Here is a 283567-nt window from a genome sequence, read left to right as displayed (position 1 = left end):
TAGGCTAATCCTCCGCCTTGCAGCCCCGGCACACCGGGTTCTAGTCCCGGTCGGGGCGCCGGATTCTGTCCCGGTTGCCCCTCTTCCAGGCCAGCTCTCTGCTGTGGCCAGGGAGTGCAGTGGAGGATGGCCCAAGTGCTTGGGCCCTGCACCCCATGGGAGACCAGGAGAAGCACCTGGCTCCTGCCATCAGATCAGTGCGGAGCGCCGGCCGCAGCGCGCTGGCCACGACGGCCATTGGAGGGTGAACCAACGGCAAAGGAAGACCTTTCTCTCTGTCTCTCTCCTTCTCACTGTCCACGCTGCCTGTCAAAAAAAAAAAAAAAAAATTAAAAAAAAAAAGATGGTGAAGTTTATGTTCTGTAAATTTTATCACAATTTTTAAAAAACAAGAACATATCCAAAACTACCTCCCTAGAGTCTTTAATAAGTCCTTTACCAAAGTCTCAATGTTAACAGGGGCCAAAACCCTTAAATTCTGCATACCCTTTGATCCATTTCTAGAAATGTATTCTAAAAAATCAGACAAAGGGGGCAGGCACTTAGCCTGGTGGTTAAGATGTTAGCTACGATGCTCATATCCCAAATCAGGCCAATGCCTGGCTCTTACTCCCACTTCCAGCTTTCACCAGGGCAACCCTGGGAGGCAGCAAGTAATGGCTTAAGTTACTGGATCCTTGCCACCTGCATAGGAGACCTAGATTCGAGTTCCTAGTTTGTGGCTTAGTCTGACTCAGTCCTGGCTTTTGGGGTATTTGGGAGTGAACCAGCAAATGAAAGCTTACTCTGTGTCTGACTCTCTGCTTCTCAAGTAAAATAAAATCAAATAATAAGACAAGGGAATAATGGTGAACACACACATATTTACCACGCGTGTCACTGTACATGTAACTATTTAAAAACTGATCCAAATGTGAGTTTTCTTTTTTAAAAAAGATTTATTTATTTAGCTGAAAGGCAGAGTTACAGAAACAGTGGAAGGGACAGAGAAAGAGGGAGATCTTCCATCTGCTGGTTTATTCCCTGAATGGCCAAAGCAGCCAGGGCCAGGGCTGGACCAGGCCAGAGGGAGGAGCCTGGAACTCCATCTAGATCTCCCACATTGGTGGCAGAGACCCGAGGACTTGGGCCATCTTCTGCTGCTTTCTCAGGTACATTAGCAGGAAGTTGCATTGGAAGTGGGGCAGCAGGAACTCAAACCAGCGTTCATATGTGATGCTGGTGTTGGTGTTGCAGGTGGAGGCTTTACCCGCTGCATCACAGCACCAGTCCCTGTGCTTTTGACATGAAATTTTGTCCCAATATTTCCTTTAAAAAGCAGATTATGGGGCCAGTGCTATGGCGCAGTGGGTTAAATCCCTGGTTTGCAGCGCTGGCATCCCATATGGGCGCCAGTTTGAGCCCTGGCTGCACCACTTCTGATCCAGCTCTCTGCTATGGCCTGAGAAAGCAGTCCTTGGCCCCCTGTACCCATGTGGGAGACCTGGAAGAAGCTCCTGGCTCCTGGCTTCGGATCAGTGTAGCTCCAGCCATTGCGGCCATTTGGGGAATAAACCAGTGGATGGAAGACTTTCTCTCTCTCTCTGCCTCTGCCTCTCTGTAACTCTGCCTTTCAAATAAATAAACATATCTTTTTTTGAAAAAAAAAAAAAAAAGGCAGATCATAAAACAGTGTACATAGTGCACGTGTGCACGTGTAATGGTTTTCAAGTGATTAACCCAGACAATTAACTGACAAATACCCAGAGACCAGGTTAAAACTGCCCAGGTGACTCCTGTGGAACCTGCCTAAGTTTTTGTCTACACAGAAGACTGCAGCCACCATCTCTGGAGTGCTCATTCTGGGCCAGGCTTTTAGTGTCCCCAGCACGCTGAATCTGCACAACAGCCCTTTGTGGGTAGCACTTTCATTATTCCTGCTTTCTAGATAATGTAGATAAAGACATTGAGAAATCCAGTGCCAGGCTTGGCTCACAGAGCATCAGTGGCAGGTTGGGAAGCCTGGAGCCCAGGCTGGGTAATTCCATGCCCCACCCCCAGCAGCCTGCTGCCCCCGGAAGCCTTGCCTGCACACGGGCCTGAGTCTGCAAAGTGTTGGGCGCTCAAGGAATCTGGGGGCAGATAGACAAGAAGACGACCACAGGTGGCCAGAAGTCAGTAGCAAGCACCGGCTGCATTCGGCCATGCTTAGAGAGGTCTGCAGGCAGAGTCTTCTCCAGGAGTGAGGCTGTCAGAGGCTTAGAGGAGGGGGACACCACACTGAGGAGCAGGAGGGAAAGGGAGAGAAGGGGGCAGAGGGGATGGGGGAGTCCTGTGTCCAGGTGATGTCACTCAGCAACCAGGCCAGGGGTCTGGGTCACAGAGCATTCCAGGACAGCAGCGGCTTGGGGTCTTCACAGCCTCCAGTTAATCTTTCCTGGTCCAGCATAGGTCCATGGAGTTGTGAAGGGTATGAAAGGTAGACAGACTTCGAATAGCCAAAAACCTGCTTATTTGGGCCACATTTAGAACAACTGGATGTGTAAAAATTTGAGTTTGGTATTAGCAGCAGTCATTTGACTAACAGACCTCAGCTTTTGAAGAAATGAAAACCCGTGGGGCCAATATTCACAGGCCGGCTTTGGCTCATACAGCATCTTTGGCTTAAAAGCACGAGCCAGCAGCTCCTGGCAGGGAGTGCAGCCTGGAGAGGACAGGCTGAGCTGCAGGATGGCGGGTAAGAAAGCACCACTGCCCAGAGCAGGATCTTTGCGGGCCAGGGTGTCCCCCATGCGCTTCCCCTGAGACAACTGGGTATGAGGTGGCTGTGGCTGAAGGCAACAAGCACCCTTCCGTGGGGCAGGAAAATATTTAAATTTTTTTCTTTTGGCAAAACATACATAGCATAAAGTTTATAAGTTTTTAAGTATACAATTCAGTGGCATCCAATATATTAACAGTGTTGTACAACTATCATCCCCATCCGTTTCCGGAACACTTCCATCATTCCAGACTGGAACTCTGTACTCATTAAACAATAACTGCCAATTTCCCTCCCCCCCAGCCCCTGGTAATCTCTGTCTGCTTTTTAGTATCTATGAATTTGCCAAATCTGGGAACTTCATAGTAAATTAAATCATACAATATTTGTCCTTTTGTGGCAGGTTTTTTATTTTAATAAATCTTTTTTTTTATAGGATTTTTTTTTTTGACAGGCAGAGTGGACAGTGAGAGAGAGAGACAGAGAGAGAAAGGTCTTCCTTTGCCGTTGGTTCACCCTCCAATGGCCGCCGCTGCAGCCGGCGCACCGCGCTGATCCGATGGCAGGAGCCAGGATCCAGGTGCTTTTCCTGGTCTCCCATGGGGTGCAGGGCCCAAGCACCTGGGCCATCCTCCACTGCACTCCCTGGCCATAGCAGAGAGCTGGCCTGGAAGAGGGGCAACCGGGACAGAATCCGGCGCCCCGACCGGGACTAGAACCCGGTGTGCCGGCGCCGCAAGGTGGAGGATTAGCCTATTGAGCCACGGCGCCGGCTTTTTTTTTTTTTTTTGACAGGCAGAGTTAGTGAGAGAGAGAGACAGAAAAGTCTTCCTTACTTGGTTCACCCCCCAAATGGCCACCACGGCCGGCGTGCTGTGCTGATCCGAAGCCAGGAGCCAGGTACTTCTTCCTGGTCTCCCCTGCAGGTGCAGGGCCCAAGCACTTGGGCCATCCTCCACTGCCTTTCCGGGCCACAGCAGAGAGCTGGACTGGAAGAGGAGCAACCGGGACTAGAACCCGGAGTGCTGGCACTGCAGGTGTAGGATTAGCCAAGTGAGCCGCAGCGTCAACCTTTTTTTTTTTTTTAGGATTACTTACTTAAAAGAGTTACACAAAGAGGAAGAGAGATCGTCCATCAGCTGCTTCACTCCCCAAATGGCCGTGACAGCCAGTACTCTGCCAGGCCGAAGCCAGAAGTCAGGAGTTTCTTCTGATTCTCCCACGTGGGTGTAGGGGCCCAAGCACCTGGGTCATCTTCTGCTGCTTTTCCAAGTGTTTTAGCAGGGAACTGGATCTGAAGTGGAGCAGCCAGGTCTTGAACTGGTGCCCAAATGGGATGCTGGTATGGCAGGTGGTAGCTTTATCTGCCATGCCACAATGCCAGCCCCTGTGTTAGGCTTATTTCACTTAGCATCATGTCTTCAAATCTTGGTCATGTGGAGCATGGATCAGAATTTTATCCCCTTTTATTGTTGAATAATATTTCATTTTATGTATGTAGCGCATTTTGGTTGTTGGGCACTCAAGCCATTTCCATGTTTTGGCACTTGTGAATGACGTCCCAGTGAACACTGGCACACAAGTGTGTGTGAGAGTCCGTGCTTTCAGTTCTTTCAGGTATATTCCTAGGCGTGGAATCACAGAATCCTATGATAATTCTAGGTGTATCTTTTTGAAAAGCTACCGAGCAGTTTTCTACAGCAGCTGTACCATTTTACATTTCAATCAGCAAAGCCCAAGGGTTACAAATTCTCCCCATCCTAACACTTGTTGTTTTCTGTTTTTCTTTTTTTTTTCTCACTTTATGTAAAGATTTATTTACTTACTTAATAACCTGTAAGGCAGAGCTACAGAAAAAGAGGCAGAGAGAGGGAGGGAGTTGAGAGAGAGAGAGAAACAGACAGAGAGACAGACGGACAGACACATCTTCCTTCTGCTGTTTCACTCTCCTAAAGGCAGCAACAGCCAGGGCTGAATGAAGCAGGCCAAGCCAGGATCTTCACTCTGTTGGGATCTCCCACATGAGTGGTAGGGCCCAGGCACTGCTGCTTTTCTAGGCACATTACCGGGGATCTGAACTGGAGGTGGAGCAACCAGGACATGGGCTGGCACTCTGATATGGGATGCTGGTGTTATGTGCCGAGACCATCTTTGCTTGTTTGTTTTTGGTATTGGCCTTGATAATAAGGTTGAAGTGGTATTGCATTGTGGGTTTAACTTGTATTTCACTAATAACTAATGGTATAGAGTGTCTATCTCTTCATGTACATATTGTCTATTTGAATATCCTCTTTGGAGAAATGTCTACTCAAATCCAGTTGTTTCTTTTTGCTATTCAGTGGTAGATTTTTATGTATTCTATATATTAATTATTTATCAAATATATGACTTGGAAATATTTTCTTCCATTTCATAGGTTACCTTTTCTTTCTTTTTTTTTTTTTTTAATTTATTTGACAGATAGAGTTAGTGAGAGAGAGAGAGACAGAGAGAAAGGTCTTCTTTCCGTTGGTTCACCCCCCAAATGGCAGCTACAGCCCGGCGTGCTGTGCTGATCCGAAGTCAGGAGCCAGGTGCTTCTTCCTGGTCTCCCATGAGCGTGCAGGGGCCCAAGCACTTGGGCCATCCTCCACTGCCCTCCTAGGCCACAGCAGAGAGCTAGACTGGAAGAGGAGCAACTGGGACTAAAACCGGTGCCCATATGGGATGCCTGTGCCGCAGGCAGAGGATTAACCAAGTGAGCCATGGTGCTGGCCCCTCATTTTATTGTTTTCTTTGATGCACAAAAGTTTATAATTTTGATGAAGACCAACTTATCTACTGTGTTGACTATGCTTTTTTGGCAAGATATGCTTATTTGGCAAGATATCATTGCCAAATCAGTATAAGGAAGTTTTTCTCTAAGTTTTAGCTCTTATGGAAGATTTTTTTTTTTTTTTTTTTGACAGGCAGAGTGGACAGTGAGAGAGAGAGACAGAGAGGAAGGTCTTCCTTTTGCCGTTGGTTCACCCTCCAATGGCCGCCACGGCTGGCGCGCTGTGGCCAGCGCACGGCGCTGATCCGATGGCAGGAGCCAGGAGCCAGGTGCTTTTCCTGGTCTCCCATGGGGTGCAGGGCCCAAGCACCTGGGCCATCCTCCACTGCACTCCCTGGCCACAGCAGAGAGCTGGCCTGGAAGAGGGGCAACCGGGACAGAATCCGGCGCCCCGACCGGGACTAGAACCCGGTGTGCCGGGGCTGCAAGGTGGAGGATTAGCCTAGTGAGCCGCGGCGCCGACCTCTTATGGAAGATTTTTAAAAATATATTTTGAGTTGATTTTCATATATAATGTCAGATAAGGGTATAGTTTCATTCTTTTGCATGTGATATCCAGTTTCTCCAACACTACTGTTAGAAAGACTGTTCTGGGGCCGGCACCGTGGCTCACTTGGTTAATCCTCTGCCTGTGGCACCGGCATCCCATATAGAAGCCGGGTTCTAGTCCCGGTTGCTCCTCTTCCAGTCTAGCTCTCTGCTGTGGCCCAGGAAGGCAGTGGAGGATGGCCCAAGTGCTTGGGCCCTGCACCTGCAGGGGAGACCAGGAAGAAGTACCTGGCTCCTGGCTTCGGATCAGCACAGTTCCGGCTGTAGCTGCCATTTGGGGGGTGAACCAACAGAAGGAAGACCTTTCTTTCTGTCTCTCTCTCTCACTGTCTAACTCTGCCTGCCAAATTAAAAAAAGAAATAAAGAAAGAAAGAAAGAAAGAAAGAAAGAAAGACAGACTGTCCTTTCCCCATTGAGTGGTCTTTGCAGCCATGTCAAAAATCTATTAATCATACTTGTGAGTGTTTAGTTTTGGGTCTTCCATTGCTTTAAACTGGTCTCTATGTCTGCTTTATGCAAATATGATGCTGTTTTGTTTACCAAGTTTTGTGATAACTTTTTTAAAGATTTATTTATTTATTTTGAAAGTCAGACTTACAGATGGTGCGGGGGGGGGGGGGCGGATCTTTTCCATCTGCTAGTTCACTCCTCAGAAGACTGCGATGGCCAGTGATGAGCCAGGCCAAAGGCAGGAGCCAGGAGCTGAATTTAGGTCTCCCAGGTGGGTGGCAGGGGCTAAACACTCAGGCCATCTTCTGCTGCTTTTCCTAGGCCACCAACAGAGAACTGAATTGGAAGTGGTGCTGCCAGGATTTGAACTGGTGCCCATATGGAATGCTGGTGTCACAGGGGAAGCCTTTGGTGTTATGGTGTACCATAACACCAGCCCCTATGATACATTTTTAAAATCAGAAGTGTGAGTTCAACTTTGCTCTTCTTTTTTAACATTGCTTGGAGAGCCCATATAAATTTTAGTATGGTATTTTCTATTGCTGAAAAAAATTTTAAATACAATGATATTTTGATACTGACTGATTTGATCTATAGATCACTTTGGATAGTATTGGCATCTTAGTTAAGTGTTCCAATCTATGAACATGGATGTCTTTCCATTTTTTCTGTTTTCTTTAATTTGTTACAACAATGTTTTACAGTTTTCAATGTAAAAAATATTTAAACTACTTAGTTAAGTTTACCCCTTAGTGTTGTTTTTATCATTTTGCTATTGTAAGTGGAATTATTTATTATTGTTAATGTATATAAATGCAGCTTATTTTTTTGTGTTGATTTTTTATCCTTCAATTTCTATTAATTCATTTATTAGTTCTAATACTTTTTTCATGGAATCTAGGATTTTCATGTGTGTGTGTGTGTATGTTTAAAGACTTATTTATTTATTCATTTATTTGAAAGGCAGAGTTACAGAGAGACAAAGAGATCTTCCATCTGCTAGTTCACTCCCCACATGTGACCAGGACTGGGCTAGGCCAAAGCCAGGAGCTTCATTTGGATCTCCCACATGGGTACAGGGGCCCAGGTATTTAAATCTTCTTCCTCTGCTTTCCCAAATGCATTAGCCAAGAGCTGGATTGGAAGTAGAACAACCTGAACTGGAACCAGCACCTATATAGAACGCCGGGGTCATAGGTGATAGTTTGACCGTCTATGCCACAGTGCCGGCCCCTTTAGTGTTTTGTTTCACATATAAGTTCATGTCAGAGCCCGTGTTCTGACACAGTGGGCTAAGCCACTGCTTGGAATGCCAGCATCCCGTATCAGAGTGCCAGTTCAGGTGCCAGCTGTTCTGCTTCCCATCCAGCCCCCTGCTAATGCGCCTGGGAAAGCAGCAATAGACTTGGACACCTGCCACCCATGTGGCCCCTGGCTTCAGCCTGGCCTAGACCTGGCTGTTGTGGCCATCTGGGGAATGAGCCAGTGACTGGAAGATTCATATTCTCTTTCTCTCTCCCTCTCTCTGTCACTCTGCCTTTCAAATAAATACACAAATAAACAAAACTTTGTTAAAAAATGTCATCTGCAAAGAGAGATAGTTTTGCTTCTTCCTTTCTAATTTATTTTGTCTTTTATTTATTTTTCTTGCCTAAGTACTCTGGCTAGGACTTCCATACTATGTTGAATAGAAGTGGTGAAAGCCTGCCTCTGTGCCTTGTTTCTAACATCAGGGGAAGCCTTTGGTCTTTCCCCACAGAACATGATGTTGGCTGTGGGTGTTTCACAGTCCTGAGAATTAGGGTAGAAGATCTTAAGAATTGTTTTAGAATTTTGCTCACCTGGAGGCTATACAGGGCCCAGCATAATTGTGATCTTAAAGAGGCACCTGCAAGTACCTACTGGGGTGATTTTCTTTTTCCTACAGCTCCTCTCTCCATCCTTCACCTTGCTCCAGGCCCCACAGTGCTACCAGCCTTTGTGGATTTCGCCAATGGATTCGTCTGTCTTCTGGGTTCCTACTATGTTTGCTAATGGGAGACACCAGCCAAAGGTTAGCAGGTGGGAGGAGAGTGAGGAAGGTATTTACTCCCTGTCTCCACCCTTCTGGGTCAACACGGGCTGACTGTGTACCTTCACTGTGGAAGGACTTTCGTATGGCCCTCTCCTACACTTGTCTCACGAGATTGTGGGAACTCTTCCTGCTTTGTTCCTGTTAAGTCCTGGGGATGGAAAAGCTACTGCCCCACCCCTTACCTGAATCCACACCTTTGTAAATAATCCTTTATTACTCCACCCAGCTACCTCACCTGAGGTGGTCCATCTGTGTCCCTTGGGATCCTGACTGTTAAGACACTTGCATGCCAACTTCTCCAAGTCACCTCCATACCATGTATTCTTTCATTCATTTCTTCACTCAACAAATTTTTTAAAATCATGTACTATATGCTAGACACTGTGCTACAGAGAGAGAGGTCTTCCATCTGCTGGTTCACTCCCCAAATGGCTGCAATGGCTGGAGCTGAGCCAATCTGATGCCAGGAGCTTCTTCCTGGTCTCCCACATGGGTGCAGAGGCCCAAGCACTTGGGTCATCTTTTACTACTTTCCCAGGTCATAAGCAGAGAGCTGGATTGGAAGAGGAGCAGCCGGGACACGAACCAACACCAGTATGGGATGCCAGCACTGTAAGTGGAGGCTTAGCCTAGTACTCCACAGCACCAGCCCCATGTTCTTGAAAGAATATTTTATAGAGTTCATACCAAAATATTTATGGATGAAATTATGTGATGCCCGAGATTTGCTTTACATTCAGGACAGGAAGGGGATGCACACCGATAAATACACCATTGGTTGTGAGCTGACACCTGCTGAGCTGAGTGATGGGTACATGAAAATTCATTACACTAGTCTTTCTGTTTCTATATCTGGGTGGAATATCCCTTAAGAAAATTTTTAAATAAATAAGTAAAGAGGATTACTATAGACTTACGAAATGAAAAAACAAATTTAGATTATACCCTAACCAGGAACCAAAACAAATTCCAGATTGATTAAAGAACCAAGCATAAGTAATATCAGGGAAGAGTCAGAGGAAAATATAGGTTAATGTTTAACTGATTGTGTTCATCGGCTTTTTGTTTCTTTAACTGAAATACCCCAGAGGAGCTCCTTGGGAAGGGATAAGTTTATTGTGGCTTATAGTTTCGAGGTTCATAGTTCAGGATCAGGTGGCCCCATTAATCTGCTGTTTGACGGAGGCTGGCAATGGCAGAGAACAATCACATGCTGAGCCAGGGAACGGAGAGAGAAGCTAGGCCTGTCCAGAGAGCTACCTCCTGAGGGCACGCTCCTGCCCACCTGCAGACCTCCCAGATGCCTTCAGAGCAAGTCTCCCCCCTTAATCCATCACCACCCATGTAAGCAGTGCGGAGGGTAAACATCTGCAGGAGTCTGGGGAGAAAAGTCCTGTCCAGTTCATAGCATAGGAGCAACAAAAAGTAAAACATCAACTGATTCAACTATGTAAAAATTAGCAAAGTCTCCACATTAAAACTGACAGAAAATGGCCTTTGAACAGGCCAACAGCAAACTGGGGAAAGTATTTATAATATATAGGACAAACCATTATTATATAAGAGAGCTTCTGTAAGATAATAAGAGATTGGGGCCAGTGCCATGGCTCACTAGGCTAATCCTCTGCCTTGCGGCGCCGGCACACCGGGTTCTAGTCCCGGTCGGGGCGCCTGATTCTGTCCCGGTTGCCCCTCTTCCAGGCCAGCTCTCTGCTGTGGCCAGGGAGTGCAGTGGAGGATGGCCCAAGTGCTTGGGCCCTGCACCCACCCCATGGGAGACCAAGAGAAGCACCTGGCTCCTGCCTTTGGATCAGCGCGGTGCGCCGGCTGCAGTGCGCTGGCCGCGGCGGCCATTGGAGGGTGAACCAACAGCAAAGGAAGACCTTTCTCTCTGTCTCTCTCTCTCACTGTCCACTCTGCCTGTAAAAAAAAAAAAAAAAAAAAAAAAAAAAAAAAAAAAAAAAAAAAAAAAGATAATAAGAGATTAACATCTCAACATAAAAGTATCAAAAGACAAGGATGGGAAATTTATTTTATAATATAAATAAATGGCAAAAACAAAACAAAACAACTCAGTGAAAATTAAGAGGTACCCTTTTGCACCCATCAGACAAGCAAGTCTTTACAATGATAATACCTGGAGAAGGTGGGCGACAGAAATCAAGCACATTCATCAGTGGGATTAGAGTGATGATGTGACAGCACTTCCTCAGAGTGATTTGACAGTGTGCATCAAAAGACTAAAAATGGTTGTACTGTTTGACCTACTAAATCCACTTTTGAAATTTCTCCTTAGTAAATAAGAGAAGTACAAGTATATTGACATTCTGTGACATTTGTTACAATTTTATTTATAGGAACACACTGTAAACAAATAGAAATGTCCAAAAGTAATGCTTTGGTCCATGCATAGGACATGTCATGCACCTTCACAGGCATTTTACCAAATAATCATAGTTATGATTGGATAAAATAAAAATAATAATGAAATAAAAATAAAAATAATTGATTTTTACCAAATAATCATAGTTTGAAGTACATATCACAAAATGGTAGCAATGGCTACTGCTAAGTAGTGGGTTAAGCATCTGATTTCCTCATCATATTTTTCTGCATGTTATAAAGATTTGACAATGAGCATATGTGAGGATACTTCAAAAAATTCATAGGAGATGCATATTATGAAAAAACTATTCATGAATTAAACATTTTTTGCACCCGAATAAACTCATCTTTTTTTAAAAAGATTTATTTATTTATTTATTTGAAAGTCAGAGTTACACAGAGAGAGGAGAGGCAGAGAGAGAGAGAGAGAGGTCTTCCATCCGATGGTTCACTCCCCAAATGGCCACAACAGCCGGAGCTGCGCCGATCCGAGGCCAGGAGCCAGGAGCTTCTTCCAAGTCTCCCACACGGGTGCAGGGGCCCAAGGATTTGGGTCATCTTCTTACTGCTTTCCCAGGCCATAGCAGGGAGCTGGATTGGAAGTGGAGCAGCCAGGTCTTGAACCGGTGCCCATATGGAATGCCAGCACTTTAGGCCAGGGTGTTAACCTGCTGCACCACAGCGCCAGCCCCTAAACTCATCTTTTAATTCCATTTTCTATGAACTTTTTGAAGAATCCTCATGCTGCTTCAAAATTAGACAAATATAACAATAACTGACTCTTGACAATTATATAACCAGAAAGATGATTGGAATCAAAGGACTTTAGACTTGGGGAAAATATGGCCACAGGATCTTGTGCACCCCATGGACTGCCTCCATTTGACAGGAGATGAGTCTAGAGCACGGGGAGTGGCAGGTCCAGGCCACCAGTAACCAGGCCAGCCCTATCCTGCCTCCAGGGTCTCCTCAGTGTGCTCCTCTCCAGGAGGTCTTTTTTTTTTTTTTTTTTTTTTAAAGACTTATTTATTTACTTGAACGGCAGAATTACAGAGAGGCAGAGACAGAGAGAGAGAAGTCTTCCATCCACTGGTTCTCTCCCCAATTGGCTGCCACAGCTTGGAGCTGCGCCGATCCGAAGCCAGGAGCCAGGAGCTTCTTCCAGGTCTCCCATATGGATGCAGGGGCCCAACGACTTGGGCCATCCTCTACTGCTATCCCAGGCCATAGCAGAGAGCTGGATCGGAAGTGGAGCAGCCAGGACTCAAACCGGCAGTCATATGGGATGCTGGCACTGCAGACAGCGGCTTTTCCTGGTATGCCACAGCGCCAGCCCCCGAGAAGTCTGAAGGGACAGAGGCTGTCTTATGAAAGCAAGTGTCTGCGGAGCTGCTGTGAGAGGAGCCTGACAGGTCCCTCATTTTCGTCTCACAACTTGATATTTACTCTGAGGCATTTGAAGTGCTAAAAAGCAAAAGTACACTTTCCTGGAATCTATCCACATTAATTAGACCTTAAAATGATACTTTCACATTTGCTGCATTATTTATAAGCTAGCTGGTGAATTACTGATTTTTCTATCCCTTCCAGGGCCTCACACAATTCTGCCAACGTAGTGGGGTCCAACAGGACCTTTTTTTTTTTTTTTTTTTGACAGGCAGAGTGGACAGTGAGAGAGAGACACAGAGAGAAAGGTCTTCCTTTGCCGTTGGTTCACCCTCCAATGGCCGGCGCGGCCGGCGCGCTGCAGCCAGCGCACCGCACTGATCCGATGGCAGGAGCCAGGAGCCAGGTGCTTTTCCTGGTCTCCCATGGGGTGGGTGCAGGGCCCAAGCACCTGGGCCATCCTCCACTGCACTCCCAGGCCACAGCAGAGAGCTGGCCTGGAAGAGGGGCAACCGGGACAGAATCCGGCGCCCCGACCGGGACTAGAACCCGGTGTGCCGGCGCCGCTAGGCAGAGGATTAGCCTAGTGAGCCGCGGCGCCGGCCCAACAGGACCTTTGCTGTTGCTTGCATTCGCATTTGCTTTTGTTGTTGTTCTGTTTAAAAAAAAAAAAAACACATTTTAATGTTTATGATTTTAATTCATGAGTGTGATTTTAAAAGGCAGATAGTAATAGAAACAAAAATAGCATCCCCTCCCCCTCCCTATCACTCCCTGGTCTTGAACAATCACAAGAAGAAACCGTGTTCAATTTGTTAAGCTGCTCCTTCTGCCATGTCCTCCATATCCCCAAGGCCTAAGCACATGCCATTCTTTCTTGAGTTTATTTCCAGTGTCCTCACTTGTCTGCCTGTTCAGACAGACTTGGGCTTAGCCCACATGCACTCTGCTCTTTCTCCTCGGTCTCCCCAGGACGATTAGCCCACGGCATTTGTGTTACTATCTGTATCGTGCAGCTACTGTTCACCTAAGTCACATAGAGTACAACATTTTTCTTAGAGTGAACCACCATCTCTCATGACATAGCTTAGTTTTCCACGTACCTTTCTTTACAGTCTCCCCTTGTGCTTTGATCTGGCTGCAAACAGTCTCCACGACCGTAGACCCATGGCTTCCCTTGTCTCCAGTTGGGTCCTCTGACCCCCAGCATCTTCCATCCTGGCTCGGCACCTCCTGGCCCTGCCACGCACCTTGCTTAAGCCCTGTACTGAATGACCTGCTTTTGAATCCCAAGCCCTCCATGCCATGGGTTATAGGGTTATATTGCTGGGGTGCTTTCTCCAGTAGCCATCATGCATAAAGAAGGTAAAACCTTTGAGTGCTTGTGTGTGATTAAATGCCTTGCAACTGACTGAAAGTTTGGCTGAACAAAGACTGTTGGGTTGAACACTATTTCCCCCTGAATGTGGGAGATCATTTTTCTTGAGTTTCCTCCAGCTGCTGGTGAAGGCCTGGTGTCATTTTGGTGTCCATGTCCTGATGTGGGATCTGCCCGCTTCTCTCCACACAGCACTGTCCGACAGTTGTATAGCACAAACCATCCATGGCATTTAAAATTTTCTAGTAGCCATCTTAAAGTAAAAAGGAATTTGTGAAATTAATTTTTTAATTTTTTTTATTTTTTTTTTTATTTTTGACAGGCAGAGTGGACAGTGAGAGAGAGAGACAGAGAGAGAAAGGTCTTCCTTTGCCGTTGGTTCACCCTCCAATGGCCGCCGCTGCAGCCGGCGCACCGCGCTGATCTGATGGCAGGAGCCAGGATCCAGGTGCTTTTCCTGGTCTCCCATGGGGTGCAGGGCCCAAGCACCTGGGCCATCCTCCACTGCACTCCCTGGCCATAGCAGAGAGCTGGCCTGGAAGAGGGGCAACCGGGACAGAATCCGGCGCCCCGACCGGGACTAGAACCCGGTGTGCCGGCGCCGCAAGGTGGAGGATTAGCCTATTGAGCCACGGCGCCGGCCGGAAATTAATTTTAATAATCTTTTATTTAACTCAGTATGTTATGGATATATTATACTTCAACATGTGATCAATACTAAGTTATTGATGGTTTTACTTTTTTTTTTTTTTTTTTTTTTGCAGTAAGCCTTCAAGTACATCTAAGTTCAAAGCAGCCTCTTTCCAGTGTTGAGCAGCCACCTACAGCTGATACCCACCATATTAGACACGTGGATTTACAATCTACCAGCATGTTCTCTCTGTCCCTAATATACTGAAGTTTCAGGCCAATATATGAGGGTATTTCAAGAAGCTTGTGGAAAATGGAATTTAAAGGTAAGTTTATTTTGGTGTAAAGAATTTGAATATTTGGATATTCAAAAAGTTTATGAAAAATACATCTTTGAAGAAAACTGTGTGTATTTGCTGCTCTGTTTCCTTTATCTTTCTCTCTTCCTTTCTTTACCTCTTTCAGTTCGGAGCCTCCCATCTCATCACTGTGTCGGCGTCTGGAGCTGCTACCCTGACGTCTACATACGCAACTGAGCCGGGAGGAATGGTACCTATAGATGGTAAGAGTTAGGGCGAGAGGCCGGGGCAGCCTGAGCCTCCCTCTGTAGACTGCCAGTATTCCCTGCTCACCACCAGGGCTGGACAGCACCTGGTGTCGCAGGCCCTGGCACTCCAAGTCCCACAGCCCTTCACACTCTGCCCCACCCCCTCCTCCTCTCCAGTATCAGCTGTCCAATTCCCATCTCTGTGCATGTTCCCTTTCACATTGATGGCTGTGGATTTCAGTTACTTTCTAATTCTGTTCCTCTATTTTCGTGAGATCTCTGGAGGAAGAGGGGGTGAAAACCGTTGCCCTCCCGTCTGTAACTGAAAGTGCTCCATTACAGACTTTGTACATAGGCTGCGCCTCATTTTTGTACAGAAAAAATTATGGTAGCCATTACTAAAGCTATGTCTATACAATTTCAGTGTAATTTGGAAAATAGTAATTGATTAATATAATTATTAATAATTATTTAATGGAGAAGTATTGGTTCCTTGTACCTTATTATGACAGATATGAACAATATTAAGAAAACTAGTATGACTGATCATTTTCCCCTTGTGATTGCTAACACAATTTTTCTTTGACAGGCAGAATTAGACAGTGAGAGAGAGAGAGAGACAGAGAGAAAGGTCCTCCTTCCGTTGGTTCACCCCCACAAGTGGCTGCTACAGCTGGCGCGCTGCGCCAATCCGAAGCCAGGAGCCAGGTGCTTCCTCCTGGTCTCCCATTGGGTGCAGGGCCCAAGCACTTGGGCCATCCTCCACTGCCTTCCCGGGCCACAGCAGAGAGCTGGCCTGGAAGAGGAGCAACCAGGACAGAATCCGGCGCCCCAACCGGGACTAGAACCCAGGGTGCCAGCGCCGCAGGTGGAGGATTAACCTAGTGAGCCGCAGTGCTGGCCGCTAACACAATTTGATTGATAAAAATCTCTCTGGGAAAATTTTCCATACACCTAAAACCATAAATGAGAGGTTGGCCTTGTTGTATAGCAAATTATGCCACCACTTGTGATGCTGGTATAGGGATATATTATAGCATGGTTCAAAGCCCTTCTAATCCAGCTTCCTGCAAATATGCTTGGGAAAGCAGTGGGTGATGGCCAAGTGCCTGAGTCCCTGCTGCCCATGTGGGAGACCTGGATGAAGTTCATGGCTCATGGCTTCAGCCTGACCCAGCCCTGGGTTTGTGGTTATTTGGAGAGTGAACCAGGAGATGGAAGATCTCTCTCTCTCTCTCTGTCACTCTACCTTTCAAATAAAGAAATAAACAAATTTTAGAAGGAACTATAAGTGAAAATTTGACTGGTAGTCAGCAGATCCTCTCTGGGAAATTTATTTTCTACGTTTAAAAATATATACTAGAGTCTGGCATTGTGGTGTAGTGGGTAAAGCCACCGCCTGCAATGCTGGCATCCTATATGGATACCAGTTCATGTCCTGGCTGCTCCATTCCTGACCCAGCTCCCTGCTAATGGTCTGGGAAAAGCAGCTGAAGATGACTTAAGTGCTTGAGTCTCTGCACCCATGTGGAAAACCTCAATGAAGTTCCTGGCTTCCTGGCTTCGGCCTGGCTCAGCCCTGGCCATTTAGGGAGTGAACCAGTACATGAAAGTTCTCTTTCTCTCTCTCTTTGTAGCTGTGAGTTTCAAATAAATAAATATTTTTTTAAAAAATATAAACTGAAATTTTTACTTTTGTGTTATGCAAAATTAAACTTTTTAAACTGATTGATTAAACATTTCACATGTTACTTCTATTTAATAATTAAATCATTTTTATGTACTTGTCAGGATTCTTCCAAAAATAGAGGGTCTATTCTTCTGGGATCCGAAAGAGACTCTCAGGAAGGCCCACTGAGCAGGTGCAGGCAGGGCTCAGGGAGCCAGCAAGGGACTCTGTGGGAGGCAGGTCTGAGAGGACAGGGGGTGGAAATAGTGTGGCCCCGGGGAGTCTGGGGCTGGCGTCTTTGTGGGAGTCAGTCGCTGACAGGCAGGGAGGGAGTGCCGGTAGTAACAGCTCGACACCTCTCTCTTCTAGCTCTAGGTCTGTGATCTTCAACTGTTGACCAAACCCAGCCAAATGCAAGGGTCAGCTCCCGGGCCCTGAGCTGGAAAAGGAATGACAGAGCAGGGAGTCCATGTAGTGGCATGAGCTGCGTTACAACACGAAATTGTTGATGTGGGTGAATTCAGAGCGAACCTGAAAATTCTTTGATACGCACAGGACTCGCGATGGTGGTATCCCCCATTCCCAGCTATTGTCTAGGCTCTCAATTCAGTATTCTCCCCAGGTTTGGCATGCTTGTGCCAAGGACTACTTGCTGGTTCTGCGTGAGAATAAGCTAAACCAGTGTTAGCACACTTGGATTTCCTGAGGACAGATGGAAATGCTGATTGCAGCTCACGTACAGAAATGTCCATTTTCCCCGTAAACTCTTTCTTTCTGTAGTGCTAGCAGTTTCATCTAAAACTCACGGGACATTCAGCTCTTAAATCCATGTTAACCTTTCCATTTAATTTTGCCTCCTTCCTCGCGCTTCAGACTTGACATGTAACGCTCTCAGTAAAATGTTAGTGCTGGTTTTACCTACGAGAGATGGCACGTTTCACAAAGCGTCAAGTGTGTTCCTAGAAATTTGCTGTATCGTCGTCTTTTACTTTGATTTCATGGAGCTGTTTGGGGGTTAATCTTGGGGCCCTTCCACGCCCAGTCCCCCGTGAGTTCAGCGGGTTTTAATGTGCAAGAAGAACTCAGGAATCGGGCCTTTGGCTTGTTTTTGAATACTCATTAGAATTGCCTCTGCTGTTTCAAAGGTGATTTCCCAGACCTCTATTCATCAGTGGACTGCACCCTTTCTTCCCCTTGTGGTTTAGACAGTTCTAGCCCCTGCCCTCTTGTTGGTGTCCACAAGTTCTGGTCTGTGAAGCACTGTTGCCTGGCAACAGGCTAATGAGGCTTCCTCTCCATGGTGCTACAAAAGCTGATCAGAGCCTCACACAGTCTTATTTACCCCATGGAGATAGGTACAGTTTCTTACGCTACATTAATGGCAGACGGGATAACTTTGTCTTTAAACTACAGCCTGATAGAAAAGTATGTTTTAAAATCAAGCATTTCTTATTAAAATTTGCATAATTATTGACTGATTTTTAAAACAATTCTTTTGCTTGGGGACAGGGCTATGGTGTAGCCAGTAAAGTCACTGTCTGCAGCGCCAGCATCCTACTTGGTACTGGTTTGTGTCCCTGCTGTTCCACTTCCAATTCAGCTCACTGCTCGAGAGCCTGGAGAAAGTAGTGGAAGATGGCCCAAGTGCTTGGGCCCCTGTACCCATGTGGGAGACCTGAAGGAAGCTCCTGACTCCTAGCCACAATGGCTGGAGCTGTGCTGATCCAAAGCCAGGAGCCAGGAGCCAGGAGCTTCTTCCAGGTCTCCCACGTGGGTGCAAGGGCCCAAGGGCTTGGGCCATCTTCTACTGCTCTCCTAGGCCACAGCAGAGAGCTGGATGGGAAGTGGAGCAGCCAGGACTTGAACCAGCACCCATATAGGATGCTGGCGCTGCAGGCAGCCACTTTACCTGCTATGCCACAGTGCCAGCCCAAGTTTTAAATTTTTTCCTAAACCCCTATTTATTTGCTTATCTGTCATCTGGTTGTTCTATCCATTATTTAAAGTTTTTTTTTTTAATTAGAAAGGCAGAATAATACAGACACACACACACACACACACACACACACAGAGAGAGAGAGAGAGAGAGAGAAACAGATCTTCCATCCTCTGGTTCACCCCCCAGATGGCCACAACAGCTTAGGGTGGGCCAGGCTGAATCCAGGAGCCAGAAACTCCATCCTAGTCTCCTAAATTCTTCTTAAATTTAAATCAAAGAAAATAGATAGGGTTTTAGGCATATTTTAAAAATTTCTCCAAAATTCCTTTTGTTATGAAGTTTGCTCCATATAAATAGTGTTCAAACTAGAATAGTGAGAACATCATCTTGATGCATCTTATATCAAATATACAGTGGGGCCGGCGCCACGGCTCACTAGGCTAATCCTCCGCCTAGCGGCGCCGGCACACCGGGTTCTAGTCCCGGTCGGGGCGCCGGATTCTGTCCCGGTTGCCCCTCTTCCAGGCCAGCCCTCTGCTGTGGCCCGGGAGTGCAGTGGAGGATGGCCCAGGTGCTTGGGCCCTGCACCCCATGGGAGACCAGGAAAAGCACCTGGCTCCTGGCTCCTGCCATCGGATCAGCGCGGTGCGCCGGCCGCAGCGCGCCAGCCGCGGCGGCCATTGGAGGGTGAACCAACGGCAAAGGAAGACCTTTCTCTCTGTCTCTCTCTCTCACTGTCCACTCTGCCTGTCAAAAAAAAAAAAATATATATACAGTGGTAGCAAAGCTGCACGACAGATGAAATACCATCACACTGAAAATAAGAAACTTAAAAACATCTTTAGGAAATTCTAAAGTTAAACTTTACTGAACGGGAGAGAAAATAAATCTAAGGAGAAGTTTGATGTTTTTGATTTAGTCAAAAATCATAGCATTTAAGAGCCTTCACCCGCCAAACTGTTCTAAAGTCCCTGCTGCTAGGGAGGAAGATAAAAGGAGTATGTTCAAGTCACTCAAAACACTTTATTACCTTAAAAAAGGACCAAAAAAACCCCTCAAACTTTAATTTTACGACTTTTAGCATTTGGGGACTGCTCATATTGGCCAACATGGAGGAAATGCATTACAGTTTTCCTGTACCTCTCACCTGAACTAGAAGTTCTGACAGAATCAAATCTGAACTCCCTGAGGATTCTGAGAAGTTAGCAAACATTAGGCAAATATAAAGTAGGGGTGGATGGGGCCAGCGCTCAGCAGGCGCTGTGGCGTAGCAGGTAAAGCCACCACCTGCAGTGCCAGCATTCCATATGGGCACCGGTTTGAGTCCCAGCTGCTCCACTTCTGATCCAGCTCTCTACTCTGGTCTGGGAAAGAAGCAGAAGATGACCCAGGTCCTGGGCTCCTGCACCTATGTGGGAGACCTGAAAGAAGCTCCTGGCTCCTGGCTCCTGGCTGTAGATCTGCCTGGTTTGAGCCATTGCAGCCATTTGGGGCAAGAACCAGAGGATGGAAGACCCCTGTCTCTCTGACTCTGCCTCCCTGTAACTCTGTCTTTCAAATAAATAAATAAATCTTAAAAAAGAAAAAAGCGGGCACCTGCAGTGCCAGCATTCCATATGGGCACTGGTTCGAATCCTGGCTACTCCACTTCTGATCCAGCTCTCTGCTATGGGCTGGGAAAGCAGAAGAAGATGGCCCAAGTCCTTGGGCCCCTGCACCAACATGGGAGACCTGGAAGAAGCTCCTGGCTACTGACTTTGAATCCGCGCAGCTCCAGCTGTTGCTGCCATCTGGGGGAGTGAACCAGCAGAAGGAAGACCTCTCTATCTATCCGCCTCTGCCTCTCTGTAACTCTGCCTTTCAAATAAATAAATAAATCTTTTAAAAAATTGTTTTTTGTTAGGAAAGATTAGTGTGTTCACAATTAATGTAACTATTGATGAAGAGAGTTTTACTTCTGCCATTTAGCTCTTTATTTTATATTTGTTTTGTTTTTCTTTTTTCTTTTCTTTTCTGACAGGCAGAGTGGACAGTGAGAGAAAGAGACAGAGAGAAAGGTCTTCCTTTTGCAGTTGGTTCACCCCCCAGTGGCCGCTGCGGCCAGCGCGCTGCGGCTGGCGCACCGCGCTGATCCGAAGCCAGGAGCCAGGTGCTTCTCCCAGTCTCCCATGCGGGTGCAGAGCCCAAGGACTTGGGCCATCCTCCACTGCACTCCCGGACCACAGCAGAGAGCTGGCCTGGAAGAGGGGCAACCGGGACAGAATCTGGCACCCCGACCGGGACTAGAACCCGGTGTGCCGGCGCCGCAAGGTGGAGGATTAGCCTAGTGAGCCACAGCACCGGCCTCATTTGCATTTGTTCCTCAATTCTTCTGTTACTTGTTGGTATTTAATTGGTGTGTTTTTTTTTTCTTTTTCTTTTTTTTCTTTCTTTTTTTTTTTTTTTTTTGGACAGGCAGAGTGGACAGTGAGAGAGAGAGACAGAGAGAAAGGTCTTCCTTTTGCCGTTGGTTCACCCTCCAATGGCCGCCGCGGCCGGCGCGCTGCAGCCGGCACACCACGCTGATCTGAAGCCAGGAGCCAGGTGCTTCTCCCGGTCTCCCATGCGGGTGCAGAGCCCAAGGACTTGGGCCATCCTCCACTGCACTCCCGGGCCACAGCAGAGAGCTGGCCTGGAAGAGGGGCAACCGGGACAGAATCCGGCACCCCAAACGGGACTAGAACCTGGTGTGCCGGCACCGCAAGGTGGAGGATTATCCTAGAGAGCCGTGGCGCCGGCCTTTAATTGGTTTTGTAGTATATCATTTTCACTTCCTTTTCTGTATGTTTGTTGTTATCGATTAAAGGATTTATAACAACGTAGTTTGATTAATAGCTGCTTGGTTACAATCGTTGACACTGCTGCTCCTATACATTCTCATTTCTCCCATTGTGTTGTTATTGTCACAGATTACCTCCTTATGCATTGTAGCCCCAATAACATGGATTTATATTATTTTATGCATTTACCTTTTAATTAATGTAGGAAAAAGAAAAATTACAAACCAAGCCAAAATGATATTACTTTTATATTTACTCGTGAAGTTACCTTCACTAGTGTTTTTTATTTTTTATGACTTGAAGTCACTGTCTTAGTCTTTTTATTTCAGCTTGAAGGACTCCCTTTAGCATTTCTTACTGGGCACAGCTACTGGTGTTGAACTCCCTTAGCTTTTGTTTACCTGGAATGTCTTCTTGTACACTGCTTTTTTTAAAGATTGATTTTTATTTATTTGAAAGGCAGAATGACATGGAAAGAGGGAGAGACAGAAAGAAAGATATCTTCTGTCCACTGGTTCAATCCCCAAATGGCCGCAATGGCTGGGGCTGGGCCAGGCTGTAGCCAGGAACTCCTTCCAGGTCTCCCACATGAATGACAGGGACCCATGTACATGGGCTATCCTCTTCCGCCTCCCTAGGCACATTAGCAGGAGCTGGATTAGAAGTGAAACAGCCAGGATGCAAACCAGCACTCCCATATGTAATGCCAGCACATTAACCTGCTGCATCACATCACTGGCCCCTGTCTCTTTCATTGTTGAAGGATATATTTCGCAGATATAGATTTTTTTTTCTCTTTCACTTGAGAGGTTGAGAAAAAGAAAAGCAGAGGAAGACAGAGAGAGAATTGCTATCTGCTGGCTCACTCCCCAGATATCTGTAACAGCAGGCGTTGGCCTAGACCAAAGCCAAGTGCCAGGAACTCAATGCAAGTCTCCCATGTGAGTAGCAGGAACCTAACTACTTTTTTAAAAAGGAGATTTATTTGTTTGAAAGACAAACTTATATAGAGGGAGAGACAGAGAGAAAGAGAGAGAGAGAGAGAGAGAGAGATCTTTCATCCACTGATTCACTCCCCAGAGGGCCACAACAGCTGGACCTGGGCCAATCTGAAGCCAGGAGTCAGGAGCTTCTGCTGGATCTCCCACATGGGTGCAGGGACTCAAGCACTTGGGCCATCTTCTGCTGCTCTCCAAAGTGCATTAGCAGGGTACTGGATCAGAAGTGGAACAGCCAGGACTCGAACTGGCACCTATATGGGATGCCAGCATCACAGGCAGCAACTTTACCCACTGTACCACAGCACTGACCCCAAACCCAACTACTTAAACCATCACCTGGTGCTTCCTTGGGTTTTCATTGGCAGGAAGCTGGAGTCAGGACTGGAGCTGAGAATTGAACCCAGGCACTCCTATATGCTACATGGGCATCTTATCTACTGTCTTAACCACTAGGCCAAATGTCTGCCCTGGATGTAGAATTCTTGGTTCAGTTTTTTGTTCTTTATATTTTGTTATTGTTTTAAATCCAGGACTTTAGATATGTCATCCCACTGCCTTCTGGCCTCCGTGGTTTCTGGAGGAGAAAACAGCTGTTAATCTCACTGAGGATGAGTTTACCTGAGTTGCTTCTCTCTCTCTCTCTCTCTCTCTCTCTCTCTCTCTCTCTCTCTCTCTCTCTCTTTTAACAGGCAGAGTTAGACAGTGAGAGAGAGAAAGAGACAGAGAGAAAGGTCTTCCTTCCATTGGTTTACCCCCACAATGGCCACCACTGCCGGCGCGCTGTGCCAATCTGAAGCCAGGAGCCAGGAGCTTCTTCCTAGTCTCCCATGCAGGTGCAGGGGCCCAAGCACTTGGCCCATCTTCTACTGCCTTCCCAGGCCATAGCAGAGAACTGGATTGGAAGGGGAGCAGCCGGGACTAGAACCAGCGCCCACATGGGATGCCAGTGCTGCAAGCAGAGGATTAACCTACTGCACCACAGCATTGGCCCCCAAGTTATTACACTATATCACTTAGGGGATAATGATAAGAAAAAGTCTGTACATATTCAGTACAGGAGAAGTTTTAAATTTTTTTAATTTCAAAATTTTAGATTTTATTTTATTTGAAAGGTTGAGAGATAGAGGGAGAGATAACCTCCATCTGTTGTTTAATTCCCAAATGTCTGTAAAGGTCGAGGTTTGGCCAAGTGGAAGCCAGTAGCCTGAAACTCAATCCAGGTCCCCCAAATAGGTGCCAGGGACTAAAATCTTGAGCCATTATCTCCAAGGGTAAATATTAGCAGGAAGCTAGATCAGAAGCTGAGTTGAGACTCAAACCCAGCACGCTCATACAGGATACAGGTGTCCCAAGTGGCATCTTAACCACTGTGCTTAATGCCCATCCCCAGTGCAGCTTTTAAAATACGTATTTTTTAAATCCACAGTTTAATGAATCCATGCGTGCAGCACCCACAGATACAGAGTGCTGACTTACTGTTTCTTTAAATCTTCTTGCTAGGAAGCCACTTCTCCCTTTCCGGGTTAAAACAATGGCCAGCTTGCAGGCTGGTCCCCCAGTGACCAAAAGCAGTGATCAGTAATCAAAATCCTTAAGCTCAAGTTTTGAAGGAAAAGATTCTTATTGCTTATCCTGGCTCCAACAAGCCACACAAAGCACTGGGCTGATGCCTCCACTGCTGACTGCTAGGGTGCCAGGGTGAGAGGGATGGTAGCCCCTAAAATTCTAACGTCCAAATTCATTTAATGGAATTTTCACCCTCTTAATCAAGTTCTTCCCTGGAAACTGGTCTGGTTCTTTAAGACCAGAGTGGAAAAATAGTTGCTCCAGGCAGTTCCTGCCAGCTGTGTTGTTCCTGAAGCTCCTTACTCTGTCATCTTTCCTCATATCTCTTCATTGTGGTTTCAATATTCATTTCATTAACTAATAAGATTTTGAACCGGCTTTCATGTGTTTATTTGTTATCTGTGTATTTTCAGTGGTGTTGTGACTGTTCAAATTATTTGCATAAATTACATACTGGGGGACTGGCATGGTGGCACAGCACGTTAAGCTGCTGCCTGCAATGCCAGCATCTCATATGGGTGCCTGTTTGAGTCTTGGCTGCTCCACTTCTGATCCAGCTCTCTGATAATGTGCTGGGAAAGCAGAGGAGGATTGCTCAAGTCCTTGGGGCCTCTGCACCCATGTGAGAGACCTGGAAGACACTCCTGGCTCCAGGCCTAGCCCTGTCTGTTGTGGTCATTTGGAGAGTGAATCAGCAGATGGACCAACTGTCTCTCATTATTTCTTTCTCTCTCTCTCTATAAATATATATTTTTATAGATATAGATATATATCTGCCTTTCAAATAAATAAAATCTTTTTTTAAGATTTAATATATTTATTTGAAAGGTAGAGTTACAGAGATGCAGAAGCAGAGAGAGAGAGAGAATGAAAGACAGATAGTCCATCCACTGGTTCACTCCCCAGATGGCTGCAACAGCCGGAGCTGCGCTGATCTGAAACCAGGAACCAGGAACTTCTTCCGGGTCTCCCATGTGGGTGCAGCGGCCTGAGGATTTGGACCATCTACTGCCTTCCCAGGCCATAGCAGAGAGCTGGATCAGATGTGGAGCTGCCAGGACACGAACCAGCACCCATATGGGAGGATGGCACTGCAGGTGGTGGCTTTACCCGGTATGCCACAGCACTAGCCCCTAAAATAAATCTTTAAAAAAAATTACATACTGAATTTTTTTCCATAGAGTCTTGAGAGTTTTTATGATATATTATGAATACAAGTTCTTTATTAAATACATGATTTGTAAATATTTTCTACTGTTATAACTTATCTTTTCATTTCTTTAAGAAACCAAAAGCAGAGTTCTTGGTTTTGATGAGAATAATTTTCTAGTTTGTTTTTCTTTTTATGGATCCTGTCTTTGGCACAGTCTAAGAAATCTTCAACCAAGGATCACAACAATTTTTTTCGTGTCTGTAGGTATCTATCTGGACTCTGTATTCTGTTACATTGATCTCTGTCTATCATTACGCCAGTATGGACTGTCCTAATTACTCTAGTTTTATAGTCAATTTTAACATGAGGTAATATGAGCACTCTACCTTTGTTCTTTTAACCCACAAAGTTATTTTTGCTGTCATAGGTCCTTGCATCTCCATATGAAATCTAAAATCAGTATATTGGAGCCAGCGCTGCAGCATAGCAGGTAAAGCTGCCGCCTGCAGTGCCAGCATCTCATATGGGTACCGGTTTGAGACCTGGCTGCTCCACTTCCTATCCAGCTCTCTGCTATGGCCTGGGAAAGCAGTAGAAGATGGTCCAAATCCTTAGGCCCCTGCATCCGTGTGGGAGTCCCAGTAGAAGCCCCTGGCTCCTGGCTTTGGATCAGCGCAGTCTGGCTATTGCTGCCATATAGGGAATGAACTAGCAGATGGAAGACTTTATCTCTCTCTCTCTCTCTCTCTCTCTCTCTCTCTCTATGCCTCTGGCTCTCTGTAGCTCTGCCTGTCAAATAAATAAATAAATAAATCTTTAAAAAAATAAAATAAAATGACATGTTGATATCTCTCAGAAGACCTATTGGAATTTTGGATGGGTTTGTGTTAAATCTAAAGATAACTTGATGTCTACTTATTTAGAGAGTACACATAAGGGGAGGTTTTTATGGGCTGAATTGTGTCCCCCTCCCCCTTAAATTTATATGTTTAAGTTCTAATCTCCGGTATCTCGGAGTGTAACTATGACTTGACATAGGCTAATTAGAGGTAGCTAAAATCAAATGAGGCCACGTGAATGGCCCCTAACCTAGTATAACAGGCAACCTTATAAAAAGAGAAGTTGCAGGGGCCAGCCTTGTGGTGCAGATGTTAAGCCATGCCTACCTATATCCTATATCCTATAGGAGTGCTGGTTGAGTCCTGGGTGTTCCACTTCCAATCCAGCTCCCTGCCAAGGCACCAAAAAAAGCAGCACAAGATGGTCTAGTACTTGTGTCCCTGCTACCCAAGAGGGAGACCTGGATGGATTTCCAGGCTCCGGGCTTCAGCCTGGCCCAGCCATGGCCATTGTGGTCATTTGAGGAATGAACCGGCAGATAGAAAATCTCTTTGTTTCTCTCTTTCAATCCCTCTCTGTCTCCACCCCTTCCCCCACTTCCACCCCCTCGTAACTCTGCCTTTCAAATAAATAAAATAAATCTTAACAAAAAACCCTGAGAAAAGAAGAGGAGGTTAGGAGGACACAGACACACGAAAAGAGAAGATCATGAGAAGACCCAGAGAGACTAGATGGGCTCCTGCGAGCCAGGGAGAGAGACTCTCAGAGCAAACAACTCTGCCCAAGCCTTGATCTTGGACTTCTATTCCTCAAATTATGGGAAAATTAATTTTGGTGTCTAAGCCACCCAGCATGTGGTATTTGCTGTGGCATTCATAGCAAACTAATACAGGAGAGGTTAAACCAGCCATGAAGAGAAAGAGGAGGTCGTGGGAAGCCATGCTGAAGACTGCCTGCCCCAGAACTGTTGGAGTATCCGACTCTATCGGGGTAGACAGGCATTGTGGTGCAGTGGGCTAGGCAGCTTCATGGGCTATCTGCATTCCATATCAGAGTTCAAGTCCTGGCTACTCTGCTTCAGATCCTCTACTTGAGATTCCTGCTAACACATCCTGGGAGACAGCAGATGATGGCTCAGGGGCTTGGGCTCCTGCACTCACATGGAAGACCTGGATGGAGTTCCTGGCTCCTAGCTTTGGCCTGGCCCTGGCTGTTGTGGGCACTTGGGAATGAACCAATGAATGGAAGCACTCTGTCTCTCTTTTTCTCTGTCACTATGCCTTTCAAGGAGATGGAAAATGAATATATAGCTTATAAAAACTTTTAAAAATCCAACTATAGCTGTAGATTTCTCTAGTTTTTTTCTGTTCTGTCAACTTTTGCTTCATGTATTTTGAAGTTGTATTATTAAATACAAAAAGCTATACATATATATATATAAATTCATCAGACCATACAACTGATAAATATATCAGCAGTGATATATATATGTGTGTGTGTGTGTGTGTGTATATATATATATATCAGTTGTATGGTCTTGATGAATTTATCCCTTTATCCTTATGAAATGACCATTTTTATTTTTTAATTAGTTGCTGAAATATATTTTTTATGAAATTAGCTATGCTCTTTTCTTTTTTATATACTTTTAGATTTTAACTGAAACATAAAAATTGTGTAATGTCCAAAGCATGGTAAATATATCTATCTTTGCAAACATGTATCATTTTTTATTTGGAAAACATTCAAAATCCTTTTTCTAGCCTTTTAAAAAGAAAAGTATATGGTACATTATCTTATCTTTCAGCGGTGGGAAATGTCCAATCCATGGGCTGTATCAGGCCCACGATTCATCTGGTCTGGCCCTACCCAACTGCAGGTGGGACTCGAAATTCAATAAATCTGCAGCAGACACATCTCTTTTAAAGATTTTTTTTTTTAATTTTTTGACAGGCAGAGTGGACAGTGAGAGAGAGACAGAGAGAAAGGTCTTCCTTTGCCATCGGTTCACCCTCCAATGGCCGCCGCGGCCGGCGCACTGCGGCCAGCGCACTGTGCTGATCTGATGGCAGGAGCCAGGTGCTTCTCCTGGTCTCCCATGGGGTGCAGGACCCAAGCACTTGGGCCATCCTCCACTGCCTTCCCGGGCCACAGCAGAGAGCTGGCCGGGACAGAATCCGGCGCCTCAACAGGGACAAGAACCCGGTGTGCTGGCGCCGCAAGGCGGAGGATTAGCCTAGTGAGTCGCGGCGCTGGCCTAAAGAGTTTTTATTTGTTTGAGGCAGAGTTACAGACAGAGAGAGGGAGAGACAGAGGGCGAAGTCTTCCACCTGCTGGTTCACTCCCCAAATGGTCATAAGAACCATAGCTGGGCTGATCTGAGGCCAGGAGCTAGGAGCTTCTTCCAGGTCTCCCTTGTGGGTGCAGGGGCCCAAGCACTTGGCCCATCTTCTACTGCTTTCCCAGGCTGTAGCAGGGAGCTGGATCAGAAGCTGAGCAGCCAGGACTTCAACTGGGGATGCTAGCACTGCAGGCAGATGCTTAACCCACTAGGCCACAGTGGCAGCTCCAGCAGGCTAATTTTAAGTTGATAATTTTGTATGGTCCTTGGCTGATGTTATAAAAATCCGTATAGTCCGTTAGCAGAAAAGTTTCCCAATCCCATATAGTCACCCTAGTGTGCAATAAAGCATTGGAACTTCTTACTCCTAATTGGCTTAGTACCCACCGAGTAATTTTTGCCCAGCCCTCCCTCCCTCATACTCTCCCCAGCCTCTGGTAACCAGTAACATATGCTGAGCTTCTATGATTTCAGTTTTTCTTTTTTAGAATGACATCATGCAGTACTTGTGTTTCTGGGTTTAGCTTATTTCACTTAACATAATGACGTCCAGTTCCATCTTTGTTGTTGAAATGGCAAGATTTCGTCCTTCTTTATGGCTGAATGGTGTTCCATTGTGTCTATGTACCACCTTTTTCTTTATTTGTTTATCAGTTGATGGACACTTGGGTTGTTTCCATTTCTTAGTTGTTAACTGTGCTAAAATAAATGTAGGCGTGCCAATGTCTCTTTAGAAGACTGGTTTCATTTCCCCTGGATATGCCCAGTGTGCTTGCTGGGTCATATAGTAGTTCCATTTTTAGTTTTTTCAGGAACTTCCATATGCTTTTCCTTGATGGCTGTACTATATTACATTCCCACCAATGGTGTGCAAGAGTTTGCTTTTCTCTACATCTTCACCAGCACTTGTCTTTTTGATAGTAGACAATATAAGTGGAGTGAGGGGATACCTCACTGTGATTTTGACTTACATCTCTCTAATGATATGATGTTCAGCATTCATATATCTGTTGGCTATTTGTATGTCTTTCTTTGAAAAAATGTCTGTTTAAATCCTCTGCCCATTTTTTATTAAATTTTTTATTAGCAATAACTGTACATAGTGATGGAGTACAGAGTAATGCTTCAACACATATACACAAATATATTGATCAAATGAGAGTAATCAACATTTTCCTACTTTGATATTACTTTATTATTGGAGGCCGGGAGCTCCTTTCTTCTATGTGTTCATAAAATATACACTAGGTTATTGTCAACTATAGTAACCCAACCCTGCAGTGTAACACTAGGAATTTATACACTTGATCTGATTTGGTGCCAGTTATTCAAACTCTCTTTGTCCCAGCTACCTACCTCTCCCAGACTTTCATAATCACTATTCTATGTTCAGACTGAATTTTTTAGCTTCCACATATGAAGGAGAATACATGGTATCTGTCTTTCTGTGTCTAGCTTATTTCACTTAACAGAATGACCTCTAGTTCCATATATTTTGTAGCAAATGATGGGATTTCATTCTTTTTTTTACAGCTGAGTAATATCCCATTGTGCATATATGCCACATTTTCTTTATCCATTCATCTGATGATGGACACCTGTGGCTCATTTGGTGCTCATATGGGATACTGACATTGCAAGTGGCAGCTTAATATGCTGAGTCACAACATCAGCCCTGGTAGGTCTCTGTCTGTAATGGGGATATTGAAACCACTTACATTTAATGTAATTATTGATGTTAGAGCTCATGTTTGCCATTTTATTTTTTGTTTTCTATTTCCTTTTGTTTGTTTTCTGCTTTATTTTACCTGCTTTCTCATGGATTACTTGTTCATTTGTTTTTAGAATTAAAAAAGATTTATCTGTAATGTTTTTGGTGTATCTCCTTGAATACCTCCTATACTGGTTGCTTTAAATATTATATTATGTGCACACGACTTATCACTATCCACTGCTATGTCAGCATTTTGAAAGTTCAAGTGAAGTATATAAGCCTCACTACCCTTTGTGTCCCTTTACCTTTTCTCATTTATGATTATCTTAAATATTTTATCTATATATATTAAATATTTCCTCTACATATCATCATTCCAATTATCATTTTTGTATCATCATCATGTGTAATTTCAAAAATAAATATGTATTGTGATTACCTCTCTTTTTCTTTTTTCACTTCTTCCTTCTTTATTAATGTTCCATGGCTTTATCTTTTATTATTTCCTTTCTGTTTAAAAAGTTCCTTTGTCGCTCCCCCATTTGCTGAGGAACGACACTGGACCCTGCGCTGTTCTCTTTGCCCAGCCCTTCCCGGGTTAGCTGCCGTTCCCTCACTTGCGAAGGAACAACGCCGTCCCGGGTTAGCTGCCAGCCCCCCCCCCCCCCCCCCCCGCCTCCGTGGAGGGGCGGCACCCCCGCCGCTTTCCCCGCTTCCGTGGAGGAGCGGCACACGGCCGGCCGGCTCTCTCAGGGGCTGCTCAGATGTTCCTCAGGTGTTCCCTGGTGCATGTTGTTTCTCTCCTCCTTTATAGTCCTCTTCCACCAATCCGTGCTCTGCTGCCCACATGCCGAGCATGCTGCTCTCCTCCAATCAGGAGCAGGGTCAGCTCCTGCAGCTCGTCAGTCGAACTGGTGAGGCAGCTGTGTAGAAGTTGTTTGCTGTCTCAGCGCCATATTGTGGGATATCAGATGCATAGAATTAGTCCTAGCAGTTCCAGTAATTTAGTCTAGTCTCGGTTGCTCCCCACATTCCTTTAGCTATTATTTTAGGGTAGATTTGCTGTCAATAAATTTTCTTGGTTTTCCTTCTCCTGAGGATGTCTTGATTCCTCCTTGATTCCTTTAGGATGTTGAGTGAGTTTACATTTCTTTTGTATGTGCATTTTTTTTCCTGTACCTATTCGTGTAAATTTTTTTAAAGGATATATTTATTTGAAAGGCAGAGTTACAGAGACAGAGAGGTGGAGACAAACAGATTTTCCATCTGCTGGTTCATTCCCCAAATGGCTGCAATGCCCAAGACTGGGCCAGGCTGAAGCCAGGAGCCAGGAGCTTCTTCCAGGTCTCCCACATGGGTGCAGGGGCCCAAGAATTTGGGCCATCTTCTCCTGCTTTCCCAGATGCATTAGCAGGGAACAGGATTGGAAATGGAGCAACTGGAACTCCAACCAATGCTCATATGTATGCTGGTGTAGCCTGTTGTGTGTGGTGGAATGAGAAGGTGAAATGGTCATGCCAAGATGGCCACTGAGGTGAGAAGGTCATGCCAAGATGGCTGCTGACAACAGAAACTGCCTGGCAACAGGCTGTGATTGGATGGCTTCGGAAACCACATGACAACAGAGCCTGACTGACAACAGGCCATGATTGGGTGGTTTCAGAAACTGCCTGGCAACTGAGCCTGACTGGCAACAGGCTGTGATTGGATGGCTTTGGAAACTGCCTGGCAACCGGCTGTGATTGGTTAGGGCATAGACCGCCCCTTGACTGGATTGGCTGCCTTGGCTATATAAGCAGCTGTAGCAACTGAAATAAATGAGTCTGTGGGCTGCTCGCCTCTGTCCTGCTTTCACCCAACTCCCGGGGTCTGTGTGGTGACTCCATGCCTCTTGCCCCCACCATGCTCCTCCTCTCAGAACAAATCCTCTCAGAAACGAATCAGCCTCAACAGTTGTGCCACTACACTGGCCTCATTTCTTTCTTTCTTTTAAAATATTTATCTGTTTATCTGTTTATTTGAAAGGCAAAGATACAGAAAGAGAAAGGAGGTGGGGGGAGAGGAGAGAGAGAGAAAGAGAGAGAGAGAGAGAGAGAGAGAGAGATATCTTTCATCCACTGGTTTGCTCTCCAAATGGCTGCAGTGGCTGGGGCTGGACCCGGCCAAAGCCAGGAGCCAAGATCTTCCAGGTCTCCCACATGGGTGCAGGGGCCCAAGCACTTGGGCTATCTTTCACTGCTTTCCCAGGTGCATTAGCAGGGAGCTGAATTGGAAGTGGAACAGCTGGGATTCGAACCAGCACCCATATGGGATGCCGACACTGCAGGCAGAGGCTTAACCTTCTATGCCACAATGCTGGTCCCCAGCCCCATTTCTTTTGCTTCTGTGTTCCCAAAAATATTTTGCCAGTTCCTCTTGGTTCCTATGGATTCTAATGAAGGATGCACTGTCATTCTAACTGATTTCTCCCTTTGGTAAAATTTTATTTCTCCCCTGCTGCCTACAAGATTTTTTGTCTTTAATTTTCAGAAGTCTGACTATGCTGTGTTTTGGTATTTATTTTATTTGGAGTTTGTTCAGCTTCTTTATAGCCTTATGTCTCTTGCCAAATTTGGGAAAATTTAAGTCATTATTTCTATACTTTCTTTTAAAAATTTAGCTTTATTGTTTATTTTCATTTTATTCAAAGTACTCAGAGAGAGAATATTCCAAATGCCCCAGTCAGGGAGCTAGGGTGGGCCACACCAAAGCCAGGAGCCTAGGACTCAATTCAGTCTCATGTGGGTGGCAGGGACCCAAGAACCTGAGCCATCTTTGCTGCTCAGGCTGGGCAGTAGCAGAAAGCTGGCTAGGGTATGGAGAGGCTAGGACTTGAACCAAGCACTTCCATAAGGGATGTAGGCATCCCTAGTGGCAACTTAACTGTGCCAAATGCTCACTCACTCTGCACATATTTATTTAGCTCTACTCTTTTTATCCTTTCCTTCTTAGATTCTGACAACACAAAGTTTAGATCTTTCGTTATAGTTTCACAGCTCCCTGAAGTTGTTTGGGTCAGCTTGAGTCACTTCTATTGTTCTATCTTCCAGTCCACAGTCTCTTTTCTCTGTCTTTTCCATTTTGTTTTAATTGTCATATTTTTCAATTCTAAAGCTTCCATTTGGTTCTTCACACTATCTATTTCTTGGCTGAGACTTTCTATTTTCATTTGTTTTAAGCACTTTCACATTTCTCATTGAAGCATTTTCATGGTGGTTGCTTAAAATTCAAGAAAAAATAATTATGACATCTTTGTCATCATTGTATCCCATATGAATGCCAGTGCTGCAGGTGGAGGTTTCACCTACTATACTACAACGCCAGGCCCTGCAGTCTCTTTTGACACAAAGAGACCAGGCCTCATTACGTTTGGAGAAGATGAAAGTCCTAAGTCCCTACTTGGGCTTCTCTAAAACCACCCTGGTGGATGGGCTCCCTGGGGAGCCTCTTTAATACCCAGCACAGGTGAAAGACGAGGCTCCCTTCTCTGCCTTTTCTGATGTGACTGGGAGTCTTGGCTACAGTTTCTTCTGTGGTGCTTGCCTAGACTAGTGCAGTTTTTGTTGAAATTGTTTGAGACTGCCCTTTTCCTGGTCCTTTGTTCATAGCAGATGGGTTCCATATTGACATTTTTGGTTGTGTCCTTTGTCCTTCCATGTCGTCAGCTTCTTTGAGTCTTGGATACATGAAAGAAAAAGAAAAGCCATGGAGCTTGCTGCTATGGTGTTCCTGGGGCCTGGAGTGCCTCACCAACCTGTCATCTTTCCACTTTCTAAGGCTTGTTACATTTGTATTCCTTAGCAGGAGGAATAGGGAAAAGTACTTCCACTCCATCATTCTGGAAACAGAAGTCCTAGGTAATTTATATTGAATTTGATTATTGATGTGATTTGATGTGAATCTACCATCTTACTATTTTATATTTGCTGCACGTGTCCATTTTTTTTTTTAAATTTTCGTTTGTATCATTCGAGTATTTGGTATGATTTTGTTCAATCTCCTTTGTTGTTTTAACAACTATTATTTATTTAAGCTGATTCTTAAGATCTTAATTCTTCTTAGGATCTTTAATCTTTTTAAAAAAGATTTATTTATTGATTTGAAAGGCAGAGAGACATGGAGAGACATAGAGATCTTCCATCTACTGGTTCACGCCCCAAATGGCCACAACAAAGTCAGGAGTTAGAAGCTTCATCTGGTTCTCTCAGATGGGTGATAGGGGCCCAGGTACTTGGGTCATCTGCTTCTTTCCCAGGCACATTAACAGGGAACTGAATTGGAAGCAGAGCAGCCAGGACTCAAATTGGCATTCAAATACATGATGCTGGTGCTGCAAGCAATGGCTTAACCCACTCAGCCACGCTGTTCCCTTTAACTCATCTCGGTCTACTTTCATGTGATATTATATCACTTCACACACAATAGAAGAAACAGGACAGTGTACTTTCACTTCCCCTCTCCTAGCATGTGCTACTGTTGTCATATAAATGTAGAAAGTTTACTTTTACATGTTATAAACCCCACAATGCATACTGAATTATGTCCTCTCGAAGGCCATATGTTGAAGCTTTAACCCCAAATATATTTGGAGCTAAAGCCTGTAAGGAGATAATTAAGGTTAAATGAGGTCATAGAGTAGGGCTGGAAACAATAGGATCAGCATTCTTTTATGAGACACCGGAGAGCTCTCCAGGTATGTCTCCATCTTTCCCTGTCTTGCTCTGCCCACTGTGTGAGGACACAGTGAGAAGGTGGCCATCTGCAAGCCAGGAACCTGACCATGCTGGCACCTTGATCTCAGACTTCCAGACTGTGAGAAAAATGAGTACCTATCATCCAAACCTTCAGTCTATGGCAGTTTGTTACGGAGCTAAGTAATACCCAATATTATTTTGCTTTGAATTTTTTGATAAATAGTTGATAAATAATGATCCCTTAAAGAGATGTAAATAAAGGAAATTTGATTTAGCCATGTAGTTATCATCTTTGCTTCTCATTGATGTAGCTCCAGATTTCCATCTGGAAGCATTTTCCTTCTGCCCAAGGGATGTCATTTAACATTCCTTATGATGCAGATTCTTTTACCTTTTTGGTTTCTGTAAAGGTCTTTCATTCTTTAATTGATATTTTGCTGCATAAGTAATGTTTGGTCAACAGGAGGTTGTTCCACTTTTTCCAGGCTTGTATTGTTTCTGATGGGAAATGTGCCATTGTCTTTGGTGGGAGGGCAATTGTTTTAAGATGGAGTAATTTTCCTCGTAATGTATACTTGGGGGTTAAGTTCTTGAGCCTATGAGTTTATAATTTTCATCAAAGTTGAAAAATTATTTACATTTTTCCATTCAGGGGATCTAATTGCATGTGTACTAATAAACATGATATTGTTCCATGTATTGATATTGTGCTTTTTTCCCCCAGTTTTTGCTGTTTCATTTCTTTTGTAATGTATCTAAGTTTTGCAATGCTTAATTCATTAATCTTATTTACTGTATTTTTCATTCAGATATTGCAGATGCTACCTCTTAGAAGCTCAATTAGAAATTTCAAGAATGTCTTCCAATTTCAGTATTTCCTCTATATCTTGAACATGTAGACTATGTTTATAACTTTTTTCAATGTCCTTGTCTACTGATTCCATCATCTGGTCCATATCTGAGTCAGTGCTCATTGACTTTATCTTTGTGGTAAGTAGAATGATGCCCCTGCTACCAAGATGCCTACACCTTAATCCTCTGAATCTATGAATATGTTACCTTCCATGGCGAAAGGGATTTCATAGATGAGATTGAAGGACCTTGACATGGGGACTTTATGCTGGGTTATCCAAGTAGGCCCCTGTAATCACAAAGGAGACCAGAGAGTTAGAGACAGAGATAGGAGCTACTATGGTGGAAACAGAGTGGTATGGAGCCATGAGCCAGGGAATGTGGGGAGCCCCTAGAAGCTGGAAAAAGCAAGGAAACATTCTCCCCCCGAGCCTCCAGAAGGAATGCAGCTCTTAGGACTCAGTACAGACTGCTGACTTCCAGAATTATTTTTTAATATTTTTTATTTATTTATTTGAGAGCTAAAGTTACAGACAGTGAGAGGAAGAGAGAGAGAAAAAGGTCTTCCTTCCGTTGGTTCACTCCCCAAATGGCCGCAGCGGTCGGAGATGTGCCGATCTGAAGCCGGGAGCCAAGAGCTTCTTTTGGGTCTCCCACGTGGGTGCAAAGGTCCAAGGACTTGGGCCATCCTCCACTGCCTTCCCGGGCCACAGCAGAGAGCTGGATTGGAAAAGGAGCAGCCGGGACTAGAACCAGCGCCTATATGGGATGCCGGAGGATTAACCTAGTGCGCCACGGCGCCGGCCCCTGACTTCCAGAATTATAAACTAGTAGATATGTGTGACTCTAAGCAGCTAAGTTTTGTGGTAACATGCTGCAAAAGCAATAGAAAATTCATACACTTTTCAGGAAGTGTTTTCCAGTTTCTTTGTTGCTTGGTGAGGTGTTTTTTTTTTTTTTTTTTTTTTTTTTTTAAGATTTACTTATTTGAGAGGAGGAGTTACAGACAGAGAAGTGGAGAGAGAGAGAGAGAGAGAGAGAGAGTTACCCATCTGCTTGCTGGTTCACTCCCCAAATGGCTGCAATGGCCAGAGCTGAGCCAATCCGAAGCTAGGAACCAGGAGCTTTCTCCAGGTCTCCCACATGGATACAGGGGCCCAATTACTTGGGCCATCTTCCACTGCTTTCCCGGGCCATAAGCAGAGAGCTGGATTGGAAGAGGAGCAGCCAGGACTCAAACTGGCGCCCATATGGGATGCCAGCACTGCAGGAAGAGGTTTAGCCTACCACACTACAGTGCTGGCCCTACTTTTGTATTCTTACAACTATTCCTGAGTTTGTTGTTTATCCTTGTTAGACAGGTCTGGAGTTGTGTGCTGTCTCAAGCTGATTTTTATCTTATTACTAGAGAAGACTTAATATTCTGATGACATTTGAATGATGTGATTTTCCAGTCTGGTGTTGGGAAGAGGTACTACTTCTGATGTGTGAGCTTCAGAAACTGTACCCTCTCATTCTTTCTGCTGGTTTTCCTCGTATACATGCACTAATCATTTTCAGGAGTCTCTGAGGGTCACTGGAGCCCTCTTCCTTGTCCAGTGTTCCTGTGTCCAGGACGCTGCTTTGTGAACTCTAGTCATCTTGCCCAACCCAGATTCCCAGTTCTGTCTCAACCCAGGGGAGACTGCCTGGGTCTGCTTGCCTTTTACTCACATCATGTCCTGGAAACTTATTCCAGGGAGTTGGATTAATTGGCTCACTTTGTTGAGTACAGTGTCTGGTATAAACAAGCTATTTTTTTAAAAGATTTATTTTATTTTAAAGATAGAGTTACTGAGGGAGAGGGAGAGGGGAAAAGAGAGGGAGAAAGAGAGAGAAAGAGAGAGATCTTCCATCAACTTGTCCACTCCCCAAATAGCCTCAAATGGCCGGGGCTGGGCCAGGCCCAAGCCAGGAGCCTGGAATTCCATCCGTGTCTCCCACATGGAGAGAGGCCCACAACTGCAGGGGCCCAAGCACTTGGACCATCTTCTGCTACTTTCTCAGGCACATTATCAGGGAGATGAATTGGACGTGGAACAACTGGGACTCCAACCAGGGCTCATATGGCAGAGTTGCAGGCAGTGGCTTAACCTGCTGTTCCACAAAGCTGGACCCCTAAACAAGCTATTCTTAAAGATTGCTGACAGGGGCCAGTGTTGTGAAGCAGCAAGTTATCTCAAGTGTCAGCTGTTCTGCTTCCGATACAGTTCCTGCTAATGTGCCTGGGAAAGCAGTACTTGGGTCCATGCCAGCCACACTGGAGACCAGGATGGAGTTCCTGGCTCTTGGCTTTGGTCTGGCTCAGCCCTGGCCTTGTGGCTATTTGAGGAGTGAACCAGTGGATGGATCTCTGTCTCTCCTTCTCTCTGTCACTCTGCCTTTCAAACAAAGAAGCCTTAAAAAAAATTACTGACAAATTGCAAAGAAATCTAGTGTATATATTTGTAAGGAGAATTCTATGAATGATGTAATAGAGTTTTTAGGTTACAGAATTGAAACTGTAGGGGAGTAGCCTTATTTTATAATTTCTACATGTCTAGAAGTGGGTAGGCATCCATCAAAGACCAGAAGGATGTTTCATAAGCAATAAAGCACTGCAGAAATGTGACTGAGGTATTACTAATTTATTGAACAAATTACCATAATCTACTATGGGGTTAGGCTTAAGAATTAAGATCTTCCAGTGTAACAGCCATTAGCCACATGTAGCTAGTTAAATTTAAAATTTGTTCCTCAGTTGTACTATACTAGTCACACATTAAAAACTCAGTAGCCATGTATGCCTAGTGGCAACCATATTATTACAGATCATTTCCATCATAACAGAAGGTTCTATTGGACAGTATACCTCAAGAAAAAGACATGCCAGGATTAAGATTACAATTTTTTTCTAGGGATAGGAACTTTTGATTTGTGTATATAGTGTTTCCTAGTTGACAAAACTGGAGGTGGTTTATATGATGGATTAACAACATATCATGAATCACTGTGCCAAAATCCCTACTCCTGATTGCACCAGTGTGGTGGACAATTGCTCAGGCTTGCAGCTCTGAGCAAATGCTCCCTGCACCACACACCTGGAACCTGCAGCTGGAAGATGGGCTGTCTCTTGGGCTTTTCTTTCCCAGGTTCAAGGTCTTACTCCACCTTGAGGATACAGGTATGTAAACCTTTTTCTGTCTCCCAGAGACACTTGCATTCCCCTTGTAGCTCCACAAGCAATCCTGATCTCTTCCTTTGGCAGCAAAATCACAGGCCTGCCAGCAGCCGCAGCTGTTTCCAGGAGGACTGTCCAGTTCCACTTGTCTGAGCCCCAGACTCCCTGCAGGAAGTCAGGTTCATGTGTTTCAGCTTGGTCAGCCCTGGAGGCTTCTCCTAATGTGGTGTGGGAGAACTACTCCTTCTGCAAGTTTTATTATGATTTGCACAAATGCAATAGACTGCTTAACTAGTCCCTAAATGACCAAATGTTTAACACAGCTTTGTACTTAGGAGAATCTCTTTAAAAAATTCTCATTTGATTTACATCACATTTAAAAATAAAATTGCTTACTTTTATAAACGATTGATTCTGAAGATTCCATCAGGCAGTATTTAAGGGATGACTGTGAAGTTTTAATCCAAATGAGAGCAAATACACTCTGTATTTTCTTTTAAAGCAGTCTCTGTAGACATTTGTCCATTTACCATAGCAGCTCCTATTGCCCACACAGCTTGGGCCACCCCTTGGAGTTGCCTAGGGAACCTATAGCACCCATCTGGAAGTTCTCTATGACAACTCTTCTCTCTTGAGCAGAGCTATTTTTGCATCAGCCCAAAGTCATTTGGACACAAGTTTGGCAAGCATGGTAGGTAACAAAAAACAAGCAGGAACAACAAAAAGACAGTACTGTTTTAGAATGAAAATACAGACAGAAAACTCTGAGGTCTTACACAGCCCCAGGGAGAATATTAGCGGCCTTCAGCGGTGTGGTCTCATCCTGTGGCCTCCTCCAACTCGTGACAGTGTCTCTTCTACTAGCAATGACGCCAGTGCATATGGCTGATGAGAGCTGCCTAAGTAATGCTGTTTATGAGCAGTGGACCCAGGATCTACCCATGGCCCTGGAGTGCACATGAAATTCAACGTGATAGGATTCTCATTTCTACCTTGGAGAGCAGGCCTGAAATGGCTGCTCAGTTACCTCATTAATCTTTTTATGCAAGTTATTGATGTTCTTAACAGACTCCACTGTAATCTGGCTGTTTACTTGCTGGTCTCCCCTGCTAGATTGTTTTCTTCATCTCCACGTCCCCAGTGCCTGTGTACAGTGTGCTCAGTGAGGGGTGGCGTCCTGTTTTGCTATTGACTCTGAGTTTGAGTGTGCCGCTTCACTGTCTTGCAGATCCGTGAAATGAGTAGGTGGGTGGGTGAAGACCTTAACCAGCTTTAGAGTTAAATGAAACTACCTTCTCGTGGAGGCAGCACTGAATTCTCATCATTACATTTCCTGCTCCTTCAGAGGAGGATTTGATCTAAAATCTTTCTTCCCGCATTCTGATGCCATCATATAACCCAAGAAACCCCTACAACATGGAGAGAGCTTTGAAACCACACCCAGAAGCTAAGGAGTGTGCTGTTTACCCTTGCACGGTGCACAGGGCCTACAAATCAATGGCTCTGCGCAATGACCTTAGTTTTCAAATTAGTCTCAAGAAGCATCGGCAGTGTTGGTGGCTTTGTATAGTTTGTTTAACGTACTTTGTGACTGACACAACAGCTTCTCAAAGAATAAATGGTAATCTGTCCTTTAGAGTATGAAATGCATTTTGTCATGGTCTCAAGAGTCTGTTGACCAGCTCAGTACCTTCACTGCTGGTAAATCACAGCACTGCTGGGATCCACAGCCTAAAGACCAATGCTGTTTCTCAACGGCTGACCCTGGAAGGGTACAGTGTGACTAATTACTCATGTACCCTTTAGGATGAAGTTCAGAGTTTGCAATGTATTAAGTTAGTGGTATTGTGAGTCACTCTCCTCCACTTACATTCCAATAAGGGAACTAGGAGAACATGGAGTTATGGATTCTCTTGCTCTTTTGAACATCATTCATCATTTGTGAGTAAAAAGGCAGAGACATGCAGACTCAAAGACCTTTCTACCAGGATTCTTGCTCTAGTGCAGGCAGGAAACTGTCTTTTCATTTTCTTTTTCTTTTTCAAGATTTATTTATTTGAAAGGCGGAGTTACAGAGAAGGAGAGGCAGAATCAGAGAGGGAGAGAGAGCTTCCATCTGCCAGTTTACTCCCCAAATGGGCACAATGGCCAGTGCTTGGCCAGGCCAAAGCCAGGAGCCAGGAGCTTCTTCTGGGTCTCCCATGTGGGTGCAGGGGCTCAAGGATTTAGGCCATGTTCCAGTGCTTTCCTAGACACATTAGCAGAGAGCTGGATTGGAAGTGGAGCAGCCAGAACTAGAACTGGCACCCATATGGGATGCCAGCATTGCAGGCTGTGGCTTTATCCACTATTGCCACCCCTTTCCCTTTCCTTTTTTTTTTTTTTTTTTTTTTTTTTTTAATTTGAAAGGCCAAGTTACAGAGAGGCAGAGAGAGAGAAAGAGAGAGGTCTTCCATTCGCTGGTTCATTCCCCAGATGGCTGCAAAGGCTGGAACTAGGCTGATCCAAAACCTGGAGCCAGGAGCTTCTTCTGGGTCTCCCAAACGCGCACAGGGGCCCAAGGACTTGGGCCACCTTTTACTGCCTTCCCAGGCCATAGCAGAGAGCTGGATCTGAACCTGTGCACATATGGGACGCCAGCACTGCAGGTGGCGGCTTTACCCGCTACGCCACAGTGCTGGCCTCTTCCTTCCCTTTCTGCCTGGCCTGTAGTAAGTCAGGGAGATGAGAATCAAGAATTTGATGTTTTTGAGTATCCAGCTGCAGTAAAGAGGGAGATGGACAGGAAGAGGTTTTGGATGCCAGGCAATAAAGTGGCTTCTGGGTATTCTCACAGTGGTAGTGAGGGGACACAGACAGTCCTTTGCAGACTTTCGATAGGGTAAGTAAAGAGAATCATTGTGGTGGACAGGGAAGGCCAATCCCAGTGATCCAGGGAGTGCAGAGACCTTTTGGCAGAAATGGTAACCAACTGATTACACAAAAAACTGTACATATATTCTTGTTTTAACAATTGTGGTTGAGAGAGAAAATCAATTCACACCTGTGAAGAAATAAGGACTCTTCTTTTAAAAAAGATTTAATTGGCCAGCGCCGCGGCTGACTAGGCTAATCCTCCGCCTTGCGGCGCCGGCACACCGGGTTCTAGTCCTGGTCGGGATGCCGGATTCTGTCCCGGTTGCCCCTCTTCCAGGCCAGCTCTCTGCTGTGGCCAGGGAGTGCAGTGGAGAATGGCCCAAGTACTTGGGTCCTGTTTCTCTCTGTCTCTCTCTCTCTCACTGTCCACTCTGCCTGTCAAAAAAAAAAAAAAATATATATATATATATATTTTTTCCTGCTCTGGGCTGTAGATAAATTGATCAAAAACAAACTGGTTGAGATGGTGATGAAAGAGCAGAAAATATTTGATTGGTTTGTCACAAACTCATAATTTTTTCACTCCACGGGCTAGCTTTTTTATTAATTGTAATTTTTTTTTGAGTTTTTTGAGGGAGTAATTTTTATGAAAGCATAGTGTCATGTCCTTTTTAGGATTTTTATTCTTCAGGGTTTTTTTCTTTTTTTTCTCTCTTGGGGCAATCTTGCGCAATTACAAATTTCTTTTGTAGTCTATGTGACCATCCAAATACTAAGAGGGTGGAACCATTCATTGTGAAGATATAACTTTGTATTAAACACAGACGTTTGCTTTTCCCTTAATATTTCAAAAATTTACCTTCAATCAACTAGTGAATTTGAGCTGAGAATACAGTATATAAATTATTTGCTAGCCGAATATTTTGCCAATCATTAGTAATGTTACTTAAAAGATAAAAAGAATGCTCTTAAAAATATATAAACACAGGGCTGGCACTGTGGCATAGCAGGTGAAAGACGCCACCTTCGAGGCCCATATCCCATATGGATACCTATTCGCGTAGAGGCAGTTCCACTTCTCATCCAGCTCCCTGGTAATGGCCTGGGAAAGCAGCAGAAAATGGCTCAAGTGTTTGGGCTCCTTTGCCCACGTGGGAGACCTGAAGTTCCTGGCTCCTGGCTTTGGCTTTTGAGTGAACCAAAGGATGGAAGAGTCCTCTCTCTCTGTGTCTCTTCTTTTTTCTGTAACCCTGATTTTCAAATTAAATAAATTAAAGGGCCAGCGCTGTGGCACAGTGGGTAAAGCCACCACCTGCAGTGCTGGCATCCCATATAGGTGCTGATTCTAGTACCACCGCTGCTCCACTTCCAATCCAGCTCTCTGCTGTGGCCTGGGAAAGCAGCAGAAGATGGCCCAAGTGCTTGGGCCCCTGTACCTGTGTAAGAGACCCGGAAGAAGTTCCTGGCTCCTGGCTTCAGATTGGCCCAGCTCTGGGGCCATTTGGAGAGTGAACCAGCAGATGGAAAATCTCTTTCTGCCTCTGCTTCTGCCTCTCTGTAACTGGTTTTCAAATAAATAAATATTAAAAAATACATTAAACATTTTATGAAAATGAATTTTAAACTTTCAAAAATTAAAATAACTGGCCCATGTTCTCAAGTGTCAAGTCTATTATACAGTATGTGGAAATGATAACTACAAAAGCCAACATTTACTGTGCGTTTGTGTAACAACTGGGAGGTGCCACGTACTATTAATATCTTCATTTCACAGGTGATAAAAACCTGCTGGAAAAGGTTAAGTAATTTGAGCAAGGGCAGTCAAGATTGTAGGGGGTCTGACCCCAGACCCTTAGCATTTTACACGGCCTTAACGTGAAAATAAACTTATTTCCGGAGTCCTGGACACCTGCACTAAATAAAAACAGGTACACAGCGAAGGTGAACACAAGGAACGCTAAGCATGAGAATAGGCGCGATTAAATCTCTTAATCTTGTATCCCTGCCACGGGTTGCACAGGGCAATCTGCTATTTCTGCGGAGCTAACTGTAAAATGGATTCCTCCCTCATTAACCGAGTGCCTGGGCGAGTGGCATGGGTGGCCACAGGCAGTTCTTTAAACATCAGAGATAACTCGTGCACCACCAAGCACACGTTGTCCGTGCGCGCGTCGTCGAGGCCCGGGTGCGAGGTCGTTACCGGAGGCTGAGCCCCACCTGCCCGTCCCGCAGCCAGGGGCGCGGCCCTCGGCGGCAGGGGCCAGCGCTCCTCGGCACGGCCGCCGAAGCGCGCTTTCCCGCTCCTGCGAGTTCCGGGTTCCCAAACGCCGCGTTCGGAGAGGCATGCATCGCTTTAAGAACGTTTTATGGAAGCCGAATCTGCAGACAGTCTAGCCTCGTGTTGGGAAGCAGTTACCGCAGAGCTCTGGGGCAGAAATCGCGGAAGCGACCTCCTCACAGCAGACGCTGGCGGCGCGCCGAGCGCACCCGGGGCCGTCCCTCCGCGGGGACCCGACACCCGCACTACTCGGGTCACTCAAGACTCGTCCCCGGCGGCCCCCGAAGCACACACAGCTCCGCTCGGGTCTGCGCGGGCGGCAGCCCTAGCGTCTGGGCCGCCATCTTGCAGCTGCCGTCCGGACTCCCGCGCCGGTTCCCGCGGGGGGAAGCCCGACAAGCCGAGGCGGACTCTCAAGGCGCCGGGCCAGGCCTGGGGGCCGACAGGCCTGAGGCGGGCGGGCTGAGGGCCCGTTCCGAGCGCAGCCTCCTCGGGCCCGCCCCGCCCGGCCTCCGAGCGCCCGAGCGGCCCACCCCCGGAGCTAGGCCCGCCCCTGCGGGCCTGAGAAGAGGCCGCCGCTTCCTCCCCTTCCTGCTTCTCCTCGTCTGCCGCCGCCGTCGGCCCGCAAGCCGGGCCAGGCCCGGGCCCGCTCGGCGCCGCCTCTTCCGCCCCGGGCCGCGCGGGCGGGTCCGCGACGTCAGCGCCGCCCACCCCGCCCGCCCGCCCGCCTGCCTGCCCGCCCGCCCGGCCTAGCAGCGCGGCAGCGGCGGCGGCGGCAGGTCCCTCCCAGACTCGGCCCAGGGAGGCGGCAGCACATGGCGGCCGCGGCGGCCATGAGCGCGCCCCCGACCCGCCCCAGCCCGCCCTAGAGGCCGCCGCCGCCGCGCCACGGCCCCGCCGCCCCGCGCCCCGCCGCCCGCGCCGCCGCGCGCCCCCCGCCCCGCCGCCGCCATGGGCGTGCAGGGCTTCCAGGACTACATCGAGAAGCACTGCCCGAGCGCCGTGGTGCCGGTGGAGCTGCAGAAGCTGGCCCGGGGCAGCTTGGTGGGCGGCGGGCGGCAGCGGCCCCCGCAGACCCCGCTTCGCCTGCTGGTGGACGCCGACGACTGCCTGCATCGCCTGTACGGCGGCTTCTACACCGACTGGGTCAGCGGCGGCCAGTGGAGCCACATGCTCGGCTACCTGGCGGCGCTGGCCAAGGCCTGCTTCGGCGGCAACATCGAGCTGCTGGTGTTCTTCAACGGCGCGCTGGAGAAGGCGCGGCTGCACGAGTGGGTCAAGCGGCAGGGCAACGAGCGCCAGACGGCGCAGCAGATCGTCAGCCACGTCCAGAACAAGGGCACGCCGCCGCCCAAGGTCTGGTTCCTGCCGCCCGTCTGCATGGCCCACTGCATCCGCCTGGCGCTCATCCGCTTCCACGTCAAGGTGAGGCCGCGGCCGGGAAGGCTGGGGTCCCTCGAGCCGAGGTTCGGGGCGGGGTCCGCAGAGCTGAGGTCCAGAGTATCCGGGGTCGGTGCTGGGCCAGGGTCCGGGAAGACTGGGGTCGCTGGACATTGGGTTTGGCGCTGGGTCCGGGTCCAGGGACCGAGAGCCAAGAGGGCCGGCGTCAGCGTTGGGCCTGGGTCGCTCGGGTGCGAGGTCGGAGCTCGGCCTAGTCCGTGGGTGCCGGGGGCTGGTGGTGGTGGGGGTCCAGGAAGCCTGGGCTTCGTTTGGGGCCGGAGTGTGGGAGAGCTGAGGCCGCTCGAGCTGAGGGTCGGTGCTGAGCCAGGGTTCTGGGCTGGACCTGGGTCTGGAAGGGTCCGACGGGTCGAGACCCGTGCTTAGGGGACGTCGGTAGTCAGTGTTGGGTCTGGGTTCGGAAGGCTGAGAGCAATCGGGCCGGGACCAGGCCTCGCTGCCCCAGAGCCTTTCCCGGGCGCAGCTGGTCTCCCTCCGGACCACGGCCGCCCGGGGATCCCCGGAAGGCTTGCGGGGGTCCCTGGAGAGCTGGCTGAGGGCCGGTGGGGCCGGGCGCAAGATGGACGTCCGGCGGTGCAGGCCGTGCACTGTTGCAGCCCGCCGCCCGCCGGCCCTCCTGCCGGGCCTGCTCGGGCCCCACGGGCGGCTGAGCACTCAGGATCGGTGGGAGTCCGCCGGAACTCGCTGTGGTGGTGTCATCATCCCCGATGTCTTTAATATTTCCCCTTCTTTAGCTGTAACAGAATACTCATTTTCCGGATTTCCCGTTCTTCCCTAGCAACAGGTTTATCGTGGAAAGCCAGAGGCAGAAATCGCAGTAGTAGGGGGATGCCAGGGCCGGGGGAAGGCGGCTGGAAACGGTAGTGCTGTCGCTGCCCTCGCAGGTGACAGAGAAACGTGTGTAAGACCAGTGCACTTGCCTCTTCGTGGGAAGGAAGAACTTAGAGAAATTGTGGTTTCTTCTGTTGGATTTCAAGGAATTGTAGATTTGACAAGATGGAGTTCCGTCAGTTCTGTAACTTAGGAGTCTCTGCGTTTATAGTGGTTTTCACTTGATGTATCTGATGGAAAAAGCAGTGGTTTAATCCAGGGACTAAGCTCATTTGTGCACCGTGCAGTACAGGGTGAACCTGCGGGATTACTTTTCAGGTGCACAGTGAATGTTCAGTGACCTTCAGCGGTGCCCTGATGGATGGGAAATCAGAACTCCTCATTGTGGGCCTCTGCTGCTCCTTTGGCAGAGGGCTCCATGGCTGAAACTGGACCAGAGGAAACCTCGTGGCCCAGCCCTGACTGTAAAGATAAGCACGTCAGTGATCCTGGGCTTCGGTTTTGAATGGTTGCTTTTTAGTTGTTTTTTTTTTTTTTAAAGATTTTTTTGGGGGGCTGTTTTTTTCTTTCTTTCTTTCTTTCTTTCTTTCTTTCTCTCTCTCTCTCTCTTTTTTTTTTTTTTTTTTAAGCTCTGGCCACTCTGTTTTCCATCTCGTTGTTCTTTTATTTCTGCTTGGAATTATTCTCAAGCTTAAAGTTTGTGAAATTCTCCTTCCTGGTTGCCCGGCTGCCTATGATGAGATGGTGGTAGGTAAGCCTAAGATGACAGCGGAAGTCCCACCCAGGATCCTGTGGCAATTGGTGAAACGGTTTCTATGCCTGTGGGAGGAGGTGGCTGGGAAGCTGGCGATTGGCCTGTGAGCCTGGCAGGCAGGCAAGGCCATTCTGCAGGCAAGTTCTTGTGAGAGGAAATGAAGTATGTGCCTCTTCTGAATTGGAGCCTGGGGCACGGAGATGCCATTTCTCCGCTGTGATCTGCCTCCAGAAAAGATCACAGAAGTGTTCATGGTTTTATCTTGAGATGGAAGATAGCACTTAAAGACCGGATGAGCTTTACTTGTTTTAGGTAACAACAAGGCTGTATCCACTGTAAATACTACTTAGGATTAGAATCAGTTGCATATGTCTGGTCAGATAGCTTTGGAAGAACTGTTAGATTCTTTTTCCATTGTAGACTTATATTCCTCTTTGTGCCTCTTTGAGTGCCATGCAGACTTAGCAGGTGCTCTAAATTTTGACCAATGTTTGATTTAAACTATATTTAAACCCACTTGGGTTTCTGGGCATAGGATAATTTTGCCTATATTTTGCTTTAGACGAGCTTTTTAAACTCCTGATATGAAATTGTAGTGTAGTGTTGATCACAGGTTAATATTGTGAAGACCCAGTTAACCTGGTGAGGTCACTTACCTGGCAACTTGACCTTTTTGAGAAGTACCCAAGAAATTTAGCTGTTAAGAATTTCTCACCAACCAAAATACATATCTGGAAGTTCAGGTTCAGTGACAGGAAAAAACCAGATTCTTCCTTTCTTCGCTAGAAAATCCTTTAAGCTCCCATTCGCAGAGGAAGGGCTGCTTTTTTTTTTTTTAACTGTTATTTAATGAATATAATTTCCAAACTAGGAAGGGCTGCTTTTTAAATGGAATTCTGCCGAGCTTGGTTATCTGGAAGAGGGTGAAGGGGAAAGCCTGCCAGAGGCAGGAGCACCATTAATAGCAAAAGGTGACAACAAGGGAGAAGAGTTGAAAGCTATAAAAAGCAGATATAATTCTAGGCTATTTTAGAAAAAGGAAAACAACCCTATGGACTTTAGTAGTTTCTGAGTATAGCACCATGTATTTAAGGATGATTTTGAGTCAGTTAGAAAAATTGATGTTCAGTGTTCTCTGTTCTGTTTAAAGGAGTGAAGCTCTTTTTTTTTTTTTTTTTTCCATTTTAGGTGTTGTATTCTCACAGATCAGGGAGAACATATGGTATTTGTCCCTTTGGGACTGGCTTATTTCACTAAGTTTGTTTTCCAGATTCATCCATTTTGTTGCAAATGACTGGATTTCATTTTTTTAACTGCTGTGTAGTATTCTTGTAGTGTACATATCCCATAATTTTTTTTAAAGACTTATTTATTTATTTGAAAGTCAGAGTTACATAGAGAGAGGAGAGGCAGAAAGAGAGGTCTTCCATCCACTGGTTTACTCCCCAATTGGCTACAACTGCTGGAGCTGCATGGATCCGAAGCTAGGAACCAGGAGCTTCTTTTGGGCCTCCCACATGGGTGCAGGGGTCCAAGCACTTGGGCCATTTTCTGCTGCTTTCCCAGGCCATAGCAGAGAGCTGGATTGGAAGAGGAGCAACCTGGACTTGAACTGGTGCCCATGTGGGATGCCTGCACTACAGGTGGTGGCTTTACCCGCTATGCCACAGTGCCGGCCCCTCCTATAATTTCTTTATCCAGTCTCTGGTTGATGGGCATTTAGGTTGATTCCACGTCTTAGCTATTGTGAATTGAGCTGCAATAAACATGGAGGTGCAGATAACTATTTTACTTGCTGATTTCATTTCCCTTGGGTAAATTCCCATGAGTGGGATGGCTGGGTCATATGGTAGGTTAGTATTCATATTTCTGAAGTATCTCCATACTGTCTTCTATAGTGGCTTTACCAGTTTACATTCCCACCAACTGTGGTTTAGGGTACATTTTTCGTGAAGCTGTTTTTAAAAGATGCTCATTAAAATGGTTAAAAAAATAAAATTTAAAAAAACCCTGACAATACCAAGTCCTGGCCAAGACGCTAAACAGCTGGATTACACAAGGCTGGTGGGATTGAAGAAAGGCATGGCCACGCTGGGAAAGTTTGGAAGTTTCTTGTAATGAAACATGCATTTATCACATGATCTAACAATGTGGCTCCTGGGTGTTTTCTTGATGAAAACTTTTTATCTTTTTAATTTGAAAAAATAAAATTGAGCGAGGCAGATAGCGCCTATCTGCTGTGTTACTTGAAGTGCCTGCAATAGGCAGGGTTGGTTCAGATGGAAGCTGGGTGCAGGAACTCCATCCAGGTTTCCCACATGGGTGGCAGCAACCCACGTACTTGAATCATGGCTTGCTGCCTCCCAGGGTGCTCATTAACAAGAAGCTGGAATTGGGAATCGAGCCAGGAATTCATCCCAGGTACTCTGCTATGGGGCACTGGCATCTTAACCAACATCTTAACCACTAGACCAAACCCATACCCCTTAATAAAAACTTTCTTTTAAATGATTTTTTTTTTGAATTTTAGAAGCAGAGTTATAGACAGTGAGAGGGAAAGACATCCATCTGCTGGTTCAGTCTCCAAATGGCCACAACTGGCTGGAGCTGGGCCAATCTGCCAGGAGCCAGGAGCTTCTTCCTGGTCTCCCACGTGGGTGCCAAGGTCCAAGCACTTGGGCCATCCTCTGCTGCTTTCCCAGGCTGTAGCAGAGAGCTGGATTGGAAGAGGAGCAGCTGAGACACAAATTGGTGCCCACATGGGATGCCAGCACCCCAGGTAGAGGCTTAGCCTACTATGTCACAGTGCTGGCCCCAATGATAACTTATTAAAAAAAAAAAAAGATTTCTAGGCCGGTGCTGCGGCTCAATAGGCTAATCCTCCGCCTGCGGCGCTGGCACACCGGGTTCTAGTCCTGGTCGGGGTGCCAGATTCTGTCCCGGTTGCCCCTCTTCCAGGCCAGCTCTCTGCTGTGGCCAGGGAGTGCAGTGGAGGATGGCCCAAGTGCTTGGGCCCTGCACCCGCAAGGGAGACCAGGAGAAGCACCTGGCTCCTGGCTTCGGATCAGTGCAGTGCACTGGCCGCAGTGCACCAGCTGCAGCGGCCATTGGGAGGTGAACCAACGGAAAAGGAAGACCTTCCTCTCTGTCTCTCTCTCTCACTGTCCACTCTGCCTGTCAAAAAAAAAAAAAAAAAGATTTCTTTGGGGCCGGTACTGTGGTGCAGTGGGTTAGGCCACTGCAGGTGGCTTACAGTGTGGGTGCTCCTTAGTCCTGGCTGCTCCACTTCCATCCAGTCCAGCTCCCTGCTATTGCTCCTGGGAAAGCAGTGGAAGATGGCCCAAGTTCCTGGGCCTCTGCACCCACATGGGAGACCTGGATGAAGCTCCTAACTCCTGGCTTCAGCCTGACCCAGCCGTGGCCATTACCTCCATTTGGGGAGTGAACCAGCAGATGGAGGACATCTCTCTCTCTGCTGCTGCCTTTCCAAACTCTCCTTAACTTTGCCTATCAAATAAATAAATAAATAAATAAATTTGTTTTTTAAAGATTTATTTATTTATTTGAAAGGCAGACTGATAGAGGGGGAGAGAGCGATCTATCGGGTGGTTCACTCCCCATGTGGCTGTAACAGCCTGGGCTGGTCCAGGCTGAAGCCAGGAGCTCAGAGCATCTTCATCCTCTCCCACATGAGTGACAGTGGCCCAGGCCCTTGCGCAGTGTTCCACAGCCTTCCTGGGCACATTAGCAGAGAGCTGGACTGGAAGCAGAGAAGCCTGGACTCAAACTGGCACTCTAGTACAGGATGCCACAATGCCTGCCCCTTAATGAAAACTTTTGTTCAGACCTAAGCCATCTCATAGCTTTATTCATAACAGCCAAAAGCTGGAAACAAAGTAATGATGTGTGGTCCCTCCATACCTCAGATTACTATTTAGCAAGAAAAAAAGAGCTATTGGTATATGTAGCAACTTGCATGAATCTTTAATGAAACTTTTGGGCTGAGTGACAGAAGCTGGCTTCCAAAGGTATGATTATTTATTTGACATTCTTGTAAAGATAAAACTATGTAATGATAAGTGGTTGTGGGAAGGAAGGGTGCGAGTATAAAGGGACAGTGGGCTGATAGAACTGATCTGAATCCTGATAGTGATGTGGTGACTTGTCTTAAGATCACAAGTATATATCAAAAACAAAAATTTTACCATATAATAATTTTAAAAAGTTAAATAAAAGGTATTGGCAAAGGAATTGGCATGAACACTATATAATTAGAGATAAATGGGATATTTGTCTTGCAAAAATGTACCATCTCACTGGTCTCCTGTAGTGTTTTGTAAACTGGCAGAAAGGCCTAAGTCTTTATGTAGAGAAACCTGTTTTGATTTAGAAAGTATAGCTATAGTAATAATTGTATTTTTTGTACAGAAACAATTGTGCTCCTTTAATTATTAGTAATTGTGCATCAACTAATTTTATTTAGGTCATTGACGAGCCTAACTTCAGCTTAGCTTTCATTAGTTGGAGAATTTCTTTCTGTTTCTTGAATGAAAACCTTTGAAACTTCAGTGAATGACTTAAGTTTATTTAAAATATTGGTGACATTGAACCACTGGAGCTTTCCCAGTGTTTCTGCCATAGACCTGCATTTAGGAAGAAGTCCTGATTTTTTTTTAATTGTTAAGATTTACTTTCCTTTTATTTGAAATGCCTAGAAACAGAGATCATCTATTGGTTGGCTCATTCCCCAAATGCTCATCACAGCTGGGGCTGGGCCTTATTCAACAGAGTCCCAAATACGAGTTATCATCTGCTGCCTCCCAGGGTCTGCATTAACAGGGAGCTGGAATCAGAAGCAGACCCCGGACTAAAGCCCAGGCATTCCGATATGGAATGTGAAATGTGGGCATCCCCAGGCAGTTGTTAATGCCTGTGCCAAATGCCACCTCAGTCCTTTAGATCTTGAGCTTGCTTCCATTGGAATTTTGTTAAACCAATGCTCTGGGTACAAATACTCAGATCCTCCCTAAAATGACACTTGTGTTTTAAGGCAGTGGAAGAATATGAGATTAGACTGTGGTTTCAGATTTTCAGGGTGAGCATAACAACATGCTTGTGTTTAGGGCTGATGATCTCTCTTGTGAACTTCCTGGCCAAGTAAGTAACTACTCTCAGACCAGGTTCCTGCCAACTCCTTCCTCATACTTGCTGTCTCCTTTAGCCCTCAGAGAACATTTACCCTATTTTATGTGATCTGCTGATTAGGTGGCATCTAGGGTCAAGTCACTAGTGACCCCTGCAAGAGGGAAGTGCGGTGCTGAAATCAAAGTTCAGGTTCATTGTGTAAGTGCTTTGGGGTGTGCCTCCCTACTTCAGCCCAAGCCAACTCTGATAACAGAATGCCTCTGCTCCTTTTTCCAGTCAGAGCAGGAACAGCAGAGTTTCTAAATGGAAGGGAAGTACCCATCAGTAGACCCTCAACTCTGGACATATTCTTTAATTGACCAGGAAATACTGAAGGTTCAAAATTGAACATATTGGAACTCAAACCACTCATCCGTTTAAAATGTGTACTTTCTTCTAGTATACCAGTTTTGTGTCTGTAGTCATGCATTCTGAGATACATCATTGTGCAGCTTGATTTGCACACCATGAAGTGTGCACTTAAACAAATCCGATAGTACAGCTGTATGCCTAAGCTATGTGATGTAATCCATTGTTCCTGGGCTCCACACCTGTGCAGCAGGTTGCTATACTGAATGTTGTAGGAAATTATAACATGATTGTTAGGTATTTGTATATTTAAATGTGTCTAAAGATAGAAAAGGTAAACATACTAGGCCTTAGGAATTTTTTAGCACTAGTAATTTTATGAGACCACTGTTGTATATGCTTCTGCTGTTGACTGAAATATTGTTACACAACACATGACTATAGTAGTTTAATTCACTCAGCACAGTGTCTTCAGGGTTCATTCATATTTGTAGCATGTGTCAGAACTTCTTTTTTAAGACTAAATACTATTCCATTGCATATATATATATATATATATACACACACACACACACACACTCCATTTTGTTTGCATATTTAGCCATTGATGGACACGTGAGTTGCATCCTCCTTTGACTATTGTGAATCCTGAATAATGCCTTCATTGACTGTAGCATACAAATAAATGTTATAGTACCTCCTTTTACTTCTTTTGAGTATATACTCAGATGTAGAATTGCTAGATCGTATGTTAATATGTTTAACTTTTTCCAGGAAGTACCATACTGTTTTTCACAGTAGCTGTGTAAGCTGTTTATTTTATATCATACATTATACAATGTGTTATGTATTATTACAATATTGTTCTAATGTTTAACATTAATGTGTTAACACTATACTGTATTCAACAATTTGCTTTTTTTATAAGTAAGTAAAAGGTCTCTCCACACCTGTACTTAGAATTTTAAGTTCTTTTTAACGTCTCCATAGTGTTGCATAATTTATCCCACCCCCTACAGATGGTACACTCATGCCATAAATCTAAGGGTGTGCACATTTTAAAAACTATGCAGGATGATAGAGTCAACATTGCCAGGACTTCAGATTTTTCAAGAAATCCAGATTTTATTTGAAATGATCCCATTTTAAAAAATGCCAGCCAAGCAAAACAGGGCTCCAAGCCAGACTTAGCTTTTTTTTTTTTTTTTTTTAAGATTTATTTATTTATTTTGAAAGTCAGAGTTAGAGAAGCGAAGAGGCAGAGAGATCTCCATCTGTTGGTTCATTGCCCGTGTGGCATCAACGCCCAGTGCTGGGCCAGGCTGAAGCCAGGAGCTTCATCCAGGTCTCCCACATGAATGGCGGGGGCCCAAGCACTTGGGCCATCTTCTGCTGCTTCTCCCAGGCCGTTAGCAGGGAGCTGGATTGAAAGTGGAATGGTTGGGACATGAACTGGTGCCCATATGGAATGCTGGTGTCACAGGTGGCAGCTTTACCCGTTACACCACCACACTGGTCCCCAGATTTAGCTCTTGAGCTACCAGTTTGTGATTTGAGTGCTGAATCAACAGTTAGCATCCTTCTTTTTCTGTCTTTAGTTTCCCTAAGCCCACTCTGTCTTCCCTACTGGCTCACTGAACTGTTTTCCATTTTCAAAGCACTTGTAGTTGGGAGATCCTGATTGACTTCTGGCTCCTGACTTTGACCTGGGCCAACCCCAGCTGTTGTAGGCATTTGGGGAGCGAACCAACAGATGAAACATCTCTTTGTCTCTGTTTCTCAAATAAATGAAGTGGGTGTTTTTTTTGTTTGTTTGTTTGTTTTTTTTTTTGTTTGTTTGTTTTTTTGTTTTTTTGGCAGAACTGCAGAGGGAGGGAGGGAGAGAGAAAGATCTTCATTCTGGTTCACACCCCAAGTGACTGCAACTGCCAGGGCTGGGCAGACTGAAGCCAGAAGCCTGGAACTCCATCCTGGTCTCCCACATGGATACAGGGAGCCAAGTACTTGGGCCATTTTCCATTTCTTTCCCAGGTGCATTAGCAGGGAACTGGATCAGAAGTGGAGCAACTGTGATTCACTGGCACTCATAAGGGATGCCAGTGTTGCAGGCCTAATCCACTGTGCCACAATGCCAGCCCCAAAGAAAGAAATTAGTTACATTTCTGAAATATGACTTCACCTAAATGCCACCATTCTCCAACCTCCCCTCATATGTGTTTCCCTGTCATGGTTCCTAGTGTCACCTTTGAGGCTGATGCTGTCTTTGTGCTTAGTCTGCACCTGAGAGCTCCCTGGTGCTAGAATGATCCCTCTGTGTCCTGTTGATACGCTCTGAGTGTTCTCGTTTCGTTAGCTGCCTGGTGCTCAACTTGTATGGACCCTTTACTCACTGAATAAAGTGGCCTTGTTCTTGGGTCTCCCTTGTGAGCTGTTCATTGTGTTTCCCACCTGCCTTCTCCTTCCTGTGTCCTCTTTTGTCCTCTGTCCTGTTTGATGTCACTGAGCCTGACCCATTTGAACCTCCTGGTCACTTAGCACTGGGTCATACTCAGCACTGCCCCACAGCAGCCACCCTGGAGTCATGACATACTGTGTCAGTGCCAGCTCCGTATTCACTATGCCCTTCCTGGTTTCTGCACCCATCCCCTGAATTCACCAGGTTCACTCCTAAAGTCTCACAAGTGCTTTGCAAGCCTGTTGGTGGGTTATGAAGCCAGATTACTGGGTCTTGATCAGCATTTAGAAAAAAGTAGCATGAAGTGGAACAAAAAAACCTAATGCAAGGCATGTACTATGGACCAGTTTCCTGACCCTGTTGTCTTGCACACCCAGCTGAGTAGCCAAGGCTTCAGGGAGACTCCTCCATTTGGGCTGATAGTTTAGACATTTGGCAGTGTCTGGAGGCATTTTTGATTGTTTCAGTTTGGGGAAAAGGTTGTTAACTGCAGGCATCTATTGGGCAGGGGCCAGGGATGCTGCTAAGCATTCCACAATGAACAAGAGGCCCCATAGCAAAGAACTTCCTGGCTCCAAATAGGGTATCAGTGGTACCAAAGCAACAAAATCCTGGTGTGAACAAATCAAAGAACCTTAAGATAATGCCATGTAAGTGTTTGAAATAGAGACTTCTAACTATATCAGAAAGATGAGGCTGAAAGTATAACGTAGTTTTCTAAATTAAAATATACCCATAGAGAGCGATTTAAAAGTTTGTGAAATTGGAATTAAATGATACTTTTATTTTGGTACAGAAAATTTTGAAACCATAAATATGAGAGGTCTGCAAAAAGGTCATGGAAAATGAAGATTATGAAAAAAGTGTGCAGGGACCTGTGCTGTGGTGCAGTGGGTTCCCTGGCCTTTGGCGCCAGCATCTCACGTGGGTCCCAGCTGCCTACTTCTGATACAGCTCCCTGCTAATGGACCTGAAGAAGCAGCAGAGGATGGCTCCAATGCTTGGGCCCCTGCACCCACGTGGGAGACCTGGAAGAAGCTCCTGGCTCCTGGCTTTGGATCTGCACACTTCTGATCCAGATCTTAGCTATAATGCACTTGGGGAAGCAGCGGAGGATGACCCAAGTGCTTGGATCCCTGCACTCGCTTTGGAGACTCAGATGAAGTTCCTGGCTTTGGCCTGGCCCAGCACCAGCTGTTGTGGCTGTTTGGAGAATAAACCAGCAGATGGAAGATTCTTTCTCTTTTTCTCTATAACTGTGCCTTTCACATAAATAAAAATAAAATTCTTAAAAATGACTCATCTGAAAAAAAGAATTATAATAAAAAATTCATGTTTTAATTCCATTTGCCATAAACTTTTTGAAGAACTCCTGTGTATACATCTTAGCTCTAATATTTTTAGACCCACATTGTTTTTCATTTTAGTTTTCTGAAATTTGTACTAATGGAAATTTTTACATACTCTATACATTCCAACTTTACACAATCAACCATATGCTAATCTGAAAAAAAGATATTTTAGAATTAGAAAAATTAGTTTTCTAATACGATTTATAAACAATTTCCTAAACAAAACAGATGTATGGGGGCCGGCGCTGTGGCGTAGTGGGTAAAGCTGCTGCCTGCAGTGCCCGCATCCCACATGGGCGATGATTCGAGTCCTGGCTGCTCCACTTCCAATCCAGCTCTCTGCTATGGCCTGGGAAAGCAGTAGAAGATGGCCCAAGTCCTTGGGCCCCTGCACCCACATTGGAGACCTGGAAGAAGCTCCTGGCTCCTGGCTTCGGATCCACATAACTCTGGCTGTTGTGGCCATCTGGGGAGTGAACCAGCAGATGGAAGACCTCCCTCCCTCCCTCCCTCCCTCTCTCTCTCTCTCTCTCTCTCTCCCTCTCCCCCCTCTCCCCTCTCCCCTCTCCCCTCTCCCCTCTCCCCTCTCTCCTCTCTCCTCTCTCCTCTCTCTGCCTTTCCTTCTTTGTCTGTGTAACTCTTTCAAATAAATAAATAAATCTTTAAAAAAAAACCAAACAGATGTATAAATGGTTTAGATAAAAGTATTCTTAAGTTCTCTGACTCTTTCCACATAGCTCGTCGTTTATTTCAGGTTTGTTTTTATTTTCGCTAGAAGTAAGTTCTGGGAAGACTTGCTCATTATTTAGCTGTGAGAACAGTGTCTGGTGCACATGGATGTGACTCACAGTTACCCGTGTCCCCTGGAAGAGGGGCTGCAAGCAGCAGGAGGGGTGGGAAGGCAGGTCTTGCAAGTACAGTGGTCTGCAGATGGCTGGGGTCAGCCTGGCTCCTGGTTTAGAGGGTTGTCTGCGTAAACCTTTCCCACTTCTGTTGTATGAGTGTGAGGCGGAAGGGGTGACTGCTGGGGTGGACTGGCTGAATTTAGCTATCTTCTCATTGTATCTAGTTCTGTGGCACGTGGTTTTCAGGTGTTCCAGGGACAGGGTAGAGTTAAACTTGATACACAATGGTATCTACAAAGGAGGAGGTGAATTTGCAGATGGTAGAAAAAATACGTCTGCGCCCCGGTTATTGGCATTTCTCAGTTGTCTTGGAATAGAAGAACTTTTTTGGAAAGAATAAATTTTTCAAGTTGGCATCTTGCTGGTAAGTGAGGGCCAGTTTCTGGAGTGCTGTTGCTGAAGGAATGACTGTTCACAGATGTGAAGTGCTCCTTGGGAACTGAAACACATCTGTGGGAGGGTAACACCAACCCAGCATGAGAGGATCACCGGCCCCTTGCAAGATTCCAATCACTTGAGCGTATAGGAGTTTGTAGGTGTCACTGTCTTAAAACAAATTGTGTAAATCTGAGATTCATTTTTCGTAAATTCTGATAATTTTGTCATTTCATTTTTTTGGTATGAAAATTTTTTATAAAGATTTATTTATTTATTAGAGAGGAAGAGAGTTTTCCATCCACAGGTTCACTCCCCAGATGTCCGCAACTACCAGAACTGTGCCAATCCAAAGCCAGGAGCCAGGAGCTTCTTCCGGGTCTCCCACATGTGTGCAAGTCCTTGGGCCATCTTCTACTGCTTTCCCAGGCCATAGCAGAGAGCTGGATCAGAAGTGGAGCAGCCAGGAATTGAACCGGCACCCTTATGTGATCCTGAAACTGCAGGCAACCGCTTTATCCATTATGCCATGGCACTGGCCCCTTGGTGTGAAATTTTAACAAGAATAATATTGCTAGGATTTAACCGAGTCAATAGACTTATCATAAGCTAAATAGAATCTGAATACAAACATTGTGGATATTTCCTTCTATTACCTTTTTTTAAGATTTTTTTATTTGAAAGGCAGAGTAAGGTAAAAACAGGAATCTTCTTCCACTGGTTTACTCCTCAGGTAGCCACAATGATTGGGCCTGGGCTAGGCCTCAGTTAGCCTGAAGCTAGGAACCTAGAACTTCATCCTTGCCTCCCACTGTGGTAGCAGGAGCCCAAGCACACTAGGCATCCTCCACTGCTTTCCCAAGCACATCAGTGGGGAGCTGGATGGAATGTGCAGCAGCCAGGACTACGACAAGCACCCCACATGGAATTCCCACGACACAGGTGGCAGCTTAGTACATTGAGCCACAGTGGTGGCCCCCCCTTTTACCATTTTATATTTTGATTTTAAAGGTCTATAAAGTTTTCTTTCGACTTTTTTTTATGAACCACTCCCTTATTTTTTTAAAAGGAAATAAAAGTTTTATTATTGAATAAGTATTGAACCAAATTATGATCACATTACAGGCACTTTGATAAAGTCAGAGAAAAAAGAAATCTCATCTTTTAATTTAGTCTGGCAGGTATCCATTACATGTGTCCTAATTGCTGTTATCTAAAGGAAAAATAAAACTGCCTTTTAACAGGTGGGAAGCTCCGTCTTAAAGCCAAGCACCTAGGCCTTCTGAAAAGACAGGGTAACAAGGCAATGTCCTTTTTATTATTGTTTTGAATTATGGTAAAATACAGGTAGCATAATGTTACTTATTTTTATTTATTTTTTTAATTTTTTTTTTTTTTTTTTTTGACAGGCAGAGTGGACAGTGAGAGAGAGAGAGACAGAGAGAGAAAGGTCTTCCTTTGCCGTTGGTTCACCCTCCAATGGCCGCCGCTGCAGCCGGCGCACCGCGCTGATCCTGGCAGGAGCCAGGAGCCAGGTGCTTTTCCTGGTCTCCCATGGGGTGCAGGGCCCAAGCACCTGGGCCATCCTCCACTGCACTCCCTGGCCATAGCAGAGAGCTGGCCTGGAAGAGGGGCAACCGGGACAGAATCCGGCGCCCCAACCGGGACTAGAACCCGGTGTGCCGGCGCCGCAAGGTGGAGGATTAGCCTATTGAGCCACGGCGCCGGCTTTTTAATTTATTTGAAAGAGTTACAGAGAGAGAGGTCTTTCATCCGCTGGTTCACTCCCCAGTTGGCCACAGTGGCTGGAGCTGCGCCAATCTGAAGCCAGGAGCCAGGAGCTTCTTCCAGTTCTCCCATGCCGGTGCAGGGGCCCAAGGACTTGGGCCATCTTCTACTGCTTTCCCAGGCCATAGCAGAGAGCTGGATTGGAAGTAGAGTAGCTGGGACTAGAACCGGCACCCATATGGGATGCTGGCGTTTCAGGCCAGGTCTTTAACCCACTGTGCCACAGTGCCGGCCCCAGTGTTACTGTTTTTAAGTGTACAGTTCATTGGTGTAAAGTACATTCAAATTGTTGTGTAACCATCACCAATATCCATCTACAGAATTTTTTTCGTTTTGTAAGACTCTGTACCCTTTATATAACCACTCCCCCCATTCATCCCCCGTCCAACCCCTGGTAACCACCTTTCTACTTTCTGTCTCTGTGAATTTCAGTTCTCCATGAGTATCTTGTGAGTAGGATCATACAATATGTCTTCTTTTGTATCTGACTTTTTTATTTTATTTTTTAAAAACATTTATTTCTTTATTTGAATCAGAGTAAAACAGAGAAGGAGAGGCAGAGAGAGAGTCTTCCATCTGCTGATTCATTCCCCAGTTGGCCGTGATGGCCAGAGCTGTGCCAGTCTGAAACCAGGAGCCCTTCATGCATGCAGGGGCCCATGAACTTGGGCCATCTTCTGCTTTCCCAGGCCATAGCAGGGAGCTGGATGGGAAGTGGAGCAGCCAGGACTTGAACTGGCGCCCATATGGGATGCCAGTACTGCAGGTGGTGGCTTTACCTGCTATGCCACAGCACCAGCCCCCGTGCCTGGCTTTTTTCACTTGACATCATGTCCATAAGATTCATACATTTTGTAGCATGTCAGAATTCCCTTCCTTTTAAAGGCTGGATAATATTCTGTTATATGGATATATTACATTGCTTATCCTTCCGTGGATTGATATTTGGGTTGCATTGCTTTTTGTTTATTGTGAATAACACCGCCATGAACACGAGTATACAAATAAGTCTTTGAGACCAAATGTGCAGTTGCTGGACTATGTGATAGTTTTATGTTTAACTTTTTGAGGAGCCACTACTATTTTCCATGATAGCTGTACCATTTAATATTCCTACTAGTAGTGCACAAGGCTTCCAGTTCCTCCACATCCTTGTCAACACTTTTTGTCTTGTCCTGAGGCATTGTGTTATTGATTTAATGTATTTTAATGTATTTTTAAAGATTTATTTATTTATTTGAAACGCAGAGATATATAGAGAGGAGACAAGCCTTCCATCTGCTGGTTCACTTCCCAAATGGCTGCAATGGCTGGGGCTGGGCCAGGCCGAAGCCAGGAGGCAGTAGCTTCTTCCTGGGTCTCTCCCATGGTGCAAGGGCCCAAGCACTTGGGCCATCTTCTGCTGCTTTCATAGGCACATTAACAGGGAGCTGGATCAGAAGTGGAGCAGCTAGGACTCAAACCGGTGCCTATATGGGATGTTGACACTGCATGCAGAGGTTTAACCTGCTATGCCACAGCACCTGCCCCTTGATTTAATATTTCTCTAATGACTGGTGGGGCTGAGCATTTTTTTCATGTTTCCTCCCTCTTTCCTTCCCTCCCTCCCTTCCCCCCCTCCTGCCTTCTCTCCTTCCTTCCTTCCTCCCCTTTATTTATTTGAAAGGCAGAGTTACAGAGAGGCAGAGGCAGAGAGAGAGAGCCCTTCCATCTTCTTGTTCACTCCCCAGTTGGCCACAATGGCTGGAGCTGGGCCGATCCAAAGCCAGGAGCCAGGAGCTACTTCTGTGTCTCCCACGTTGATGCAGGGGCCCAAGGACTTGGGCCATCTTCTATTGCTTTCCCAGGCCATAGCAGAGAGCTGGATCAGAAGTGGAGCAGCTGGGACTCAAACTGGCACCCATATGGGATGCTGGGACTGCAGGCATCTGCCATGCCACAGCGCCGGCCCCTCCATTTCTTTATTTTAAAAGAAATCTTTTTATTGCTTTTCAGACTGGTGCACCCATTCTTATAGGGTAAACACAACAAAGTAGGTAGGAGAATCTTTTATTTATTTATATTTATTTATTTATTTATTTTTTGACAGGCAGAGTGGACAGTGAGAGAGGGAGACAGAGAGTAAGGTCTTCCTTTTGCCGTTGGTTCACCCTCCAATGGCCGCCGCGGCTGGCGTGCTGCGGCCGGCGCGCTGCGCTGATCTGAAGCCAGGAGCCAGGTGCTTCTCCTGGTCTCCCATGGGGTGCAGGGCCCAAGGACTTGGGCCATCCTCCACTGCACTCCCTGGCCACAGCAGAGAGCTGGCCTGGAAGAGGGGCAACCGGGCAATCTGGCGCCCCGACCGGGACTAGAACCCGGTGTGCCGACACCGCAAGACGGAGGATTAGCCTAGTGAGCCGCGGCGCCGGCGGTAGGAGAATCTTACTCAGCTATGATTTCAGGTTTCCTGACATTGTTAAGGTATGTCATAGCATTTGAATTGACCTTTTAAAGAAAACAAAAACAATCTGCCACCAAATTGTAGTTGGTTTTTATGCTCTCATTTGTCAGTGGGACAAGTTTGTAGCAGCAGTGCTTGAGTAAGCTCGACCCACCTGCCTAATACCTGTTGACACTGTGGGTGGTAGAGGTCCAGCCTGTTTTCATAAACTCAAGAATGTAGGCCAACTTGTGCCCCTGGGTGATCCAGGCTGACTTTTGCTAGTTGGATTGGAGAGAGAAGGCACACTTCCTGATATGGTGTACAAGTATTCTGAGGGGAAAAGCCACATTTTTCTTTGTGCCAGCAGATCTATTTATGACAGCCCATAGTGTTTCAGGCGCTTATGAGCAGCACAAGGGAACCTTTTTCACATGACTTACTCAAGAAAAAATAGTGTGGGCATTTATGAAGTGGTTCCTATCTGTGAGTGATTCTGAGCTGTTTCATGTAGTTTGTTTAATCATCCCAGCTATCTTGGGAGGGAGAAGAGTGCTGTTACGTTGGTAGGTTGAGGGAAGGGGGTGCAGAGAGTGTTCCTAGGGTGGTGGAATTTCCCGCCTGGAGGCAAACACAGACTCTAGCTGTGGCTCCACTGGCCATCAGGCAGCGATGGTGCTGGGTTTTCATCCTCAGGGTTCGCCCAGTCACTTCTACTTGTCAAGTAAGAGGGGCAGTTTTAATCCTTGTTGCTTGTAAAAATGCCAAGTTTTATTTTCCTTTTTAATGATGAATTTGAAGCTGTTACCCAGGAATCTGGGATCAGTTTATGTTAGCATGGAGCTATCATTGTGAGCTGTGTACAGAGCACTTCCTTGGGAGCAGAAGTGGATCCTTTTTGCTGCAGCTTGAACTTTCTGTGCTCTCTGTGCTACTGTATTGCTTAGGATGAGGCTGTGGGCAGGTGTCTTACCTAGTACTGTCTCAGGCTGGTGTTGATGGAGAAGACTGAAGTGGATGCCCCTTAGGCTGTGTACAGGAGTGTCTGAGTTTTACCTCCTCCATCTTTAGTTGCATTTTGTTATGGTAATCATGCAGCCATGGCAAAAGTAATCCAAGTCTGGTGCTCTTGGCAGGGCAGATGGTCTCCTTGGGTGTTAGCCTGGGGTTTCAGTACAGAGGCATTTCAGAATTCAGTCTGCTTTGCCTTTGTTGGAGAGTGATTTTACCCCCTTTTAAAGGCTACTTGTAATTCAGTAGTTTGGGAGGGTTTAGTGTTTTGGCTTGTTTATACTTTTGGGGAGTTAAAATGCAATTATCTTCTCAACCTTGTATTTAGTAGTTTGTACTTCTAAAATTAAAATTAAGAACTAGAGTTGCAGGGCAGGGGAAGAGAAGAGGCAGATGAGGAGGTGAGGAGAAGGAAGAAATTGAAGACTGGAAGAGAAGCGATGATCCTCCAGTCTGCCAGGCTGTGGTTACCCAAAGCACAAGTCCTTATACTTCATTTTTGTTTTTAATTAAATTGTCTGTTAAGTCCCAGAATTCAGTCCCAGAATCTTTTTCCTTTTCCCATTCACACTTTTTTTTCCCCCTGGAATCAAATCTTCCACCAAGGTTTTTAGTAAACTTTTTTTAAGTTAAAATTTTTTTTAAAGATTTATTTGTTTTGGAAGTCAGAATTACAAAGGGAGAGGAATAGAGAGAGAGAGAGATGTTTGATCTGCTGGTTCACTCCTCAGCTGCAATGGCCTGGTCAAAGCCGGGAGCCAGGAGCTTCTTCTGAGTCTCCCATGTGGGTGGCAGGGACCCATACACTTGGGCCATCTTCCACTGCTTTTCCCTGGCAATTAACAGAGAGCTGGAGCAGCTGAGACAGGTACTGGTGCCCTTATGGGGTGCTGGCGTCGTGAGCAGTGGCTATACCCACTACACCACAACACCAAACCCCTTTGACTTAAATCTTACTAGATGGTTTATGGGTGTCTTATAAATACTATCAGTTGTTTGATTGCATTTATTCATTCATGAATTTACAGTTAGCCAAGTTCTATGCCTTGTAGGCTTTCCTGTTTCTCAGCTGGACTGTCTGGGAAGATTTCTGTTTTCTGGCAGTGAGCTTTTTGAGATGGCTGTTTAGGCTAGCATTCATTTTTCAGGGTCTTATTTTTGCTTTATTCATCAAATTTTTTTTTTTTTTGACCGGCAGAGTGGACAGTGAGAGAGAGACAGAGAAAGGTCTTCCTTTTGCTGTTGGTTCACCCTCCAATGGCCGCTGCGTCTGGCGCGCTGCAGCCGGTGCACCACGCTGATCCGAAGCCAGGAGCCAGCCCTTTTCCTGGTCTCCCATGCGGGTACAGGGCCCAAGAACTTGGGCCATCCTCCACTGCACTCCCAGGCCACAGCAGAGAGCTGTCCTGGAAGAGGGGCAACCGGACTACAACCCGGTGTGCCGGCGCCGCAGGTGGAGGATTAGCCCATTGAGCCGAGGTGCCGGCCTCATCAAATTGTTTTGAGGTAGTCTTTTTGATGATATCTTGTAGAATATTGACTTTTGGGGCCAGTGCTATGGCGCAGCGGGTTAATGCCCTGGCCTGAAGCGCCAGCATCCCATATGGGCGAAGGTTCGAGACTTGGCTGCTCCTCTTCCGATCCAGCTCTCTGCTATGGCCTGGGAAAGCAGTAGAAGATGGCCCAAGTCCTTGGGCCCCTGAACCCACGTGAGAGACCCAGAAGAAGCTTCTGGCTCCTGGCTTCAGATTGGTGCAGCTCCAGCCATTGCAGCCAGTTGGGGAGTGAACCAGCGGATGGAAGACCTTTCTCTCTCTCTCTCTCCCTCTCACTGTCTATTACTCTACCTCTCAAATAAATAAATAAAAATCTTAAAAAAAAAAATCTATACTCGACTTGGTCATCTCCAAGTCCACGAAGCATCCAAAGGGGTTTACCTCTGATGAGAGTTAATGGATGCAGTTTCCAACACTTAAAATAAATAAATAAAAAATAAAAAAATTCTTTGAATTTTGGGATAATTTTTTTGTAGAAAAGTTGCAAAGATAGTAAAAGAGTTCCCGAATATGCTTCACTGGGCTTCCACAATGTTAACTTCCCACTGGCTCACACAGTGATGAGAATGAAGACCTTGGCCTTGGTGGAATACTGTGAACCATAATGTGAGCGTGGATGTCAGCTGTGTTCCCACCAGGGCCCTCATCTGTCTGGGGCACCTGCAGGACTCCATTCTGTGTTAGGTCCCTGTCTCCGCAGTCCATTCTGATCTGGCATGGCTTCTCTGGCTGTCCTTTGTGGTCCTGACACTTTTGAGGGTACTGATCAGGTATTTTGTAGACTGTTCCCCATTTGAGTTTGTCTGACGTTTTTTCTGGATTAAACTATGGCTGTGTGTTTAGGGGAGGAGTCACTCAGATTGGCTGCTTTTGTCAGTTGCCCTGCAGTATCCACAGGACCTGGATCACCCTGCTGGGGTTCTGTGTGTAGGTAGTGGCTCTGTGGGAGCATTTCCCCCTTTGCATATTGGTGACATCCATACTCTTTGGAAGCCATATTCAGGGAAGGGGGTGTGAAGTTAATCTTCATCTACAGAGATAGGATTATACATTGTTTGAATCCTTACGTATGGAAAATGTTGTCTTCTTACCCTCTTGTTTAATCATTTATTTATTTACTGTGGAGTGTGTACTTAAAGGACTATGATCGGTTTGTTTGGGATTGGGATCCAGTACTGTACTACTTGTCCTCTTTTTTTTTTTTTTTTTAAAGATTTATTTATTTATTTGAAAGTCAAAGTTACACAGAGAGAGGAGAGAGAGGTCTTCCATCCACTGGTTCACTCCCCAACTGGCCGCAATGACCAGAGCTGCACTGATCCGAATCCAGGAGCTTCTTCTGGGTTTCCCACGTGGGTGCAGGGGCCCAAGGACTTGGGCCATCTTTTATTGCTTTCCCAGGCCATAGCAGAGAGCCGGATCAGAAATGGAGCAGCCAAGACTCGAACTGGGGCCCACATGGCATGTAAGTGCTTCAGGCCAGGGCGTTAACCTGCTGCACCACAGTGTTGGCCCCTGTCTTGCTTCTTACATTATCACAGCTCTGGTCTTGAACGGTGGTTTTTTTTGTTTGTTTGTTTGTTTGTTTTAAGATTTATTTGTTAATTTGAAAGTCAGAGTTAGAGAGATAGAGGGAGAAACAAAGATAGAGATCTTAATTTGCTGGTTCACTCCCCAGATGGCTGCATCTGCCAGGGCTGGGCCAGGCCAAAGCCAAGAGCTTCATCTGGGGGGGTCTAATGTGGGTGACAAGGGGTCCAAGTACTTAGGTCATCTGCTGCTTTTCCCAGGCCATTAACAGGGAGCTGGATGGGAAGTGGAACAGCTGGGACTCGAACCAGCACCCATATGGGATGCCAGTGTCACAGGCAGCAGCTTTACCCACTATGCCACAGTCCCCCCCACCCCCAAGTAATCTTAAGTTGGCTGCTAAGACCCTTGTCATCCTCTGTTTGGGAACTTCTCCTTGCTTCCAGGCCTTACAAGATACTTGGGACGTCTTAGGTTTCCCTGCTCCTGGGAGATGCCTGGACCCAGCGCTGGTCCTCACCACTGGCAGACAGGAGATTTGTGTGCACTAACCTGGGTGTGCATCAGCTCCACCTTCCTTACCTGTCTGTCTCTTCTGAGCGATAGTCTCATGCCAAGGGCTCATTCCAGTCTTCTCCCATGTTTGTACCTTCTTTTTCTGATGGGGAGAACATGGCTTAGGTACCATTTACCGGACCCTGGCGCTTCTGCAAAGTGGCTTCAGAACTATTAGTCCAGACCAAGTAGACACACTTGCCAAGTAGAGCACAGTGTTTGTCTTAGGTTCCTGTCAAGTAGTTGCCAAAGTTTCCCAGGCAACTCCTTCTCTGAGAGGTTATTTTGTACACTTTATAATACAGTCAGCTACATCGGTGGGACTGAGTTTTGTCCTGGCATTCCTTCACACATTAAAAATCTAGGTGATTTTTAATTTTTTTTAGATTTATTTATTTGAAATGTAGAGTTAGAGCAGAGGAGAGGGGAGGCAGGGAGAGAGAGAGAGAGAGACAGAATGAATCTTCCATCTGCAGGTTCATTCCCCAGATGGTTGCAACATCCAGGGCTGGACAGGCGGAAGTGAGGAGCCTGGAACTCCATCCTGGTCTCCCACATGCGTGCGGGGGTCCAAGCACTTGGCCGTTTTCTGCTGTTTGCCAGGTGTATTAGTGGGGAACTGGATTTGAATTGGAGCACTGGCACTTGAACCTGGTGCTCAGGCCCACTGGGGCACAATACCACCAGCTCTGTGACCTTTTAATTTACATATATTAAAATTCTTTCTTTGTGCTGTACACTTGCAAACATTTTGACAGATGCATAGAGTCATCTTGTGCCCATGGACTTAAACTCTCATTTAGGTTTACTTGTCGTTTTCCCATAACTAAATAAACCACATTTTGTCAGTTGCCCATTGGAAACGAGAATTTCTCGGTTGTCCTTGTGGTTTTTAATGCCATGTTGTATTTCCTCAGATAAGGTAAAATGAGTTTTAGCGTGGAGGAAGAAAACAAGAATTTTAGAGTTTGAAGGAACATTAAAGATCCATCACATTGCACCGTGGTAGTTGGGCTGGCTGTCCTGGCAGGTGGGGTACTGCAACAGAGCTGGAGCCCCAACAGTTTTTGTTCCCTGGAGGAAGGTGAGTCTGGAGTGGGCTCCCACCTTTGCTGCAGGTGTTCCTGGGTTGTTTCCTTTATCTTTTCTTCAGGACATTGCAGCCAGCTGTTTGTTTAATGCTGTGTATACTTTTGGGGAGGATTAAGCTATTGTTAATCATTTGTCAATTAGAGTTGGTTGTGAATAATTAGTAGTTCATTCACTTTAAAAATGCCAGTCTGACAATAAGTGTTCTGATGAAGAAGGACTTCAGCTGGGAGCTGGGGGAGGTGACTCTGCAGAGCCTCACATCCCATTTTGCTCTGTGGCCTATGGGAAGAGCTGTCGTTTACTAATTTTGTTGGATTATTTAAGGAATCTGTGGGGACTCACAGTGGGCCTCAAAATGGAACAGTTTTTAATCTTTCTGTGTCTTTTGGGTGCCAGGTGCCAAAGTTGTGATCCTTGTCCTCTGGTGAGACAAATGTGTAAAGTGGGAATTCATCCAAAATATGGAAGCAGAGAGAACCATTCTGTGGGTGTGGTTTATAATAGAACTTCAGCTTTTTTTTTTTTTTTCTTTTAAAAAAAGTTTATTTTAGGGACTGGCGTTGTGTCCTAACAGGTTAAGCCACTAGCTGAGATGCCGGTATCCCATATGGGTGCAGGTTTGAGTCCCGGCTGTTCCACATCTGATCCAGTTCCTGCTAATGTGCTTGGGGAAGCAGCCAAAGGTGGCTTATAATACTTGGGCCCCTGCACCCATGTGGGGGACCTGGATGAAGTTCTTGGCTCCTGGTTTTGGCCTGGCACAGTCCTGGCCTTTGTAGCCATTTTGGGACTGAACCAGCTGATGGAAGATCTCTGTGTTTCCCTCTCTTTCTGTAACTTTCAAATAAATAAAAATAAATCTTAAAAAACTATTTTAAAGCGTAATTTTACCACTTTGATAGAATTATGTTGAAGTTTGCCCTCCCCCCACACTCTTTCAGCAATATTATATTCTGAAATGATTTTGTTTAGTGTTTTTTTCAAAGCTTTTCCCAGGTTTCTCCAGTACAATGTTGTTACTGTGTATACCTATCTCAGTAGTGGTAATTTATTTTTTCCATAGAAGTTTATACCATGATCCTTTTTATGCTTCTTTTTTTTTTTTTTTTAAGATTTATTTATTTATTTGAAAATCAGTTACACAGAGAGAGGAGAGGCAGAGAGAGCGAGAGAGGTCTTCCATCCGATGCCGGCGCTTCAGGCCAGGGCATTAATCTGCTGTGCCACAGCGTTGCCCCCCCCCCCTTTTAAGATTTATTTATTTATTTGGAAGTCAGGGTTAGACAGAGAGGAGAAGCAGAGAGAGAGACACAGAGAGAGAGGTCTTCCATCCACTGGTTCACTCCCCAGATGGCTGCAGTGGCCGGAGCTGCACCGATCGGAAGCCAGGAGCCAGGAGCTTCTTCCGGGTCTCCCACATAGGTGTAGGGGCCCAAGGACTTGGGCCATCTTCTAACTGCTTTCCCAGGCCTTAGCAGAGAGCTAGATTAGAAGTGGAGCAGCTGGGTCTTAAACCAGCGCCCATATGGGATGCTGGTGCTTCAGGCCAGGGTGTTAACCCGCTGCGCCACAGCGCTGGCCCCCTTTTTATGCTTCTAATGTTGTTTGCTGAATTGATGTCTTGGGCTCTGTTTCCAGAGTGAGGTTACTACAGCTCTTGAATACTGCTGCCTGCTGTTTGACCACACACACAGCGGTGTTTGAAGACTGCTAGATCAGACCTGATCCCAGACTGCTCAGACTTTGTCATCCCCACCTCTGCTGGGTCAGGACGTCAACCTCTGTGCTGGGAAGATGGGTGTTGTGTTGCCTTTGGGACCTTGGCACCTGCCCTGTGTGGACATTCTCCTTAACCACTCCTGATGCCTCCCTCCCACCCAGGCTGACCAGTTCCCTCCCAGGCCCTGTTTCTCAAGCCCCTAGGCTGCACAGTCACAGGGGTAGGCTCTGACTTGCTGTCAGGCACAGTTTCCTGGAAGAAGGGGGTTAATAAACTACCTCATAAATGTGGAGCACACAGAACTCAGGGTGTGAGATTGTCTTTCTGCTGCGTCTCCTCTACTGGAGGCGGAGCTCCCATGGAGCAGACAGTGGTCCTGCTGCCTTTTTCAGTATTTTTCAAAAAGGTTTTTATTTTATTTATTTGAAAGAGTGATAAAGAAATATATCTTCTATCAGCTGATTCATTCTCCAAATGGCCACAGTGGGTCAGGCTGAAGCGAGGAGCCTGGAACTCCATCTGGGTGTCCACAAGAGTGGCAGAGGCCCAGGTACTGGAACCATCTTCTGCTGCCTTCACAGGTGCATTGGCAGGGAGCTGGATCAGAGCAGCTGGAATTTGAATCTGGACTCTGATGCGGGATGCTAACATCACAGATTTAACTTGTACTACCAAAGATGTCTGGAAAACAGTTGGTTATTTTTAGTGATTTAAAATACTTAAACACCACTGTAAACGTAAAATTATTTGTAATAGTTGATTTTGAGGTAAAGAACTCAGATTTAGAAATTACCGTTTCTGAGAGTGAGAGAATAAAGCCTGTCTCTCTCTCTCTTTTTTTTTTTTTTTTTCCAAATTTATTTGAGGGGCCAGTGCTGTGGTGCAGTGGGTTAATGCCCTGGCCTGAAGTGCCGGCATCCCATATGGGCGCTGATTCTAGTCCTGGCTGCTCCTCTTCCGATCCAGCTCTCTGCTATGGCCTGGGAAAGCAGTAGAAGATGGCCCAAGTCCTTGGGCCCCTGCACACATGTGGGAGACCTGGAAGAAGCTCCTGGCTCCTGGCTTCGGATTGGCGCAGCGCCGGCTGTTGCAGCCATCTGGGGAGTGAACCAGCAGATGGAAGACCTCTCTCTCTGTCTGTACTTCTCTCTGTAACTCTGTCTTTCAAGTAAATAAAATAAATCTTTAAAAAAATTTTGAGAGGTAGAGTTATAGAGATAGAGGGAGCGACAGAGAGAAAAGTTTTCCATCTGCTGGTTCATTCCCCAAATGGCCACAACAGCTGGAGCTGGGCCGATCTGAAGCCAGGAGCTTCCTCCCATGTGGGTGCAGGGGTCCATGCACCTGGGCCATCCTCCACTGCTTTCCTAGGCCATAAGCAGAGATTTGGATTGGAAGAGGAGCAGCTGGGACATGAACTGGCACCTATAGGGGATGCTGGAGCCACAGTGGGAAGCTTAGCCTATCATGCCACAGCGCCAGCCCCTATTTTTTTTTTTTAACTATACTTACCTATTTTAGCTGATATATGATGTTTTTAGATTTAAAGATAAAGCGGCATTCTTTGTATTCTAAGAAATAGAACACTGGTTGACTAATTGAATTTTTCTTATAAAGTAAAATATTTTAATTGAAATATTGACCAAAAAAATCCAGGAAGTCATTTTTCCTTTCAATATGCATCTTTGTAAATTTTGGTTTGCTTCTCAGTGAGAATTCATTATAGCCAACTTCCCTATAAAATTTGTTATAGACTTTAAAGTTGAGTGAGAAATGAGATAACTTTGCAATGATGTCCAGTAAAATTTCCAAGGTGATAGAAATGTTCTGTGTCAGTCTGTGATCTCCGGTTTATGTATTAGCTATTGATCACATGTGACTGCTGAGTGCTTGGTCTTAATTGTGAGCTTAGTTTAGTTTGGATTTTCATTGAATATAGCTACACATTGGACAGCAGTTCTAGAAATTTAAAGTAAAGGGCATATATTCTTATCCTGTCAGATTATCTGGAGAGTAAATTTGCCATTTAAAAATTTATTTATTTTTATTTTTCATATACTTAAAAAACAGAGTTACACACAGAGGCACCTTCTGTCTGCTGGTTCACTCTCTAAATGCCCATAACAGCCAGGGCTGAAGTCAGAAGCCCAAAACTCCATCCAGCTCTGCCACATGGGTGGTAGGGGCCTAAGCATTTGAGCCATCATCTGCGGCCTCCCAGGATGCATTAGCTGGAAGCTGAATTAGAAATGGAGTAGCCAGGACTCAGACTGGCTCTCTGATATGAGATGCAGGTGTTGCAGGTGGAAGCTTAATCCACTGCACAACAATGGTGGGAACGTTGGCACAGCCCAATTTGCCATTCTTAACTGTATCACCTGAGTTTATGTAAAATTCTGTTCTCTAAAATGCCGTATCTGTGTGGAAACATAAAACCTGCCCGGACTTCAGTTGCATGAATGAGGATGGCATCCACAGGAGAGACATTCATGGTCTGGGACTTGAAGCACTGTAGGAGCACATGTTTGCTTTCTGGTATATTTTTGGCACTTATCAGAGGCCTCACCTCCCTGCTTCCTCCTGGGTGCTGTGGAAGTCTGTGGCGGTGTGGATATGGCCTACTGCAAGTCATTGGCAGTTTTCATTGCTCAAAAGTCAGCTCATTTAGAGCCAGAACCCATGGTGGTCCCGACATTGTGAGACAGAAAAAGTGAGCACTTACTTTAGGGGGACCACGTGCAGCTCCTGTTGCCCCGATGCCGAAGGCCTCAGGAGTGTGAGGGCTAGTAGCCAGTGAGTGATGGTTAATACTTGGTATTTATTTATTTATTTATTTATTTATTAAAGATTTATTTATTTATTTGAAAGTCAGAGTCACACAGAGAGGGGAGAGGCAGAGAGAGAGAGAGAGAGAGAGAGAGAGGTTCCCCAATTGGCCGCAATGGCCAGAGATGCGCTGATCTGAAGCCAGGAGCCAGGAGCTTCCTCCGGGTCTCCCACATGGGTAGAGGGGCCCAAGGACTTGGGCCATCTTCTACTGCTATCGCAGGCCACAGCAGAGCTGGATCAAAAGTGAAGTGGCCGGCGCCGCGGCTCACTAGGCTAATCCTCCGCCTAGCGGCGCCGGCACACCGGGTTCTAGTCCCGGTTGGGGCGCCGGATTCTGTCCCGGTTGCCCCTCTTCCAGGCCAGCCCTCTGCTGTGGCCAGGGAGTGCAGTGGAGGATGGCCCAGGTGCTTGGGCCCTGCACCCCATGGGAGACCAGGAAAAGCACCTGGCTCCTGGCTCCTGCCATCGGATCAGCGCGGTGCGCCGGCCGCAGCGCACCGGCCGCGGCGGCCATTGGAGGGTGAACCAACGGCAAAGGAAGACCTTTCTCTCTGTCTCTCTCTCTCTCACTGTCCACTCTGCCTGTCAAAAAAAAAAAAAAAAAAAAAAAAAAAAGTGAAGTATCTGGTCTCGAACCAGTGCCCATATGGGATGCCAGTGCTTCAGGCCAGGGCATTAACTAGCTGTACCACAGTACTGGCCCCCATTTATTTATTTTTAAATCCCTGTTTGACATACCTACTTTGAAGAAACTATTTTGAGGGTTGGTGTTGTGGCACAGTGGGTTAACTCACCACCTGCAACGCCGGCATCCCATATCCGTGATGATTTGAGTCTCAGCTGCTCCACTTCCGGTCCAGCTCCATGATAATGGCCTGGGAAAGCAGTGGAAGATGGCCCAAGTACCTGGGCCCCTGCATCCCCTTGGGAGACCCAAAAGAAGCTTTTGGCTCCTGCCTTCTGCCTGGCCCAGCCCTGGCCATCTGGATAGTGAACCAGTGGATGGGAGAGCTCTCTATCTCTCCGCCCCTGCCCTAACTCAGACTTAGAAAAAAAAATAAAAAAATAAACTATTTTGATTTTTCTGAAGGGGACAGTACTTTCTTCTCTCTTCCTCCTTCCCACTCTTTTTCTCTTCTGTTTTTCCTTCTTCCCCTCCCTTCTTTCCAATCAGTATCAGAAGGTGGTCAGCTGGCTTTATGTATTTTAAAGTAAGGGAATCTTTGTACTTGACAAGAATGGCAAGTTAATTTGCAGTCTAGATGGAATCATAGGCTACTGACGAGGTGCTTTAATCTGACTTCCCACAGAGCTGTTGGAGCTGTGTGCTGAGCAGTAGATCCTGGCACTTTTTGACCATGTGGATTCTTGGGTAGTTTTCCTTCAAGTTTTCAGCTTCTGTACAAACATGTGCTTTGAAGTGTGCTGTTCTGATCTCATGTCTGATGTTTGCTGTCCCCTTCTGTTGCAGGTCGCACAGAGCATTGAGGATCACCATCAGGAGGTGATAGGCTTCTGCAGAGAGAATGGCTTCCACGGCCTGGTGGCATACGACTCTGACTACGCCCTGTGCAACATCCCTTGTTACTTCAGCGCCCATGCTCTCAAACTGAGCCGCAACGGGAAGAGCCTCACCACAAGCCAGTACCTGATGCATGAGGTTGCCAAGCAGCTGGACCTGAATCCAAACCGTTTTCCTGTTTTTGCTGCTCTGCTAGGTAGGTGGGGCAGCGTGAAACCTCATCTTATTTTATAGAGGATGTCTACACTGTGAACACATCGATCTTTCAACTTGTTCAGTTTTGAGATGTGTGCCTTACATTTAAAAGAACCAAGGAATGGGCTCTTAGCATTTCTTCCCATTGCTTTTGATGTAGCTGATAATGTACTGCTTTTGTCCTTCAGTGTGTTTATGTATTGTTCTGTTCTGGTTGAAAAACTAATTTTGTGAATAAACTTCTTTAAAGTTTTAGAAAAATAATATTTCTAAATCACAGATGTTTACACATGCTCACTAAGATAATCAGACATTTAAACCTTTGCCATAAACTGTGTTTTTAATAGAAGCAGACATACTGTTAGCACTGTTAGATTTTCCCTCATTTTCAGGACCTTCACTATTTTAAAAGAAAAACAGCAACAAAAAAAATCATCTTCCCTTGTTTCCGTCACCTACCCTTTTAGTAAATGTATAAATGTCTTTAAAAATTCCCTTGTGGGTAGGTGTTTGGTGCAGCAGTTAAGGCTTCCCGTTGGATACCTGCATCCCATATCAGCGTAGTGCTGGGCTGAGTCCTGACTCCTTTGCTGCTAATCCAGCTTTAGTAGCAGATGATAGCGCCAGTGCTTGGGCTCCAGCCACCCATGTGGGAAACTAGGATGGAGGTGCTGGCTCCTGGCATAAGCTTGGCCCAACCCTGGCTGTTGCAGGCATTTGGGGGAGTGAACCAGCAGATGGAAGATATTTTTCTCTGTGTTTCTCCCTCTCCCTCTGTCACTTTGCCTTTCAAATAAATCTTTAAAAAGTTTTTTTTTTTCAAGACGTAATTTATTCATCTGTTGTTTTGTATCTGTCAGCTACTTTTTCTTGTGTGCTAAGTGTCTCAGTCTTGCTTTGATTTGCTGAGAGTTGGTAAGAATTGTGTCCAAATAGAGGTGTGTTCTAATCACTGCTGTGTTTAGAATCCTGGTTCTGATGGGATAAGGGCTGTTGGTGATTCAGAGTTCTTGAAGCTGTGTGGTTTCCACTGAAACTATTGCCTGGTTCTGTTGTATCCCACAGAGATCAGCAGCTCCATCCATCCTGCTTAAGAAGAGAATTATATTGTGGGCTATTTTTGAAATCCCTGGTTACTAGAAAGATTGTTATACATATTCCAAAATAGCTTATATAGTTAGAAATTTTACTGAAGGAGTCACAATATTGTGTGTTTTATTCTTGTGGTAGCATTTTAAATTATATAACAATGAACAAAATTCTAATTTTACAACTTGTTTTTGTATCTAATCTCAAATTCTTAGGAAATTTGGGGGTTTGGAAGACTAAGACTAATCTTATATTTTCCAAATATTAATATATAAAAAAGTATTTCCTATGTTGAAATTGGTTAACATATGCAAAGCTCCACATTTGCATTAGTACTAGGCAGCTATAGCTTGGCAGATAATTGACTTTCATTGAGTATGAAAATTGCATACTCTTCGAATATGGATGCTTGAGCTGATTTGAAATATAGAAAAATATCTTATTTAAGAAACATTACATGTATTTCTTAGGCGATAATGCCAACTCATACTTTTCTAGCTAATTGCTTTGTGGAAATTTGAAGTAGATGAAAAGTACAATCAGTTGTAATTTGTCATCAGATTACTTTAAGGCTTGGTATCTCTTCAAAAAAAGTTTGTGCCAATTATAAGTAAACTTGTAGCTGGGTGAATTTTTTATTTTAGTTTTGAAAGTTTCAGTGTCTTCAAATATCAAAGCTTATTTTTTCTCTCCTTCTGTAATGTAAAGTATAACTGTAATTTTGTTTAGGAAAGTTTTGTGAAATAATAAAGGTACTTCAGAAATCTTGTAGAAAAATGGAATTAAAAGATAAATTTATTTTGGTGCAAGAAGTTTTTCATTAGTTTGCATTTTTCATGAACTTTTTGAAGTTCTCTTGTATTCATTTGTGTATTTGACCCATTTCCAGAGACTACTTGTATTACTGATGTTGGAATTGACTTTGTAGTTTTTCACACTGATGATTCAAAGATAATCTCTGGGCTGGCGCCACAGCTCACTTGGCTAATCCTCCGTCTGCGGCGCCGGCACCCTGGGTTCTAGTCCCGGTTGGGGTGCCGGATTCTGTCCCGGTTGTTCCTCTTCCAGGCCAGCTCTCTGCTGTGGCCCGGGAGTGCAGTGGAGGATGGCCCAAGTGCTTGGGCCCTGCACCCCATGGGAGACCAGGAGGAAGCACCTGGCTCCTGGCTTCGGATCAGCGCAGCACGCCGGCTTTAGCGGCCATTTGGGGGGTGAACCAATGGAAAAAGGAAGACCTTTCTTTCTCTCTCTCTCTCTCTCTCACTCACTGTCTAACTCTTCCTGTCCAAAAAAAAAAGATAATCTCTGACACTTCAGACTTGACAGTAAAATTCTGTGCAGTCCATTGGGGGAAAACCACGGAAAGCACAACAGTGCTGGACATGTGGGCCAAGCCTTGCTCATTGTGTGTGCTGGTAGTTTAGGAGCTCTGTGCTGTGTGTTGCTGTGTTTGGCATAATATATGAAGAGTTGCAGATGATCTTGCCTTGTTTCTGTTATCAACTAATTAATGAATTTGCTATCTTAATGTGGATATGATTAAATCACATTATGTTTAAAGACCACAGGAGTTATTTAAGAAGTTATACTGCTTTTAAATTGTTTTCAGAGAACTAACGTACTAAAGATGTTAGTGTATCAGGCATTCAGGCAGTACCATGAGAGTGGAGTATTCCCCTCAAAATGTAGTTTCTGCATTGAAGGCATTTGTAGACCGTGCACAGTACAGGTGATGAGGTAGCACAGCATGACTGTTATTGTGGGATGTGCTTTGTCAGATTGTAAAGGAAATTAGAGGAGCAGGTATTAATCCTTTTACAGTCAACAGTCACTGTAATGTTTAATCTTGCTAAGATTTTATAATCATGCAGATTCTACCTTTAGTTGTTGAACCTAGTTCACATAATTTTGAACCGCACTTGTTGCATGAATAAATGAAAACAGTTTGGTCAGTATTTGGCATCCTGGCATTACCACACCTGTTTGCAAACTGGTATTTACTGTTAATACTGCGCTGGGAAGTTGCTGAGGTTGGAGGCACTGTGCAGCTCTCATTTTGGATGCTGTTGGGACCACACTGGGAATCGGGTAGAACTCTAGGCTGCCTTGCGGATTGTCCCTGCTTGTGTTGCTCTCTGTTAATACATGAAAGTTGTTGTGGTATATAGGGATCATCAGGTTGCCTGTATCACTGTGATGCTTGCTTTTACGTCACCTACTTTTGTGTTTCAGGAAATCACATTCTACCTGATGAGGATCTGGCGTCGTTTCACTGGAGTCTGCTAGGTCCAGAACATCCACTAGCCTCACTAAAGGTACAGACTTCACCTCCCCTCCAGTCACATAGATCAGCATCTTTCAGTAGAGTTTGGTAAATTTTATAGCTTTCTCACTAATTTTGTAACAATCATAAAATAATCTAATTTAGGCTTACATGCTTTTTGGGTGATAGAGGACCTAAATTCATTAGAAAAACCTCCATTTGTACTGTTTTATTAAACATAAGTGGTTTTCTTATCTTTCTCCCTTTTAATCCCCTTCCTTTCTGTGATAGTAAAGAACATCAAAGAAGCACTCACCTTGATTCTCTGAAGTGGGACGGTTCATGTTGTTGTGAGTGTAGCAGTAGTGAGTGAGTTTGGGATGAGCCCCCAGGAAATTCCGGTATACAGACACACTCCTATGTGCAGGACAACAGTGGGATATGTCGTGACGTACCCTTCCCCTAAGTGGAAAATACTGTAAGTTGGGGTTCATCTGTACTTGTTGGTGGTTCCTGTGACCTTGGCGGTCACTTGTTGGGTGCAAAGTGCCCTTGGTGACAGGGAATCAGGGAAGAGGGGCTCATGTCTGCTCTTAGCTCTGCAACTGCGAGAGAAGGTTTGAGCAAAGACTTCTGGAGGCAGACTGCCCTGCAAGATTCTCACTTCTGTCAGAAGTAACCTTCTCTACAAACAACTTTAACTGGCGGTTAGTTTCCAGTTAGAAGTTTTCTGCCCACATTTTAATTCACACTCATAATTCCTGAATATGCAAGCAGATGTTCTTTCCCACTTCTGACTGCCCTTGGCCGTAGTGCCTCTCCTGTATGTTTTTAGGAATGAAGTGATGGGTCTATGAAGCCAGCAACTGTGCTCATCAGCACTGTTGAACACTGGTTTATATGCACAGACATGGGTAGAAGCTCACTTCTCCAGAAGGGTCATTTTCTCTTGAAGAGCAGGGTGGGAAACTTGCAAGATCTCAAGCCTGAGTGTATTTAGTCTAGAAGTGTAGTCTGACAAAAGGGACAAGGGTGCACAATGAAATGTCCTTAAGAGCTGTGTATGGTGGTAGCAGGGTGTGGGTGGTCATAGACATGTAGCGAAACAGGTTAACCGTCACTTGGGTTGCCTCACATCTCATATTAGAGTGCCTGGTTCAAGTCCTGGTTACTTCACACACACTGGTTACTTCCTTCTGATGTACCTGGGAGGCAGTGTATGATGATCCAAGTACCTGGGTCCCTGCCACCCTTGTGGGAGACCCTGATAGGGTTTCTAACTTCTGGCTTTGGCTTGGCCTACCCCTGGCTGTTTTAAGCATTTGGGTTGCGAACAGAAGAAGGATCTGTCTCCTTCCATGTCTGTCACTTCGGCTTTCAAATAAATCTTTAGAAAAGAAAAGGAGAAGCTGGTGCTGTGGCATAGTGGGCTAAGCCTCTGCCTGTGGCACCAGCATCCCATGTAGGTGCCAGTTCATGTCCTGGCTGCTCCTCTTCCAATCCAGCTCTCTGCTATGGCCTGGGAAAGCAGTGGAAGATGGCCCAAATATTTGGGTCCCTGTACCCTCTTGGGGGACCCCGAGGAAGCTCCTGGCTTTGGATTGGCCCAGTTCTGGCAGTTGTGGCCATTTAGGGAGTGATCAAGTGGATGGAACACCTTTCTTTCTGTCTCTCCCTCTCTGTCGCTGTGGCTCTGCCTTTCATATAAATAGATAAAATCTTTAAAAAGAAAGGAAAATAACATGTAAATCCAGCATACTGTGTTTAAAAAGGAATTAATAAAAATCAGGAGAAAATTTCATTTTGTTACCATCTAATGTAAATCACAAATTTCCATGGATAGGAAATCAGGCATCAGTAGTCCATCGGTTGCCTCTGTATGGTGGCAGCACAGTGACTTTATTTACTTGTTTTGTATATGAGCAGCCCTCTTAGACTCATTTATTTATTTTTTTAAAGATTTATTTTATTTATATGAAAGACAGAGTTGCAGAGAGAAAGGTAGAGCCAGAGAGAGAGAGGTCTTCCATTCCATTGGTTCACTCCCCAAATGACCTCAACGGCCAGAGCTGAGCTGATTCGGAGACAAGAGCTTCTTCTGGGTCTCCCACGCGGGTGCAGGGACCCAAGGACTTGGGCCATCTTCTATTGCTTCCCAGGCCGTAGCAGAGAGCTGGATCGGAAGAGGAGCAGCTGGGACTTGAACCAGCGCCCATATGGGATGCCAGTGCTGCTGTCTGGGACTTTAACCTGTTGTTCCACAGTGCCGGTCCCTTAGACTCACTTTAAAAAAGTTATTATTTGAGAGGTAGATACAGAGTGAACACTCCCATCCACTGGTTTATTCCACAAATGCCAACAAGGGTCGGGGGCAATAGAGATGGGAGCTGATAATCCAAATCTCCCCAATGTGTGGTAGGAGCCCAGTTACTTAAATCATCACTGCTGCCTCTGGTGTGTGCATTAGCCGGCAGCTGGAGTCAGGAGTGGAGCCAGGTAGAGAACTCTGGCACTTTGATGTGGAATGTGTGTCTTAACCTCTTAGCCCAAATGTATGCCCCTAAGCCCATTTTCTTTAGCATGTCTTTACCTACTTCACCACTGCATCATATCTGCTCACTGTGAGTATGCCTCTCAACTCCTCTAGTCAGGTGGATCAGCAAGAAGCTGTCTACACCTCTGATGACATGAAAAGAACTGTGTGTCTCCTGTAGGGTGGTGAGCACAGAAAACCTGCAGTGCCCAGGGAGAATAGCAGGGGTGATGAGATCATTGGATAACACCTGAAACTGTTTTGTGCTACCTTGTTAATCAGTAGGTTGTGCTTAGTAGGAGATTATGAATGCAGTGCTGAGCGCACTCGTGGCCTAGAATTGCAAGAAAGCAACTGGAAATAGGAATGATTTGGCTCCTCTAGCTTTATACATATCCACACTTCACAGTCAATATTGAGGTGCTAGCAAAAGGTGGGCATCAAGTTTATTACATTTAGAAGTCAAAAATATTTCATTTAGGACAGTGGGGCCCATTTCATTTAACATGTAAAATTCTAGGTTGAGGAGGGCAGCTTTGAAGACAGGGTCTACTCTCTAGTGAAAGGAAGAATATTGGGATTGTGTGTCAGTCCTTCTGCTGCCAGTGGGAAGTGGGGCTGCTTTGTGAGCCAGTGGGCTGGTAACAGGGTGTGTAGGGCCGCACACTGGCTGGGGGCCCAGTCCTGAGGCTGTGTTTTCCTTACTTTGCTTTAGGAAACTCAATCTGTTTTGTTTATAGGGACTTAGGAGAATGTTCTGCACATCTGTAATAGTTGAACTGTGCTCCTTTGATGCCTCGTTTCCAAATAATGGGGAGGGCTTCACTTATTTAAACTTTTTTCTGGTGAAAGTATTTCAAAAAGGATCATACTTACTAGCAAAATGGATGAAGCATTGTTACAATGTGTTTGTGACCCTGAGTTAGTGAAGATATAGTATGGCATCTATGAGAATGGAGAATGGAGAACGGGCCTGTGTGTGCTGACCTTTGGAAGAGGCTTCCAGTTCCTGTCTTGCCTGGGCTACCCTGCCCCTTCAGTTGGTCTGTGAGAGATGGGAAAGGCCTTGGGCAGCCTAGTGCTCTCCTAGAAAGCTGAGCAGGTGGAGCACAGGCTTTAGAGTCCACGGCCTGAGCTTTGCCTGTTCGTGCCTCCTCTGTGCTCTGGTCACTGTCTGGGTATGCCCCTACATAGCCTGGTGTAGCTATGAGCCCGCAGATCTGTTGGGTATAGGCAGATGCCAGATGAGTGGTTTTAGAAATATGCTTTTGGAATTTCTTTCTTTCTTTCTTTCTTTCTTTCTTTCTTTCTTTCTTTCTTTCTTTCTTTCTTTCTTTCTTTCTTTCTTTCTTTCTTTTTTTGACAGGCAGAGTGGACAGTGAGAGAGAGAGAGACAGAGAGAAAGGTCTTCCTTTTCCGTTGGTTCACCCCACCAAGTGGCTTCTGTGGCTGGTGCACCGTGCTGGTCCGAAGCCAGGAGCCAGGTGCTTCCTCCTGGTCTACCATGGGGTGCAGGGCCCAAGCACTTGGGCCATCCTCCACTGCCTTCCCGGGCCACAGCAGAGAGCTGGACTGGAAGAGGAGCAACGGGACTGGAAGAGGAGCAACCGGGACAGAATCCGGTGCCTTGTCTGGGACTAGAACCCGGTGTGCCGGCAGCGCAGGTGGAGGATTAGCCTAGTGAGCCGCGGCACTGGCCAAATTTTTTTTTTAAGATTTATTTATTAGAAAGGCAGAGTTAAAAGAGATTTTCCATCTGCTGGTTCACTCCCCAAATGGTTGCATCAACTAGGGCTGAGCCAGGCAGAAGCCAGGAGCCTGGAAATCCATCCTGGTCTCCCAGGTGGGTGTCAGGGACCCAAACACTCGGGCTGTATTCTGCTTTCCAAGGTGCATTAACAGGGAGCTGGATTAGAGCTGGAGCATGGCTGGCACTGTGGTGTAGCAGGTAAAGCTGCTGACTGTAGTGCCAGCATCCCATGTGGGCGCCGTTTCAGTCCTGGCTGCTCCATTTCTGTTCCAGCTCTCTGCTGTGGCCTGGGAGAGCAGTGGAAGATGGCCCAAGTCCTTGGGCCCCTGTACCCACATGGCTTCGGATCAGCACAGCTCCAGCTGTTGCGGCCAATTGGGAGGTGAACTAGCAGATGGAAGACCTCTCTCTCTCTCTCTGCCTCTCCTTATCTCTGTAATTCTGACTTTCAAATAAATAAATAAATCTTTAAAAAAAGACCATAGCAGAAATAAATAAGGGAGAATCTTAAGCAATATTAAAATTAATAAAACGAAGAGCTAGTTCTTTGAAAAGAAAAAAACAACTGGAGCAGCTGGGACTTGAACCAGCTTACAGTACCAGATGCCAGCGTTGCGGACTGCGGCTTAACTCTGCCACAACGTTGGCCCCTGTTTTAATTTTTTAAGGAAATGTTTCTGTAGGCCTTTGCTGGGCTTCAGTTGTATTTTACATGTTACCTTCTGGTGCCTCTGGTTTTTCTGAAGCTCGAGTTTTTGGATTGGTTTTCTTAATACACCTTATATTTGATATACTGTTTATGTGGTATCATTAGTTACAGGACATCTGTTCATCAAATGTTTTTATGTGTTCCTAAAGTTGTGTTCCTTAGTTTCCTGTGTTTTGAGATTCTGTCCCTAGGGGTTGTTAGTGATCAGGTTTCCCGGCCACGGAGCCCCTTGTGCTGCTACGAGCGGATACGTAGCCTGCGGGCCTATGTCTGTGCTCGTACTCCCCAGCCACCCTCTCCTCCACAGCCCCTCCCTGTGCTTCTCTGGAGCCTACTTTTTCCCCAGGAGTTCCCTCTGGCACTGGCATTTCTTCCTTTTTGGTTTGAATATCTTTATCTTGCACTTGGGTTAGTTTCTTCCTTTACCCGCTTATCTTCTTGGAGGCCATTGACCATCTTCAACCACAAGACACTGAGAATACTTGCAGAAAGTGTCCATTAGAGATGTATGGCAGTGGAGTCTGGTTCTGAGAGGAGTGAGGATGCTCTGTGTCAGGTCTCTAGGACGTGGAGCAGACAACAGGCAGCAGTCAGGCGCTGGGCTTGCCAAGACTGTGTTGCTTCCACAGGGAGACGTACAACACAGCGCACAGCAGCCAGTGTGTTGTAGCTCAGTGTCCTTCAGGACAAAGAAGTCTGACTAGCCCTCCCTGGGCTTCCAGATGACTGCTCTGATACTGGACACCGGTGGCCCAGTGTCACCAGTCTGCGGCCCTCGGGCCCACGATGCCTGACCTCTTCCATGGAGCTCTGGCTGGGCAACCCTGTGGGTCACATGTGCCACTTGGTGCCAGCTGCCCAGAGAGTCTGCCACATGAAGAGCATATAAAGCTTTATATTATGCTGTATGTTCTCTGTACATGTACGGGAGATAGACTGACTACCAGCAGGTAACCATTACCTAGATTGCTATTTGATTCTCCAGAATTAAAAAAAAAAAAGTACATCCTGGCTGGCCCCGCGGCTCACTAGGCTAATCCTCCGCCTTGTGGCGCTGGCACACCGAGTTCTAGTCCCGGTCGGGGCGCCAGATTTTGTCCCGGTTGCCCCTCTTCCAGGCCAGCTCTCTGCTGTGGCCAGGGAGTGCAGTGGAGGATGGCCCAGGTGCTTGGGCCCTGCACCCCATGGGAGACCAGGAGAAGTACCTGGCTCCTGCCATTGGATTGGCACGGTGCGCTGGCCGCAGCGCGCTGGCCGCGGCGGCCATTGGAGGGTGAACCAATGGCAAAAGGAAGACCTTTCTCTCTCTCTCTCTCTCTCTCTCTCTCTCTCTCTCTTACTGTCCACTCTGCCTGTCAAAAAAAAGTACATCCTGCAAATCTTTGTCATGATAACCATCATCATCATCATCATCATCATCATCATGCGTGTCTGCCTGTTGTGTGTTCTTTCTGGTTAATAGATTCACTGTACTGAGTTTAAGCTTTTGGGTCTTGAAAACCTGCATGTAAGGAGAAGCTGCTAATTTTTAAATTATGTGGAATTGTTAGATGGAATGATTTTGAATACAAGACTGAACTCAGTATTTTCTGCTGCTTTATGTCTTCAGTGAGAACTTCCTTCTCTGTTCCCTGTTCATTTTAAAATAAGGGTGGAAAGCATGAAGTTCTAAGGGATCTGCTGGAGTCTGTAGGGAGCAGGACTAGTGTTTCTGTCTGTTTCAGTCCCGGCACCAGGGGCCAGGTGCTGGGAAGAGACTGTACTCCTTACTTGTCACATCATTCCTTTAGCTTGGCTCCCCTGTGCAGTGAGGGGATTGCCAGGCAGTGGGAATAGGGGTAAGGCCAGCAGAGCGGGCTGCACAGCCTGAGTGGTCTGAGAAACCAGTGCTTCTCATGGCCTGGGGAGATTGAGAGTGAGTGGGCCACAGGAGGCTCAGCATTGCTTCTGTAAATAACAGTGTAGAGGTAGGTATTTGGTCTAGTGGTCAAGACACCTGCGTCCCTTATTGGAGTACCTGGGTTGGATTGCTGGCTCTACCCTTGATTCCATCTCCCTGCTACCGCAGACCCTGGGAACGAGTGGGGATGGCTCAAGTAGTTGGATCCCTGCCACTCATCTGGGAGACATGGATTGAATTCCTGGCTCCTGACTTTAGTCCCTAGCTCATGGCTGTTGCAGGCATTTTGGGAGTAAACCAGCAAAAGGGAGCCCTCTATATCTGTCTCTCTAAATATATATTTAAAAAAAAAAAAAACAACAGTGTAAATAGTTTGTAATTCATTTCCTACCTGATGAGTCCTTGGCCTCAACCTTCTCGTTGCTTCCTGCAAGGACTCTGGCCTCACTGTGAACGTCATGACGGTGCTTGGTGCTGCTTCCTGATCCTCACCTGATACCACCTCCTCTGCCTGGGCAGATGACACAGACCCTGGTGTCATCTTCTGGTGAATATTAGAGGCTCCAGGACAGCCACCAGCCTGGGGAATGTCACCCTTTACTGATGTTAGTCCCTGTGTGCCCACAATCCGGCTTACCTGAATGTGTCTTTCTCTCCATCTCTCCCTCTCCCTCTTTAGTATTTATTTATTTGAGAGGTAGAATGACAGAAAATAGAGATCTTATCTCTGCTGGTTCATTCCCCAAATGTCTGGGCCAGGCTGAAGCCAAGAGCCTAGAACTCCATTCAGGTCTCCCACATGGGTGGCAGAGTCCCAAGTACTTGCTATCTTCTGCTGCTTTCCCAGGTGCATTAGCAGAGAACTGGATCAGAAGTGGAGCAGCCAGAACTAAACTGGTGCTCAGATGGGATGCTGGCATCACAGGTGGTGGCTTAATCCACTGTACCACAATGCTGACCCCATTTTCCCACCTTGAGGCTGGGGTGTTTCTGGAATTCTTTTTTTTTTTTTTTTTTTAATTTTTAAAGATTTATTTATTTGAAAGGCAAAGTTACAGCGAGCAGAGAGAAAGAGAGAGAGTTCTTCATCTGCTTATTCACTCCCCCAAAGGGCCACAGTGGCAGGAGCTGTGCAGATCCAAAGCCAAGAGCCAGGAGTTTCTTCCAGGTCTCCCACATGGGTACAGAGGCCCAAGGACTTGAGCCATCTTCTACTGTTTCCCTAGGCACATTAGCAGGGAGCTATATTGGAAGTGGAGCAGCTGGGACTTGAACCAGTACACATATTGGGATGCTGGCACCGCAGGCAGTAGCTTTACCCTCAATACCACAGCACTGGCCCCATTCCTGGCATTCCTGAACTCTTATCATGAACACACTTTGCAGGATAAGTACTTCTGGTATACCTCTGGTACACTGTCCTGTGAGCACCTTAGTCCTGTGTGCTTTTTCCCTTGCTTGCTTCTCAGCTTCAGTTTGTAAATATAGTTAGTTTTCTCCTGTGTTCCCCACCACCATCTGCCTGTCTCCCTGTTCTCACTACATCTGTCCCTGAAAGTTTAATCTCCCTCATTGGAGGCCTTGCTGTTGAGATTATTTTGATCAAGACTGCTGATGCCTCCATTGCCTAACCTTGAATGTGGTTGTCAGCCTTACCTTCTCCCTCCCTGTGGCTCTGCTGCCTGGCTCCCCACATTGGTGGTGTGTGTTGGTCCTTCTGACAAGTTCTTTTTGGAGGGAACTGTGGTTCTTACCCTCTTGGCAGGTCTTCATTGAAATGTCCACCAGTGCGTTCCATTTACACGTTCCACCCGCATGCTAAATTTGATGTTTTGATTAAATGTGTCATCATCCTTTTCCCCCACTCCCCCCCCCCCCCAAGTTATCTTCCTGTTTTGCACTTCCTAGGCTGTGATACCATTGCCCTGCAGTCATCAGGGTAGAATTGCAGTCATTTGATTTTCCCCACTCCTGGGTCTATTCTGACGATTCTTCTCCATACTCTGCCTCTGTTGCCACTCAGACTTGGACTTGAGCTGGAGCTTTGTGTCCTCCCTCTCTGTGACTGCCTCCTCCCTGTCTCCCTTGTGGCTAACATGGCTATCTATCTCCATCTGCCTTATCCCCTGCTTAGGGTCTCAGTGCCTCTCATCTATAGAGTGGTTTGAGTTTCATAAATCTGTTAAAAAACTAAAAAAAGATGAGGGACTACAGTTGTTGATTTCTAAGCTTTCTATATAAGAATATTAGAAGAGGGGACTGTGCACTGGTGTAGCTAGCAGGTAAAATTGCCGCCTGCAGTGCCAGCATCCCTTATGGGTGCCGGTTTGAGTCCCAACTGGTCTGCTTCTGATCCAGCTCTCTGCTATAGCCTAGGAAAGCAGTAGAGGATGGCCCAAGTCCTCAGGCTCCTGCACCCACTTGGGACACCTGCAAGAAGCTCCTGGCTCCTGGCTTCAGATCAGTGCAGCTCCGGCCTCTGTGGCCATCTGGAAGCGGGTGGAAGACCTCTCTCTCTCTAACTCTTTCAAATAAATAAATAAATCCTTTCAAATAAATAAATAAATCTTTCATATAAAAAAAGAATATTAGAAGAAAAAAGAATTGCCTATCTGCCATCTTTTCATTTAAAGAAAGCACATCCCAGAGTAAAAGGAAAGGACCAGCCCATAGTGGCCAAATGTGTTGAATTCACTCAGAGGCTCACCGGCAGGTCCGGCACAGGTGGTGGCTCCTATGGGGTGGGGTGGGAATGGTGGTGTCTGTCCTCAGTGTGGTGGTGATGATAAGTGAGAGGCATGTGTTCAGAGAAGTTCGTGCACACAGTGCTCACTGAGCTGCTAGGACACAGCACAGCCTACCTCCAGGCAAGAAGGACCTCGGGGCACTGTGGGCTCATGGCACTTCTTCCTTAGGAGACCCTGCCACCTCCATAGGAGGGTGCCCAGATTCTCCTTTGGGCCCTTAGCCTGCAGAATGAGGTGAGGAACTTGTCCATTACAAGGTGCATCAGCCTGCAGAGCTGTGATCACTCTTAGTATTATTTGTGATTAGTTGCATTTGGGCAGCTTATTCATGGCTTTATTTGGGCAAATTACAGAAGGTACTTATATATCATGACTTTTTAAGAGTTTGGGAGGCATGACTGTTAGTGATTAACAATTATAGCATTAAGTATTTTCTTTCTCTTGGCTGTTTTAATAGCAAACGTTGGTCCTGCTCAAGGGCATGCTAAATAAAGCACAGATTATTGGAGCCTCTACCGTCTCCCCTCCCCTCAGTAGATCTGGGCTGAGGCCCAGCACTGCAAGGATGACAGATTCTTAGAGACCACACCTTGAGCCCTGCCTACCACTGCTGGTACATCCAAGGAAGCGTTTCTCTCCCTGTCCTCCTGGGTCCAGCGTTTACCTCATCCTTTCAGCATCTTGCTGTCAGGGAACTTGGAGAGCCCTGGCATTCTGCTGTCTAGTGTGTGCCTCTCCCACAATGGAGTGTTGACTAAATCTAGTTTCCAGTTCAGTTCCCTGAAATTTTGCCAAGAGAGTTATTCATAATCCTTATACTTTAGTGTTCTGCGAGTGATGAAGTGGCCAGGTCTCCACCTCCATGTGCTATTTGGAGCTGCACACTGGTCTCAAAGCCATTCAGTCCTGGTTCCATATGCTGTGAGAGCTGCAGGTACATGCTGCTGATGGGTGCTGAAGGTCCAGGTAGACACACACATGATGAGCATATGAAGGGTGATCTTATTGTTGGTGTCACTGTCTGGGTCTCTGTGCTATTTCTGTTGTTGCTGGGAAACTGATGCATATTCTTGTCTGTGCATTGCATCATGGTGACGAGGTGGTCTTCAGAGTTGATAAAGCATCAGTAATGCGCATGATGAGTCGCATTCACAAGATGCGGGTCACAGTCTTGGTGAGCACCAGGAAGGGTCTTCTATTTCTTGTTCTTTTCATGTAATAAAGCTTTACTTCAATGCTTAGATGCATTCAGCTAATCATGATAGTGGTACTACACTTTCCTGTCATATACAAATACTTCATATAAAACCTTTGAAAGGGTAGATACTAATAGCACTTTTAAAAAAATACTTATTTATTTATTTGAATGTTAGAGTTACACTGAGAAGGAGAGGCAGAGAGAGAGGTCTTCCATCTGCTGGTTCACTCCCCAGTTGGCTGCACTGGCTGGAGCTTCATACATCCGAAGCCAGGAGCCAGGAGCCAGGAGCTTCTTCCCAGTCTCCCACATGGGTGCAAGGGCCCATACACTAGGGCCATCTTCTGCTGCTAAAGCAGAGAGCCATAGCAGAGAACTGGATTGGAAGCAGAGCAGCTGGGATTTAAACCAGGGCCCATATGGGATGCTGGCACTGCAGGCTGTAGCTTTACCCAATATGCCACAGCGCCGGCCCCCCAATAACACATTTTAAGGTGTCCTTTAAAAGTAAAATAAAATGCCAAAAAATTTGACATCCTTACAAGGATATAATTAGCAGTAAGAAAATGGATATATGACATAGTATTATTCAAACAAAGCAAATACACATCTGGTTTTATACTTTGTATATTTATTTTTAACTTGAAGACTTTGCTTCATTTCTTTTTTTTTTAAGATTTATTTATTTATTTGAAGTATAGAGTTATGCAGAGAAAAGGTGAGAGAGAGAGAGAGGTCTTCCATCTGATCCAAAGTCAGGAGCCTGGAGCTTCTTCTGAGTCTCCCACATGGGTGCAGGGGCCCAAGGACTTGGGCCATTTTCTGCTGCTTTCCCAGGCCATAGTAGAGAGCTGGATCAGGAAGTGGAGCAGCTGGGACTTGAACCGGCACCCATATGAGATGCTGGCACTGTAGGCAGCAGCTTTACCTGCTACACCCCAGGGCTATTCCCTTCATTTATCGAAGTTTCTAAATTTCTAACTTTTATTTAGATTTTCTAAACATGTGTAAAGAAAATATCTTTTTTTATTTTAGAGATAGTTTTGATTTTTCTTTAAAGGTTTATTTATTTATTTGAAAGGCAGAGTTAGAGAGAGAGAAAGAGATCGATCTTCCATCCACTGGTTCACTCCCCAAATGGCTGCAACGGCTGGAGCTGAACCAACCTGAAGCCAGGAACCAGGAGCTTCTTCTGGGTCTCCCACGTGGATGCAGGGGCCCAAGCACTTGGACCATCTTCTGCTGCTTTTCCAGACCATAGCAGAGAGCCGGTTCGGAAGTGGAGCATCCGTGTCCATATGGAATACTGGTGCCCCAGGCGGTGGCTTTATCCCCTATGCCACAACTCCAGCTCCAGATTATGTCTAGTTAATATCCTGTAAAGTAGAACACAGTCCAGCTGAATGTATCAATCGTCCTCTATTTAGATATCAGTTTTAGACAGCATTTTAAAATATCTTTTATAACCAGTTTACTAAAGTCAGAGTTCTTATTTAAGGAAATTTGGGAACACTGATTTATATTGAATTATTATCACTTTAAAAGTTGCTTTCCACAAACTTTATTTCGCACCGCCAGATGTAAGTAAAACATGCAATGCATTTACTGCTTCAGGAGTTCTGACAGCTGTGGCTTTAGTTTTCTGGGCATCCAGAAATTCAGATTTCTGATAATAAAAGAAAGATACCTAAATGGCTAAAAATCATATATTTTAAATTAGGTTAATGGAGAGGTTGAGGATTATTTAAAGAATAATTTGGGGCTGGCGCTGTGGTGTAGTGGGTAAAGCCGCTGCCTGCAGTGCTGGCATCCCATATGGACACTGGTTTAAGTCTTGACTGCTCCGCTTCCAGTTTAGCTCTCTGCTATGGCCTAGGAAAGCAGTAGATGATGGTCTAAGTTCTTGGGCCCCTGCACCCATGTGGGAGATTCAGAGAAGGCTCCTGGCTCCTGGCTTTGGATTGGTGTAGCTCCAACCATTGTGGCCAATTGGAGAGTGAACCAGTGGATGGAAGATCGACCCCTCCGTCTCCCTCTCCCTCTCCCTCTCCCTCTCCCTCTCCCTCCCCCTCCCCCTCCCCCTCCCCCCTCCCCCCTCCCCCTCTGTGTAACACTGACTTTCAAATAAATAAATAAATCTTTATTAAAAAATAAGTAAAATATTATTATTTGCCTTTCACGAGCTGTATGCACTGGCATTGAGTTACATTGTGCACACAAACCTCCAGTAGAGTTTAACTGGGTCTTATATACTTTCCTGGGGTGAGGACACCTCATTTTTTGTGTTAAGAAACTGGTGTATATAAAGGTGTTTATCTAAATTTTGTAGCCAAACTAATGCTGAAGTTTTTTTCCTTGAAAATGCAGTACTGATAGGCATGGTTCTCCCTGTTCGTGTGGAAAAGGGAATCAGTGATGTGACAGAGTAGGTTTCTTAAGGATGTGATTATGAGGTATTCTGCATAGAAAAACTGACTTAATTGTTATAAAGTAAAATGAAAAAAAAAAAATTTGAATGAGAATCTGCGTCCTTAAAAAGGGGAAATAGGGGTAGGCATTTGGCACAGCTGTTGCAGTGCTGCTGGGGACAGTCCTCTTATATTGGAGTGCCTGAATTCAAATCCCAGCTCTGTTTCCAGTTCCAGCTTCCTGCAGTGATAGCTCAAGTACTTGGGTCTCTGACTGAGTTTGGGGCTCTAGGCTTTGGCTTGGCACTTGCTGTTTGTGGGCATTTGGAGAGTGGACCAGCCAATGGAAGATCTTTCTCTTTCTCTTTCTCTCTTTCTCTTTTTCTTTGCCTTTCAAATAAAGAATAAATTTTTAAAAACTTTAAGAAGGGAAAACTGTTAGCTAATATGAAAAATAAAACACTTAATTTGGAAAATGCTTGTTTTCTTTGTCTCTAAAACATAAATAGAATGGTCTGAGTGGGGTATTGAGATCACTTAGAATTTGGGGCAAAGTCTATTACAAAGATAGACATGGCTTGCTCACTGATACGGCCTTATGAAGGAAATGACTGATTAAAATGACACTTCACAGTTTTCATGAAGTCTAGTAATTTTTTAAGATTTTATTTATTTATTTAAAAGGCAAAGTTACAGTGAGAGAGAGGGAGAGAGAGAGAGAGAGAATATCTTTATCCAGTGGTGCAGTCCTCAAATGGCTGCAAGGACAAGGCTGGGCCAGGCTGAAGCCAGGAGCCTAAAACTCCATTCAGGTCTTCCATGTGGGTGACCAGGGCCCAGGTACTTGGGGCTGTTTTCTGCTGCTCTCCTCAGTGTATTAGCAGGGAGCTGGTTCAGAACTGGAGCATCTGAACTTGAACTAGTGCTCATATGGGATGCAGTGTGGCAAGCAGGTGGGGCTTTAACAGCTGTGCCACAGGGCCAGCCCTCTACAATAAAATTTTGATGCATGGTATATCAGAAGTGTGGGTTTCCCCACATTCTGTGGGATACAGATCATGTAGTACAAGCAGACCTCAGAGACTGGACCTACAGGCTGGGGGGGGGGGGGCTGGGGAGGGTTGCCACTTCACACCTGTGCCTTTTTAGTCCCACTGTTGAAAGATCCCTTCAGGTGATCCCTTTTCAAGGTATTTAGAAAAATTGTGAAAGAGTTTTTATCAATGTATTACATGAATTTTGATCGAATTGTTTGAGTACTAGCTTGACAAACATATAGCAGTTGGATGTAATATGGTGACATCATTTAATCAGATTCACAGCTACAGGAAAATACTTGATTTTTAGAACAGAACAAAGAATAAAATTATAAAATTAAAAGCCATGAAATATTAGCAGCTAATGAGCAAATAAATGACTAGCAGCAGTCACTTTTTTTTTTTCCTTCAAGAGCTTGGCAAGTGTTATTTGGGTTTCAAGTGTTAGGATATAGTTATTTTGTAGTTTCTTATTGTACCCCTTGAATAGCTGAAAAAATTGACCAAAGAATCAAGTCTTTTCTGTCTGGGGTGCCAGCAAGTGGTCATAGTGAAGGCTTTGTGTCAGTCCTTTAAAAAAAAGAAAAAGATTCATTTATTTATTTGAAAGTCAGTTACAAAGAAAGAGAGATTTTCCATCTGCTGGTTCACTCCCCAGATGGCTACAGTGGCTGGGGCTGGGTCAGGCCAAAGCCTGGAGCTTCATCTGGGTCTTTCACATGGGTAACAGGGGCCCAAACACTTGGGCCAACTTCTGTTAGTTTTCCTAGGCCATTGGCAGGGAGTTGGATCTGAAGTGGAGTGGTCAGGACACAAACTGGCACCTGCATGGAATGCTATTATCACAGGTGGTGGCTTTATCCTTTTGCCACCATGCCAGCGCCTTTTTGAGGACATGCACGCCTGGGGTTTCTGTGGACTTGTTGTGTTCTGGAATGTGGGAGCCATCCTGCACTCACCACTGTCTAGGTACGTCTCTGCCTCCAGCCGTGTCGGAAGTACTTGCATAGTGAATATGTCCAGGAGTGTGGCTGGCTGGCACCCATGCTACCAAACCAGTCTAGGGCTTGCAGCCTCATGCTGGTTTTTTTTTTTTTTTTTTTTTTTTAAAAGATTTGTTTGAAAGGCGGAGTTACAGAGAGAGAAGCAGAGACAGAGAAGGAGGTCTTCTATCTGCTGGCCAGAATGGCTAGGGCTGGGTCAGGCTGAAACCAGGAGCCTGGAATTCCATCCGGGTCCTCCATGTGGCTGGCAGGGGCCAAGAACTTGGGCCATCTTCTGCTGCTTTCCCAGATGCATTAGCAAGGAACTGGATCAGAAGTGGAGCACCTGGGACCTACAAATCAGATGCGAGTGTTGTAGGCAATGGCTTAACCTGCTGTGCCCCAGTGCAGAGGTCTTAAAAATACAAATTAAATTACAGGAGCTTATCATGAAACAGGAAATGTCTACTGCCTCATGGACTGTTATATGTCAAAGAGATGGAGCCTGTGCAGTAGGTTGCTAGGCATCTTTGTTCCGCAAGCACTTTCCATATTAGGCCTGTCACTGATGGAGGTTGTAGCACAAATTTTTTTCAGTATGGAGTGGCTAGAAGACTGGGGAAAGATGATGCCAAAAGTGAAAATCTCATTTAAGAGAATCTTTTTGCCTAGAGACAATCATCAATTTCCACCAAACATTGCCTATGTATTTAATTTTCTTTTCTGCAGGAAGAGGAATGCCTGAATCTCTGTCTTGTGCAGACCTAAATTTCTTTTTATTTTTAAACATTAATTTTATCTATTTGAATGGCAGCGTTAGAGAGAGGGAGAGACAGAGAGAGAAATCTTTGACTCACTGGGCCAAACCAACGCCAAGAGCCAAGTGCTTCATCCGGTGCCCCATGTGGATGCAGGGGTTCAAGGACTTGGGCCATCTTCGGCTGCTTTTCTAGGGAGGAAAAAGCAGGGAGCTGGATCCGAAGTGGATCAGCAGGGACTTAAACCAGCACCCACATAGGATGCCTGCAGCTGAACCTGTTACGCCATAATGCAGGCCCCCTAAATTAATTTCTTTGCTTAGGAAGCAAGTAACTAACAACTGATAAAATTGCTGCAGAGTCCCATGAAAAAGGCAACTGATCATGAACATTTGCTTTCTTTTTCTTAAAAATGACGAAAGAAAAAAGAGGAAGAAATGAAATTTTCATTACAGTATTTTTGTAGCCTGTTTGTGTTTTTGAGCAGAAAGGACAGTCTTCATTAACCCTCCTATGCAGTTATGGCTGTGATGATATGAACCGAGGCTATTTTAGAATCCAGCACAGCCAATGACATGTTTTGTGAGTAAACAAGTCTTGGTATAGTTTTCCCAGTTTAAAATATGTTGATAAATAGCTCTATCTATATGATACATGTACTTATGTAGTTATGTGTAAATATCAGAGCTCTTCAAAGAGTTCGTGGAAAATATATATTATGAGAACGAGGCTGGCGCCGTGGCTCAATAGGCTAATCCTCCGCCTATGGTGCCAGCACACCGGGTTCTAGTCCCGGTCGGGGTGCCGGATTCTGTCCCGGTTGCCCCTCTTCCAGGCCAGCTCTCTGCTGTGGCCAGGGAAGGCAGTGGAGGATGGCCCAAGTCCTTGGGCCCTGCACCCCATGGGAGACCAGGAGAAGCATCTGGCTCCTGCCTTTGGATCAGCGTGGTGCGCCGGCCGCAGCGCGCCAGCCGTGGCAGCCATTGGATGGTGAAGCAACAGCAAAAGGAAGACCTTTCTCTCTGTCTCTCTCTCTCTCACTATCCACTCTGCCTGTCAAAAAAAAAAAAAAAAAAAAAAATTGTGGGTTTCAGGAATTTTTGCACCAAAATAAACTTTTAATTCCATTTCTAAGACCCTTTTGAAGTAGGGATCTTCAAAAAGTTTGTGGATAAATGGAATTAAAAGATAAAAATATAAATTTTATTATTTCTTGGCATTAGCTCTATTATGTTCAAGACACTTTTTTAAGTGATAATAACAAGCACTAGTTGGTATTAGAACAGAGAGTCCTGTGAATTTAGTCATGTCAATGCAGTGGTTTTTTTACATTATTAAATGAAGACATTAAGAAACAAGAATAAGAGGAACCAAATCAGGACTGCAGAGTGGGAATCTCATGACTTCCTGTTAAAACATTGCCTTTGTTTGGTATAGAGGCATGATGAACTTTGTCAAAGCACTCTGGTGTTCCGCCTAACAGTTAAGATGACTGCATCTCAGATTGCAGTGCCTGGGTTCAGTTCCTGACTCCAGGCCCTGACTGCAGCTTCCTGCAAATGTGGACCCTGATGGCTCAAGTGATTGGGCTCCTGCCACCCACATGGGAGGCTTGCATTGAGTTCCTGGCTCCTGGCTTTGTCCCTAGATAGCAGCTGTTGTAGTCATTTGGGAAGTCAACTAATAGAAGAGAGCTCTCTGTTTCTTAAAAAAAAAGAAGAGGATTCAGAATAAGCAAATGTTATTTCCCTTTCGTTTGGAAAGTCAACAAGGAAAATGCTTTGAGTATCCCAAAAAACTGTTACCACAACCTTCTGCTTTGTCCCGGTCTGCTTTGAGTAGACCACTTTTACCTCTATGTGCTTTGTCTTCAGGACTGTACAGGTAAAGCCATGTTTCGTACCCTATTCCAATTATTGGAAGAAATACCTCAGAATCCTAATGATACTTTCAAAAAATTTCCATTGAAAGTTCTGATCTTTTCTGCAGTTGATCTGGGTGCAACAATTTTGGCATCCACTGAGCAGAAAGTTTGTTCTATTTGACTTTTTCATTCAAAATGATATAAGCTGAATCCAGCGTATATTGAGATACCCATGGTGTTGGCTGTTGTCTCTGTAGTTAATCATTAGTTCTCTTCAGTTAGGGTGTGAGTAAGATTAGCAGCTGATGTGGATGGTCTGCTGCTGAGGGCTTCAGCATCACCTTGTCTCTTGAAGAAGTTACCGATTTGTAAGCTGCTGGCTGGGGGAGCATTGTCCCATAAATGTCTGTAAAGCATCACCAGTTTCACTATTCTTTACCATCAATTTGATGTTTGTTTTTGTTTCAATTTTAGCAAAATTCATGTTGTTTTGATATAGACTCTTTTCAACGGGTGTACTTTTTTGGACCTCAGACTAGATCTTGTCCAGATATATAACAAATTAACATGAGTTTACTTTAATGCAAAAGAATTTTGAAATACATGCAGTTTATAATCTGCATTTTATGAACTTTTTGGAGATTCCTTATAGATTCTATGTTTGTAAATATATTCATTTAAATATATCAGGGAATGTTGTTACTACAATGAATTCTCTGGTAAATGCTGTTGAAAATGTCACGTATAGAATCTAGGTATTCAGTTGTGTGCTGTGGTAAGTTTAAGTGTCTCAGTGCAGTAAAATCCTCCTGCCTGTCCCTGTAGCATTATATTTCTCTGTCCCCAGCCGCTTTCTTGTGGTAGTGGTGGGGGGGTCTACTGGTATGATCATGCCCTAAGGATGTTCCTTCAGGATACTGTCAGCAAACTCACCCTCAGCTGGGTTGGAAACCAGTCAGGTATGGCAGGTGTATGTTGGGCTACAGACACCATCTGGGCTGTATTTTCCATGTCTAGGCAGAGTCCCAACTTTGGTGGTGTTTAGCCAATCAGAAGGCTTTAGGGGACACTTTAGTTTTTTTTTTTTTTTTTTTCCTAATTTTCTTCTTCCTTTTTTTGTTTAATGAAACAACAGATTTATTACCTTTATGTTAGAGAACAGAGATACAAAATGAGGCTAACTGGGCTAAAATCAAAGTGTGGGCAGGACTTTACTTTGCTCCTTCTGGGAAAGCCTAGGAGAATATTCCTGACCCTGTCCAGGTTTTCCAAGTTTCTTGGCTTGTGGCCCCTCCTTTGTCTCCGAGCCAACCACAGGCAGTGACTGACACTAACCCCTCTGCCTCCTTTCCTAGTGGTTGCAGTGGCCTGTCTGAATTACCCGTGACAGTCTTATTTTTTGAGCAACCTTAATCCCATCTTGCTGCCCAACACAACATACAGGCTCTGCAGAGTGGCTTTGGACAGCCTGGGGAGGCCGTTACTCTGATTAACATAAAGCCCCTCCTTTTAGATGTATTTTTAATCATCATTAGATTTTTTTTAGACTTCTCATTGGTGATGGAAGGCTGCTGGTGGTGTTTTTAACCTGACGGGTGTAAGCAGCTGTATTGTATTTCATCCATGAAAAGAAAGCCTAGTTCTTAAGCGTCACAGCATGAAAGCTCCGGAGGAGAGCACTGGGCCGAGGTCTCATGGATGGGTGAGGATTGGGGGCTGACAGGTGTGTTGTTTTCCCAGGTCCGGGCCCACCAGCTGGTCTTGCCACCCTGTGATGTAGTGATCAAAGCTGTCGCCGACTACGTCCGCAACATTCAGGATACCTCTGACCTGGATGCCATAGCTAAAGATGTTTTCCAGCACTCACAGGTAAACCTCAGATTTGCAGGGTAGGCTTTGCCCAGTGGTGTACCAGGTGAGGGGGGCTTAGGAGGCACAAGCTGATTATTTGTGTCTGAGCACGTCCTTGGCCATCAGGCCACTCTGAAGAAGCCCTGGGCTCTGGGCTTCCAAATTCTCCATCTTAATGGGATTTGTGTTGCAGGATTTCAAGTTATCTACATCAGATGGGTCCGAGGGTATTGAGTCTTTGATGTGTGTGTTCCCGTCAGGGGATTGTCGGGGGTTTTCTTCCCTTGGGGAGTAAGGCATGCAGGCAGGCCAGCTTTAGCAGAGAAGGTGAGGTTTGAGGGACTCCTGTTCTGCCTCTGGGAAACTGAAACCCTGGGCAGATGTGTTCAAGTTGCTGGCTGCTCTCAGCTCCGTTGACTGCAGATGGTGAGTAAGGCCTCTCTGCGCGGGACCAGGGGCGTGGCAGAGAAGGCGGAGGTTGTGGTGCTGGAGTCCTGGCTTGGCTGCCGCCTCCCAGTTCTGCTTTCCTGCTGTATCACTTTCGGAGTTAAGGTTCAGGAATAATCTCTTAACTTCCTGGGAGACTTTAATGTCACTCTGACTTCTGTCTAACATGAAAAGCTGAACTATAGAAATGTTAGTGCACATGACCAGTGGCATCCTAATTTACAAAGGCTTTCCTACGTCTGTTTCAGTCTAGAACAGGTGACAAAGTCACTCGATTTAAGAGAGCGATTGGATATTACTCAGCAACTAGTAAGCCTGTGTCATTTCACCCACCACATTACTTAGGTAAGTAAATATGGGCCTCAATGATCAATACTGACCATTCAGTAATCCAGAGCTGTAGATGTTCATGGAGGATGCTTGTTTTGAAGTGTCGATTTTCTGTGGTTGTACAGATAAGTGCAGCTGAGCTTCCTGGGCAGACTCAGGCAGTCCCTGACCCTGCTGAGGGCATCCCTAGGGTGGAGGAGCTGAGTGGGCCACGTGACCAGGCACGGCCCTGCAGGGTGGAGCTCTTACTGTCTGTGTTCCTCCAGGGCACAGGCGGCCGAAGGAGCTGCGGAGGGCTTCATATGTGCGGTGGACTTGTCGCTGCTCCTTTATTGCCTTTTATTTATTTATGTTTTGGAGAAGAGATTTGGAATTGGGAAAAGGGAGTAAATGGAAACTGTCAACGCAGGGCCTGCTTGCAGGTCCTGTCTCCCGGGGTTGGGAAGCCCTCAGCTGAGCACTGGCGCCCCCTGAGGTGAATGGGCCTCCTGTGAGTCCAGAGCACTGCGCGTCTGGGAAGTAGTTCCCAGCTTTGCTGGGATTGTGAGGTTTGCTTCGTGTCAGCTGTTAACCAAAGAAGGCATGCTCCGGCTCTGAGGGCAATCAGATTAATTCCAAGGTTGAAAATGCCCCTGAGAGCAGTCCTTTACTGAGACAGTGTCCTTGTGTGCACTGTATTACTGGCTGCCTGTGTCCAGACACTGGGGCCACAGCCTAGAAGACAGTGCTGGGTTGGGGTAACTGTGTGGGAGGTGGGTGGGCAGCTCAGTGTGACCATCACTGCCTGCCCCAGCCCCTCTTTGGGGCACGTTCCTTGCTGCCTACTCCCCTTCAGTTCAGCCTCCTCACAGCAGCCAGAGTGACACTGAAAGTGTATACTGGACAGCTCTAGCACCTGAAACCCTCTGTGGACACCCATCACACTCAGATGAACTCCTAGCTTTTTACCTGCTCTCACCCCTGATCTACCCCTGCCTGCTATCTGCTCCTTACACTGAGGCCCATCTTCCTTGAGTGAACCAAGCTGCCTCTGCTGTGGCCTTGGTGGCCATAGTTGACGTGAGGTGCTCCTTGCTGTGGCTGATGTGTTGGGCTTTTCTGAGCCAGGAGAACCTGGCTTGGATGTCCCTACTCTTAGGCCACAAGCTTGTCAGTGAATAAATATTTGAGTTAATCCACTAACGGGTTTTAAATCTGGGGGATGAAGTGACGAGTTGTGTTGTAGGATTACTGCTAGAAAAGTGATGTGAGCTGTTGGGAGGATGGAGACTAGCTACACAGGGTTAATTAACGTATGTCTACTATGTGCGTCACACACAGAAGACTTTAATAGTGGGTTATGGAGACAACGGAGAGCAAGGAGTTGACACCAAAATCTGCATCTGGCCCTGCTGCTCTGTGTTTTTGGACAGAGGTTATTATGTGACTATCAGGAAGAAAGTGTGCAGTGACGTGGTTGTTCCGTGGCAGGTACCGTCACTGTTGCTCCTCAAGCAGAGTGACCTCAGCAGGCACTGAGAGGTCAGGCATTGAACTGGACAGTCAGGAAGGCAGATGGTACCCACGGGTGGGAGTAGCACCCCTGATGGCCCTGCCAACACTCGGCTCCTTCTCACACTGTCTTTGGGAGGAGTTGTCACCATGTGCTTGGGATTAGGATGGTTTGTTCAGGAGGAGGCGAACAGGAATGTAAACGTGGATAGGAGCAGTCTGCCTTACATTGGCATTGGTCTGGGCTAACAGTCACAGTTCTGAATAGACAAGGAGAGTGCTAAGTCACGTTAGCATGTGGTAGACTGCCAGACACCTTCCTGCCCTTCTGAAAACATCAACCTGGCGTTGCTGGTGAGTTTTTCTAGATGATACTGACCCTGGGTCATTTCTTTAAAATATTTTAAAAAATTTTTTTATTTTATTTTTTTGACAGGCAGAGTTAGACAGTGAGAGAGAGAGAGACAGAGAGAAAGGTCTTCCTTCTGTTGGTTCGCCCCCCAAATGGCCGCTACAGCTGGTGCTGCGCCGATCCGAAGCCAGGAACCAGGTGCTTCCTCCTGGTCTCCCATGCAGGTGCAGGTGCCCAAGCACTTGGGCCATCCTCCACTGCCTTTGACCCTGGGTCATTTCTACTCAGGAGTTTATGGAGAGGAAAAGTAGAATTGATAAAGAATTAGGGATTTCTAGAAAATTATTTTCAGGCAGGCAGATGCACATGGTAACTGCCTGTAAATCCTGTACAGTACTCCTTGACGCTCTGACTGTGGCAGAAATCAGAATCATATGAGGGGCTCAAATCAGTGCCAGGTGCACAATTATCATGCTGGATATTGGCAGTGCTGAACTTGTGGGTTGTGGTGTGGCCTGGGGCAGCAGGAGATGAGGTTGAATGGAGCCTGAGCAGGACTGGGGCAGGCTTGTCTTAGGCTACATGTGCACCGTGTAGAACCAGCAGAATCGACTCTTTAACAACTACCTTGGTCGCTTTTCTGATTCTAAAGAAGCAAGTACTGTGTAGAAGGGTCTTGCTGGTTTCACCTCTGCACCCTGCCAGGGAAGCCAGAGGGCAGGCCTGGAAACCAATAGGAGTCCACAAGACGCTGCGTGGATGTGGGAGGGCACTTTTTGGACACCTTGGTTGGAGCCCAAGAAGTATTTCCTATGAAGTGTATTCACTTGAGTGGCAGGTGAGGCATGAGTGGCCCCTGGCAATCTATGTTAGAACCTTCCCATGGTGCACTGTGTTGAAAGAGTCATACTAAAAGATTAGAGTATGGCCACTTGGGGAGGCGGTGGTTAGTTGACCTTAACTGGAGGTTTATAATCTTAGCTGGAATTTCTGATTTACCTCAAAACTGTCAGGCTCTTTTTGGGGCCTCAGGAATCTCTGTTTACAAAACAAAGTATCCTTGGCTTGACCCCAGCCATCTTACACTTTGGGAATCACTGCTCACCCTTCGTTCAAACCTGTGGGTCTTCTTGCAGTGTTGAGAAAAAAAATTCAGATTTCCAGGAGTTGGTGGCAGTACAGTTCATAGGAAATACACACCTTGTTCTGTTGCCCCAGCAGTGCTTTCTGGGCAGAGGCAGGGCATTGTTCCTGGGTGGGAAGGGCGGGCTCTGGTATATACTGACTCTGTACCATGCACTCTCTGAAATGTTACTCCCAGCTCACTTATTTGTGTTGGCTTGGAAAGTGCTTCCTTTCAGGCTTTCACTGTGTCATAGATACTGTGGGGACCTGCAGACTAGAGGCAGTTGCAGCTTGTCCTTGCTGTCATAGCGCATGGTCTGCTGTAGCTCATCGGGAAGCACCCCTCCCAATGCCAGCACACAAACAAGATCAACTTGTCAAAATATTTGGTTCCCTGGTTACACAAGTAGCTTCAAAATCATTGGCAGAATTTTCATAACACATAACATAGGTGCTGGGATCCCGCCTCTGGTCGTGCATGTAGAATTTGTGGCACTAGCTAGTCCTGTCATATATTTAGAAGGGCGCAGGTGAAGCTGAGGCCCCCTGAGGCTGAAGGAGCAGCTGCTGTGTCTCACTGGCCTTCCATGGAGCACAGTAAGTAAATGAGCTCCTACTGCACATGTGTTGAAATGACTAAAGCATAAAACTGCACCTACACCCAGTGCAGGCGAGGATGTAGAGCAACAGGAACTCCTCATTCACCACTGGTGGGAATGCAGAGTGATACAGCCACTTTGGAAGATAGTTTGTCAGTTTTTTGCAAAACGAAACATGAGTGTACTCTTGCCGTGTGATCCAGCAATCATTCCTTGGTGTTTACCCAAAGGAGCTGACAACTTGGGTTTATACAAAAACCTGCACTCAGATATTTATAGCAGTTTTACTCACAAATTATAAAATTTAGAAGCAGCCAACATGTCCTTTGATAGGTGAACGGATAAATAAACTGACACAAGTTAGGAAAAGACAGGGAGGGATTTTAAATACATTATATGATGTCAACAAAACTGATCTGAAATACTCCCTGCTGTGTAATTGCCACTCTCTGACCTCAAAAAAGCAAAACTATGGAGCCAGTAAAAAGATCAGTGGCTGCCAGGTGTTAGTGAGGATGGGGGATGAGTAGCTGGAACACAGGACTTTTAGGCAGTGAAACTATGTTATGTAGCTGTAAAAGTGGACATATGTCATTATGCATTTGCCCAAACCCATAGAATGTACATCTCTTAAGAATGTATTCTAGTGAAGACTACTTCAGGTGGTAATGATGTGTAGGTTCCTCAATTGCAACAAATGAACCTCAGCAGTGCAAGGTGTGTACTTTCTCAGGTGTCCTTTAAACCTAAAAATGCTCAAAGCAATAAAGTCTGTTAATCTTTGTTTAAACAGAAGAGAGTACATTGATTTGTTCTTTCCATGCCAGGCGTTGTGCTGGGTGCTGGATTATGTGGCAAACAAGAGAGCTCTCATTGTTGCCCTTATAGGTGAGTGTACAGACTAGTGGGGGAGACCGACACCAAGGATCCTGCATGAGCAAGAACAGGAAGCTCAAGGAAAGGCAGTCTGAGGGAGCTAACACAGATAAGATCAGCCCTCTGATTCTGACTGATTAGATTGATGTTGAGGGTGGGGTTGGAAGTTGGTGGGGATTTAGTGAGGTACTGATATGGGAGGAAGGGTACTCCTTGTAGCAGAGACAGTGTGCAAAGGCCTTGAGGCAAGAGAACATGGTGTGGAAGCAAAGGAAGACCCTGTTCGAAGCCAGGAAGCAGAGGAGAATGGGTGGTGATGCTGAAGGTGCAGTGCAGGGCCACGCACCACCATGGATTTCAGACTTTGCTCTCAGGACAATGGAAGTTCATCCGAGGAGCTTTCATTATAAAAACTCTGAAGTTTTGTAACTACTGTGCTATGATGTATTGTTAGTAGAGCACTATTAGTATTTTAACTCTCTTATATATTTGTCTCTGGTTGCATTCCCCAGTAAATTTGGTCTTCATTGTTCCCTTTTCTGTATAATTTTATCTTGTCTCTGTCCCTCAATACTAGATAGTTTCATTTGTCTGTCATGAAATGAAATCTCATGGCATGTAGTGTTCTAACTTGCTCTTTTAGTTCAATAGTAATGTGACCAGATTTCACTCATGTTGGTGTGATTCTATTTTTGATTGCTATATGACATTCCATTGCATCAGTATATACTTGTGCATTCTGCTGATGGAAGTTGGGCTAATTCCAGTTGCTTGGCATGTACTGACAGCGACGTTGAGAACATTCCTCACGGGCCTGCAGGGTTCCAAGCAGACTGCGGGGCAGGGTCCTGCTCGTGCTCCCAGTGTAGACTTCCCGTTTCTTCTTCCAGCAGAAGACAGGAAGCCCTCTAGTTACTCCACTTTTTTTTTTTTTCCATCTAGTGATTGTGAAACTATATTTCATGATGGTTTCAGTTTTTGTTTCCCTGGTTACTAATGGGGTTACATGTCTTTAAGATCAGCAGTTCATAGTATTTCCCACTTTGAGAAATACCTGCTTGTGTGCCTGGGTTTCTATTGGCTTGTTCTTCTATGCGTGTGTTGATTCATGGGAATACTTTATATACATATAAAGTGTGTGTATATATATATATATATATATATAAGGGGACTTCAAAAAGTCCATGGAAAAATGGAATTAAATAAGTTTATCTTGGCACAAAAATTTTTTAAAATCCATTCTTAGTTTTTCACAATCTCATTTTCTTATGAATTTTTTGAAGACGCCACATAGGTGTGTGCACCAAAATAAACTTGTCTTTTAATTCCATTTTTCATTAAATTTTGAAGTGTCCTCCTTATATGGATGCCTCTTGTCAGGCCATGTGGATTGCAGACATAGTCTCCCAAGTTTAGCAGTGTGCACTTTTCTCTTTGTGATGTGCTTTTAGTTTTATTTATTTATTTTTTTAATTAAGATTTGTTTATTTATTTGAAAAGCAGAGTTACAGAGAGGTAGAAAGAGAGAGAAGTCTTCCATCCACTGGTTCACTCCCCAAATGACCATAAAAGCCAGAGCTGGGTGGATCTGAAGCCAGGAGCCAAGAACTTCTTCTGGGTCTGCCACGTGGGTGCAGGGGCTCAAGGCCTTGGTCCATCTTTTACTGCTTTCCCAGGCAATAGTAGAGAGCTGGATTGGAAGTGGAGCAGCCGGGATTGGAACTGGCGCCCATATGGGTTGCCGGCACTGCAGGCAGCAGCTTTACCCACTATAGCACATTTGCTGGCTCCTGTGCTTTTAGTTTTAACATCAATGCATGATTATTTTCCTTCATTGTGTGTGCACTGTTGAGAAATTCTGTTCTGTGTTGGTGAAATGATATTGTGTCTGAGGTTTGCTTCATAAGAATGTAGCACTGGGGAGGAAAGCTAGACATGCAGTTAACAGGGCAAGTAGGTGGGTCATTGGCTCTTCATTTGTTCCTTTCCCTCTTGTGTGTGCTTTGAAGATGTATTCAATTGAAAGGCGGGGTGCTGGAGGGGGACAGAAATCTCTTCCATTTGGTTCTCTCCCCAAATGCTCACAATAGTCAAGGCTGAGTCAGGTTAAAGCCTAGAGCCTGGAACTCAATCCAGTTCTCCTATATAGGTGGCAGCAACGCAAGTATTTGAGCCATCGTCTCCCAGGGTGTTCATTAGCACGAAGCTGAATCGTAGACCATTCTGAGACTCAAACCGAAGGCCTCTGAAGTGAGATACAGGTGTCCAAGCATCAACCCTGATGTCTTTTTCTTTTTGATCCTTAAATTTCCTGAACCAACTGTGACCTGGAACACACTATATAGTAGAACGTAGGGATGGTGACTATTCTCTTGTAGTTTCTGATCTAAGGAGGAAAGTTTGGGGGCAGGTGTTTAGCCTGGTGGTTAAGATGCCGATTAGAATGTCCAGTTCCCCTTATCAGAATGTCTGGATTTGATTCCAAGCTTTGCTTCTGATTCTAGCTCCTTACTCACACTCGTCCCGAGAGGCAGTGGTGGTAGTTCAAGTACTTGGGTCACCTGCCACCCATGTGAGAGACCTGGGTTGACTTCCCAGCTCCTGGCTTCCACTGGCCCAAACCCAGCTGTTGTTGGCATTCAAGGAGTGAACCAGCTGATGGAAGTTTGCTCTTTCTGTCTCACTGTCTCTCAAATAACTCACTCCAAATTTTAAAAATAATAAAATAAAGGGGAGAGCTTAACTTTTCATCACTTGACACTTAGCATTATCTACCCGCCTTTGCAGATGAACAAACATCCTTGTTCAAGAGGTGTATTCTGAGGAGTGCTATATGCAAGCTCATCTCAGTCACTGGGCTTCAGTGTGGCGTGGGCAGTAGCAGGTGTGGGGAAGTGGTGAGGTAGGTGTATGGCCACAAGGCTGGACCCTGCACAGAGGAGGAGGAAGGAGAAGGAGCAGTTCACAGACTTGAAGATAGCCTAGCAGGTGCTGATAGTTTGGGAACTATCTCCCAGGTATTTGGCCTGAGCAGCACAGATGCAGGTACCATTTGTGAGACAGAAAATTAGAGGTGGGGCATCTCCAGTTTTCAGTAAGCAGGTGAATTCCCAGGTGGAAGCAGAATGGGGGTGCCAGTCCTGACCTGGGATTCCTTGGTACATGATACTGGCTGGAGCTGTGGGACGGCATAAGCAGTGAGGAATCTGAGACAGTGCCTCAGGCCAGGCCAAGGAGAACAGTGCAGCAGAGAATGGCCCTAGTGAGGCTAAGGAGACCGGTGTGTCGTACGAGGCGGGACTAGGGAAGGCGGCAGACCACCAGTGGAGAGTCAAAACAGCAGCAGGCCTTGGCCACACCCATGTGCGTTTGGTTGCTTGGCTATCAACAAGGAACCAGGAGTCCTAAAATATAGTGTTTAGCAGGGCCGGCGCCATGGTGCAGTGAGTTAAGACTCTGCCTGTGGTGCTGGCATCCCATATGGGTGCCGGTTCTAGTCCAGGCTGCCCCACTTCCGGTCCAGCTCTCTGCTATGACCTGGGAAAGCAGTGGAAGATGGTCCAAATCCTTGGGCCCCTGCACCCACGTGGGAGACCAGGAAGGGGCTCCTGACTCCTGGCTCCTGGCTTCAGATCAGCGCAGCTCCAGCCCTTGCAGTCATTTGGGGAGTGAATCAATGGAGGGAAGACCTTTCTCCCTATCTCTTCCTCTCACTCTCTGTAACTCTAACTCTCAAATAAAATAAATAAAATCTTTAAAAAAAAATAGTGTTTAGCTTTCTACCTGTTCAGCAGGGAAAGCCAGAAGGGTATGGCCAGTGATATCCTCCAAGTCTGCCTCTGGTCAGACCTACCCATGAAGGGGTGGGATTCTGAGATGGGAGGGGGGATTACACACGCTTAAGTTGTGACAGGGCTGAATGAACTGAGAGGGGAGACTTGATGACCCAGAGCTGTTTTGCAGAACTTATATGGAGAAAGTAGCTTGTGGCAAACCGAAGTGTGCGTTGTGCACTCCCTTACCTGTACTTTAAATGTTACTGCAGCCTGTAGCACTATCACTTTGCTCTGTACACTGTGCTAATGGTTATTTGGGAAATAAAGTGCACCTCCAAAATCTGAGGAAACGAAGAAACTGTGTGAAGAATGGTGTTAGCCACTGCAGAGACCCCCAAGCTGACAGAGAGGTGGTCAGTGTCCAAGGGTGAGAGCTGGACCCGTAGTCTAACTGAGGCCATGCAGACCCTCCAGAAAACAAGCCACTTGTGACCTGCCTGAGGAAGCTCGGACATCCGTTACAGGAACTCTAGGAAAAGGGCTAAAAGTGAGAGAGGCTGTGTGGCCACCACCCAGCTCAGGGCCTCCCCTCCCTTGGTCTCACAGACCCCCAAGGCCGACGAGTGGCCCATCATGCAAGCTGCACAGTAGCCAGCCTGCTTTCACTTCCCAGCAGCCTGTGCTGTATGAGAACAGGGGCGTGGTGCTCAGAGGGTGCTTCACTGGTTCACCCTGCCCCTGCTGCCAGCACCTAGAGCATGTTCAGTTTTTGCGATTAAAAACATTTTTTCTCCGCCAAGTACTCTATTTTATTTTTGCTCTACTTGACTAATAACTTTTTTTTGAAGACATATTTATTTGAAAGGCAGTTAGAAAGAGGTGGGGAGGGAGATCTTCAATCTGCTTCTTTACTCCCCAAATGGCTGCAGTCGCCAGAGTTGGGCCAGGCGAATACCAGGAGCCTGGATCTCCTTCTGGGTCTCCCACATGGATGGCTCAGGTAATCTCCTCTGCTTCCCCAAGCACATCAGAGGGAGCTGGATCAGATGTGGAGCAGCTGGGACTCAAACTGGCACTCATATGGAATGCCAGCACTGCAGGTGGTGGCCTAACCTGCTACAAGACAATTGGCAACTCCTACTAATGACTTTTTTTTTTTTAATGTTGAAGAGAGCGGATTTCTTTTCTTTCTTTTCCTTTTTTTGAACATTATTTGAAAGAATTAAAGAGAGGCCGGCACCACGGCTCAGTAGGCTAATCCTCCATCTTGCGGCGCCTGCACACCAGGTTCTAGTCCCGGTCGGGGCGCCGGATTCTGTCCCGGTTGCCCCTCTTCCAGGCCAGCTCTCTGCTGTGGCCAGGGAGTGCAATGGAGGATGGCCCAAGTGCTTGGGCCCTGCACCCGCATGGGAGACCAGGAGAAGCACCTGGCTCCTGCCTTCGGATCAGCATGGTGCGCCGGCTGCACCGCACCAGCCGCATCGGCCATTGGAGGGTGAACCAACGGCAAAGGAAGACCTTTCTCTCTCTCTCTCTCACTGTCCACTCTGCCTGTCAAAAAAAAAAAAAGAGAGAGAGAGAGAGAGAAAAAAAGAATTAAAGAGAGACCTTCCCCCCAACTGGTTCATTTCCTAAGTGGCTACTGTGGCTGGGCCTGGGCCAGGCAGAAGCAAGTAGCCCCTTAGAACTTCAACTGGATCTCCCATGTGTGTGACAGAGGCCCAAATATTTGGGCCGTCCTCCACTGCATTCCCAGGCATGTTACCTGGTAATTAGATTGGAAGCAGAACGGCTGGGATTCAGATTGGTGCTCCCGTATGGGATGTTGGCATTGCAGGCAGCAACTTAGCTGTGCCATAACATTGGCACCTCCTTCTGCTTTTTAAATACACCAGGCTATAATGAGAGTCATTATTTTGCCCCTTGAGCTTGCTTTTGTGTTTTTTTAACTCACACTTATTTACTATTCCGTAAGAGTGTTTTGATTCACTATTATCTTTACATGTTCTGCACTTGATTTATTTTTTGAAATATGTCCTGTTCATCATTCTCAGTTTTTATCCGTTTAGAGCTAATGCGTTGAAGTCAAGAGTTTGATGGGACAGGCAGGTGGCATCTGCTGCAGAGAAGCGGGGCACTGTTAAGGCTGGGTGGGAAGTCCACTGAGCCTTCCTGTCCAGCCCAGATTTTCCAAGTAAAAGTTGGAGTTTCCTGAGTCCCACTGGAGCTTTGCTTTCCAGACCATGTTCTTACACCCTATCATTTCATTTTCAGTGTGTTTATTTTAGCTGATGAGTAAAATGAAGCTGTCTGGTCTTGTGGTTTTGAAAGATCTTTGTGGCCTGTGGAAGTTTGTGTGTGTGTGTGTGTGTGTGTGTGTGTGTTTCATGTATAACTTAAAAGTTATTTTGAGAGAACTGAGAAGACATCCGTCTTCCTATGCAACTGTGTTCTGGTCTGAAAGAGTGAAGATGTGACTGCCCAGGAGGGACATGATTAGGGCTATCAGTGTTGTTTAAATCTTAGGTCCCAGGACAGGAATCAGTTCAGTTAACCAGTGACTCTGAGTAAGGACCCATAGACTCTATAGGAGTAGCTTTCTAGATTGCCTCGAAGGACGGACATTAATTTATCTTATTTAATTGCTGACTGCTACACCACTGAGGCTTCTTGCTCTGTTTCTTCTGCATCCTGAGCTTTCCCCTTCAGTGCAACTGTCCTGCTGGCCAGACTCCTGAGAGATGGACTGTAGGGCGTGGAAGCCACAATTGAGTATATGTAGGTAACGTTTGCATCTCAGGACTCAGGTGCTGGGTGGACTTTGTTAGTGGGGCTGTGTCCCTTGAAGTCTCCCTCTTGCCATCCACGTTCAACAGCAGGAACGTTTGGTAAGAGGCTTGAAGCTCTCATGTGCAGCCTCACGTTGTGAAGGCAGCCCCTCTCAGTGTTGACTCATCTGGTTCTGGAAGTTCTTGCTTATGTTGACTTGATTGACTTCCACGGTTCAGTTATTTTCCATTGTTCCCGGTGCTTCAGGTGCTGCAGAGTTGCCTGTTGCGCCTACTCACTTTACCAGTATTTTTTTCACTTCTTTGCACAAAGCTGTCCCCAAGCTGATTACCCCTCAGGGTCTGCAGCTTCACTCTCCAGGATGGTGACTTTGCACCTGGTCTCTATTGGGGATTGGCCACCCAACTTATGTAGCTGGGCCCCCTCTGCCTACAACCGCACCCAGACTGTCCTTGCCCCTTATCTGGCACTCCAGGGCCACCCCTGTCTTTCCAGAACCTGTCCACTTGCAGGACAATAGGAGCAGAGTACATGAACATTCTTTACCATAACTTTGTGTCTTTTTTTTTTTTTTTTAAGATTTCTGTATTTATTTGAAAGTCAGAGTTACACAGAGAGAGAAGGAGAGGCAGAGAAAGAGTCTTCCATCCACTGGTTCACTCCCCAGTGGGCTGCAATGGCCAGAGGTGTGCCGATCCAAAGCCAGGAGGCAGGGGCATCCTCCGGGTCTCCCACGCAGGTGCAGGGGCCCAAGACCTTGGTCCATCTTTTACTGCTTTCCCAGGCTGTAGCAGAGAGCTGGATTGGAAGTGGAGCAGCCAGGACTTAAACTGGAGCCCATATGGGATGCCAGCACTACAGTCGGCAGCTCTACCCGCTACGCCACAGTGCTGCCCCCAACTTTGTGTCTTAACTTCTATAGAATATGAGTAGTTAATAAATATGCCTCTCTAACCATGTTTAAAATATTTGGACAATTGTGCTTAAAAAAAAAAAAAAAAAAAAAACCTCTTTTTTTTTTTTTTTTTTCTTTATGATAACACCTCAGCAACAATATGCCAAGTACAAGGGAGGCTTCGTAGGTTGGACTAGGAGTAGGGCTATGCAGGGCTGCTGGATAGCGGTTCTGGTTTAACTCCATCCCTTGTTAAATTTATCTTACTTTAGTTCAGAGCAGAACTGGGAGTCACTGGAGGTAGTCCCAAGGTGAAAAGCCTGCAGGGCACGCCAGGGCCTTCTTTTTTCATCCTTAAAATGGTCTTCATACTTGAAACACATGTTTAGCACAATGAAAATGATTTGCGTGTGGTAATTAAGTGGTCTTTCTGCATTTTCCTCCATCTCTGTCTTCAGTCTGCGTACTTTTCCGTAACAGTCTACTGCTGCAGTCAGTGTAAATGAGGGTGGAGGTGCTGTGCTGGGTGCCATGGGCATGCTGCTCAGAGGAGGCCGCAGCCCTCAGGAGCAGCCTTTGGAACAGTGTGCACAAATCTGTTCGCTTACTGGGCTGAGTTAGGAGGGAATAGTGCCTTGCTCTGTGGCTTCACAAGGGTTCATTGACGGTTGATGATTGCTGTCTGATTTTAGAAGATATTTTTTCCTTTGCAGCTATAATAAGGTTTGTGTAAAGGAAAGTTTAGGCTGTTGAGGAACTTTTTAGCACTAATAGCCCCAAATAGAATAAAACAAAAATGATCATCTTCACCCAAGGGCTGTTACTATTGGATAGGTGAGTCCAGTCTTTCATTGTTGCTACTCAAAGATTAGGTTTGCAAGGTTGGCTACCAGAGTTTGTGAACTAGACTTTTTATGGTAATTTAAGTTATAGTGCAAGAACCTGAATGGGTTTTGTAATAGTCTGTGCTCTGAATCTGACTGATTCCGAATCACCTGAGAATAGGCCCTTTACAGGTACATGACTTTTATCTCTCACTTGGAGGCACAGAACTAGTGGACATGCTGTTTGGATGTCTGCTGTGTGCAAATGTGTCCATGTTGAACTGTGCATGTTGCATGCTGAGTGTAGCTTGCAAGTGAGCATGCACAGTCTGTACTCCCAGAGCTGCAGCTTTCTTTGTTCAGCACAAAGGTGGAAGCTGTGCCAGGACTCTCCGAGCCAGGATCAAAGGCTCGTGGCATTTCAGAACTTGGGAGCTGACGGCCCTTGGAGATAGGAAGATTGCAGCTTGTACAACTTCTGGGCCGTCCTCTGGGTGGGTAGAAATAAGCAGGGGGCCTGGCCTCCACGCCCATGTCTTTGCTTCCAGGAGGCTGCAGGTCCAGAGCGTCAGGACAGGGTTCACACTGCTGGTTTCACCATGGCTTGTGTTTGCTGAGCAAACGTCTTGCCAGCTCCACAGCTTTCAGAGTCTGAGAGGGCAGGTTGGGGGCTTTCGTGGCTTATTTATCTTGGCGAGAGGTGGTGGTGTGTGGCTGTGCTCCTCCTGCCAACGCTGTTTTCTTCAGAGGCTAGGAAGCCACAGCCCAGTATGAGGGCCAGGCAGGCCTGTGGTGTTTCCTCATGGGTTGTGTGTTCTCTATGGCCCTGGCAGGCCGAGTCTCAGCTGTGCCCTCTCTGGCTCCTTAGGTCACTGTTCAGTATCGGGGCAGTGCTGTGCAGGCCATGCCATGACCCACGTGTATTTGCTTCCTGTAGTCTGCAGTGTTGCCATGGGGATACCCATGCTTCATGTACCTCAGGTTTGGGTCAGCTTGGGAAATCCTTTACCGGCTGCTTTGCAGAAAGTCAGTGGTTTCTTTATGGCGTATGAAGCCTCCTTAGGTCCCACAAAACTATGGGGGGGGCCCAAGTGTTGAGAGATCGAAGTACCTGGTGTCCTGTGTCTTTCCCTTCCCAGACAGAATTCATCACTTTACAAATTAGCGTGAGAATAAAATATAAGTATACCAGTGTGCATCAGAATAGGTTTGTCACATTGTCTTAGGAGAGCACAAAATCCCAAATTACTGATACTATAATATTAAGATGTGTAACCTAGTAATGGTTTTGCTTTAGCATTAAAAACAAACCAAAGTAGCAGCAGCAATAATCACCCTTTTTTAAAAAAAATTTAATGTATTTATTTGAAAGAGTTGGGGAGGGGGGTAGCTGTCTTCCATCCCCGATTCACTCCCCACTTGACCACAACAGCCAAGTCTGGGCCAGGCTGAAGCCAGGAGCTTGGATCTCATTGGGGTCTCCCACGTGATTGCAGAGACCCAAGCACTTGGGCAGCGAACTGGATCAAAAGTGGAACAGCTGGGACACGAACCGGCTTCCAGATGGGATGCCTGCACTGCAGGCAGCTGATTTGCCTGCTATGCCACCATGCTGACCCCAATTATCACCTTTTTATATTTCAAAATTTGGTGGATGAGTGAGAACTTAATTGTAAAGCTAAAGTAAAATTCTCATGCCTATGAAAGCCAAGGAAAATGTCTGTTTTGTTCCTTTGATGCCTGCCAGGGCTCCTGGTTCTGCTGGGATTTCAGGCTGGGAAAGACTGAGGCACAGCGAGGGCTGTTGGGTACAGACAGGGACATGTCAGGCATGTGGGGCTGCATGAGAACAAAAAGACCATCAAAAGTTAACTGAGACATCTGGGAAGTTAAAACCATAGCCCACATGTATCAAAGTGGGCATTATAAGACTGAGCATTTCCTAACATTAAACCCCAGTTTCTCTGAGAAGCAGGACTGGTGGGGTCAGCGTCCAGAGGTGAGAGCCAGGGCTGTAGGCTGGCCCTGGGATGCCCTGGGATGATGGTGTTCTGCTTACAGTTGTGTTATTTTCTTCCCCTGTGGTTGACACAGCCAGACCAAATCCATTTGGCATGCCTGGGATGGTGCCGCCCTGTGTTCCCCCTCAGATGCTCAACATTCCACAGACCTCTCTGCAAGTGAAGCCCGCGGTAAGGTGACCCCGGCGGGGGGCGGCTGGTCTTGGACGCTGCGCATGTGTCACATTTCAGTGAATGCTTGAGCCATTTCTTAAGCAATGGGATTGATTTGTGAGGTAGTTCCCAATGTTGAATTAAAAATTAGCAAGGAAGAGGCAGCCTGGGCCTACGTCTGGCCCTGTGCATGTGACCTGTGCCTTATGCTGTCTGCTTCAGGCCCCACAGGTGCCCGGCCCAGGGGGCACCCCGGGCCAGGGGCCGTACCCCTACGGTCTGGACACGAGCGGGAAGGCCCTGGTGGAGCAGAACAGCTACAGCAACATTCCGCACGAGGGGAAGCACACGCCGCTGTACGAGCGCTCCTCACCCATCAATCCAGCGCAGGGTAGCAGCCCCAACCACGTGGATTCCACCTACTTCCCTGGCTCTTCCACTTCATCGTCTTCAGACAACGATGAGGGCAGTGCAGGGGCAACAAAGTAAGTGTGCACAGGCCATGGGCTGCCCCTGCAGCCTGGGACCTAGAGGGCCACCTGGGGCGCAGCTGCACAAGTGTCGGCTCAGAGATACTTGTTATGAGGGTGGGAGGTTCACTGTGTTCGGTGTGAGACTCTCTGGCCTGGAGGAGTGAAGCAGGTTGGCCATCTCTGGAGGGTTCCCATCCACGGCCTGGCACTTCAGGAAAGTTTTGGGGGAGGGCTTTGACCAAAACATAAGGGGTATCATTCCCTGGATGGCACTATTCACTCTCACACACCAACCCCACCATTCCCCCAGAGGCCTCTGAATCAAGAGGATGCTGCATTTCCTCGCCTTCTAAATTCAGCAACCCGTAAGATTGCTCATGAATTAACACTGCCCAACCCAAACCACGGAAAGCAACCTAGACCCAGGCTCTGTTCTCCTAGAGGAGTGTTGTAGTTCACAGATCCACATTTGGTTAGCATCTGATTGAGGAGATCTTACACTTAGAGCCATGCCCCTAAACTATCTTACGGTTCAGAAAAGAGAGAAGAAAGGACAGAGCGTTTTTCCTTTGAGTCTGTCTCCTTTTCCTTAGTGTGAACTCTACTGTATGGGGTAGCTAAGAGGGACAGTTCCCAGCCTTTGTGAGGGTTTTCTGTTGTATCACCTACAGCACTCATGTTTCCTTCTGTCCTCTGACCGCCTGTGGAATGGGAGCAAATGTCTGCTGGCCTTGAGAGAGTCATTGGAGAGTTCATTGCCACCAGGGATTGCCCCCTCTGTCACAGAGCAGGATGACACTCAAACGTTCCTTTGCCGTTTGTGCAGTTCTAAAACTCTAGAATGAAGTAGAGAGTTATAAATGATCCTTCTAGCATGATAGATTGTATTTATGATATCAAGCCAGAAGTTCTGGGTTGGGGCCCAGAAATCTGCATTTAAATAAGTGAGTCTTAAGCTCCTGGGAGTGGTTGCCACGTGGCAGCCTAAGAACTGGCAGATGATCTAAGAAGCCTCGCTCCAGAATTCCAAGACCCTGTGGATTTTCTTTTAAAAATTGGCAAAGTAGGATCAAAGTGTGCGAGACAGGCTCATCTCAGCACGCAGTCTTCCTTCTGAGCTCTGAGACATATGCAGCAGCTATAAGCTTCTGACTTGGCTTCCTGTGCCAGTGACTGGCAGGCACAAGTCCAGGTTGAGGTGCCTTCTATGTCGAGACTGCCTGCCCTTAGGGCCAGGGTCACAGATGGTAAGGGGCCATCCAACCCCACAGGTTAGTGAGTGGGATTGGCTGAGGAGTCCCCACCCTGCTGTGTGTGTAGCCCTGCCCGTTGGTCAAGCTTCCTTGCCCCTGGGGTTCTGTTTTCCTCCGAACTCATGCTGCTTGTGTTGTCTTTACCCCCAACAGGGCATGCTCTAGCCTTGGCCATCTTTGTGGTATGAAATGCCTTGCAGAGGGCAGTGTGTGTGCCACAGGTCACAGTGTGGACCCAAGCCATGCAACTCCACAGGACTCAGCCTGCACTTCATCATCGTAGATCAGAGATGGCCCTGTTAGAATTGAGGCTGGGGGCCTCTGGCTGCGTTTACACCCTTGCTGGCAGCATCCTTTGCTTATGCAGGTGCTGTGGCACCTGGGGCAAGAAACGATGCTGGCTTCTCACAAGGGCTCCAGCATGTCGAATGCACCGAGTATGGCGTGTTTTGTGTAGCTGGAGGCTGTGCTTAAGAGGAAAGAGAATTGCTCTTGGAGTTGAAAAAAATAAACTCACTAGGAGTAGCAAGTCTGGACTTCTCCCTTTGAATCAAGACCCTGCACTTACACTGTGCTTCCAGGATGGAAGGAAATTACCCATTCATTTTGCCAAGCAGTGCTTGAACACTTAGTTTTTACCAGTGCAAGGACAGTGAACAGGATAGGAGAGAGCTTTGCTCCTTGTGGCATTCCCTTGGCGGGTGGTATAAACATTGAACTCACAAACCCCTGGCAAATATGGTCAGAGGAGGTGCAGAAGAGCAGCTGGTGCAGAGCAGGCAGAAGGCAAGAGTGGGGGAAAAGGGAGATGGAAGTGAGAGGAGGCCCCAGACTGTGATGGAGGTGCCCAGAGTGGGCCTAGACTGGCTCAGGGCAGGGGTGGGGAGGAGGGAGACCCTTCCAGTCCTTGGGAGGGAGTTTGCTCACCTCTGGTGACAGATGGATCCCTGTACTGTGGGATCGTTCACTGCTGGGAATTCATGAGCTCCTGTACCCCAGAACTCTGCCCTTAGCTTCTTTAACAGATTGATTGTAAAGATGTTTATACTTTCTAGACAGCAAATTAACAAAGGAGAGAGATCTTCTGGTCATCCTATGAGATGTGCCTCAAGCCCTGGGCACACCCTCTACCCTTAGGACTGCGCAGAGCACTCCAAGTTAGGCCAAGGCTTGCTCTGTACGGACTTACCAGATGGGACAGGATGTCTGCAACAGAAAACAAAGGGCTAATTTTACAATTTAGAAATGTTTCCTACAGAACATGCTAAATGGTACCACGAGGAAGCAAAAAGTCAAATTCCAAATATGGGACAGTCTACAAAATAAGTGGCCTGGCTTCCCAGCAGTAAATCAGTGGCATTTTCTTAAAGGGTGATCGTGTTAGGTGGTAGGGACTGTTACTTATAAAAAAGACAACTGAAAAAGAAAAGCACCCCTGCACATTATACAGACAAGTGTCTTAAATGGCAGGAGGTCTAACACAGCTTACAGAGGAATCACAGACGGCGGATGAACATGTCAGAGGACGGTCGTCTTCATTGGAAAAACCTGAGGAGTGCAACTGAAAGCAGGACATCTTTATTTTGATTTAATTTTTTAAAGATTTATTTGTTAAATGGACTTATTTATTTGAAAGGCAGAGAAACAGCAAAAAGGACACACACACACACACACACACACAGTTATCTTCCATCTACTGGTTTACTCCCCAAATGGCAGCAACAGCCAAGGCTAGGCCAAGCCAAAGTAAGGAGCCAGGAGTTTCTTCCAGGTCTCCTACGTGGGTACGTCGGCTCAAGTACTCAGCCCATCTCCCGTTGTTTCCTAAGCAAATTAGCAGAGACCTGGATTGAAGTACAGCAGCCTGGACTTGATGCTCATTGCAGGCAGAGTCTTAACCTCCTTCCCCACAGTACCAGGCCCCTTCTATCACATTTTACTATTAAAAACCAATGTCGTGGGCTGGTGCTGTGGTGTAGTGGGTTAAGCCACTGTCTGTGATGCCAGCATCCCCTATGGGCACCTGTTAGGGTTCTGGCTGTTCCACTTCCAATCTAGCTCCTTGCTAATGTGCCCGGGAAAACAGTGGAGGATGGCTCAAGTGCTTGGGCCCCTGCCACCCATGTGAGAGATCTAGAAGAAGCTCCTGACTCCCAGATTTGGCCTAGCCTTGCCCTGGCCGTTGCAGCATCTGGGGAGTAAAACAGAGGATGGAAGACCCCTTTCTGCAACTCTTTCAAATAAATCTTTCAAACAACATTTGGCAATTTCATAAGTTAAATAAAAGTATTCTGGTGCCAGTGTTGTGACATAGTGGGTAAAGTCACCGCCTGTGACGCCGGCTTCCTGCTGTTCCACTTCCCATCTAGCTCCTGCTAATGGGCCTGGGAAAGCAGCAGAGGATGGCTAAGTGTTTGGTCCCCTGCACCCATGTGGGAGAACCAGATGAAGCTCCCGGCTCCTGGCTTCAGACCAGTCCAGCTCCCTGGCCATTGTGACCATTTGGGGAGTGAACCAGTCAGCAGATGGAAGACCTCTCTGTCTCTCTCTTTCTCTGCCACTGATTTACTGCTGGGAAGCCAGGCCATTTATTTTGTAGATTGTCCCATATTTGGAATTTGACTTTTTGCTTCCTCGTGGTACCATTTAACATGTTCTGTAGAAGATAACTGTGTGTGTGTGTGTGTGTGTGTGTGTCCTTTTTGCTCTGCTTCTCTGCCTTTCAAATAAATAAGTCATTAAACAAAAATGGTGTGCGGTTGGTGGGGCATGGGGGCCCAGCTCTCCAGAAGTTGCCCCTCAGCCCCCAGCCTTGCCCATGAGTGCTCTAGGGAGGGGTGTGTGGCTCTGTGGGAGGGTGGAGTGCACTCTGCAGCGCAGGTGTGCACAGGTGGCAGATGGCTCTTGGCAGCCATGTTCATTACCCCCTCCTCTTCAGTTCATTGTTCCAGTGCCTCATCTGGCATTCTAGTTTCTTCAGTTGGACACTTGTTCGATGTCTGTTTCACTGGACATGGGGCTATGAGTCATGGGCTCTTAACTCTAGGGAGGCTGAGTTCCTCTTTAGAATTTTTGAAAAGTCCTTGGTAGATGGGGCATCCTCAAGATACGTGGGGCATGTCAGGCTTAGTAGCTGGGTGCCTGGTGTCTTCCCAGAGAGGACAGAGGCCACACCTGTGGGGAGCCTGGTCTGCATCTGAGCTCAGTTTTTCTGCACCACATAGACCGGTCACTTCCTGCAGGCCTAGCCTTTCATAGCGGGGCAGAAAAATGAGAAACGTGCTGTTTTCTAACTGAATACTTACCTCATTATTTTTGTTGTAGCAGCATTGGCATATACTTGTAGCTTTATTCTTAGTTAAAGTTTTTTAAAAATTGAAATAGCATTCTTGTTTTTCTTTTGGTACCTTTCAGATCATTTTAGTCCTGGTTTGGTTTTATAAAAAATTCAGTTGAATCCTTGTGCTGATGTTTATTTTGTGTTGTTTTCAGGGATTCATTTAGGTTGGTAGAATTTGAGTCAAGTCTGAGATTGCTGAATTGGAGTTTCTAATTCATAGTTGTATATCTTTTTCTAATTATTAGCTCAATGCAAAGCTGTATTACAATAAGAGAAATCTCTCATGATCCCACTTCTAAGGTGATAACTGTATTAAAAGAATCAATGAATATTCAGATACATTATTTTTCTCTGCATATTCTAAAATGTGACTTTTATAGTAATGAGGTCTTAGGGACAACAATTTGCCTTAATTTCTTTTCTTTTTATATTTAATACATTTATAAGGATATTCATATTCTTATCTGTGTATGTAAATGTAGATCTATGTATAGACAAGTATATGCAGTATTGCATCAGTGTTTTTATACTGTATTGCTGACAATCGTAAATGGATATGCGAATGTCCTATTCAGAAAGAAAACTATCTTGATTTCTTTTAAAACTTTTTGCCTTTATTTAAAGATATTTGTTTTACTTTCTGGTTTTTTAAAAAACGATCTATTTATTTACTTGAAAGAGTTACAGAGAGAGGGTAAGAGGCAGATCTTCCATCTGCTGGTTCACTCCCTCATTAGCTACAACAGCTCATGCTGGACCTAGAGCTTCACCTGGGTCTCCCATGTGGGTAACAGGGGCTTAAACACTTGGGCCATCTTCCACTATTTTTCCCAGGCCATTAGCAGGGAGCTGGACCAGAAGTGGAGCAAAACTGGCACCCACATGAGATGCCAGCATCGCAGGCAATGGCTTAACCCACCATGCCACAATGCTGTCCCAGAGACATTTGATATTTGAAGGGATGGTTGTATGGCCTTGAGTTCACCAGTTCCCATAGCTATCATATTAGATGAGAAGCTTGCTGTATTGTTTGTGAATTAAATTAGTGAGTATGTTAAAGCTTTCACTGTTGCTTCAAAGTTAACTATTGGTGCAGCATAAAACCAGACCATTGCTTTGGTTTTTAATGTAGAATAACTAACTGGTTCCATTCAGCTCCACTTTAACTGTCACTCCAGGTCCTGAGCCCTGTGTCCTCCTTTTGGGGTGGTGTGGATGCTTCCTGTGATTCCTCACACCAGCCTGCTCTAGGGTCAGGGCCTCCAGGCAAGGGGCTGGTCGTTTCCTTACATGCCAGTGCCTATCTGTTGTGCTGATATACTGCTGCTTTATACTTACTTAGGTTTTGAGTTTTTAACACATGGTAACGTGTTGACTATCTTATAAAAGCAATTCTGAATGTTACCTGTTGGCAAAAGTTAGTTTTGGTTTCTCCTATTGCAGTGAGAGGTTCCAGCCATTCCACTCATTGATGCAGATATTTGCGTCAGTCTTGTTACCAGGCTGCAGTGCGCAGTTACTATCTCTTGCAGATGGAAGAGGGTAGCTCCTGACTGGTGGGCCTGCCAGATAATAGTGAAAAACCCCAATAAGCCTGAGAAAGGAGCGAGAGCCATGTGTGTCTATTTGCCACTTAGGAAAGCACTTTGTCTATTCCTAACATTTGTGTCCTCGTTGGCATGCATGTGTGCCCTTAGGCCATGACTGAGTGATTTGCTCTCCCCAGCTTCTCACCATTGCACCCTGATTCCCCTCCCATCAGGACCCACCTCCTGAGCCTCCCCTGCATCATGTCAGCCTAGCTTGGGTACTTCCATCTCCTTGCCTGTCAGAGGATCAGACCCTTCCACCCCAGTGGTGTTTGCCCTGATGTCGATGCACCTGGCTGTCACTAGGCTTCTCTGGTCTGCTAAGATGCATCTTGAAATTCCAGCCAACCTGTGCAGAGTAGTGGTTTTGCTGTGCTGTGGAGACCTTGGAGCCTGGGCATGATGGCAGTCTTGTCATTTTGGGTGTATAGTTCATTGACCAGAGGAACTCATTGTGTAACTAGGATCAAGGAGCTAGAATGAGGCTAGGCCATCTCATATCTCCTCGTTTGTAGATTTTAAAGATAGAACTAAAATGAAGTCAATTGGAATATAAAATTAATGGATCCTAAAATCTTTCAGTCTGTCACACAGGTCAGTTAGGAAGGGAAGCAGGGGGGCAGTGTGCCGCGCTGGGGGCTGCCCTGTGGTGAGCACTGTTCTGAGAGGCTATGCAGGGACAGTGCTCGGAGCTGTGTGCTCTGTCCTCCCCACTTGTTGGGGTCTGCTCCATTTCAGTTTTTTTAAAGTGCTGCTTAAACCAACCACATGTTTTCTTAGGCTACAAATGGGTCCCACTCAGTGTGTGTGTGTGTGTGTGTGTGTGTGTGTGTGTGTTTTAAGATTTATTTGAGAGGCAGAGAGAGAGAGAGAGAGAGAGAGAGAGAGGTCTTCCATCTGCTGGTTCACTCACCAAATAGCCGCAACAGCTGAAACTGGGCCCATCTGAAGCCAGGAGCTTGGAGTTTCTTCTGGGTCTCCCATGCAGGTTCAGGGGCCCAAGGACTTGGGCCATCTTCTTCTGCTTTTCCAGGCCATAGCAGAGAGCTGGCTCACAAGTGGAGCAGCCAGGACTTGAACCAGCACCCATATGGGATGCCTGCATTGCAGGCGGTGGCTTTACCCGCTACACCACAGCTCTGCCCCCCAACAGTTTTATAACAAGCGCTTAGTGATGGTGTTTGAGACATTCCATAATCTGCCCATCACTTTCCTACCCTATTTTTTTACAATTTTACCTCAAATAACCATTTTCCAAATACATGTCCATTAACTCCTTGTTTGCTAAATCTCTCCTTGGCCTGAGTGCACTTTCCCAGCCTTCCTGATTTTGCAATCTGAGTCATCTGTCCAAGGTCATGACCAATGATGCACCTTTCCGTGAACAGGCTGAATGTGCTATACATGTTGCCTTAAATTAGTCTCTAGGGTCCAATAGCGGGTAAAGCTGCTGCCTGCAGTGCTGGCATCCCATAAGGGCGCTGGTTCGAGTCCCTGCTGCTCCACTTCTGATCCAGCTGTCTGCTATGGCCTGGGAAAGCAGTAGAAGATAGCTCAAGTCCTTGGTCCCCTGCACCTGCTTGGGAAATATGGAAGAATCTCCTGGCTCCTGGCTTCAGATCTGCACAGCTCTGGCCGTTGTGGCCAATTGGGGAGCGAACCAGTGGTTCTCCTCTCTCTGTATGACTCTGACTTTCAAATAAATAAATAAATCTTTAAAGTGTTGTATGACATTTGATCTCAATAACACAAACTCTCATCCTGGCCAATAGCAGTCAGTTACACAGTGGGACTCTGTTGGGTCTCCCTATGGCGCTTGGGGGCTTCTCCAGGCAGGGCCTGTCTGTGTCTTTCCTGTGCCCACCATGGTCCTGCGCTCATCACGGATATCTGGGCTGCTGGGTGAAATATTCCATTATTAGAATTACATCTGTAGGGAAGGGGTGTTAGGGAGTGAGATTTGTAAAGCATGAAAGGTATTCTAATTATTGAGTCCATAGATTCAGTTTAGGGTCCTCCTCATTCTTGTGAGCTTCTTGGGAACATGATTCACAGGAACCAGTAATTGTGTCCTCTTTACCTTCAGCCACATCAGCGGGAACAAGATTGGCTGGGAGAAGACAGGAAGCCATGCAGAGCCTCAGGCACGGGGGGACGCAGGAGACCAAACAAAGGTACAAAGTCTGTGCCTTTTATTCTTTAAGTCCTGGCTCTTTATACCCTTAGTGCTGGTGATCCTTTTAAAGACACTCCCCCTAAGCATGCTATCAGTGATACGTGCTTTTCCAGGGGGACAACAGGGCTGAAGGGGTCCTGTGCCAGCCCTCAGCCTGCCTGTCTCACTGCAGCCCCTCCCCTGCTGGACAGGATGCTGGAACCTTGCTGAACTCAACTTCCTTGTGGGGTTTTGTGAGGATTAACTGAGAAAGTACCTGGGATGTGTGTGTTTAAAATGGAAGCTAATTCCATTTCTCTTTTCTTCCTTCTCCTACCTGTTGATAATGACATGAAGAGATGTGTTTTGACTTTGCAAAGCCACATCTGCCACATGCAGTCACTGAGAGCAAGCAGGGCTGCTGCAGGAAGGATTGTCCTGCAAATAAGCAACAAAAATGCTTTGTGGATGCTGTTATTTTCAAAGCACTTGGGGTTGCTTCCCATCTGTATTCTTGTGGCATGGAAAATGTAGAAAACACTTGTGAACTATCTGTGAGTTACGCTTCTTAAGACTAATTTTGGCCCTTTGTATTTTAAAGGATAAAATTGAACACTTAGTCAAGTACCATTGTAAAGAATGCATTTTGTTCCAAAACAGAAAATTGTACATATTTTTAGCATTAAGTCAAGTAATTGGCAATGCTTATTTCAAACATATATAATTGCTCTTGGACACTACTGAGACAGTTCAGACCATGGTGAAGCATTTTTATTCTTCCCTCTCTTTGCCCTCACCTCTTGGGAACTGAAACTGAGCTAGTTATGTGGGGTCCAGGTCCACTCCTGTCCTGTATACATCATGGGTTTTGGGGCCAGCTGTTAAGAGAATGGGACATTTTCTGCCTCAGCATGCTATGCAGCTATCTCAATCTTAGTGCCTATGCATCTGTGCCTTTGTTTTTAATGAGATTAGCTTATTGGTTGCTGCTTTTAATTTTTGCCTGCATCTGATTAATTTGAAGCTTTATAATAACAACAGAATGCCTGAGGCAGAGAAGAGTGAGAGTGAGGAAGGCCTGGATTTGAATCCCAGTTCTCTGAGTCACTGGCTGGCTGCATAACTAACTGTGGTCAGATCGTCACTCCTCTGAGTGCTGATTTCCTCATTTAGAAAGACATTAGCAGAATCCCAAGGAAAGCAGAGCAGGGAGGCCCTGGGCTGTGTGGGTGATGGGAGGCAATGAGTGCAAAGGCCTAAGGAGCAGTTGGTGGGGTTGGGAGGACAGGACCAGAGTTGCCTCCTGAGATGCATCCTCCAGGCCCCTCCCCGTCAGCACCGCAGCTGTGCCAGGTGAGTGATCAGGTAGAGCACTCTGATTGCTCCGTCCTTAGGACAGTTCTAGCTGGTCTCTCTAGGCAGGGTTCATTCTTGCCCTCCTGTGGCAGGTGGATAACACCCAGCAACTTCACGATGAGGAGAAACTTGACGTGAGCTTGCATCTCTTCTCCCTGCCTTTTACTCTGCAGGCAGAAGGTTCATCCACTGCCTCTTCGGGAAGCCAGCCAGTGGAAGGCAAAGGGAGCCAGATGGGCACAGTCCAGCCGATCCCGTGCCTCCTGTCGATGCCCACCAGGAACCACATGGACATCACTACCCCTCCCCTGCCCCCTGTTGCACCTGAGGTGCTAAGAGTGGCTGAGCACAGGCACAAGAAGGGGCTGATGTACCCCTACATCTTCCATGTCCTGACCAAGGTATTATCTAGGGTCCCTGGAGTGGCTTCTGCTTTCTGACAGATGGTCTTCCCACGGCTGTTTGGTCTTTGTGTCTTTTATGAATCATTTTTCTTATTAACACTATTTGAAACTGAGTTCATTTTCCTCTTTCTATCCATCAAACAAAAGGTCAAAATTTATATTTATGAACATAGTTTTAAAATAACTTGTGGAAAGTCTCATTCTCCCCTCTAATTCAGTATAAAATATTTTTGAAACTTCTAATGAAATAATGACACTTGATATTATGACTTGTAATATTTTTTCTTTTTATTTCAATTTCAGAATTTCTTAACACCATAGGAGGATACTTCAAAAAGTTCTTGGAAAATGTGTATTATGAAAAAACTGTGAATGGATTTCAAATTTTTTTTGCACCAAAATAAGCTTAAATTTCTTTTTTTTTCCTCTAAAGGAGGAGAGAAAGAGAGCTAGCTTCCATCTGGCTTCACTCCTCAGATGCCCACAGTGGTGTAGCAGGAAGCTAGAATCAGAAGCCAGAACTAAGAATTGAATGCAGGCACGCAGGCACTCCCATACGGGATGTGGCTGTCTTAACCAGTGACTTAACTGTTAGACTAAAAGCCTACCCCTAAACTTTTCTTTTAATTCTGTTTTCCATGAACTTTTGTAAGTACCCTGGTATTTGTGATGTAATATCAGGTTAAGTTTTAACATCAGATACAATGTCTGATATGATCTCTTAATATTCATCCATTGAAAATATATTCCACTTTTTGAGTGGTTAATTTAGCACTTTATGCATTTTGACTTGTTCATCTATCTCATTGAGTGCAATTTTAGTAGTGCTAATAGTAAAAAATGGAATGTGTGATTTTGTACAGTCAGAAAATGCAGTTTTTTTACATGGTGTCATAATTTCATTTTATTAGTGTCCACCAAATGTATACTTAAATATATATATATAGTGTGGTGTTTTTAAATCTCTTAGAATGCAGCTTTGTGTATTTAAACTTCCTCATTGATGTGTAATCTTTGTGTTACCCTTATAATCACAGACCTACAAGTAACAGGTTATCTCAGTGACAAGATTTGTCATGCAGTTGGTTTATTATTATGCATTATTAACATGTTTTCGTCAATACCTATCCTACCATATATAATCAGATTTTTTTCTGTTTTCTGCATTCCATCTGTGGTTTATAAAACGGAGCCATTAACTGACAAAAAGACACTCCTATTCCACAGTGCTCCTGAGATGGACCTCAACTGTGAACCAGTGCAGATCTGGCTTATTTTTATACAGTAAAGAACATGAAGAATATTAAGCTAGTACTAGTTATTTAGCTCCTTTAATTTTGTTTTTAATCGTAATTGCCTGCAAATGTCATCTATTATTTGATGTGGTATATACCTGTAGTATCACTTTTCAGATTGTGATTGTAAGTACGTCTTATTTTTTCGGGTTTCCCTATAAATTATAAAGTATAAGTGAAAATTTGTTGTTATGGGAAAAGGATTTTGCTTAGTACAAGAGATCAAAATTTGGGAAAGGCATCTTTCAAAATAACAGTAGAGAGGTGGCATCCCCTCCCCTAGGGACTGCTTGAGGTGCAAGGTGTCCCAGGTCACCCACAGTCTGCGTTGCCGGGTTTGATATGTGGGTGGTCAGCAGATCGCGTGAGGGTTGTAAGATGTACCAACACACTTTTTCAGTTCTGCCAAATTTCAAGGGAAGATACTGATAACATGACTGTGGTTGACGAAAGTAAACCGTCTTTTCAGATTTTAAAATGGTAGTTTAAAAAGTTTTCTAGTATGTTAGCAAGGTTAGACCATAATGTGCACTATGTCCTATGAACCAAATGGCTCTGGTATTGAATTATACAGGTTGAGACATTTGCAGTGAGTTGAAGCTTCTTAGTAATGTAGAAGATTATCACACATAGTATTAAGAGAAACACTCTCTAAACCAGAATGCTACAACACACATAGCTGCTGTATTACTGAACACAAAAGCAATTTGGATAAGGGAAAAGTTTGAAATTAAACATAGATGAAAGAAAGAATATATGCTATGAAATTGTTACTGAAAAAATATATATCAATAAATTGAGTGGACATTGAAGATCATAAATGTATGTTCATGTTATGAATATACCTGAATACAATTTCTTGTGAAGTAAATCTTGAGATGTATCCTGATACCGTGCCCCTGGGCCAGGGGCCACAGTGTTCTGGCAGTGATCTCAGTGCCGGAGGCTGCAGTCAGTCATCTGTCTCTTGGCAGCCTGTTCTTGAGCCAGATGAAGTTTGTGTCATATTGGCCGTGGAGAGTGAATGAAATGGGGTGCCTGCAGTGAGACACACTGCACACTCCCCACACCGTGGCAGGGGCCCAGTACACCTCACGGTGGAGAGTTCTCTTAGTTATACCATTTTTAATATGTGATAGTTTTTTTATGAGTGAATTTGGAGAAGAAAATTTGACTCAGTTTATTTCCAGGATACCATTTGCTTGGATTCCATAGAGATCATTTAAATTATAAATTTTATCACATATGACCATCTTGGCTCTCTAAATGAAAGTTAAAAATCTCAGTGTTTTCTCTGCTATTTGTTGTCTGGTGTTATCTGTCTAGATTGTTTCAAAAACTTTGGATCATCTATGTGGCTTTCTTGTGTTCTTGGTTTCAGATTAAAAATAAAATAATGTTGATTTTATTTTGCTTCTGAGTATGCAAATTGACCTTAGCCTGCCAAATGAACTCTTCCTAATGTCTCAATGTAGGCGAATTCTTAAACCATTGGTTTGGAATAGAATTGCAATGTCATTAATGGAAATAATACAGTATATTTCTGTGAGTTTATTGTAAATTCAACATGAAAAATGTGCAATATTATTCTGCTTTCTTCCATGCAAAGGGTGAAATCAAAATTGCTGTTTCTATTGAAGATGAAGCCAACAAAGACCTGCCTCCGGCCGCCCTGCTCTATAGGCCAGTTCGTCAGTATGTTTACGGAGTCCTGTTTAGTTTGGCAGAAAGCAGAAAGAAAACTGAGAGACTTGCTTTTAGAAAGAACAGACTTCCACCAGAATGTATGTACTGTGACAATCCGTTGTTTGTTTACCTCGCTACCTCGTAATCTCTTGTGCATTTTCTAAAGCCTTAGAAGACTCATGACTGAGTTGGCCTAAGGGCCTGCGTGTCCAGGAGGTGGGTCATCACTGGGGTGGTAGGCCAGGGTGGAGGCTCTCAGAACAGGAGAAGCCAGACTTCTTCCCCAGTAACGTCCTAGTAACGATGTTTGTTTGGTAATAATGATGAAACAGTAGGGTTTTTACTTTGCACCGAATGTTGACCTGAAAACAGCCGTGGATTGCTGTCACTCTGTAATGCCCACGTCTCAGTGATCGGGATGCGAGTGTGTGTGCTCTGGTTTGTGAAGTGCAGATCTGTTCTCTCCAAGCAGCCAGTGGTCTGGAGAGCTGGTCTGCAGTGCTCTGGTGTTGCTGTGCACAGCGCTGTGACTGTAGTTGAGGCCTTAGGACCTGAGGGGGCATCATGGGGTTACCATGATTTGCCTCCAAACCCCTGAGGTACCCAGTGCACTTGTAGCTGATTGTGGGGCAGGTTGGTGGAAAGACTGAAAAGTATTATTTGAAACGGTGGTTGAGTTTTGGGATCAGTAGCTTTTTCCTTCACTTCTGGTGGGCCTGTATCCTATTTTGGGAAAACAATTCCTTTCTGTTCTAGGTAATTTTATTGCCTAATGAAAAGAATGTAAAAGACACTGTATATTTACTATGAAGTACAGGAAACATCCCAAAACATGCAGTCTGAAATAAGGATATTATAAATTGTGGAAATGAAAAATTACCAGGTCACCCTCCAAAGCAGGACCTTCAGATACAGGCTACCCATGATCTGTGTGGAAGGAAGTGCAGGCCTGGTCAGGAGCTGAAGCTCATCGCCTGCACCAGCCAAGCGGTTCTGAGCTTTGGAGCCTCAAACTAGAGTCAGTGTCTACTTACGATTAGCATACCAAAACTACGATCCACCAGGCTTTGAAATGAAGCGCCTTTGGCCACTGTTCCCTGGGGATGGTTGCTCTGGAGCCACTGCTGAACTGCGAGATGGGAGCTGAAAGAAAGTGACGCCTGTGCTCCTGCCTGCTGCCTCTCACCCTCACATCCTTGATGGCTGGAGATGCCAACTGGGGCACCTAGTGTGGTAGATGATGTTCTCCAGGGATCCGGGACATAGTCATATGTGCACACTCTTATTCTTTCCTTGTGTTGTGATTTTCTTGTCATGTACATGGCCAGTTGCTGCCCTGCAGTCCTGTGGCCTGCCTGGCCTGGGCCCCTTTGTTCTGCACTCCTTTTCTTCTTGGCTGATAGTGCTTGCGCTATGCCCATCTAGTCCCACTTTCTGGGATACCCAGGCTGCTGTGGCACCCTCCTTATCAGCTTCTGAGTGCTACACTGGTGCCACAGTGGAAGGTATCCTTTCTTTATTTGTTCACGTGTCCCCCACACAGAGTTAACCTTTTCTCAACAGACCTCTCAAGGTGTTTCCAGCAGTTGGAATCTCGGACGCCGAGGGCTCTGTTGCATCCTGTGGAGTCAGATGTGACTATCCCCTGCTCCTCTGGCTTCATAACCTTCTGCATCGTGGCCCCAGCACCGCGCCAGATTTCACAGGAAGTGGAGGCCTTGCCCTGTATGCCCTGCTGCAGATCTACAGTACACAGGGCTAACCTTGTGCTGATGTTATGCCTGCCAACTACCTTGTGCCTATGCTGGGAGGTGTCTTGCTGGGCCTAGAAGGCTGTCCTGTTAACAGCCAGGAGAGACACCAGACTGCAGAGCTGCAGGAGAGGGAGTTGCCGGGAGCCAGATAAAGCTAGGACTTCAGGGGTGTCCATCTATACTGACCCTGCCCCAAGAGGCCAACTCTGCTGGGGTTAGAGGTCATGGGAATGGAGCTATTGAGAGAAGGAAAGACAGGAAGGGTTGGGGAAGTCTGAGATGACGTAGGTAGTCACATCAGGCCCCAGATGGGGACGCCATTGAGGAAAGGGAGGCAGGAAGATGCTGGAAGGATTGGAGGCCGAGACAGCTGGGAGAAGGCCATGGATTCTGAGCAAGAGCTCGCGGGGCTTGCCTCTCCTTTGCCCCGACTCTGTTCCCCCTTTCTTCCCCTTTCCCTCACTTCCCCTTATTAAGGGTAAGACACTGAATAGTTTGATTATTGCTTTCTTTTGGTCATGGAAGGATCTAGTAGGGGAGAGAAAAGAAGAATGCGTCAGGATAGGGAAAGCTTAGAAAGCTGTGGATAGGAGCAGATATTCTAGGCTTGGGCAGAGGGAGGAGAAGAGAAAGGAATCTGTGCTTGGGGGCCGCCTTTCTTACGAAGGCAGAAAGAAGGGTGAGGATCCGCCAGGTTGGTGTTGGGAAAGAAGTCAGCCAGCAGTAGACAGTGGGCTCAGTCAGGAGGAGGAGCTAATGGGGGTCAGGGTGTTCTTCACACAGGGGAGGAACAAAGGTTGCCATTTGCCAAATACCATTTCACAGTTTTGAAATGGCAAAGAAAATTTTAAAAGCTCTTTCATAAATATTTATGTCTGTTACTTTGGTATTATTCTCTTAGAGCAGAGTCCAGCAAGCAGTTAGAACTGAATGAATAATTAATTATAGATGCATGGCTTATTGGAGGGGAAGATCAGAAGTTCTTTGTGTTAGAAAATTGAACTCATGGGCTGGTGTTGTGGTTTGGAGGGTAAAGCTGCCGGCTGCAGTGCTGGAATCCCATATGGGTGCTGGTTCATGTCCTGGCTGCTCCACTTCTGATCCAGCTCCTTGCTGATGGCCTGGGAAAGGCAGTGGAAGATGGCCCAAGTGTTTGGGCACCTGCCACCCATGTGGGAGACCTGGATGAAGCTCCTGGCTCCAGGCCTCGGCCTGGCCCAGCCCTAGCCATTGCAGCCCTCTGGATAATGAACCAGTGAATGGAAGATCACTTTCTCTGCCTTTCCCTCTCTGTAACTCTGACTTTCAAATTAATTAATCAGTAAATCCATCAATAAATAAACTCAAATAAACTTTTATTAAATGAAAGTGAGAGCACATACATAATAACTGAGGTCTTTGGAAAGGTCGGTGCTAAACCAGTTGTGGTCTTTTCTGCCCAGGTGATTTATGAACATGGATTTTACCTTAATTATTTTTTTAAAGATTGATTTATTTAGGGGCTGGCACTGTAGTATAGTAGGTTAAATCTCCTCCTGCGGTGCCAGCATCCCATGTGGGTGTTGATTCAAGTCCCAGCTGCCCCACTTCCAGTCCAGCTCCCAGTTAATGACCTGGGAATGTGGTGGAAGATGGTCCAAGTGCTTGTCCCCCTGCACTTATGTGGGAGACCTGGAAGAAGTTCCTGGCTCCTGGCTTCAGATAGGCCCAGCTCAGGCTATTGCTGCCATTTGGGAAGTGAACCAGTAGATGAAAGACCTCTCTCTCTCTCTCTGTCTCTCTGTCTCTCCCTCTCTCCCTTTCACTGTAACACTGCTTCTCAAATAAAAATGAGCAAATTGTTATTTTTTTATAAAATTTTATAAAGGATTTATTTTTATTTAAGAAGCAGAGTTACAGAGAGGGACAGAGGGAAGAGGGGGGTTAATTCCCCAAATCGCCACAATGGCCAGGGTTGGATCAGGCCAAAGTCAGGAGCCAGGAGCTTCATCTGGGTCTCCCACATGGGTGGCAGGGGCCCAAGGACTTGGGCCATCTTCTGCTTTCCCAGGTGCATTAGCAGGGAGCTGGATTGGAACTGGAGCAGCCAGAATTTGAACTGGCACCCATACAGGATGCTGGCACTGCAGGCAGCAGCTTAACCTGCTGCACCACAGTGCTGGCCCTAGTTTTTCATATTTCGATAGATATGGGAAAGCCACCGAGGGTTTGCCACAAGTGATTTTGCTATGTAGAAAGGTGAGAAGGACGCTGAACTGAAACAGGTGAAGCCTTTGCTGAGGAGAAAGGGCATGTCCCAGAGACCTTTGCCTGGACGGAATTCCTTGTGCCCTGGAAGCTAAGAGTTTAGGGAAGTGTATTATTGTGCTGTTACAAATAAAAATTTACCTCTGAATGGAAAAGATGTATAAAACTTGACCTCTCTTTTTAAAAGTTGAGAGACCTGGGTTAGAACTTAATTTTGGTGAGATTTTGTAAGTGGCTTTGGAATCTTGGTCGTGGGGAGCTGATAAAACTGAACTGTGCGGAGGCTCTCGTCGTCTCTGACTCGCACGCTCCACAGGAGGTTTTGTCTAGAGAATCTGCTGAGTGCAGAGCCTGAAAACTCAGAACAGGCCTTGTGTGTGCACGGGGTGGGAATCTTCCGAGATCCCCTGTGTCTCCTGTTCAGCTGATCAAGCACTCACTCTGCTCAGATAGGCTTTGTTACCTGGAGTGCCTGTTAGTGACTGCACACTTTGTAGTATGAATGAGAATACCGGAGCCTCTTGGTGCTCTGGGTGAGCTGGAAAGTGGGTATGGTGGGCTGAAGCTCCCCAGGGGAGAGTTTTCCAGCGTGCTTGGGTGACAAGGTGGAGCCACGATTGGGTTTGAGACTTACTGACATTTGCTGTCCACCGTGTGGCCATTCTTGGAACACCTGGAGGTTCTATGGCATCACTGACACATGGAATAAAGTCCTGTGGAACTGTTTTCCTTCAGGCTGTCCGTCGGCTCCGAGTGAGCCTGCTGCAAGCGCCTGGTATGGCATCTGTGGTCGGAGGTCTGAGATCTGAGGTCACCTCAGAATCTTACCGTGCAGTGTGTACTCGTGTCACTGATCACTGTGCCAGTGCAGACTTCCTATGACGGCCCCTCGCAGAAGGCACATCACAGTCCTCAGGGTTGTGTGTGTGTGTGTGTGGTTTTTTTTTTTTTTTTTTTTTTTTTTTTTAATTTATTTGGAAGACAGAGTTACAGAGAGAAGTAGAGACAGAAAAAGAGAGGTCTTCCCTCCACTGGTTCACTCCCCAAATGACTGCAGCAGCCAGAGCTGAGCCAATCCAAAGTCAGGAGCCAGGAGCTTCTTCTGGGTCTCCCAGACAGGTACAGGGGCCCAAACACTTCCACTGCTTTCCCAGGCCATAGCAGAGAGCTGGATCGGAAGAGGAGCAGCCAGGACTAGAACTGGCGCCCATATAGGATGCCAGGGATTTAACCTGCTGCACCACATAACCAGCCCTTTAAGGGTTGTTTAAAACTATTTCTCAGGAGAGTTAAGACATGTCTTCATTTGGAAATGTACAGTCTATTGATGAAGGCAGATGATAAAAGGTGCATAGTTTAAGTTAGTTTTTGTGTGTCTTACCAGTGTCATTTTTTAAAAAAGATTTATTTATTTATTTGAAAGTCAGAGTTACACAGAGAGAGGAGAAGCAGAGAGAGAGAGAGAGAGAGAGAGAGAGAGAGGTCTTCCATCTGATGGGTCACTCCCCAATTGGCCACAACAGCTGGAGCTGCACCAATCTGAAGCCAGGAGCCAGGAGCTTCTTCCAGGTCTCCCACGAAGGTGCAGGGGCCTAAGGTCTTGGGCCATCTTTTACAGCTTTCCCAGGCCACAGCAGAGAGCTGGATCAGAAGTGGAGCAGCCGGGACTTGAGCCGGCGCTTCAGGACAGGGCGTGAACCCGCTGTGCCACAGCGCCGGCCTCACCGGTGTCATTTTTAAGATGCCACCATTCTGCATGAGACGTACTTTGGAAATTTATATTCATTAAATAAAAGATAAAAAAAAAAAAAGAAAAGAAAAATATAGTAACCCAAAAAAAAAAAAAAAAAAAAAAGATGCCACCATTCTGAAAATCATAGCAAATTACAGGCTGGCAATTTAGTATTCTGCTCCTCCCTGTCCATCCCCAAGCTCTATAATCTTGCTTTTGAGAACTTCCTCACAATCTCTGCCTAATAAGGTGGTGTGTGTGGAATACTAGTGGAATCTAAGCTCTCCGAGCACTCACACTGGGGCCTGATTGTGTTGCTGCTGGAGTGAAAGCTAGTCCTGGACAGTGCTCCTGGCTTTGAGGCATCACGAGCAAGAACGCAGAGTAGGGCAAGTTCCCTGGGCTGTACCTCCTCTTGCACCCTCTTCTCCCATCACCCTGCTTGGGGTCTCCCCCACCACCACCACTTGTATCTCTGCTTCCCTTCTCCCACACGTTCTCCCCAGGCATTGGGGTGGGAGGCTGCAGTGATATGGGGAGAACACATGAGGGTGCAAGGCCCAAGTTTAAAAGGTTGTGTGTAACGAGTAGCCTCTGCTGTAGAGAGTGAAGAGTTCAGGACGCAGGTACAGCTTAGTGATTTTGTACATTGTTCAATTAGTGTTATCTATTTGATAACATTGGCTTTCTTTTCTTGCCTCATCTTGGTAATGAATGCTCCCTCTTGCCCCAAAATTAAATAAGTGAAAGCAGTAGGCTTTCAAAAAGTAGATGGACATAAATGATAGACCTGAGAAATGAATGTATAGAACTAGAAAGTGAATGGATAGACTGTGAGTACTGTTGTATAAGGATTTCTCTGTATTTATTCTAGTAATTTTTAAGCTAGCAAATCAGCCAAAAGAAGCATTGACTTTTTTTTCTGATACAGTTTGCCTTAGAAATGTTGTTGTTTGTGCTAATAATTAGGACTGCTAATTTGAAATGATTATACTAATTCTGTTCATTTTGGATTATATTATGAAATAGTACTTCCACTGTGCAGTATTGCTGACTTAAAATATGTGAAAAATGGTTATTGTAAACATCTTCCCCATCATTTCTGTGAACACTGTTTATAAATCAATCTTAATTTTCTTTACAAAGTTTCTCAGGAGTAGCAGTGACTACTGTTTTCATGGGTGGGTTCTTGGGAGGCAAGTCATGGAATAGTGGTCTGGTGCCACTCTTTTGAATTAATATTTATTTTATATGTCTGTGACTGTCGATTCTGATACGCTAGGAGCAGCATTTGCCCACATGTCTGACTGTTCTGCCCCTTGTCCTATGGTTAGCTGAGGATGTATAGTTTTGTGGACAGAAGGTTTCCCTTAACCTCAGGTAGCAAAAGTTTAAGGAGCTCACTCACAGTTTTTTGCTTTGGGAGTCATGGAGGTTCTCTCTCTCTCTCTCTTTTTTTTTTTTTTTTTTGCTTTTTGACAGGCAGAGTGGACAGTGAGAGAGACAGAGAAAAAGGTCTTCCTTTGCCGTTGGTTCACCCTCCAATGGCCGCCGCGGCTGGCGCGCTGTGGCCAGCGCACCGCACTGATCTGATGGCAGGAGCCAGGTACTTCTCCTGGTCTCCCATGGGGTGCAGGGCCCAAGCACTTGGGCCATCCTCCACTGCACTCCCTGGCCACAGCAGAGAGCTGGCCTGGAAGAGGGGCAACCGGGAAAGAATCTGGCACCCCGACCGGGACTAGAACCCGGTGTGCCGGCACCGTAGGTGGAGGATTAGCCTATTGAGCAGTGGCGCTGGCCTCATGGAGGTTCTCACAGGTGCATCATTGAGAGGCGACAGAGAGCCGTGGCACACACTAGAAAGAGTAGCCACTATCATATCCACCTTTTGTTTCTGCCCTGATATGTGGGAGCTACAGTTTTTGGTTGTTATTATTATTTATTTGTGTTTGTTTTCATAAAAACCCCAGGAAAGCTCAGCAAACAAACCAATAGCTCCCCGCATGTGCACACGTATTCACGCAGATCAAAAGTCCAGCAGGCTGCAGTTTGGAAGCCACTCATCTCGCTGTGTTGTGGCTGGTTGGGACTGGTGCCCTGGTAGTGAGCAAAGACATACTTTATCACTGACAATGTAGACAACCAGTACTGTCAACGGGGATTGGCTTACAAGATGAGCTGTGTTTTTTATTCCTGAACTGGGGTTGGTCCCAGAGTTGGCATTGTAACAGTTTCTCAAAGTGGCTGGTTGTATCAGGAGATGATGATTGAGGTCTAATGGGAAACATTGGGTTTGTACTGACAGCTGAAGGATGGTGGTGTCCTTTGGGCTCAGTTGTATATTGAAGAGGTTCTGTGTAACAGAAAGCTGATGCCCTGGGGTGGTTTTTGGTAGTGTAAAAATGCAGTTTATGAGAAGGGAATGTAATCTTATAGTCAGTGTTTTAGAAGCTATTTCAGGCTATTTCCTGAAATAGTTTTTCAGTCAGTAGAACAGATAACTATTTCTTGGTGCGGATGCACAAAATTCATTTCCAGACGTCCAGCTGGATGAGCTGACCTAAGTAAGGGCTTCCCTGTTGGTCTATCCTAAGAGGCATTGTGGGCATCTCTCTCTGCAGCTGTGTTGGCACTGATGACACCATACCTCCAGAGCCGCAGGCAGCATCCAGGCAGCCAGTCCTCCTGTGCTGAAGGTCTGTGTGCCCAGGGGCTTTTGCAAAACTCAGGAATTACTCACTGTTAGCCGACTACTTTGTACTTGCTTATTTCCTGAGAGTTAAACAATGCAGTGAAGCTGAAAAGCCCTCCCTCCCCAGCAGCAGAGAGAGAGAGAGAGAGAGAGAAGCAGGTGTGGCAAACACGCCCCTGGCAGCCTAGGCCAGGGGACTTGGGAAGCAGAGCTATGGCTTTTCTTTTGTCTACTTCCTGGAACCCTTGAGACTGCTATGTGGCAACCTGAAAATTGGACTCCTGGAATTCTTGGATTTATGGGTACTAATCTTTAATTAATGTAAGTAATATGAGATGTTAGCCTACCTCACGTGGTTTTCCCTCCATGCAAGGGTGCTAGGTGCTTTTTACGTTTATTGATTGGGATTGTGTTTCACAGTAAAGATTCAGCCCTTCCTGGGTCTTAGTGCTGCTGCTCACCTGCCTCACCTGGTCCTGGCCTTGCTAGCACAAATCAGCTGCTCACTAATACTTGTCACACATTTGGCCATAGGTACACTCAAGAAGTCTCCAAATGGTAGATTGTCTAAAAATAGAAATCAAGGGCACTTTTGCATAGAATGAGCCTTGGGCATACCTATTTTCTCAAATTTCTTTTCCTAAATTAAATTGGAGCCATACTCGTGAACATTGCAGAAGGGCAGTAGAAATGCCCAGCGCCATAAGCAAGACACCGATCCTCATCTATCCCTGCTGTGTGTCTGACTGCCGCTGCCCTGTGCCTGCCTGAGTGTTAGTGTTGGCCCGTCCACGAGAGTCCCAGGTGCAGAGGTGGGTCCACCCAGCTCACGGCCCAGCGGAAGCTGGTGGACTGGCTTATTTCACTAAGTGTAGGTTTTCCAGTTGCATTTCTGTGGTCAGTGTTTCTGAGGGCAGTCAAGAAACTGCGATCACCCCAGGGCCTGCAAAGTGAAATATGCAAATGTCTAAGCACTCTAAATTAGAAAGTAAACATCCTTTTCCAACAGTTTTTTTCTAGAATAAAAACAAAACAATAAAATGACTGCTAAAAAATTATTGTGGAAAGAACAGCTGACAAAAGGGAAAGAGAAATAGCAAAGACAAAGAGATTTAATTCCTCTCTTGTGAAATCTTCTGGAGGATTTCTAACAGTGCAATCATGTATTTTTTAGATTCAATAAACTCACTTAAAAAGATAGATTTATTTATTTATTTATTTATTTATTTATTTGAAAGAGTGATAGAGAAAGGGAGACACAGAGAGATCTTATCTGCTAGTTCACTCCCTCATTGGTCACAACAGCTGGAGCTGGGCCGAACCAAGAGCTTCATCCTAGTCTCCTATGTCATCCACTGCTTTCCAAGGTGCAACAGCAGGGAGCTGGATTGGAAGTGGCGCATCTGGAACTCTAACCAGTGCTCCAGTATGGGATGCTGGCACAAGAGGCAGCTTATTGCACTGCACCACAGCTGCAGGGGGCCCCCCTACCCCCTGCTATTTGAGTGTGTGATGCGTAGTGTGATTATGTGTGTATGTAGCATAGTTATCTAGTGGAAACAGCATACTGGTTATGCACTCTTATAGGCTGCCCTCTGTGCAGGGGGGTCCTGCAGTGTTGTTGGGTGGCAAGAGGGGTTGGCTTACGGGAAACCCTTTGATGATGATGATGATCCTCCTCTATGTTCTGCCAATGCTGCTGGGGAAGTTTCTGGAAGCTGGGCTGTACTGGAGCTCCATGGAATGTGGTGGGGGTGGGGCCTTAGATTGTGCGTCTAAGGACAGGGTCTGCTTGATGGTATTGTGTTTGTGTTTCATCCCTAAAAATATTGAATAAAAGCAAATACGTGTACATTTATATATACATGGTATCTGTATTCTGAGTTCTGGGCTTCAAAATAAACCTTTGAGTGTCTTGAATATTCCTTTATCATTTAAATGCTGATAGCAGTGACTTTTTTGTAAAAGGGAAACTTTTGGTGAATGTCTTCATTTATGCCCCTGTGCAAGTCCTGTGGTCCCTGACTGCTCCCAGGTGTGACGCTGTCACCTGAGGATTGCTGATAATGCATACATCTGAGTGTCTGACTCCTAGCAGTTTTCATGACATTTTAAGAGATCTTGCCTGACTGTATTTAGACTTGGAGAAGAACTAGAAATCAGCCAGTCACAAGTTTGGATTCTTCAGAATCTCTCATCTGTCTGAGGCCTTCTTTTAGAGAAAATGGACCTTTGGATTAATGTTATTTGGATAGAACTAATGTGCTGAAAATTGCTCTAGAATTGAGGGTGCTCTCCTGATTCTGGTCGTGAATGGACTCGGCCGTGGGGCATGGGACCGTGTGGGTCCCCACTCTGGTTCTGGTGTTTACCACTTGTCAGTGCATATCCAAATCTCACCACTGGATACTTGCCTGAGGGCAGTTGATGAGAAATTTCAACATGCATCATTCACTGTATTTCCCCATAGTTCTTTCCCTAATTTATTTGAAAATTATGTGGGGAAATGGGCATGTTTATGTGTTTGTAAGAATTAATTGACTCTAATGATGGTAAAAACAACTGTGGATACAAGGTCATTGGTTTTGTGTTCTATCAATTTAGAAACTCTTGCCTTTGTTGCAGTGCAATGTTGGAGAATCATACACTCTTGTCTTCAGTCTGCCTGCGTATAATTACTGTGCTGAGATCATGTGGGGTTTCAACACTTGGGAGTATTGCTTCTAGTTGCTTCTTATCAGCTGGCCTTGCAAACAGAGTTTAATGTTTGTTAAAGTAGGATACCCTCGTGTAAAGTGGCTCCCAAATACAGATTATTTTCTCAAACCTAATTTGTAGACGTTTAGAAAATGAGAGTAGCTATCTAGCTTGGATTTTTCTTCCATGTTAAAATAACCAGGTGATGACATCTGTGAATTTATACCAATTGTTGTTAGTAAAACTATCAATAGATTTAAAATATCAGAACAAAGTTTGTGTAACTGAGGCACACAGATTAGCCATATGGGGAAATCAAATCCCGACTGGCCTGAGAAGAACGTTGTGGCCTGCCTGAGGGTCTGAGTGAGCAGTTGTGCAGCGAGGGCAGGTGCAGCATTGCACTCAGGAGCCTGCGTGCGGTGGCTTGCTGAGGGCCTCGACGGCAGGTGCCTTGCTAGAGCAGCTTGTCTTTGTGAAGACTGAACGTTGGCGAGCTGATGCCTGAATGAGCCCTCTCTGGTTTTTCTTTTCTCCAGTCTCGCCGGTGATCATTAAGGAATGGGCAGCTTACAAAGGGAAGTCTCCTCAAACTCCGGAACTGGTGGAAGCCCTGGCCTTCAGGGAATGGACCTGCCCCAACTTGAAGAGGCTTTGGCTGGGCAAGGCAGTGGAGGACAAGAACCGCAGGATGAGGGCCTTTCTGGCCTGCATGCGGTCAGACACTCCTGCCATGCTGAACCCTGCCAACGTGCCCACCCACCTCATGGTGCTCTGCTGCGTCTTACGGTGGGTGGCAAGTCGAGTGTTCAGTGGGGTGGGGGGAGGCACCTGGGACCAAGCAGGGGCTGAGGCATGGTGTGGAACATTCTGAAAAGGACTTATTAGGGATGAATTGTGTTGTCTGTTGGAATTTGTCCTAACCCCGTATTTATAAGTGTTACAGAGTGTACACCAAGCAGGGTATTTTTCTTTTCTTTTCTTTTTTGTTTATGATTTATTTATTTATCTGAGAGGTAGAGTTACAGACAGAGAGGGGGAGATCAAGAGAAAGGACTTCCGTCTGCTGGTTCACTCCTCAAATGGCCACAACAGTTGGAGCTGAGCCGATCCAAAGCCTGGAGCTTCTTCCAGGTCTTCCATGTGGGTGAAGGAGCCCAGGCACTTGGGCCATCTTCCGCTGCCTTCCCAGCCCATAAGCAGAGAACTGGACTGGGACACAAACTAGAAGAGGAGCAGTCGGGATACGTGGGATTCTGGCACCACAAGTGGAAGCTTAGCCTACCACACCACAGCGCTGGCCCCTGGTTTACTTGGATCTGTCTTGTGAATCGTGTTCTCCTAGGGTTGTGGTGAGTTTGTTTGAGGCTGGGATCCAGTGCTCACATTGTCAGCTCTGGCCTTAGGCGCCATCTCAGGTTGGCCCAAGGGACCCTTAACACTGTCTGTTTGGGGGCTTCTTGCTTTCTGGCCCTGCAAGATGCTTCCGTGCCCCTTGTGTCTCCCCACTCTGGGGAACAGCCTAGTCCCAGTTGTGAGCCCTGGACCTTGCTGATGTACACACTGCTGGCTCTTTGCTGACATTTGCATTCATGGATGTTTATTAAGTTTCTAGGGCTTGTCGATCTGGTTTGGTTTTGAAACAATGTAGGAAAAAATCACAACCACAGAAAGCTTTTTTTTTTTTATTCCATACTTCAGTGTGATTTTTTAATAACATTTTCCTACACAACCACCATGTGGCCATTAGAACCAACCTACCTGGATCCTTTGGTTTATCCTGCCTCAGACCGCGATGCTTTCAGGGGTGATTCCTGACCAGAGGGCACACAGCTCTGTGTGTCCCGTGAGGCAGGACTCTGGTTCTCAGGGCACAGGGTGGTTGTGTGGCATGTGGGGTTACTCCCTCTTCTGTGACTGCTGCAGGTTTTGGGAACCTTGACAGCTGGAACTCCTCTTCCTTGGTAACCCTCAGAATATACTCTTCACTTGTTTGTTTATTGTTTATTTATTTAATTTTTTTGACAGGCAGAGTTAGAGAGACAGAGAGGTCTTCCTTCCGTTGGTTCACCCCCCAAATGGCCGCTACAGCCGGCACGCTGCGCCAATCTGAAGCCAGGAGCCAGGTGCTTCCTCCTGGTCTCCCATGCGGGTGCAGGGCCCAAGCACTTGGGCCATCCTCCACTGCCTTCCCGGGCCACAGCAGAGAGCTGGCCTGGAAGAGGAGCAACCAGGACAGACCCCGGCGCCCCAACCAAGACTAGAACCCAGGGTGCCAGTGCCGCAGACGGAGGATTAGCCTTTGACAGCTTTATGAGGTTTCTTGAATTTTTAAAAAATATTTATTTATTTGAAAGGCAGAGCTATAGAGAGAGGTGAGACAGAGAGATCTTCCATCTGCTGCTTCATTCCCCAAATGGCCATAGGGGCGAGGACTGGGCCAGGTCAAAGCCAAGAACCAGGAGCTTCTTCTGGGTCTCAGGTGGGTGCAGGGAACCAAGCACTTGGATCATCTTCTGCTGCTTTCCCAGGCCATTAATAGGGAGCTAGATTGGAAGTGGAGCAGCTGGAACTTGAACTGGCACTCATATGGGATGCCTGCACTGTGGACTGTGGCTTAATCTGCTGCACACAGCTCTGGCCCTGGGAGTTTTGCTTTTTGACTAGTGGTGCTGACTTTGGATCCTAGTAAGATAGTGTTGGGTACACGTGCATCCTAAGTGTTACTTGATGACAGCAGTTGAGAGGGACAGGGGACAAATGTCATCCAGATCTGTGGATTACTCAGCAGCAGAGATGCAGGGAGGTAGCTTGAGCAGGGTTTGGTGCAGGGGAGGGTGAGGTGGGCAGCGCAGAGCTGAATAGAGGTCTTTGTGGGGAAATAAGGTGGACAAGGGAGAGACAAGACAGCAGGTGGACAGATGCAGACTGAGATAGGTCCTGCAAGAACTTAAAGTCAGATAGTGAATAACATAACAAGGAGAGAGGACGTGAGGCCCCAAAGCAAGGCTCCCCAGGAATGGTATTGGCCATACCAGTTGTGTCCTAGTGGTGGTATCAGGCCACCGTTCCCCAGTGATGAAGCAGGGCCCCGGCCAACTATGCCCTTTCCATCTCCATGAAGCCCTGGATTTCCCCAGTGTCCAGGCTTTACGGGCCTTCTCTGGGCGTCCTCACCCCTCCACACTATTAGGGTGAGGCCAGGCAAGTCAAGCAGCTCTCCTCCGTTCTCATAGCTGTTGAGCATATCTATGCTCAGGTTCCCACATTCTACTCATGTGCAGGAAAGAACATCTGGAGAAAATTCTCCCACAGATCCATGGGTAGGTGTAGCAGCATGGAAAGGGATTTGGAAACTCCCCAAATGCAGACAGGGAGATCTGGAATCAGTGAGACAACCAAGAGAAGGCTGTTAGCCACCTTCCCCTTAACTCACCGGAGTCCTGCTCCTGCTGTTCCAGTGTTCTGGTGTTAATCCAGATGTTTCCCTGTGTGCATTCTTTACACTCTGCATTCAGGAAGGTGTTGGTAGGACCTGTGAGGAGGAGGAGGAGCTAAATGTCACCTTTGCCATAGAAAGCCCAGAGGAGGCAGCAGCAGATGTCCCGACCAACATAGCTGTGTCACTTCAGCTAAATTGAGTTCCCGGAGCCTTCACTGCCAGGAAAGCAGGACAGATCTTAAGAAATACAGCCTTTCCCAAGACAGCCTTCTCTGATTCCGGTTTATAAAAGGCACCTATGGCCGGGGGCTGGGGAAGAGTGTATATTTATTCATTGACCTTGAAATTGCATTTTCTTCCTACATTGTCACATAATTTTTCCATGCAGTATGTATGCTGTCTGAACCTCAATTTCCCCACCTCTAAAAGGGGGGTATTAATGATTCTTGCCACAGCGTTGCTGGGTGGGTGAGCCATTGTGTGTGAAATGCTTTGACCCAGGCTTGGAGCCAGCGAGTGAGCAGGCCTTGCAGTGGGAACTGGGGATGTGACAGATGGTGTGTCTCTCGGTGAGAGATGATTGAATGACTATATTGACGCACAGTAATGATCTCTCAGTGGATATAGTTATCACAGGAGCACACTAGGGCTGAGCATCAACTCTGCCCGTGGCTTTTGTTGGTCGCTCAGTAGATAGATGAGACAGCTTTGCTGATCCTGCCATGGCACTCAGGACTCCCTGAGTCATTTGCCAGAGATCACGTAGAAGTTGGTTTTTAGTAGTTGCTTTAGTCATCACTGGGCAGCTTGATTAGGGCAGAGAATTGGGGGTTACTGGACTTGCAGGAAGGTTTATAACACAGCCATGGAGGTTAGCTGTTCACTAGTTCATGGCAGATAACATGTGGGCCTGTGCCCTATACGTGGGCCCAGGGTGCTTGTTATTTCGGCAGTGCAAGGTGCCAAGGGAAGCCTGCACCTGCAACTTCCCAGCACTTACGCTTTCTAGCTGATGATATGGAAGGTGATTTCCTTTCAGCTGCCCATACCAGGGCACCCATTTTGAAGGCCGCGCTTCAGTGACCACCCTGGGCAGTGCCTTCCTCAGTCCCTACCTCCCCATGGTCCTCCACGTACCATCACAAGAGCACAGTTGTATCAGGAATCGCTGACCAGGGTGGGTCTTTGGCCTAGCCACTAAGATGTGGGACAGGGGATCTGCATCACACTGCAGAGTGCCTGGGTGTGAGTCCTAACTCCAACTTCATGCAGACCCAGGGAGGCAGTGGTGGTGGTTCAGGTTTAAGTGATTACCCACATGGGAGTCCTGGATCCAGTTTGCAGCTCTGGAGAGTGAACCAGGGATTGGGAACTTGCACTCTTTCTGTCTCTCAAATATTTTTAAGAATTAAAAAAATACAAAATTACCGATCATCTCATTCTGAGCATGCACTATTTTTACTCTAAATTAAAACATTCCCTTCAGCCCAGATGGTGATTGTGTTTTTGTTTGTAATTGGCTCCTTGAAGCAAAAAGAGCAGGGCTGCATGAGAAATCCTGAGTCTTTGGTACCTCCTGTCCTAACCCTGATTCACCCTGACCCCGACCCCGCATTGACTCAGACCCTCCTGCAGGTGTGCTGTGTGATGGGTGGCCATTCAGTTAAATGCCAATGATTTGTGTCCTATACCAGGTATATGGTGCAGTGGCCAGGAGCTCGAATACTGCGGCGTCAGGAGCTCGACGCCTTCCTGGCCCAGGCGCTGTCCCCCAAGCTCTACGAGCCAGATCAGCTACAGGAGCTCAAGGTAACGTATCCTCCTCTTTTCATGATCCTGGGAAGTCTGGCTTTTGACTTGGTATGACACAGCTCACCCTCCCAGGCAGGAGAGCCCAATGCTCTGAACTGGTGACACCACTGCAGGGTGAACTGAGGGCTCGCAGGGCCGGGGGACATTCCTTTCTAGTTAGAGATTTGCCATCCCCAGTTTGGAAGCAGTCAATTCCACTTCTGTCAGGGAAAGGTTTTTCTTTGTTTACCAATGGATGTTTATTCTTGTTTGTCTGATCAGGAAATAAACTGGCCTTTTTTATTTTAGGAGGGGATTCCAAACCTGAGGTGAGGAGGGCTTGATCTTAAGAATTTCGTAACATCTAGTCAGGATTCTTTTTCTTATTTCATCCCATTGTTCCTAGTTACAATTCTGGTTTTCTCTAAAAAGTGCTCTTTGCCCTTCTGGTATTGTAAAATCCCTTAAGCCACTTGAAGGACGGTGTGACCCCATCATCCCGAAGCCCGTTTAGTCAGCATTTAACATCATATTCCTTTTAATTTTGCCTTCTAGTAATTCCTTTTGTTCTTTAATTGTTTTGACAACATTGATTTTTCTCTGAGTTGTCACCTAATTTTTTAGTGTGCTTGTCTTTTCAGTGCACTTTTATTGATTGCTGTGTTCGCCTGGTTGTAATTGCTTTCTAATTTCTATATTGTATTTTCGGAAGGCCAAGATGTTTCGAAGTTAGCTAAACTCATAGATCTGCTTTTTCTTTTTACTGTGCAGGGTTTAATTTTTGGTTTGCCATCAGTTTTGTTTTTTGTTTTCTGTTTTTCATGCAGTTTGATTTGTAATCATTTAATCTCTTTTGACAAACCCGCCTTCCCTTGTAGATCTTTTTGTCGTTCTTTACGAAGGCGTTCTTTCCCTGCAGAGGAATTTTAGGCTTGCTTCCTAGGGTGTTAGTGTTTACCAGTTGGAGCTCAGTAAATGTCTGGTACTCCACAGATTATTGTATTACATTGAGTATTTGGTGTTGAGACCCTCCTCAACTGTGTGCAGCTCACCTGAGGCTCTGAAACAATATATATAAAAACCAGCACGTGGGATAATTGACCCCAAATTGTATTCTTTACTTTGCAGATCCAGTTTCTGTTTTCTGGACAGAATTATTATTATTTTAACATTTTTGCTCTCAATGTCTGGTCAGGTGCCCTGTCGGGCAGTGTGGCGGGGCCCAGTCACGGCCTCCCGTGTCCTCGCCGGGTCTCATCACGCTGTCTTCGTTGCAGGCTGTGCTTCAGGGGGTGGAAACACTTTTCCTAGAGTGTGGTGCCACCCTCTACCTCTACTCCTGTTTCTCTTATATAGATTATTACATCAGTATTGACATCCCACTTCTGAAAATCAGACCGCCAGGGACCAGGTATGCCCACCGAGCCGTATTCACCATCAAGTTACTTTAACCAGAGTTCATCTTATATCCCATGTCCTTTTCATTTTTGGATCAACACATAGGAGATAACTTGTGAAAAACAATCACACCCTTAAGCTTTCATTTTGGTTCTTTTGAGGTCTTAGTGCTTTCATGGTTTTCTCCTGATTCTTCATCTAAAGTGAGACATTTCTAGATGTATTCCAAAAGACACATTTCATGTAGAGTTGCCTTCAGGCTCATTCATCGTTCCCCGGGGTCTTGCTTATGTGGAGGTAGACAGTTACTTTCACAAGGACAGCCTACACTGTGAGCACAGGATTAGTGTGAGATCTGAGATAGCAGTTATTGGCCGGGGTGGCGGGAGGTGGTTGTTTGCTTTTTTTTTTTTTTTAAATTATTGAAGATCCTTTCAGCTCCACATTGAGAATTAATAGGAATAATCGTTATTTAAGTGCTACAAAAATTACACAGAGTTGAGGGTTTCAAAACTCAGTGGTAGAAAATAGCCATTTTAAAATTACTTTTTTCATTTAACCATTAGTTTTTGACATACCAAAAGCAACGACATTGCTTTTTCACACTACACCATTTCACTGATTATGATGTGGTCAACTCTTGCCTGTTGCACTGCTCTATCCGGCCCTGCCCAGTTTGTGGATTGCCCAGATTCCCCTCCTGTCCCCTCCCCATGTGTTGTCCACTCCAGGCTTTGCTATCAGAGGAGAAAAAGAAGAGAACACCCATTTCGGACAGTTTGAACTCTTAGGTACTCTGGGAGAGGTTTGGGGAGCAGACATTGAGACCTGAGGTGGATCTGTGAGGTCCCATCTCATCCATTTTCCTCCACCTCCGTGTCCATGAGTAAGCTGGGTTTCTCATGTGGTTCTTGAACTCCTGTGTCAGTGAGTTATGGCCCTTATTCCCTCCCTGCTACATTGCTGTACTGTCCTTGGTTGCCAGCAGAAATGTAATTATGAAGGTAACATTCCCACCAAGCCTGGGCCTTGAGGCAGGTAGGTGGACGGTCAGGAGAGATAGCTCTGCACAGTTGTAATATCTGCCCAGCTTCTTTCTCCTCTGTTCTTGACATCTCTATAATTGCCTCAAATTATATTAACAGTTTCACGTGCCAAGTGCAGAATATGAAAGATGGAAATTGAAGAGCTTTAAAGATAGTACTAGGGAAGTGCAACATGTCTGATCCCTGAAAGAACTGTTTTTCATATAGGTAAATATGACAAAGTAAGAGTCTGTTGCCCATTAATAAGAAATCAGACAGTGTAACTTCACTAGAATTTGATTCTTGAACTGGGCAGAAATTAAGTTCCAAATTTGTATTTGCTATAAAATCAGAATTGGTTTTGTCTGTTTCTCTAGTTGAGGAGCTGTGGGTAATGTTGAACATATTATCTTTAGAGTCAGAAAATGAGGTTAGAATGTGAATATGGCAGCAGTTTCAACAATTGAGGATTCAGATTTGAGCCCTGCAGTGTCTGGCTTTGTGTCCACGAGCTCCCTGGGCCCCAGCTCTGCCATGGGCTCTTTCTCAGAAGTGCCTGTGTTCTGCACTGGTGAGCAGTAGAAATGAGACAGTATGTGCAGAAATACATGTGAGAAGGGCAGTGTCTGTTAGGTATTTATTAAGTTCCCATGAATATTAGCCATTATCATTTATATAACTAATATTTGGAGAAAGAAATAAAAACACTATTTAATATAAGTTTTAAAATTGTTACAAGGAAGCAAAATCTGTACAGCAATTGTGATTTTATTCACATTGTTTTTACAGTTTTAAGAAGCGTTCTGTTAAATATTGGTAATGGTCACTACTACAACTAATTTTCTGGAAACTGTAACATTGTCTTAAAAAGATTTATTTATTTATTTGAATGTCAGAGTTACACAGACAGAGGAGAGGCAGAGAAAGAGTCTTCCATCCGATGGTTCACTTCTCAGTTGGCCACAATGGCCGGAGCTGTGCCAATTCGAAGCCAGGAGCCAGGAGCTTCTTCCAGGTCTCCCACGTGGGTGCAGGGGCCCAAGGACTTGGGCCATCTTTTACTGCTTTCCCAGGCCATAGCAGAGAGCTGGATCGGAAGTGGAGCAGCCGGGTCTCGAACTGGCACCCATATGGGATACTGGCACCGTAGGCCAGGGCATTAACCTGCTGTGCCACAGTGCTGGCCACTGTAACATCGTTTTTAAATCCATGAAATACAGAGTCTCAACTAACTCTAAGGCCATTTACTAATATGTGTTTGTATGTACCACTCACACAATGCATCAAAAAGTTCATGGAAAGTCGTATCAAGAGATAGGGTTATTTTGGTGCAAAAACATTTTGGGGAACCATACAGTTTTTTCGTAATACAGATTTTTCCATGAATGTTTCGAAGACCCCTCATATGCATGGCTTTCAAAAACTTTTGCACCAAAATCATACACACACACGTCTATCTGAGACAGAACTTTTATCTAAATGTCCGTAACAGCCAGAGCTAGGTTGGGCTGAAGTTGGGAGCCAGGAACTTAATCCTGGACTCCCATGTTTGTGGCAGGAACTTGAGCTATCGCCTGCTGGCCCCAGAGTCCAAATTAGCAAGGACCTAGAATTAAGAGCCAGAGTTAGGACTGGAACCCAGGCACTCAGATATACGGGACTTGGGCATCTTACCTGTAATCTTATGCAGTGGCCTGAACACCTAGTTCTAAACTAAACTTTTAGTTCTATTTTTCACTGAACTTTGAACTACCTCGTACACACATATCTGTGTGGATGTGGGTATGTGTGTGTATGGGTAGTATAGCCTTGCTCCAGTTCCTCATGCCAACAAGTTTGGAGATGAGAGATTTTGATGAAAATACATCTATGCAGGGCACATCTGCAGAGACTTTTTAAACTCAGCATGCAGATGGCTTTGTGAGTTCCCTGGGTCCCTAGGGGCTTGAATCTGGATGTGTCCAGTGATAGTGCGTGAGTGAGAACCTCTGGTGCCGTTTTGTATGTGACATTCAGATGGTGAGGCACATCTGAGACGACACCCACCCCATCACTTTTCTCCCTGATCCCTGACTCTCTGGGAGAGGCTCCATATGCGAAGTGCTGGAGTCCCATGTCACTGGGAGGGACTCATGGCTGGTTGTGCTGTTGTGCTGGGGCAACTGTTTACCCACAGCCACACCTCTGCTAGACCCTTTCCTGCTGGCCTGGCTTCCTCCTCCTTGAGGATTCTCCTTCCTTTCTGTAGTTGTTCAGAGACAGTGGCTGGCTTCTAACTAAACCGAATACATTTCTGTTTTGTTCCAGCTTGGCCCTCTCTTTCTCCACATGGCACATAGACATAAAAATGTTTCTGATTCTGTCAGTCCAGCTCCCCTGCCCTCAACTGGACACTCTTCAGTTCACTTCCCTGTGAGGGAAAGTGGGGTGGCTATGCATGGTAGGACTGGGGTGGAGATGAACAGCTTTCCTACATGGATATTTGACCACATTTACCTCAAGTGTAAGGAAAGGTTTCAGACTCAGTGTTGGCTGATCACTGGGAGTGTTGACACAAATAGCGTAGAACAGCAGGTAATCATAGATTTTTTAGCATTCGGCATTAAAATAACTTTGTTTTCTCTTTAATGAGCAGCCATTTTACTTCCCGTGGGTCTGTGGCCCCATAAAGAGTATATTCCTTAAGAAGTCACCAGATTGGGAAGATGAAAACCAGAGCAGAGTGAAAACTTAGTTCTGGATAATCCACAAACTAGGCCCCTCACAGGCAATCAAGAGTTGACTGTGCCTGTTAGATTCCTGCCCTGCTCCCCATCCCTGGGGAAATAACACATGCAAATTCTATAGCATGCATGGTGCAAACACAGCATTTTTGTTGTTGCATTCTTTCATTTATAATCTATCCATTTCTCCTAAAAACATTTTGACAGTCATTAATAAGTTGCTATCTAAAACATTAACATATAAAATACCAAAGTACAAATTTACTTTAGAATGAAATTATATCAAGTAATTTTTTACTATAACTACTTGAAAAATGCAAAATCTTGACTGTTCCTTTTGACACCCTTGCTGTAGTACACTCCCGTGTTCACTTCTGAGGTGTGGAGTATTATTCTGTACAGGGTTGTTGGGCTCTGGTCTGCTCAAGACTATACATCATGGCTGATGGTGTTATGAGCCAGCCTTATGCAGAGTATCCCTCCACACTGTGTGAGGCTTTGCAAAGCCCAAACTAGAATAGATTCAGTTAAATCACTGAAAAGTATTTCTGTTCAATGTGGGGCCAATGGGGTCACTGTAAGATAGTGACGGGATGACTTAGGGGTACTGTTTTGTTGAGGAATGTTCTCTGTTAACTTTGGGGGAGGGAATGTAGTGAGACGCTGGAAGAATTAATGCTGTAGTGCTCTTATTCCATAGAAATTACTCTTTTCAATTTAAGATTGAGAACCTCGACCCCCGAGGGATTCAGCTATCAGCTCTCTTCATGAGTGGGGTGGACATGGCGCTGTTCGCAAACGACGCGTGTGGACAGCCCATCCCCTGGGAGCACTGTTGTCCATGGATGTATTTTGATGGGAAGCTCTTCCAGTCCAAGCTCCTCAAAGCCAGCCGGGAAAAGACTCCGCTCATCGACCTCTGTGATGGTCAGGTATGTCGGGGGGCACCGCTGGCTAGCACGGAATACAGCACACTAGCTGAATCTGTCAGAACCAGTGTGATAGTGATGGTTTTAGATTAGGCCGAGCCAGTGTGTGACTGCGTGCTCCCATCAGACCATGGACTGCTTACTTCTCAGTAGTAGTTAGGTTGTGAAATTTGCCTTGAAAACTGAACCACCTCTTCTTGGGGGGAGGTCCAGGATGAGGTTCCTGTGAGGCTGTGGTCATACGCTTTCTTCAGGCAGTCAGTATGTGGCTTTGTTTGTATTGTTGATGACTGTTGCACTCACGGCCAATAGCACTGTAACTTATGCCTGAAGGAAACCTCTCTGATGAGTGTGTTTTTGCAACAAGCATGTCATATCTTCATGTGCATTTGGACAGCACATCAGCACCACACTTAGGGACCATTTTTAACAGCAGAATCACCACCAAAAGCACCCAAACTGAAAAATATGGCAAACACAGACCATGGAGGGGAGTGTTTGCAGCATGAGCTGAAGCAAGCAGGCAGGCTTGTCTCACTCAACCCGTGCCCAAGCCTGCCAACAACCAGGGAAGTGCCAAGAGTATCAGTTTGGAGTACAGACAATGCAGTATTTCACAGTAGGTGAAGCTGCAGATACAGAACTCACGAGCAGTGGAGTTGGCATGTGTGGTTCTGCCAGTGTGCGTGTAGGCCTGGCAGGAGCAGAGCTGAATAGTCACCGCTGTCCTTGCTTTGCAGGCCGAGCAGGCTGCCAAGGTGGAGAAGATGCGCCAGAGCATCCTCGAGGGGCTCAACCTCTCCCGGCAGAACCACCCCCTGCCCTTCCCCCCACCCCCCGCCCTGCCCTTCTACCCCACCTCAGTGTACCCACGGCACTTCGGGCCCGTGCCACCCTCCCAAGGCAGGGGCAGAGGCTTTGCAGGTGAGTCGTGTGGCAGCGTTTGTCTAGGTGGGAGGAGAGGCAGTCTACTAGGGAGCCAGAGCTACAGTGCAGAGACCCTGTAACTGTCAGTCTGTCTGCAAAGCAGCAAGGGGGTGGTGGGGGAGGGAGAGTGGGAGCCGCCCCGCTGACCAGAACCTGTTCACACAGCTAGAAACCCTTTCCTCAAAATTTTGGATTAAGGTTTCTTTGGGAGAAAATAAATCCATGTGAGTTGGGGAGCTGTCTTTGAGTTCAGCCCTCGTCAGTGCACTCTTGGAGGCCCTGCTACAGGGAGGGTGGCCAGCGGTGCTATCCCTGAGGACCTGGGGTGCAGATGGTGCGCCAGCAACTGCCACTGAAGGAGACGCTGTCCCTCATGCTTTTCCCCTGTCTCTCTCTGCCTGGGTCCTACAGGAGTCTGTGGCTTTGGAGGCCCCTATGGGGAAGCGGTAGCAACAGGCCCCTACCGAGCCTTCCGGGTGGCGGCGTCGGGACCCTGCGGAGCCTTCTCAGGCAGTGACAGCAGCAGAACTAGCAAGGCCCAGGGCGGTAATTATCACCCTCCTCCTCTCCCCCCATGAAAGCTGTTGCTGCCAGCACTTCTTGCTCCAGCCCCTTCCTGTCCTCTTGAGCCACCCCAGTGCACACCCTATCTCCTGCGCCCTCTCTTGAGGGTAGGCTGTCCAGTCTGCTAGAGCAGAGCTGGCCACGCCCCATGCACGCAGGATCAGCGTGGACTCCTGCCCAGCGGTGTCTTGGTCCTCGGTGGGGATCCTTGGTTAAAGGTGCCTTGCTGGGACAGAGGGCTCTAAGGGGCACGCGAGTCCTGGTGTGAACAGTCGGTCACAATTTGTTTCATAGAAACATTTTCACAGAAGATCTGACACCAGGTATATAAACAAGTTAGATACTGTCCATTCCCGCTGCTGCTCCTGTTCTCATTTATGTTGTGTGTGTGTGAGGGGAACAAAGCCTTATTTGTTCTGGAGACACTTGTGACTCTGCTGTGGCTTTGTCCTCTTCCCACATCTTGGAGCTGCAAATCTCTGTAGCCATCAAGTGACCCCGCGGGGTAACGGAGGACAGGCAAGCCTCGCTGCAGCCCCACACTCTGTCTCTGACTCAGGTCCCTAGGGTGCTCAGGGAGGCCAACAGGAGGCGCCGGCTGTGGGAAGGAGACTCCTGCAGACCAGCTGTGCCTGCACCTTCTGCAGTGGAGTCCCCCCTTCCCCCAGCCTCCCATGGGGCTTTTCTGCCCCTGGCTGCGCCTCCTGCAGCTCCACCGCGTCCTCCGCCACTTGGCTGCTGCCGCTCCTTCAGCGCCGCCCTGTGTTGGCCCACAAGGCTGAAGGACAGGGGCGGGGTTGCCATGGGTGCTGTGGGGTGAGAGGGATCCTCTAGTCAAAGGGAACGCTCCTAACGTTGTGTCTGGAGTTCAGGCCCTTGCTGGGCAGGGCTGCGCCCGGGATCCTGGGACCCTAAAGAGTGAATAGAGAAGAGCTGTAAAGTAGTTTAACTGGATGGCGTATGGAAACATTATTATTTTGGATATTTTGTGTTAAGTAGGATTGATTATTAAAACTTCATCCACTTCATTGGCTACCAGAAAATATAAGGCAAAGCCGTGAGGTGGCTGTGACCACAGCTGACACCGGGAAACCGGGACCTCATTATAACCCAGCCCCCTGCCAGAAAACAAGATACCTGAGGTTCTATTTTATTTCTTTTTGAAGACTATTTATTTATTTATTTATTTGAAAGGCGAGAGAGTTAGAGATCTTTCATTTGCTGGTTCACTCCAAATGGGCACAACAGTCAGGGCTGTGCCAGGCTGAAGCCAGGAGCTTGGAACTTTTTTCAGTCTCCCCTGTGGATGCAGGAGCCCAAGCACTTGGGCCATCTGCTGCTGCTTTCCCAGACCATTAGCAGGGAGCTGGATGGGAAGAAGCAGCTGAGACTTGAACTGGCACTCATGGGATGCCAGATTGCAGGTGGGAGCTTAACTCAGTGTGCCAGTGCTCACCCCTGTTGTATTTCTTTTTATCAGATACTTCTCAATTAATAATTTGAGAGTTTTCTTGCATTAGAAAACCTAACAATATGCAGGCTACCAGAAATGAATAGAAGTTAGTGATTTCAATGAATAGTTGTGATTCTGCTTAAGGAAACTCTACAGACTAATTGCCTTCTGTAATGTTTGCTAAGGTTGTAAACATGAAAGCGATTTGCCTAAAGAGGAAAACGCTGACCGCAGAAACGCTCCCAGTGATGCCGGGCGAGCCTCTCGCGGGGCTGTGGTACCTCGTTTGATCCTCTTCTCTCTGAAGCGCCTTGCAGCTGCAGCCACATTCAGTTGTCACAGGTTTTTCATGACAGTTGAAAATCAAGCGGTGCAGAGTCTTCTCAGGGCAGGATGAAGCAGCTTCATCCAAAATATGAACCCAAATGCAAAGAAGTGGCTTGCTTGTTTCTGTGTTCACTGTTCTCAGTGCTGTGGTTGTAAAGATGTTTTCTTCTTGTGTGTTTTCTGTGCAGGAGTCCAACCTATGCCTTCTCAGGGAGGGAAGCTAGAAATCGCTGGCACCGTGGTGGGCCACTGGGCCGGGAGCAGGCGGGGCCGGGGGGGCCGTGGGCCCTTCCCCTTGCAGGTGGTCTCTGTTGGAGGATCTGCCAGAGGGTGCGTTGGGACTGGGAACATACATTTCACATGAATAGAAAACAGCCTCTCACTTGCCTTTTTACATGAGTTTTTATATTGTTTCATATATGTTCTAAAACTAACCTTCTTAATGGTTGCATAGGATTCCATAACAGAGCATTAAGTAAGTAATTAAATAACCACACACAGTTAACCAGATGGGTTTTCCAAATATTACTTCTAAACAGTTTTTTTTAGATTTGTTTATTTTTTTGAAAGTCAAGTTAAGACAGAGAGAGATCTTCCATCTTCTGGTTTACTCCCCAGTTGTCTGCAATGGCCAGGGCTGGGCCAAGCTGGAGCCGTGAGACAGGAACTTCTTCCAGGTTCTTTATGGGTACAAGGGCCAGAGCACTTAGTCCATATCCCACTGCTTTTCCCAGGTCATTAGCAGGGAGCTGGATCAGAAATGAAGCAGCCAGGACTCTAATCAGGGCCCGTATGGGATGCCAGCATTGCAGGCAGTGGCTTTACTCCACAATGTCAACCCTTAAACTTAATATTTTTTATTTTTTAAAGTGTCATTTAAAACAGATGCATTGAATATAAACCAAAAATATATATATAAATGTTTGAAGTAGCCATACTTAAACTCTATGCTTTATAGAGCATAGGTTTGTTTTTTTTTTTAAAGATTTATTTATTTATGTATTAGGCAGAGAGAGAGAGAGGGAGGGAGGGAGGGAGGTATTATGTCCACTGCTTCACTTCCCAAATGGTCACAATGACCAATCTGAAACCTGGACTTGGGTTGATCTGAAGCCAGGAGCCTGGAGCTTCTTTGGAGTCTCTTGTGCGGGTGCAGGGTCCCAGCCAAATACTTGGGCCATCTTCTACTGCTTTCCCACACCATGGCAGAGAGCGGAATTGGAAATGAAGCAGCTGAGACTCGAACTAGTACCCAGATGGAATGCCGGCACTGCGGGCGGTGGCTTTACCCACTGCTCCACAGTGCTGGCCCCTAGATGAGGCATTTTTAAAGTCTTTTGCTATATTATTGTGAATGCCATCTGTAATGGTTCTACGTCTGTTTGCTGTTGTCCTTTCTGTTCACTTAGGCGTCCAAGAGGAGTTATTTCCACCCCAGTGATTCGAACCTTTGGAAGAGGTGGAAGGTACTACGGCAGAGGCTATAAGAACCAGGGAGTGATTCAGGTAATTGTGCACACAGCACTGCTGCTGTTGTCCCGGCTGTGTCTCCTCCCTGAGGTGGGATTTCCGTGCCTGTGCTCAGACTTAGGGGTGAAGGTGTTCTGTAGATGTCCTGCATGAGCAATGCCTGGCACAAGGGTGCTTTTCTTTTTTAAAACTAAGATCCTTGGGGCTGGTGTCATGGCATAGTGGGTAAAGCCACCACCTGTGATGCTGGCATCCCAAATAGGCACCAATTCATGTCCTGGCTGCTCCACTTCCAGTCTAGCTGCCTGCTAATGGCCTGGGACGACAGCTGAAGATGACCAAGCACTTAGGCCCCTGTACCCATGTTGGGGACCTGGAAGAAGCTCCAGGTTCGTGGCTTCTTATTGGCCCAGCTACTGGTTTTGGATCGGCCATTGTAACCATCTGGGGAGTGAACCAACAGATGGAGGATCTCTCTCTCTTTTTTTAAAAGATTTATTTATTTATTTATTTATTTGGAAGTCAGAGCTACAAGAGAGAAGGGGAGAGGCGGAGAAGTAGTGTATCTGTTGGTTTACTCCTCAAGTGGCCACAACAGGTGGAGCTGTGCCAATCTGAAGCTAGGGCCTCCCATATGGGTACAGGGGTCCAAAGCCTTGGGCCATCCATCTTCTACTGCTTTCCTAGGGCATAACAGAGAGCTAGATCGAAAGTGGAGCAGCTGGGTCTAACCGGTGCCCATATGGGGTGTCAGCACTGCAGATGGTGGCTTTACCTGCTACGCCACAGCGCCGGCCCCGAGGATATCTCTTTCTCGCTCCCTCTAATTCTTTCAAATAAATAAATAAATCTTTAAAAAAAATTTCCTCAGTGTGGATGTTTTGCCTAATAGTTAAGACACTGCTTTATTCTTATTTATTTATTTTTTGACAGGCAGAATTAGAGAGAGAGGAAAGGTCTTCCTTTTTCTGTTGGTTTACCCCCCCAAAGTGGCCACTACGGCCGGCGTGCTGCGCCGATCTGAAGCCAGGAAAGACCCAGATTGAGTTCCTGGTTTCTGGCTTTGGCCTGGTTCAGGCTCTGCTGTTGTGGGAATTTGGGGAGTGGACTAGTGTATGGAAGCACGTTCTCTCTCTCCTTCCTCCTCCCCGCCCCGCCCCACCTTAGAAATAAATAAATAATTAAGAAAAAACATCCTCATGAGCTCCTCTTGATGTTTCTAATTCAGATTGAGAACTGTAGGGCTCTTAATTAACATCTGTCAGGTGTGTGCTTCCTTTCTCCTGTACCTTGTCAGAGTCTGGGCTTTTCCTGTGGATGGTGCTGGGGGAGGTGCACCGGTGCACACATAAATCCACTGTGCACAGGGACACATTGCACGCGCAGGCTGAGGAAGTCTCTTAATGCCAATTCAAGAACAGTTCAAAAGGTGTCTGCATGTCCCCTCCTCATTCTCCACCATTCTTGTGCTTAAAAAAAAATAGCAGTGCTATTATTATCTGTGTTGTCTGTGCAGATGGCCATGACCTACTACACTTTCCTTTACCTCGTTTGTTTTGGTTCTATAAATACCTTCCTGTCCTGTGCCCCCCACCATCCAGTGTCTTTGCATGTCTTTTGGGCGCTGAAACCCCTTCTTTCATAGATTATTCTGAAAGAATGTCTTCAGAAAGATTTAGAGACACAATCTTTGATGTGAAGTAGAGATTTCTCCTTATCCTTGGAAGCATTGGCTCCAGTTTTTTCTCCTCACGTTACCTTGTGTCATTTTCTTCTTGCATAAAGAGTTGCTGAAAAAGACTGGCAGTAATATAATTTTCTTTCCCTTTGAAGCAACTTGCTGATTTGATGTAAATGTTCAAACTGGTTTGTTTCCCCATGCAAGTTCAGTGCCTTTCCTTGTGCCATTTGTTTGGGATCCCTTTTCCTAGTGCAGGGGACACTCTTCCCAAATGTGGTTTCCGATCTTATTTCAGAAAGTCATCCCGAATGAATGGTTCTGTGTTTGTTCCTTTACTTTGCTTTGTCGCTGTCCTGGTGCTCCCGTCACCCCATCATGCTCTTCTGGGCCTGTCTTCAATATGTGGCTTACTCGTTTGATTCTTTGTCATCTCTTCTGTCTTTGTTGGCACATAACTCACATACAGTTTATCTATTTAAAGTGTACAATTCAGTGATTTTTTTTTTAAGACTGATTTGTAGACCAACTTCAGGTTAAGTTTTAATAGGCAGATACAGAGTTTTCCCATGTACCTCTCGCTCCTTCCTCCTCACAGTGTCCTCCACTGTGAGCATCCCCTTCCAGAATGTACATTTGTTTCGGTCCATGATCTACACTGACACGTCGTTATCATTCATATGAGGGTTCTGTCCTGATGTCCTGTATTCTGTGGGTTTAGACAGTGTATTATGACAGGATCCACCACTGTTGGCTCATACAGAGTAGTATGACGGACCTAAAAGTCCTCCATGTGCCATTTAGTCAGCCTCCCTCACAATGACTCCATAATCCACTGATCTTTTAAAGATTTATTTATTTGAGAGGCAGAGTTATAGACAATGAGAGGAAGAGACAGAGAGAAAGGTCTTCCATCTGCTGGTTCACTACCCAAATAGCCGCAACGTTCAGAGCTGGGTCAGTCCAGGTCTCCCATGAGGGTGCAGGGCTCCAAGCACTTGGGCCATCTTCCACTGCTTTCCCGGGCCATAGCAGAGAGCTGAATCGGAAGAGGAGGTGCCCATATGGGATGCCGGCCCCACAGGCGGAGGATTAACCTGCGCCACAGCACTGGCCCCCACACTGATCTTTTCACTGTCCCCATAATTTTGCCTTTTCCAAAATATCACATACTTGGGATCATACAGTATGGTGCCTTTTCAGACTGGCTTCTTGCACTCAGTGATACACATTTAAGGTTCTTCCATGTTTTTCATGGCTTGATAGCTTATTTTTTAGTGTTGAATGATATTCCATTGTGCAGATAAGCCGATTTATTTATATACTCCTCTCCTGAAGGACACAGTGGTTGCCAAGCTGTCTTCCAAAGTAGCTGCAGCATGTTGCACTCCCACCAGCAGTGAATAAGTTGTTTTTAAAGATTCATTTATTTATTTGAAAGTGAGTTACGGACCCAGCGTTGTGTTATAGCAGGTAAAGCTGCCACTTGCAATTCCAGTATTCCATATGGGCACCAGTTCGAGTCCCAGTTGCTCCACTTCCCATCCAACTCCCTGCTAATGTAGCTGGGAAGGCAGCAGAAGATGGCCCAAGTCCATGGGCCCCTGCACCCACGTGGGCGATGGAAAAAGCTCCTGGCTCCTGGCTTCAACCTGGCCCAGCACCAGCCATTTGGAGAGTAATTCAGTAGATGGACGATCTCTCTCTCTCTCTCTCTCTCTCTCTCTCTCTCTCTCAGTCTCTTCTCTCTTGTAAACTCTGACTTTCAAATAAATAAATAAATATTTAAAAAGAGAGAGAGAAAGAATTACAGAGAGAATCTTCCATCCATTGATTCACTCACCAGATGGTACATGACAGGGCTGGGCCAGGCCAGAGCCAGGAACTTCTTCTTGGTCTCCCATGTCGGTGACAGAGACCCAAGCACTTTAGCCATCATCAGTTGCTTTTCAAAGGCCATTAGCAGAGACCTGGACCAGAAGTACAGCACAAAGGAAAAACGAACTGACGGGCTGGTGCTGTGGCGCAGTAGGTTAATCCTCTGCCTGCGGCGCCGGCATCCCATATGGGCACCAGTTCTAGTCCTGGCTGCTGCTCTTCCAATCCAGCTCTCTGCTATGGCCTGGGAAAGCAGTAGAAGATGACCCAGGTGCTTGGGCCCCTGCACCCACGTGGGAGACCCAGAAGAAGCTTCTGGCTCCTGGCTTCGTATCGGTGCAGCTCCGGCCATTGTGACTATTTGGGGAGTGAACCAACTGAAGGAAGACCTTTCTCTCTGTCTCTCCCTCTCACTGTCTGTAACTCTACCTCTCAAATAAATAACTAAAATCTTTAAAAAAAAAAAAAAGAAAGAAAGAAGAAAAACGAACTGGCGAATGTGTGGGATGCGGCATCACAGCTGTCGGCTTTACCTGCTACCCCACGATGTTGGACCCCAGGGCATCCTCAGCAGCATTGGTGTGTCGTGTGGTGGTTCTGGCCGTTCTGATGTGTGCAGTGTAGCTCGTCGTTGCTTTAGCTGTGCTCCCCCGGTGACACGTGGTCGAGCACCTTTTCATCAGCTTATTTGCCATCTTTGTTTTAGCTTTGGTGGAGTCTGTTCAGGTCTTTGCCCCAATATGTCGTCACGTTATTTTAATTGGGTGGGTTTCGGCGTATTCGCAGGGTCAAGCGGCCAGCAGTGCTAACTATAGGACATGCATCACTCTCCTAGTAGAAACTCCCTTCTCATTTATGGGCAGTCACCCCCTAGTCGTGCCACCCCAGCTGCTGGTGACTGCTGATCAATTCTGTGTGTCCTTGGACTGCCTGTTAGGGGTGTTTGACTGGAGAGCACAGCTGGTAGCCTGTATCAGGACATTTTGTTGCTGAGTCATGTTCCATTCTATGGACAGACCACATTTTTAAAATCCATTGATGGATATTTGGGTTTCTGCCTTTTGGATATTGTGAATAATAGTGATGAATATTCATCTGTAAGCTTTTCTGTGGACAAATGTTTCCAGTTCTTTTGGGAGTGGAATTGCTGGGTCCACTGCTCTCTCTGCCACACTGGTTCCCACCAGCTGAGTTCCCACCAGCAGTGCACAGGGGCTGCAGTGTCTCCACAGCCTCAACAGCGTGTTGAGAGTCTGTGCCTTGTGCATGTGAAGTGGTAGCATTGTGTTTTTGATTTGCATTTCCTCTATCTTCCTTTCTTTTGCATCTTTAAAATGTTCTTCCCCTAGATTTTCTGCAGTTGTTTGTTCTTGGTGTTTCCTCTGCCTTAGTCTTTATTCTTAAAGTTTAATTTCTGCTGCTCTTTCATTTCTTCTATCATGTTATTCTCCTGTTTTGTCAGAGGAGGTGCTCTCGGTCTTTCTTACGCTCCCATCTTTCTGATGTGGTTGGTTGTCTGTGGGATGTGTCTGCATTCTGTATTTTCTCTTTGCTTTTAGTGTTGTGTGTGATTCCATCTTGGTGTTTTCTGTTGCACATTTTTAGGTGAAGTTGGGTCTTATGTACCTTGAGAGTTTGGCTGGACGCTGTGCACAGTGTTGCTGTCGTTCCTGTTAATTCTCACCTCGTGTTAAACACACACAGTGGCCAGCGCCACGGCTCACTAGGCTAATCTTCCGCCTTGCGGCGCCGGCACACCGGGTTCTAGTCCCGGTCGGGGCGCCAGATTCTGTCCCGGTTGCCCCTCTTCCAGGCCAGCTCTCTGCTGTGGCCAGGGAGTGCAGTGGAGGATGGCCCAAGTACTTGGGCCCTGCACCCCATGGGAGACCAGGAGAAGCACCTGGCTCCTGGCTTTGGATCAGCGTGATGCGCCGGCCGCAGCAGCCATTGGAGGGTGAACTAACGGCAAAAGGAAGACCTTTCTCTCTTTCTCTCTCTCTCACTGTCCACTCTGCCTGACAAACACACACACACACACACACACACACACACACAGACAGCTTGCTTCTTGCATTTCAGGGCCTTTTCTTTCCCTGCTTCTGTTGCTGCTGTCCACGCCGCTTGTATTTCACTCCCAGCACTTGTTCTCGCTGGGAGCCCATCCTGGTGGTTGGTGGGTTCTCAGAGGAGGCTGCGCTGCTGAGATGGTGCGCTTGGCAGTAGTGGAAGGAGCTACCTGGAGCAGAGCTTTCAGGGGAAACAGACAGGGTGTCTGTTTCCACCACACGGGGAAAGCCAGCTTTTTTTCATCGCCTGTGTCCTTTATGCACACCCTTCCCCTGCTACCCTGAGCACTCCCAACAGCCAGACCCCTGGCGGTTCCTGGTGCCCCTGGGGGATGTGTGTGCTCCCATGCCAGGTGTTGCTTCCGCCCTGCAGGTGGCTCTGCTGCAGCAGGTGAGCTCTGAGATTTGAAAGGAGGTAGTGAAAATGTCAGCATTTTTTCCTCCCCTTCTTGGTCCTGCTATAATTTTATATTGGGTATTTGTCTCACAGTTCCACAGAATGACTCAAGGAGAAGAGCACTAAAAAAAGATTTATTTATTTGAAAGGTGAAATTATAGAGAGGTCTTCCATCCACTGGTTCACTTCCCAGATCCTAGATGGCCGTACTGGCTAGAGCTGTGCTGATCCAAAGCCAGGAGCCTTGGAGCTTCTTCTGGGTCTCCCATGTGGGGCCAGGGGCCCAAGGACTTGGGCCATCTTTTACTGCTTTCCCAGGCCATAGCAGAGAGCTGGATTGGAAGTGGAGCAGCCGGGTCTTGAACTGGTGCGCATATGGGATGCCAGCACTGCAGGCAGTGGCTTTACCCACTATGCCACCTGCTGGCCCCGAGAAGGGCATTTTGGTATCCTAACGTTTTTATTTGGAAGCTAAGATAAGATACTGTGGGGGGATTGGTGGCATGCTGCTCGCTGGAGGTCTCTGGGCACAACCTGAATTGAGCAGTGGGCTTTGTCCTTAGTAAGGCCAATGCCCTGTATATCAGGATAGAAGGAATGGAAGGTTCTAGAAGGCACCATCTGGGGTGGGAAGGGAGTAGGGTGATGAGACAGAAGTGCTTGCTCTCATCTGAGACATGGCCATTGGCAGGGGAAGCCATGCAAGTTTGCTTGTGCACTGTGTGTGATGCCTCCTGGCCCTGAGGGATCCCTGCAGACATGGGCGGGGGCAGAGCTGCTGCTAGGCACCCCACAGTGGCATCAGTCCCTGGGCTGATTTTTTTTCTAAGAGTTATATTTATCTGTTTATTTTTAAAAGATTTATTTATGCACAGTTACAGAAGGGGGAGACACACACACACATACACACAGAGATCTTTGACCTGCTGATTCATGCCCTAAATGCCTGCAACAGGCAGGCTGGGCCAGGCTGGAGCCAGGAACTCCATTTGTCCTGCAAGAATGGCATGGGCCCAAGCACTTGAGCCATCTTCTGCTACATCTAAACCAGGCACTCCAAAATGGGGTGTAGGCATCCAAAGCACCACAGCACTTCATTCGTTAGCTTTAAATCTGTTAACCGGAGGGGGGCTCATTCAGAAGCCACCACCACAGATGTGCCACCATGATCAATGCCAGTTTGTTGCTTGTTGAGGTTTCCCATGTACATGGGGTTTATGCATGGTCAGAAGACCTGTTAATTTGGGTTGCATGTGTTACCCCATTATGTCTCATCATCATATATAGGGCACATAAACTTAAATTGAGCACATAATATACCACTTAGAGTGCTCTGGTGTCTGCGGGGCACCCTGAGGCCAGTGTGGGCCCCTCTGTCCCTGCTGCTTGTCCGAAGCCTCCTCCTCACGCCCTGTCTCCTTCCATGCAGGGCAGACCTCCGTATGCTGCTTCAGCAGAGGAAGTGGCCAAAGAGCTCAAGTCAAAATCCGGGGAACCCAAGTCATCTGCTGCCTCTTCAGACGGGTCCCTGGCAGAAAACGGAGTGACCGCCGAGGAGAAGCCCCTGCCCCAGATGAATGGGAGTGCGGGTGATGCCAGGGCCCCCAGCCGCTCCGAAAGTGCCTTGAACAGTGACTCTAAAACGTGCAATACAAATCCTCGCTTAAATGCACTAAGTACAGACAGCGCCTGCCGCAGAGAAGCTGCTCTGGAGGCGGCTGTCTTAAATAAAGAAGAGTAAACTTATTTTTTATAGAGGGTGAAGGATGCTGGAAGGGTAAGGATTTAGGAATATCTGGAGAGAAAGAGAGCCTGCAGTTACGTACATTTTGTCCTTTCCGTAAGAGAAAAATGAGGACTTTGGAAATTCAGATCCCTCTTTGATATCAGAGATTTAAACAACACATTTTTAGTTTTAACCAGTTGTGGTCAAAATGCTACAATAAAACAAAAAGAGAGAAAGAAAATGAAGAGCATTTGACTCCCGCACTTAAAATGAAGTACACATAAAGTTTAAACTGGTTATGACAAAAGCCTATAGTTGTGTTTCTTGAACTATAAAGAAAACAAATTTTGGCAGTCTTTAAGTATATATAGCTTAAAATATAATTTTTAGCATTTGGCACCATATGTATGCCATTATATTTGATTTTGCATTACTGTTTCACAATGAAGCTTTGTTTAAGGCTTTGTTTTTTATGATTATGAAAGAAATAAGGCACAACCACAGTTTTTCTTTCTTAAATTTCATCACTGTTGATGTGGTTCTTTTGTGTTAAAAAAAAAGTGCAACTATCGAAACTGAAAAATTATAGAGTAATATTGCCGTTCTGCTGATTTTTAAATACACAGTACATCATACATACTTTATAAGCAAGTTAAATGGAGGTAAAGTTGAAATCATAGAAGATGCAAATGACCTTTCAAAATCCACACAATGTGTTCTGAAACTTTTGGTGACTAATACCATGCATCTGCGATCAGTGAACTATGTGGTTTTGAATCGGATGTAGACGTTAGTACTACTACTTGAGCTAAACTTCTGCATGGTTCATAATTTTTAAAGTGTGTAGTTAATATTATGCATGTTATTGTCCTTTCTTCCATTCTTACCAGTATGTGCCCATTTGCAAAACAAAAATGCTAATAATCAGTAATAGTCCTATAAAAGATGTTAACTCTGTTTAGTAATTGACTGATCTTGCTCTAACCTTAAAATTTTGTGATTATTGACCTCTGTTGCATTTATTCTAAAACCCCCCAAAATTATCTAGCCGTCTCAAATATCAACATTACCCTGGTGTATTCACTGCTGTATGCATTATTGTTCTTTGTTGCTGTTTTATGCCTTCATATTAGCAAAATATGAAATTCTGTGAAAAAAAAAAAACCCTTTGATCTTAAAAAAAAAAAAACACCCCCCCCTTCTGTAGCAGGAAACAAATTGCTTGTTCTGAGAACTTTCCCATCAAGAATTTAGTAGAAGCAGGTATACTTCTATCATTTTGATGTTTTTGTTAATGTTTCCAAACAATGTACTTTGAAATCAGAATCACTTCTTATCGTTTTCATATACTTCTGATGCTCTTCATCACATTAGTGATCAGAAATGAAGTGTAATTCCCCAACCCCTGCCCGCAAGAGCTAAGTAGGATCTTACTGTAAGTTGAAGGGAGTTCTGCCCTAACTCATGGATTGTGAAGAATGAACTGCTGTTGGGTTTGATTGACTGTCGATGGACTGTGGTGTGGCGTATTGGAGGCTATTGAATGCAACTTACAATGCTTAATAAAAATCTTTATTCTTTTAGTATAAAGTATGGCGTGGCTTTTCAATCCCTTGTGAGGCGTCATTCAAATCGAGAAGGCTACCGAACAGCCCTTAGCAGATCCGCCAGCGTTTAGCAGAGGTTTGTCCTTTGAGAGTAACTGCCGCGTCCCAGGTCTGGGGGGCGTCCACGGTGGCGCTCCCACACTGCGTTACAGGGCAGCGTCCCGAAACCAAAGGCATTAAAAAAAAAGATAGCTCGAATAAAGCTGGCTTAGTAACTAAGAGTTGGTTGTAAGCCCGCGTTTATACGCGTTTTTACATCTCCTACTTACAGCGGCAGCGCGCCGGCCTTGCCCACAGGCGGGCCTGGACGGCCTGGCACCGGCGCGCGGGAAACGGGGCGCGGCGTCGGGGGCGGGCGCTCGCCCGAGAGGCGCGCTCACTTCCGGCGGCGGGGGCGGGGCCCCGCGTGTCCCCGCCCCCGGGAGTGCGCGCGGCGGCGGGCGGCTGCTGTGGGCGGGGAGAATCCCGCGGGCGCCGGGAACCGTGCGGCCGCGGAAGTGGGGGTGAGCGCTTCGTCGGGCGGGAAGGGCTGGCGAGCGGCTCCGATGCGGAGGGACCCCGGAGCCGCCGGCCCGGCTGTCCACACCAGCCCCACGGGCTCTCCTGCTCCCGGCCGCGCAGACCGGAAACGAATTTACCCGCTCTGTCTTCCGCGGGATTTGGCATTCCGATTTTGGAGGAAATGAAGCCGCGAGTGCCGTGGGAGCGGGACGGCTCCGCCCTACGCGGCCACCGTGCTGCCGAGGACCGCCCGCGGGGCCTTCCGCCGTGAAAAGCGCACGCACTGCCTTTTTACGTCCCAGGGGGCCAGGCTCACGCTACCTGCCAGCAGCAAACTGACCGGATCGGCCCTCTGGGTCGGCGAGGGGACGGGGCGGCAGGCTGAGCAGGGTGGCGGCGGGCGCTGCTCCCGCTGGCTCCCCATCATGTCTAAGTGCTCCAGGACTCTTGGTGACAACCGCAGGAAGCGTCCTCCCAGCCCCAGCCAGGGGTCCCTCTCCTGCGCCTTATGCAAGGGAGGTGCAGGCTGCAGAACCCAGCGGGGTTGGAAGAGCGAGCCAGGAAACACGATCCCTTACCCCATCACCAAAGTGACAGGTCTGAGGACCCACTGTTCCAAGGCTGGTGCTGCCCTGGGTGCGGCAGCAGGGGCAAGATGCACACCTCCTGGCCAATTTCTTCCTTCTTAAAGTCACTTAATTGATTTTTTTTTCTTGTTTCAAAAGTAGTATGTTTATTGTGCTAGGTTTGAAAAATAGAAAACAAAAAAGAACAATCACAAGTGACTGCATCCTGGGACACCTGTTGTTCACATTGGGTCTCTCCTTTTTCTATGCAGTATATAAAATTTTTTTTAAAGATTTTATTTATTTGAGAGGTAGAGTTACAGACAGAGGGAGAGACAGAGAGAAAGGTCTTCTGTCCGTTGGTTCACTCCCCAAATGACAACAGCTGGAGCTGCACTTATCCGAAGCCAGGAACCAGGAGCTTCCTCTGGGTCTCCCATGCGGGTGCAGGGGCCCAAGGACCTGGGCTATCTTCTACTGCTATCCCAGGCCACAGCAAAGAGATGGACTGGAAGAGCAGCAGCCAGGACTAGAACTGGTGCCCATATAGGATGCTGGCACCACAGGTGGAGGACCAACCCACTGCCAGGGCACCGGCCCCAGTATATAAATTTTTTAAACAGGAAATGGTCCTAACATTTTTCCCATTCTGTGTTCTGTCGCAGCCCTGTGGACTCCATGCTGTGTGGCACCACTGTCCAGTCCCCATCTTTCCTGTCTGCAGGCTGGGACATTTCGTCCCCTTGCCCTCAGGAGCGGCTGTGTCCACCTGCCCCCGCCCCCTGGCAGAAATGTAGCAAGGACTCTGCCTTTGTGGCATTGGCACTTGAATGAGGGGGGCAGCATATGTGAGGGCCAAGAAGAATAATTTCTGGCCAGAAAATATGCAAATAAAATGAGGTGATGAGAGGACCTGGGCCAGAACTAGAGCACAGTGTTCAGCAGTGGGCAGAAGGGAGCAGCCTGGGTCGGCGCCGCGGCTCACTAGGCTAATCCTCCGCCTTGTGGCGCCAGCACTCCAGGTTCTAGTCCCGGTCGGGGCGCCGGATTCTGTCCCGGTTGCCCCTCTTCCAGGCCAGCTCTCTGCTGTGGCCAGGGAGTGCAGTGGAGGATGGCCCAAGTGCTTGGGCCCTGCAGCCCATGGGAGACCAGGAGAAGCACCTGGCTCCTGGCTTCGGATCAGTGCGGTGCGCTGGCTGCAGCGGCCATTGGAGGGTGAACCAACGGCAAAAGGAAGACCTTTCTCTCTGTCTCTCTCTCTCACTGTCCACTCTGCCAGCCTGTCAAAAAAAAAAAAAAAAATAAGGCTGAGACAGGACCAGCCCGGAGAGCTCCAGGTGCCCAGCACACGTATAGGTAAGTCTTGCAGTTGTCATCATGCCTGGTTCTGGAGGTGCTGCTGGTCCAGGAAGGGAGTCCTGATGCCCCCACCCATGTGGCCCTGGATGGCGCGGTGCCCCCATCAGAGCCATCTATCTCCGTGGGCCCGGGCACAGCCAGAGCACTGGTCTTTGCCAGTCTGACAGGGAACAGCGGGTTTTCACGTGCGTGACTCTGGTCTCTGAGGCAGACACGCCCTCTGTTACTACACCCTGGTTTCCTCACTTCCTCCTCGACAGGGAACTCGGCCTTTCCCCACACAGGCCTGCGGTACGAATTCGGAGAACTAATTCATTGTCCATTCCTTAATCCAGGTCCTTGCCTGCTGCCGAGTCGGGAAGGCACCTGAGGGAGGGAGGACGTCCTTGGGGAGCTGTCTTTGCCATCCATTTACCACCCCTCCACTGCACCTGGGAAAGCCCCTTGCCACCCGGCTCTGCACTTGGTGGGGAGGACCTCCTTGCCCTGAGCCTGCCACCAGCGTCCCCTCGCCTGCCCTGTGTCCTCCCCACTGGTCCCCAGGCTGTCTGCTCAGTGCTGCACGTGCCCCAGAGGGCCACAGCAGGTGTTCCCTAGCATGGGGCGAGCTAGGTGACCCCAGGCCTGAGGCAAGCCTTTCATTCAGTTACTTCACCCCATGCTGTGGACTGTGTCCCCCCAGATTTGTAAGATGAAATCATAGCCCGGGGCCTCTGCCTCAGAAATGGGGCCTTTGCAGATGCACTTATAGGCCCAGGTCGTATTGCAGCAGGTGGGCCCTGCTCCTATGGGACTGTTTCTGGGGCGTCTGGGCAGCGAGAGACACACACACAGGAAGCGTGCTGAAGGCAGACTGGAGTTAAGCTGCTAGGCTAAGGAGCCCCTAGAGGCTGGAGGGGCTGGAACAGATCTTTCCCAAGCCTCCTTGGAGGGGCCGGGTCCTGCCAGCACCCTCATCTCTGACTTCTGGCTCCAGAACTGGAGGTGCTAAATGTGCTTCCCAAGGCACCTGTCTGTGGGCCTTGGTCCCCTAGCCCTGGACGCTCGTACACCCCAAATGCCACTGTCCATCACCTTTCCTGTCTCACAGCAGGTGTGCGTTGGCTTGGGTCACACACATTTGTTGATTCTTGCCTCCCAGAACTGGACATGGCCTGGGCCACCAGAACGCAGAAAGTCCTGTCGGGAATAAAGCTGCCTCCCCAGTGGGCGGAGGTGGGACTTGAGGCTGAGGGGGTTGACCCAGTGACGAGGCTGGGCCCTGCACAAGCACCCCCAACCCCTGCACCCAGAAGGAAAGCCTTCCTGTCTCCCTCACGTAGGAGGATGTCAGTCTGTACCTGCATCTGCCTGCAGGTCACCCCAGGAGGGCGTGGGGGCGCTGTGCTGTGTGCTGCTCAGGAGATGGTCCTGTGTGAAAACGCACCCAAGAAAGACAACCCGAGGTAAGATGGCAGCTGCAGCAGGAGCGGGTTCCACCGGGAGCCATGCTGGGGAAAGAGGAGCTCATCTAGGGCAGTGCAAGGCGGGCATCATAGACGCCTCCGCCACTTGGAGGTGGGAATTACCCAGGAGAGCGCCGGGCACCTCGAGGGAAAGCCGGGCAGGCAGCAGCAGCTCAGGTGAGAGCGCGTCACACTGTGCCTGCCCCTGACGCTGGTGCACGCCCATCCCTGAGGACAGCTGAGCCCAGCACGGGCCAGAGGGACAGTCACCCTAGCTGCCCAGCAGTGCCCCGGTCGGCCAGTGCCGGAGTTTTATGAACAACATCCTTTTGGGTAGCAATGGTGAGGTCAGCTGGCTGAGGGGCGCTTCTGGTCTACAGACCCCCTGCATGCAGACGTGCCAGGGCCATCCTGCAGACAGCAACAAGAATGTGTCATGTGTCTCTTTAAAGATTCACTTTATTGATTTGGAAGGCGTGGGGCAGGGCGAAGAGAGAAAAAGTGGGTTTTCATCCACTGCTTCACTCCTCAAATGGCCACAGCAGCCAGAGCTGGGTAAGGCTGAAGCCAGGAGCTTCCTCCTGGTCTCCCATGTGGGTGCAGGGACCCAAGCACGTGGGCCATCTGCTGCTGCTTTCCCAGGGGCATTCGCAGGGGGCTGGATTGGAGAAGGAGCATCCAGGACTCCACCTGCTACACCACGACACCGCCAGGACAAAGGCCACTTTCACACCCACCACGTGGCTTACAGATGCCCATGCGGCCTGTTTGTTTAGAGGTGTTCTGGATCACATCAGCTTGTCCGGCTCCCCCAGGAAGGGGCCCACTTGTAGAACTCTGTGTATCCTGCAGATGGGTTCACCTGTCACAAAGCACTCACCCAGCTGCACAGTGGCTTCTCCTTTCTGCTATTTCCCATGCCCATATGGGTATTACTTACCTGTCTCTTGTTCAGGCCTGTGAGCTCCCTGGAGGTGGCAGTGAACCTGTCTTGTGCCCAGCTGTGTAACCTGACAACGAAGTCACCCAGGAACATACAACCAACCCACACCGATCATGAATAACAAAATCTCAGTAGTCCTGTGAGGTTAGGTCAGTCATCAACACTTTTCCAACAAAGAAAAGCCCTACTGTACCAAACATTTAAAGAAAAATAAACTAGACTTTCTCAAAGTCTCACAGAAGGTTGGAGAGGAGGAGCCGGTGTGTCATGGCAGGCAGGCATCCCATATTCCAGCACCAGTTCGAGTCCTGGCTGCTCCACTATGAATCTAGCTCCCTGAAAATGCACCTGGGAAGCAGGGATGGCACAGGTGCTAGTGTCCCTGCCACCCCTAGGGAAGACCCAGGTAGTGTTACAGGCTGCTAGCTTCAGCCTGGTTCAGTTCTCACCGTAGTGGCCATTTGGGGAGTGAACCAGCAGATGAATGCTATCTGTGTGTGTGTGTGTGTTTCTCTGACACTCTGCCTTTCAAATAAACAAATCTTAAAAAAAAAAAAAAAAAAGAAGAGGAAGGAACCCTTCCAAGCTCATTCTCTGAGGCCATCATGACCGTGACACCAAAGCCAAAGACACGAGCAGAAAACTATAATATTGCTTATGAATTCTGCTGCCAAAATCCTTGACCAGATACTAGCCAACAGGTACCAGCAGCATATTAAGAGGATTATACACTGTGACCAAGTAGGAGTTAGTCCTGAAATGTAAGGATAGTTCAACATGAAAATCAGTGCAATTCACCATGATAATAGAATGAGGGATTAAAAAAAAAAAACCCTACATGATCATTTCAATTGTTGTAGGAAAAAATCTTAACAAAAATCCAACCCTCTTATTATTAAACCAAAAATCAAAAAATTTAGAAGGAAATTTCCTCAACATAGTAAAGGCCACCTATGAAAAGCCCACAGTTAACATCATACTCAATGCTAAAAAGCTGAAAGCTTTCCCTCTAAGATCAGGAATAGAGCAAGGATGCCCGTTCTCACCACTGCTAGTCAACACAGCGTTGGAAGTCTTTGCCAGAGCTGTTAGGCAAAAACAAACAAACACGTAAATAAAAGGCATCCAAGTTGGAAAGGCAGAGATAAAATGATCTCTGCTTAGAGTGATATGGTATCATATACATATGTATATGTATGTAGGTATGTATTATATATATGTATGTATACACACACTCATCAAGATTTAGGAAACCTAGGGCCACCGCCTGTGACACCAGCATACCATATAGGCTGAGTCCAGCTGCTCCATTTCTGATCCATATCCCTGCTAATGCACCTGGGAAAAGCAGCAAAGATGGCCTAAATGCTTGGGTCCCTGCACACAGTGGGAGACCTGGAAGAAACTCCTGGCTCCTGACATCAGCCTGGCCCAGCCTCAGCCATTGTGACCATCTGGGGAGTGAAACAGCAGATGGAAAATCTTTCTCTTTCTCTCTCTCTCTCTTTCTGTCTCTCTGAGTGAACCAGAGTATAGGAGATATCTCTCTCCTCTCTCTGTAACTCTTTAAAATAAATAAAATTAATTTTTTTTAATTTAGGAAAACTAAAGATTCCCCAAGACAAACAACCAAACCCGTGAGAATTAATAAAGTCACTGAAGAGCAGGACAAAAAACTGACATATAAAAATCAATTTTGTTTCCATACTCTAACAGTAAAAAATGCAAAAGAGGAAATTAAAAATTCCATTTACATCAAAAACAATAAAATACTCAAGAATAAACTTAATCAAGGAGACAAAAGACTTGTACACTGAACACTACTAGACATTGCTGAAAGGAATTAAAGAAGACACACATAATTGAAAAGACAGCCTGTGGTCTTACAAGATTTATTAAGTCATTCTCTTAAAAAGTAATATACAGATTTACTGTAATCCCTATCAAAATACCAATGAGATTTTTTGCATAAACAATATTTTTTAGAAAAAAATTCATATGTAATCTCAATGGACCCCAAATAGCCCAGAGAATCTTAAAGCAGAATTCACACTTCCTGATTTCAAAACTTACTACAAACAGTAATCAGTGCGGCACTGGCATACAGACATACAGAGCAATGGAATGGAATACAGTGCCCAGAAATAAACCCTCACATATATGGTGAAAAGCTACTTGACAAGGTGGCAAAACCCACTTGATGGGAAAAGGACAAAGGGCAATCCCTTCAACAACAGTGCTGGGAAAACTTGACATCCACACGCAAAAGAATGAAGCCAGAACCTTACCTTACCTTAAGCACAAAAATGGACTGAAAATGGAATGAAGACCCAAACACAGAGCTACAAACATAAAGCTCTTAGAAGAAAACACAGGGGGAAAGCTTCATGGCATTGAATTTGACAGTGATTTCTTGGATATGGAACCAAAAATACAGGCAACAAAAGAGCAAGTAGATAATTCAGAATTCATTGAAACAAAAAAACTTTTATTAAAGAACCAGAGATTAGTAATAGAATAAAAAGGCAACTGACACAATGGGAGAAAATATTTGCAAATCTTCTAAGTGATAAGGATCAATATATAGAATACTGTACATAAAGGACTCCTAAGCTCCACAACCAGGAAACAAACAACACAATTTAAAAATGGGCAGGGGCCGGTGCTGTGGTGTAGTAGGTTAATCCTCCATCTGCGGCACTGGCATCCCATATGGGTGCCGGTTCTAGTCCCGGCTGCTCCTCTTCCAGTCCAGCTATCTGCTGCGGCCTGGGAGAGCAGTGGAGGATGGCCCAAGTGCTTGGGCCCCTGCACCCACGTGGGAGACCAGGAGGAAGCACCTGGCTCCTGGCTGCAGATGGGTGCAGCCCCGGCTGTTGTGGCCATTTGGGGAGTGAACCAACAGATGGAAGACCTTTCTCTGTCTCTCCCTCTCACTGTCTAACTCTATGTCTCAAACAAACAAACAAAAAAAAACCAAAAAAACAAAAAACAACCACCACCACCACCACAAAAACGCTTTGGAGATGACCAACATAGGTTGTAAAAAAAAAAAAAAAAATGGGGCAAAGGATTGTAATAGACTTCATAGATACATAGGTGGCCAAGAAGCACACAAAACAATATCAAGTATCACTCATCATCAGGAAATGCAAATCAAAATCCCGAGAAGTTCCTGCGCCCCAGGGAGCCCACTTCTGGACACATACCTGAACGTGAGAGCAGGTTCTACAGCGTGTACCTGCATGCCAGCGTTCTCAGCGGTGCTATTCACAACAGCCAAAGGGTAGAAGCACCCCGAGTGTCCACTGAGTGACACAGGACAGAAAAACAAACTGTGGTCTACACACACATGAAATGAAATACTAGGCAGTGTTAAAAAGGCATGGACTTCTGACCCAGTGTAGTAGAGACGAACCTTGAGGACACTGTGCTCGGTGAAATCAGTCGCAAAAGGACACACACTGTGAACCCATGTGTACGAGGTTCCTAGAGTAGTCAAATTAATGGAGACAGGAGGGAGAAGGGGTGTAGAGGGGTGTGTGTGTGTGAGTGTGAGTGTGAGTGTAAGTGTGTGTGTGCATGCATGCGCCAGGGGCTGGGGGAGGCAAATGTGGAGTCTGTGTTGAATGGGATGGAGTATCAGTTTGTGGAGAAGAGGGGTTCTGCAGAACAATGGTAGAGATGGTTAAACAGCAAAGTGAATGGCCTTCACACTGACCAAAGATGGTTAAAGATAGTAAATTTTGGGGGGCCAATGTTGTGCTGTGGCAGGTAAAGCTGCCGCCTTCAGTGCCAGCATCTCATATGCGTGCCGGTTCAAGTCCCAGCTGCTCCACTTCTGATTCAGCTCCCTGCTAGTGGCCTGGGAAAGCAGCAGAAGGTGGCCCAAGTGCTCGGGCTCCTGTACCCGTGTGAGACCTGGATGAAGCTCCTGGCTCCTGGGTTCAGCCTGGCCCAGCCCTGGCCGTTGTGGCCAATTGGGGAGTGAACCAGCAGATGGAAGCCCTCTCTCTCTCTGTGTGTCTCTCCCTCTCTCTCTCTGTAACTCGACCTTTCAAATAAAATAAATCATTTTTAAAAATGGTACATTTTGGCCAGCGCCGCGGCTCACTAGGCTAATCCTCCGCCTTGCGGCGCCAGCACAACGGGTTCTAGTCCCGGTCGGGGTGCTGGATTCTGTCCCGGTTGCCCCTCTTCCAGGCCAGCTCTCTGCTGTGGCCCGGGAAGGCAGTGGAGGATGGCCCAAGTGCTTGGGCCCTGCACCCCATGGGAGACCAGGATAAGCACCTGGCTCCTGGCTTTGGATCAGCGCGGTGCGCCGGGCCGCAGCGCACCGGCCGTGGCGGCCATTGGAGGGTGAACCAACGGCAAAGGAAGACCTTTCTCTCTGTCTCTCTCTCTCACTGTCCACTCTGCCTGTCAAAAAAAAAAAAAAAAAAAAAAAAAAGGTACATTTTATACTATGGGTATTTAACCAAAATTAAATAAAAACAAACTTGCAGTAGCACTCACTGCACTTGCTGAGTGGGGGAATGAGGAATGCATGAATGCAGAATAAATGCACTCCATACAATGACCTGCTGGGCAGCAGAGGGACAAAACACACCTGCCTCTGATGCTCATGCCTGCATGCGATGCTGCGTCACGCTGTTCCCGGGGTGCCGCGATGGAGAGTGGCATGGGGGCCATCCTCCTGACCCCTGCCATAGGCCAGGCGGCCTGGGGCCCAGGGGGCCACTGCCGCATGCTGGCAGACTAGTAGGTGCCAGACTGCAGCTGAGCCCTGGGGCGTGCAGGCTTTTGGTGGCAGGTGTAGAGACCCAGACAGCAAAAGCAATGGGGCATCAAGTTTGGGTCGAGGCCAGCTGAGCTTCTGGGCCACTGTCCTCATCCTCTCAGGGTCCTTCCCCTCCCTCTGAGCCACACAAGAGGCTCCCTTCATCCCCTGGCCCTCTGTGTGGCCCAGTCAGCTGTCCCTCCCTGCCACCCACCACCCTGCTCTCCCAGGTCACCTTCTCAAGTTGTATCTCTGAGAGTGCTCCATGTCTTCACTGCTCTGCCACGTCCCTGAGTGGGGCAGAGAGGGAAGGGGAGAGGGAAGGGGCAGAGGACAGGACAGGGGAGTCATGGGGAGAAGTGGGAGCAAAGTGGGTTTTGAACCGGGCTCTGTCTGGACATGCTCAGAACCAGACGCTGTGGGCAGGGCTGGCTGCAGACAGGAGACCTCCGGGGGCAAGTGGGAGGGAGGACAGGCTGTCCCAGGCACGTTCTGTGAGGCAGCGGAGGCACCGGCCAGGCCTCCAGTTCACCCTTCTCTCTCCCCAGCCGGCTGATCTTGCTGGCTGACACCGAGACACCCCAAGCCTCCGTCTTCACGGCTTTCAAACTGCCCCAGGACCATCTGCCGCAGCAGCAGCCTGAGTGTCCGGTGTGGCGATCCAAGCCAGACCCTGGCACAGGGTTTTCCAAGGCCTGGCTGGGCACTACAAGGCCCAGGGCCACGCACCCAGCGCTGCACCTGGGGAGCCCGCGGCACGCGCCGTGCAATGGTTTCCTTATTTGTAAACAAGGAAAGACAAGTGTTGGGATAGGCAGGGCTGCCCAGAGCCAGGGCCGCACACGGTGTTCTCCAGAAGCGTCCAGCTCTCACCCAACTGCCCTCCTGGCGCTGTCAGGGGAACGGCAGTGTGCCCATCAGCGCCGGGTGGTGCCCGCCCAGCTGGGCCCAGAGCCTCAGCAGTCAAAGCAGCAGGCAGAAGGAAAAAACCGGGACGAAGCCTTCCTGTGACCCCACGGGGCGGCTCCCAGGTGGGAGAGGTCGGGGTGCCCCTTCCTCTCCTCATGCATCAGCACAGGGGCACCTGCTGGGGACAGGAGGAGGGCTTGGAGGGCAAGCTGCATGCTGTGGGCCATCAGCCCCTTGTCAAGGGTGTCCTGAGGCACGGTGGGCCAAGATTCCTGCCCCGAGCTGCCCAGCACCTCCCAGCATTAGGTGGCTTCTGCCACAGGAAGCTGGGGCAAGAGGCAGTGAGGAGGGCAAGTCGGGCCTGACAGGTTTCTTACTATGAACGTGGCCTCTGTCCAGCACAGATGCCCCAGGGATGCCAGCAGCTGGGGAGGCAGGGCAGGTGCGGCTGGGGGGTGGGGGGTGGGTCCATCTCAGAGGGCACCTCTCCCACCCCACTCACCAAAGGCTCCGGGCACTGCAGGTGAGGTGGGGCAGGCTGCAGGGACAGCGCAATGCCAACCCCTGGCTTCCTCTCCTGTGGACACAGAAGTAGGGTAGCCGGTCTCCCGGCTGAGGGCTGGACTTTCAGTGGGGTTCCCGGGCAGCTCCACGCCACACTCTCCTCGTGCCTCTTGATCTGTCCCCGGCATCTGGGGAGCGAACATCTCCAGCTAGGATAAGGGGAGTGAGGAGGAGGAGGAGGAGGAGGAGGAGGAGGAGGTGTATTTGGGCCAGCACCACCACTGGGGACTAAGGGCTGGGGAAGAGGCAGGGAGGCCAAAGAAGGCATCTCCTTCCCACTCGCCGCGGGGTCAGAAGAAAGTTAGGGGTCTAGGACTTTCCTCTCTGCTGGAGGAGGGAGCATTCCAGCCTGGCACCCCTTGACCCGGCCGCGAGTAGCCCGGCCGGCGGCCGGCCGTGCCCTAGGGTCCCGGCCACCTTCTCCGCGGGGTCCCCGCAGCCCACCTCCCCGGGGGCGGGGAAGCCTTTGGCCCAACTTCCTCCCCGGGCAGGGACCCCTCGCCTATCTTCTCCCGCAGCAAGTACCACGGCCCACCTCCTGTCCAGCAGAGACCCCCGGCTCGCCTTCTCCCCTTGGCTAGGTCCCCCGGCCGGCCCACCTTCCACCCGGCCCGCCTTCCCCGCGCGGCAGCGGGGCCCAGGCCGGCGGGCGGAGGCGGCGCCACCCGGGGCGCTGACGTAGAGGCCGCTCGGCGGCCGGGGGTCCCTGCGGTGGGGCCGCGGCTCCCCGCCCGCCGCCCCCGCGCGTCCCTTCCCTTTTGTGTCCCGCGCGCGGCCCGGCCCGCGCACACTCGCGCCCTGCGCCCCGCGGCCGGGCGGCTCCGGCGCGGCCTCCAGCGCGCGCGGCATTGTGCGGACGCGCGGCCGGGAGCGCGCGGGCGGTCTGCGCCCCCGGCCCGTCCCCCGGCCGCGGCGCCGCCCGCGCCCGCCGCCCCCGCCCGCCGCCCCCGCGCGGCCCGGCCCGGCCCGGCCCGGCCCGACCGCGGCGCAGCGGCGGGGCGCGCGCGGCAACATGGCGACGGTGCCCGTGTACTGCGTCTGCCGGCTGCCCTACGACGTTACCCGCTTCATGATCGAGTGCGACGCCTGCAAGGACTGGTTCCACGGCAGGTGAGCGCGCAGCGGCCCGGCCGCCTCCCGCCCGCCCGGCCACCGCGGCCACCCGGCGCCCGGGCCCGCTCGGCGGGGACGGCTCGGCGGAGACGACTCGCCGGGGACGGCTCGCGGGGACGGCCCGCTCAGCGGGCACGGCTCGGGGAGGCCGGCTCGCCGGGGCCGGCTCGGTGGAACCCGCGCGCTGGGGCCGGGCCGCCGCGCGCCCTTTTGTGCCCAGGGCGGGGGCCGCGAGCCGGGCCGGCGGGGCGCCTGGCGCCCGCACAAAGCGAGGCCCACGGCCCGGAGGCGCCAGGGTGCGGGGAAGTTGGGGCCAGGCCCCGGCCGGGCGCCTGACAGCGGGGCCGCGCGGCCGCGGAGGCGGCTCGGAGGGAGGCCCAGGCCCCGCGCCCGCGCCTCCCCCTGCGAAGTTGCAGGAACTTTCCCCGCGCGGGCTTGGGCTGCCGGGCCGGGGGAGGCGGGCGCGCGGCCGGCGCGGGTCCCCGAGAGGCGCGAGCGGCGGGGCTGGGCGGCCGGGACACCCGGCGGCTCCTCGGACCTCGTCCCGGCGGGCGGACCCAGCCCGGCGGACTGCGGCGGCAGAGTCGTGTCGGTGCGCGGAGCGGGCGCCAGGCTTTGCCGCCTCCGCCCTGGCCTGCAAGGTTCCCCATTTCCTTAGGCAGGGACACCCCAATTTGACGTGACCTTATGCTCTCTAAGGAAGGTGGGGAGGGGGCAGGAGGTAAGCCGGGAGACACTGAAGCCTGCCTTCCTGGCCCTTGCCCGTGGCCGTGACCTGGCCCGGTGCCTACTTTTCACAAGCCAAAGGCCCTTCCCACCCAGAAGTAAAAGCAGCGGGAGGAAGAGGAGGGGTACTCCTGCCCGAACTGCTCCGACAGGTTCTCCCGCGGCTGACTTTGCCTGTGGGCTGTGTTTGGGCTGTCTGCCCTGCGGAGTTCCAGGACAGCCTGGGGGATCTGGCGGGGTCGCTGCAGCTCCTGATCCTCCCTCCGGAGTGGAGACCCCCTGCAGGTCCCAGCTGAGGGTGTTGAGACTGGGCTCAGGGGTTCTCACACCCTCTGACAAATGAGGCCCCGGTCCGCAGGCGCCCTGTTCGTATGTGGGGAGCAGGGTGGCAGGACCTGGTCCCCTCTGTGCCTAAGTCCCACTTCGTGCCTGTCAAGGGGATGCTTGTGAGGAGGGTGTGGAGTTGTGTGGTTCGGGACACATGCTGACTACGCGTGGGGCTCCCAGGATGCTCTCTCGGGGTTGCCCAGTGCTGGGAGACCCCTTCTGACTGCTGCTTGCCCCAGGCCCATGTGCACACCCACTAACTGCATCCTCTGGGAGTGCAAGGACCAGAGCCTGTATGGCTGTGCCAATCCCGAGACACTGGCCCCAGAAATCCTTGAACGTGGGGCCTGCAGAACCCTGTGGACCCTGGTCCTGAGCTCCGGCTGCTGCCCACATGTGGTGCCCAGACTGGGGAGGAGAGAGGGCTTGGGGTGGGGGGGCTTCCTCTTGTGCCTAAGGGAAGCTCTGGGGAAGGGGGCTGGTTCTGATCTGGTCTTCTAGGCCGAGGGAAAACCCAGGAACAAGGGACAGGCAGGGGAGATGGCTGGTGTCCTTTGCTCTATTGGTCCAGGCTGGGGGCAGGAGAGATACGACCTTAGACACCGTAGAGAGGATTGCTTGGGAACCCTGGGAGGAGAAAACTTCCTGGTGTGTCTGGTCCCCCTGAGTGGCTCCAGGCTGTGATGGACAGAAGGCCGGCTCAGGGACCAGGGCTATGTGGACAAGGTGGGGCTTGGCCGCATGCGGCTCTCTCGGCATCATTCTTACCATCAGTGAAACGAAAGTGTGTCGCCACGCCCGTGTGTTTCCCAATCTGCGTCGCTCGGATGACCCTCAGTAACCCCGGGCATACCACCTGTGCTGCCATTTGCTTCATAGTTTACCTGAAAGCTCACTTTTCAAAAGTTGGAGTCCTTTTTAACTTTGTATTCGGGGGGACTTTAGCATTACAAAAATGGTGCAGCTCCTCCGTGGGGTAGCCTGCGCTCACTCTGTCCATCTCCCTAAAGTTAGCGTCTTACATAACCATGGCGCCCGTGCACAAGCGAAGATATTCACACTAGTACAATGCTGTTCTTCCACCAACAACATTTACTCGTATTTCTGGAACCAGGTTTCCCCTGCTTCCTGCCCTTTTTCTTTTCTTTTTTCTTTCTTTTCTTTTCTTTTTTTTTTTTTTTTTATGACAGATAGAGATAGACAGTGAGAGAGAGATACAGAAAGAAAGGTCTTCTTTCCGTTGGTTCACCCCCCAAATGGCCGCTACAGCTGGTGCGGTGTGCCGATCTGAAGCCAGGAGCCAGGCGCTTCCTCCTGGTCTCCCATGCGGGTGCAGGGCCCAAGGACCTCCATTGCCCTCCTGGGCCACAGCAGAGAGCTGGACTGGAAGAGGAGCAGCCGGGACTAGAACCTGGTACCCGTATGGGATGCCAGTCCTGCAGGTGGAGGATTAGCCAAGCGAGCCACGGCACCAGCCCCTTCCTGCCCTTTTTCTGTCTAGGGTCCCAGGGTACATTTAATTCTCATGTCTCCTTACTCTGGTGAATATTTCTTTTAAAAGGAAAGTTCATATCATTCCCTGAAATAGAACATTAGTGTCACTTGCTGTGCACAGTCACTGTGAAAATAAACACGGAACTGTTGAAGTGAAAAGCCTGTGTCCTCCCCGCTGTGGTCGTATTGCATTCTTCAGTGAGCCCGTTTTTTTTTTTTTAAGTTTATTTCCATTTACTTGAAACTTAGAGTGAGAGAGTAAGAGTGTGAGAGAGAGATCTTCCATCCACTGTTTCGCCTCCCAAATGCCATCAACATCCAGGGTTGAGCCAGACTGAAGCCAGGAGCTGGGAACTCCATCCTGGTCTGCCACGCAGTGGCAGGCACCCAAGTGCACCCTGCTTTCCAGGGTACATTAGCAGGAAGCTGCATGGGAAGCAGGGGTGCTGAGGTCCATTATGGGATGTAGGCATTGCAGCAGCAGCCTGTCCCCTGCAACGCTGCACCTGCCCTGTGACCCCCGCTGTGCAGAGGATGGGGCAGAGGGTCTGTGAGTCATCTGCACTCACAGAACCCAAGTCTTTGCTCCTGGAAGCTTCGGGGGTGAGGACTTGGTGGGGCCAGAGCTGGCTTCTAAGGTGAAGCACTGTCCCCGTGTTCTCCTGAGGGCGCCCCACTGGGCTGGGAGAGGAAAAGCAGTCACCTGGGCAGGGGATCTTTTGTCCTGCATTCCTGAAAGGGCCTTGTGGAGCAGGGGCTGCAGAAAAAGGCCCTCCTTTCAGGCCCCTGGGTGTGTGGGCTGCCCCCAAGTTGCCCGGTAGGATTCCTTCTCCAGCCCCACCTTGACCTTGGCTGAGGGAAGCCTTTCAGCTTAGAGGGCCTGCGCTGGCCCCGCTGCTGCCCTGGAATCGGGGCTTTGACTTGGAAGGAATGGATTTTGGGGCAGAACCTGGCAGGAGGCAGGGAGGCTGGCGGATGCTGTCTAGCATGTCCTGTCTGCCCCGTCAGTAGGGATGTGTATCCCGCTCTCAGGCTCCTGCCCTTGGGCTGAGTGCTGTGGTCCGTCCTTGGGTCCGGTGTCTTCCGTCTAGAGGGTGGAGTCGGTGCCCTGTGATGGAGGACCGGGCCTCTCACCCTGTCACCAACTTGAGCTGAAGACTGGCCACTGCTGGGAGACAGGACTGATCCTGTAAAGTGTCAGACGTCCTCACAGGGGCTTGTTCTGTTGGGCTCCAGGGTTTGTGGGGGCATCCTCCGAGAGCTCGAGAGCTTTGCCCGGCCCTCCGTAAGCCTGTGCCCGTGCTGGGCGCGACTCCTGCGGGGCTTAGCTGGCCTCCGGGGCTCCCGGGCAGCTTGCTTGCCTCTGCCAGGGTGGGGAAGTCGAACTTGTGTGTGAAGAGTTCCACTCCAGTCTGTACCCAGAGGTGAGCAAGCCCTGCAGGGGATCTGAACAGACGAGGGACAGCAGGGGACTGGGGCTTTGACAGGGTCCCCGTGGCTGCTGTGGGGACAGAAGGGACCCAGAGTGGGGGCAGGAGACAGTAAGGAAGCTGCTACCCATCCAGGTGAGAGAGGGCGGCACAGGCAACAGTGGGCCTCTGGAAGTTCTCAGAAAGTGGAGTGGACCAGCCTCAGGGGGCAGGGTTCGCCTGGTTCTTGCGTGCTCATCCTTGCCAGGGTCTTCGAGTCCTTCCTTGGAACTGAGTTTGCCTGTGTGTATACACCCAGCCTCACTCTCCTTGGGGCAGAGCCACACGGAGGCGCCTGGGGACGCAGAACGTGGCAGAGTGAGTGTCAGCAGTGCTGACCCTTGCGGGGTTCAGGCCGGCGCCAACACTGGAGTTTGGGTTTCCAGAGCCCCAGACGCGGAATGCTGGGGAGCAGGGGCCCTTCTCGTGGAGATAGCGTGGTGACGTGTTTGGCAGTAAGGCTTCGTCATTTCCATCCATTAATTAAGTGGGTCTTTCCTCCCCGCGTGAGCTGCGGGAGCTCTGGAGGAGGAGAGGGGAGTGTGCTGCCCACTTCTGAGGGCAGAGTGGACGTCCCTGTGGGTTGCTTTCCAAAGGAGAGGTGTCCCGAAGGGGGTGGCTTGTGAGTGTCTCCTGCTTCTCCAGAATGTGTGTATCTTTTAGAAACATTTTTGGCTGGGCAAGGGCTTGGTGGGAGCTTCTGGACTGCAGCCCGTGTTTCTTTGGTGTCACCCAAGCATCGGGTCACTACGGAGGGTCTGGGATCTGGGCAGAGCCTGGGGGTGCTTGCTGTCAACTCTGCCACCCAGGCACCCTCTTTTCCTGGTGTCTTGCACGTACCAGGTCCTTATCTCAGAAGAATGAAGAGATTTGGTGTGTGGGCCAGTAAATAATGTGACGCTTTGGAACTCCTAAAACCAGACTGTGGGGGAAACAAAATTCGCTACTTTTTTTTAAAGATTTATTTATTTATTTATTTATTTCAAAGGCAAAGTGTGTGTGTCTGGGGTGGGAGGGAGACAGAGGGAGAGGAAGAGAGAGAGAGGTCGCGTTTTCCCATCTGCTGGTTTACTTCTTAAATCGCTGCAACAGCAGGTCTGTGCCAGTCCAAAGCCAGGAGTCATTAGCTTCATCGTGGTGTCCTGTGTTGAATGGCGGGGGCCCACACCCTCATGCTGTCTTCTGCTTTCCCGGGGACATCAGCAGGGAGCTGGATTGGAAGTGGAGCAGCCAGGACTCAAAAGGACTCGTATGGGATGCTGGTGCCACAGAGCCAGCCCCAGTGACGCTTGTTTGAGATTCTTGCTGCAGGGGCAGGCACTTGGGTGTGTTGGACTCCTTATCGTCTTCTTTGGCTTCCATGTGCACTGTGGGTGGTAGCTGGGGTGGCCCATCTTTCTCTGCATGCGCATAGGCAGCCCTGTGTCCTTGCTCCAGCTGGTGCCCTTGGCTATGCCACAGGTGGACACACTCACCTCCCACGCGGTACAGGTGAGGAGGTGGCGTCTGCCTGGCTTATGCTCTTCTGGCTCAAGGGCCTGAGCAAATACCAGGTGCTGATAACAACTCGTGTCCATGGCTGCGACAGCGTGGCATGGGTGGAGACGTCGCAGAGGAGCGCTGCAGACCGTGCCAGGCGATGGAGGGGGTTCCCTTCACGGGAGGCCCTGGGGCAGCTCCCTAGGGTCTCCCACGGGGCGCCTGTGTCGTGTCTGCATCCTTCCCTCTCGGGCTCCATATTTCTGCTGACCTGGATTCCTGGCCCCGGGGTGTGGTGGCGGCTGGGCTCCCCTGGCTGTGAGCTCTGTTTTGGGGGTGGGGTCTGTACACTTCTCCCCTGGACTTCCCCCACCACCGAAGGGCCAGGTCAACCACGGACGACCATACTTAGGATCCCACCCGCGACTGGTTTTCATCTCAGAGTGTGTAGCTCTTTGTGGTATCTGTCCCGACAAGTGGAAAAACCAGATCTTCATCTTTTTTTTTTTCTTTAATTGAGGCAAAATACACATAAAATTAGCCATTTGAAAGTGCACAGATTAGTGGCATTTAGTGCATTCACAATGTTGTGCAACCATCGCTTCTGTCTGGTTCCCAAACATTTTCATTGCTCTCCCCTCCCCCGCCCCCCAGCCCCTGGCAACCAGCAATCTGCTTTCCGTCTCTATGGATTTATCTATCTTGGATATTTCATATAAATAGAATCATACAATATGTGACCTTGTGTGCCTGCCTTTCACTGAGCCAAATGTTTTTGAGGTTTATCCGTGCTGTAGCCTGTAGCAGTGTCTCCTTGATTTTTATGGCTGGATAATATTCCACCGTGGGATGGACCACACTTTATCCATTCATCGGCTGATGGACATTTGAGTGGTTTCCACCTGTGGCTGTTGGAAATGCTGCTGCCGTGAAGACTATCTGTTTGAACGCCTTTCTCAGTTCTTTTGGGTATATATTTAGGAATGGAATTGCTGGATCATACAATAATTTTATTTTTAAGTGGTTTTTTAAAAGATTGATTTATTTGTTAGAAAGGCAGAGGAACAGAGAAAGAAGGAGAGAGGGAGGGAGAGAAAGATAGAGGTATTGAGATATCTTCCATCTGCTGGTTCTTTCCCCAAATGCCCACAACAGCCAGGGCTGGACCAGGCTGTAGCCAGGAGCTCAAAACTCAACCTGGGTCTTCCTCACGGCTGGCAGGGACCTAGGTACTTGGGCCATCATCAGCTGCCTTCCCTGGTGTGCATGAGCAGGAGGTTGGATTGGGAGTGGAGGATGGGACTCAATCCCAGGAACTTGGATATGGGATTCAGGTATTCCAAGCAAAGGTTTAATCCATTGTTCCTCAATGCCATGCCTGTACACTTACCTTTTTTGAGTAACCAACAAGCTGTTTTCCACAGGGGCCACTTATTTTAAACTTTCATCAGCAATGTATGAGTGTTCTAATTTCTCCACATTCTTGCCAACACTCCTTACTTTCCTAATTTTTTTTAAACCATAGCTGCCCCAGCAAATGTGAAGTCACATCACTGTGGTTCTGACTTAGCTATTGCTATTGACTAACGACTTTGAACATCTTTTCCACATGCTTATTGATTTGTGTAATGTTTTCTTTCCTTTTTTTTTTTTTTTTTGAGACTTGTTTATTTATTTACAAGGCAGAGTTACAGAGGGAGAGACAAACAGATGTCTTCTATCCACGGATCCATTTCCCAAATAGGCCATAACGGCTGGGGTTGGGTCAGGCTGAAGCAAGGAGCCAGGAATTCCATCAGGTCTCCCACATGGATGCAGGGACCCAGACATCTGGGCCATCTTCCACTACTTTCCCAAGCGCATTAGCAGGGAGCTGGATTGGAAGTGGAGCAGCTGGAAATCAAACAGGCACTCACATGGATGCTGACAATGCAGGTGGTGGCTTAACTCACAGCACCACAGCGCAGGCTCCTTAAGAGTCTTATAACTTTGGCTCTTATATTTAGGTTTTTCATCCATTTTCAGCTTATTTTTGTTTACGACCTAAGGGAAGGGTGCAGTTTGGCCCATTTGCATATGGATAATCCATTGTCTCAGCAGCATTGACTGGGAACACTGTCCTTTGCTTATTGAATGGCTTTGCACACTTATCAAACTCGTTTGACCATATATATGAGATTATTTCTGGACTATCATATCAGTTCCGTTCCCTTGGATTCCATGTCTGTCTTTGTGCCAGTATCATACTGTTTTGATTACTGAAGGTTTGAAGGAAGTTTTGAAATGAGACTTGTTATTTTTCAAGATTCTTGTGGTTCTTTGGCACCTGCAGCTCCACTTGAATCTTGGGATTTGCTGCTTCATTTCTGCAAAAAAGGCTGTTGGGATTTTGATAGGAATGCCGTTTAAGCTGTAGGTCCCTTTGGGTAGCATTGTCATCGTAATAGCATTAAGGCTTTTGAAAATTATTTATTTATTTTATATTTGAAGGGGGAATGAGAGAGAGACAGACAGACAGACAGACATCTGCTGGTTTACTCTTCAAATGCCAGAGCTAGGCCACAAAACGTGGAGCCAGGAACTCGATCTGGGTCTCCCACGTGGGTGGCAGGGACCCACATACTTGAGCCATCATCTGCTGCCTCCCCCTGCTTGTTTGCAGAAAACTAAAACTGGAAGTGTAGCCAGGACTCAAATCCAGGTGACGAGTGCCCCAGATGCCCGCCCCAGCATTAAGTCATCCCATCCACAAACACGAGCCGTCTCTCCTTGTATCTGTGCCATGCTTATCTCAGCCAGGTTTTGTGGTTTTCACTGTGCTTGTCTTCACCTCCTCAGGCCAGTTTATTCCTAGGTGTTCTGTTCTTTCGGGTGCTGTTGCCCAGAATTGTTTTCTCAGCTTCCTTTTCAGACTGTTCATTGCTGGCACTTTTATCTTTCTTTGTAATCGCCTTTGCACGTGGTGGCGGAGTTTCCAGGACCATGCGTGTGCCAGGCACCGTCTCTCCTGGCATGCTCCCCTGGCGTGCTGGCTTGGGTGTACCCAGAGCGCCTGCATGTTGTCTTTGTGAGTGTTTGTGGAGCCTCTTGCCTAGGTGCAGGGCTGAGAACTGTCTGGACACGTGCAGGACCCAGGACTCCCTCCTCCCCTGACTGCATCCTCCCCGTTTTAGCTGCACGAGATACTGTTGAGGAAGCTCTACTGGGACGAGTCTAGGGCCCCTGAGAGCGAGGCGAGTGACCACGCTGCACTGAGCAAGCAGCCGCCATGACAGGAGCTCCAGGCCAGCCACAAGGTCCACCAGGCACAGATAGAACTCTTTGGAATGGCCTGGAGTTGGAACTCGCCGGGCCAGCAGGGGAAGGCCCGGTGCGTGTTCTAGCCAGAGGGGCAGGAGGGTGGGGCCCCGGGGCGCCTGCAAGCAGGCTGGGAGGGAGTGCCGCGGCCACCGCGCTAAGGAGGCTGGGAAGGAGTGCCGCGGCCGCCGCGCTAAGGAGGCTGGGAAGGAGTGCCGCGGCCGCCGCGCTAAGGAGGCTGGGAAGGAGTGCCGCGGCCGCCGCGCTAAGGAGGCTGGGAAGGAGTGCCGCGGCCGCGCTGAGCCCTGGACCCCAGGGAAGCCGCATCCTTTCTCATCCCTCACCCTACCCTCCAAGGTTGGAGACCAGAGTGAGGGCAGCAATAGGGCTGACCCAGGGCCCTACCGCTGGTTAGTGTGGAGTGGGATTTGGACCCAGGCTGCCCATCAGAGGCCACACAGAGCCAGGGTGGGTCTCGGTGGCTGGAGGGCCAGTGAGTCAGGATGGAGGTCATGAGAGCAGCACTGGGACAGCTAAAGAGAACCTGTGGCCGGTGCACTGGTCTGGCCATCTAAGGTGCAGCCCCTCTGCCTCACGGAGGCTCCAAGGAGGAGCTGAGGCTGCTACTGAGGGCGGGAGCGGGGTGCTGTGGGTGCCTCCTTGTCCTGGAGACTGGGTACCCCACGTAGGGCCACCTGTGGGGCCGACCACTGCAGATGACATTGGGACATGCGGCAGCTTGGGAGCCTGGGGGTCTCCACGTGGCTTTGTGACTTGCCCCGAGGACAAGCTTCCCCCAGGGCAGCTTCCGCAGGAGACCTCCGGAAAAGCAGAGGCTGGAAGAGTGGTTGCATCCCAGGAATCTGGGTCTAGGCTAGAGGCAGCGTGGAGAGGGTTCGAGGGCCTTCCCTGCCAGTCCCCCTACCCCAGGGGTGTCCTGCTATTGCTGGAGCAAGGCTGCAGGCTGACCCAGGGATTCAGCTCCCATTTTCCTGCAGGACAGACTGAGACCTGGAGTCCTAAGGTCCTAGCAGCCTGGAATCAGGCAGAAACTGCAGCCTGGGTCTGTCCATCTTTGGTGAACAGGGCTGGGGGCGGAGGGTGTGCAGCTTGTGGGAGCGCCCCAGGTCATGGGGAAGAGGAGACCCTGTGGCTGCGTGCAGGCTCAGGTGGGCAGCACGAGGTTTGCTGTGAATCTCCTCCCACTGGAGTCGCTACACATGAGGGTTAGTCAGTGCAGTTACTGCGGTGTCTCCTTCAAAGTGGACAAAGTGACCACCCCCAACCCCCGGCTGTCTGGAACTGCGGCACCTGCCAGAGGTGCCTGTGCACTGTCTGTCCCTTGCACTGGGCACCCCTGGATGCCGTCCTCACAGCTGCTCCCTGGAGGGCCTCAGACCCAGGGCTGCTCAGGAGGAGTGAGCTGGGGTGGGGGTCTGCAGCCTGCCACGTCCTCCTCTGATAGTGCGGCCACTGGCTTTGCCCCAGCCAGCTGCCCCACTCCCTCTACTACAGCGAGAGTGCCGGCCGGTTGGGGACAGCTGCGAGACTTTCTTGTCACCCCTAGCTGTGCGTGGCTACTGCATGTCCTGCTCCAGGAATCCCTGAGTCTCATGCCAGGCTGGGAGTTGGGAGATTTGCCCACGTCTGGGCCTGGCTCCTCATCTGTCACCTGGCTGGTGACACTTCCCAAGCACCTTAGGGGACTGGGCTCTGTTCTAAGCCCAGGGGGTGCAGCAGTGAGGAAGATGGCAGGGTTTCTGCATCTGCATGAGACCCTGGGGCTGGGGCAGGGAACGATCCCATGGGGCAGGCACAGCGCTCACCACCAGCCACCTTCAGGAGCGCACTGGGGCAGCCTGGAGGTTGCCTGAGCCTGCTGTGTGGGAGAAGGCAGGGCAGAGCCAGTACCGAGTGCGGGGAGAGGTGGTGAGTGGCGGTTCACATTTTACCCCTGCAGCAGCAGGGGCAGGACAGGGGCAGGGCATTCTCCAGTTTACGTTTGTAGAGTTCTCTCGGAGTGCTGTGGGAGGTGTGGCTTGTAGGGTGAGAAAGAGACACCAGGGACGATGGAGTCCTAGGGTGAAAGGTGGAGGCTGCCTGGGTAAGGGATGCAGAGCCCCGGACTGAAGGATGGGGAAGCCCAGGGTGACAATGTTGGAGCTCCCGGTAGGGGTTGATGAGCGCTGAAGGGTGGGAGGTGGGAGGGCGTCTGTCACTGTCACCCTGCCTGCCCTCTGGGAGGGCTGAGCCTGCCGGTGCTGCACCTGCTCTGAGCCACTTGGTGCCTTTGGAAGGAGGCTGTGGCTGCTGTTCGGCCCCAGGGTGTCATAGCCCAGTGTTGGCCTGGGACTCATTCCACCCATCTGCCTTCTGGTAGCTGCCCCTCTGCCCCTCTGCTCCCACCCTGCCCCTCTGCTGTCCACCCCCTGACAGCCTTGGCCTTGAAGCACCAGCTCTACTGCTGTTAAGCATGAAGCCAAGCAGGTGGTGTGGGTAACTCCCTCTGATGTCAGAGGTTGGTCCTACTCAGTCTGTACCCCACCAACTGTTTATGAAACCTCTGGCCCTGACCTTGAAGGCAATACCCGGGGCAACCCGAAGGGATTTGTGTTTGAGGAAGCCCCTCTGGCGCTTGGGGGTGCTGGCTGAGTGAGAGGGACCCCAGGGGGCAGCCGGGGGGTGGGGAAGCTTCACTCCCAGCTTGGGGCTCGGTCCCTTGCCACACCTGACAGTCTCCTCACTCCAGTTTTGTCTGCAGAGCAGCCGCCGGGCCACAGCGCTGGGAAGGGCCCAAGTGCTGGATTCACACCCGGAGAAGGGAGCTTAGTAAGCAGGCTGGCTGGGGTTCCATCCGAGGGAAGCCTTTGTAAGAACTGTAACAGGCCACGGTGGAGGGAAGCGTGTTCACAGCAGGCCCTGGGCCTGCACTGGAGACTCGTCTGTGGCGGGGCTGCCCATGCACTGCCCCCACCCAGCCGAGCGCAGCAGTGCCACCCTGGGGGTGACAACCTGAAGCGCCTTGGGTCATTGCTGAATCTCCCTGGTTGAAGGTAGGAAGCCACTAACCTTCTTCCAGATATGTTGCAACTGTATCTGGTGGAAAACTGATATTTAATTATTTATTTTGATGCACATTTATTTATTCGAAAGTTTTTAAATTATTTTGCAGAGGAAACACTAGCACGGATTAAAGAGGGAGTGGGGGATGGAGCGAAAGACCAGGCCTGGTTTCCCCAGCCCTCTGCCTGGAACCCCCCAGCCCTCTTTCTGGAGCCCGCAGGACTCTAGCCCCGGGGCAGCTCATGGTCCCAAAAGCCCCCACTCACTCCCTGACGCTTCCGTGCCCTCCATCGGGCCATGGCGGCGCAGCTCTGGGGTGCGTGTGGCCTGTGGCTCCTTTTGCACTCTTGTGTAGTCTTGCACAGTGGGATCCTGGTCTGTACGTTTGTGTGCACATCTGCAAGTGTATCTCCTGGATCCAGTCCAGGAAGTCAAGTTGCTGAGTGGAAGGAGTCAGCATTTCAGATTTTAAAATCTGCACGCTGGGCAGGCAGCACACGTCCTGAACGTCTTGATCTGTATCAGTTCAACCTGGAAGGCGGAGAACAATTTCCCACCATCGTTTCAGCTTGCAGTTTCCTAATTACTGAGCTCACTGGCGTTGCCATCCTGTCTCCCTGTGGTTGTAGGTCCTTGTCTATGGCCCTGATACTTCTGTGGAGATAGGACGGGCAGGGTCAGTCCCAGAGGTCAGGTGACACTGATGCTTCCTGCCTGCCCCCTTCTTCCCTCCCACCTGTTTGCAAAATGCCCCTGCCTTGTCCAAGACCCTCCGTGATGGCAGTCCTCCTTTGGTTTTTGTTCCTCCCATTAATTTTGGAACTGTAGTTTTCCAGAGAAGGTGTAGACACATCTTCTCGTACCCTGGGCCCATTCCCCTGAGGGCTCACATCTTGCGCCACCACCCACGAGGCTGCGGGCCCTCCCCACAGGTCCTTCCTTAGCTGGGAGCCACCGTGAAGCTCGTATACCTGTCCCCCATGGTCTTGGCCCCTCCGGGTGCTATGGCACCTTCTCAGCCTTCCCTTCCTTTTTGGGAAGGACAGATGTAGTGGAAATGACCTTTGGAATCGCACCTCTGTTGCCCCGCAGGCCCTGAACCAGAGGTGTGTGCTGGGAGCACTGGGAGCATTTGCTCTAAGCGCCCTTCCCAGACAGGGAGCTGAGGCTGTGCAGTGGGTCAGGGCCAGGCGGGCCCAGAGTCTTCTCTGCACCCGACATTCCTTCCTCCTGTGTGTTCTGGAGGAAATGCCCACAACCAAATTCAGTTTCAGGCCTGTGAAGCCCACGGAGCCAGGGCAGGGTCCGCAGAGTGGGGCGCCCCGGGGGGTTGGGGAAAGCTGAGTTTCTATAGAACTGGATACCCTGTGCTTGCCTTTGCCCTGGGAAGGACTTCACCCCGCTGGCCTCAGAGGGGTAATCCACACCTGCTACCTGGCTCTCTGGAGCACTGGGATCTCGGCGAAGTTCTTCCACGGCGCCCGCCCACCCGCAGGCCCCACCACTCGCTTGGCCTGAGCATCCTGCAAGGCCAAGGCTTGCTGAGGTATCTGCCGGGTGCAGCGCAGGGACCAGACTTCCTCCTTGGGATTGCAGCGCACGTCTGGAAGCTCGTGCCGATGAGAGGCATGCTGCCTTCTGTCTGTCCGTCTGTCTCTGTGTGTTTACTGTGGGTTGTGGCTGGGGTGTCTGAGCTGGTGTCTGCTGCCTGCCTGTGTGTGATGCCATGTCCCCATTTTATAGATGAGAAAACTGATGCTCTGGTGGCCCAGGAGCCTTGGCAGACAACAGTGAGGTCAGAGGTGGTCAAGCACCAACAGGTATCGTTGCAGTAGGGCCAGTCCAACTGCCTGGTCTTGTATTGCCCGAGAGGCCCCAGCTGGCACCCCCAGGCTTGTAGCCCCACTGTGGTGGAGGGGGGCATCGGGAGCCTGCAGCTACATCGCTACTCCAAGCCCTTGATTCTTTCTTTCTTCCCCTCCTCTCTCACTTCCCCTCCCCTCCCCTCCCTTCTCCTCTCCTTCTTATTAAAGTTTATTTATTTGAAAGAGAGAGAAAGGGATAGACAGAGATCTTCCATTGGATGGTTCTCTCCCCAAATGCCTGCAACAGCTGGTGCTGGGTCAGGCAGAAACCAGGAACCCAGAACTCCGTTTACGTCTCCCCCTTGGGTGGCAGGGACCTAAGGTCACCGTGTGCTGCCTTCCCAGGCACGTGAGCAGGAGCTGGATTGGAAGCAGGGAAGCCGGGGACTCAAACCAGCACTCCCAGGTGGGCTGTGGGCGTCCCTAATCGTGTGGCTTCCTCTTCAAGGGTCTGCACGGGGCCCACCTGGAGGCCCTGGGCGGGAGCGGCTCAGGCTACATTGGCCCAACAAGCTGCTATTTCCCGTCTTTGTTTTTCGTGTCCCTTATGCTTTAAAAATGTTCAAAGAGCAGATGCTAGAATGTTCTAGTTCTAGCAGGATCTGGCCTTGGGGACTAGAGTCCCAGTGATGCCAGGAGAGGCCTCCTTTCTTTCTTTCTTTCTTTCCCTGAAAGATTTATTTTTATTTACTTGAAAGGCAGAGTGATAGAGAGAGGGAGACAGAGCTTCCATCTGCTGGTTCACTCATTGCAACAGCCAGGGCTGGTCCAGGCCAAAGCCAGGAGCCCAGCACTGCATCCAGGTCTCCCGCATGGGTGGCAGGGCCCAGGCACATGGGCCATCTTCCCCTGCTATCTCAGCTGCATTATCGGGGCTAGGTAGGAGGCAGGGTGCCCAGGACTTGAACCAGCACTCCTACTGGCTTTGAGGGAGGCGGCCTAACCTGATGTGCCACAGTGCCAGCCTCCAGAGGGGTCTTGACTTCCACCTTTTTCCCTGGGCTGCCTCTGGGGGCTGCAGTGCCACCAGATTGATGCCCTTGGAGTTGTGGTGGGACCGAGGCCCAGGGCTCACCTCCCTTGGTCTGGAGTCCCGATCTCTGCTCATAGGACCTTGGACTGCATGTCCTCTGTGGTCTCTGAGGATTTCATCCAGCGCTTCCCGAGGGAGCGATCTGCATCTTCTTAAAACTGGTTTCCCTAGAAACCGCTGGAGTTGCCACTGCAAAGCTGGCTTCTGATTTTGAAAGAGATTATGCCTTTTATCTGGACTATCTGTTCGAAATCCACCATCGCAGCTTTAAAAGTACGCAGAGAGACATTTTGGTTACTCATTGAACAACTCAAGGCACCTGCACTGTTGTTTACTGGAGCTGAGAGAGGATGAAGTGAATGACACACCGTGGGGAGCTATGCAGCTGTCAGCGAGGATGGGGCCGACAAGGTGTTTTTATTTATTTATTTGAGAGTTATAGACAGTGAGAGTGAGAAACAGACAGAGAGGTCTTCCTTCCACTGGCTCACTCCCCAGGTGGCCGCCATGGCCGGAGCTGTGGTGATCCGAAACCAGGAGCCAGGATCTTCTTTAGGGTCTCTCACGTGGGTGCAGGGGCCCAAGGAGTTGGGCCATCTTGCACTGCTCTCCCAGCAGAGAGCTGGATGGGAAGAGGAGCAGCCGGGACTAGAACCGGCACCCATATGGGATGCCAGCAGCACAGGGGGCGGATTGACCTGCGCCACACCGCCAGCCCCCTCAGTAAGGTGTTAATATGGGAAGTGTTGATGACGAAACATGAGGTGGAGCGCTGTGTGCATAGTAATGATAGCTGGGGTGAGTCAGTCCAACTCAAAGACATGCTAGAAGGGAACATACCAAATGTTAAAGGTCAAGGTTGTGTTTTCCTGATGCTTTGTTCTCTGTGTTTCCCAAGTTGGGTTCCAGGCGTGTCACGTTACTCTTGTATTCACAAGGACAGTGAGCAGTGCACTAGAATGAGGGGCCCCGGAGCTCTTGCTGCCTTCTGCAAGATTCCGCAGACACAGGTTTGTTTAATTATCTCACTGGCCACGCAGCAGAGGCAGGCTGTTGGCCCCAGGCCTCCCGACACCGAAGGCTGGGTGGGGTGGGATCTCCCCAGCCTTGGCACACCCTTTTCTGCCATGACCCCTCCCCCATTAACACATGGGCGCCGTGGCCAAAGCTGCCTGACAGTCCCTGTGGCTGGGCAGGAGGCTGCAGGCGGAAGGTTCAGTCCAGAAGGGGGACCATCCTCCCCTCCTTTGGGACCATCCTGGGGTGGGGGTGGGGGTGGGGTTCCCGTTCCCACATTCTGCAGACTGTGAGCTCCTGGGTCAGCGATAGGCCCTCCAAGACCATGTCCCAGAGCAGCAGGGCTGCCCTCCCCCGCTCCCAGGGTGGCCTGTGTGACCCCAGCCTCCTGCTGATTGTCAGGGAGCGCACAGGCCCTGCGCCGGGGAAGAGCAAGCTGGGACCTTGTGACAGGTACTCTGATAGTTACAGACACCAGAGGAACACTTAGAGCCATTCAGTACTTACGCACACTGATGATCACCTGCTAGTGCTCACAGAGGGGCACTTAGCAGCTGAGCGATTGCGTGCACAGAGCCGAGCATTTATAGATTCTAATAATTACTTAGAAACAGACACTTAGAGATGCCGTATGATTACTTGGATGCTGACAGACGTTACAGGATCATGTAAAGATACTAAATGATGACTTTGGGTACTTAGATACTTATGCTAAATGTTTACTTACAGGTACCTGGGTACTTACAGATACTCAAAGAATACATACAGATACTGGGTACTTTCCAGATGCTAACAATTAGTTTCAGGTGCTGAACAATAACATAAATATTCAGATACTGTGGTTGCTAAATTATTACCTGTAGGTACTTAGGTACTTACAGACATTAAAGCAGTACTTACAGGTGCAAACCCTGAACTTAAAAATGCTCAGGTACTTAAGAGATACTGACCAGTTACTACCAGATACTCAGGCACTTAGAGATGCTAAATGATTGCTCATAAGTGCCCAGCTTCTAGATGCTGTTGAGTACTGCAGGTACTCAGTTTGGGATGCTCTAGGTGCTCAGTACCTAGTGCTTACCTGTAGATTCTTGAATATGTGCAGGTGCTGAATTATCATTATCATAACTTAGAGAACCTCGGGTGTTACAGGAGTGAAGGGCCGGCTCCCGGAGCCCAGGCTGTGTGTGCACGCTCAGCGTTTATGTACATAGTCTCAGATGCCTACCGACGCCGAGAGAGCGTTGATGGAGACTCACAGGTATCTCATCCGGAGGCAGAGAGGAGGGCAGGAGTCTGAGGAGCCACTTCAAGTGGATCCACTTCAGCAACAGCAGTACAGAGTTCCTGAACGTACAGTGTAAGCTTTGGGAAAATTAAGACTGGGAGTTGCAGAAAGTATTTTCGGGCCGTCGTCGTCATGCGCCTGGTCCAGGGTGCCCAGTGGCATGTCCGTCTTCGTGCACAGGTCCTTTCTGGGTGTGCCTGGCTCAAAGTGCTCCCTGCATGACGTGCATGTGCACGCTCCATACGTGTGCATCCAGAGTCCTTGCTGGGGGTGGCGGGGGACCCCTGAGTCTGCAAGGCCTGGAGCCCGTGAAGCAGTCAGTACCCAGGTGGTGATCCAGGGTGTCTGTCGGCCGAGCACGCTGATCTACAGCAGTGGTTTTGTCTGTGTTATGTTACCCGTGCTCCTGGCCTCTCTGTTAAGGCAGTCCCTCCTGTCCTGTGTGCAGTACCCAGGGCCGTGGAGACTGTGTCATAGGAGACTGGGCACAACTGGGGTTGGGAGAGCTCTCAGACTCTCAGAGGGCATCCTCCGGGCCCTTGAATGGCGAGGAAGCTGTGTCGCCAGGCCAGCGGGCTGGAGGGCCGTGCTGACTGTGGAACACAGCACCTCAGCCTCGAAGGGCGTGCATTTGTCGTCCTGCACAAACCTGGCTCCACCTGGCCGGCTCCCGGCTCCCGGCTCCCGGCTCCACGGACGTTTGTTTAGTGAGCAGGGAATGCTCCACAGATGCATACTCACCGCCTCTGTGCCCCAAACCCTGCTCCCCTTGAATGCAGCAGCTGTCTGCACCCTGGCACCACCCCCCCCCCCGCCCCAGGACAGTGATGGCGAGCTCCAGGGCAGGTTCACCCTGGCTGAGGATGCCTTGGCAGGACCTGGGCTGGGAGGAGCCAGGGGCAGCTGCCTTCCCTGGTGGCTGGCGTGGGACGGGAGAGGTGGGCTCCATCCAGGGTGTTTCTTCTTTTACAATCTAATTTTAATCACGCCTAAGTCGCGCAGGTAAGAATGTCCCTAAAAGTCCCTAGCCTTACCCTTGACCTGTCCTTGCCCCTGTGCCCTGAGGGGCTTCCCATGGGCCACCTCGTGTGCGAGGGGTTGCCCTTAGGAAATCCCAGTGCTCTTTGGAATCTTGCGTACTTCTGAAGGACCTTGTGTGTGCCATCAAACTGCGGCTTTTCCTACAGTCGGCAAAGGTCTCCACTGGCCCCCGTCCCAGGCACTCCTGCGGGCAGATGGGGTGGCTGCAGGTGGGCCGGGAGGGTTGTGCCATGTGCGCCTCGTACCATCCATGCCTTCCCTTGGAGAGGTGGCCCCGGGTGGGAGAGCGGGCGGCCCTGCAGAGCACCACCAGCACGGTGGAGTGCTAGTCAGTGAGTGGGACCTGCATGGACCCAGGTGGGCTGCAAGTAGCTGCCAGCGGAGCAGTGGCAGAGGCGGGCAGCAGCAGGGGGCAGAAGTGAGCTTAGACAGCCGAGGGGAAGAGCACACGCATGAGGCCAGAGTGCTGGTGTCTCAGGCCCAGCGGCGGCTCAGGACGGCCTGAGCAGCTGTCTAGGGAGTGCGTCCCTTCCCAGACCTCACCTTACTCCCCCGTAGGCGTCATGCTGGCGTGCCTGGGGCCCAGCCCCCGAGTTCTGAGCTTTGTAGTGGTGGCACAGCACGAGGGGACACACCAGGACACCCAGTGACATTGTGGAAGCTCAGGGTTACTCCAGGTCAGGTCAGCAGGGTCAGCCTGGCCCTTCCTCCTGGGCAGCAGTGATGAGAGGCAGGGCCTGTGGGGCCCTGCTCTGTGTGTGTGTGTTAGAGTGCGTGGTATATGTGATGTGTGCTCTGTGTTGTGACATGTATGTGTAGAGTGTGTCTGGTGTGTATGAATGTGTGTGGAATGTGTCAGTGTGTGTTGCAATGTGTGTTACATTGTGTGTACATGATTTAGGTGTCTGATATGTGGTATCTGGGTGTGTGGTGTGTGTGTGATCTGTGGATGCAGTGTGTGGTGTGTGTTAGGCTGTGTGTATGTGATGTGTGGTGTGTGTGTGTGTGTGATGTCTGTGGATGCAGTGTGTATTACATTGTGTGTATGTCATGTGTGGTGTGTTCCTGTGTGTCTGTGTGTATGAGATTTGTGGATGCAGTGTGTGTTACATTGTGTGTATGTCATGTGTGGTGTGTTCCTGTGTGTCTGTGTGTATGAGATTTGTGGATGCAGTGTGTGTTACATTGTGTATATGTGACCTGTGGGGTGTGTGTGTGTGTGTGAGATCTGTGGATGCAGTGTGTGTTGCATTGTGTGTACGTCATGTGGTGTGTTCCTGTGTGTGTGTGTGTGTGTGTGTGAGATCTGTGGATGCAGTGTGTGGTACATTGTGTATATGTGACCTGTGGTGTGTGTGTGTGTGTGTGTGTGTGTGAGATCTGTGGATGCAGTGTGTGGTACATTGTGTATATGTGACCTGTGGGGTGTGTGTGTGTGTGTGAGATTTGTGGATGCAGTGTGTGGTACATTGTGTGTATGTGACCTGTGGGGGGTGTGTGTGTGAGATCTGTGGATGCAGTGTGTGTTGCATTGTGTGTACGTCATGTGTGGTGTGTTCCTGTGTGTGTGTGTGTGTGAGATCTGTGGATGCAGTGTGTGGTACATTGTGTATATGTGACCTGTGGTGTGTGTGTGTGTGTGTGTGTGTGTGTGTGTGAGATCTGTGGATGCAGTGGGTGGTACATTGTGTGTACGTGATTTAGGTTTCTGGGTGTCTGTGCCTCCTGAGCACCCCCCGGCTGTGGCTCACAGGCTCTCTCCTGAAGGGGAGAAGCAGTGCCCCTGCCATCCCCCCCAGGTGGGGGAGGAGCTTTCTAGCTGCTGCTTTGTGAGTCTGTGTCTGAAATGTGCCCCACCTGTCTCTACCCAAAGGCCGTTTGCAGTTCCAGCCTGCCAGGCCAGAGTTCATGCTGGGTCTGAGGGAGCGCCTCCCCTGCCCTCTTCCCCTGTGAGATGGAAGCCACAGCCCTGCCCAGCGCAGGTGCCCAGCAAGGTGTGGGCAGGGCGTCTGAGCCCCCAGCGTGGAAGGCTTCCTTCTGCCCTGGAGGTGAGGGGCTCATTTGCTACCCAGCACTGTTGGGGCAGAGCAGTCAGTGTCCTGCAGAGAGAGGTGGCAGTGCTCCTTTCCAGGGAGACCTCGAGGGAGTGCCCTGTTCCCTGGGGCACTCTGATGAGAAAGCTGCGTGTGCACAGGTGCCTGGCTCCAGCCCGACCTCCCGGCCACACTCCTGTTCTCTCTGCAGTGTTAGTCCTCTCACTGCCATCCCAGCTCCTAACTGGGCTTTCGCTCTCCCTGCTGCTTCTTTCCCCATGTTATACACTGGTGATTTCTTTAAGATTTATTTATTTATTTGAAAGGCAGCATATGAGAGAGAGAGAGAGAGAGAGAGAGAGAGAGGGAGGCAGACAGACATAGAGAGTGCATGACAGAGGTATTTTCCATCTGCTGTTTCTCTCCCCAAATACCCACAATAGCTGGGGCTGGGCCAGGCGGAAGCCAGGAGCCAGGTACTCCATCCTGGTCTCCGACATGGGTGGCAGAGGTCCAGGTACTTCCCGGTGCATCAGCAGGAAGCTGGATCAGAAGCAGAGGAGCTGGTACTCAAACGAGCACTCTGACATGGGATGCTGATGCTGCAAGAGGTGGCCTAACCCAGTGTGGGTCATTTCGTCAACTTTCTTTCTCTTCCGAATCACAATTCCCTGAATGTGGTAAAGTGTCCGATGTGTTGCTTAAACTGTTCATGAAATCTTAGGGTTTAACATCATTTTCTCATGTCTATAGGCTCATGCTTTTGAAATTTATCTGATTTTTTTTAAAGAATTATTTATTTGAAAGGCAGAGTTACAGGGAGGCTGAGGCAGAGAGAGACGGAAAGGCAGAAAGGGAGAGAGAGAGAGGTCTTCCAACTGCTGGTTCACTCCCCAGTTGGCCGCAATGGCCGGAGCTGTGCCAATCCAAAGCCTGGAGCCAGGAGCTTCTTCCAGGTCTCCCACATGGGTGCAGGGGCCAAAGGACCCGGGCCATCCTCCACTGCTTTCCCAGGCCATAGCAGAGAGCTGGATTGGAAGTGGAGCAGCCAGGACTTGAACCGGCACCCATATGGGATGCCGGCACTGCAGGTGGCGGCCTTACCTGCTACGCCATAGCGCCAGGCTCTGATTGTTGTTTTCTGATGTGTCTTAGGTGATGTGTCTTAGAGAGTGTTTCACATTTTCAAGTCTTTTTCTATAATCATTTAAAACATTTCTAATATTCTTTTTGTCCTTTATAACTTTTTTGTTCACATCCCACAAGGATTTTATACACCGTTTTATTAACCTGTAATTGTGCATGTTTATGGGGTACAGTGTGGTACCTCAAGACATTTATGGAACAAGTACTGATCAAATTGTTGTCATTAGCATTTACGTCTCCTTATCATTCCTTTATGTTGGCACCTTTGAGCTCCTCTGCTCTGGTTCTTCATAAAATATGCACCAGGGTCTTGTGAACCGTGGTCTCCCTGCTGTGCCGCGGGTTAAAGCAGATCTCCTGTCCTGCGTTAGGTGACCCTGCCGTGTTAGGTTCTTGGCGGTTTAATCTGACAACGGCTTCACCCAAGGTCAGCCTCCTGCTTCTGTTTGGGAGCTCGGGGCATCACATCCTGCGTGGAGTTTGGGGGGATGTTTTATATCAGTCTTGTAGGCCCTGGGCTCCTGGGCCTGCTGGACGGTCTGGGTTGTGGCTGGCCTCCTAGAAGGCTGGGCCTGGGCTCAGGGCTGCTGCCGGGAGCCTCGTTCCCTGCCCAGAGCCCAGGCTCGTCAGGCAGTGTCTCTGCTTGGCCTGATGGCCTTTGCATGGAGGGCTACGTCCTTCCACAGTCTGGCCTTGTGTGTGTGGGTGTTGGGGGCGGGGACTCCTGCCTCTTCTTCTGACCCAATAATCTCAAAACCCGAGCTCTTGGCTCGCAGGCCGGCCGTGTCAGAGCCCAGAGCACCTTCCGGCTGTACTGGTTTCCGAGGCACTCTCTGTCTCTCTTCTGGGGACTTCCCATCCTTACTGAGAACTTGTGGGGTGTTTATTGGGGTGTTGGCCACACCCCACCCACGTGTGCACCTGCTTGCAGGGAGCCGTCTGCTGAGGGTGGGCAGTGGCTAGCAGGGCTCCGCATTAGGACTCCTCTCCTCTATTGCAGACTACAGGAGCCCAGGAAGGCCTGTTTTCCTGAGGCCCCATTAAATGAGATCCTACCCAAGTTTGCATGAGACCGAGTGTCGCTCCCCCTCTTCGTGGAGGAACGACACAGGACCCTGCGCTGTTCTTTTGTCTGCTCGGCCCTCCCCGGGTTTGCTGCTGGTTCTTCCCGGGTTGGCTACCGACCCTCCACCTCTGTGGAGGGGCGGGCCCCCTGCCACTTTCCCCACTTCCGCAGGGGAGCGGCACACCGCCGGCCGGCTCTCTCGGGGGCTGCACAGGTGTTCCTTCAGATAGATGTTCCTGGTGCATGTTGTCTCTCTCCTCCTTTATAGTCCTCTTCCACCAATCCCAACTCGGCTGCCCACACGCCGAGTACGCTGCTCTCCTCCAATCAGGAGCAGGATCAGCTCCTGGAGGTCATCACTCAAGTTGGCAAGAGGCAGCTGCGTAGAAGCTGTTTTCTCCTCTCCCAGCGCCATATTGTGGAAGAGCAGATGCATAGAATAAGTCTTAATTCCAGTAACTTAGTCTAGTCCGAGTTGCTCCCAGTTGCTCCCCACAACCGAGCTCACACCTACCCCCGGATCTCAGGGCCTCAGGACTGGGAGGCCCTGCCTGCACCCCAGCACGCTTCTTCTCACTCCCACAGGCTGCCCTGTGTGTTGATCAGGGAGGGTACCAGCTGTGCCTGGCTGTCGTAGAAGGAGCCCCCACAGCCACAGCTCACCACCAATGTGACTTGTCCTAGTCCCTGGCCCCAGGCACGGGGCAGTTTGCACAAAGCTAGGGTCCTGCCTGGGTGCTGTACGCAAATGCCCCACCATCATGGGGCCTGGGATATCCCCAGGTTGTGGCTTCCCCTGAATCCCAGCTGCGTGGATGGCCCTGCCTGTCGTTGCTGGGAGTAGACTGACTCCAGGGTCACCTCTTTCTCCGGTCATTGGACTCACTCGTGTTCCAGGAGCAAGGTTCTGTGGTCAGAGGTCCAGAGTCTGGTTATTGCTCCCTGATTGGATGTTGCTCTTTGAAGGGGCACTCGGGTACAGCCAGCTGTGCCAGGCTGGGGAGGCCGACCTGAGGGTGGAAGCTTCTGGTTCTCCCAGAACCCGAGGTATCAGCAGGATGGAGTGGAGAGCACTGCTGCGGTGCCCGGGCCGGGGGCAGAGGTGGGGCCAGGAAGTAGAGCAGATGTCTGGGCTGCTCCTGGACCCAAGAGAGGGCAGGGCTGGGTGGGCACCCTGGTGCCCTGAGTCTCCCCGGTGCTGGGTAGGTGCCTTGGGCTGGCCTTTTCCCCAGTGGCTACACCGGATGGGGGGCTGGAAGCCAACCTGGATACTCTCCGCCTGTGCCCTCCCGGCCTGAAGAGGCCTGCTCCTCTGCCTGGGGCCACTGACCAGTGCTGACCCTTTGTCTACAGTGGGGCAGCTCCAAACACAGGGCGTTGGCAGGGAGGAGACCTGGTCTGTGTCCTGTTGTTTGGGTGCATCTGGGTCCCCTAAAGTACTGCTGGCTCTGGATCCTAGAGCCCACCCAACAGGGGTCACAGGAAGCCAGAGCAGAGCGACCCTCATGGGCCAGCACACCTGAGCTTGGAGGACTCACTGCAGCGAGTGGTGGCCTTTCGCCTCTCCCCGCTCGAGTTCACCCACCGTGTAGGCCCCAGGGTGCCTGGGGTACCCGATCGCCTGCAGATTGGGGCAGCACACCTCTGCCTGGTGTTCAACGAACTGGTGTTCCGATGAGCTGTGGTTTTGAGCCAGACCACAAGGGGCTTCTTGGAGTGCACGTGCACCTTCACCCAGAGGTTGTCTTGTATGCAGCTGGCAGCCCACAGGGTCGTGAGGGCTGGCACAGGGCACTCACCATGCCCACCTTTAGTTGGGCACCTGGGGGCTGGCTCCAGTCGCCGCCTCCAGATCCCCCAGCCTGCTGCCAGTGCAGGCGGCCTGTGCAGCACGGGGCCCGGATCTGGAACAGGCAGCGTGCACTGCTGGTCTCTACCAGGCTGTTGTAGAGTCTCGGTGCAGAGTCAGAGACCTGGAATTAGACTCTGGGACTGATGGGGCAGCACAGGGAGGCCGAGGAGGAGGTCCCCAAGGTGGGAAACAGAAGAGGCCGCTGTTCTGCTGGGGCCTGAGGCCCCAGGCAGGCGGCACAGGCCACGCGTCCGTGTCAGATCCTGGCTGACCAGGGTCCCGGAGGAGGAGTGGTCTTTGGCAGGGGCAGGAGGCCTTGCTTTTAATTTTGTGGGAAGATAATTCTTGGCATTTGCACAGGATTCTAAGATTAACATTTATTTGTTTATTTGAAAGGCAGAGTTACAGAGAGAGGAGAGATCCTCTATCCACTGGTTCACTCCCCAAATGGCTTCAACAGCCGGGGCTGGACCAGGTTGAAGCCAGGAGCCAGGAGCTTCTTTTAAGTAGTATTGGAGACGGCATCACTCCATTCTGAGCACTGGTTTAGCCGTTCCCTCCCGAGACTTTCCCACTTGGATAAGTTTTCTCCTTATCTCCCAGATAGACACACAGACCTTTCTCTTTGTAGCTTATTTTTTTTTCTAAAGATTTATTTATTTATTTGAAAGTCAGTGTTATGGGGGGTGAGGAGAGATCCTCCATCTGCAGGTTCACTCCCCAGCCAGTGCTGAGCCAGGCTGAAGCCAGGAGCCAGGAGCCTCATCCAAGAAACCCACGCGGGTGCAGGGGCCCAAGCACTTGGGCCATCTTCTGCTGCTTTCTCAGGCCATAGCAAATTGCTGGATCAGAAGAGGAGTAGACAGAACACAAACTAATGCCCATATTGGGTGCTGGAGTTGCAGGCTGTAGCTTAACCCACTGTGTCACAATGCCGTTCCCATCTTTGTGGTTTATTTTTAATAGACTTAAGTTTTTGGACCAGTCTTGAATTTATAGAAAAGAGTGAGTTAAAAATACAGAGAGTTCTCTCGTAATCCCCTCTCTCCCAGTTTCCCTGTTGTTAATGTATTTGGTGGTGTGGTGTATTTGTTACAGTTGAGGAGCCAGGACTGACACGTGTCCATAGTCGACACTAAATTCACTCTGGTCTTTTCAGCCTGGCTTCCTTCACTTCGTGGTGATATGCACGTAAGGTTCCTCCCTGACTTTTCATGGCTCCATCACTGGTTTCTCAGTAGCACTAGCAGGGAGCTGGATAGAAAGTGGAGCAGCCAGGGCTTGAACAAATGCCCATGTGCCACAGAGCCTGGCCTTAGACTATGGCTTTTTAAATTTTTTTTGACAGTGTCTTTCATAGAGCAGAAAATTTTAATTTTAAAAGATTTATTTATTCATTTGAAAGTCAGAATTACAGAGAGAAGGGGAGAGACAGAGAGAGAGGGTTCACACCCACAAATGGCTGCAAAGGCCAGGGCTGGGCCAGGCCAAAGCCAGGAGCCAGGAGCTTCTTCTGGATCTCCCATGTGAGTGCAGGGGCCGAAGCACTTGGGCCATCTTCTGCTGCTTTCCCAGGTGCATCTACAGGGACTGGCTTGGAAGTGGAGCAGCTGGGACCGGAACCGGCACCTATATGGGATGCTGGCACTGCAGGTGACACCATAACTCCCTACACCACAGCGCCGGCCCTAAACATTTTAATCTGAATGAGGTCCAGTTTATCATTTGTTTCATGGATTCTGCCTTTGATGTTTTTTTATCTAAAAAGGCATTGCCAAACCCAAAGTCACCTTGATTTTCTCTTTTGTTATCTTCTAGGCGTTTCATCATTTTGCGTTTCACATTACATTACAATCTAAAGTTGGCTTTTGTGACAATATAGGATCTCTGTCTACATTCATTTTTCTTCTTGCATGCGCAGGTCCCGTGGTTTCAGTCCTGCGTCTTGAAAAAAAGAAACGATCTTCTCTCCACTGTATTGCTTTTTGCTCGTTTTTCAAAAATCAATCGACTACATTAGTGTTTCTGAGCTCTGTGCTGCTCTATGGATCTGCTTGTCTACTCCTGCACCAGTACTGCACCACCTTGAAATTGGATGCTGTCCGACCTGCACACCTGTTCTGCTTCAGTCTTTCATTGGCCGTTCTGGGTCTTCCACTTATCTGTATAAACTCTAGAATCCACTTGTAAAGCACCATAAGATAACTTGCTGGAAGTTTATCAGACTTGTGTTGATTTTCTAGAGTAAGCTGGAAAGAAATGACATCATGACAACATTGAGTCTTCTGTCTTTCTGTGAACTGGGAACATCTCTCCATTTATTTACTTCTGTTTTCTTCATTCAGGGTTTTGTAATTTTCTACGTATTTTGTTTTATGTCTCGTTTCACTTTCAGAGTGCTGATATAAGTAGTAGTATTGTATTTTTTAAATTCAAATTTCAGATGTTCATTGCCAGTATATGGGAAAGCAACTGTTTTTTTTTTTTTTTTCCTGGCAGCCTTGCTCTGCAATTGCTTATTAGTTCCAGGAGTTCTTTCGTTGGTTCTGTGGGATTGTGGGATTGTCTGCACAGACAACCGTGCCATCAGTGAACAAAGAGCGTGTTGTGTTGTTTCTTCCTTCTCGATCTTCATGCCTTGTATTTCCTCAGCTTGTGTTTCTGCATTAGCGAGCTTCTAGTACAGTGTGGAAAGACGGTGGTGAAGCGAGTACCTTCTTGCCTTTTTCAGATCTTTAAAATTTTTTTAAACTTGTTTATTGTATTTATTTGAAAGGCAGAGAGACACAGAGGAAGAGAGAGAGGCTGACAGAGAACTCCCATTATCTGGTTCACTCCTCAAATGCCTGCCGCAGCCAGGCCTGGGCCAGGCTGAAACCAGGAGCCTGGAACCCTGTCTGGTCTTCCACGTGGGTGGCAGAGACCCAACTCCTTGAGCTGTCATCTGCTGCCTCCCGGGTGTGCGTTATCAGGAAGCTAGGATGAAGAGTGGGGCCTGGACTTGAACCCAGGCGCTTTGTTTATGGGACGTGGGCAACCCAAGCAGCAGCTTAGCTGCTGCACCAAATACACACCTCTGTTGAGGGGTTTTGCAGAGGCCCAGCCTTCCACACCACAGTGCCGGCCCCTGCTTTTAATCTTTATATATAAAGTGGGTTTCTGGAAGACAACACACGATTGGGTCTTGTTTTTCTATCTCTCTGACAGTCTCTGTCTTTTAACTGGTATATATTGACCAGTGATGTTTAAAATGGTAACTGATATAGTTGGATTAATATCTACCATATTTGTTACTGTTTTCTATTTTTTTTTTTTGCCTTTCATTCTTTTTTAAAAAGAGTTTTAATTTAATTTGAGATATAGAGTTACAGACAGTGAGAGGGAGAGGCAGAGAGAAAGGTCTTCTATCCGCTGGTTCACTCCCCAAATGACTGCAACTGCTGGAGCTGGGCCGATCCGAAGCCAGGACCCAGGAGCTTCTTCCAGATCTTCCATGCAGGTGCAGGGGCCCAAGCACTTGGGCCATCTTCTACTGCTTTCCAAGGTCATAGCAGAGAGCTGGATTGGAAGTGGAGCAGCTGGGACTTGAACCAGCACCCACATGGGATGCCAGTGCTGCAGGCGGCGGCTTTACCCGCTATGCCACAGTGCCGGCCCCTCTAGGTGTAGGTTTGTTGGTCTTCATCCTCCTCAGTGTTCTCTGAGCTGCCTGCATCCGTGGGTCGGTGCCTCTCAGCCATTGTTACGTCAGATGCTTCAGACGCTTCCTGCTCTCCTTTCTCTCCTCCTCCTGTGTCCCGTCGTGCGTTTGTGCCTGCCCCATGGCCTCCATTCTCTGTTTCCGCACGTGTGCTGTGGCGGTTGCAGTTGATGCACCCTCGTGCGCACTGGTTCTTCCCTGGCCGTGTGCCGTTTGTTGTGGAGCCCGTCAGAGGCACTGGTGCTTTTGTGGCAGTGGTTGTGATCGCCAGCATTTCCTTTGATTCCATCTTAGAGCGTCCACCTCCCTCTCGTTGTCCAGCTGCCCGCGCAGGCTGTCCGCTCTTCCCGTCAGAGCTCTCGGCGTCGTAATCGGAGCTGCTTCACATTCTTGTTCTGATCATCATGGCGTCCCAGCCACTTTCAGGTCTGGTTTTCATGCTTGCTTCGTCTCTGCAGCCCGCGTGGGGTTTTTGTTTTGCTCTCGGTATGCTTTGTAATTTTTGTTGCAATAAACAACTAATTAGAAAAAGACTGTCCCTTTAGACCCGCTGTCCGGAGGCAGCCACCTGGGGTACCTGCTCACAGGTGCCTCCGTCCTGTCTGCGTTTTCTGTGCACACACACATCCCGGTGCTGTTTCCTGCCTGGAGAATCGGGACTGCCCGCGTCTCTCATGTTTCAGTCTCTCCGCTTCCTTTGAGTAGTGTTGGAGAAGGCTTCGTCCTGCACCAGGGTCTCCCCCAGCAGCACCAAGTGGTGGTGGTTGGAGGAGACCCTGTGTCATGGGCAAGCACCGTGTCCACCACCCTTGGCTTCTTGTCCTTGTCACACAGAGAGCTGGACAGGACAGGTGTCTGCTCATTCCTTTTGTTCTGTCGCTGTGACAGCCACAAGTTCTTGTTCCCTCCAGCCACTGTCACTGAAAGATCTGAGCATATTAGCTTTTACTTTAAACAATAGTTATTTCACGCAGCTACTCCCCCCTCCTCCAAATGCCTGCAATGGCCAGGGCCGAAGCTGGAAGTGGGAACTCAACCCAGGTCTCCTGTGTGGGTGGCAGGGTCTGTGTTAGCAGGAAGCTGGAGGCAGGACGTGGAGCCAGGTGTGGAGCCCAGGTACGCCCGTGTGGGATGCAGGCATCCTAACCACTACTCCAGGGAAATGCAGTTCAGAGCTAAACTCCTCCTTGCTCTTGACTACGGTTCCATGCACATTTATTCTCGAGAGTCAGAGAGCATTTTTTAAAAAGATTTTATTTATTTATTTGAAAGTTAGAGTTACAGACAGTGAGGAGGAGAGACAGAGAGAAAGGTCTTCCGTCTGTTGGTTCACTTCCCAAATGGCCGCAGTTTCTGGAGCTGCGCTGATCCGAAGCCGGGAGCTAGGAGCTTCCTCTGGGTCTCCCATATGGGTGCAGGGGCCCAAGGACTTGGGCCATCTTCTGCTGCTCTCCCAGGCCATGGCAGAGAGCTGGATTGGAAGAAGAGCAGCCGGGACTAGAACTGGTGCCCACAGGCAGAGGATTAACCTACTGTGCCACAGCGCTGGCCCCTAGAGAGCATTTTTTTTTTTTTTAAATCAGTTTGTATGTACTTTTAAATTTAAATAGATAGAGCCGGCACCGAGGCTCAATAGGCTAATCCTTCGCCCTGCAGCACCGGCACACCAGGTTCTAGTCCCGGTCGGGGCACCAGATTCTGTCCCAGTTGCCCCTCTTCCAGGCCAGCTCTCTGCTGTGGCTCGGGAGTGCAGTGGAGGATGGCCCAAGTGCTTGGGCCCTGCACCCCATGGGAGACCAGAAGAGGCACCTGGCTCCTGTCATCGGATCAGCGCGGTGCGCCGGCTGCAGCGGCCATTGGAGGGTGAACCAACAGCAAAGGAAGACCTTTCTCTCTGTCTCTCTCTCTCACTCTCCACTGTCTGTCAAAAAAAAAATTTAAATAGATATGATTTGAATCAAAGCAAGTTGCTGGAACCAAACGTACTCTTTAAAACTATCAGTGGGCAGATGGCAGTCTAAGCACACAGGAAAAAATTTCAGTCAAAACACACTGTGTCTCCAGGGGAAAGTCTGCCCCTCTCTGCCACGAGACATCTGCAGAGGTGGCCGCTGGATCAGGTGCCCTGTGTCTGTCCAGATGCCGGTCACAGATGTGTGCTCTGCTGCTGTCCCCGCAGAAGTAGGTGTGGCTCTGCAGCCGTGGGCAGCTGTGCCCTTGGCCAGATGGTACATCTGGGGATTGTCCAGCCCAGCAACCGTCCAGCTGGGACCTGTCTACCCTCCAGAACGTTTAGCTCCGTGTCCTGTGGGTGGACAAGTAGGTTTCTTCCAGTGCCTGTGCACGCATGTGCTGCGGGTCTGAGCTGGACCCAGAAGGGAACGGGCAGCAGGTGCCTGTGCTGGAAATATCGTGCCAGCGTGTTCTTGCAGGTGCACGTGAGAACCTGTTGCTCCGTGGCCTCGGCCACACCGGGCGCCCCTCCTTGTGGGCTCCCCTTGGCTCGCCGGTAGAGAGAAATCACACAGCGGTGCTGGGTGACGGTCTGACTCCAAGTCACTTGGCTTGTCTGCTTGCCTGTGAAGCCATTGGTGGGCCCTTCTCTGCAAGCACGTCAGGCCATGACGCCGTCAGTGTGCTTGTGGGGCTCCTCGTCGATGACCGCGTCCCTCACACACATCTTGGGAGTCGACTGAGGACTCCTTTGGGTGCGTGCGTCATGATGGCCAGCAGTCACTCTTGTCGGTCCTTGGTTTTGTTCAGAGCAGTGGGGAGCAGTGCCATAGTCCTGAGTCGTTCTGATTTTTGCACCTGTGAGGTAGGCTGCAGTGGACCCTCGCAGGACCCCCAGGAGTCTCCCCTTCGTCTCTCTGGGGAAGAGAAGGGCCAGCTCCCCTTTGGGTACATGCCATAGCAAGCCCCGAGGGGCGCTGTCTAATTAGAACAGCAAGTCTGTGTGTGCCCAGCGGACGCCGGTTTTAAACAAGTCTGTTGGTGTGCTTCTGTGCTTGTCGGTGCCTTAAAGTCAGATCTCAGAAGGCAGCCCTAGGAATGCGTTATTGCAGCTGAGAGCCCTGGAGACTTGGTGCTGTGGTCTCTCTGGTCTCCCTCCCTACTTCTGTTTGCTCCCTGCTGGCTGGGTGGGGCATCGCTGTGATGGTGCCTGGGGACATGAGGGCTTCCCCACTTCCTCTGGGTACAGGGCCAGCTCTCAGTGTCTCTGTCACTGCGTGGCAGCTGTGAGGACTTGTGAAATGGGCTGGGTAGAGCGCTTGGCTCTACAGCTAAGTGTGTGGGATCAACAATGACAAGTGGTGACATCTCAGGAGTTCCAGGTCTGCAGCCTGCTGCTTTCCATCGGTCATGCCTGGGGTTTTCTCATGCAGGGACATTCTAGAAATGCAGTTAACAGCCAAGTCCGGGGCAGGGCAGGAGGTAGTGGCAGGGGTGGGGGGTGTCAGCCATTGGATACTGGTTCCAGTCTTGGCTTCTCCACTTTGGATCTAGCTCCCTGCTAATGGCCTGGGAAAGTAGTAGATAATGGCCCAAGTGCTTGGGCCCCTGGGCCTATGTAGAAGACCCAGATGAAGCTCCTGGCTTCTGCCTGGCTCAGCCCTGGCTGTTGCAGCCATCTGGGGAGTGAACCAGCGGATGGAAGACCTCTCTCTCATTCTCGCTCTGTCTGTCTTTCCCTCTCTGTAACCCTGACTTTCAAATAAATAAACAAATCTTAAAAAAAAAAAAAAAAAAAAAAAAAAAGAGCCGTGGCAGTCAAGGCACTACCTTGGCATAGCCTCCGCTGCTGTGGGGAGGAAGCTGACAGGAAACGTGGCCCCACCTCTGGGCTGCCCCCCCACCCCATGAGATGCTGTCCCCCAGGGTCATGGGAAGCCAGGACCAGGGCCTGGTCCCTTGACTCACCCAGGACCTGTGGCAGCCCCCACCACGTGGCCCAGGCCTGGCCTGTCTTTGGGAACAGACTCTGACCCCACGGCCCCAGGGTTTGGGGCCCAGGTTTTCAAAGCCTCCCCAGAGGTCGCCGTGACCCTGTGTGGAGTGAGGCTGGGGGTTGCTAAGTGGGAAACCCTGGAGGCTGAGCCTGCCGGTCAGAGCCCCTTCTTTGCACCTGGTCGGGGGCCGGATCTCGGGGACTTGCCTCAGCCAGGAGACCCAGCCTGGCAGGTGTCTGTGACCTGCACACACAGCACCCCCCAGAGATGCACAACCCAGCTCCATCGACACCAGGCAGGGGCAAAGAGGGTCTCTGCACAAGACCGCTGGCTGGAGCCCCCAAAGAACGAGAAGTCCACCTGAGGGCTGCGTGAGACTCTAGGCCAAATACCCAAGCAGCTGTAAAGAGCAGTGCTGGGATCCCCGGGAACCTGAGAGCACGCATAGATTAGAGGACCCAGGTCGGGTGTTACCCTTGTCTGGCATAGGTGGAGAACGTCCCACTCTTAGGAGGCCCAGGCCAAGGGATTAGGGCCACAGGTCCTGATGTTGGAGCTTAGTTGCAAGTGATCCAGAAAACAGGGAGCGAGAGGCGGGGGCGGGGAAATGTTGGCCTCTGTATTCATCCCAGTAGTCTCCAGCCTTTCTCCAGGGGAGGGAGAGCCCTTCCAGAGGCTGGGGACATTGAGCACTGTCACCGGCCTGCCTCTGGCCACCTCCCCCTCCCCTGCTCGACCAAGCCTGCCTGTCCCCACGTGGCGCCTGTGTGCACTCATGACCCCAGCCAGGGTCACGAGGAGTTTGGGGTCCCGTGCTGGCTCCACTGCCAACCTTGCACACCCTGCCATGTTCTTTTGAGTGGGACCCTGCCCTGGACAGGGCAGTGGGCTTGGGGAATGGCAGCCCTGGGGCTTTTGGCCTGGCATCTGACCCATAGGGAGCGAAGTGCTTTCCCTCTTCCTGGTGGCTCTTCCTGAAGCCCCAGGGCCAGTCCATGCTGGCCACCGTGAGTGTCCTCAGGTGCCTGTCTGGTGGCCACTGGCTGAGCCTGGTGCTGCTGGGCCCCGTGGCTCTACATCCCCGTGTTCTGGGTACCTTGTCCTTGCCACTTCCTTTGGAGGACTTGGCGCCTCTGTCTCCGCTTCCAGACAGAGAAACTGAATCACCAGCCCTGAGGCTGCCAGGAGGAGCGGCCTGGGGTGCCAGGGACACCGGCTCACAGGGTTGTCACCCAGCTCATGCCATGACTGGGCTGGAAGAGGAGAGGATGGCATAAGCCCACAGGGTGTGTCTGTGCATGGGAACAGATGGAGAAGTTCCAGGGGCACAGGCTCGCGAGCGTGGCTTCCTCACCCTGCAGCGGGGCCTCACCCGAGACAGCGTCACACTGGGGAGGAAGGCGCTCTGGGTGAGACGGGGGCAGGGCCCGGCCGGACCGGCCCTCCTCTGCTTGGAGGCAGGAAGGGGCTGTGCTGGGGTCCATTCGGCTGGGAATTCTGGGGGAGCAGACGCAGCACGGCTGGGAGGAGGGAAGAGCCGTCAGCGTTCTTCCCACACAGACTCTGTGTTTCGCCTCTGGAGTTTTGCCGTTTCTTAGCCACTCAGTGCCCGCAGTGAACGCTGGAGTCGTGGTCCTGAGCCCAGCAGGGGAAGACGGCAGTGATGACGATGGCGATGGTGGCGATGGTGACAGCGATGCTGAGGGTGCTCGTGCTCACGACTGTAAACCGCCTTTACAGGCGTCTGCTCTGCCGGGTGCCGGGTGCCGTGGGCGGCTTGCAACACGCAACCCTTTCTGTAATTCTGTCAGTAGCGCTCTCTGCTCTTTGCATAGAAGGAGGATGAGAGTCCGTAACTCTGGGTGCCTCTCGTGCTCATGGAGTTGTTGGTGGCAGTCGGAGCCCAAGGCTCACGTATGCTGTATGCTGCTGGCCCTGAGAGCTGCCCTGGGGCTGTGCTGGGGGTTGGCTCTCCCACCATCCCGAAAGCACCACCTCCCTTACCCAGCTTCCACCAGACTCCTGTGAGGCACCCATGGGACCAAGCACCAGGAACCCATCTCTGCAGTCCTGAGCTGACAGTCCCCCGCTCTCTCCAGAGTGGACGGCCCAGGCGGTTTCTTTGCAAAGAGCCAGAGAAGTTGGCACAGGTGGCTGGGAAGCAGGCAGTTGGGTGGCCATTCTGGTTTTCAAGTGGGATTTCTGTTGCTTGTTAAAAGGAGTCCATCGTCATTTCCCATGACTTAGGAAAGTGTGGAGAAGTATAAAGAACACTGGGCACTGTGCACCAGGAAGAAGTGCTATAGTTTTTAGTGTCTGCATAGATTTTAAACTTGTAAACACAAATATAAAACTCATAGTTTTTTTTTTTTTTTTTTTTTTTTTTGACAGAGTGGACAGTGAGAGAGAGAGACAGAGAAAGGTCTTCCTCTGCCGTTGGTTCACCTCCCAATGACCGCCGCGGCTGGCGCACTGCGGCTGGCACATTGCGCTGATCCGAAGCCAGGAGCCAGGTGCTTCTCCTGGTCTCCCATGTGGGTGCAGGGCCCAAGCACTTGGGCCATCCTCCTCTGCACTCCTGGGCCATAGCAGAGGGCTGGCCTGGAAGAGGGGCAACCGGGACAGAATCCGATGCCTCGACCGGGACTAGAACCCAGTGTGCCGGCACCGCAGGCGGAAGATTAGCCTATTGAGCCACGGCGCCGGCCTATAGTTTTCATGGCTGTGTAATACACCATTTTGTGTGTACAGCATGACCTGGTTACCTGACTTCCTTTGGTGGGAGATATATGCTGCTCATTAATCATTGATATCTTAAATTGATTTTTATTTATTTGAAAGGCGGGGGGGGGGGTCTTCCATCCGCCATCAACTGAGAGAGAGAGAGAGACAGAGACAGAGAGAGACTCTTCTATCTGCCATCAGCTAATTCACTCCCAAGTGGCTGCAGCAGCTAAGGCTGTACCAGGCCACATCCAGGCGCTAGGAACTCAGTCTGGATCCCCCACGTGGGTGGCAGAGACCTGGCTGCTGGAGCCGTGATCTGCTGCCTCCCAAGCTGCGCAGGAGCAGGAAGCTGGAACTGGCAATGGAGCTGAGACTTGAACCCAGGCACTCCGATACGGGATGCCGTCGTCTGGGCATGCTGACCACTGTGCCAAGTGTCAGTCTTGTTGGAGCTCTTGCCACACGCAGTGGTCTCAGGAGGCTTGTCCCCAGTTCAGTTCCCTGACGGGAGGGATGAGAGTGCCCGCTCCCTGCGGCCACCCTGAGCGTGGGTTCTGGTTACTTCCAGGTGACCGCGGCCCCTGAAAGCACGCCTGCCGCAGCTCCCATGCTGGACACTGCAGAGGACCGGGCTCTCAGGCTCTGTCTGTCACCTCCTTTCGTATTTTAGGTGCCTCCTCTAATTTAAAAAAAAAATGTCAAACCAAGGTTAGACAAACTGTAGTTTACATTAAATCAGTGTTCCCTAACAACAACAAACTGCGCATGCACTATAGCTGTGCTGTTCTAAGGTAAATTCCAGACTTGATTCGAAAACACAAAGGAGTGCATTTTGGGGCTGGACCCAGGCTGGGGGTAGGAGGTCAGGGTCCTGTCTTTCCTCCCTGTGCTGCGATAAGGACTGGACCCTCTGCTGAAGCTCTGTGATTGAAAATTCTGTTATCTTTCTCGTTACTGGGCTTTAAACTTCTGTGGAGCTGACTCAGTTCTGGGTACTAGGGTCACAGCTGGCTCCAGTGAATCCTGTCTCGAGCTTGGTCTCACCTGTTCTTGCAGTTGAGACAGTGCACGTGCACCACCTGAACAGCCCTCCACCCCATTTCCACTGTTGGGTTGTCCTCAGAGGCAGGGTGAGTGGGGTGGACTGCATCTTACTGTCCAAGACTCGCACGGGTGTGCACACAAACATGGACACACACACAGATGTGCACAGACACAGGTGCACATGAGCATGCACACACAGATCGGCACAGGCATGGACATATTGCACACACATACATGTGCACAGATAGGGACACACATACCTAAGGCAACACACGTGATTACAAGCACTTACGTGCATATGCACGCACACGTGACACAAACATGGCCACATACAAACACACAGAATGCATGTGTGCATGTAGACACAACCATAGGCATGCAAGCACACACACCTTTTGGTTTGGGTTTCCACCAAATGGAATTGTACCTGAGACATTGTCCTGTGCTTGCCCACTTAGGAATATGTTGTGGATATCACTTTGCATCAGTGTGTAAAGACCTACTTCATTCTTTTTATTGTAAAATTTAGCTTTCCAAGAACAGGTCTTCAAAGAGGGAGGTGCCTTTCTCTGAAGGGAGGAGAGAACCTCCACTTTGACTATGACCGTGTCTAAACAAGATAAGAGTCGGAGAACTCAAGGGGCTTCCATAGCCTTGGAAACTCATGACTGGTGCATAGGGAGATTACTGATGCCATAAACAGGAGTGTCAATTTGTAAAGTCAACAACAGGAGTCACGGTGCACTTACTCCTCATGTAGGATCTCTGTCCTTAATATGCTGTACACTGAGGCTTAATGCTATAACGAGTACTCAAACAGTATATTTCACTTTGTGTTTCTATGGGGGCGCAAACGATTGAAATCTTTACTTAATGTACACTAAACTGATCTTCTGTAAAAAAAAAAAAAAAAAGAAATTATCAATTCCCAACTTGACTCTTGACTCTCACTGGGATTAAACATGACAATAGGTCTGATCTGATTTCATCATCATTTTAAAAAAATCATCTATTATTTTTCACTTTATGTTTCGGTGTGGGAGCAAACTGTTGAAATCCTTACTTAAGGTATACTAAGCTGATCTTCTGTATATTAAGATAATCGAAAATGAATCTTGATGTGAATGGAAGGGGAGAGGGAGTGGGAAAGGGGAGGGTTGTGGGTGGGAGGGACGGTATGGGGGGGGGGAGCCATTGTAACCCATGAGTCGTACTTTGGAAATTTATATTCATTAAATAAAAGATTAAAAAAAAAATTTAGCTTTCCAGTGTTCTGCTCACGTGGAGCACTCTGCACATGCACACCTGCATGTGTGTGTATGTGTGATATGTCTGCATGTGTGTGTGTTGTATGTCTACACATGGTTTGTGTCTGGGCGTATGGAGTGTGTGTGTCTGTGTCTATCCACATGGGTGTTTCTGTGTGTGTTAAGCTGCGTCTAGGCCTCATTCTTGGTGCCTGTTCATGTCCCCACAGTCTCAGAGTCCTGTGGCATCACACTGGGGGGTGTGTCTCCCATGGTCACTGACTGTGGCTGGGGTCTGTCTGCAGACCTGTCCCCATGCTGTGCCTCATGCCCTGCTGGGGCCAGAGGACCCTCCCTCATGTCTCACTGGCCTCTGGCCGTGGTCTCTGCTTCTTCTCAATACGGGAGGACCAGGTCTGTCCTCTCCTGAGCTGTGACAGGTGTAGAGCCCTTTGCCCCAGTCTCCCAGCCCCTGGGAGCCCTGGGAGACAGACCCAGGTCTGTGAGCTGGTGGGGACAGCACTGTTCTGTCTGAGCCTGGCTCCTGGGGGCCCACAGATCGGTTCTGATGCTCCTGTGTCCATGGACAGGGTCTCGGGGACAGCGAGGCCTGGGGCTGGCTCCGTGGCTGAGGAGCTCCCTTCTCGAAGGAAGCGGGGAGCTGGCCGGGCGCTGCCGCTGTCACTCGGGGCTGCTTTCTCCAGGCGCCGCACTTCCACCCCCAGCCACTCTCCTGCTCTGCTTAGTGCCCTTGGGCTCAGGCTCCTGTCGCTGCCCCTCCCCCAGAGACGGCCAGACTGCCTCGCCTTGCCTGAGTTTCTCTCTCACCCACCACTTCCTCTTCCTGGTCTGTGGAGCCCTTGCAGCCCACATTCCACAGCCCATGACCCTGCCCCTTCTGCAGATGTGGGTGGGCTCAGGGGTCACAGACCCAGCGGGGCCTGGCCTGCCTCCTGGGGCAGAGATGCCCACCTCCATCTTCTGAGAAGCCTTGGGGTCTGGGGGTCTGACTCCGAGGGCCACCCTGCCTCTCCTCCCTGCACACTCGGGGCCTCCTGACCCTTGATCTGTGGTGGTGGTCCTGGGATCACACCCACCATAGGAGGGGGCAAGCAGGGCCTGGGGGGCACAGAGATGCAGGCGTGGGCTGGGCCGGTTGGGGTTGGGGCTCAGCTCTTGTGAACCAGCCCGCCTTCCCTGGGCAATTTTAAATGTTAGCCAGGTCTGGCTGCCTGTGCGTCAGGTGGCCCACAACAGGTGTCCTGCAGAGGGCCACCGAGACACGGCTGTGCGCCCTGAGCCTCTTGGGATCTGTACACTCCTATGCTTATCCACGGGCCCACTTCACCTTAGCAAGGGGTGGGAGGAGTTGAATTTATGTTAAAGAGAAGGGGCCGGCGCCGCGGCTCACTAGGCTAATCCTCCGCCTAGCGGCGCCGGCACACCGGGTTCTAGTCCCGGTCGGGGCGCCGGATTCTGTCCCGGTTGCCCCTCTTCCAGGCCAGCCCTCTGCTGTGGCCAGGGAGTGCAGTGGAGGATGGCCCAGGTGCTTGGGCCCTGCACCCCATGGGAGACCAGGAAAAGCACCTGGCTCCTGGCTCCTGCCATCGGATCAGCGCGGTGCGCCGGCCGCAGCGCGCCGGCCGCGGCGGCCATTGGAGGGTGAACCAACGGCAAAGGAAGACCTTTCTCTCTGTCTCTCTCTCTCACTGTCCACTCTGCCTGTCAAAAAAACAAAAAAACAAAACAAAAAAAACAAACAAACAAAAAAAGAAGTGTAGGCTGCTTTTCTGTCTTTAACACATTGATTCATCACACTACCAGCCACGGAGCGCTGTCACGACGCCAGCATTTCCTGTCACTCGCCGTGGATGGATGGCGCTGACGTCGAGTGCCAGGGGTACAGCTGCTGTGTGGCCGCAAAGCCCCAGTTAGAACATCAGCATCTGGGGCCATGCTTTGGCACAGTGCTTACTTAAGACGCTGCGTGGGACAGCCCACTCCCCATATCAGAGAGCCTGGGTTTGAGTCCTGCCTCTGCTCCCAGCTTTAGCTTCCTGCTGATGTGCACTCTGGGAGACGGCAGATGATGGCTCAGGAACTTGGGTCCCTGCCACCCGTATGGGAGACTAGATTAAGTTCCGGGCTCTGGGGCTGGCCTGGTCCAGCTCGGGATGTTGTGTGGACACTTGGCAGGGTGAACCAGTGAGCAGAAGATTGAACTTTTCTTCTCTGCCTTTCAAATAGATAAAATAATTTAAAAAGGAAAAAGGACATCAGCAACCTTTGCTCTTGACTTTGATGCAAAGAAACATTTTCCTCATTCTCTGCAGCTGTCCTCTTGTTTTTCATGCTGGTCATTGTCAAGTGATTTCCTAGGGGGCACTTGGAAGTCTTAGCTTTGGAATAATAGAATAAACGGCTAGGCAGCCTTTGTGTGAGGATGGTGGTGACCACGATAGGACCTGACCGATGCTTGCAGTGCCAGGGTTTGCACTGCATGGAGGTCTTGCTCTGACCTGGGAGTTGTGTGCAGTTCCCTAGGGCCCTGTGGCTGCTTCAAGGCCTTGGCTTCCACCCCCAGGTCAGGGGGTGAGGGCACTGGTGCTAGGACTGGCAAAGCTACTCAGGGTTCCTGCAGGAGGAGGGCCCCTGCTGATGGCTACACTCACTGCTGATGCAGGCCTTGGGTGACACCTGGCTGAGGGGCCTCAAGGCCCTCCATTTTCTGAACTTAATTCTGGGCAGAGGGGCCACCTTGCCATGGTTACCTCTTACCCTGTGAGTCCCCGGGGCCTCCTGCTCAAAGCAGCAAATGACCAGCCAAGGTGGCTGTCCTGACCACGCTGCCTGCCTGGAAGCAGGGACAGTGCGGAAGTGGATCTGTCAGCCTGGCCAGAGCCACAGTGGGCGGGCGCTGGGGGCCTGCTGGACTTGCCAAGGCCGGGTATGGCAGGTGCTGACAGAACCTAGTAAGTGCGCCTGCAGAGCCCAGGTCTGTAGTGGAGGCATTAGGAATGCGTGGGTGCCTGTCCTGTGGATTGGCCTGGATCCCTAACTCCCTCGTGGCTTTCAGATGGGGTGGCTCCCTCTGTGCTTGCAGGGCCTGCGTCTGTGCCCTCCCGTGGTGCACTGGGCTGTTGAGGTTTGGTGCTTCCTGGGAACATGCCCAGCATTTGGGGCTCTCCACAGTCTCGGGTGGCTCTGGCCTGGGCCCCCTGTGCTGTGCGGACCCAGCGGTCTCATCACACTGAGTGGTTTGGCCTGGGAATGCTGGGGAGTTGGGACTTGGGGTGAGCACCTCATTCTCATCCTGGGCACTGCTGATGTCTCACGTGGGCAGGGGCTGCTGGCTCTGCTGTGTGAGCCTGGAGGAGTCTTTGCTGAGTTCAGCAGATGCATCCTGGACCTCCTGCCCACAGGGTCAGCACCAGTGCCTGGGAGGGCGGTGCTGTGCAGGTTAGGTGGGACAGCTCAGCCCGGGACAGGAGCCGCGTGGGCGGTTCCCACCATCTGTTTGCTCCAGATGCTGCAAGCGAGAGATGGCCCGGAGCTGCTGGGGTCACCAGACGCAGAGCATGGACGTGGGGCAGGATGGGGGTTGACGAGGGGTCTGCTGGTGCATGTGGGTGCTGGTCCAGCTCCTGGGCCAGCCAACCCCTGACTGGTGTGAAGGCGGAGGACCCAGCTCCTTCCCAGCCTGCAGCTCCTGGTGGGTGGAGGACCCAAGTGGAGCTGGGGAGAGGGAGGACTGCCCTGTGAAGCTCTCTGCCACCCTCTGTCGCAGGTGAGCCAGGTGAGCCAGGCTCGCTGGCCTTTCAGAGGGAGCTGTGGGACAGTACCTGGTGGGCCCTGCTGGCCAGGGTACTCGGGAGGGAGACCAGCTCCCCTGTCCGCCGACTCAGCCTGCCCTTGGGATGTGGCTAAAACAGCATCGCTGAGGAGAAGCTGGGGCCCCTGGCAGCACTTCCGCCTCGTCCTGGGCCCCTCCTGGCCCTGTGTCTTGTGCCTGCCCTCCCGTGTGTCCAGCCCTCATGTGCTTTTCTTTCTACCTGGTTTGGGTCCTTTTCTTCTGTTGAGGCGATTCTCTCACTAAGAAGTTCATAGATGGGGCCGGTGCTGTGGCGTAGCAGATAAAGCCGTTGCCTGCAGTGCCGGCATCCCATATGGGTGCCAGTTCGAGTCCCAGCTGCTCCACTTCCTACCCAGCTCTTTGCTGTGGCCTGGGAAAGCAGTGGAGGATGGCCCGGTCCTTGGGCCCCTGCACTCGCATGGGAGACCTGGAGGAAGCTCCTGGCTCCTGGCTTCGGATCAGCACAGCTCTGGCCATTGCAGCCAACTGGGGAATGGACCAGCGGTTGGAAGACTCTCTCTCTCTCTGCCTCTCCTCACTCTATGTAACTTCTGACTTTCAAATACATAAATAAATCTTTTTAAAAATAGTTCATAGAGTGAGAATTTTTTTAAAGATTATTTATTTATTTATTTGAATGTCAGAGTTACAGAGAGAGAGGTCTTCCATTTACTGGTTCATTCCCCAATTGGCTGAAGGAGGTAGGCTAGGCTGAAGGAGGAAGGAGCTTCATCCAGGTCTCCCACGTTGGTGGCAGGGACCTTAGCTCTTGGGCTGTCTTCTGCTGCTTTCCCAGGCCATCAGCAGGGAGCTGGATGGGAAGTGGAGCAGCCAGGACTCCCACCGGTGCTTATATGGGATGCCGATGTCACAGGTGGCAGCTTAACCCACTGTACACAGCCCTGGCCCCAGAGTGGGAATATTAACACTTTGCTGTATCTGTTGTATTTTCTTTTTAATTTATTTATTTTTATTTGAAAGACAGCTACAGAGAGAGGTCGAGACGGAGAGGGAGGTCTTCCGTCTGCTGGTTCACTCCCCAAATGGCTGCAATGGCTGGAGCTGAGCCGATTCAAAGTGGGGAGCCAGGAACTTCTGGGTCTCCCATGTGGGTGCAGGGGCCCAAGGACTTGAGCCATCTTCCACTGCTTTCCCAGGCCATAGCAGAGAGAGTTGGGTCCGAAGTGCAGCAGCTGGGACTCCAACTGTTGCCCATATGGGATGCTGGCACTGCAGTCAGCGGCTTTACCTGCTACACCACAGTGCTGGCCCCTATGTCTTTATCTATAACACTTAACTCTTTAGACCTGGACTTGGCTTCGGTTTGTCTTCTGTGGTATAGTGAACTTTATCTTCTCAAAAACTTGCCAAGATCTTTTGCTAGACTACAGGCTGTATTCGCAGGATTCAGGACTGTGGCAGTTGCGGCAGAGCCACCTGTGCAGGGCCTTTCACTGGTGGTCTGGTGGGCTTAGTCTGACACACTGGGCATGAGCCGGAACCACCCGGTCTGTGGGGTCGTCACACCAGGACAGGAAACCCAGCTGTCTGCCAGCTTCAGTTTCTTCTGTACGTGCCCTGAAGACAAGGGCAGGACTATCTCCAGTGGGGCAGACATTTAATCTCTTCTTTCCCTTAGTCTTTTAAATAGGAGCCATAAAATCCCTGTGGTTACAGGGTTGTAAAAGAGAGCAGTTAGGGTTCCTGACATGCCACCCATGTGGGTGAGTACTCAGCCAGGCCTAGTGATGGTGGGGTTGGTGGCAGTGGTGATGGTGGTGATGGTGATGGTGATGATCATAGTGAAGATGGTGGTGATGGTGATGATGGTGCTGGTGATAATGATAGTGAAGATGGTGGTGATGGTGAGGATGGGATTGGTGATGGTGATGATGGTGATGGTGATAGTGAAGATGGTAGTGATGGTGAGGATGGGATTGGTGATGGTGGTGGTGATGGTGATAGTGATAATGATAGTGAAGATGGTGGTGATGGTGATGACCATAGTGAAGATGGTGGTGATGGTGATGATGGGATTGGTGATGGTGATGATCATAGTGAAGATGGTAGTGGTGGTGATTGGAGATGGTGGTGGCGATGATGGTGATGGTGATAATGATAGTGAAGGTGGTGGTGATGGTGGTGATGATTGGATTGGTGGTGTTGATGATGATGACAGTGAAGATGGTGGTGATGATGGTGATATTAATGATAGTGAAGATGGTGGTGATGGTGGTGATGATGGTGAAGTTGATGATGGTGACAATATTAATGATAGTGAAGATGGTGGTGGTGATGATATTAATGATAGTGAAGATGGTGGTGATGGTGATGATGGGATGGTGGTGATGTTATTTTCTCAGGGCCAGGACTCCCCCCGCCCAAGTTTATTGAGATAAAATTCACATAACATAAAATCAACCATTTAAAAATAAATCAGTGCCATTTAGTACATTCACAATACTATGTGACCATTGACTGTATCCAGTTCCAAAACATTTTCATTTCCAAGGGGGACTCCATACCCACCAAGCCACGACTCCCATTCCTCTCTTGTCCTACCCTCTGGCACAGGGAGTCAACCTTGTGTCTCCTTGGAGTTACCTGTTAACGGACATTCCATATAAATGGGATCACGTTGTAGTCCTGTGTGACTGACTTCTTTCACTTAGTGGAATGTTTTTCAGATGTATCCATGTTGTGGGATGTAGCAGAACTTTCTTGTTTTATAGACCACATTTTGTGTATCCATTTATTTGTTGTTGGACCTTTTGGTTATGGTGAATAATATTGTTATTTATGTATAAGGATTTGTTTGAATACCTGTTCTTTTTTTTTTTTTTAAGATTTATTTATTTATTTGAAAGAGTTACAGAGAGGCAGAGAGAGAGAGAGAGAGATCTTCCATTTGCTGGTTCATTCTCCAGATGGCTGCAACAGCCGGAGCTGCACCGATCCAAAGCTGGGAGCCAGGAGCTTCTTCTGGGTCTCTCACATGGGTGCAGAGGCCCAAGGACATGGGCCATCTTCCACTGCTTTCCTAGGCCATAGCAGAGAGCTGGATGGGAAGTGGAGCAGCCAGGACTTGGACCGGCGCCCATATGGGATGCCGGCGGCTGCTTTACCCACTACGCCACAGTGCCGGCCGCTTGAATACCTGTTCTTAACTCTGAGATATTTACCTATGAATGGACTTGTAGTTTTATGTTGAATTTTCTTTTTAAAAAAGATTTGTTTGTTGAAAGCCAGAGTAACAAAGAGAGGGAGAGACACACAAAGATAGATATAGATATAGATATAGATATAGATATAGATATAGATATAGATATAGATATAGATATAGATATAGATATAGAGAGATCTTTTGTCTGTTGATTTACTCCCTAAATAATTGGCAATGTCCAGGGCTGGTCCAGGCCAAAGCCAGGAGCCCGGAACTCCCTCCAGGTTTTCCACACGGATGGCAGGGACCCAAGTGTTCGGCCCATCCTCCGCTGCTTTCCCAGGTGCACCAGCAGGGAACTGGATTGGAAGTGGAGCAGGCAGAACTTGAACTGGTGCTCTAGTGTGGGATGCCGCCGGCGCAGGCAGGCGCTTACCCTGCTGTGCCACAGTGCTGGCCCCTTAGGTGTAATTTTCCGAGGAAGTGTCAAACCTTTGCCTACAGTGCCCTGCACCATTTTACATTCCCTTCTCTGCTGTAAGGTGGTTATGATTTCTTCGCGTTCTCATCAATAGTTTTTTCTTCCAGTAGACTTGCAGCCATCTGGTGGATGTGAGATGGTGTGTTACTGCAGTTCTGACTGAGCATCTTTGTATGTGCTCGTTAGTCATTTGCGTGTCTTTGGAAAAATGTCAGTTGAAGTCATTTGCCCATTTTTAAATTGGGTTGTTTGCCTTTTATTGTTGAGATATAATAAGAATTCTTTATATGGTTTAGGCTCTTGTAAGATACGTGTTTTATAAATATTTTCTCCCATTCTTTCAGTTGCCCTTTCACTCTGCTGATAGTGTGCTTTGATGCACAGAGTTGTGTTTTTTTTTTTTTTTTTAAAGATTTATTTATTTGGCGGGCAGGGTTGTAGACAGAGGGAAAGACAGAGATCTTTCACCCGCTGGTTCCCTCCTCAAATGGCTGCAGCAGCCGGAGCTGGGCTGATCTGAAGCCAGGAGCCAGGAGCTTCTTCTGGGTCTCCCACGCAGGTGCAGGGACCCAAGGATCCTGGGCCATCCTCCACTGCTGGAGCTGGATTGGAAGTGGAGCAGCTAGGATTCAAACTAGCACCCATATGGGATGCTGGTGCTGTAGGCAGAGGCTTAGCCCACTGCACCACAGTGCTAGCCCAGTGCACAGAGTTTTAAATTTTGCTGAAGTCTGGATTTTCTTCTTTAGTTTCTCATGCTTTTGGTGTCCTATCTAGGAATATATCGCCAAATCCAAGATCAGGAAGATTTTTTTCTGTTTTCTTCTAAGAGATTTTATAATTTTACGTCTTATGTGTATTTAGGCTGTTTATCCATTTTCAGTTAACTTTTATACAGAATGGGAAGGAAGCATCCAACGTTATTCTTTTCCTTACTGTTAATCACTTATCGCAACAACAATTATTGAAGAGATTATTCCTTCCCTGTCTTAGAACCCCTGTCAAAAATTAGTTGGTCATTAAAGTATGGGTTTATTTCTGGAGTCTCCGTTCTATTCTTTTGGTCCACATGTCTATCCATATGCCAGTGCCACACTGTTTTCATTTCTGTAGCTTTGTAGTAAATTTTGAAACAGAGATATAGATACTCTTAACTTTATTTTCCGTTTTGAAATTTGTTTTGGGATCCCTTACAGTTCCATAAAAATTTGAGGATCAGCTTTTCCATTTCTGTGAACAGACATGCTAGGATTTTTCTGGAGTTTGCATTGAATTCATAGATTGCTCTGGTAGTATTAAGTTCTAGCACTTTTAAGTGTTCCAGTCCATGGTCATAGTGTGTGTTTCTGTCTATTTCTGCCTTTAAACTTCATTTCAGCAGTGTGCAAATCTTGAATCTGCTGGTTTCCTGGCTTAAATTTTTTGTAGTTATTTGACTTTTTTTTTTTTTAACAGTCTTAGCTTACCAAAGTCTCTGGTTTTCTGGATTTTTTTTTTTTTTGACAGGCAGAGTGGACAGTGAGAGAGACAGAAAGGTCTTCCTTTTGCCGTTGGTTCACTCTCCAATGGCCGCCGCGGCTGGCGCGCTGCGGCCGGCGCACCGCGCTGATCCGATGGCAGGAGCCAGGTGCTTTTCCTGGTCTCCCATGGGGTGCAGGGCCCAAGCACTTGGGCCATCCTCCACTGCACTCCCTGGCCACAGCAGAGAGCTGGCCTGGAAGAGGGGCAACCAGGACAGAATCCGGCGCCCTGACCGGGACTAGAACCCGGTGTGCCGGCGCCGCAAGGCAGAGGATTAGCCTAGTGAGCTGCGGCGCCGGCCTGGATTATTTTTAAAAAGCTTTTACCCATGGGACCAGTGCTGTGGCGCAGTGGGTTAACGCCCTGGCCTGAAGTGCCGGCATCCCATATGGACGCCGGTTTGAGACCTGGTTGCACCACTTCCGATCCAGCTCTCTGCTATGACCTGGGAAAGCAATAGAAGATGGCCCAAGTCCTTGGTCCCCTGAACCCGCATGGGAGACCTGGAAGAAGCTCCTGACTCCTGGCTTTGGATTGGTGCAGCTCCGGCTGTTGCAGCCAACTGGGGAGTGAACCATTGGATGGAAGATCCCCCCCGCCCCCACCGTATAACTCTGACTTGCAAATAAATAAATACATCTTTTAAAAAATGTTTTTACTTATTTATTTGAGAGGCAGAGCTACAGAGAGAGAGGGGGGAGGGAGGGAGGGAGAGAGGGATAGAAAGAGAGGTCTTCCATTTGCTGGTTCACTCTCCAAATGGCTGCAACACCCAGAGCTGGGCTGATACAAATTCAGGAGCTAGGAACTTCTTCCAGGTCCCCCAAGTGGGTACAGGGGCCCAAGCACTTAAGCCATCTTCCACTGCTTCTCCAGGCCTTAGCAGAGAGCTGGAACAGCTGGGACACGAACTGGTGCCCATTTGGGGGATGCCAATGCCACAGGCAGAGGCTTAGCCCACTACTTCATGGCGCTGGCCCCTATTTTATTCTTTTTGATGCTCTTGTAATTGCTTTCTTGATTTAGTTTTCGGAGCACTCATTGCTAGTACACAGAACTACAACTGGTATTGGGATGTTGATGTTGCTCCCTACACTGTGTTGCATTTATTCATTAGATCTAGCAACTCTTTTGTGTACGGATTTCTTTAGGATTTTTTGCTATATAGAATGTGTGTTTTACAAATGAAGATTATTTTACTTTTTCCTTTCCATTTGGATGCCTTTTATTTTGTTCTTTTGCCTAATTGCTTTGGCTGAAATTTCAACACTGCGTGAAATTCAAGTGGCAATCACAAGCATCCTGGCTGGTCCTTGGGCTTCTGGGAAAAGCTTTCATCCATCCACCATTGCCTATAATGTGAGCTCTGGGTTTTTCATATGTCCCTGTGGACTTCATCATGCTGAAAAAGCTCCCTTCTGTTCCTGGTTTGTGGAGTGTCTTTATCATGAAGCAGTGTTAGATTTTGCTAAAGGCTTTGTCTGTTGATTGAGATGAACATGTGGAGTTTTTCGTCGTTGTATTAATACAGTGTGGTGTATCTTAGGGAGGAGGAGGGTTTGGAAGAGACTGGGAGAGGCAGGAACAGAGGGATGGGTTGAGGAGCTGTACCAGCAGCGGGGGTGGGGTAGGGTGAGCCTCCTCCTCCTATCTTCTACCCCCTTCACGAGCTGTGCCCTCGTGGGCTGCGGGAGAAAGGCTCAGCTTCTGTTTCCCAGCCTCCAGCGCCAGGGCTGCGTCCTTCCCTGCTGTCAGAGGTGAGCCTCAGGGTTGGAAGCGTTGGCTTCTTTTCCTGTGTTGAGCTGTCCTTGCATTCCTGTGATAACTCCCACTTGGTCATATAGGGTACAGTCCCCTTAATATGCGTCTGGTTTATATTTGCTAGTATGTTGTTGAGGATTTTTGCATCATTATTCATACACGATACTGATCTGTACTTTTCTTGTAGTGTCTTGTCTAGCTTTGGAGTTAAGGTAATGCTGACCTCATAGAGTTAGGAAACTTTTCCTCCTCTGTTAGCTTCTGGATGAGTTTGAAGACTGGTGTTAGTCTCCTGTATTTTAATTGGTGTTAAGATTTTGATAGAGTTTGTGGGCAGCATTGTGGCATAGTGGGTTAAGTTGCCACCTGCAGTGCTGGCATCCCATAAGGGATTTCCTGATTGAGTCCTGGCTGCTCCACTTCTGATCCAGCTCTCTGCTAATGAGCCTGGGAAAGCAGCAGAAGATGGCCCAATTGTTTGGGCCCCTGTACCCACATGGGAGATGGAAGAGCTCTCTCTCTTTGTCTTTCCTTCTCTCTGTCTGTAGCTTGCCTTTCAAATAAATAGATACATGTTAAAAAAAATTGTAGAGTTCACCAGTGGTGGTTCTGTGGTTTTCATTTTGGGGAGTTGTTTATTATTATTATTATTGAGTCCCTCTCTTGTTATTGACCTGTTCCATTTTCCTATCTCTTTTTGAGGTCACCTCAATGGTTCCTATGTTTCTAGGAATTTGTCCGTTTCATCAGGTTATCCAGCTTATTGGCCCATAATGATTTATAGCATGCTCTTACGAGCCTTGCTTTTTAGGGTCAGTGGCAGTGTCTTTACTTCATGTCTGACTTTCGTCTTCTCTCTCATTTTCGTGGTCAGGCAGACTGGAATCCGAGCCACCTTTTGGTTTGGTGGATTCTCTCCCTTGTGCCGATGTGTGGACAGGTGTGAGGCTGAGGCCAACATCTGCACTGCGGTCTGCTGCTCCCAAAGCAGTTCAAGCTTGGGCATTTTAAAGGGGAAGCCGCCTGCCTCTCCCCCTGACGCAGCTGAACCCCGGGTTCTGGTCCGGTCTCTGGCTCCGTTCCCTTGTGTCAGTGGCTCAGAACCTGTGCCAGCGTGATCCTGTTCCTCACCTCTGCTGGCTGTGGACGATTCCATTCCAGGGAGGGACAGCAGGCAGACACATGGCTGGTCCCTCTAAGTGCGTTTTTAAGCTGTTTGCAACGTTCTGACAGAGAGGGTGGTCGTGCCACGTGGAACACTTTCTTCTGCTGAAGAGAGTTCTGGAAGTGTCTTTGTTGGGGGGTGTGCTGTCCAGCAGGCACAGGGTGCTTGGGCTCCTGGCCAGCCTTGGGCCACGCCCTGTGTGCAGGGACACATCTGTCCTGGTTTCCCGGTCACCTTACCTTTGCATCTTAGTGGTCGTACAAAATCCCTCCTGAGGTATAAGCAGTATAACATCAGCGTCAGCCCCCTTGAGACCCCAGATGAAAACTAAAGCAAACACTAAACGTGATTAAAAGCAGCTTCGGAGACTTGAATTGTTGATGGCCTCGTATGCTTCCCCGAAGTAAAACCAGGCTGCTCGGGGCACATCCGTGGCTTCCACGCTTGCTGTCCCGAGCGCCTCCTGCATAGGCGATCTGGGCTGGCCCCGGGGAAAAGGGGAGTTTTAAATTTGCTAGCCAGTGTTATTTACACTTAAGTGCTCGCTAGAGGAAAATGTGGAAGGATTTTCCAGCTCATTTGGTGCATTTTTCTCATGGGAGTTGCCTGCTCCCAGGCCTGCCCTCCGTCCACTGGGATCTTACAGTTGTATGCATTTCTTGCATCTTGTCACTTTCAACCCCCCTCCCCCCAAAACAAAACAAAACCATGCAGAGGGCTGAAGATTTCCATTTGCCAGCCTTGCCTCTGTAGACGCTTGTGGATGTCTTAGGGCAAAGCCTTTGGTGCTGGCTAGTGGCCTGAGGCCCATGTCAAGGCTGTATCTGTATACTGGGCGAGCTCTCCTAGCGCTCAGTCCTTGTGCAGGTTTGCAGGGCTGGAGGAACTCAAGGGGGGCGCACTGAGGGGTCCTGGGCGCTGGAGTCGCTGGACGTGGGCCTTGCCCTGAACTCTCTGAAGCAGAGCTGAAGGTGGCTGTGGTATGGCCCAGTGGGTGGCTCCAGGCTGCCCCTGGCGAGTTCTGCCCCTCAGGGGGGCTACAGGGGTCTTCAGGGTGGCTGTGGCAGCGGCTGTGTGCCCCGCTGTGGACCACGGTCCTGGCACAGCTCTACTCCGTCTGGCTGGGGCCCAGATGCAAGCAGGGACCCTCCCCGGGGCTTGGCAGACGGAAGGTGCCCGAGTGGGGTTGAACACCTGGTAATGGTGTGTTTGCTCCGTTTCAGCTGTGTTGGGGTGGAAGAGGAGGAGGCACCAGACATCGACATTTATCACTGCCCGAACTGCGAGAAAACCCACGGGAAGTCCACCTGTAAGTACCGTGACTGACAGGGCCACCCCTCGCCCTGGCTGCGTGCACACGGGCTCCTTGGGCCCACACCCTGGGCCGCTGGAGCTGAAACACCATGGGTAGTGAGATGATGGTGTCAGCACCTGGGGACAGCTGCTGGCTTAGCCAAGGGTCGCGTCTGGCCTGTGGGGCCCTTCCTGACCACCCCCGCTCACCGTGGCAGCTGTGCACAGACCCCAGGGCTTCAAGGCTTGGGCAGGGGTCATACACTCAGCTTGTGGCTCGAGCCAGGGGTGTGGATGTGGTGACTGGGTGAATGGAAAGGCAGCGGCTGTGCAGGGCTCTCGGCCCGGCTGGCCGCTGCCACCCGCAGGTGGGTTCTGAGTGCCTCTGTCCTCCTGGCCCCCTCTGCAGGGACTGGACTCTTAGGGCCCCGCCTTTCCCAGTTCCCCTGCTGTGTGTGTCCCCAGGGCTTTCCCTTCCCCCATCTTTCTTGTGTGTGGTGACACCTGGGGGCTCCTGTGCTGCAAGCCGCATGCACGTGGGCTGGCGCAGCCCAAGCTTCAGGTGCAGGCGCTAGTGGGGGACAGTGCCTGGCCTGCGGGTTGAAGGCACACAGCTCTGTGTGTGTGTGTGTTAGTGTATGAGGTGTGTGTGTGAGCACTGAAGTTGTCCGCTGATGTGGCCCTGGCCAATTGCTGCTCCTGGCTCTGTGGCCTGAGCCCTGGGCCTGCTGAGCCAAGGGCAGGGAGCGTAGGTGTGTCTGACTCCAGCCACGGCCACTCTGCACCATTCCCTGCAAAGTGAGCCCCTTCCTGGTGCCTGGTCACAAGCCTGGGTGCAGGCAGCAGGGGAGGCCCAGCACCCCAGCTCTGTGGGCTGGCACCTCATGAAGCTGCAGCCGGGAGGCGGGGTCTCCCCACCCTGAGGACCTCGCCGCTCTCTCTTGGCCCCTCCAGGCCCTGAGCACCTAGTGCCTGGCCTGTGTCCAGCCACGTGACCGTGGAGACTGCCTTTGCTCTGATCTCATCCCCTGCTCCCTGCCACGTCCTCGGCAGCCCGTCCAGTGCGCTCAGCACACGGGTGGGGGAAGGCGAGAAGGCTGATGGCCCTTCAAGGCAAGCTGGTGATGCGTCCTTTGGTGACAGCTGTGAGGCCGGAGGGCAGCGTTCTCGTGTGGTGGGGCTCTTGTGGGAGTCAGGCTGGGATTGGGTCGTGGTGGGTATGGGTGCTGAGCAGGGCTGAGCACACAGCTCTGACTTCTCCAGTGTCCCCGGGGTCTCAGAAACCCCTCACCCAGTGCTGACAACTTGCCTGCCCCAGGAAGTGTGTGTGCATCTCCCGGACCTGCCCGCCGGCAGAGGCAAGTGCAGATTCCCCTTCCGGTCTCCTACAGCCAGCACCCAGGGAACCGTGCTCTAGACCAGCAGTCAGTGGGACTGCCACGAGCAGGGCCACAGCCTCTGCCTGGCTGTCACCTGTGTGTGGTGTGTGTACATGGGCATAGATGGGGCACTTGAATGAGTTCCTGGAAATGGAATTAAAAGATGAGTTTATTTCTGAAGAGTTTTGAAATACCTGCATAATATTTTCATGATACGCATTTTCCATGAACTTTTTGAAGACCTTGCGTTTGTGTGTGCTTGTCTGTTTTTGCCTGTGTATGTGTGTGCATGCGTGTGTGTACGGATGTTGACCATGCTGTGTGCCCTCTGGGAGTCCGACTCTTCAGTGTTAATACTGGGGAACATGGTGCTCCGTCAGGGACAAAGGTGCATGGTGCTGGCACCTTCTGCAGGGAGCCAGCACTGCGACCCGTGCCTGTTTCTGACCCCCAGCTGGATTTTGCATCATTAGGGCAGGTCACTCGTTCCACATCCCCGGAGAAGTTGCAGCCCATGGTCTGTGCCTGGGATCCCCTGGGGGCCTCAAGCCTGCCTCTGCCCTTTCTGCCCTCGTGGCCCTGGCCTGGGAGGGGCTCCCAGCAGGACAGGGACCAGGATGGGAACACTGCTGACGCCCAGAGTAAGCCGTGCCTGCAGTCAGGGCCTCACGGTTCCCCTCTTCTTTAGCAAGGCCACGTCGGAAGGTTTGCAGGGCCCTGCCCCCACTGGCCTGATGTGTGTCCCTGCAGTGGCTCTGGGCTGTCACCCATGGGCGAGGCCATGGACACCACTGTTAACCTGCCTGACACAGGTCTGGCCCAGGGCCCAGGTTCTGGATGGGCGCGTGGCAGGGCTTTCTGTGTGACAAGGGTGCAGGAGGAGCGGGCACATCAGTGAGAAGTGGCTCTGTGGTATCACAGAGCACCTGATGGACCAAACTCACTTTGTGTCCCTTGGGTGTTTGCCACGTCATGCCTGGCAGGGCTGGGGTGAGACGCTGAGCATCCCCATGCTGTCCTCGGCCGCTTGGAGAGGCCACTCGACTCTTGGGGGTGAGAATCTGAAGTGCCAGCTGCCCCTCCCCCACTTCCTTTGTGTCACTGCTCAGCCCTGCACCACTGTCCCAAGGCTCAGTTTCCCCCGTGGCCCCCTGGGACAGGGCCTGCCTTGCTGGGCAATGGCAGGAGTCAGACTGTGTCCATGCCCTTCCGTTTACCTTCCATGGAGACCTTGACCTGGGGCCATGTCCCTGGCTTAGTCTCTTCGTCGATGGAGAGGAAAGAAGGGGACACAGGTGCCACAGCGAATGTCTTCGGGCACAGGCTGCTATGATGAAGTAGTGACTGTGGAGGTGGGCACCTGGGGTTGCCCCCACCCTCCTACCTCCAGGCCCCTCTCTGTGGGTGGCCCTTCTCCTTCTACGCAGCCTCCGTGGCCCCTGCACTGCTTGGGGCTACCATCTCCTCTGTCTCATGGCCTCCCCTAGCTGCAGCATCACTGCCGCCCAGAGATGGGCAGGACAGTCTTTAGCTCTGCCTGAGCCATCTGCAGCCTGGGTCTCTAATTTGCCCTCCCCCCGCCCATCCCTGCATGCACTGGTGGGCCCCACAGATCACATGCATGTCTCTGGCTCCTAGATGAGGCAGGCCCCTGTCATCGCTGCAGTCCGTGCACCTGCGGTACACTGGTCCCTCCTGATGCAGCCCAAGTCCTGCAGGACATCGGAGTGTGCAGAGCTGCTGAGGGTTAGGCGTGATCGTGGGGAGGGAGGACTCGGGCTGCTGTTGTGGACAGTGTCTTCCCTGCTTACCCTGTCACCTGGCTGCCCCGGTCCACACTTGCACACCAGGGCCAGCCCGGGGCCCTGTGTGTATGAGCCCCGAAGAGCAGGCTCCAGGGTGGCACCTGCCCGGCACCAAGCCTCTTGGTGAGCGTTTACAGATGACTTGTGAGGATGTGCTAGGAGAGAGTGGGCAACAGGAGGGTGGCTCGGTGCTGCCCGTGGCCCTGGATTGCCTGGCTCGGGTAGACACAGAGTGGGTAGAGGCATGGGATGAGCTGAGTCCGTCCCTGTGTGATGGTTCCCAGGACAGACACGTCCACCGCCTCTTCCAGGCCCTCTGGGAGACCCCGTCCTTTCACAGATGACCTTTCTGTGCCCACAGTGTGTCACTCTGACACTGAGTACGGGGAGGCCTCACAGGAGCACCTAGCCCTGACTGAGTACCTGCCACCCAGGTGGCTTTGCTATGGGAAAGTGGAGCCCTCGGGCCAGTGCCGGGCTGACATACGGCCTTGGCCACTCCACACAGCTTGTGTGAGCACAGGTGGCTTTGCTATGGGAAAGTGGAGCCCTCGGGCCAGTGCCGGGCTGACATACGGCCTTGGCCACTCCACACAGCTTGTGTGAGCACAGAGATGTCCAGCAATTTGCTTGAGGCCACACAGCCAGAAGATGGTTCAGTCACCTCCAGCTTTGACACTGCGGGCCCTGGCCAGGCTTCTGTATCACTTAGTGGGTGGGAGATGGAGCCTAATGTGAAGGATCTCTGCAAACCAAAGGAGCATAATGTGAACCATCTCTGTGAACCCTCCCTACCCAGCCCCTGCCCCATCCTGAGCTGCACCAGTAGCAGATCTTGTTCAGGGACAGTGACAATTCACTGTGTGCTCTTCAGCTCCTGTTGTCCCCATAACCACCAAGACTCAGGAGAGTGGGGGCACATGGCCCTCTATCACCAAGGCCCCTGCTCTGTTGTCCCCGCCTTTCCTGGTTTGGGAAGTGCAGGTGCCACGTGGGTCCTGTCTGGCTTGGCCCTTGCATTCAGTCTGCGTGGCTCCAGGGTTTGCGTAGGTCGGGCCCAGCTGGGAGCCCCCTAGGGGAGCATCTGTCTGCCTGCACCCTCAGGTTACTCTGTCTGCCCTGAACAAGCACCTGCGTGGGTGTCAGGGAAACGGGTAGGGAGGAGACTGCCCTCCTCCCACGGGTGCTCAAAGCTAGTAGGAGTGGGAGTGCCTGCGTGTGTGCATGAGAGTTTGGGAGTGTGCCAGGGCTTACAGTGCAGTGGGGTGGGTGCATAGGTGTGCGTGTGCACATGTGCTTCTGGGTCTGGTGCCATCCAGACTCGTGGGGTGTGGAGGGGACCTGAGGCTGGGAGGGGTGGCTCCTCACCGCACTTGTGTACGGGCGTGGAGGGGGCGGGGGTGAGGAGGTGCTGTTGGGGCTGGGGAGAGGGCCTGAGGGGTGGGCGCCGGGCAGGGGCTGCACTGCAGGGTGACAAAGCTGCCTCCTGTCTCGCCCGTAGTGAAGAAGAAGCGGACCTGGCACAAGCACGGCGCGGGGCCGACGGCCGACGTGAAGCCTGTGCAGAACGGCAGCCAGCTCTTCATCAAGGAGCTGCGGAGCCGGACCTTCCCCAGGTGGGGCCCCGTCCCCCCACGCTGTGGGGTGTGCCCAGCCCTCAGCTGCGGGGGCTGCCTCTTCCAGGACAGCGAGGCGCGCCCCCCACTCCTGCAGCAGAGCCCGCTTCTCCCCTGTGTGAGCTCCTCCCAGGAAAAGGGGCACCAGTGCTGGTGACCACGCTTCCTGTGGGTAGAAGGGACCCCTGGCCACCCGGTGCGGCTGTGAGCCTGCCCGGTGTTCCCTCGTGGTTTCTCTTCTGACCCCGGCCACCTGCACCCCTGTCCTGCGTGAGGGCAGAAGCTGGGAGGACGAGCAGGCGTCCAGTGGGAAAGGGCCAGTCGGAGCAGCTGCCCGTGCCCTGGAGCGCCCTAGATGGCGTCTGTCTGTCTGAGTCTATTTCTTCTGTATTCGTGAGTGAGTGTGTGTGTGTGTGTGTGTGTGTGTGTGTGTGTGTGTGTGTGGTGTCACCCCCTGGCAACAGCCTTCCAAGCTGGTGGGGTTTTCTCCTGATGCTTAAATACCTCCTGCTCCCTTCTTGCTTGAGAGACTTGTGATGAGAGACCCGAGGCAGCCTTACTCTTGCCCCTCTCTGCCTAAGCTGTGTCACCCCGGCTTCTTTGCTGAGATACCGTTTACCCAGCATACGATCCACCCGTTCAGGGTGCGTGTTGCCGTGGCTTTTGGGCAGTCACAGATCTGGGCACCACTTGTAGCACGTTCCCATCACCCCCATCGCCTTTCCTCCGTCGCCCCCTCTCCCCCTTGTTCCGCAGCCCTGAGCCGCCACTCAGCTACTGTCTTATCTACAAGAAGACTCGCTGCTTCTGGGTGTTTTATTTCAGCCGAGTTATGCAGTGCGTGGCGGGCTGCCCCCAGGCAGCAGGAAGTTTCCAAGGTTCATCCGTGTGTCCGTGCGTCATCCTTTTAGCAGCTGAATAATGCGCCAGGGTGGGGACGCACGCGTTCTGCTGACCCGTTCAGCAGGCGACGGGAATTTGTGTGGTTCCCCTTCGTGGCTACCCTGAGTGCACGTTCCTGTGTGCACGTGTGTGCTCGTGTTGCAGGCCCGGAGTGGCTGGTGCTGGGCGCCTCTGGCAGCCTGTTCCAAGGCAGCTGCACCGCTGTGCACCCCACCCACAGCGCGCCGGGGTTTGTTTCTTCACCCCTGCACCAGTGCTGGCTACTGCCTGGCCTTTCGATCGTGACCATCGCAGTGGATGGGAAGTGGACTTACTGTCTTTTTTTTTTTTTAATAAAGATTTATTTATTTATTGAAAAGTCAGAGCTATATATATATATATATATATATATAGAGAGAGAGAGAGAGAGAGAGAGAGAGAGAGAGGGGTCTTCCATCCGCTGGTTCATCCCTAGTTGGCAGCAACAGCTAGAGCTGCGCCAATCTGAAGCCAGGAGCCAGGAGCTTCCGGGTCTCCCACATGGGTGCAGGGGCCCAAGAACTTGAGCCATCTTCCATGGCTTTCCCAGGCTGCTAGCAGGGAGCTGGGAGCCGGCGGGGAGGCAGCCTGTGTTCTTGGCCGCCGTGTTCTGGAGTGGAGACTCCATCCTCCGAGTGTGAGGTGGAGAGGGAGTGGTCTTGGTCCATGCATCCTAGATGCATGCCTTTCTCACTGAGTTTTGTAGATTTTCTTGCATCAGCATGCCTTCATCTGCTGTGTAGTCTTGGGACCATTCCCAGCGGCTTTGAACAGCTGTTTTATGCATAATTTTCCCCACTTCCTCGTCTTGTTGCAAGTTTTTCTCTCCTCTGGCTTCTTTCAAGATACGCTGTCGTTGGTTTTTCCGCTTTTTGAACGTGGTGTACCTAGGTGTGGGGTTTCCTGTATTTCTCCTGTTTGGTGTTGTCTGAACTTCTGCAAGTGTGGATTCATGTCTGTCATTAATTTTGAAAAACTCATTTGCTATTACGTCAACTATTTCTTCTCCTTTCTCCTTTCCTTCTGATACTCCTACTGGGCACCTGTCACACCCTCTGTACATCCATGTTTCTTCCGTGTTCTTCACTCAAGCTCTCTCTCTCATAGTTTTTGCATTCCAGGTTGGGGATTTCCTATATCCTCAGTCTCACTGATTCTTTCCTTGGCATGTGTCCTGTCCACTGGTGAGCCCTTTGAGGCTATTCTAATTTTCCATTATAGTTTCCATTTAAAAAATAATTGTAGCATCTCCTTTGGGTTCTTTGTTAGAGTTTCCATCTCTTTGTTTATAGTACCCATCTGTTCTTACATGTTGTTCACTTTTCCCATGAGTGCTCCTAACATTTTAAGATTTTATTTTTATTTATTTAAAAGGCAGAGTGACAGAGAGAGAGAAGAAGAGAGATCTTCCATAAAGTAGTACACTTCCCAAATGGCCTCTGTGGTTGGGCCTGGCCCAGACCAAGGCAGGAGCCAGGAACTCCATCTGGGTCTCCCACATGGGTGGCAATTGCCCAGGTACTTGAACCATGCTCTGCTGCTTTTCCAGGTGCTTTAGCGGGAAGCTGGATTGGAAGTGGAGCAGCCAGGACTTGAACTGGCACTCTGATATGGGATGCTGGCATTGCAAGGGGCAGCTTAACCTGCTGCAACATGATGCCAGCCCCTGCTCCTAACATATTAATCTTAATTATTTTAAATTTCCTAAGATCTGTCCATATCTGAATCTGGTTCTGCTGCCTTCTCTTTCTCTCTCTCGGAAGATTGATTTATTTATTTGAAAGGTAGTTACAGAGAGAGGAGAGATAAGACTGCTGGTTCGCTCCTCAAGTGACCATAACAGCTAGGGCTGTACCAGGTGGAAGCCAAGAACCAGGAGCTTCTTTTAGGTCTCCCACGTAGGTGCAGGGTCTCAAGCACTTGGACCATCTTCCGCTGCTTTCCTAGGCACGTTAGCAGGGAGCTGAAACAGAAGTGGAGCAGCCATGACACTAACCCACAACCATATGGGATGCTGGCACTGCAGGCCATGGCTTAACCCACTGTGCCACAGCACCGGTGCCCATTTTGTCTCTTTAGGCTGTGGTTTTCCTTGCCTTGTATTTTTTGTTAAGAGCTGGAGGTGATGGTGCCAGGTGCCAGGGCCTGAGGTAAGCAGGTGTGAGGTTTTGTGTTAATCTGGCTGGGAGCTGGGCTGAGTTAAAATTGCTCCCGCTGTAGGTACGAAAGACCGCTTCCTCATAGTTTCCTTGTGTATTTTTCTCGCCTGCTCCCTGAGCATCCAATAGCATCTGTCTCGCTGCTGGCAGTTCTAACCGTGGCGGGGAGGCTGTGGGTGAGCATGTGCTGTCGACCCAGGACTGTGGTCTAATCATCTCTCCTCTTCACCTAAGACAGGACAGGGTGGGGTGCTCCTGCCGGGTGACAGCCTGGTCAAGTGGCTTCCCCGGGAAGGCAGACTTATGTTGGTGGAGAGTGTTCCCCTCCCGTGCCTGAATCAGGCGGAGGCCTTGCCCATGGGAAGCGGATGGTGGTTGTGGAGGGAGAAGCCAGGCGGTCCCAGAGAGAAGTGACCGTTGGTGTGCCTGCCCGTTGCTGCCCCTGCAGCCGCTGTCTGGGGGCAGGCGGCCTCACCATGATTTTCTCCCGGATTTGGGGGCGGTTGTTTGCCCTCTGACCCCAGTTCTCTGATGAGATTAAGGGCACGGTTGGTGTTTCCTTCGTTTGGCTTGTCTCCTGTTGTGAAGGTGGGGCGGGGCCTCCGAGCTCCGCTCCCAGTGGAGATGAAAGCAGAGGGCAGGTGCCCTGCATTAGGTTGCTGTCTTTCTGTCCACTCGTGAGGGCTGTGGGTGCCCAGCTCTCCCCGTCCTGTGTCCGGGAGACGTTGCTCTGAATGGTCTCAGTGCTTCCAGTGAAAAGTGACCAGAGATGGAAGGGTTTATTTCTGGACATCATTCTGTTTTCTTTTGTAAAATTTTATTTATTTGAGAGACAGAGCTCCCATCTGCTAGTTCCTTCTCCAGATGCCCACAGCAGCCAGGACTGGGCTGGGACCAGAGCTGTGAGAGCCAGGAACTCAGTCTGGGTCAGCCATGTGGGAGACGGAGACACAGTCACTGGAGCCGTCACCACCATTGCCTCCAGGATCCACATTAGCCGGAAGCTGGATTCGGGGGCCAGAGAGGCTGTCAAGCCTGGGAACCCCAGTGTGGGGCAGGAGCATCTTCACCACCAGGCTAACACCTCCGCTTTGTACACCTGTCCTATCCTATCCTGTCCTGTCCTGTCCTATCCTCCTCTACTCTCTATATTCCTCTCAATGTCTCTTCTCACACCAGGGCTACCCGGTCTTGATTGTTGTAGTTTTGAAGTGAATTTTGAAATTGCGAAGCATCTTCCAACTTAGTTCTTTTTAAAGACTGTTTTGGTCACGGTGAGTACCTCGTTTCCATTCAGCATTCCAGGTTTGCTCTGTCAGTTTCTGGAAGAAGTCACTTGGGATTGTGATACAGTGTTTGCGCGGAGTCTGTAAGTCAGCTTTCCTCGGGTTTTGAATCCTTCCTTCCTTCCGTTTGAGTTCCGATGTGCTGAACTCGGTCCGACAGTGTTTTCTTTTCATCCCTATTCCAGAGTGCGTCTCCCTCTCCAAGATGTATCTGACGTTCTAGAGTGCAAGTTCTTTTCCTTTAACTCTTTGGAGATGCTATTTTGTTGTCTTTTGACATCTTGTGCTGCTAATGACATGTCTGTTGGCAGTCTCAGGGCTGTGTTTTTGTTTTGTCTCTGGTAAGTAATCTTTTTTTTTCTCTGCCAACATTTACGACTTTCCTCTTGTCTTTGAAGTCGTACATCTGCATTTGTTTTCGTTTATCCTGCTCAGAGCTCAGCAAGCTCCATTAATTTGAGGAGTCATATCTTAGTATTCTGAAAAATATTCCATTTTTTTTCTCTTAAGATATATTTTATTTAGTTGAAAGGCAGAGTGACAGAGAGGGAGAGGTGGAGATCTCCTCTTTTCCCAAATGGCTACAACAGGTGGAAGGGCTGGGCCAGGCTGAAGCCAGGAGCCCAGAACTCCATCTGGGTCTTCCACATGGGTAGCAGGGGCCCAAGGACTCAGGCCATTCTCTGCTGCTTTCCCAAGTGCGTTAGCCGGGAGCTGGATCCAAAGCGGAGCAGCTGGGACTCCGAACCAGAGCTCCTGTGGAATGCTGGTGTCGCAGGCAGCCGCTTACCCTGCTTGGCCCCAGCACCAGCCTCTACTTGATCTTTCACTAGCATTTCTCGCACAGTCTTTGTGTCATTTTGCACATCTTTCCCAAATTCACTACTTTTCAGCCACTACCATTTAATACATTCATTGAGTTTAAAATTTTTTTTATTAAAAAAAAATGTTTAATAGTTGTTAACAGATTCAGTTTGGTTCGTAGATATAATTCTAAGAATATGATACTCCTTTCCTCCCTCTCTTCCACCCTCTCTACCTCCACCCTCCTTCCCTTCCTTTCTTTCCTTCTGCCGTTTTGAGTTTTCGCATTTTAATCATCACATTTTCTGGGATTTCTGTAAAGTTGGTTTTGTATTGCCCAGTCTGTTCCCATATTTCCCTGTTTGCTTTTTTCCCCCCATCTTTTTGTTACCATTTTGAACGCGCTTGCTCGTGTCCATCTGAAAATCTGCTTTTCCGTGGTTCCGTGGTTCGGTCATCCTCGGTTCCTGGGACCCGCCCCGGCCCCACACCCGCTCCTGGCTTGCACAGCCTCCCTTTGGGAGGGGAGCGTTTTCAGTAGCCCCCATGCCCCCTGCCACGCCCCCGGCCCCTGTGTCCCTGCAGGAGGGTTCTGTGGTTGCCCTTTGCTGGGGCCAGGTCCCCACTCTGGGACTTGGCATGATCGGGAGCCTCACCAGCAACACCGGAGCCTGGGATCCGGTCTCCTAGCCGAGGCGTCTGCCTGTTGGGGGTCTCCTCGCCTCCCAGGCCCTGCGGGGTCTCTGTCTTTCACTGGCCCTCAGCAGTGTGCTCAGCTGTGGGTGGGGCCCTGTGCGCTCCTCCCAGGGGAGCCTGCCCCATGGTCACCAGTTCCTGTGGGACTGGTGGCTCCGGGGCCCAGGGCAGGCAGTGCCCAACCCAGTGCAGGGGAGAGGGGGCTGCTCACTGTGGGTGGCCAGGCAGCCTCTGGAGGAGGGGTGGGGACGAGAGGGCCTCCAGCATGTGGCTTCGAGTAGACTATGCTCTCCTCGGGCTCCCATGTCCGCTGGAAGATGCCAGGACATGTCCGTGCCTGTGATGGTCACTCATACCCTCCACCTGTGGGCCCCTTCTCTTCTGCCTCTGGCCCTGCAGTGGTGGCGGTGTCCAGTAGGGGGCAGGCCAGGCCCAGACACTCACCGGTCACCTCCTCTGGGGCAGTCCTATGGGGACAGGGTGGCTGGGTGGGGCGTTCCTGGAATAAAAGGGAACCTGGCCCCCTCTTGGGCCCCTTTCAGTCTTGGTAGCCCCTGCCCATGGGAACCAGGGCTGAGTGGAGCTTGGCCAGCCCTCTTGCGTGGGCAGGGGTGCGTGAGGGGCCTGCCTGCTCAGCCTATCCAGGTGGTGGGGTCAGGAGGGGTGCAGACAAGTGCAGCTCAATCTCCCCCGTGCCCTGAGGCCCCTGCCGACCTCTGATGCGTGCCTCCCCTGCAGTGCGGAAGACGTGGTGGCCCGCGTGCCGGGCGGCCAGCTCACGCTGGGCTACCTGGAGGAGCACGGCTTCACTGAGCCCATCCTGGTCCCCAAGAAAGACGGGCTGGGCCTGGCTGTCCCAGCCCCCACCTTCTACGTCAGTGACGTCGAGAACTACGTGGGTGAGTGTTGTGTGGTCCCTTCCGTGGTGTTGCATGGGGCCCGAGCTGGAGGGTGTTGGGGACACTCCTGTGCCCTCTGTCCCCAGGGCCCTGGCCGTACCCCGGGGCTCTTGGATCAGGCATGTGGCCCCCTTGGTCCTGCCAGCCATGAGTTCCACCACTGCTGGGTGCCACGTGACACTGCCGTGCCTAGGATCCCAGAGCTACGAGGCCCTGTCCTGTCCTCACTGCCACACTGGGGCTGTGCTGTCCCCAGCTGCACCACCACCTGCCCGCCCCCCCCCCACGCCAAGGCTGCCTCCTGGCTTCTTCTGGCCCCTGCTGAGCCCGTCAGCAGCTGCCATTGCGTGTCCTCTTGCAGCCCCCAGGACTGACACACAGGGCCTGTGTGCTTGGGGGAAGGTGACCATGTCGGATGCCGTGGGGGGAGGGCACACCCTGCATTCCCCCTGGGACTGACCCCTGCAGGCCCGGGCTCTGCAGCCCCAGTGGTTGTAGGGCTCGGGTGCTCGGGGCAGTGCCTGGGTTGTGGTAGGTGGAGCAGGAAAAACCCCGAAGAGGCAAATGCTCAGGACCCAGAGGGGACACAGGGCGGGGTCCTGTGGGCAGGTGGCTCCTCACCCTGAGTTTGGCTCCCTTCATCCACAGCTCCCCGTGTGGGGTGCTGAAGGACCCGATGGGACCATCCCCACAAGCTGTCAGCACTTCACGTGGGAAGCAGGGGGATGGGGGCCACCTTGGAGCCGCCCGGGGGCAGGGCCAGGAAGGGCTCATCCTGGGCCGAGTGTTGATGGGGCTCTTCTCGGGGAGGGCGGGTGGCATGGCTGGAGCTGCCCAGCTGTGTGCAGACGGCGTGCCTGCTGGTCTGTTCTGTGGCTCTGGGATGCAGCAGAGGGCTCCACGGGACTGTTGTGTGGTGCGTTCCTGCTCACCAGGCCAGCACGAGGCCAGCGCCAGGGATGACCGCTGCTGGCTGCTCAGCGCCAGGCGGTTCTCCAAGCTCCTCCCACACTGGAGCCAATTTCACCGCTTCCACAGCGGTGGGAGGTAGGGACCCGTTCTCCCTGGAGGCCGTGGGCTCCCTGTCATCCCCAGGCCCTGCCCCTCGGCTGCTGTCCTTGTAGAGTGGGGGAGGAGATGGCTCTTGGTTTTTATTGCTTTTGTGTTTTTCTCTCACCTCTTAAACATTTGTTTTGAATATGGAGCTTTTCAAACACACAGAAAATGAGGGGAATGAATGGTGAGCCCCTGTCCCATCACTGGCTGTAGACACCCCCAGCTTGTGGCTGGTTTTCTGCCAACCTCACTCTTCTGTTCCCTCTGAGGTATTTTAGAGTGGATCTCATTGCTTCCATCTTTGCACCCACGAGAACCCCAGGACACACAGCACAGTTCCATTGCTGTGGTCCACAGCCTGAGCGGCAGTTCTGGGATGGTGTCTGAGACCCGGGTTCCTCCTCCCCCGTTAACTACAAAGCGCTTTTTACATTCCGCTCTCTGGGTCCGACTGCAGGCCAGACCCACATGCTGCATCTGGCCCCTGGGTCTGCTGGGCGCGGGGTTGGGGGTGCTGAATAATTCCCCACATCCAGGGGGGAGGGAGCATCTGTGTGTGAGGACAGGGACAGCCGCAGCACCTGCCGCCACCTCTCGTGACCCGGCCCCATCTGCACACGGGAATCCCAGTGGCCTCTTGCCTTGCTGAGCCCGCCCGCCCCTCAGCTGATCACGAATCCACTTGCATATTCCAAGTGTAGACACATTGGGCGTGTTTTATATTTACTGTCTGCCTGAAGTCCAAGCTGACCAAGCATCTGGATCTATATTTGCTGACCTGGCCACCTGTGCAGGTGGCAGATGGCCACCCTCAGCTCTGTCCAGCTGGGAGAGTTGGGAAGGGGACAGACGTTAGCACCCACGGTCTCAGGTCCAACAGCCGGCAGCCAGTGCCTCATGTGAGGGCAGCGGAGGGTGTGCATCTGCTCCACGGGTCCCGGCCTCGATGGGCCACCTTGCTGGGCACTCAGCCCCACCCCCATGCCCCCACCTCCCCAGGGCCGGAGCGGAGTGTGGACGTGACGGACGTCACCAAGCAGAAGGATTGCAAGATGAAGCTGAAGGAGTTCGTGGACTACTACTATAGCACCAGCCGCAAGCGTGTGCTCAATGTCACCAACCTCGAGTTCTCCGACACCAGGTGCGGGCGCTGTGGGCCAGGGATCGGGGGCAGCCGTCCCTGGGAGCAGGCGGAGAAGCTCCGGTCACGGTCTTGGGAGTGACATACCGGGCCTGGCACCCCGCCGTCTGTTGCTTCTCTCCTCTGACAGAGTATGAGAGTGATGCAGAGGTGGGGAGCCCCCCGCCCGTGCCCTCCCCCTCCGCGGGGAGAGCCATTCCTTCCAGCAGGCATACACTCAGGGCGCACATGCTCACACCCACACCACACGCCCCTGCTGTGCCCATGGCATCCTCACACGTGTGTGCAGCCCCTCTCATGGGCTCCCAGCGGCCGCTGCCCTGCACCTGCCCCCCGCCCCAGGCCCGGCTCCTCTGGCCCCCTTGCTTAGGCAATGAGGTCCCCGCACAGATGTGCCCTGGCAATCTCGCCCCACGAGGCCCAGGTGCTGCCATCAGCACCTAGTCGCCAGGGTCGGGGCAGCCTTGGTCAGGTGGGTGGGATCCCAGCTGCTTCTGGTGACAGTGCTGCCAGCTCTGCCCTTGTCCCCAGGATTCTGTACCCTCCTCCTGGGGCCTTCAGCTTCGCCACGGTCAGGCCCCTTCCCCTGCGGTCTGCTTCAGATCTCTAGATGGAAGGTGTGTGTTGGAGATTGAGACATTTTGTGTCTTCCAGAAAGCACATGTGAGGCTGGGAAAAATACAGGGAGGGTCAAAAACCACACTGAGAGAATGCAGAAGTACACCAGAAGCCATGGAAACTCTATCTGGACATGGGGTTTTGCTTGAGCTTCCTGATAGCAGAGGCAAAAAGGGAGATGGGCTGGTACCAGAGGAAGCAGCCTCCTGTGTGTTCCTCTTAAGAAAAGTCTCCTCCAGGGCACCAAAGAACCCTGGGAGGTTGTGTCGCCGCCTGCTTCATTTATGCCCCGGCCGGAAGGGTCCTCACAGAGGGGCGGAGCAAGGGGCAGATGGTGCTTGGCCCTGGAGTTCCCTCGTGAGCCCCGCAGGATCTTGCCTTTGCTTCCCTTGACCCCAGCCCAGTCCAGGTGCCACGGCAGGTGGTGAGCCGCTTCCACACTGGGTCACTCGTGCAGGTGTGGGCTGGGGCTGGTGGGCCAGCCCTGGCACCTGTTCCGCTCTGTTCGCTAGCTACTGAGTGTGGTCTCCACCTCCTCAGCGAGTCGTCCCCAAGATGTCACCTAGACTGCCACGTTCAGCCAAGGTGCTGCCCGGGGCAGCTCTCAGTGACCCCCAGACCACAGCGTGCCTGCCGTGCAGGTACCCGTCACACGGGACGCCAACTTGGGAGGGTCTGGCTCTGCACCTCACTTTGCCAAGCCGAGGAATGCAGGCAGTCGGGGGCCGTGTCGGCAGATGGGACGGCCAGTCCCTGTGGTGTGCGGGGTGTGAACGCCTGATCAGACCTGAGTCTCAGGCCCGGGCTGCGGGAGCAGGGGCCATGTTCTGTGCACAGGGCTGCTGTCCTTTGGCCAAGGACCCTCTCCCTTGCACAGTGGCCCACCCAGGACTAGACCCCTGGGGAGGGGACGGAGACATCAGCATGGACAATGCTAGGGAATTTTTTTTAAGGTTTATTTATTTGAAAGAGTTAGAGAGGTAGAGAGAGAAAAGTCCCCAAATGGCCATTTGAGCTGATCAGAAGCCAGGAGCCAGGAGCTACTTTGAGGTCTCCCACATGGGTGCAGGAGCCCAAGGACTTGGACCACCCTCTGCTGCTTTCCTAGGCCATAGCAGAGAGCTGGATCAGAAGAGGAGCAGCCGGGACTTGAACTGGCACCCATTATGGGATGCTGGCGCTGCAGGCAGGGCTTTAACTCACTGTGCCACAGTGCTGGCCCCCACGCTAGGGATTTAAAGGGCAGGTTTGTGACTGAGCTGGGGCATTCGGGGCCCTAGGTCAGGTTATGGTTTGTGATGGTTGTGACTCAGGCTGTTTGAGAAAGGGGAGCGCCCCTTCAGTGACTGTGAGAGACAGGATGGAAATCCAGCCTTTAGCATTCCCAGGGCCTGGGGGGTACACGGAGGCCAGGGACTTGGGGGCCAGCGCCTTGACTGGGCCCAGGGCGTTATCCAAACAGGTTTTCCAGGGGCAGTTTTAATTGGTCAGTTTCAAGCAACAGGCACGAATCCCCAGGGGGTCCTTCTGCACCCACCTGGCCGGGGGCCTGTCCAGCAGGTGCATGAAGCCGTCCCCATAGGAAGCTGGTACCCAGGAGGGGACGTCGAGGCGGAGATCCAGAGGGGGCACAGTGGGGCCTGGGGGGAAACCCTACTCTGTATGAGAAAGATTTGGACAGAAAACTCATGCAGCCGTGACGTAAAACTTGAGAGTTCCCTGCAGACTTCGGGTGGGCACGGGCTCCAGAGACGAAGCGTGCCAGCGGGCTTCCAGATGGGGCGATGGAGAGTCTCGTGGCGGCTGCTGTGTCCCCCCTCGGGCGCCGCCGAGCTTGACGATTGTGAGGCATCCTTGTGTGTCTTACCCAGACAGAGACATTTCACAGCTTCAAAGGCTGTGCTCGCCTTTTCCAGTCTTGCCCTGAGTTAGCCAGGTCGGACAGGGAGTCAGCGTTGCACACACGTGCTTGTCTGCCCAAGAGCCGTGGTGTCTACACGGCTGACACCAAGAGGTGCTTGGGGCTGTGTGGAAAAGTGACTTTGACTCCCGGGGCCTTGCCAGCCACACAGTTGTTTGTCAGCCTGAAACGCTGGCCTCCCCGTCCCAGCAGAGGGAGTGCCCCCCCCCCCTTCCCGGGGTAGTTGGTTCTCTGCTCTCTCCGTGTCTGCCTAGGATAGCTTGCAGCCCCATCCCACCCTCAGTTGGCTCATCTGCAAAATGGGGTTTGCCGCGTGGCCCACAGGTGGGGAGGAGGGTGTGGGGCGTGGCCTGCAGAGCGCCCCCCCCCACCAGGGGACACGGAAATGGGGCTGCCGGCTCCCTTGCCGCTGACCCCTCTTCCCTCCCGCCCCAGAATGTCCAGCTTCGTGGAGCCACCTGACATCGTGAAGAAGCTGTCCTGGGTAGAAAACTATTGGCCTGATGACGCGCTGCTGGCCAAGCCCAAAGTGACCAAGTACTGTCTGATCTGCGTGAAAGACGGCTACACCGACTTCCACATCGACTCGGGCGGCGCTTCCGCCTGGCACCACGTGCTCAAAGTGAGCTCCGCCCCCGAGCCTGCCCCCTCCGAGCTCGCCTCCTTCTGTGCCGCCAGCTCCCCCCACTACTCCCCCCCACCCCGCCGCCGCTGCCTCACAGCCCCACAGGAGGGGCACTGGGATGCCCATCTCTGGAGAGGAGGCTGTGGAGACGGGACGTGGGGGCAGCCCAGACCCTGGAGCACCCTGAGAAGGGAGAGGGCTGTTGGGGAGACAGCCCTGGAAAGGGCCCAGCAAGGTGCCTTGCCCAGGAACCAGGGGCCAAAGTGCTAGCAGTCTCACTCCCGGGGTGTGTGTAGGGCAAAGGTAGGGAGACTGGAAGACAAGTGAGCCGTAAGGAACCACAAAGTAAACCCTAAGCCCGAGGCTCAAGGGGCCAAGGCCTAGGATGGCTTTTCCAGATCAGCTAGAGCGTGGACTGAGGGTGGCAGGCTCAGGTGTGGCTCTGTGTCGTCTGAGCTCATTTTCAGCCCAGTGTGTGAGCAGGAGGCCCCAGGGCCCAGCACCTGCCGTGAGCAGAGCTTCCTGGAGCTGACCAGCTAGCCAGCCATACAAGACCTTGGCCCCGGCATGCATGCACACACTTGTGGTACTGAGCAGTCAAGGGAGGCGGGGTTGCAGGGCGTTGCTGCTCACCTGCCCAGGGCTCGTGTGAGTGCACACTTGGGGATTACAAAGCGCCATGTGCCATGGTGTCACGGGCAGGAGTGGTAGGCCCAGGCGGGACGCTTTCCAATCCAGGACCCAGCCCCAGCCATCGGGACGCGGTGGGCCCTGTGCGCGCGGCTCTGCCAATGAGCTCTCTCGGCAGGGGGAGAAGATCTTCTATCTCATCCGGCCAGCTTCTGCCAATATCTCCTTGTATGAGCGCTGGCGGTCAGCGTCGAACCACAGCGAGATGTTCTTTGCCGACCAGGTGGACAAGTGCTACAGGTGCACCGTCAAGCAGGGCCAGACCCTCTTCATCCCCTCGGGTGAGTGTCCTGGTGCCCCTGGCCTGCTTACCCTTCCCTGGGCCTGACACTCATCCCAGCCGCATCCCTCCTCTGAGGGATTGGCCGTGGGCCTGGCAGCAGGAGCGAGCTCTGTGTGGCCATGGCTTCAGAGACAGCGAGGTTGCCCGAGGGTCCTGGGCGTGCATGTCCACGGATCTAGAACCCTGTGTTGAGGGACGGTTAGACTGCGCAGGAGAGAACCTGCCTGAGCGTTAAGTGAGAGCAGATCCCATCACTCTGTTGTCCCCGACACTGCCTGCCTTCGAAAATAATACACTTAAAATGCCACGGGCATGCCTCAGCCATGAGCCGTCACCCACCCTGCCCCAGGTCGCAGGTAGCCGTGGGTGTTGAGGTCTCCCTGCTGTTGTGTGTAGGTTTTTCCCCCATTTCAGTCAGGGCTGCAGCAAGGCCCCGGCATTTCAGTTGGTCTAGAACCCTCTGGATCCTGGAGCAGGGCTGGACTTCACCCTGTCCCCTCCCGGAGGAGCTGTGGATTTCCTGCAGTCTGGCCCCAGCCAGTCTCCCTTGTCCCTGGGTGCCAAGGACAGGATGGCCGCCGGGCTCGCTCTCTGGGTCTGAGCGCAGTCCTCAGGTGTCCTGAGCTTGCCCCCAGAGCTCCTGGGCCTCCGTCTCCCCATCTCTGTGCTGCAGAGTTGGACTGAACAGGCCAGGCTACCTCAGACGGAGTCTGTCCCTGTGGAGGCTGGGCCACAAAGCTGCTTCTGGGAATGCCCTGGGGGCAGGTGGGGGTGCTGAGGTTCAGGCCGGCTGCCCTCAGGAGCAGGCTGGAGACCAGCTGTGCCCCTGTCTGTCTCTCCCAGGCTGGATTTATGCCACGCTCACCCCGGTGGACTGCCTGGCCTTCGCGGGTCATTTTCTCCACAGCCTGAGCGTGGAGATGCAGATGAGGTAGTGCATGTACCCCGGCGACCTCAGGCTCCACGGGGAGGGTCCCCTGAGGCCCAGTTGCTGTGACGGGCACTGGGGCTGGCCCTGGGTGGGACCGCCAGCCTCGCTGGGTTTCCTGGTGCTCTGCGAGGAAGGAGCATGTGGCTACTGGTCTCCCAAGACTCCTGAGGGGCCTGGTGTGTGGTGACCCTGCTGGCCGGGTGGGCTTGGGGTCCCTGAGGCCACCATTGCCTTTCCTGGGTTCTAACCAAGTCCCCTAGCCGTAGCCCATGGCACCATCCAGGGTGCCTGTCCCCACGTGCTTGCTACCCTGGTCCACCTCACCATGCCCAGTGGGGAGGCGTGCTCTGGCGTGGCTGGGGCGTGGCTTCTGTGTGCCTGTGGTCCAGATTCACGCTGTGGCACGGCGTGCCTGGTGCACAGTGCACTGAGCAGTTCTTTGCTGTGGCCCACAGAGCATATGAAGTGGAAAGGAGGTTGAAACTGGGCAGCCTGACTCAGTTTCCCAACTTTGAGACTGCCTGCTGGTACATGGGGAAGCATCTGCTGGAGGCATTCAAAGGTACTGGTCACTGCAGGTCGGTGGGCGCTGCCTGGGGGCTGGCTGCTCTGTCCTCTTGGGAGGGCTGCCTGAGTTTTAGAGAGTGAGGCGGCGTGTTGCGGGAGCAAGAGTTGTGCTGTATGGAGCCTGTGGCCCCAGCGTAGTTACGGACAACACTCCCAGCTCCACCCCTGCGCAGGCGGGAGACCTAGGGGTCTTCCTTACTCTGTAGCAGCCCAGGGACCTCTCCTCAAGCTGTCCCGCTGCAGGGCAGGTCCCCGCCCTCCCAGACTCTGCATCCTGGCGTTGCACCTTCGGTCCTGGGCCCCACCGGTTCTTCCGGCAGAACGAGAGCCGGTGGCCCCTGCTGCCATCCCCCCTGCTTAGGGCTCGGCCACACAGCAGTATGAGAGCAGACTGGTGCAAGGTTTGCTTTTACGCACGGTTTCCGTTTTGGTGGTACCCTGCTGTTTGGTTTTGATAATGGCTATGAGCCGAGAGTCTTCCAGAATGCTTTGCACTGTGTCTCTCATTTGCGACAAGCTGAGAAGCATCCTTAACGTTGGCTGGCCAGGTGTCAGTGAACATGTCCGCTACTCCCCATGATTTTTAGCCCTGAGCTTGACTGGCAGGAGGGAGGCCCACCCTGCCCTGGGGGGCTGGTGCCAGGGTGGGGATGGGGTGGCACTGGGGTGGAGCCATGCTGTGGGGTCAGCTGGCCTCCTGGGCAAGTCCTCTGGCCTCTGTGTGTCTGGGCCACCTTCCGTGGGACAGTTCAGAGCCCTGCAGGGTGCTGCTGTGGTCCCCTGGTGGCGTCAGAGCACTAGGCCTGCAGAATGCCACAGCAGGAAGAGGGGAGGATGCACTTGATCCTTGGGCCTAAGGGTGCTTTTGAGGCCCTGCCCAGCAGGAACCCCTACCTGGCTGAGGCATGGCGGTTGGTCCCTGGGCTCACTGTCCCGAGGTGGGACTCGGAAGGCTGCTGGGGATCCTTGGTGAAGACTGTGGGGCAGTGTTAGGGGCCTTGTGGGTGGGCTGTGGGTGGGACATGGGGAGGCCAGTCCTTCCCATTACAGGGTGGGCCACTGGGCGCGCCAGGTTCCAAGAGCAACCGTTGGCAGTTGGGCGGGTGGCTGTGGCTGAGGGCCCTGGAACGTGGGGCCCTGCGTGTCCCTGACTAGCTGCTGGCCTGCAGGTGGCGGGCAGTGAACAGTGGGCCGGCTGCCCTCCCCAGCTAACCTGCCCGTCTCCTCCTAGGCTCTCACAAATCCGGGAAACAGCTGCCCCCTCATTTAGTCCAAGGAGCTAAAATTCTCAATGGTGCTTTCAGGTCATGGACAAAGAAGCAGGTAGGCAGCACATCGCTCGTGCCCTGGATGGGGTGGGGGGGGCGTCCTGGAGACCTGAGAGCAGTGCCCAGCCCATCTGCCTCAGTGAGCTGGTGTGGGGAGGGAGGGCAGGCAGTGCTCACCTGCCCAGGCTGGCCCACATGTACAGGGCATCCCACACCAACACCCTGCTGCTGCTGACTGGGCCCCCTGGGGTGGGGGACCCTGGTGGTTAGAAGTCCCCTCCAGTGGATGAGAGAAGTGAATGGGCTCTGGCACGCCGGAGGGGAACGCAAGTAAGGGCTAGGCAGCCGTGGGTGGACTGCACTGTGTGAGCACAGACAGGCCTGGAGCCGGCAGGGGGCAGACAGGGACCCAGTGAGCAGGAGGCGTCTGGTTCTGGACAGGGAGGCTCAGGACACCCCCGGCTCCTCCTGGCCAGCCAGCATCAGCTCAGAAGTGTGCAGACAGCTGGGGGTGGTCTCCGGTGAGCTCCGTCACCCAGGGCTGGGTGTGCCCACCTGTGAGTTGCAGGGCAGTGGGGGAGGGTGGGTGGTCACAGCAGAGCCTTTTTGTCAGGACTGGGGTCCAGGGCCCTGTGCACCTAGGCCGTCCTGTGGCTGCCCTTGCTCTTTGCCTGTTTGGTTGGCCATAGTGCCGGCTGGGATGTAGAGAGTGACAAGGGGCCTCGGGGGCCAGGGCAGGCACTGACCCCACCCACCATCATGCAGGCCTTGGCAGAACACGAGGACGAGCTTCCCGAGCACTTCCGACCCTCACAGCTCATCAAAGACCTGGCCAGAGAGATCCGGCTCAGCGAGGTACGGCCCGACCCCTGGAGCAAGAGGGGACCCACTGGCCTGGGAGCCAGCCGTGCCCGGGGAGGCCCACTGGGGGTGGGCCAGGGTCCCCCACAGCCCCTGTGCTTTCTTGAGCTCACCTGGGTGAGGGCTCAGCCCTCTGGATGTGAAGATGCAGGGAGCGAGGGGTGGGGGATCTGGAAGGAGCTTCTGCATCTGTCCTTGAGCCTGGCCCAGCCCTGCAGCCTCCTGTGCTCAGGAACTCAGGAAGACACGAGAGCCCTGGGGTGCGGGGGCCTGGGGGCTGATGGCAGGGCCGCTTAGGATGGTGTCGCAGGATGGCAGGGTGGGTGTGAGCACGTCACGATGGAGTGGCTAGGTGTGAACCCGTCCCTCAAGGACACAGCTGGTGGCGGTGTCACTTGCTGGCACAGATGAATGAGTGTGTCGTGGCGTGGGAGCTGTGAGACTCCCGGCTGCATTTTTGCAGAAACCCAGTCATGGCCCTCTCTGCTCTGCCCGCTCCCCCTGCCAGAATGCCTCCAAGGCGGTCCGGCCGGAAGTGAATGCTGTGGCTTCCTCAGACGAGATCTGTGAGGGGGACCGGGAGAAGGAAGAACCCCCATCTCCCATCGAAGCCACCCCACCTCGATCCCTCCTAGAAAAAGTGTCCAAAAAAAAGACTCCCAAAACTGTGAAGATGCCCAAGCCGTCCAAAATGCCCAAACCCCCCAAGCCCCCGAAGCCGCCCAAGCCCCCCAAGTCTCTGAAGCTCAAGGATGGAGGCAAGAAGAAAGGGAAGAGGAGCCGGGAGTCCACCTCGCCCACCATCCCTGACCTGGACCTGCTGGAGGCCCACACCAAGGAGGCGCTGACCAAGATGGAGCCACCCAAGAAGGGCAAGGTGGGCGAGGGTGGGCGCTGAGGGGGCCCGGGGTGCAAGCCCTCTGCAGAGCCGGCTGTGCTGCAAACCTCTGGGGTCTCACTGTGGGGGCAGTCTGTCAGGCAGACGTACTGCCTGCTCCCCACCCAGGCCCAGAGCCTGCGAGGGTAGGAGCAGCCCAGGAAGCCCACAGAGCGGGGAGGGGGGGGGGCGCGCCTGCTGGAGGGGACAGAGTGGCATTCCAGGGAGGGGTGGGAGGTTGTAGCGGACTGAGAAGCTGTCCCTGGGGCCAAGGCCTGAAGGTGACAACATGGTGTCCATGCGGGCACAGCAGGGAAGGAGGATGCTGGTGGAGAGGACGAGGGCAGAGGCAGGGCTGCCGTGGTGGCCTGAGTCCCTGTGGACAGTGAGAGAGGTGGGCTCAGCCCTGAGAACCCTGCCCCTGGGATTTTGGGGCCAGGAGCCCCTGACATCAAGTGCCATTGAGTGTGGGCTTCTGCCGGGAGGAGGCTCCCGCCCACTTCCTGGGAGCAGCAGCCCACCACTGTGCAGTGGGATGTGTCCGTGTTCTTACTCAGGGCAGGCTCAAGTGAGTGAGTGCATGCACAGATGAACGGGTAGGTGGATAGGTGGATAGATGAATGGGTAGATAAGCTAATTATCAGATCAGTGGACAAATGAGGAAATTGAACATAATATGGATGTATGATTTTTTAAAGAGATGTATTTTTATTTGAAAGAGGGAGAGAAGATGTATGTTTATTACAGAGGGAGAGAAGAGAGACAGAGAGAGGGATCCTCCATTCTCTGGTTCACTGCTCAAAAGGCTACAATGGCTGGAGCTGGACCAGGCCAAAGCCAGGAGCCAGGAGTTTCATCCAAGGCCCAAGCACTTGGGCCATCCTCTGCTGCTTTCCCAGGCACATTAATAGGGAGCTGGATCAGAAGTGGAGCAGCCAGGTCTCAAGCCAGTGCCCATACGGGATGCTGGTGCTGCAGATGGTGGCTTAACCCACTGTGCCACAGTGCCGGCCCCGGATATGTGCACTAAGGATGGGTGAAGAAATGAGGGGAGGCCGGCGCCACGGCTCACTAGGCTAATCCTCCACCTAGCGGCGCCGGCACACCGGGTTCTAGTCCCAGTCGGGGCGCCGGATTCTGTCCCGGTTGCCCCTCTTCCAGGCCAGCTCTCTGCTGTGGCCAGGGAGTGCAGTGGAGGATGGCCCAAGTGCTTGGGCCCTGCACCCCGTGGGAGACCAGGAGAAGCACCTGGCTCCTGCCTTTGGATCAGCACGGTGCGCCGGCCACAGCGCGCCAGCCGTGGCGGCCATTGGAGGGTGAACCAATGGCAAAAAGGAAGACCTTTCTCTCTGTCTCTCTCTCACTATCCACTCAGCCTGTCCAAAAAAAAAAAAAAAAAAAAAAAAAAAGAGGGGATAGATGGATGAATGAACAAATGGGATGGGAGAATGAATGGGTTATGAGCTGATGGGTGAATGGGTGGATGTGTGACCAAATGGGTGATTAAGTGGATAGATGAAGAAATGAACGAATTCAAAATGAATGGATATGAATGGATAGATGAGCAAATGGACGAATGAACTGACAAATGGGTGGGCAGATGGACAGATGGACGAATCAGTGGACAAGTGGGCAGATGGATGAATTAGTAAACGAGCGGACAGCAGATGGGGTGGATGAATGACCGAGAGTGGCTGGGTGATTGGGTAGATGAAAGAATGAATAGATGATGGGCTGGCGCCGCGGCTCACCAGGCTAATCCTCTGCCTGTGGTGCCGGCACACCGGGTTCTAGTCCCGGTCGGGGCACCGAATTCTGTCCCGGTTGCCCTTCTTCCAGGCCAGCTCTCTGCTGTGGCCAGGGAGTGCAGTGGAGGATGGCCCAAGTGCTTGGGCCCTGCACCCCATGGGAGACCAGGATAAGTACCTGGCTCCTGCCATTGGATCAGCGTGCTGCGCCGGCCGCGGTGGCCATTGGAGGGTGAACCAATGGCAAAGGAAGACCTTTCTCTCTGTTTCTCTCTCTCACTGTCCACTCTGCCTGTCAAAAAAAAAAAAAAAGAATGAATAGATGAGTGGCGGACGAGCTGCGTATGTGCCGGTGGACAGGTGTCCATGGGCCGGGCCTTTGTGCTGTAACTGGAGGGGTTCTGTCTCCCTCCCGAATTGCATCTGGGTCACTGCTGCTCTCTTTTCCAGGCTACAAAGAGCGTCCTGAGCGTGCCCAATAAAGACACAGTCCACACGCAGAATGACGTGGAGAGGCTGGAAGTCCGAGAGCAAACGAAGAGCAAGTCGGAGGCCAAGTGGAAGTACAAGGTGAGACGTGCACACATGTGTGTGTGTGATGTCAGCCTGTGAGGCCGTGTGTGTGTGTGTGTGATGTCAGCCTGCGAGGCACTGCGTGTGTGTGTGTGTGTGTGTGATGTCAGCCTGCGAGGCACTGCGTGTGTGTGTGTGATGTCAGCCTGCGAGGCCCTGTGTGTGTGTGTGTGTGTGTGTGTGTGTGTGTGTGTGTGTGATGTCAGCCTGTGAGGCCGTGTGTGTGTGTGTGTGTGTGTGTGATGTCAGCCTGCGAGGCCCTGTGTGTGGGGGGGATGTCAGCTTGCGAGGCCCTGCGTGTGCGTGTGTGTGTGTGATGTCAGCCTGCGAGGCCCTGCGTGTGCGTGTGTGATGTCAGCCTGCGAGGCCCTGCGTGTGCGTGTGTGTGATGTCAGCCTGCGAGGCCCTGTGTGCGTGTGTGCGTGTGCGTGTGTGTGATGTCAGCCTGCGAGGCCCTGTGTGTGTGTGTGTGTGTGTGTGATGTCAGCCTGCGAGGCCCTGTGTGTGCGTGTGTGTGATGTCAGCCTGCGAGGCCCTGTGTGTGTGTGCATGTGTATGTGTGTGTGCGTGTGTGTGATGTCAGCCTGCGAGGCCCTGTGTGTGAGTGTGCGTGTGTGTGTGTGTGTGATGTCAGCCTGCGAGGCCCTGTGTGTGCGTGTCCGTGTGCATGCAGGCTGTGTCGGCCTGTTCCCAGGAGGCAGTGCCAGGGGGGTGTCTGTGCCGGCCGCCTTCTCCCGTGTCTGTGAGGCTGCAGGAGACCCAGCGCGCCGCCCTCTGTGTTGATGGCAGTTCGCTCCCCCGGCTGCTGTCCGTGCCCTGGCTCGTGCTTCCCTGGGCTGGGCGGTGCTGAGGGCCAGTGCTGCAGGCCCTGGGGCTGCAGTGGCTGCTGAGTCTGTGGGGTGCAGCTCCCGAGTGCCCCACAGTGGCCCAGGCAGCCGGCAGAGCCGTGGGCAGCCTTCTGCCTATGCGTGCAGTCAGCGCTCAGGCTTGGTCTTGTTTTCAGAACAGCAAACCTGACTCCTTGCTGAAGATGGAGGAGGAGCAGAAGCTGGAAAAGCCGCCCGTGGCTGGAAACAAGGACAAGTTCTCCTTTTCTTTCTCCAACAAGAAACTCCTGGGGTACGTGAGGGTGCAGGTGGGACGGGAGACCATGCAGGCACCCCACAGTGCACACATACACACCCCCACAGGCTACACACCCCACAGTGCACACATACACACCCCCTACAGGCTACACACCCCACAGTGCACACATACACACCCCACAGGCTACACACCCCACAGTGCACACACACCACACATTTACATAGCACACACATCACACACTGCACATGTATCCCAAATACACACACACACACACATTGCACCACACACCACACTGTGCGCATACCACACACACACACCATACTTACCACCTGCATTCCCACTACACACTGCACCGCACACATACACACATACACAGAGTACAGAGCACACACACCTGAGCATTTGGGTTCCCCGGCAGTGCCCCTTCCCATGAGCTGGTAGCGTCTGTGCCCTGGGACCCGTGGTCCGGTGCAGATCCGGGGAGAGCTACAGTGGCACAGCCTCTGCGTGGGCCTCTGCAGGGCAGGCCGGGACAGCAGCACTGGGGGTGGGCTGGAAGGAGGCCGCCTGTGGGAGGCACAGCACCTGGCGGGGGAGTGCGGGTGACTCCACAGGTGTTTGCTGGGCAGTTGTGGGCTGGTGCTGAGGACATGGGCATGGCCTTGGCTCTTAGTGGCCAGTGAGGGGGGCAGGGTGAACTTAGTAATCTGATAAATCCACCTAAAGTTATGGCTGTGACAAGTGCCCTGGAGAAGGATTCACATGGGAGTCAGGAGGACTTCTGGGAGGAGGGAGGAGGTGCTGAGTTGAGTGATGGACAGCATTCTAGGAGTGGCACACCTGCCAGGCAGGACTCAGGACACGTGAGCTTGGCCCCCAGTCCCGCTGAGATGTTCCCCATGCGGTCACTTGCTGACTCATGTCCCTGGGGAAGTGGTGGCCACTTTCCCTGGCCTGGCCTCAGTTTCCCTTTCTGGGTGCTGGAGAAACAGGAAGCAGGGCCTGAGAGAGTGCGGAAAGGGTCGGGGTCCCAGCAGAAGCCCCAGCAGAAGCCAAACGTGTGTGGGTCTGATCTGCGGGGCTCCATTACTGTTGGGGTCTCAAGCCCGAGGCTGACCCCTGACCAGCAGGGGGCAGTACAGACACTCCCCGACAAGGTGAATGGGAGAGGTAAGGTCGACTGGTCAAACACACCACAGCACCCGTGAGTTCTGTCGAAGCAGGAACCACTTTATTGAGGAAGTGTGCAGGCTTATAAAGCTTACGAAGGACGTGCGCAGTAAGGGAGCCAATCAGTGAAAAGGTCACGCAGGCATGGGTAGACCACGCACAGGGGCATCTTAAGCAAAGTATAGGGATCACGCACTGTCCACGTGTCCGGAACCAAAGTGGACCTGTCCCTGCCGGTGGTCTGATCTTACGTGGCTTAACCGCAGCAGCCGCAGACAGGCCCCTCGAACATCCGCCAGGCGCCATATTGTAGTGGAGGTTTTAGGCAATGCCCAACACGTTACCGCATGTCTCGAGCCTCGAGCGTGTCACTTACCTTATCCAAAGCTCTGCATCCGGGTCCCGGGAAGGCTCCCGGGTGGCATCAGGTCGGTGACAGTGCTACTGAGAGTGTAAAACGGGAGGAGAGAGCTGCAGGTGGCTCTCCGGCTGTGCACGCACACTTGCCTGTGTGTGCATGTATGTGTGTGCTGTGGCCCCGCCACCACCCTGTGCCCAGTGCTGACCAGACAGCTGTGGCTCCCTGGGCTCCCGATGGGAGCTGTGTCTGTTGGAAGCACCGGACATCTCTGCCTGGGCCTGCTGTCCCTGTCCTTGGGAGGGAAGCTGTACTGCAGCCCTCGCGGAGGCCAAGGCCAGAGTGCTCGCAGGCCGAGTGCGTGGGCACGCCTGTGTGTGGGAGCTCTGCCTGGCCCCGCAGGGAGACGGATTACGCGGCTCTTAGATCACTGTGTCTGTGCTTTGGCCCTGGCCATGAATTCATTTTTCTAAAATAGCAGTGCAGGGGAAAAAAAAAGAAAACAAAAAACAGGCAGGTTGGATCCCATTGCTGTGTGTGAGGCTGGTTTCAGCACGTGTCAGGGTATCTGAGCCGCTGGCTGGAGGCCCACGCCATTGCGGCCCTGGACAGTGGGGCGGAGGCTCGTGTACTTACACCGTCCAGGGAAATGCTTTCTCCGTGCCACGCGGGCTGCTTCAGGGCCACGCTCGGGGAACACAGCGTCCGGGAGTGGGCTATGGGGCTGGGGCTGGGTGAGTTCCCGAAGCCCTGAGCAGGCAGGGCAGCGCCGACACTTGCCCCGGGGCCAGGGTCCTGAGGGCCATGCTGCCCATGCGCTGGCCTTGGGCCACACGGGCGCCCGCTGACTCGCCGCCTTCTGCTGCCCTAGCTCCAAGGCGGTGCGGCCCCCGACGAGCCCTGGGGTGTTCGGGGCCTTGCAGAACTTCAAGGAGGACCAGCCCAAGCCCGTGCGGGATGAGTACGAGTACGTGTCGGACGACGGGGAGCTCAAGATCGACGAGTTCCCCATCAGGAGGAAGAAGAATGCCCCGAAAAGGGACTTGTCCTGTGAGTGTGGCGGGGCCTGGGGGGCGGGGGAGGGCCACCGGGGGCCAGTGCCGGACGCCGTCTGCTCTGCTCGCAGTCTTGCTGGATAAGAAGGAGGTGCTGCCCACGCCCGCCACGAAGCCAAAGCTGGACTCCACCGTGTACAAGGTGAGCCACCCAGCCTGTGCTCATTGGCGGGCGGGGCTCTCAGGGGCCCTTGGCGTGCCTGAAGGGAGGAAGGAGCCCCCTTCCATCCCGGGAGCCCCGCTGACCGACTGCTCTGTGCCTCGCAGCAGAGTGATGACTCGTCAGACGAGGGCTTGCTGCACATCGACACGGACACCAAGCCCGGCCGCAACGCCAAAGCCAAGAAGGAGAGCGGGGGCTCTGCGGCTGGCATCCTGGACCTGCTGCAGGCCAGCGAGGAGGTCGGGGCACTCGAGTACAACCCCAACAGGTGGGCCCCGGCCACGTCCGGCAGGTGCAAGGCTGGCCCTCGGGCTGTGGGGCTGGGGCCAGCAGGGGCTGAGCTGGCTGGGGCCCGGGCAGGGCTCCCAGAGGACAGAGGTGCCGGCCTGGCCAGCATCCCACTGGGCATTGTGTGCAAGGAGAGCTAGGGCTGGCTTGTGGCTCTCAAAGCAGTCCCAGGGAGGTCACGGGTGTCTGTTTTGTTTTCATCACTGTGACCTCGTTTCGTTACATGAGAATCACAAGGGGATTCCGCTTGAGTACCGCAGACCAGTGCCTGAGGGGGTGGGTCTACACATGCCTTCGAAGCCCCCAGCTGGGTGCACGTGGGGACCCCAGCCACCATGGGGAGTGGCGTTCCCCAGTGCAGATCCCAGTGCACAGCAGAGGCAGGCCTAGACTCTCCATGTGGTTCTCGAGCCCACGCCTGGGGTCTCCAGGGTGTTGACTGCGCCAGCCCGTGATATGTGTGCCCTTGTCTGACGGGAGCGCCTTGGCCTGCGGAAGACAGGGCCCACGGGGCCTGCCGGGTGGCTGCCGAGCCTCTGCACTTTGCAGGGTAGGTGATCCGGGGCTGCGCGGCCGACAGCTCAGCACAGCCCCGAGGACTGTTCAGGGTGGGCTGAGGCCACTCTCAGATGACAGAGGGGCTCCAGTGAAGCGGATTAAGGGTGATTGAGAGGAGCTCTGGCTGACTCAATTGGCTGTGTTTTATTTCACAGCCAGCTGTTAGTACTCTTTTTTTTTTTTTTAAGATTTATTTATTTATTTGAAATAAATAAATATCGAGAGAGAGGTCTTCATCTGCTGGTTCACTCCCCAAATGGCTGCAATGGCTGGAGCTGGGCTGATCCAAAGCCAGGAGCCTCTTCCGGGTCTCCTACGTGGGTACAGGGGCCCAAGCACTTGGGCCATCCTCCACTGCTTTCCCAGGCCACAGCAGAGAGCTGGATTGGAAGTGGAGCAGCCGGGTCTCAAACTGGTGCTCATGTGGGATGCCGGCACTGCAGCAGTGGCTTTACGAGCTGTGCCACAGCACCAGCCCCATAGGCACTCTGTTTTAATGGGACTGCAGCATGAGCGGAGGTACCCCCAGTGCCTTGGGGACAGATTCCCTGTGTGCATGAGGTGGTCTATGTTCTGACCTGGAAAGAGGTGCTTGTGCCCACCCGGTGATGTCTGGCTGTGAGTGCCTGCCCCGCCCCCCGCCAAAGCTGTGGCCCTTGCTGGGCAGGGCTCCACGTGTTGGGGTCCACGTCTTGGGTAGGAAGTGTGTGCCAGCTGACACCGCCATGCCGGCCACTGTGGGGCCAGGGCGTCTGGGGCCACCCATCCATGTTGGTGGCAAATAGGTCTGTGTACCTGGCTGGGCACCGGGGGTCTTGCAAGGGTTGGGTTGGGGACCCTGGCTGTGAATGAGAGCCAGGAGGGGGCGGCCTGTGTGCTAAGGAGAAGCCCCGAGCTGCCAGGTCCTGTGCGTGTGTCCAGAGGAGCGCGCTGTGCAGCGCCAGCGTGTGCCCACACACGTGCACACACGTGCCTACTGGGCCTCTGCAGCCGGCCGGCCCCCGCGCCGCCGCGGGCAGTTCCTCTCCCAAGTCTCCCATTTGGAGCGTTGGTCAGTTTTTGATGGTCCATTTGCTCTGTTTTGAGTACTGACTGTTTGGGGAAGAACAGCTGAGGAAAATATGCTAATTTCTCGAGGATCGTTTGCTTAGTGTTTACCGCTGGAGAGGGAAAAGGAGAGGATTTTGGTATGATAATTGGAGGATTAAAGTATTATTTTCTACGCCAACTGGTTAAGCTTTGCCCACTGATTCGCCTGCGACCGCGTGGACAGACGGGCCCGCCCCCAGGTCACTTACATGGCATGGGTGGCAGCATGCTTTTTGTGTGGGACCCGCGTGGTGGGTGTCCTGGCGCCTCCCGCCCCCGCTGCAGGCTGGCTGCAGGCCCCGCCCTCCTGTCTATCTGGGCCCAGCAGGCTGGAGCGTCAGGCGCCTGGTGCAGGCCATGTGGGGTGAGCTGTCCGTGCTCCCTGCTCCGCAGCACTGCGGCCCAGGTACCATGGGCCTCCAGGGGCTCTGAGGGCTGCCTCGCCAGACTTGATTTTCCCATGTTCGTGGCTTTGGCTGGTGGGCGGCGACTGAACGTGGCTGCATCCCCCCTCCCCAGGCTCATGGTGCAGTCTCTCCTTGTCCACGGGACCCTCAGAGGGCCGATGAGTCTGGGCCTCAGTCAGTGTTGGCCCTCGGAGACAGCTCTGGACAAGCTGGCATGGCCAGCCACAGGAGCAGCTGTGTTCACTGGGGACAGCCTCGTCTCCCAGCTGGCTGGTGGCAGGGCCTCCATGTTGGGAACCCTCTTGCCTGGGCGCCTGTGTGTGTTTGCTGATAGTGGATGGCCCCTGCGGCTGCCTTGGTTTCCTCTCTCACCTCCCACACGCCCTGCCTCCAGCAAAGGGCATGGGTGTACAAGTCCACGCAGCACCCACGTGCACTCCAGCGGGGCCTGGGCCTGCCATGCGTTCATCTCCCACCTACCCTCTTCTCATGGTTTCACTAACAATGCTCCGGCCAGTCCTTGGACATAGTGGGGGTGGTACCAAAGGAGTGCTGGGAGGGGCAGGCCCAGAGTGGAGGAAGGAGATGGCAGGCATCTTGCGTGCCTGAGTCTGGTTCCTGGAGTGCTGGATACAGTGACAGTGCGACTAGGCCTTCCCTGAAGGCTGGGGTTGGCTGTCCTGTCCGCCTTTGGCCAGGGCTGGGGCCACAGGGCGGTGGGCAAGGATGCGGCCCAGAAAGGATGCTGAAGGCCAGGCCCGTGTGGCGGTGTGGGAGGCTGTGGGGCTGCACATGGCCTGGGGGTCCAGGGGGACCCCTGACCCATCAGCCGTTTGTTGTGAGCTGCTCAGGTGAGCCAGGGTGGGGGCAGGGCCTCATGAAGAGGCTGGGGCTGGACCATGTGGGCAGCTCTGGGGGCCTGGAGGGGAGGCCCCTGTGGACGGCCTTGAGGCAACACTGGGCACTGGCTGTGTGAGGTGACAGTGACCACCTTGTCCAGCCCTCTGGAGCCCGGGCAAGCCTGTCACACCCTGGTGTTTCAGAAGCCCCTTCTGGGAGGCAGGGAGCCAGTGCCGCCGGGGGAGGAGGCGCAGGCATGGGGCCGGGGCCGAGGACACAGCCCGAGCCCCGGGCAGCCTCTGTGGGAGTGGCGGTTGGGTGGCCATGAGAAAGCCTGGGATTCTGGTGCCGCCGGAGATCTTGGACTGAGGCAAGTGGCAGCTGTGCCTGTCCAGGGAGGTCACAAGGGTGGGCATGGAGAAGTGGGGTCCCCTGGCGAGGGAAGGCCGTCCTGCTGCCATCCCGGGGCAGTGGCCGACAGGTGTCCTGGGAGGGGAGGGGGACACGCTCTGCACTGGGGAGAGAGGTGCAGGGTGGATGTGGGAGTGTAGGGTGTGCAGAGCCCACTGAAGGGCATGGGAGGAGGTGGCTGAATCTCTTCACAGCTGAGCAAGGGGGGGGGGGGAAGCCCCGCTGTCCTCAGCCTCCTGACCCTGCCCGGGCCTCCAGCCTTCCCCACGGGCGTACGGGGAGGTGAGTGGAGGGGCGCAGCTGGCCTTTTCCCATGGGGAGATCATCAGCCCTTGGCCACCCATGCCACTCCGTGCCCTCTGCTGGGCTGCGAGGCCCATGGGCATGGGCCTTGGGCTGTGGGCCGTGGCCAAGGGCTGAGTCCCTGTCTCCCTGTGCCCCCAGCCAGCCCCCGGCCTCCCCCAGCACGCAGGAAGCCATTCAGGGAATGCTGTCCATGGCCAACCTGCAGGCCTCCGACTCCTGCCTGCAGACCACGTGGGGCGCTGGCCAGGCCAAGGGCAGCTCGCTGGGGGCCCACGGCACCCGGAAGAACGGGGGTGGCGGTGGCAAGGGTGCAGGCAAGCGGCTGCTGAAGAGGCCCGCCAAGAACAGCGTGGACCTGGACGACTACGAGGAGGAGCAGGACCACCTGGACGCCTGCTTCAAGGACTCGGACTATGGTGAGCGTTACGGCACGGGTGGCCACTTGCCCTGGGGTCTGGGGCGGCTGGGTAGCAGGGGCCCGCCTTCATTTTGAGCTGCGGTTCACTGCTGTGAGGTCTGCCGCGGGAAAGCGTGCACTTGGGGAGCTGGCGTGTGCAGCCGAGGCCGCAGTCCTCCGGGGCAGTCATACCCGCGGAAGGAAACCCTGTGCCCATCGCCTCGCCCCAGCCCCTGGAACCACTGCTCCGCTGTCTGTCTGTGGGTTTGCCTGTTCAGGACATTTCATAGATTTCCCTTGGCATCATATCCTCAAGGTTCATCTGGGCTATCACAGTGTCAGGATGCCTCCCTCCCTCCCTCCCTCCTTCCCTGAGAGATCTTCCATCCGCTGGTTCACTCCCCAAAGGGCCGCAACAGCTGGAGCTGGGCTGATCTGAAGCCAGAAGCTTCTTCCAGGTCTCCCACATAAGTGAAGGGGCCCCAAGTTTGGGGCCATCTACCACTGCTTTCCCAGGTCATAGCAGAGAGCTGGATTGGAAGAGGAGCAGCCGGGACTTGAACCGGCGCCCATATGGGATATCGGCACGGCAGACGGTGGCTTTACCCACCAGGCCACAGCGCCGGCCCCAATCCCTTCCTTTTATAAGGCTGACCAACGCTCCGCTGTTGTGTTAACCTGTCTGTGTGCCGGTGGATGCGCGGGTTGCTTCTGCTCTGGGCTGTCTTGAGTAGCCGTCTGCAAACATGGGTGCGTGGGTTTCCTGCTGGGGGCCAGTGCTCACGTGCTGCCTGGCTCTGTCCCAGGCGAGTGGTTACTGGGCTGCACCCTGCCCATCCAGCCCGTCGGTCTCTGTAAGGCGGAGAAGCCTGGGGCCACACCAGAGGTAGGCTGGGGGTTCCCGGCTCCCACTAGGGGGAGCTGCTCCGGCTGCAAGGGAGACGTTGCAGCCACTGCTGAGAGAAGCTGGCACAGGCTCGTGCTTCCCAAGGCCGGGTGTGCTGTGGCTCACTTCATCCGGGGCCGCCTCCAACACCTGTTCCTAAGGCCAGAGGCCGGGCCTCAGCCATCCCAAGGCTGCTGTGACTGGGAGAGCTACATGTTTATCCTACTGTCCCCGGGAGACGCCTCCCACTGGCCCTGCCCCACATCTGGTGGACAGATTGGGTCTTCGTGGTGGGGCCCGCCCTGCTCCGACAAACACACTGACAGTGAAGCCAACTTCTGTTTCAGGCCGTCTTAGCTCCGGGGGTCCTTGGCAGGCCTTGGCGCTAGAGGGCTGCGCCCGGCTCAGAGCGGGTCACTGCAGGTCCCTGAGTTGAACCGCTCCCGCCAGGCAGGCCCTGCGCCATGGACGCTGGACACGATTTCCTTTGATAGCCGCGGAGACTGCTCCCCACGCAGAGCTTTTCCCGGGACCCGGGGCCCACGCCTCCCTGGTTTCCCCCTGTGCGCTGCAGCTGCCTCCATGGCCAGGCCTCTGGGTCTCAGCTCTGCGAACAGTGGTGTGGACAGCAGTCCTGGGGGGCGGGCATGACTGCTTGGCAGGGTGCAGGTGCCCCGCCGTATGGCAAGGCCCAGCCCCTGTGGACGGGCTCTGAGCGGGGGCATCCTCACTTGGGTAGCTTCTGTCCCCAGTGATGTGGCACAGCCCTGAGGACTGGCCTGGGGCCACTGGTCAAGAAGGGCTGCTGGCACCTGCAGCTTCCCGCCCCCGTGGCCACGCCCAGTGGCTCAGCGCCCCGCCTTCCCTCTGCCTCCTTCAGTTTACCCCTCCCTGGAGTCTGACGAAGACAACCCCGTCTTCAAGTCCCGGTCCAAGAAGAGGAAAGGATCGGACGACGCCCCCTACAGCCCCACAGGTAGTGCCAGGGCAGGCGTGTGAGTCCGGGGCTGCTCCTGCCCGGCCCACCGCTGGCAGCCTGGCCCCCAGGGAGGGTTCACTGCCCTGGGGGTGGGATGGGCCCAGCTTCGCCTCACCCAGAAGCCCCTGACTCCTGCCCCTCCTCTCTGGGTTCCTCCTGTGAGGAGCTCCACCCCCAAGCCCGCTTTATGGGGCTGTGGGATGCCTGCCACTGTGGCCAGTGGCGTGGGCTCTGTCCTCCTTCCACATGCCCCCCCGCCCCGGGGCCTGCCCTTTGCCGTCTTGCGTGTCTGGGCTCTGCCCCAGGGAGACACCAGGGAGGCACCTGTCTGCTTGGGTGGCCAGGCTGTGACGCTTCTGATGGCTTCGCCTCCAGGGGCCTGGTGCTCGTAGCCCTGGACTCTGGGACAGGCCAGGTGGGGTGGGCCCAGGCCACGAGGCTGGTATGGGCCGTGGCTGATGGCTTGAGGGGCTTCTCTCTTCCACAGCGAGGGTCGGCCCGTCAGTGCCAAGACAGGACAGGCCTGTACGCGAGGGAACCAGAGTGGCCTCTATTGAGACTGGGCTGGCGGCCGCCGCGGCCAAGCTGTCCCAGCAGGTGAGGAGGGGCTGAGGTGGGTGACACCCAGTGGCCAGGTACCATCATGCCCCCTGGGCTCAGGCACCCCCGGGCACGGGCCACCCAGGCTGCGGGCTGCAGAGGACCTGGGGCTGCTTGATGACAGAGTGGCCCATTCTTCTGGGCCTCTGAGGCCTGTGAGTGGGGAGCAGGGAGCCAGACTCGGTGGCCTGGAACCCTGAGTCTGGGCAGGTGCCCTTGCTGAGGGTGGGCTGTTCTTCGATGCGGGGGCCTTGAGGCCTCTACGTGCCCCTGGCCGGCAGCCTCTGCTGGCGGCAGCCGGCTTCCTCCCCAGCGCTGTCTTGTTTGCCTCCAGCTCCTTCTTACTCAGGAAGGGGAGGTCCTGAGCCTCAGGTATCCCCTGGACTGGGCTCAGGGAGGTTAGCAGGATCTGAGAGGCCACGCCAGCCCCCCACCGCGCCCCCCACCTCCCCCTGCCGCTGGGCAGGTGTGCGTCGGGAGCCAAAGCTGGCAGACTGAGCTCATCATGGCCAGATGTGTGGGCCCGGGAGAGGTCCGGCCCTTCCCGCCTGCCCCCAGCGGGTCTGCCCCGTCCCCGGTGATAGTGGTGGGTGTCTGAGGGCTGCAGGTAACGCACCTGCGTGCCTTGTTCAAAGGAGGAGCAGAAAAGCAAGAAGAAGAAGAGCGCCAAGAGGAAGCTGACTCCTAACGCTGCCTCCGCCTCCACCACGCTGGCCTCCGCCACGCCGGCCTCGGCCACACCGGCCTCCACCACGCCAGCCTCCACCACGCCAGCCTCCGCCACGCCGGCCTCGGCCACACCGGCCTCGGCCACGCCGGCCTCCACCACACCGGCCTCCACCACGCCGGCCTCCACCAGCACGGCTAGCAGCCAGGCCTCGCAGGAGGGCAGCTCGCCCGAGCCCCCGCCCGAGTCCCACAGCAGCAGCCTGACTGACCATGAGTACACGGCGGCTGGCGCCTTCGCCGGGGCCCAGGGTGGCCGCGCCTCCCAGCCCATGGCACCCGGCGTCTTCCTCACCCAGAGGCGGCCCTCGGCTTCACCCCCCAACAACAGCACCGCTGCCAAAGGTAGCGTCCTTCCCGCCCTCCCCGTCATGGCCTTGTTCCCTGGGAGGGGACGGCGCTCCACCAGGGGTGGTTCTGGGCCTGGGGCAGCAGATGCCGGGGTCCAGGGCAGGCTCTCTGAGCATCTGCGTGCCCCGCAGTGTAGCACTTGAGTGTTTACGGCTGGCCTGCCAGGTGATGTGCCTCGTCTGTGTATGACAGAGATGGACGGATGGGGCCGGGGAGGGGACCCTGGTTACGGCAGAGTTGTCCAGGTCCTCAGCTCTGGGGCCTGACGCGGTCAAGTGTGGCTGGGGGTGGCCTGCGGTGAGCCAGGCTGACCCAGGCCCAGGGTCCCTCTGTGTGGCTGGGGGACAGAGGAACCTGGCCAGAGGCCCTGCAGCCTCGCTGTGTCTTCCCTCTCCTGCCCCCAGTCCACCCCCCAGATCGAGAGCCTGGCGTGGTCACTGGCGTGGCTCCAGGTGGCCGCGTTGCAGGGGGTGGGGGCCCCGGGTGGCCTCACGTTCCGTGAATGCCGACCTGAGCCTGAGTCCAGCCGCTCTTCATGGGCCGTAGGGGCGCGGGCGAGGGGCTGCATGCCGCCCCTCACTCATCTTCCTTTCTCGTGTCCCTGCCCCCCCCCCCCCCATCTCTCTGTAGGAAAACGTACAAAAAAGGGCATGGCCACCGCCAAACAGAGGCTCGGGAAGATTCTGAAAATTCATCGGAATGGGAAACTGCTCCTTTAAAGCTTGGAAAGCCAGGAGCCTTCGCTCCGCTCAGGACCCCTGGAGCCCCGCTGAACCATCGCCCCCCAGGAGGGTGGCCAAGCTGCCTTGCCCGGGGGTGGGGGCCTTGCCTCCTGCCAGCTACCACTTCCCCAAACGAACGCGTGTCCCGGAGCAGGCGGGGGGGAGCCGAGCCCGGCCGTCCCGCGGTTTGAATACGGACGTCCTTTCTCAAGTTGCTTAGAGTGACCAGTTCCTGAACAGCAGCCCTGCCAGGAGGAGGACCATTCCAGGTTCAGGACAGCCTCCGGGCACCCCTGAGTGTGGGTGTGACTGCAGGGGCCTCCGCAGCTCTGCTGGGAGCGTGAGTCCTTCCAGGAAGGCAGAGTGAGCCAATGCTCACCAGCCCCAGAGCGTGAGCTGGCCACAGGCTGGTAGCCTCCAGGGGCTTAAAAAAATAAGGCCAAGAACGGAGAGAGGAGGAGGAGCAGGTGGGGCGTGGATGTGCCTCCCTTCCCTTGCCTTCCCGAGTGATTCTTAGACAAGTGCGGAGGGCGCTTGGCCAGCGAGGAGAGGTGTGCCCTGCGCTCCCCGGCTGGCCGCGGCAGGCCGTGTGGTGGGCCTCGTGCCCCGAATGCCCAGGGGGCATGCCTCGGGGGCGGCTGGGACCGACAGCCAGGTCGGTGTGTGAGGGAGCCAGGGAGCCGTGTGGAAAGGGAAGGGCGGGGGCTCGGCCACGTCTTTGGGTCCGGGGGACCCAGGCTAAGCCACGGGGAGGGCCCCCGCCAGCCCTGCCAGCGACGCTCCGGAGAAGCACTTCGCAGTCGGAACGCGGCCCTCGTGTGCGTGGCGAGCGTGGGTCGTCCCTGGGCGGCGCGTCCGCCCGGCGACACAGAGTGGCTGGATTTGTTTCTCAGGCAATCCTGTATTTTCATTTTAGATGTATTTCCTGAAGCATATTTTTCATAGAATGTAGCGTGTAAATAGCTTTTTAAATAACTTCTTTTTTATAAGAGTAAAAGTATCTTTAGGGATTTCTTTCTAGAGAGTCCTCCATTAACATTTATACGAGTTTTTTGCCGAGTCTGACGGACAGTGGGTTCCGACGCTTCTGCCCTCGCTCTTTCTTTCCTTCCGTTCCCGTCGCTGTCGTTTTTCTTTTAGGAACTAAGGTATTGCCTGAAAAACAAGTGCCGTGTGTGCAGCCGCTGCCCCCGCCGCGCCCGCGTCAGGATGACTTCGACTCTATACCAGCTCTTCGTTTTCCTTCTTGTATGATGAGGGGTGGGGATACAGTTATTTTACTAGCACCTTGTGAAGTGTTTCCGTGTTTTGTGATGCTGTAATTTATTAATGTTTGTAGCTTTTTATATTTGTACATTTCTTATGAGCTTTGTTTATACACCCGTCCCCTGGATGTTCTGTCCACGGGGAGAAGCAGCTTGGCGGAAGCCTTCCCCACTCCCACTTGTCCGGGGAGGCGCGGCGGGGTCCAGGGCCCGAGGCTGGGAGAGGGGGACCCCGGGCCCAGGCCTGCTCGGAACCCGCGCCCCGTCCTTGATGAGCATTTATATAATCGAACCCGGGCACCAAGCTGGTCTCTCTCTCTCTTTTTAATTTTATTATTATTATTTTGGCAACATGTACATTTCTAACAAAGTTTATCGTGGCTATTAAAGTGTTTTATTTCCCGATTCATATTACTCTTGTATCGAGTCCATGAGGTCTAAGGCAACTTAGACCAAAGTTTTAAAAAAGTAAAAATATTTCAGGTTTTGTACAGAACCATGTCTGTGTCATTTCTGCCTCCTTGGCCTTCATCTACCGTCGTGGTGGGGGGACGGCATTGGGGGTGGGGGCCAGGCCACCGGCATTCCCCACAGCAAGCCTCGGGGGGCCCCCCCAAACCTGCAGTGCCCCGAGCCGACTCCCAGGGCTGGGTGGTCCTTGAGACCCTGGCTCTGCCAGTCTCAGCCCCGCGAGTGTCCTCGGGGGGCCCCTGGAGCTGCCTTACTCACAGGTGCCTGGCCTGGCCGAGTCCAGGGCACACCCGCGGGTGCACCCACCCAGCATGGGGCCAGACCCCCTCCCCAGAGGGCACTCAGAGGTGCAGGGTTCATCACGACAAACCAACGGGAGTGGCCCTGGCCCCCGACAGATGCACGGGAATGATAAGGGGACGAGAGAGGGCGTCCAGCACGGGGACCAGGTGACAGTTCCTGGCTGCAGTGGGTGGGGCTGCTGGGACACAGGTGGTTCTATGGTGGGGGCTGATGACAACGCTGACGACGGTAGGCGAGACAGCAACAGTCACCATGGGCTGCTCACACCGTGTCAGCACCGGTGATGGCACCGGTGGTCGCCCTGGCAGCCTCAGCGGAAGTGCGCTGCCCCCCAGCCCTGGTGCCTGCGCCCGCACACACATGGGGATGGGAGCTGGGCGTGAGGAAGGCTCCTACTTCCATGGAAGGTCACCCAGTCTGCAGGTAGCTGGGCCAGGTTGGACCCTGAGCTAAGCCTAGAAACAGGTTTCCTGAGGGAGACTGGACGGAGCCCACTGTGCCGGGCCTGTGGCTGGGATCCTGTGTGCCGCTGCACGCTCAGGGGAGACGCCCCCACCCCTGCTGCAGTGAGCCCAGTGCTGGGCCCTGGGCACCCCCCGCCTGAGCCCGTCCTCTGGAGACAAAGGGTAGGGGCATTCCCAAGCCTCCAGGACACCCCCCCCCAGCCAGGGAAAGGCCCATGCGGCCTCTCTAGGACTGGCCCTGGGCCTTCACCATGCTCAGGCTGACCCCATGACCTCAGGGCTGCCCCTCTGTGCTTTGGGGTTCACTGTCAGGACCCTCAGGGAGCTGGGGGTCCAGAGGCAGCAGGGTTGGGGCCCCTGGCCTGCCCTGCCTCGTGCCAGCCTGTGGCTCCTGGCTCAGTGCACGTGTGCCTGCAGCAGGTGCAGTGGGGGGCCCTGGCCGGGGTCCTCCTGCGGATCACAGTTCCCTGCCAGTGAGGCTGGGCGGCTGAGGCCCACAGCAGGTGGGCACCTAGCCTACTCAGGCAGGCCCCAGCTCTGTCCAAGGCAGCCTCGACGGGGCAGCACTCTAGATTCTTGCAGACAGCCTGGACCCCTTCTTCGTTTGGCTTCATAGTCCACCTCCGGGAGCCACCACGAGGAGTCCTGGGACTTGGCACGCAGGGCTCGGCTCCTGCCTTCCTGGGTCCAGTTAGACCCCACGGGTGTGCGGGCTGGGATGGGGCCCCAATCCCAGAGCTGCACCCTCCGGCACGCAGAGATCCAGAGAACTGCGACCCTCGGGCCTCTGCCCATGCCCTGTCCACTTTCAGGCAGCCTGGGCTGGAGGACGGGACCCAGCGCGCCAGGAACAGCCCGCACTCGCCATCGCTGCTCAGCCCTCTCATAGTGGGGGACCGCGCCGCTGGTCTGCCCACCCTGCTGGGACAGCACTGGGGGCCTGGGATGCACGGCCGGGTCCTGGAGCGCCCACCAGGAGGAGGGCTGCCCAGGGCAGGCAGCAGCAGGGTCTCTGCGCCGGCCTCGGAGGGAGGGAGGCTGTTTCCTCCCGCAGCCCCGTCCAACTGAGCGGCCGGCCCAGCAAGCTCGTCGGAGCCCACGGTTGGCTCCCGAGTGCCCAGCACTGCGGGGGAAGCTTCCTGCAGGAAGGCATCTTACGTGTCCTAGCGTGCTCAGCCCACCAAAGCTCAGTGGAGGCACAAGCCCCCAGAACCCCCTGTGCCGCAGGGCAGGGTGTGGGTGACACCCCCAGAGGGGAAGGCAGCCTGGGCAGCCCCTTGGAGCCAGGACGCTGAGGTCAGCTGGGTCTGTGGAATGAGTAGAGAGGAGGGCCTGGGGTCGACTCAGAGCAGGGCTCAGGGCAGGGCGGGGGCGGCCCACACTGTGGGCCGATGGGCCGCATACAGGAGCTCCCCACCCCTTTTCACATGCCCATCTTCCCCCTGCCTGCCAGGGAGCTCGGCAAAGCAGGCAGCTCCGTCTGCTCTACACCCCCACCTGCCAGGTGCCCAAGTCCGGAAGCTGTCTGAACCTGTGGTTGGCAGCAAGGGGCCTAAACTCACGAGCCTGGGGGGGCACTTCCCAGAACGAACACCAGGGGGCAGGGCAGGGCTGGGAACAGGGCGGACAATCGCAGGAGGTATTACATGCCTGGGGCTGGGATACAGAGCCTTATGGCTCAGGGGGACTAAAGGCAGAAAGAATGAAATGAAAAGCATGCTGTGAGTGTTGGGAGTGAGACAGTAAAATAGAATTGCCTTAGCAGTGACCCGTTTTAAATCTCATTTGGCTCAGGACTATTGTACTGATGGGGGGGTGGGGAGGGCTTGTTTGGCCTCCAGGCGGATGGCTGGTGGACCGGGGGTAAGCCCACCCCTGCAGATGGTGGCCAGGAGCCAACTCCCAGTCTGCAGGAGAAGTGGCGCAAGTGCAAAGGGCCTGGGGTGGGGAGAAGCACCCCTTTCTAAGGCTGGCCAGGGCAGGGGCTGAGCCCAGCGGCAGGTACCCAAAGCTTACTGCAGGGCGGCAGCACCATCCTCACCCCAGGCTCCCCTCTCCATCATGAAGGGGTCGCCCGCTGCCCTCCAGGTTCCTCTCTTTGCCTTCCCCAGCCTGGCCTGGGCCCTGCACACACCCCAGACACTGTGGAGCTCTGGGCAGGGAGCCCCTTTTGCAGGGGGATGGGGGAGGGCACTGAGGCAGGCTTGTCTGGGACACGTGGCTGTAAGAGCCCCTGCCCTCATCCTCCATGGTCCTGAGGCGCTGGCTGGGGCATGGAAGGGAGACCCGAGAGCACTCCCCACCCAGGGTTTAAAAACAGACGCTACTGATTTGGAAATCTATGCTGTGTTCCCAGCCGTCTTGACAGCAGTGTTCGCAGTCACAGTTCCCAGTGATGAGGCACAATCGCTTCTCGGCCCTTTGGCTAAGATCAAGTGTGAAGAGAGACGCAGAGGGGCCGGCGCTGCAGCGTAGTGGGTAAAGCTGCCATTGCGTCACCGGCACCCCTTATGGGCACCAGTTCCTGTCCTGGCTGCTCCACTTCTGATCCAGCTTCCTGCTAATACACCTGGGAAAGCAGCGGAGGGTGGCCCAAGTGCTTGGGCCCCTGCAACCCCTGTAGGAGACCCAGATGGAGCTTTTGGCTCCTGGCTCCTGGCTTCAGTCTGGCCCAGCCCTGGCCACCTGGGGTTGGAAGATCTCTCTCTCTCTCTCTGTGTTTCCCTCTCTGTAACACTTTCAAATAAATAAATAAATCTTTAAAAAGATGGGGGGTAGGGGGGAGGGCGTTCAGATGGAAGGCATTAAACACACCGGGGTTTCCTGCAGCCTCAGTGGAACCAGTGTGGCCCCAATCCCCGAGTGCCTGCTATAAGCTGTCACACACTGGCTTAGCACTTACTATCTTCCCTAAGCCTCACCCAATGGAAGGGAGACGGCTGGGTCACTCTCCCAGCCTGGCCTGGGAGGTCCCTAAGGAGACCACGGTTGACAGGGCCCCAAGATCCCCAGTTCCCTGAACGGTCCATAGAAGGAGCCACCTGTGCAAAGGCCCTGGGGCAGGGGCAAGAGCAAGCCTGCCGAGGACCCGCTGGAGGCAGTGGGGGTCACTATGGCAGGGCCAGGGTGACAGGGAGCTCTCATCTCCTCGAACTCTTGGCCCAGTCTGCTCTGCACAGCCCAGCTGCCTGGGCCTCCAGCTCCGAGGAATCCAGACCCTGCCTCTGCCTAGCCCAGCTGTGCGGCCCCAGTGGCCTGCACAGTCTTCTCACCTGCAGAGGGGGATGAGGGCTTTGACATCACTCGGAGGTGTTTCCATCCTCATCCCTCCCAGGCCACTCCCGGATAGCGACCTGCCCAGAGGGCCTGGCATGCTGTGTGACCTTGGATGGGTCGCTTTCCCTCTCTGGGCCTCTTCCTCTATTTGCTGTCTGGAGGCCTAGGACACGTCGGGGTGGAGGGGAGGGGCCCCACACATCTGAGATGGCCCGCAGAGCTGAGGCCAGTCAGCAGGGCAGAGCCAGCCCCCCCACCCCCCAGCCTGCAAGTGGGCCGCCCACACCTGCGGTGCTGCTGTGGGTGCAGGCTGAGGCCTGTGAGTGCCAGGCAGGGCTGGAGCCTGGGCAGCGGCTGCCCCCCACCCCGAGCGTTGGGCCGAATCAATGCTTGATTAAACACTGGCTCATTCCCAGTTTCTAGTTCCCTGCTACAGTGCTTTCCTCAGGACACAGGGCGTCCCCCCCAGGAACCCAGCAGGCAGGGGTGGGGCCGGCAGAGCCAGGGCTGCGGAGAGCTGCTCTCCGCCCCCCAGGAACCCAGCAGGCAGGGGTGGGGCCGGCAGAGCCAGGGCTGCGGAGAGCTGCTCTCCGCCCCCCAGGCCTCTCCCAGGCTGAGCCCTGGGCGGCCTCATCCAAACAACCCGGGGTGCCACCTCGGCAGAAAAATGACGCTGTTCCATTAACATCTGACACGGATTTGCAGGCCCCAAACAGACGAGCGCGCGTGTAAACACCCGGCCCCGCTGGGCCCTCGCCCGGCCTCGTCACTCACTGTCCGGCCCAGGGCCCCCCCACCCCAGCCCCTGTGGCTTCAAGATCGGAACCCCCCACCCCCGCTCGCCCCAGCCCCGCACACTATTTACCAGAAGGCGGAAGTGCAGAGCCGCGAGGCCGGTGCGGGAGACAGCGGAACGCTCCACTTCCACTGGGGTCGGGGGTCCCGGCTGGACCCTCCCCAACTCTGTGGCCTTGGACCTCAACTTCCTCCCCGGCCTCATGGGCGGCTGTGGGTGTGAGACCCGCGCGCCCTGCCCCGCGCGGGGGGCCGCACCTGCCAGGCCTGAGCGTGGTCGGCCCTGGGCTCCCAGGGCCAGGGGCGTGGGGCCCACCTGGACGAGGGCCCCTGCAGACCTGCGCCCGCCAGCGGCTGCACGCACCTTGATGCCCTGGAGAGGGAGAATTCCTTCCACGTGTTGCCTAGAAACTCGGCCCAGTTGCCTAGTAACGCGACCTGTGCACCTGGCCTCTGGCTGCAGGTCCTGGGGAGCTCCTGCAGAGTGAGCCAGGGCCCGCCCCGAGGCCGACCCCCTAGGCGCTGGGAGGACCGCGGGCCTCTGCCTCCAGGGGGCCCCCTGGGTCCCCTCTGAGGCTTCAGGTGCTTGCGGGATTACAGAGACCAACCACGAGAGCGAGAGCGCGGAGCTGGCTTTGGATCTTGATTGTCCCCAAAAAGTCGCTTACGTCACCTTTGACCTGGGGGCCCTCCGGAACCCTGATGTTTGCAGCAGCACACAGATGTCTCCCGGCGCTGGGGTCCCCTGGCCTGGGCTGCTCCTGGTGGGAAGCTCTGATCCAGGGTTGGACTCTGTGCTCCACCTGGGCATCCAGGAGCCCGGCCAGGGAGAGGACTCCAGGCAGGAGGGGTTTCTGGGGAATATGGTCCTTTTGTACTGTTTCTTCTGTTCTGAACGGGGTGCCCTGGAGTTTTGATAACGGTCTCCTGATGAGTTTCCAACCTGCCCTCCTGCGGGTGAGTGCGCTGCAGATCTGGGGAGGCGTGTGCAGGCGGTGTGCTTTCACGGTCCCCGAGCTGCAGCCACAGCCCTGCTCCCCCTCAGCCCCCGGGACCGGCCCACCCAGCCTCTGGGACCCCACAGCAGCCCATGTCTTCCTCTCCGCCCATCTTGGAAGCCTCATTTCCTTTGGCCACCCTCCTCCAGCTCAGGGAGGCTCCCCACTGCCCTCTGGCTGTCCACTAACTGCCCAGGGCATCTCAACCTTCTGGGCATCCCATGCCCAGCCCCTGGGGCATCCCTGGGGATGGTCAGACAGGCCTCCAGGGGGTCCCCTTGGTTTCTGAGAGCAGAGCCCCTGCTTGACCCTCTGCTGGCTGGTGCTGGAAAAAGGGGTGAGCCAGTGGTGGTCTCACCCTCAGGGTTCTCACTCACTCGTGGGTAGACAAGGGCATTGGTGGGTGGTGGGCCAGCCAGGAGGACTGAGGGGCCAGGAGCCTGGGATGTGGACGGGGTTGGGAGGCTTGGGGCGTGGCAGGGTAAGAGGGGACTTTGGAAGAGGAGCTGCCTGTGGGGGCAGAGGGCTGGGTGATGGGCAGGACAGATGAGGCCCCGGGTGGCCTTGCTGGGGTCTGGGTTATTGCTGCTTCCTCCCGGGAGGCAGTGGTGATTCATGGCCCCAGCTTGGCAGCGGCCACATCCTGGGCAGGACCTCGGGCCTCAGGCTGTAAGCTCTGGAACTGGAGCTGTCACTTTCGTCCCCTCCCTCCCCAAGTACTCTGGGCACAGCGAGGAGGGGACAGGGTGCTCCCAACGTGTCTGAAAGCACCCTTGCTGGTGAGACAGGCCCTCCCCGGCTGGGAAGCCTGGGGGGCCAGAGACCTGAGTGTGGGGTGGAGTCTGGGGGAGGGGAAGACTCCCTCTGGAAGTACAGGTGGGCGCAGACAGTAGGGGTGAGGGATAAGGGAGAGGGGAAGTGGTGATGGATAGGTGCTGAGCTGGGGCCAAGGCCAGGGTCACGGAGAGGACAGGAAGGGCTGCGGAGCCACCTGGCCCTCCCAGGGATGCAGGAAGCCTGCAGGGGTACCGAGAGGACCTCAGGATAAATGGCCCCAGGGCACGGCTGAGCGTTGCATCTTAAATGTACTTTTAGTGACTGAATGTTAAATAGTCACTTGAAAAAAAAATGAAGTAGAAAACAGGAAAACAATCGAGAAAATCAAAGAAACAACAAAATGATTCTTTGACATGGTCAATAACATTGACCAACCTTTAGCTAGACAGACCGAGAAACAAATGGAGCAAATTACCAGTGTAGCAACGAGAAGGATTATCACTGCAGATTCTACAGGCATTCAAAGAACAACAAAGGGGGCCAGCACTGTGGCGTAGTGGGTTAAGCCACCCACATGGGCGCTGGTTCAAGTCCAGATGCTCCACTTCCCATCCAGCCTGGGAAAGCAGTGGAAGATGGCCCAAGTCCTTGGGCCCCTGCACCCACATGGGAGACCCGGCCATTGTGGCCATTTGCAGAGTCAACCAGTGGATTGAAGATCTCTCTCTCTCTCTCTTCCTCCCTCTCTCCCTCTCTGTAACAGTGCTTTTCAAATAATAAATCTTTTTTTTAAACAAAAGGATATTTTAATTTTATGCAAGCAAGTTTGACAACTTAGATGACAAATTCCTCAAAGGACACACAAAACCAAACTGATGCAAAAAGAAATAGAAAATCCAATTAGGTGTCTGTATATTAAAAATGTGCTTGGCATTCTTTTTAAAAAAATTTAAAAACATTTATTTATGTTTTTGAAGGACAGAGATAGAGAGTAGGGGGAGGGAGGGAGGGTGAAGAAGAGGGAGAGGGAGATGGAGAGCGAGAGAGAAAGAGAGAGAGAGAGACTGAGATCTTCCATCTACTGGTTCATTCCCCCAGATGGCCCTAACAGCCAGGGTTGGGCCAGGCCGGAAGCAGGAGCTTCCTCCAGGTCTCCCACGTGGATGTTAGGGGCCCAAGTACTTAGGCCATCTTCCACTGCTTTCCCAGGAGCATTAGCAAGGAGCTGGATTGGAAATGGAGCAGCCAGGGCTTGAACTGGTGCCCATATGAGATGCCAGCACTGCAGGCGGAGGCTTAATCTTCTACATCACAGGGAGGGCCCCTTGGCATTCTTAATTTTAAAATCATCCAACCAAGAAATCTGCAGGCCCGAATGGCTTCACTGGTGAATCCTAGCAAACCTTTTATGAAAATATATGAACTTTGGCAGAAAATAGAGGATCAGACAACACTTCTTATTTTACAAGGTCAGCATTATCCTTATCCACAAGGAAATGACAAAGAAATATCACAAAGAGGTACTACAAAGAAATTACAAAAAAATCTGCAAACTTACATTCCTTATGCATACAGACACATATTCTCCATGAAATAAGTTGATTAAAAGGATGTTGCCTCACATTTTTAAAACTTATCTACTTTTATTTTATTTGAAAGTAGGAGAGGGAGATAGCACCTTCTGCTTCACTCTCCAGATGCTCACAACAGCCAGGGCTGGGCCAGGCGAAAGCCAGCAGCTCAGAGACTCATCCGAGATCCGAGTCCCCCCGTGCGCGGGCGGCAGGAGCTCAAACGTCTGAGCCATCAGCTGCTCCTCCCAGGGTGTGCATTAGCGGGAAGCTCGTCTGCACCTGGAGGGAGGCAGGACTCAGCCTCAGACGTGCCAGTGTGGAAAGCCGCTGTGCCGGCCCTGTGCCTGTCCCCAGCATCACGGTTAAGTGAGGCTTCTCTCAGGAAGGCGGGGCGGCTTAACATCCTCCAATCAATTTAATTTGTCCAAAGAGAATAAAGCAGAGAACAGTATGATCAGAAATCATTTGCCCAAACTGAGCAGGGGGATGTCCTGATGCAGGACATCTGTGAACATGGCGGGTTTTCAGAGTCCATGGGCGTGTGCACTGCGCACAGGCTGTGCGTGCCTTTCAAAGTTACTCGCCAGCAAAGCGAACTTGTCTTTGAATTATTTTTCCACAGACTGTTTTGAAGTACTCTCATCCTTCCTGGTGAGAAGCAGACTGACTGCTTTCCCCGGGAACAGAATTGAGGCAAAGACGGCCACTGTCAGGACTTACTCAACATTGCAGTTAGTCACTGCAATGAGGCAAGAAAACAAGTAAAAGGCATGCTGATTAGATGACTTTGTGTACACAGCGATACCTAAGGAATCTACAAAGGAGCTACTGGCGCTGTTTTGAGCAAAGACTTGGACCACAGATCACTTTTCTCTTGTAATGTCCAAAGGAGAGACAAAGAAAAGTGGTAACGCCGGAGAGACCATCAAAAGTCAGGTACCAAGGTTACAGGATGCAAGATCAGTGCTAGACAAATCAACTATATTTATATGTGCTAGCAATGAACAAGTGGAAATGCAATTATAAAGTAATCGTTTTTACAATAACATTCAAAACAACAGGGAATACTTAGGGATAAATTTAACAAAAATATTTGCAAGACATATGCACAAAATACTAACAAAACTGCTGAGAGAAATTAAAGAAGACAAATAAATGGAGAGATAAACTATGTTTATTGATTGGAAGAGCCAATACTTTTAAGATGTTGATTCCTCCAAACTAGGCTACGCATTTGTTGCAATTCCAATTTTAGCAATATTTTCAGTAGAAACTGACATGGAAATGCACAGGGCCTGGAATATGCAAAGCAAACAATTAAAAAAAAAAACAAAATTGGAGGACTACATTGGTTGATTTCAAGACTTGGTATAGGAAATCAGCCTCGTGCTGCAGTGGGTGAAGCCACGGCTTGCAGTGTAGGCTTCCCACATCAGGGTGCCGGTTGGCTGCGGGCTTTTGCCTGGACCAGCTCTGGGCATTGTGGCCTTTTGGAGAATGCACCAGGAGATGGAAGATCTCTCTTTCTCTTTTACTCTATCTCTCTCTCTGCCTTTTAAATAAATAAACATCTTAAAAATCCTTGATATGAAGTTATAAAGAATGTATATAGAAGCCCATATACAATCTATACAGATACAGAAAAATGGAACTGAATGAATATCCAGAAATTAATCCACATGGGTAGGGCATGTGGACAACAGCAACAGGAAAAGAAGAGCAAAATATCTCCAAAGCAATCTGAAGAAGGCAAATAATAAAGACAAGAGCAGAAGTCTGTGACATTTTTAAAAAGATTTGTTTTATTGGGGTCGTTGTTGTGGCGTAGTGAGTAAAGCCGCTGCCAGCAGTGCCGGCATCCCATATGGGTGCTGGTTCCAGTCCCGGCTGCTCTACTTCCATTCAAGCTCTCTGCTATGGCCTGGGAAAGCAGTAGAAGATGGCCCAGGTCCTTGGGCCCCTGCACCCACCTGGGAGACGGGGAAGAAGCTCCTGGCTCCTGGCTTCAGATTGGCACAGCTTCGGCCGAGGTGGTTCACTATTTGGGGAGTGAGCCAGAGGATGGAAGAAGACCTCTCTCTTTCTATCTCTCTCTCTGCCTCCCCTTCTTTCTCTGTGTAACTCTGTCTTTCAAATAAATAAATAAATAAATCTTTTAAAAATGATTTATTTTATTTATTTGAAAGACAGTTACAGAGAGAGAGAAATCCTCCATCCACTGGTTCACTCCCCAGACGGCCGCAACAACCAGAGCTGCGCCAATCTGAAGTCAGGGGCCAGGAGCTTCTTCCGGGTCTCCCACATAGGTGCAGGGGCCCAGGGACTTGGGCCATCCTCCACTGCTTTCTCAGGCCAAAGCAGAGAACTAGATCAGATGTGGAGCAGCTGGGACTCAAACTGGCACCCATATGGGATGCTGGCACTGCAGGCCAGGCCTTTAACCTGCTGTGCCACAGCACCAGCGCCAAAGTCTGTGAAATTGAAAAGAGGAAGATAATACAGGAAATTTATGAAAGCATCAGTAAAGTTGATAATCTGCTAGCAAAAGTAAGGTACATAGAGGAAAGCCCCAAACCACCAATATCGAGAATGAGACAGGGGATAGGACAGCCATTTCAAGTGTCACAAGGAAAAACTATGAACAGATTTACACTCATCAGTTTCACAAACTAGAAGAAATGGACCAAGTCCTCCAACACCACCAGTGACCAAAATGCTACTGAGAGGAGACAAACTCAATAGTTTTATAACATCTAAATAAATTGAACCAGTAATTTTATTTTATTTTTGAGAGACAGGCAAGTAAGTACTCTCACTCTCTTCTCTCTCTCTCTCTCTCTCTCTTCCTCCCCCCCCCCCCCCCCCCACCTATTCACTGGTTCACTCCATATACCTGCAATGGCCAGGACAAAGCCAAGTTGAAGCTGGGTGTCAGGAACTTGATCCAGGTCTCCCATGTGGGAGGAAGCCCAACCACTTGAGCAACCATTGCTGCCTCCCAAGGTGCTCACTGGCCAGAAGCTGGAATTGGGAGGGAACCAGGACTTGAACCCAGGATCTCTGAAAGGGAATGGGGTGTCCCAACTGCTAGGCTGAACACCTGCCCTGACCTGGTCATTTTAAAGCTACTAAAAAATAAATGTCCCAGCCAAAATTTTCTACTGGAAAATTCCAACAAATACATAATGAAGAGTTAGTGCCATGTCCACAGTGTCTCTTTCAGAAAACAGGACAGGAGGGAACACTTCCTTGGTCATTTCCTGAGGCCAGGAGTGCCTTGATCCCGAGAGCAAAGGTAGTACCAGCAATATAAGAAAAAAAAGTATATTCTACGACCAAGTGGGACTTATTACAAGGATGCAAGGCTGGTCCACTATTTAAAATCAATCCATTTAATCCACTATTAAAGAAGAAAAATCATATAATGATATCAATTGATGCAGAAAAAGCTTTTGATAAAAATCCAGCAACCGTTGATTTAAAGAAAAACCTTAGCAAACTAGAAACAGATCAAAACTCAAAATGGATCTGAGATTTAAATGTGAAATGTAAAACTAAACCACTTAAAAAAAAACACAGAAGAAAATTTTAGAGTTTTAGATAAATCGAACTGTTCTCAGGATGGGTAGCAAAAAGATAATCCATAAAAGGAAAATGGATCGCAGAAAAATACTTTCTGCTCCCCTGTGGAAGTCTCTACTAAGAGGGTGAGAAGACAGACTGCAGCTTGGAAGAACAGATTTGCAATTGCTGACCTGCTGAAGGAAGAGTGTCTAGAAGATACAAAGACCTCTCAAAACCTAACAGTGAAGAACAGTCCCCACCAGAGGAACTGCTAAAATGCACGAGCGTTCTGCTGAAAATGATATGCAGGTGGCAAACCACCATGTGACAAGGTGCTCAACACCAAATGCAGCCCAGAACGGGATATTAGGCTCCACCCATCAGCTACACTAACAAACAGGGACAACACGCGACGCCATGAGGACACGGAGGAAGCTGATCACTCATTCATTGCTGCTGGGAATGTAAAATGGTACAGCCACTCTGGAGAACGGCAGCTCTTTTTAAACCTATAAATGGAATTACTCGAAGGCCCGGCAATTGGACTCTTGGGCATTTATCCCAGAGAAAGGAATATTTATTTTCATGTCAAAATTTGCACAGGAATATTTATATCAGCTTTCTTTGTAACAGCCCAAATCTGGAAACAGCCCAAATCACCTTCAAGGAACAAATGTCGAAATGCACTGTGGTACATCCCCACCGCGGATGCTACCTGGCAGTGAACAGGATGGAGCCTCGCTGCACACAGGGATGTGCAGGAATTCAAGGGACTGCGCGCAGTGTCAAAAGGACACCTGTGCATGATTCCTTTCACACCACACCCATCAGATAAGGCAACAATGGAGATGGAGAACAGGTTGGCGGTTGCTGGGGTTAGGACGAGGCAGGAATGGCTGTCACGGGGAGTGTGAGAGAGCCTCTGGAGATGGCACAGTTACGCGTCTCTGTGCTGGTGTTCATTTCATGAACCTGCATATGATCTGAGTGCACAGCGCCGCACGCACGCACACACGCGCACACACACACACAGTGCATGCATGACTGGGGAAATCAGCATAGGTTCTGCGGATTATACCAATGTTGACTCCCTTGTTTTCACAATGTACTGCTGCTGTTTCTTAAAAGATTTATTTATTTATTTATTTGAAAGGCAGACTGACAGAGAAAAAGAGATCTTCCATCTACTGATTCAGTCCCACAAAACAGGTACAAAGGATGGGGCTGGACTAGTCTGAATCCAGGAGCCTAGAATTCTATCTGGGTCTCCTGCATGGGTGACAGGAGCCCAAGCACTTGGGCCATCTTCTGCTGCTTTCCCAGGCCATAGCAGAGAGCTGGATTGGAAGTGGAGCGGCAGGGAACCGATCCAGTACCGGACAGGCCCCTGGCAGACCTTTCAAGAAGATACTCAAACAGCCAGGAAGCACAGGAACAGGTGTTCAGTATCGTTTATCAGGAACATGCACACTGGAACCGGAAGGCGCTACCACTTACTAAGCATCACTTAGTGTTGCCAGCCTGAATGACTGCACATGCGTTGGAACAAACGTGAAGGCTCTGGGTCTCCATCCACCTTGGGTGGCTGTGGAGAATGGGCGCCCCTGGGTGAGACATTGTGGTTGCCTCCTACCAGGGACTTACCCAGAGCTCTTCGTGTTTAAGTACTTTTCCAAGAGAAGTGAAAGCTAGAGCCTTGCAAGTCCTGGCCAGAGCAGCTTTAGAAACAGGTTGCTTTAACTGGAAACGGCCTGGATCTCTAGCAACAGGTGAGTGGGTGAGAACCCCAGGACCTCTGCATGGTGCAGCACCATTCAGCAGTAAAGAGGGAACACACTGAGCTGAGCAGGCACCGGAGACAGGCGCACGTGGGTGGGTTCCGATCATACAAGATCTACCATCGGGACTGGCGCAGTGGCGTAGCGGGCAAAGCCGCCACCTGCATCTCATATGGGTGCTGGCTCGAGTCCTGGCTGCTCCACTTTCCATCCAGCTCTCTGCTATGGCCTGGGAAAGCAGCAGAATATGGCCCAAGTGCTTGGGCCCCTGGATCCATGTGGGAGACCCTGAAGAAGCTCCTGGCTTTGGATCAGGCCAGCTCCAACTGTCACAGCTATTTGGGAAGTGAACCAGCAGATGGAAGACCTCTCTTTCTCTCTCTCTGCGTGTGCCTCTCTGTAACTCTGCTGTTCAAATAAATAAATAAATCTTAAAAACAAAACAAAGACCTATCAGCAGGGGAAACTGGCCTCCTAGGGAGAACAGAGAATGTGGGCTACCTGAGACAGGGCTGGGGACAGGAGGGACCTTTCCAGGGAGGTGAAACACTTCAGATCTCCATGCAGGGGTGTGGGGGAGACCCAAAGCCATCAAACATCACACTTAAAATGGGTGAATTTCATGCTCTGTAAATCCTGCCTCATTAAAGTGGGAGCCCCCAATTCAGTTCCAGGCTCTGTCCCTGCCCCAGCTATGGCGGGCATCTGGGGAGTGCACCACCAGTGCTGTGTGTGTGTCTGGTGCGTGCTCTCTCTCTCTCTCTCGCCCTCTCTCTGTCTCTTTGCCTTTCAAAATACCTATGTTTTAAAAAATTAAAACACCTTCCCACATGCTCCTCCCCTTTTAAAAAAAAGATTCATTTGTTTACTTGAAAGGCAGAGTTACAGAGAGAGAAGGAGAAACAAAGAGGGAGCGAAGGAGTGGTATCTTTTATTTGCTGGTTCATGCCTCCAGGTGGCTTCCAGGAACCAAGAGCCAGAAGCTCCATTTGGGTCTCCCACGTGGGTGACAGGTGCCCAAGTGGGTGGGCCATCATCTGCTGCCTTCCTGGGTGCATTAGCAGGGAGCTGGATTGGAAACAGAGCAGCCAGAACTGGAACCAGTGTTCTGATATGGGATGATGGCATCGCAAGTGGTGGCTTACCGCACTGCCCCGCAGTGCCAGCCCCACGGCCCCCCCTTTTCTAACGGCTAATCTCCAGCCCATTGATTGCCTTGGTAGCCCCGCCTGGGGAAACAGTCTTGCCAGCCTCTTCCAGGACAGGGTCTTGCATGTGCAAGCATTTTCCTCCAGTCTCCTTTGGCTCTTATTCTCCTGAGAAGGCAGGTCCTACTTTTCAGGTTCTTGCTCCTCCCGGAAGCTTTCCAGGATGCCCTAGGCTGAGCGGCCTAGGTCCTGGAGTCCTGACGGGGCCACAGAGCTGACCTGGTTGTCTTCCTGGAATGACTGGCTCCCTTGTCCCCTGGGATGTTCTCTAGGGCAGGGACCCCCACCCTTGTGGAGCACAGAGCCCCGAGGCCAGGACTGCGGGCCCCCTGCTTGGGGCCTGTCCTTAGGGACTCCAGGGCTTCTGCTCCAGTGGGAAGGAAACCTGCATCCAATCTCGGAGCGAGTGGCCATACCTGTGTTTGGAAATCCAAGCCTGACAGGTGGGGTGGGCCTTGCTGTCGGGGGTTCAGGGCTGATTCGTTAAAAGGTTTTATGAAAGCACGCTAAATAGACCGTGCAATTGCGAGAGTAAGTTCCTCTCTGGTGGAAATTACTCAGCCATTTGGTTTCTATTTCTGCAGACGCGGCTCGGCCCTTTTGAACACTCACTTGATACGCCTTCGCTGCCACAGCAAGAGGAAGATATGCTTTGAATTCCCTGTAAACCCCGTGTAAACACCAGGCTTACGGGTAATTGCAACAGAACACCGGCTCTGCCGGGGAGCCCCCGCCTGGCATCCCCGCCCTACTACTGGGGAACACGCCTCGGCCTTGGGAGACCCCGGCACCCACCCCCGAAGCTTCAAGGCCCAGCATGCCAGTTGAGGTCTCACCCCAGACTTACAGAAACTGGGCTTCTGGAAAGAGCTCTCTCCACGGGGGAAGGGAGGACACAGCTTCCTGGGGTCTCAGTCCATGGCGTCCTGTCTCCTCAACTCCCCGTGAGTCTTTGCGCACGCTTCAGCTCTGGCTTCCCAAGTCCAGTCCTCAGGGCGCTTCTTCTGCGTGGTCTCTGAGCGGTCGCCACCTGCGCCCCAACAGTCTGCAGCCGCGGCCTCTTGCCCAGCTCGTCTGCGGGGTCCTCTCCTTCCCCAGCACCCTGCCTCTGCTCCCAGGACACCATCAGGCCTGCTCACCTGTCCCGCTCCTGGGAGGCCCTCATCTGGCAATCTGTCTGCACTCAGGCTCTGGCCACAGCTCAGCTCTCCCACTGTTCTCTGCTTCATGGTCTTCCTGAACCGTCTCATCGGGTAGCTCTCACCATGCTGGACCATCCCAGGGGCTCAGGGGTGGAGCCCACACAGAGCGCCTGCCTCTGCAGCATCGTCTTGAGAGCAGGATTGGAAGTGGATGCCCAAGCCCCTGCCACCTGTGTCACCAGCTGACGCCCTGAGAAACTCGTCTTTTTTTTTTTTTTTAAAGGTTGAGAGATACAGAAAAGAAAGAGATCTCCCACCTGCTGGTTCACTCCCCAAATGTCTGCAACAGCTAAGGCTGGGCCAGGCAGCAGCCAGGAGCCAGGAACTCCATGTGGGTCTCCCATGGGTATGGCAGGGGTCCGACTACTTGCACCATCAGCGCTGCTTCCCAAGGTGTGCACTGACAGGAAGCTGGGTTTGGAAGCAGAGTTGGGACTCAAACCCAGGGACTCCAATACGGGATGCAGGCATTCTAAGTGGCATTTTAACCGCTACACAAAATGCCTGCCCTTCAAAAGTCTTTTTTTTTTTTTTAAGATTTAGATATTTATTCAAAAGAGTTACACACACAGGGCGACAGAGAAATCTTCTATCCGCTGGTTCACTCCCCAAATGGCTGTAATGGGCCAAGGCTGGATCAGGCCAAAGCCAGGAGCCAGGAGCTTCATCTGGGTTTCCGACGTGGGTAGCAGGGTTCCAAGCACTGGGGCCATCTTCAGCTGCTTCCCCAGGCCATTAGCAGGGAGCTGCACTGAAAGTGGAGCTGCCGGGACACGAATCAGTGCCCCTGTGCGATGCCGGCGGTGGCTTTACTCGCTCTGCCACAACGTCGGCGCCCCCAGTAGTCTTTTACCTACTTCAGAGCTCTAAAGTCTCTAAAAATTGCTCTTCAGTTACCTTCCAGGGAGACATGCAGCCACCAGACCAGCCACGGAGAACTGGCCCAAGCTCCACCCTCCCGCAAAAGCCACGCCCACACAGACCTGCCCAGCAGCGGCCAGAGCCATTCTTTGCTTACCCTTCCCCGCCCTGGGAGGAGTCTATGGTTCATTACATAAGATGCCGCGGCTGCCTTAGCGAACCCGCCTGTGTGAGCTTGTGCGCACCCCAGCACGGCGCGATCCCTTCTGGATACTCCTCCACCCCACATAGCAGGTACCTGCTTTCCCTAACTCAGGAAGCCATGGCCTCCAGTGATTCCCTGTGGTCTCGTTTGCTGCACAGAAAAACGACTGTGTGGCAGCTGGTGGAGGCTTTGACTGCCACTCCCCACGAAGCACCCTCACCTTGGGGAAGGTGTCCCTCGGGCTGCTCCAGGACGAGGCCAGGCTGCGCAGGCCCCATGTCCCTGGGGCCCTGGGGAGTGGGGAGGGCCGGCAGGGCTGGTGGGCTGGGGGTACTGCGCACGCAAAGGCTGTGACAGTGGCTGGCGCTGTGGGGCTGCGTGTGACCCAGCCCCTTGCCTGTGACACACAAGCCCCTAGAGGCCGACCGTCAGAGAACTCGAGAGGTCCTGACCCATCCTGGGCCCGAGTTGGAAGCATCCGCCCTTCTGCCCAGGGCTGTCCCTGCAGCATGCCCAGGCCCTGCCTCTCCTGGCGTCTTCTCTGTCCCAGCGGGAGCCATTCTGTGCACTGAGTCAAGGGGCGGGGGGGGGGGGGGGGGCGCGGATTGGGGAGCAGCCTTAACCCCACCAAGGGGAAACCCCAGTGATCCTGCTGTTTTAGGACCGCTGCTGGGAGCTAACACAGCTGACAGGCAGATTCCACGGACGGGGTGGGGAGACCGGCCAATGTCCCGGCCATGTACAGAGGGCACGGGGCTGGCCATCCCTGGGCGCTGCGTGGGCCCCAGGGCTCTCACTGTCTGTGTTGTTGGAGCTCCCGGGGCCCCAGGTGTAGGGAGGGTACGAGCAGCTGTGTTCTCTGAGGACAGGGAGCAGCCTCTGGGACTAGCGTGAAGGGCATGGTTTGACTGGGAGCGGCTTACCCGAAACACCAGCACCGGAGCCAGGCCGGCTGGCGCTGTGGTCTGAATGGGTTTGGCGTCTAACTCATGCGGAGGTTTAGCCCCCAGGTCAGAAGTGGATGGTTCTAAAAAGGTGCAAGCGTAATCCAATCATGGCGGCTGGGAGAGCAGCCTCGCGGGGTGTGTGTGTGTGTGTGTGTGTGTGCTCCCGGGGGCGCCCTCAGGCCGCAGGTCTGGCGTGAGGCTGAGTTGCTAGTGTTTTGTTTTGTTTTGTTTTGTTTTTTGACAGGCAGAGTGGACAGAGAGAGAGAGAGAGAGAGAAAGGTCTTCCTTTTGCCGTTGGTTCACCCCTCAATGGCCACCGCACCGCGCTGATCCGAAGGCAGGAGCCAGGTGCTTCTCCTGGTCTCCCATGGGGTGCAGGGCCCAAGCACTTGGGCCACCCTCCACTGCACTCCCTGGCCACAGCAGAGAGCTGGCCTGGAAGAGGGGCAACCGGGACTAGAACCTGGTGTGCCGGTGCCGCAAGGCGGAGGATTAGCCTAGTGAGCCGCGGCGCCAGCCGAGGCTGAGTTACTATGCCTGCGCGAAGCCCAGCTGCTTCCGGCTCCCTGGCTCACCGAGCGCTGCTTCCGCCCGTGTCCGCCATTGCCTCCCACCACCCTCCCCAGACACCAGGGCTGTGGGGCCGCTTGACCCTGGACTTGAGCTCAACAACCTCTTCTCTTTGTAAAGTCAGCGGCCTCAGATTTTTGTTGTGGCAGTGAAAAGCTGACTTCCGACACCCGACCCCAGTTTGCTCGGCGGAGGGTGAGTGAGCTGGGGTGTTTGTCTTCCATGCCTGCCAGCTGCGCCCGTGGGGCATCTCCTACCTGCCCATCATCTGCAGAGGGCTCTGAGGACCAAGCCGTCCATCCAGGAGCCCTGGTTGCCCGGATGGACATCTGCCAGAGGGCTGAGGCGTGGGGGCCGCGGGGTGGGAGGAGCACAGGGTGACAGAGCCAACATGTCAGAATTGGTTCCTGGTCGCATCTGCACACCCAGCTAGTAACTTGGCCAGAGAGGAGCCTGCACATCCCAGCCACAGACTGACCCAGAACATCCGGATAGCTGGCGTCTTCTGGAATCATCTGGAAGTTTCTTCGCTCGCATATTTAGCTTGGGGGTGGGATGACTCCACATGGCTTGAGCTTCCTCGTGGCATGGTGGGCTCCGGGGCTTCTGTGAGGAGGCACAGGGCCCTGAGGGTGGCAGTTCTGGTGCAGCTGGCAGAAGGCCATCACAGGGTGGCTTCCCTGAGACTGTCAGTCAAAGGAGTCGGCAGCTCAGGCCTACTCCAGGGGAGAGGCTTCACCCCACTCCCTGATGAGGGGCAGGACAAGCCCCCATCAGAACAGATAGCAGTAACTGGAGCGGCCACTCCTATTACTGCAGCGCTGGGCTGCAGCTTTGCCAGAGCCCCCTCTCCCATGTGTGCACTCAGGACACCCTGTGAGGTGCATGTTGCTCCCTGGCGCCCCCATGTGCAGGCTCCAGGCCCCCACACCCACACACCTACTGTAAACAGCTGCACGCCCTTGCTACATGAACCACTTCATTCTGTCGACAACTGTTTGCTGGGGAAGGTCCCTGTTTTCTGGAGCTCAGACAGGACCTGGGGAGGCAAGAAACCAACAAGGACACCCACCAGTCCCAGCAAGACCGGGTCCTTTATCAAGGTCTTGTCATCTGAGACTACAGTGGAGAGAAGGCCTGAGGCTTGTGCGGAACTGGGCAAGGGCCATCCAGGCATCGGGAGCAGCATGTGCAAAGTCCCTGGGGTGTGACTGAGCTGCAAGTGTCTGAGGGCTAAAGGCGTGACACAGGAGGTTGGGGAGGGGGTTCGAGAGGAGAGGGCTCCCTGAGCCATCCCAAGGGACCTGTGGGTCT

At 50.6% G+C, this 283567-nt stretch overlaps 2 protein-coding genes and 1 long non-coding RNA gene across 7 annotated transcripts; 2 read left to right on the top strand and 1 right to left on the bottom strand.

Annotated features, from left to right (window-relative positions):
• The first annotated feature begins 44795 nt into the window (after positions 1–44795).
• Positions 44796–162581, top strand: FAM120A (family with sequence similarity 120 member A). Of its 2 annotated transcripts, XM_051846971.2 has the most exons (18): positions 44796–45340; positions 73510–73756; positions 77077–77159; positions 96735–96863; positions 97541–97637; positions 112445–112542; positions 112747–113009; positions 121266–121353; positions 122864–123091; positions 125999–126173; positions 137737–137986; positions 142334–142448; positions 148299–148508; positions 149246–149429; positions 149844–149978; positions 151965–152106; positions 153186–153282; positions 160695–162581. In XM_051846971.2, exons 1-18 carry the CDS (start codon positions 44867–44869, stop codon positions 161004–161006), a joined length of 3327 nt encoding a protein of 1108 aa, XP_051702931.2. In that variant the 5' UTR covers positions 44796–44866; the 3' UTR covers positions 161007–162581. The 2 variants fall into 2 exon arrangements, with proteins under 2 accessions (XP_051702931.2, XP_069906093.1); XM_070049992.1 differs by lacking the exon at positions 149844–149978.
• A 7298-nt stretch (positions 162582–169879) lies between these two features.
• Positions 169880–170970, bottom strand: LOC138843983 (uncharacterized). The gene is made up of 3 exons (XR_011379272.1): positions 170831–170970; positions 170622–170720; positions 169880–170181 (listed from the first exon to the last, which is right to left on the bottom strand). It is a non-coding gene; the product is annotated as an uncharacterized lncRNA (long non-coding RNA).
• A 3642-nt stretch (positions 170971–174612) lies between these two features.
• Positions 174613–263756, top strand: PHF2 (PHD finger protein 2). Of its 4 annotated transcripts, none has more exons than XM_070049984.1 (22): positions 174613–174775; positions 224810–224895; positions 229565–229679; positions 236284–236444; positions 238500–238641; positions 241616–241802; positions 242614–242776; positions 243622–243709; positions 244165–244271; positions 245508–245599; positions 246310–246399; positions 246914–247282; positions 249481–249600; positions 250607–250722; positions 253089–253267; positions 253344–253414; positions 253543–253727; positions 257473–257750; positions 259498–259593; positions 260084–260193; positions 260832–261267; positions 261904–263756. In XM_070049984.1, the coding sequence occupies exons 1-22, from the start codon at positions 174678–174680 to the stop codon at positions 261990–261992; spliced, it is 3378 nt and encodes a 1125-aa protein (XP_069906085.1). In that variant the 5' UTR covers positions 174613–174677; the 3' UTR covers positions 261993–263756. The 4 variants fall into 4 exon arrangements, with proteins under 4 accessions (XP_069906085.1, XP_069906084.1, XP_051702943.2 ...); XM_070049983.1 differs by having other exon boundaries at positions 253540–253727; XM_051846983.2 differs by having other exon boundaries at positions 174614–174775; positions 253543–253703.
• The last annotated feature ends 19811 nt before the right edge of the window (positions 263757–283567 follow it).

The sequence above is a fragment of the Oryctolagus cuniculus genome, chromosome 1 (genome assembly GCF_964237555.1).
Source record: "Oryctolagus cuniculus chromosome 1, mOryCun1.1, whole genome shotgun sequence".
NCBI lineage: Eukaryota > Metazoa > Chordata > Mammalia > Lagomorpha > Leporidae > Oryctolagus > Oryctolagus cuniculus.
This window is presented reverse-complemented; position numbering and strand designations above follow the sequence as displayed.

Excerpts from the sequence above, each read along its gene's own strand:
- PHF2 (XM_070049983.1), top strand. The coding sequence starts at position 174,678 with ATGGCGACGGTGCCCGTGTACTGCGTCTGCCGGCTGCCCTACGACGTT. Across the intron at positions 238,642-241,615 it reads CTCGAGTTCTCCGACACCAG|AATGTCCAGCTTCGTGGAGC; the intron begins GTGCGGGCGCTG and ends CTCCCGCCCCAG. Across the intron at positions 253,268-253,343 it reads CCCGAAAAGGGACTTGTCCT|TCTTGCTGGATAAGAAGGAG; the intron begins GTGAGTGTGGCG and ends CTCTGCTCGCAG.
- FAM120A (XM_051846971.2), top strand. The coding sequence starts at position 44,867 with ATGGGCGTGCAGGGCTTCCAGGACTACATCGAGAAGCACTGCCCGAGC. Across the intron at positions 96,864-97,540 it reads ATGTTTTCCAGCACTCACAG|TCTAGAACAGGTGACAAAGT; the intron begins GTAAACCTCAGA and ends CGTCTGTTTCAG. Across the intron at positions 149,979-151,964 it reads AACTAGCAAGGCCCAGGGCG|GAGTCCAACCTATGCCTTCT; the intron begins GTAATTATCACC and ends TTTTCTGTGCAG.